This window comes from Vulpes vulpes, chromosome 1 (genome assembly GCF_048418805.1).
Source record: "Vulpes vulpes isolate BD-2025 chromosome 1, VulVul3, whole genome shotgun sequence".
Classification (NCBI taxonomy): domain Eukaryota; kingdom Metazoa; phylum Chordata; class Mammalia; order Carnivora; family Canidae; genus Vulpes; species Vulpes vulpes.
Genome location: NC_132780.1, coordinates 73435264 through 73665146, shown reverse-complemented (window position 1 = coordinate 73665146; position 229883 = coordinate 73435264). Strand labels below are relative to the sequence as shown.

At 44.8% G+C, this 229883-nt stretch overlaps 2 protein-coding genes across 5 annotated transcripts; one reads left to right on the top strand and one right to left on the bottom strand.

The window, feature by feature from the left end:
* Window positions 1–4843: 4843 nt before the first annotated feature.
* SYTL3 (synaptotagmin like 3) lies at window positions 4844–89493 on the top strand. Of its 3 annotated transcripts, none has more exons than XM_072766899.1 (17): window positions 4844–5139; window positions 12960–13142; window positions 14519–15152; window positions 17680–17898; window positions 35184–35248; window positions 52380–52431; window positions 53727–53796; window positions 55753–55831; window positions 59500–59624; window positions 66935–67066; window positions 75264–75442; window positions 80270–80372; window positions 84160–84330; window positions 85710–85815; window positions 86836–86938; window positions 87834–88039; window positions 89161–89493. In XM_072766899.1, the coding sequence occupies exons 3-17, from the start codon at window positions 15043–15045 to the stop codon at window positions 89268–89270; spliced, it is 1830 nt and encodes a 609-aa protein (XP_072623000.1). In that variant the 5' UTR covers window positions 4844–5139; window positions 12960–13142; window positions 14519–15042; the 3' UTR covers window positions 89271–89493. The 3 variants fall into 3 exon arrangements, with proteins under 3 accessions (XP_072623000.1, XP_072623009.1, XP_025874527.2); XM_072766908.1 differs by having other exon boundaries at window positions 66932–67066; window positions 86884–86938; XM_026018742.2 differs by having other exon boundaries at window positions 66932–67066.
* Window positions 89494–89723: 230 nt separating this feature from the next.
* Window positions 89724–140891, bottom strand: EZR (ezrin). 2 transcript variants are annotated; one of them, XM_072766917.1, is made up of 14 exons: window positions 140784–140891; window positions 139741–139828; window positions 114637–114720; window positions 109485–109580; window positions 108296–108570; window positions 107581–107664; window positions 106532–106678; window positions 99811–99907; window positions 94632–94795; window positions 94162–94292; window positions 93381–93541; window positions 92925–93017; window positions 91148–91399; window positions 89724–91042 (listed from the first exon to the last, which is right to left on the bottom strand). In XM_072766917.1, exons 2-14 carry the CDS (start codon window positions 139750–139752, stop codon window positions 90878–90880), a joined length of 1761 nt encoding a protein of 586 aa, XP_072623018.1. In that variant the 5' UTR covers window positions 139753–139828; window positions 140784–140891; the 3' UTR covers window positions 89724–90877. The 2 variants fall into 2 exon arrangements, with proteins under 2 accessions (XP_072623018.1, XP_025874487.1); XM_026018702.2 differs by lacking the exons at window positions 108296–108570; window positions 109485–109580; window positions 139741–139828; window positions 140784–140891 and having other exon boundaries at window positions 114637–114695.
* Window positions 140892–229883: the final 88992 nt, after the last annotated feature.

Below are 229883 nucleotides of genomic sequence, written 5' to 3'. Positions count from 1 at the left end.
GAGCCCTACATAGAGCCAGGCATCAGGCTCCTGGCTCAGCAGGGAGTCTGCTTCTCCCCTTGCTCATGCTCTCTCTCTCTCTCTCTTTCTCTGTATTCCTCTGTCTCAAATGAATAAAATCTTTAAAAAGAAAGAAATTGTTTTTTTAGGGATTTCCTAATTCAAGTGAGTGTCCTGAATGGCTGCTGGGATAGTGCATTAGTAACACATAGACTTTGTGTTGTAACCGAAACTCACCAGCATGTACATAAACCAATAGAAAACATGTACATGTGAATTTTCAAAAAAAACTTTACATGACTTTGGCTTCGATACATTGGGTACTGCTCTCCAATTTTAACTATCAAAGAACATTCATTAAATGGTCTTGGCATATGGCCTATTGAGTCTGCCTTAGAAATGGATACATGGTCTGTTTACCTTCAGAACTGTTTGTCCACTCTTTGAACACACACATGGAACACTCACTTTGTGTAAGCCTCTGAGCTGGAGTTGAGACTACCAAGTTTACTAAGCTATGATCTCTATGGCAAATTTTAAAAATAAATTTTCTGTAAATGGGAGGCCTTGAAATCTCTAGGCTCAGTGACGCTGTCATGCTTGGAAAAATGCAGCGATGTGGTGTGACATTCTGGCTAATGTACACTCTGCAGGGCTAAGGAATTTAAAATCACTAGGGCATTTGGCAGTCCGCTAGCTGCCATTTCCAGTACCCTCAGTCCACCAAGATTGAATGTCCATCATAAGTACTGAGGTATAAACACACTGACCCACAGGTGCTCAGAAGACTCTGGCCTTCAGCCGTATTTTAGAATAATGTTTAGGTTCTGTGCAGTAAGTCAGTGCAGTGAATCCCCGGATTGTTTGTCAACCTGGGGGTTAGCCATGGGTTGGCAGATGTTGCGAGCTTTCTTCCTTCACATCAAGTCTCTGAAACACAAACCCTTTAAAATAGGGGCTGGCATTGCCAGTGCCTTTATTTAACAAGTGTGGCCCTAATAATCATAGCCATGCCACCTGAGGAAAGAGTATTACCAGGCACAGCTGGGTCTCACAGTGTTGTCTGTGAGCTGCAGCCCCTCACATCCAAATCCAATCTTGTGAATGTTCCAGTTTTCTTGCCTTTCTCCATGCCCATGAGCATGCTACTCAGATGTAGCACGGAGTCACGCTTAGTAATAATTTGATGGCAAAGGTGGCAGTGCCAAACCATCAGGCCTGAGGAATCTAGTGCTATAGTGGAGAAGAAAATAAACTTGTGGCTGATGCATATGTAAAGTGAGAGTCCTCTGCTAAGAAACTACATGGTAACAAGATTAGCTAAGCAATGCCAATACTTAGGTCTGCTGTCAGCTGAGAAGCACCAGGAAGTAGGACTGCAGTCCCTCTGTATCACCTGGAAATGGCTGTCACTCTGAGCTCCTTGGGTCCCTCTTCCTCTTGATCCTGGATACCTCTGCCCCATCCTTGAGACCCCTTAGCCAAGATCCAACAACTAAAGGATAACTTGTGGCATAGCAGGGGCCTCCAACTGACAATTCTTTGGACTGGTTGATTTTCTTTTTTAAGATTTTATTTTATTTTATTTTTATTTATTTATTTATTATTTATTTATTCATTCATTTATTTTTTATTTGACAGAGAGAAAGAGCACACATGAGCACAGAAGAGGGGGTAGGGGGTAGAGGGAGAAGCAGGGTTCCCTCTGAGCAGGGAGCCTGATGTGGGGCTCCATCCCAGGACTCTGGGATCATAACCTGAGCTGAAGACAGACACTTAACCAACTGAGCCTCCTAGGTGCCCCTATTTTTAGGCTATAGTAGTTATTAAATAGTTGCTCAGTTCTATGTATATGAAAAAGTACATGTACTATATTAGTCAGCATAGGCTAGGTTAGCTGCAGAAACAAATGGTCCTCGACTCTTGGTGGGTGACAGCAACAAAGTTCTTTTTGTCACTCATATGACATGACCATCGACCTGTGCCATGTCTTCTCCATACCAGAATCCTTGAGAGAAGAGGAAGGGACAGGAAACTGTGGCCTGTGTACTGGCTAGAAGGCACTGCTCATAAGAGGCAGGGATCACCTCTGCTCACATTTTGTCACCCAGAACAAGTCCCTTGACAAGCTTGAGTTTACAGGTGGGGACACTTAAGGAAGAAGAGGGCCACAGACTGCCATGCAGAGCATTCAGAAGGTTTCCCTTGGGCGATTTATCATGTTCATTCTTTTGGCCTAACTCCTTCCCACTCACCAATTCTGGTGCTCTCCTCTTCCACTGCTAATCCCAGGTCAGCCCTAGGTCACCTCACTTTAGTTTCAGATAAGGTGTAATGGATACTTGCTCAATTTCAATACTCATCTTTTTTTTTTTTTTATAAAGATTTTATTTTTAACTTATCTCTACATTAGTGTGGGGCTCAAACTCATAACCCTGAGTTCAAGAGTTGCCTGCAACTTAATAAATAAGTTATTTTGTATCAGAGATGTCCTCAACCATGGTCACCACAACAGTGCCTGATGTACACAATAAATGTCTGTGTGAATGAATAAAATGAACTTGAAAACTAGGAGGGAAGCCTTGTGACCCTCACCGGAAAATGGCTCTGCAAGGCCAAATGGTTTGCTCAAGGTCCCTCTGCTCTGTCTCACCCCAAAGCTTGCCCTCTCAATTCACCCTTGCCTCTCGTTACAGCCCACTAACCCCCTCCCGCCCACCCCTGTTCCTCTCTTGGTGGAATGTACCATCTCAGGTCAACATTCTCAGGCCACAGGAGGATGAGATTTCAGAACTGAAGAGCCAGAGGGATGATCAAAGTCAACCTCATTTACAGGCCCAGCAAACTCAGGCCCAGTACTATTCAGAGAGATCTGTTGACCCCCAAGGCCACACAGTGCAGCTTATTCTTGGTCATCTTCTGACTTGCCTGAATCATACTCTCCATTAGAGTTCATGCTCGTTCATCCTCAAAAGTGATCCCAGTAAGAAAATGGAAAAACAAGTCCACAGAGTGGGAGAAGATCTATGTAATATAGATATCTGAAGAGGACTCCAATCCTGCATACATAAAGAACTCCTATAAGTCAATGATAACCCAATAGTAAAGTAAGAAAAGACTTGAACAGGCCCTGCATCAAAGCAGATATCCAAATGACCAATACACATGTAAAATAATGCTCAGATTGCTCAGCTACCCTAAATATCAAGGGAATGAAAATCAAGCCATAATGGGATACCAACACACACCGACCACAATAGATACAATTAGGCAAATAATAGCGAGCATCCTGGGGAGGTGAACAACTGGAACTTGTTTCTAGGAGTGTAAGTTAGTGTGTCCACTTTGGAAGACCATTCGGCAGCATCTACTTATGTTGCAGATAGGCTAACAATTCCATTTCTAGGCGCACAGCCAACAGGGACATGGGCGGCTATTCACTCAGACACCATATGAGAATGTCCGTAAGAGCACCATTCATGCTAGCCCAGATGATGAAGAGTGCAAGTGCCCGTCAATAGGAGAATAAACTTTTTAAAATCCATGCAATCTGGGACATGTGGGTGACTCAGCAGTTGAGGGCCTGCCATCAGCTCAGGCTGGGATCCCAGGGTCCTGGGATAAAGTCCCACCTTGGGCTCCCCACAGGGAGCCTGCTTCTCCCTCTGCCTATGTCTCTACTTCTCTTTGTGTCTTTCATGAATGAATAAATATTTTAAAAATAAATAAAATCCATACAACCTAATGCCACAACAAAGATGAACAAACTATAACTACATGTGAAACTGCTTAAAAACTTCAAGTTGAACAAAAATCAAAATGGCCACACTAATGCTCGATTTTAGAGTAACTTTTTTCCTCTCTTCTGCATACCTCTCCTCCTCCCTTCTTAGCCTTTTATTTCAGGAACCCAGTGCCAGCCCAATGATAGGACAAAGGAGGCTGGCAGCAAGTCCACAACTGTTTACAAAATCAGCTAAATTCCCTGTTTCCCTATAAAACTCCCCAGGCCCTTCCTCCCAACAGGCTTGCAGGGTTTTTTAGAAGGTCCTAGACTGCTGCAGCCTCCTTTATCCAGCAAAGCAATACAGCTTTTTGTTCCTCTTTATCCCAACTCTGTCTTGCTGTTCTATTTTGGCTCCGAAGCACAGGGGTTGGTTTTCGACAACACATGCAATAGTGTGAATCTCAGAAGCGTGCTGAACAAAAGAAGCCAGACATCAAAGATATATAATATTATATATATTCATTTACACAAAGTGCCAAAACAGAACAATGAATCACTGGCGTCAGAAGTCAGGGTAACAGGTGTCTTTGCAGGGAAGGTAGTCCCTGGAGGGGTGGCTGAAGGGGCATTCAGGGTGCTATAATAGTTTCATTTCTTTTTTTTTTTTTTTTTTAAGATTTCATTTATTTATTCATGAGAGACACAGGCAGAGGGAGAAGCAGGCTCCATGCGGGGAGCCCGATGCGGGACTCGATTCCAGGACCTGGGGATCACGCCCTGAGCCAAAGGCAGATGCTCAACCACTGAGCACTCAAACACCTGGCACCCAGGTGCCCCATATAGGTCCATTTCTTGATAGGGGTATGTTCACCTTGGGAAAACTTATCCAGCTGCTGCTTACAATTTGCATCCTGGTCTATGTGCCTGCTATACCTTGGCGAAATTTACCCCCTGCCCCCCAAAGTTGAGGCCAGCCTGTTATTCTCAACTTCACAGCTGTTCTTCAAAATGGAGTTAGTCATTCACACCTGAGATCGATGTGAAACCCCTTGCAAATGTGAAAACATCTGAATAGTTGACGTGTCTAGCGTCTCTTGAGGTTTCCTTGGTAGGAGCAAAACGCTTTGGGGTTTCAGGAGCGTCAGCAGGGTCAGTCCTCCAGCGAAAGACGTGAACCGTGAGGTTGCAGGAGCCCCTGGGTGTGGCTCCGGGTGGCTCTGCTCCTGGGGTCCTTGGTGATGTGGGGGCAGCTGCAGAAGCCCTGGGGCGGGTCCTGACCCTGCCTACTTCAGCTCTAGCCCCACAGGAAGGAAGGAGAAACGCGTCAGCTGTTCCAGTGTGAAGACAAATTGACTTCCTTCTCTCCAGGACAGGCGGGTGCCCCGGTCTCTCCTCTGGCAGCCGATGCAAAGGTAGGCGAGTGTCCCAGACCAGCCATCGGGGAGGTTGATCCGAGGGCGAGGTGGATAGAGATGACAGTGATTGTCACTTTTCCTAAATCAATGACCTTGAGAAGGCAGGGGGGAACAAAAACAGTGATAAATTAGAGGATGACTTCTCATCTATTGAGTAGCCTACATTTAAGATGTAGGGTATGAATCTAAATGGGATGGAGGAAGTCGTTGAGATTTAGGTAAAAACCAAACCAAACAAAAAAAAAAAAAAAAAAGAAAAGTCACTATCTAAAAGTTATATGATGTGAATTTTTTTAAAGGTGTTTGTTTTGATATTGCTTGTATTTATGTTGGGTTTACTGCTTTTGTTTGCTTTCTTCTGTGGCTTGTGTACGTACCGTTTGTTACTGTTTTGCTCTGAATCTACTCCACATAGATTCAGGTTGTTTCAATCACCCATAATTTCTAGTTTGGACATGAAACATAAATATACTTTTAAAACTAAAAGAAAGGTAGTTGGGGTCTAATCTAAATTTCTTTTAGTTAAGCTTCCTTAACCTCCAAATGTATTTCTTGGCAAGAAGAGAGATTTTGAGAGGAAAATGCGCCCTTGATGTTAAGGATCTCCTACGAAGTTAGAATGGCTGTAAGAAAGAGATTATTCAGCCAAGACACTTGGAGATTCTAACTTCTTAGCTTTTCTGCCTAAATAAAGCATAAGGCCTTGAAGCTAAACAGCCCCGAATTCGAGTGTTGCTTTTAGGTAAATGACTTAATTGCTCCAAGCCTCGCTCTCCTCATCTGTAAAATGGGCATAGTACTTCACAGTGTCGTAAGGAAGATTGAACTAATGTAGGCAGAGTCCTTGTCAGACTGGCCCAGAGTAAGTGCTAAATAAATCATTGCTTTTGGTCCAACAAAAAGTTTAACAATTATTATGAGTGGGATCTCTAACAAGGTAATAATTTTAATTCTCATTTCTTTATGTTTCCATAAGAGGAGGTCAAGTTTAAGCTGTAGAACAAGCGAAAATCTATTTCAGTGTTTAACCTGGATTCTAAGACGGCACTTCTGGGGGGTTTTGGTGGCAACATGTCTACCTGATTGGAGAAGAATAAGTAGAGTCAGCAGCAAACAGCAGCGACCTCTCAGGCTCCAGTGCTCATTCCCCTTCCTCCTGTGTTAGGTAGGCTTCGGGTCTTCTAGATTTCTAGACTTCCACATACGTGCAACCTCGTGTATTAGGACTTGAAGTTTAGACAACTCGTGGAGACTTTTTTAAGGGAGTGAAAGAACACCAGGTAGGGGGCCTAGCACAGGGCTGTGCCATCGAGGGAGGCCAAAGCTTGAGCTTCACCGGCTTCCTGGAAAACCCACCTCTGGTGAAGTGACAAGAGAGACAAAGAGTTGATTGACACACCTCTCCATTCGGATGTCAGATTTTCTGCTGGACACACGTGCCTGTGGCCTCACCTTGGCAGAAATGCCCCCCCCCCCACCCGGTTTGGGTTGGAGTCACAGAGGCAAGAGCTGTTCTTTATTCACCCCCCGTCTGATGCCCGTGGACTGGCTGTCTTTGTGGCTGCGACAGTGGAGAACACACAGGAGCAAGAGGGGACCACATTGTCACATGCAGCGTCAGGGGCAGTGTCACACCGCCCCGATCTCCTTGCCGGCATCCGAGGTAGAGTCCCCTGGCTGTGTTCTCAAGCTGTCGCCTCTCAAGGAAACGGCTGTGGTAAAGCGCAGAGTGGTGTGGCTTGGGGCCCCCCCAAAATGACGTGCGCCGGGGGTGGTGGCAGGGCTGTGGCTTTCGGGCTTTGAGAACATTCTGCAGTTTCCCTTGAACATCCTGGCAGTGCAGACAGTCCTGGTGACCTGCGCACACACCCCTGCAATTTGCCACGTTTCCACTGTCACCGTCCCTGTGTCACTGGCAGGTGGGGAGGGGGGGCTCTCTGGCCTGTGATCTGATGACCACCCGCTCAGTGATGACTGGTGACGGGGTGAGACGAGAGGGGACCCCTATCTTCCAGCAAAAAACACCCTTTCCTGTCCTCCTTGCTCTCCCTGAGTGTCACGGCTCTTGTGCTGCCCCCTGGGCAGGTCTGAGAGCCCGTCATTGAGCTTTGCTGTTAGGCTGGGGAAGGCAGGCAGGAGTGGCTTCAAGCCACAATAGACTGTTCTGTCCTCCTGGCAAAGTTGTCCCCTGGGAAGAACCACCCCCCCACCCTGCCCAGACATTTCTGCTCCTGCTGTATGGAGCATCCTGCATCCCTCCCAGCATTCTTGTGTTTTTATGTTCATCCCACCACGGTGTGGCTTACTTGTCCACATGTCATCATCTGGCTGGAGCGCGGAATGCAGGGATGGGGTCTTACTCATTGTACAAACTCAACACCTAGCATGTGCTCGGCACACAGAGGGTCTATGAACCCACATTGCTGAACCCACACCCTAAGCACCATAACCCAGCTGTGCTTGTCCGGACGCCAGCAATGCACTGGGATGGCATGCAGCGGGACTGGATACAGACAAAATGGAAATACGTGGATCTCAGTACCGTGCTACATCTAGGAGGGACCCCCACCCCTGCTGCTTTGTCCCTATCAATCCCCCCAAAATCCCCTGTTCCCCTGCTTTGGGGGCTTCCTGCGGTGGAGACAAACCGAGTCCCACTTGCTTCATTCTAGCCGTTGCTCTCTGTGTCTGCCTAGGTGATTCATTTAATTTCCAAGTCAACCCTGTGAGGCAGGGACAGCTTTCTCCAGGCCATGAAGGAGGCAGAGAAGGGAAGTGAGTCTCACAGAGGTGAAGCAACTGGCCCAAGAACGCATGGCTATGCCCTGGGTTGGATCCCAGGCTGCCCGGTACCCTGACCTGTGTGGAGATGGGACGGTTTGTAGAGTGCTTCTGTAGTGGCTGCGGGAAGATTTTTCCTTCAAAATGGTGCTGTGGTATTGGTTTCCTTTTTTCATCGTTAAATGTAATTAGACCGGTGGGTGGAATGCTGCAAAGCAAAGGCAGACACCATTGCAAAAATACAAATGTGCAATGGAAAAAGGAGGTCGGGGCTCCCCGTGGGTAAGAACAGAGCCCGACTTCTTTGCTTGGGACAAAATAAATGAAATGGAAGAACCTGTCAGGTGAATGGGACAGTGAATAAGTGCATCTCAGAAAAATGGATCTGGGAGGCTTCATCTCTCCAGCTAGGAGGCTGTGACTTCCTGCATGAGATCATTAAAACAAAAACAGTTTTTGGAATGCTTCTCAAATTCCAAAACAACTCAGATTTTCCTGCGCTTTTCAGTTTCCTGGAGGCTGAAGCTTTCAGAACTGGGTGCTTTCTTGCTCATCTTACTATCCTGACTTCCTAACTCTGCTTAAGTTCATGCTTCCTGCTTTGTAAGCAAACCCGCATGTCACAACAGTCACTGCATTTCTCAACACACGCCAAACACTAAGGACCTACTTGCTGAGGGGTGAGGGATCCCTAAAACCCAATGTCACTGCTAGAAAGGACTCTGGACTACAAGCCAGAATGAAGTCAGGGTCCCCATAGAGCAATATACCAAGTAGAGGGGTGTTATAAGGAAGGAGTGACTAATTTTGATTGTAAATAAGAAGAAAGTTCCCGAATTAGGTAGCAATTGATCTGACCTTGAAAGATTAATATTGATGATAATGATACTATTACTGCTAACAATAATCATGGCAGCTAACATTTATCAACTGCTTATTATATGCTTGCCACCATGATCTGAGTAGTGGATATGATTCAAAACAGTTAGTCCTCACAGCTACTCTGTGAAGTAGGCGCAGTAGTTCTCTGGATGGACAAGGAAATTAAATCCCAGAAGGTTTATGTAACTCACGCAGCAGTTAGGAAGGGACAGAGCTGAACTACTCACGCACAGTCAGGCTCCAGACCTGCTTTCCTGACTGTTCTCTCACTGCCCACGAGTACATTAGATTTCGGTGGACAGAGGGAAGAACAGGAGCAAATGCACGGAGAAGGAAAAGTGCATGATGTGCTTGGGGGAATAGTCTCAAAGGAATCTACCATGAGAACATCGGAATAGTCCCTGGAAAGTGAGGGTGCAGAAGTAGGAAGACACTGGATCAGGGGTGTCGGGAAGGCCATGTTTGTGCTTCGGAGTTTTTGAGCAGTGGGGAAGCCGGGCTCCCGTGCTGGGGGAGGAATCCCATATCCTCACCTAGAGAGACGCCCTCTGCATTCCTCAAGCCAGCTCCTCGTCCTCTCCCAGGCTCAGCAGGCCTCACCTTTGCCATGAAGACTAGCCTGTCCCAGTGTTGTCATCTTCCTCTTCCTCGCCATCCATTTGGTCCTGTCACTACCATTCCCCTGGGTGCTCGCAGCCCATTGGTGGGCAAGCCAGGGGGCACCTCGGCAGTTCTCTGTTAGCCACTTTGTGAGGGTTTCAGATGTTATTATCTCATCTTACTCTTACTGTCATCCTACACAATAATATGTAACAGTGCAAGGAACCTGCAAACTGATTTTCATAGATTTCATGTAATTCTTTGACTGTCTCCATGTTCTACTTCAAAACATCAACAATCAAAACATCCATGGCAGAGGTATATTTGTTTCATCCACGTTTCAAAGAATATGAAACCTATTCCAACATGATTTCTACTACAGGTGACTAGAAATGGAATCTGTAAAGGTATACCTCACCCTGCTAATGCCAGGAGGTGGTTGAAATTCTGATTTTCTTGGTGTTTACCATGGGCCTGCACTGCTTACTGACTCCATCTGCCACCCTATTGACTAGGAAGTTCACTAAACAACAACAATAAAACCTTAAAAAATTAAAAATAAGTAAATTGTTGCCAGGGGTCTGGGGGCACTTTGTCTTGGATAAGCAGATGAGGAGCTAAGAACAGTTTCAGTGAAGCATTTTTGAGTGATTTGCAAGATGGATCACACAGTGGACTCTCCAAGTTGGCAGTTGATACAAAATGCCTAAGAATTCAAATGCCAGCCTAACTGGGACAAAGTACAGGAAGAGCCCCAGAACTTCCATTGAAGAAGATTGAAAAAATGCAGCTGAAATAAGTCAAATATTTTGCATTGGAAGGAGAACCTTGACCTCTCAATTACAGCCTGGAAATCAGACGTGAAATTACTTATGCAAATTTGTAAACAGGAGCCCCCAAACCAAAAACACAAAAAAACAACCACCAACCCCTCTCTATTTCCCAAATCCCATTCTCCTACAAACCCAATAATGTGTTGAAACATGAACAAGAGACTTATATAGCTTAATTTGTAGGTGATCTTACAAATTATTGGATCTTCCCTTCTAATGAAGATCTTCTATGAAAACTTTTTTAAAGTAGGCTCCATGCCCAGCAGAGTCCAATGTGGGGCTTGAACTCACAACCCTGAGACCAAGGGTTAGAAGCTTAACTGACTAAGCCACCTGGGCTCCCCTTAAAGCTATGAAACTTAGTGCTCCTTCATTATAAGCAATATATTGTGTTTCTCCTTTTCCTATCCAGAAACAGAATACATGTATACTATAACTTACCTACACGCTATTACTAGTACAATGCAATTACCATGATAAAAGGAAAAATAGAGGACTTTATAAATTATATACTTATAATTACCATGTAATGGGTACTTGGATATGTAAACTACGTTAGAAGACCCAGTGAAGTTGTCAGATGTGTGTGTAAATAGAGTCACATCCAATATGACTTTTTTTTTTTTAAGATTTATTTATTTATTCAGTCAGAGAGAGGCAGAGACACAGGCAGAGGGAGAAGCAGGCTCCGTGCAGGAAGCCCGATGTGGGACTCGATCCCGGGTCTCCAGGATCACACCCCAGGCTGCAGGAGGTGCTAAACCACTGCGCCACCAGGGCTGCCCCAATATGACATTTATAAATGCAGATTGTTACCGGTATGTGGAAGGAGTCATTCAGATACTACAAACAATGCTGCTTTTGGTGATGCAACTTTCTGAAATGATAAACAGCTCTTGTTAAAGCTCTAAAAGAAACAAAGTACAGTTTTCCTTCAATCTACACAAGAGTTGCCTTCTGGAAAAATCAGAGTATATTAAAATCCTGCAAAATATACCTTGTGTTGTTATAAGAGTTACATTTTATCAGGTAATTATAATTTTTTAATAATTGAATTATCTGGTAAGATAGTCAACATTTGCATGGGGTTGCAAGACAGTTCTTTGTCACTGTGACAACCAAAAGCACCCCACAAATTGCTAAAGACGTAATTGTGGTACTGCCCTCATGACAATCCTGGGCAAGTCCCAAGGAGATGAAGCAGCTGTGGCTTAAGCATGGTAAATGGAATATCCAAACCTCCAAGCCAGGTGGGATACTAGGAGAATGCTAGAAACCAAAGAGAAAACATCTGTCTGGGTTTCTGCTAAATCTTTCTGTGAATGATCCTAAAGTGATGCCCTATGAACAGTCTCAATTTATGGCCGTGATGTGATGCTCTCTGCAGTACTGATGGCATCATTTCCAAAAGTCACCTCTTGTTTACAGAGAATCTGGAGACAGATCCTGCAGGTTAAAGGAAAAAGTACATTTCCATCTAACAATAGAAGGCTTTACTTGTAAATATTAACCAAGTGCTTGAATGACTGTAGGTTTGCAGAAGCTAGAATCAAATTTCTGAAAGTCAAGAATAAAAAACACAGGGGAATGGATACTAAACAACTATCCTCTTGTTTTCAATGCTTTGTGCCAGTGTTGCCTTGTAATACTAGAAAGCACCATCTTTTGATCTCTATTTGAAATGCTTTTAATGAATTATGATTTGGTGCTAGCTTCTTAGCTTTAATTTAAGATCAATTTAATAATGATACCTCAAGCACAATTTTGCTTCTTCTGCTGAACCACAGCTTGACTAATTGTTTTCTTGGTCTATACCCTTTACATCTCGAGGAGGTCCTTCTCATCTTCCTTTGATTTATCAGAATGATATACATCACCTTGATTTTTTGTTTTGTTTCATTTTGTTTGGTTTTGCCTTGGCTACTAGGACAGTCAGAAATACATCCAATGCTCAAGTACAGTGACTGTTTCACTGCAGGTTCCTGGTAGAATGATCTCCCATTTCCACACTGACTGCTGACTTTAATTGTCCTGTATGTGCTTTTATTGTAAGCAACATTATAGTCTTGTTATACATGGGATAGAGTGTAAATCACCAGTCAAGTCATGTACTCTAAGCACTTGAATAGTGCTTAGAAGGTGCTCAATAAATGTTTACTGGATGGATGGATGGATGGATGGATCTGAGAAACAAACTGAATTTTACTTTTCTGTAAGTAGGAGCGAATGGCCACTGAGGGGAGGATGAACTCTCTCTCATCCTTGAAAATGGCCCTTTCTACTGGAAGCCCACAGCCATGGATTTGATTTTACGTAATAATTGAATCCTGTATTCCTGTAAAACCCAGCTACCTGAATGAGTGAACATTTGCCTGTGCTGGGATTCCCCCAATGAGTCCACTTATTAACGTCATTTCCATCATTTCCAACCTCATACTGCATGACCAGAGCCAGAGTACAGAGTGCAAAAACCACATCAAAAGAAAGCTCAGTGCATACAAATCTTGTGTTTTGAGCCAAGTGCAAAAATCTTCATTTCAAATATTTGAGAATCAGACCAACTGGATCGTTCTCGGTCCAGTAATAAATAAGAAGAAAGAAAATCCAAGGGGCAGGTTTAGAAGAAATAAGCTCATAAAGTTGATGACATATTGGCCAATTTGCACCTTACCACTTATTACTTGATTATACGTTATTCTGTATTGCTATCCTCTTTTCCAGAGACTCAGAGCCTTGGGAACTAAGATCTGTGAGTTCCATCTGTTCATCCAGAAACTGGGGACCAAGACAAGTCAAGGCTTTGCACCAGTCATATAGTGATTACCAGCCAGCCTGGGCCAAAGCCCGGCATCCTGTTGCTTTGTGCCACCTTCTAGATAGGAAGCCTTTTGAGGGCAGGCACAGGTGAGTACTTCCCTGAAGCCTACAGGCCAAGAGTGCCCCTTTCAGAGCTCTGTGTCTTTCTGTTCTTCTATTCATGCAACCTGTGCAGTTGGGTGAGCCATGCATTTTAACTTTGTCCCACAGTAGAGGAACTGACAAATCTAGAATCCCTTAAGCCTTGAATCCTTAGTTGATAGGGCTGTGAACTTGGATGGGGAAAAGATTAGATCTTTGTCTACCTCTAACTAAAATTTAGCATTTCTTTCCATTATGAATATAGGCATCAAACCACAGTAGAACTAGCAGGACTGGTTAACAAATAGAAATCAGTAATGGAAATCACACATATTTTCATACCACAATGCATGTTGCAGCTATCTCAAGACGTTATTTATAATCACTACTTTGAAACTATAGTAGTTGTTAGGTCACTGCTAGATCATGCATCAGTGAACGTATATATATTACTATATTAAAACGTTTTGGTATATGGTTTCCTTTGTAATTAAATGTATTTTATTTTATTCATTTAAATACACAGGCTTCACCAGACTACCAAAGATTAAGAAAAAAAAAAAAGTTTAAGAATCTCTGCTTAATGAAAATGATCGCTTAGGGCTCTATTAACCTCTTATTTAATGATTTGTTATGGATCATAAATTAATATAATGTGGATTTCTGTTGAAGCCCAACAAAAGTTTAGCTTCTAAAGCATTGAAAGGAAATCTTATTACTAAAGAATTCATGTCCATTTGATAACAAAATGGCATTACAGAAAGTATATTGCTTTGATCTACACTTTCTGTATTTCATTGATATGCATCTAGCCAGTGTTTTATAAATTCAACACCATCTTCTTGGTTGCGGGGAGGAGCAAATTGAAGGTTATGGGAGCCCAATGTCACCAATGGGGGGGACAAAAGCAGGGAGAATGGCTGAAGAACCTTTCAACCAGCATTAAACAGAAACAAGACCCCATGCAAAAGATATCCTTGAAAACCATTAAAAACCATAAATAATTGATGGATGATCCTTCAGACATCCCCAACTGATTAAATTTCTTTTGAGTTTTGAAATGAATTGTAAAACTGATAGCTAAGCATTGAGCACATTGAGTTCTCTTAATGTATTTTCAATTAGGATGATGGGCGTTAAACATGGACCTTTATGCCTCTAATCACTGGAGATACTGGATTCATTCTAGAAGAGTTCAAGTTTAGAAGTTTGTGGCTTTTAGAAACATGAGAAGGCCAATTTAATAAAATTTAAAATGTTACATTATCACAATGGCAGAAGGTGCAAAGGTCCATGTGGAACATTTTGTGTGTTCTGAAGTAATGCTGCCAACATACACAAGTCAGGAAAATGATGCCATTTCGTTGTTGTCTTTCCTACAGGCTTTGAACTGCCTGGGCTTCTAATTACCACTACTGCTGACCCGAAAGCACTAGAGGGGAAAGTTAGCTTCTAAATATCCTCCATACTCTTCTAACTGCCATTTGTAAATTCCCTCAGATTGGGGCTCACTTCTGCTTTGCAGAAATTATCTGCTTGGAGCCATGCCTGATTTATAACCCTCTCTGGCAAAAACCTCAGAAAAAAGATATGCTTTTGTCTTAGACAGCCATCAGAGGCAGCAGTAGGGCCCAGTGGAAAGGATCCCCTGGGTGGCATGAGACTCTGGGAGCCACAAGTCCAGCTGACGGACAGCCTCTTGGGACTTTCTTCTCCTGGGTGTGACGCAGTTAAAAAGGAAAAAAAAAAAGAGCCACGAGCCAAACAGTTGCCAATGAAATAGGAGAAGGAGCGCTTTCAAGCACACGGGGCTGCTCCTGGACGCTCTGAGCTCACCCATAGCACAGGGGTGCACGGTCCAGGTCATGGAGTGACCCTCAACTCGGGTCTACACACGAGAGAAGGAATGGCTCGGGAAGTCAGTCTGAATTGCCTCCAGGAATTGGAACGTGAGGTCATCCTCCAGGTCCTGTACCGAGACCAGGCGGTTCAAAACATCGAGGAGGAAAGGATCCGGTATGTTGTCATCCACACGGGTGCCTGGCTCTGGGGTTGGGCTTTGCCTCCTTGCAGCCCGCTGCCACCTGGCTTGCTGCCACCTGCTTGCTCACCAATGCTTGCTGACCACTGGGTGTCCTGGCGTCCCCTCTGCAAGTGGCCCTGTGAGGGGTGGGGGCCAGGTAGCCCTGCCCTATAACTCAGCTCCCCACATTAGGGAAAAGGGAGGCTGCTTTTGTCGTTCACTTAAAATAATGCCTTTTGGTGCTAAGTTTGTTGTCTGCTGCTTGTCCCTTTGCTACTTTGTGGGACTAATTCAAAAGAAGATTTTCAGGGATCCCTGGGTGGCGCAGCAGTTTGGCGCCTGCCTTTGGCCCAGGGCGCGATCCTGGAGACCCGGGATCGAATCCCACATCGGGCTCCCGGTGCATGGAGCCTGCTTCTCCCTCTGCCTGTGTCTCTGCCTCTCTCTCTCTCTCTCCGTGACTATCAAAAATAAATAAAAATAAAAATTTAAAAACAAAAAAAACAAAAAAAAAAAAAAAACAAAAGAAGATTTTCAGGGGCACGTGGGTGGCTCAGGCTGTGATCCTGGGGTCCCGGGTTGAAGTCCCACATTGGGCTCCCTCCCAGGGAGCCTGCTTCTCCCTCTGCCTCTGTCTCTGCTTCTCTCTCTGTCTGTGTGTCTCTCATGAATAAATAAATAAAAATACTTAAAAAAAAAAAAAGAAAAGAAAAGGAAGATTTTCAGGCTTCTACTATGCTTCACAAGGGAAAGACCTCCAGTGATAGGTTGCCTAAATTGTTTTTTTTGGGGGGGGGGGGAGGGTCACCAAAGACCCACAGAAAAGCCAAGAAAGCAACGTAGAAATAGCAGGTCCACTGCAATCCGTTCCTGTCTTTTCCTTTGTGTGCTTTTGCTTCCAAGTTGGCTTTGAGGGCAGGGGGAGCATAAAATATGAACCTGCTCAGCCTGTTCTCTGACTGATCTGTCAATAGGAAGTTTCTTTCCTTGTCTATCTAGAAGCCACATGCCATGCGCTATTTGATAATAGTTTACACTTAATAAAGCAGGGCTAGGCCGGGTCAAAACTGCTGATGTTAGCGGTCAAGTTTCACCTTTATAAATGGCGATGCCTCGTTTATCGATGTTTGAAAAATAAGTACATGGAATAGGCTTTTTGATTTTGTTTTTAATGACAAAACTCTTTCAGAGTCTGTCAAGAAAAATACATATAAAAAGAAAAACAACAACAACAAAAAAAAACAAAAAAAACCCCAAAAAAACAAAAAAAAAAAAAAAAGAAAAATACATATAAAATAAAATTTAGGGCAACAAAATGGTTGAGGAATGAGAGAAGTTTGTGGGTTATCTGAAAGATACAGTGATTTCTTTTCCTTTTTTCTTTTAAGATTTCATTTATTTACTTGAGAGAGAGAGTAAGCGAGCAAGAGAGAGGGAGCACAAGCAGGGGAAGGAGCAGAGGGAGAAGGAGAGGTAGGCTCCCCACTGAGCAGGGCCCACAACGGGTCTCGATCTCAGGACCCCGGGATCACAACCTGAGCTGAAGGCAGATGCTTAACCAACTGAGCGCCCCCAGGCGCCCCTACACTGTTTTTTCTGTCCTCTCCTGTCATTCCAAAGCTCTCTAAATGCACTTATACTTTCTTCCACTAAAAAAAATAATACACTGAACAAAATGGATTGTCTTTGATGATTGGAGGCCTTTCAGTGATTTAGAAGCATGATTTTGAATAGAAACAAAGTAATATGGACACTGTGGTAAGGAAATTTTTTTCCAGAGGGAACTGACTAGAGCAAATCCTGTAAGTTGAATGAACATAAATTTGCGTCTCGAGACTGGCTTCTCTCTTCTAAAAATAGTTAGCAGAGATGTTTCAAAAAAGAGTATTCTGGTTAATAATACCTCTTTGGGGTCCAGTGTAAGGTCCCCTGGCACTTGGGGTATTGTCTCGGGGAAATAGGGACTGGAAGTGAACTGACCACCCATTAAAAAAAAAAAAAATCCAGTAGTAGAAACGTAGCATTAGTTAAATAATTTTTACTGAGACTTAATGACAGCAACAGGTGTGCATATCATTATAGATATTTCCATGCCTTCTATATTAAAATTGATGGCATTTTCTGTGTGTGTTTTGTTTTGTCCTCTCTCTGTTCTTGCTAACCCTTATGATGCTCTTTGGGCATGGAGGGATGAGCCTAGAACAAAACTAGCGGCTAACTTCTCCATGCCAGACACTTTTTAGGCTTTGCCATTTAATCCTCCCAGCATCCCTGGGAGGTAGGCTTTTTTCCATCTCTGTTTCACAGTGGAGAAAAATCTCGGAGCCCCCTTCTGGAGAGATTGCATGAGATTCATAGTCACACAGCCATCCATGTTTTACCCAGGAGTGTTGGATGCCAAAGCCCCTTCTTTATTCATATGCTATGGCGTTGGTGTTGGGGCCTTTGCCATGTAGGAGCATGTCTGGGGTCTGCCCTTCCATTTAGTCATATCTTATTATCTGACTCTTTGGGCCACAGGAAACTGAAAACACACCTGCAGCATCTCCGGTGGAAAGGAGCAAAGAGCGTGAGCCAGGAGTACAGGGAGAACTCCTGTGCACGCTGCCACCAGGAGCTGGGGCTCCTGCTGAACCGCGGGGCCGTGTGCCAGGGCTGCAGCCACCGTGTGTGTTCTGAGTGCCGAGTGTTCCTGAGGAAGACCCGTGCCTGGAAGTGTACTGTGTGCTTTGAGGACAGGTAAGATTCCTCCCATCGACTCGAGCCTCAGAGATGGTCCCCCACAAACTTCTGACAAAGAGAGCTGTCACTTCTCAAATTCGAGTGATGAATGTTGGCAGAGGGCTTAATATGAAGCTCCCTTTCTAGACTTGGAAGCTATAGTGATTTAGAAATAAATGTTAGGGCACCTGGGTGGCTCAGTTGATTAAGCATCTGCCTTTGGCTCAGGTAATGATCCCAGGGTCCTGGGATAGAGTCCCCGGTCAGGATCTCTGCTCAGTGGGGAGCCTGCTTCTCCATCTTCCTCTGCTGCTTCCCCTGCTTATGCTCTCTCTCTCTCTCTCTCTGTCAAGTGAATTAGTAAATATAGAACTTTTTTTTTTTTAAGATAGAACTTTTTAAAAAATAATACGTTTTGGGCAGCCCAGGCAGCTCAGCAGTTTAGCACCACCTTCAGCCCAGGGTGTAATCCTGGGAACCCGAGATTGAGTCCCATGTTGGGCTCTCTGCATGGAGTTTGCTTCTCCCTCTGCCTGTGCCTCTGCCTCTCTTTCTCTCTGTGTCTCTCATGATTAAATAAATAAAATATTTAAAAAAAAATAATACATTTAATCACATAAAAAGTTTTTTTTTAATTTAAAAAATATTTGTTTGTAATGGCTAAGGACAGGCTAACCCAGAAGTTAAGATTCATTTGGATTTCGTAACTAGGTGCCTAAGTTCTCTTAGAGCTTAATTTATCTCATTCAGAGAATGTCAACATAAGGAATATTAGAGTGAGCCTGTGTAGAGCTATTTACTTATTTTTAAAGATTATGTATTTATTTATTGAGCATGAGTAGGGGGAGAGGCAGTGGGAAAGAGAGAGAGAAAGAGAGAGAGAATCCCAAGCATAGTGGAGAGTCCCATGTGGAGCTCGATCCCAGGACCCTGAGATCATGATCAGAACTGAAATCAGAAGTCAGACACTTAACTGACTCAGCCACTCAGGTGCCCTGCATTATTTATTTAAAAAAATATTTCATTGAAGTATAATTGACATATGTCATTATATTGGCCTCAGGGGTACAGTATAATGACTTGATATTTGTAAATATTGCAAAGTGATCAGCACATAGATCTTGTTACCATCCTCCTGATTTGTACTTCAGTTCTGAATGATAACCTTGTTGGGTAGAGTATTCTTGGTTGGCAGCTTTTTTTCCGTTCAGCACTTTGGATTCATCATCCCACTCCCCTCTGGCTGCAAATTTCTGATGAAAAATCTGCTGATTATCTTATGGTATGTATGTAGCAAGTTGTTTTTCTCTTGTTGCTTTTAAAATTCTCTTTTTATCTTTAGCTTTTGACATTTAATTAGAATGTGCTTGGTGTGATCTCTTTGGGTTCATCTTACTTGGAATTCTCTGGGCTTCCTGGAACTGGATGTCTGTTTCTCTTCCTAGGTGAGGGCACTTTTCAGCCATTATTTTATTTTGTCAAATAACTTTCTGCTCCTTTCTCTCTCTCTTCTCCTCCTGGCCCTTGTAAGGTAAATGTCATTCCACTTGATGTTGTCCCATTGGCCTGTGAAGCTGTCTTCGTCGTCGTCGTCGTCTTCTTCGTCTTCGTTTTCTTTTTCTTCTTCTTTCTTCTTTCTTCTTTCTTCTTCTTCTCCTTCTCCTCCTCCTCCTCCTTTTTCTCCTCCTCCTCCTCCTCCTCTTCTTCTTCTTCTTCTTCTTCTTCTTCTTCTTCTTCTTCTTCCTCCTCCTCCTCCTCCTCCTCCTCCTCCTCCTCCTCCTCCTCCTCCTCCTCCTCTTCCTCCTCCTCCTCTCTTTTTTGACTTCTTTTTTTCCTTTATGCTGCTCTGTTTGGGTGAGCTCCACTGCCCTGCCTTCCAGATGGCTGATCTGCTTTTCTTCATCTGGTCTGCTGGGGATCCCCTCCATTGTGTGCTTCAGCTCCATGACTAATGCTTGGCACTTGCTGATGTGTTCCATTTCTTTGTTGAAGTTCTCACTGTGCATTCATCTGAGCTTCTCCTGAGTCTGGTCAGCATCTTTGTGACCATTACTTAGATTTCTTTATCAGCTAGATTACTTACCCTGTTAAATTAAGGTATTTTTCTGAGATTTTACCTTGTTCTTTCATTTGGAACATACTTCTCTGTGTCTTCATTTTTGCTTGACTCTCTCTGTTTCTACATGTTAGGCCAAAAAGCAACCTCTCCCCATCTTGAAGGAGTGGCCTCGTGTGGGTGATGAACCTTGTCATTCAACCTCACTCTAGCTCTTTCCAACCTTTGCGATTGCCCAGGAAGCCTGATTTAATCAATCTCTCTCTCTCTCTCTCCTCTCTCTCTCTCTCTCTCTCAAAGATTTTATTTATTTATTCATGAAAGACACACAGAGAGAGGCAGAGACATGGGCAGAGAGAGAAGCAGGCTCCCCACAGGGAGCCTGATGTGGGACTTGATTCCAGAACCCCAGGATCATGCCCTGAGCCAAAGGCAGATGCTCAGCCACTGAGCCACCCAGGGATCCCTAGCCTGATTTATTCTTGACAGGCCTCTGCTGGGGTGCCAAGACCTGTGGATATTCCAAAGGGAAGGATCTTTTAGAATGTAGTTTAAGGCCGATAGGAAGCTAGACCCATATGCAGCAGCTTTTAAAGTATGCAAATAAACACAGTCCTGTGGGACCACAGTCATAAACTGTTGGCCTCCAGACTAGGAGGCCCAGAGGTGTCCTTTGGGTGAAGGTTGCAAAATACAGGGCTCTAGACAAATGTATAAGCTCCTTCCTGGGAGATTGAGGAGAGTTGAGGCAAGGCCAGGGCTGAGTGCGAGGATTCTGTCTCTCTGCCTGTGTTCCCTGAGAAACACCTTCATAATCTCTGGTTTTGTGGCAAGCAGGAAGTATGTCCCTCAGGCAAAAGCTCCAGGTCAAGTAAATAGGACTTCTTCATGGTGAGACTGGGGATGTGCTTCGGTCAGCTGTCTGTGCAGCACCCTGGGGGTTGTACCCTGCCAGGAACTGTCTTTGCAATTATTATAGTCCTGTGGGGCCCAGGAACACAAGCCCCCTGGCCACCAGGGCTAGGTGATCAATGGGTGTCCACTGTTTGGGCTGCAGGCACCTGCTGGCTTTGCAATGCAGCTGGAGAGTACAGGGATGGGGCATGCCCACCAGCTTTAGAAAGGCAGTGGGCAAATGCCTGGGCTGTGCACGGCCCTTGGCTTTGGTGATGCTGCAGGAGAGTGCTGTCTCTGCATCCCGTCAGCAGCAACAAGGCGGTGGGAGAATGCTGTGACCACTTGTACCCTCCAGCCCCAGGAAGGCACATGCCTGCCAGCTTCAGCAAGGCAGTGGGAAAATATCATGGACCACTCACCCCACTGGCCCTAGCAAGGCAGCAGGAGGGTTCCATGTCTCTGTGTGCCTGCCCATGCCAGTAGGATAGAGGGAGACTGCAGAAATGGTGTTCATCTCTGGAGAGAGTCCCACCTGTCCCCCACCCCTCTGGCAGATGCCTTAAGATTAGCAAATGAATGTCCTTCACGCAGAGTCTAGATGCTTTTCATCTAGGCTCAAGAGTCTAGATTGCTTTTGTCCCGGGTCTCCATGTGAGTGAGACCACGTGCTCCTTGGACATAAGTCCCATTGTTCTAAGCCAGACTTTTTTGGGGCACATCTCTCTGGTGCAGGTCCCAAGGGTTAGGGTACCTGGCATGGGGCATAAACCCTTCACTCCACTGGGAGAAACTGCACTTGTGAAATCCCTCCCTGTTCTGGGTCTCCATGCTGGGGGGCTAGAGGGCTTCTGGCAAGACCATGTCTCTGCCTCTCCTGACCATCTGGGTGTGGTCTTCCATCATTCCTTGTGGAAGGGCAGTTCAGCTGGTTTTCAGTTCTTCTTCAGAGGGAGTTTCTCCATATGAGGCTGCAGATTTGGTGTCGGTGGGAGGAGGTGCATTCAGGGCCTTCCTATGCCACATCATCCCACGCAGCTTTACGTAAGGCTGCTTGGAAAGAGGTAAGCTGACTTGCACTGAATACTCGGATAAAGAAATGAGTGTGCTCTCTATCAGTGCTGGACTGAATCTTCACATATTTCAATCATTTGGTGTTGTGATGTTTTTAAAACAATTTATAACATGGAATTGATATATTGAACTACCCATTTCAAAAATGATAAACAGTATGTTTGGCTTGGGCTCCCACTTTCCAACGCAAGGATGTGCTGGTCATGGATTTCTTGAAAACACAAGAGCAGGTGTTTCTGTTTATTGGCGACAGTGTGCACAAGGGCACTGCAGAACTTAGGGGAAGGGAGGAATGTTCGTCTGGTGTGAGTCTAGGAGAATAGTCAGAGACTTTGGGATTTGAAAACAGCTTCTAAGTGTTGCTGCAGATGTCTGAGCGCCCTTGGACAGAGATCCCGAGAGCCACTCACATGTTGCGGGTCCACTGGCTGGGCTTCCTCTCCCCCTAAATTGGGAGAGTTGTGTTTTTTTGGCTCCTGACATTAAAGTCCTCAGATTTCCTGCTCCTTTGCAAGCCTAATTTCAATCCTTCATCCAAGGAGAAGTGAAGTTGTTCAACCAGATTTCTTTGCTCCTGAACAGCACACCTTCTATTTCCACAGCAGCATGTCAAGTCACGCTGACTTCAGAACTAACTCACGTCCCTTTGGTTGGTTGAGGCTTTGTCCTTCAGGCTTTGCTTTTTTCTTTTTCTCTCTCTCTCTCTCTTTCTTTCTTTCTTTCTTTCTTTCTTTCTTTCTTTCTTTTTTTTCTTCTTTTCTTTTCTTCTTTTCTTTCTTTCTTTCTTTCTTTCTTTTTCTTTTCTTTTCTTTTCTTTTCTTTTCTTTTCTTTTCTTTTCTTTTCTTTCTTTTTTTTTTTAGAGCTCCATGCTCAATCCCTTGAGAAGGAAAGACAGGGAGTTGCTAAGAGCTGCACCACCACAGGGCTCTTGAGAGAGGAGATAACAATTCCAAATAACATCTAGAAAGGTCTTCAGCTTTTCTTCCCTCCTTTCAATCAACTGTATTCGAACTCTAACAGTAAACATTGCCTGGTAAGGGGTTAAATGCTTGGCATTTTTTTGTCTTCTAATAGTTTATTGTAAGCTAAAAATCACAACAGGAGGATGGGTGAGGCCGAGGCAGTCTCCCAGGAAGGCGACGCAAGAGGGCATCGAGCCCTGGCTATTGTAACTCTACCCTCCAAGTACACACAGTGTGATTTCTAAAATCCCAACTTCCTTGTTTTGAAATAAGGATGCTTTTCAAAATACCAAAGATAATTGCATTATGAGGAGTAAATTGCTTCAGGAAATTGTATGGGGACAGAAGGCAATAATTTATAACCACACATATTTCCTCTCCCCTTTCTTCGCAGCCTCTGTTCCCTGTCTGGTTTGGTCCACCCTGGCCTCCTCCATCCTAGAGAAAAGGCTAGTTAAACTTTAGAATATTTGACAATCATAACTGAGTGAGTCCTGGATGGGGTGGGCCTCTCTGGCTTTTCTCTCTCTGTAGCTTTGTCAGCCTCAGATCCAGTCCTTGGGAAGAAGTGGATCCATCGTGGGACCAGGAAGAGGGAAGGAGGTTTTCTAAGTCAGGAAAGGGGAAGCTGTAGGATAGCAATTTTAAAAAAGCAAAACCCATTGACAGAGCAATCAGAGCAAAAGGCCTGTGGAACGTCCTGGCCTCGGGGTTGTGTCAAGGTTCCAGGAGACCTATGAGGTTTCTGCTTCAAGGCACATTTTCTCTTGGAGCTGCTAAGAGTCCTTGGGAACTCAGAGGAGGGAGGGCTGAGCTGGCTCTAGGTGACTTTCAAGCATGTGTGTTTGGAGTATTTCCCGAAGAGTCAGGAAGAGAGGGAGACAGACATCAGTTGGGGAAGGAGGATACAGTGTGGGGATGAGCATGTTTCATCTAAACCTTAACGAAACAGTCTTATGCGGGAGGGGCATCTGGGTCGCTCAGTGGTTGAGCATCAGTCTTTGGCTCAGGTCGTGATCCTGGGGTCCTGGGATCGGGGCCCACATCGGCATCAGTCTTTGGCTCAGGTCGTGATCCTGGGGTCCTGGGATCGGGGCCCACATCGGGCTCTCTGTGTCTCTCATAAATAAATAAAACTCTTAAAAAAAATAAAGTCTTATGGGGCAGCTACAATTATTATCCTAATTTTACAGGTGAGAAACAAGAGGCTAAGAGGCATAAGGTAGTTAGCCCGAGGCCAGCGAGTCAGTTAGACTAGAGCCCTGGTCTTCTGAATCCCACCCCTTCTAGATCCCTGCCCTCTTCCACCTGTGGGGAGAAAAGCCACTCAGAAGACCTTGGATCTCAAACTCATAGGAAACGGGGTGTGAGCATAGGTGCTTCCCCAAAAGAAAGCAGTACCAGAGTATGCCAGTGTTCCACAGGGAGGACCCAGGGGCAGGGAAGGTGAAGGCCACCTATCCCCAGGAAACTCTATGCAGTGAAGGGGGCAAGAAGTGATAAGGCTGGAGGCAAAAAGAAATTGAGAGCAAAAGAGAAGCAGCAGAAAGACCTCAGAAAACAAAGACATAAAAAAATATAAAAAAATAAAGAGTCTTTATGTTCTGTCTCCCTTTCGATATTTCCTACCCACTTCTTCTCTCCTAACTCTGGGAAATGAACTAGGGGTGGTGGAAGGGGAGGAGGGCGGGGGGTGGGGGTGAATGGGTGACGGGCACTGAAGGGGGCACTTGATGGGATGAGCACTGGGTGTTATTCTATATGTCGGCAAATTGAACACCAATAAAAAATAATTATTAAAAAATAAATAAATAAAAATAAATTAAAAATAAAAATAAATTAAAAATAAATTAAATTAAAAATATTTTTTTTAAGAAAAGGGCAACCCCGGTGGCCCAGCGGTTTTGCGCCACCTTCAGTGCCGGTGTGCTCCTGGAGACCTGGGATCGAGTCCCACGTCGGGCTCCCTGCATGGAGTCTGCTTCTCCCTCGGCCTGTGTCTCTGCCTCTCCCTCTCTCTCTCTCTCTCTCTGTGTGTCTGTCATGAATAAATAAAATTTTAAAAAGACAAAAAAAAAAACTGAAAAGGACTTGGAAGAACAAAGTTGGTTGAAAGTTGCTTCCAGTCATGGGGGGCCCTATGTCGTCCTTAGCGGGAGCCATCAAAAGAGGGTGATTTGGGTGAAGGAAAGAAGACAAAGAGGTATAAATGCGTCCTTGCTTCTTTGCTTAATGCCCCCTGCACCCCTGCAGCATACTGACAATTTCCACGATGAAATGGAACGAGGTAACAACCATGATGAAATGTCAAAGAGACTAAACTTTATACTTGCATCCCTAGAACAGAGATTTTAGAGTTAGGGTTTCATATAGTGGGAGGCAGTACTCTTGATTTCAGGGCTGCTCACATGTCTCGGATGTACTAGGCCTGAGGCTAATGGAGAGAAACTTGAGTGGTTGCAGATTGATATACAGACCTCGGCATTTATTATCACATTCTTAGTTCTCTGGTTGGGATTTGAATTATTGTACAGAGCAGTAAAGGTTAAAATAAAATTTTGGAATTTATTAAAGGGGATTTTTTGTTATTATTGCCCAAATAGATTTTAGATTAGGATTTAGATGCAAAGCTATCGTTACAGGAGGGTGTATCTTTCGCCTTGTGTGAAATAATTTTTGTTGAAAATCAAGTGACATTATGAGACAAGTTTTATAGCAATTTTGTTTTCTCCTTAAAGTAAAACTTCCCAGAGCTTGGAAAATATAATCTTTGAAATTTCAGACTGATAGTCCCAGCATTTTCCTAATCCCATGTTTTGGTAAAATACTGAATCTCCATTTCATATCCACCAAGGCAAATAGTTAATGTATGAGAATGGAATAATTTGCAGTCATTGTTGTAAATACTTCTGCTCTTTAAATGACTAAAAGTTCTAACTCCGCGAAATGTTGAAACCCAAGTGAATGCTGGGTATGGTATAGGAGAGCTGGCGAGAAAGGATTTTAGCTTGGTGCCAAGGTCAAAGTGACATGTCTTTGCTGCCTATCTTCTATTTCAAAACCTGACTTTTTTTCTAATCTGATTTTTTAACATTATTGATAGTGACTGTGTTCATGTGCTTCACATGAAAAAGTATACACGAGTTGACTATACTGAGTCTAATATTTCACATAGTTATACATCTGCACGTTTTCAAGAGATTAGCCACTAAAAACCAATTTTACAAGGGAAAAGCCTTTTGGTCTTTGAAATAAAGTTTTTCTCTTCTTAGTTGTCACCTAGCGATGGCATCTGTTTTGGTCCTCACAGTATAGCTTGGCTATTTCATGAGGTATATGTACCTTGCTTTCTGTAGGAATATGAAAGATAATAATTGTATGTAGGATCATGACATTCTGTTTTAATCCATTGGCCAAATGGGAGTAATGAACATTTAATATTCTTTGAAGCCTTGTGCTACTAAAACATATAGTAAAAAAGTGGAGATGTATAGAACATTTTGGGGAAAAGTTTATTTTTGAAAAGGTTATTTTGTACTTACTAAAGGGAATGCTTTCACAATAATTTGAATATTATTCCTTTTGTTGAAGCTGAAATTTCTTCTGTGATGAGTACTTGATTAGTTACACAGGCCTTGGCTGTTAAAACCTTTCTTGGAGATAAGTAAGCCTTCTGTAGCATTGATTATCTTGTTCATACTTGATGTTGTCACTGCACTCAGCTCAGCTGAAACTTTTGCCCTGTAGGGAAGGTCAGCACGAGGAGGCTGCTTTCCTGGGCTGGTGCTTGTGTGGGGTAGTGAGGTCCTGCTTTGGTTAACTGTGAGCTAGAGTTAAGGGTTCTGGAAGATATAGGGATCCCAGACAGGCATGTAGTTCCTTTGAAGTCATGTTTTCATAGGAATTTCCACAATAGCATACCCATGTCCATAGAGCAGACCAAAATGCATTCTGATGCCAAAGAGAAGTCATGTGTGAATTTAGGGGTTTTAGGTGATTCAACTCTGTACTGTTCCCTCACTGCAGATAGTTTAGAATCAATATTTTCATTCAAAGAAAGTTGCCCATGGATTTCTAGCTAATGTTAAAGCTGGCCTCAGTATGTTACACTCTTCTGAAATCCTGTTTTTGAGATGCTTTGGTGATGATGAAATTAGGTGTTGTGATATCTTTGTCAGATTCAAACTTAATTTCTTTAAAAAAAAAAATCATTAAGTTTAACAAAGCTGGGACACCTGGGTGGCTCAGCGGTTGAGCATCTGTCTTCAGCTCAAGACGTGATCCCATGGTCCGGGGATCGAGTCCCACATCTGGCTCCCTGCATGGAGCGTGCTTCTCCCTCTGCCTCTGTCCCTGCCTCTTTTTCTCTGTGTTTCTCATGAATAAATAAATAAAATCTAAAATAAATAAATAAATAAATTAGCAAAACTGCTTCTTTAGAAGGAAAGAGATGTCTGCCTAATTTTATGTGCTTTGCTATCTGTATGAACAGTACTTTTATAACTACAGAAATGAAGTCATTGGATAAGAAATCAGTTATTCCTTCCACTTTTATAATTATAAAAACTTGCCAACAAGGCAGTGAAGCTGTTACCTTGAACAGAATCCTCAAAGCCTAACCTAGATTTTGCCACCTCTGAAACGGTTACTTTGTGTGTAAACCTCCATAATCTAGGGGCGTAAATTTATGTTGCCTTATGCTTGGTAAAGGAGGTATGATGCACATAACCTCCTATGTAACATATAATCTTACATGTTAAATGCATCTGGGTTAATTTTCAGTTTGCGGAAATGTGAGTATTTAAAATGTGAATCTTCTTATAAATGCTGATAGAGGGACACCTGGGTGGCTCAGCGGTTGGGTGTCTGCCTTTGGCTCAGGGCATGATCCCGGAATGCCTGGATCGAGTCCTGCATTGGGCTCCCTGGGTGGAGCCTGCTTCTCCCTCTGCATATGTCTCTGCCTCTCTCTTTCTGTGTCTCGTGAATAAATAAGATCTTAAAAAATAAATAAATAAATAAATAATATAAAATAAAAAAATAATATAAAATAAAAATAAATGCTGATAGATCCTGGGGCCAATCAGTAGAGCATGTGACTCTCAATCTCAGGATCGTGAGCTCAAGCTCCACATTGGGCCTGAAGCCTACTCAAAATTTAAAAATAAGAAAATGTTAAAATGCTGACAGATCCTAAGAGCTAGTATATTGTAAAACCTTCTGCTACCTGAAATAACAAAATGAAAATATTAATGCTGGGGTTTAAAAAAAAAAGACTTGTTTATTTATTTTAGAGAAAGCATGAGTAGGAGAGGGAGAGGGAGAAAGAGAGAGAATCCCAAGCAGATTCGATGCTGAGCATGGAGCTAGATGTGGGACTCAGTCCCAGGACCCTGAAATCGTGGCCTGAACCAAAATCAAGAGTTGGATACTTAATTAACTGAACCACCCAGCCACCCCTTAATGTTGGTTTTGACAACAACCCTGTAGCTTTCAAATATTAAATAATAAGCCAGTGATCATAGCAGCATTATTATTCATAATAGTCACAAGGTGGAAATAACCAGTGTCCATCAATGGATGAATGGATAAACAAAGTCGTATATACGTGTTATGGAATATTATTCAACTACAAAAAAAGAATGAAATTTTAATACATGCTAAAACACAGATAAACTTTACAAATATTATGATAAGTGAAGCCAGAAGGAAAAATGTATGATTCTACTTACAGGAGGTACCCAGAGTAGAGACAGAAATTCATAGAGACAAATGTTTTATAAATGCTATTCATGTCATCATTTTGAAATATTTACATTATTACAAATTATTACTTTTATGTCCTGTGATATCTCTCTCAATAAGTATTTTTGTCATCTGCATAGTTTTATAATTATATTTACAATTATTAAGCCAACTCTAAGTTTTAACACATTCAAGCACTCATTGCCAATCTTTTGAGACCATGATTTCCCAATTTGCAAGTTCTTTATTTTGATTCATTTTTCAATCAACTGAAGTGCCTCTTGAAGGATTTTTTGCCCTAGAAGAGCATGTGGGTGGCATATGATCTGAGTCATTGCAGATTTGAGGTTGCCCTCTGTAGCCTTCCATCATGAGCTATGACTTCACTGGGTTTTAAAATCTTAGGTCCCACCCTTTTCATTTTCATCTCAAAGCTCCAGAAATGTGTTCTCATTGTCTTTTGGAATTTAATATGACAGAGACATCTGAAGCTATTTTTATTTTTATTTATTTATTGATCATCTGTTTTTTATGTGTTACAAACATTGCGTGTTTTTTTTTTTCTGTGTACTTATAATTAAAACCAGTTTCTCATCCATGTCTGGGTATGAGCTCCTCTATGTTGTTTTTATGGAATAAAGTTTCTTTGAGCTGCCTATCCCTTGGATTTGCTTGTTTAAAAAAACTATATATAGTTTTATAGTTTTATATTTATATATAGTATATATACATATATAGTTTAAATATATATATGTATATGTATGTATTTTTTTTAGGGGCACCTGGGTGGTACAGTTGGTTAAGTATCCAGCTTCTTCTCAGGTCATGATCTCATGGTCATGGGATTGGCCCTGTATGGGGCTCTGTGCTCAGTGTGGAGTCTGAGACTTTCTCTCTCTTTCCCTCTGCCCCTCCCCACTGAGCACCCCACGTCTCTCAAATAATAAATAAATCAATTAAAATATTTTTAATTGTGGTAAAATATATATATAACATGAAACTTAATATCTTAGCTATTTTTCAGTCTACAGTTTAGTGGCACTAAGTCTGTTCACATCTTTGTGCAACCATCACCACCATCCATCTCCAGAACTTTTCCATCTCACAAAACTGAAACTTTGTAACTGGGTGATGGGCATTAAGGAGGGCATGGATGGAATGAGCATTAGGTATTATGTAAGACTAATGAATCACTGAACTCTACCTCTGAAACTAATAATATACTATATGTTAACTAGTTGAATTTAAATTTTAAAAAGTCCTATCAATTCTCAAAAGCAAAAAGCCCTAATCGGGTCCAGCGTTGGGCTCCCTTCATGGAGCCTGCTTCTCCCTCTGCCTGTGTTTCTGCCCAACCCCCCGCCTCTCTGTCTCTTATGAACAAATAAATAAAATCTTAAAAAAAAAAAAAAAGCAAAAAGCCCTAAAACTTTATAGCCATTAAACAAAGACTCCCTATTTCTTTCTCCTACTGGAAACCAGCATTCTGTTTTCTTTCTCTATGAATTTGCAGGTTCTAGGTGCACATATAAGTAGAATCATACAGTGTTTGTCTTTTTATGACTGGCTCATTTCACTCATCGAATATCCTCAAGCTTCATCCGTGTTGTAGCTTATTGCAAGTTTCCATCCTTTTTAAGACTTTATATTCCAAGGTGCATATTCCATAGTGTGTATATGTCACATTTTGTTCATTTGTTGATGGACACTTGGGTTTGCTTTTACCTTTTAGCTTTTATGAATGGTGCTGCTGTGAACGTAGGTGTACAAGCATCTCTAGAAGTCTCTACTTTCATTTCTTTTGGAGATACACCCAGGAGTGGAATTACTGGTTCGTAGGGTACTTACATGTTTAATTTTTTTAATACTATTTCCCATAATAGCTGTACCATTTTATAATCCTACTAACAGTGCATAAGGGTCCTGTTTCTTCACATCTTCATCAACACTTATTATTTTTAGGTTGCTTTGTTTGGTTTTGTTTTTCATAGTAGCCACTCTAATGGGTGTGAGGTGAAGGTTTGCTTGGTTTTTGCCTCAGTAACATTTTTTTCAGTCGGGTATGATTACTCTGATCATCTCTTATGCCACTTGCCCTTGCTTCTTGGGAAGTAACATTTATTTATTTATTTATTTTTTGGGGGGAAGTAACTTTTAATATGTAGGTTGGCTTTGTTCTCTGTTCCTCCAACATCTAATGTCTTTTTCTTTTCATGTTCTGGAAAAGCATGTCTACTGAGCATCACCAGTTCAGCTTTCCAGGCTCTCAATTCTGCTCCTGCTTGTTGGTAAACAGTTTTTGCTCTGCTTTTGTGTTCTTAGTTTCCTAGATTTGTCTTTGTTCTAGTCTGATGTTAAGGTACCTGGGTGGCTCAGTGGTTGAGCATCTACCTTCAGCTCAGGTTGTGATTTGGGGGTCCTGGGACCAAGTCCAGTATCGGGCTCCCTACAGGGAGCCTGCTTCTCCCTCTGCCTATGTCTCTGCTTCTCTGTGTCTCTCATGTATAAATAAATAAAATCTTTTTTTTTTTTTTTTTAAGAGAGATTGTTCTAGTCTGATGTCTCTTCGCGTCAGCCTGGTTTGTCCTTCTATCTTCTGGTCTCCTTCTCCTAGAAGCAGGTCTTAAATGTTTTTGAAGCCTAAGTGCTTTCTGGAATGTGCCCTGGTTTTCCCACTGTTGTGTGCTCTGAGAAGTTGTTGGGACTCTGTTTCTCCTGCCGGGTGGCGTTGTGTTGTCAGAAGTTCTCGGTTGTGTCTTCAGGTTGAACAATTACCAATGAGTATGTCTTCCTTGTTTCTCCCCTTCCTGTGGCTCTGTTGGTGGTTGTGGGCCCTTCTTAGATCTCTGGGGAAGATAGGGTGATACACAACATCTAACTCGATTTTTCTTGTCAAGGCCTCAAGCGCAGCTCTGTCCAGCTACAGTGGGATTTTTCTCACTCTTGTCGACTAAGTTAACTGATATCACAAACCAAGAATCACAAACTTGTGACCAACAGGCTGCAGATAGCCCACGGGCCTTGTGTGTTTGGCCTGCATGAAGTCTAACATTGATCATTTTAATGCCTTAAAATGAACCACAGGTTCTCCAGCTCATGACAGTCCCCACCCGACCTTATTGTCTCACACCCAGCTTGCTTCCATCGTTTACGCCTGGTGCCTGAGTCTGTGGCCCCTGCTGCATGTGCTTAGAGAGGCTGACACACATTAGACCATGCACACTGCCCGCAGGATCCCAGCTTATCTCTTCAGTTCTCAGGGTGTTCCCACAGAGCTGAGAATTTTTCTTCATTCACCAATCCACATGTCTTCGCTGGCCCCTACCATGTGCCCTAGGCACACTTGGGGGATGTGAATACAGGACTGAGTATGACGGGGCTCCTGTCTTCTCTCTGAGGTCAAGTGAGAGGGAGGGTTACTAATGTTTTGCAAGAAGTGGTGGTAGCAGCTTGATACAATCATTTCCTTATCTTCATCTTGATTCTCTGAGTCCTCCCCAAGTTACCTAGGATTTAATCACTGTAATCAGTTTTTTTTTCCTATTAAAAGCAGATCAACAGAGCTAGCAGAAAAAAAACTCACTGTTTTGCTTTGTAACTAAAAACTATTTTAGATGTGAGATTACTTGAAGTAAAGAAAAAAAAAATTCAACTGTATGGTTGCACAAGACTACTTCAGCTGGGAATTACCAAACAGGTGGACAAGCTAGCACAAAGCAGTGAGGTTGCTCAGTTTTACAGTATTTGGCTTCTTCATCTGGACTTTTTGCAGCTTATTCATCTGATGAGCCACCAGGGCCCTCCTGAGGCTTCCTGGCCATCAGGACATTGGGTAGAGAGCAGATCTGCCCAGGGAAATGTGCTTCTGTAGACATTCCCAAAATCCTGACTCTGCAGACCAATTTTCCGCCTCTTCTTGTCCACTCTGTGGTGGAAAATACATTAAGCAACTCTTGGGACATCGTGCTGACTTTTTGAAGAATATTAAGCGTGGATGGGACAGTTAGATGCAAGTAATTTAGATGCAAAATAAAACTGCTTTCCAACAGGCCTGTTTGGCTCACTACTTGCTGATAGTAACAGGTCAAACGATCTTTCTGTTCGGGTCATCCATTCATTGTATCATAGAACATTTGTATACTGGAATTTGCCAAGTGCTTTTCAACAGTTATTTCTTGTTTGCTGATGAAATGACGGTGTTAGCAGAGTTCAAGGCTATGGAAATGGACGCTGGAACCTCCAGAAGGGTAGTTAGAGCTGGCTCTGCACCATGTGCTTGGCATTTATGCCAGTGATCCTCATGCAGAGTCAGGGGCAAGGTCAGATGCCAGCTTCAGCTCTCGTAGTACTGTGGCTTCTGTTGTCTCCACCAACCCTAGGCTTTTGCCTTTGAGATGTATTTGTCAATTGATTGAGCAAGTTTTAAAGAAGTCTTGATTCTGAGGAATGTAAAAGCATTAGCCTATTGCTGAGCTCAGAAAAATGTTCCAAGAAGCTTTCATAGCCAGATTTTGATCAAACATCTGGGAGAAATAATACACACTTCCTCTGGTTACTGTGAGTCAGTCTACCCTGTGTTGGCCCTGACAAGGACGGAGATGTATGGGTTCGCTGTTGCAAGGTCTGCTCGCCTCTTAGACGATAAGAGCAACAAATGGTCCCCCTTTTTTGCATCTTGGGATTGGTGTGGACAGGGAGCATCATGAAGGGTATTTGGGAATCATTGCTTAGGCTGGCCTAAGCAATGGCTAGCCTTGGCTGGCCATAGGGGATTGTGGTTTGACTCACTGCTGGATTCTCAGCTCTGACCTCCTTCAAGTCTGAGCCCTGCCCCATCCCCAGCCCTGTCTGATACGTGGATGCTTTTAGTCCCAAGAGTAACAGGCTGCAGAGTGTGACCGGGTAGATTGGCCGAAAGGGTCACTTACCACCAGCAGAAAAGTCCAGAAGTGGAGTTCATTTATTAGATGGAGGTCTCCTGCTTCCACTTTTGATTTGGCTCCTCAACTCTCCTCATCTCACGGTTAGTTCTTGTCCTGCAGGTAAAGATGGAAGAGTTGCCCACAGGCAGGTGTGCAGGTGTGCTCCCTTCCAAGGAGTGTGAATTCACCTCCCGTCCCATTCATCTCTCCACACTTGGCCTGAGCTTTCATCCCGTTTGCCTTCACATGCCAGAGGGAAGCTTCCTAGGAGCTGAGTTCCCAAAGTGTTTTGTGTTGATTTAGTAGATTAGATTTTCGATTTTATGGTGCAAAATTTCCCTGTCTCTCTACAGACATATCACAGTTGAATATTTTATATATTTTGGCTCTGAATGGCAGCGACTGGTTATCAAAATTCTGTTATCACAATATATAAATGCCCTGTGTATTTTTCCCTTGTTCTAGTCACTAAGCATTGGGAATCACAATTTATTTACTCATTGTTGAACATAGCAGTTTCTCACCAGATGAAGGGGAGAAGCTGGTTGATGTCTTCTGTTACTAGAGCTGCATAGAGAAAGAGGATATTTCTTTTAAAAACGGGTAGTTGAACATATATTTGTGAATTGACTTACATTTACAGCAGTTGTAAGCATTAATTAAGAAAACTGGATTTGAGTTTATATATAGCCTAAAATAACCTTATGGAGAACTTATTTTGATGAATACTTTATAGACGAGAATTTATAAAGTTTTAATTTTTCTTAAAGTCTCAACATCCGGGAATTGGCAAGTTTTGTGGCACATTATTTTAAGGGTGTGAATAACTTGTAACACCTGCGTGTTTATTTATTTATTTTTTACATCCTAATGGATGTCAACAATTCTACATTTCCAAGGTTTTTTGAAGTTGAGGGTGGCTTCTCCAGAAATTTGGGAATTGTCAAGAGCACAAGGTATTTTGGGATTTGGCTTCCAGTAATGAGCAAACAAAGGCCCTGTTCCTCACATGACCAAGCCTGGAGGAGATGCAGGGATGCAGATGAGCCCTGGCAGCAGCTGCATGAAGAGGTCATTTCTCAGGTGGTCCACTTGGACCCAGGTTCCGGATCACCATGAAGCACACTTCAGGTCCTTCCAGGAAACTTCTCAGCTAGTCTGTTAGTTCTTAGTAAACCTTGTGGTTAACACAAACTAACCTTAACATATCCTAGGGACGATCTCCCCCTAGCTAAATAGACAGCATCGGGTTTTTTGTTGACTATCCTTCCTGCCATTATTTACTGCCATAAACATAATTAATTGATCATTTTGATGGTAATTCTGTCTCTCCTTATATATTTATTCAGAAAACACTTATGTACATACTATGTGTTAATCACACACCTATGTTAGTATGTATACATCGTATGTACCTGTTACATATAGGGTAAAATGGACCCAAGCAGAGACTCCCAGCTTTGCTGCTAACTGGTCGGATCACTTAACCTCAATAGGAGGTCTGTAAAGTAGGGGATGGGGCCAGAAATTTGAACACTGAGGACGCTTGCAAGACTAATCTTATGGGATACTATGTACCTACCTCTTATGAGCCAAATACAGCACCAACCACGTCTCTATCTGAGGCTCCCTTTCTGCTTGTTTTCCAGAAATGTGAAAATAAAAACTGGAGAATGGTTCTTTGAGGAACGAGCCAAGAAATTTCCAACAGAAGGTAAATGCTCTGAAGATTTTATCTAAAGTAAAGTGATATATTCCTAGTTTTAAAATATTTGGTGTTAAGACTTTGTATATAAAAAATACTTTACAGGTTGGGGCAGCTGGGTGGCTTGGTCGGTTAAGTGTTGGACTCTTGGTCTCAGCTCAGGTCTTAATCTCAGGGTCATGGGTTCAAGCCCCACATTGGGCTCCACACTGGGCTTGGAGTTTGTTTAAACAGACAAACAAAAACTTTACAGGTCATGGTAGACAGGCCTTTCCCTTCGACCTTCTGCTCTGTTTGGTTGTTTTCCTGCACCTGCCCCCTGGCCCACACTGCTCAGCATCTTTGTTGGTGGTATTCCCCTCTATACCCCAGTTCTAACCTCTCCATGGAGTCTCCCCGACTTCCTGCTTGTGGGAGTGGGGTTTTCCTCCTCTGAAACACCAGCAGCTCTGGTTTGTTCATCTTTTCCATAATTGTGCAAAGTGCCATATGTTATATTATTTGGATACTTCTCTTTCTTTCCATTAGCGGAAACTGTGCTTTTTAAATCATGTTAGCCCCTTATGGCACGAAGCACAAAGCCTTGCTCATGATATTTGATTAAAATGATTGAATAACTGAAGGTTACAGGCAGTGAATGGTATTAGGATTTAGCAGATGTCGATGATTAGGAAGTGAGGGCCTGTCATGACTCTACAAGTGCAAGCACGCACATGGTCTGGGCACCTCGATTATCTTATAAAGTGTTTGCAAAGCTGATGTAACTGTGTAATTGGTAGCTAGGACTGGAAACCATAAGGGAAACTAGTTGTGCTTTGGTAACAGCAGTGCCATATCAGGATGTGAGCTGCACAGACAAGAGAGTAATGTATCTGACAAAGGTGCACACATGCGTCCTCAAGATAAAGTGGAGTCCGCATGCTCTGTGAATCACATTTGTCCACAGTGGTAACACACATCCCCTGCGATGTAGGACAGCAGGGACTGCACGCAAGGAGCCAAGACTGACCTAGAGGGAACAGGGTGACTTGAAACCCCCCCCCCTTTTTTTTTTCTGGAAAAAGTGATCATTTGAGATAAAGGAAGAAGCTATTTAGCCACAACCCAAAATGTGTTGGCAAGGAAAGGAAGCCATTTGTTTGAGCGTTGACGCTCAGCTCTCGTAAAAGGCACTGTTAACTAAGGTTGATATTCATTTGGCATTAAATTCTCTCCTGGATTATAGTCCTGATTCTTCTTACTCAAGAAAGGATGATGTCTCTGCAGAGCTTATTACAAATCTGGAAGGAAGTAAGGTGCTAATGGGCATGCTCAAGCAAAAGAGTGAGCAAGTGTGTATGGTCTCACCTAGGACAGTGCTTCTCAATGCTTTTCCTTACTGCTCTCTCTCCTGTCCCAGCCTTGTTAACACTTTTTCCTAAATGCTGCCTGTCCATGAGAGTTGACTATCCCAGGTATTTTTCTGTTCATGTACTGAGGCCTTTTGGAGCACACTAGGATTTGTTTCCTTTACTAATCACCTTTTTTTTTTGCCTCCCTGGGGCTGTCGTCCCCATTTAGGGCATAATCTAGGCAAGCATGGCAGCAGGAGGTCTAAGTTTTATTGCTTTGTTTTGGGTTTTTAAAATACTTTTTTGTTGGGGTGCCTGGCTGGCTCAGTCTGTAGACATGTGGCTCTAGATCATGGGGTTGTGAGTTCGAGCCCCATGTTGGGGAGTAGATTGTACGTAAAACTTTTTTGTCGGGGGCTGAGGTTTTCTTCAGGTGGTAGTGTCTCCTATTTCACCTGGTTCATACACGGTAAGACTGTAGGGAGTGAAATTTCTATAATTCCTCAATAACAACTCCACTCCCAGGAACCTGTCCTGGGACCTTTTCAACACTGTTGAAAGTTTTAGTATCACTATTTTAATTAGGGAAATTAATTTGCAGGCCAGAACATGGCTGTGTATGCGTGCATGCATGTGCACACGTGTGCGTGCATGTATCTGCATGCTCCTTACCTTCTCATCATCTTTCTGGCACTCTTCCTTTTTTTTTTTTTTGTAAGATTTTTATTTATTTACTCATGAGACACAGAGAGAGAGAGAGGCAGAGGGAGAAGCAGGATCCCTGCTCAGTCCCAGGGCCCCGGGATCACCACCTGAGCCAAAGGCAGATGCTCAACCACTGAGTCACCCAGGTGCCCCTGGTTGCTCTTCTGGTGAGTAGAAGTGAGTGGAAGCAGTAGGCTGGCATGGTGGCCACCTGACATAAGAGGAATAGGATAGGAATGAACCTGAACTCCCAGGTTTTTCTTATTTTGTCCAGTGACTTTCCACCAGAATAAAAATATCAAGAAAAAAAAAAAAGCAGACAATGAAAGTCAACCTGAGAATAAATTACCCTTTTATTGTTTCTCCCAAGGTATAAAGGAAACAACCAGCACAAAAGAAAACACCAAATTCTTGACCCTTCTACAATTGCTTCCTCAAATGCTGAGGTGTCTCATTTTCTTACTGTCTGATTGTAGGCGAGGTGGGCTCAGAAGGCATGGGGAGACCAAGAAAAATGCTGTGCTGGGCCCAGTACTCAAGCAGTCTCGTGAGCACAGGTGGATGGAGGTTGGGAGGCGACGAGTAGGGAAAGGCCACCAGGGTGAGATGATGGCTCATGCGGACAGGTGGCTCTGCACCTTACTGACATCTGTGCTCTACAGACAAGGTAGCACAGAACTGAGTTGACTCGAGTCCATGCGCTGTATCTGCCAAGGGCCAGTTAGGAAAATAGAAATCACGTGGGGATTTGAGCAGGGAGGATCTAATTTAGGGAATTGGTGAAGCAGGTGTTACTGGAGGAAAGAAGGCAAAAAAGGAGGCCTGTGGGCCCCCAGCTGTTGTTTAACTGCAGGAAGCTGACCCTGGGTCACGGGGCGATGCACTGGGTCACCGCCGCCCTCCCGCTCTCTGGCACCTCTGGTGGGGAGCCCACTGCAACCCCTGCTCTCCCATGTGTTTGAGACCGAGATTCTGCGTATTACCTAGTGTTTGCTCTAACAGTGTGAACGCCGCTCTTTCCACCTTCAATATCCTGATTGGAAGTTGGAAAATGAGATGGTCGTTCGAGACACAAAAGGGTGCAAGGCGGCCCAAATCTGTGCCTCTTTCCATTGCTGGACCACAAATTTGTCCAAAATGTGGTGGGTTAAAATAATCGGTATTATTCTATAGGGTCTTTATATATGGCCTTCAGCTGAAGACAGAAACCGGGGCTGGAGGATCTGCTTTCTCCAGGGCTCATGCACAGGTGTGCTGGTGCTGCCGATGACAGGAGACCTGGGGTCCTCCACCCCTGGGGCCTCTGGGCAGGGCTGCTTGGGTGTGTTCACTGTGGTGGCCAGCTTCCCCCAGGGCAGGAGGGCCAGAGAGACAAAGGCAGAGCCCGGCCTTTTTATATTGAATTATTTTTAATTATGGTCAAATATACACAACATAAAATTTACCATCTTAACCATTTTTAACCATACAGTTCAATGGCATCTGCTGCATTTACTTTGTTGTATAACCATCAGCACCATTCATCCTCAGGACTTCTTCCTCCTCCCATATCTCCCCTTTCCTCACCTCTGCAGAACTCCTAGGAACTTCTACTTTTTGGATTAAAATACTTTATTTACTTGAGAGAGAGAGCACAAGCAGATGGATGGGCAGAGGGAGGGAGAGGAGCAAACTCCTCACTGAGAGGGAGCCCTCCACGGGACTTGATCCCAGGACCCCGGATCATGACCTGAGCCAAACATCGACACTTAACAGACTGAGCCACCCAGGTGCCCCTCTATTCTACTTTCTACTTTCTGTCTCTGTCAATCTCTTTTATGGCTTTGCTTCAAAAAGCACATGCTGTCATTTCTGCTGTGTCCTGTGGTGACATAGGTCTGCTCTGTTCAGGGTGGGAGGGATGGCATAGGATACATCAGGAGACCAGGGGCCCTGCAGCCCACCAGGAAGCTGGCCACCCTAGCCTGTATGCCATATCCTAATCCACACACCTGAGACTCATACCCAATTCCCTCCCCCAACCAGTCAGCAGATCCTGACATTTCTGCCTCCCCAGTCTCTTAAATCTTTACCCCACTCTTCATCCCCACTTCTAACACAGTAGCTCCTAGCTGGTCCCCAAGACTCCACCTGCCCTGTCCACATTCCAGCCTCCATTTTGTAAAGAGGGAGCTTTCTTTTCCCTTTTAAAATAAATTGTTCATTATCCAATTATAGAAGTAATGTACTTCAGAATATTTCAGAAATTCAGAACGGTATACAGAAGTCAATAAAAATCCACTACTCAACAAACTACTGTTAATTACATACACACACTCTCTCTCTGTCTTCCAGACTTCTTTCTAGGTGATGCTGTGCATGTGTGTGTGCACATACAGACTTCAATTTTTAAAAAATTATTATTCATGAGAGAGAGAGAGAGAGGCGGAGTCACAGGCAGAGGGAGAAGCAGGCTCCATGAAGGGAGCCCAATGCGGGACTCGATCCCGGGTCTTCAGGATCACGCTCCAGGCTGAAGGCAGGTGCTAAACCCCTGAGTCACCCGGGGTTCCCCCAGACTTAAATTTTTTAAAAGAAGATTTTCTTTTTAAAATAATCTCTACTCCCAAAACATGGGGCTCAAACTCATAACCCTAAGATCAAGGGTTTCATGCTCCGACTGAGCCAACAAGCACCCTTAGATTCACAAATCCTTTAAACAGATTTATGATCACACCATATGTAGATTTTAATCTTCCTTTTAACATTCAATATAGCACAAACATTTTCTTATGCTACTAAAAGCTGTCCCAATGCATATTTGAAATATATCAGATAAAAACAAAAACAAAAACAAAACAAAACAAATAAAATAAAATAAAATAAAATAAAATATATCAGATGGATGCACTGTCTTGTCAGTGAGTTTATCATTGTATTCAAAATTTTGTATCACAGATAACTCTGTGATGAACATCCTGTACAGGTATCTTGGTATCTCTGTTTATTTCGTTTGGATAGATTCTAAGAAAAAGAATGACTGGTCAAATGTGTGAACACTTGAAAGGCTTAGCTATGTTCTGCCAAATTGCCTTCCAGGAAGTGTGTGCTCATTTACACCACCCTGGCAGGGTACATGAGCTGTCCTGCCACGCTCTGGCCACCACAAACTCCTATCCCTTGAAACAGGATTCCAAATTACATTGACTCTGAATGTAAAAGTAACATATATTCATTTAAAAAAAATTGAGAAGTAAAGAAAAGCATAACAAATAATGTTAAAAATACAATGACTTCACCCTGAAAACGTTTAACATTTTGGTGTACATCATTTCTGTTCTTTGGTGAATCCATGTCTGTGAGGGTATATGCGTGTGTGTGAATATATATACAAATATACACATATATACACATGCACACACATTTTTTAAAGTATTGAGATTAAACTATTAAAAATTGATGTTTTTAGGTAAAAATGATTGAATAAAGGCAATTTTATATGAGCCAAGCTAATAGATTTATATAATTGGTACCCAATTGTATGTATAGTTTTATACTATTTCTTCACATAATTTATGAAGAACATTATTCCATATCCTTATCCTTCGTCAACAATATAATTTCAGATGACTACATCTTACCCCAATGTTGGAATATGACTTTATTTATTTATTTATTCATTCATTCATTCATTCATTCATTCATTCACGAGAGACAGAGAGAGAGAGAAAGGCAGAGACACAGGCAGAGGGAGAAGCAGGCTCCATGCAGGGAGCTGCATGCAGGACTGGATCCTGGGACTCCAGGACCACGCCCTGGGCCGAAGGCAGGCGCTAAACCGCTGAGCCACCCAGGGATCCCCATGACTTCATTTATTGAACCAAATCACTATTGTACAGTGAGGAAAATTCCAGTTTTGAATTATGTTTTTGGGAGTTTATAATATCAAAATAATAAATAAAAGTGCAATGGACATCTTTGTAGGTAAATCTTTGGTACATCTCTGAACATTTCTAGAAAAAGAAGGATAAGATGAGAGGTTAGGAACATTGCCTCTGGGAAGGGTGTACCCTCCTTACCTGTAGGGATTATTCTTAAAACAATCCAAACTTTATCAGTTTGATTAAAGAAAAAAAAAAAAACGTTAGGGTAATCTGAAACAATTTACTGTTGTTTTCATTTGGATTAATCTAATTACTAGGAGAGTTGAATATTTCCTACTTGTTTGAACTTCTGGCATTCTTTATATGTTAAGGCTCTTAGCTCTCTATCCTGTTAGCTGCACCTAATCATTACGTTTTTTGACATAAGTTTTTTCTTAGATGTATTCAGTCAACTCTAATTTTTCTGCTATAATCATTTGAGGGTTGGAGCTATGAGTGAATAAGTGAGTGAGTGAATGAATGAAGTAAGGATGGAGCTACTTGCAGACCCAAGGCGATGTTCTCTGTAATAGTACCCAATACTAGAACTTAGCTGGGAGAGCTGGGAGCTCTCTCTACAGAGAGCTCTGTTCCTCTTTAGCATCCAGAAACTTAGAGCCAAATTTCATGTCCCATCAAAGGAATTCCAGGAATCATTCTGCCCTCTGTCACCCCGCTTCCTTTTTATATGCCTATTTTAAGGGTTCTATTGGACATGTGCCATTTAAGGTAAATGCTCCCCAAATTTCCTTGAAAGTAGACAAAGGATAAGTAATAATCCAATAAAGAATAACTGATATTAATTGTAGCCGTTTGTTGTGTTACTTTCCCAATCCTTAAAAAGATTTAAAAGCAAGAAAAGATGAACTCCAATTTTTCATTTTGCAGCTAGATGGTACAAAAAATATTTTAAATGTTTTGCTTTTCTTAATTTTTTTTTTCTGATTATAGACTGGCTTCTTCCCCCCCTCTAAGATTTTGTAATTTGATATTTGGTTTCATTGTCTTAAAATAATTCCTTGTATACCGTAGTTGCAGTTCATCTGGGGTGCATCAGAATGATCAGAACATAGAGACCTTTGTAGGGTCTGAGTGTTCCGTAGGTAGCTAGCTACCCAGCCATCTGGTATCATCACCTCCTGCCTCTCCACCCTCGGGCAGTTGGCCATCTCTGCACTGAGGGTTTTTACTGTGGCTTCTGGGAACCCTGCTTCAGGATCAGCAGCAAGCTGTTTCAAATTCAAAGTTCCTGATCCCATGGGACCAGGTGTGACTCAAGAATATGTATTTAACAAGTCCCCAAATAAGTTTTTATGCATGTTAAGTTTGAGAGCCACTGGTAAAGTAGCAAAAATAATAAACAATTTATGATGACACTTTTCTAGATCACTAATAACAGAACCGAAACTGAAAACTGATCTTATTTTGGGGGGCATCTGCTAAACTTATAAAGACAGCGCCCTCTTCTGGCTCCTTGCTGTGAATGTGTGTTTTACTTTCTTTGGGTTTCTTGGGTTTTGTTTTTTAACAACCGTGACATTTTATTACTTGATCTTTGAGTTTAAGGGCAGAAAGATGACAATATTATTTTTTTCAAGTTTCTATATTTTTTAGTTACTATATTTTTTCAAGTTTCAGAATGGTTAAATATTATATATAAACAATTTGTTGTGACTTTTTAAAAAAATTTTTAAATTTATTTATGATAGTCATACAGAGAGAGAGAGAGAGAGGCAGAGACACAGGCAGAGGGAGAAGCAGGCTCCATGCAAGGAGCCCGATGTGGGACTTGATCCCGGGACTCCAGGATCACACCCTGGGCCGAAGGCAGATGCTCAACTGCTGAGCCACCCAGGCGTCCTGATGTGTTTGTGTTTTTGTAACTCATTCCCTCAGTATTTATTAGGTATCTACTAACCTGACATTTATTTTATTCTCTGTATGAATTTTGTTTTGATGATTTGATACATATAGATATTGCAAAAAATTTACCACATAAGGTTTGTTAACACATCCTTCACATCACACAATTATCATTTTGCCATCATTATGGTGAGAACACCCTGCTCTCATAGCAACTTACAGTATTGTTAACTGTGATCACCATGGTGACTATATATTAGATTCCCAGAACTTATCCATTTTAGAGAAGAGAGAGTGCAATGGGGAAGGGGCAGAGGGAGAGAGCGAGGGAGAGAAGCCCAAGAAGACTCCACATCAAGCGTGGAGCCCCACACAAGGCTCGATGTCATGACCCTGAGATCATGACCTGAGATGAAACCAAGAGTTTGACATTCAACCGACTGTGCCACCCAGGTGCCCCAGTATTCCATTTTAATATATACCACATTTTCTTTAACCATTAATCAGTTAAAGGACACTTAGTTTGTTTCCATATCTTGGCTAGTGTGAACAGAGTTGTAATGAACATGGGAGTACAACTATCTCTTTGAGATAGTGATTGCATCTTCAGATATATGCCCCGTGTGGGATTGCTAGATCATATAATAGTTCCATTCTTAATTTTTTTGAAGGAATCTCCACACTGTTTTTTTTTTAGATTTATTTATTTATTCATGAGACACACACAGAAAGAGGCAGATACATAGACAGAGGGAGAAGCGGGTTCCCCGCAGGGAGCCTGATGTGGGACTCCATCCAACATCCTGGGATCACACTCTGAGCAGAAGGCAGACGCTCAACCACTGAGCACCTAAATGTCCCTCCACACTGTTTTCCATATGGTTGTATCATTAGTGTTTTGATTTGCATTTCCCTAATGATTAGTGTTGTCGAACATCTTTTCATGTGCTGATTGGCCATTTGTATATTGTCTATTGAACGAAGTCCCATGCCCTTGTATAAAATTGGGTTATTTGGTCTGTTTCGTGAAAAAGAAGAAGTGTGCTGTAGGGATCCATACCAACCACACTTCCCAATTTCAAAACTTACTATGAAGGTACAGTAATCCAAATAGTGTGGCCCTGGCATAAGGGCAGGCAAAGAGACCAGTGGAAATATCTAGAGCACCCCTAAGAAACTCTTGAATATGTAGCCAAATGACTCTAAACATATCATTCAAGATGGAAAGATCAGCCTTGTTAGTAAATGGTGCTGGGAAAACTGGAGATTCACATGTGAAAGAACGAAGTTGGACCCCTACCTAACACCCTACAAAAATTAACTCAAGATGGACAACAGACCTAAAACTATAAAGCTCTTAGAAGAAAAACTCAGAGGGAAGGAAGACATTGGCTTTGGTGGTGATTTCAAGATGTGATGCCAAAGCCACAGGCAACAGAAAGAAAATGGACAAATGAGGCTACAGAAAAATGAAAAGCTTGTATATCAAAGGACGCTGTCAACAGAGTATAAAGGTGACCCATGGAATGGAAGGAAATAATTGCAAATCACATATCTGATAAGGGATTAATATCTAAATTCTTTAGCTTAGAGGACTCCTAAAATCTACATTCAATTTTCAGAGAAAATCAAAGAACACCAGAAAGCAATCTGTTGTCCCCAGGTCCTCAACAAACCTGCGCCAGTTGCTATAACTAGCAGCCTTAAGCTTGTCTTCGTGGAAGAGTTACTGCTCAGCTCCTGGTGATTGTTATTAACATGGAAGCCATCCAGAATTTCTGTTGATAGAATATAGGAAGCTTAATTAAGAGAAAAAATTATTTTTTCTCTCTTGTGACTAAGCAGAAGAGTAATGTCTAATAGCAAAAGGACACCGGATGAGAGATGTTTTCTGCCAGCAGGATTATAAATCTACTATTATTAATTTTTGTTCTCCTGGAAGGCATTAGTTGCTGATTCATGGTTGTGCACTTTGTCTTCTTTCATCCTGGGGTAGTGGCTTGGCTCCAGTGCTGTTTCAGCTCAAAGCTTCTCTAAGGACTAAAATATATTTAAAAATGGCTCTGGAATCCAGCTCCAAAACCATCTATGATGGGATATCATGATTCTTCATATATTGAGGGATTTCTAGGTCAAATTTTTTAAAGACATTTTCCATTTTGCACATGTGAGCCAAAAATTAGTTTGAAACTTTGTTGTTTTAGGGACTTTTTGTTTCCTATTAAGGAAAATGTCCTAAAACACACTGTAATTGTCTAACACCCCTCTGAAACCCTGCTTTTTTATTTGCCTCTCCTAGAATTTAGAATACTCAAGCTCTAGTGTGCACCAACTATCAGAACTGCCATATACAGTTGTGTGGGTTGAACATTGTATTAAGGAGCCACATCTAAGTGGGAGTACAGTTCATACCATAGACATCTGAGATTTGTGTGCTTAATGTGATGATTTTTCTGGAAGAATCAGCAAAATAAGTTGTTTTAACAAAATCCATAGGTTGCAACCAACTCCTAGGGGTCAGACAAAAGTATTTTGAGGAAGGGGCACATTTGCATTATTTCCAGGGAGGCTCCATGTAGAGTAGCCCCACCTGTCTTTTGCTTTGGGTCACACCTGGAATTCCAGGGTGTGGTTTCCTACCTAGGATGCTATTGCGCCCTGCATAGGCAGCAGCAAAGACGTGGTAATGGGCCAGGCCACCCTCCTCCACAGCTGGATCCCACACGACTGTATGGTCATGTATGACTTTTCTAACAAAGGGTAGCTGTGGGGATCCTTCGGTGTAGTAGGGGAAGTTCATGGTAATGTCTTGGAAGAAGAAGAACCCACACAGATCCCATAGTTCAGAACATGAGGCCACTTGGCCACTGGACATGATTTGCTGGGTTGGCTGAGTTGCCCTGGATCGTTCCACAGAGTCTATTCTGTGCCTTCTTTCCCATGAACCATGTCACCTAAGTGCCAAGTGTTAGGGGAGCAGGGCATGGCAGCTGCTGCAGGGCCAGTGGTCCAGGGCACCGGCAGCTTGGCAGTTAGTGTGCTTGACCAGCATGACAATGGAGCCCAGCTGAGATGGGCATCCATTCTATAAGAGTTTTCATGAGCAGCTGATATAAGATGCCTTATCTCGATTTTTTTTTTTTAGATCAAGAAGTAGTGCATAGGTTGATAATGACTTGTCACACACATGCTTGTGCCAGCTGCAGGACTGGCATTAGATCTAGAAACCACAGGTGCTCTGTGGTTGGTACGGATCCCTACAGCACTGTGAGCTCCTGTGTGTGAGCAGAGCTTGTGTCTTCCTTACCTCTGTAAAGTGCTCCTTTGTTTTCTACTCAGTGAATGTGAGTGAATGGGTGAGTCACATGTAAGCCAAGTTGTGAAAAAAAAAATGATGGCTGTCTCTTTTTAAAAAAAGATTTATTTATTTATTGGAGAGAGAGAGAGCACATGCAAACTCAAGTTGGGGGGAGGGGCAGATGGAGAGAGAGAGAGAGAGAGAGAGAGAGAGAGAGAGGGAACATCTCAAGTAGACTCCATGCTGAGCTCAGAACCAACCTGGGACTTTATCTCACAGCCCTGAGATCATGACCTGAGCTGAAATCAATCAAGAGTCGGATGCTTAACCAACTGAACCACCAAGTGCCCCGGTGACCTTCTTTTCATACGTGTTTGGTCATATGGCTCAAATGAGGAGCTAATGCTGATTGTTAAGATAGTTCTGGTTGCTGCTGTTGTATTTATAACCACCCCACACAAGAAACTCTCTGCTGGTGCTGGCGACATCAAGATATGTAAGACGAGACCTGTATCCTCAAAGTGTTCACTGTCCATTCGGGGAGACCGACACAGATGCTCATAATCACAGTGCAGTCGGAGGAATGTTAGTGAAGTGTGTGTGGCAACCGTGAAGGGGCCAGCCGGGTGAGGACAGGCTCAGGATCCCGGAGAGGAAAGCACTAGCTGAGGTGGGAAGGCACGTGAGCAAGGAGCATGGAAGAACAGTCTAGTGGACACCAGGCATCTTCCCCATGACCTAGGATGGGACAGGTGATACATACTCTAAATAGTGGAAGGTGACCCTGGAGAGGCAGGGAGGGACTCAATCACAAAGGACCTCTATAAGTCTTTTCCTCTGGTTATTAGAACAAACGTTGGTGGCTTCAAACAGCAGAAATGTGTTGTCTCACTATTCTGGGGGCTGGAAGGCCAAAACTCAGATGTCAAGGGGCCACTCCCTTGGCCAGCTCCAGGGTAGGGTCTCTCCCTGCCTCTCATAGCTCCAGCTGCCTCCTGCCTGTCCTTGACAACCATTGGCTTGTAGACACATGACTCCAGTCTCTGCTTCTGTTGTCACATGGCTGTTTTCACATTGTCTTCCCTGTGTGCCCCTCCACCTCTGTGTCCATGTTTCCCCTTTTTATAAGAACATTAGTCATATTGGATTGGGGCCTATCCTAATGACCTCCCCTTAGCTTGCTCTGCAAAGACTATCTCCAAATAAGGTCATGGTCACAGGTGCTAAAGATTAAGACTTTGGGGAGCCTGGGTGGCTCCGTCTGTTAAGCATCCAGCTCTTGATTCCAACTCAGATCATGATCTTAGGGTTGTGGAATGGAGCCCTGTGTCTGGGTCCCCACTGAGCGGGGAGTCTGATTGAGATTCTCTCTCTCTCCTTCTCCCTCTGCCCCTCTCCCACTTCAAAAATAAATCAATAAACCTTAAAAAAAAAAAAAAAAGGTGAGGACTTCAACATGTCTTTTCAATTGATACAACTCAACCCATAGCAGCCTTGGCTGCTGGTCGAGGATGTTCATTCATTATCTGTTGTATTCACCTAGACAGTGAGCTGTAAGCAAAGGACAGCACTTCCTGTGCTCTGGAAGGGGGTTGGAGGGGGAAGGGGGCAGGGCTAGGAGAGACGTGGGAGCCTGAGGGGGGCAGGGGAGGCACTGCTGGCACCCTCCCAGCCTGGCCCCTCTGTCCCCGAGGGCCCTCACACCCTAGGCTGGATGCCCCAACCCAGGGGCACAGGCTTCATTTCTTGGTTTAAGCAGGGTGAGATACCTGTGACAAATAGAAAGCATTTCTCAATTAAGAAATCTCAGAGTTGGGATCCCTGGGTGGCGCAGCGGTTTGGCGCCTGCCTTTGGCCCAGGGCGCGATCCTGGAGACCCGGGATCGAATCCCACGTCAGGCTCCCGGTGCATGGAGCCTGCTTCTCCCTCTGCCTGTATCTCTGCCCCTCTCTCTCTCTCTCTGTGACTATCATAAATAAATAAAAAAATTAAAAAAAAAAAAAAAAAGAAATCTCAGAGTTTCCAGGGAGTTGGCCATTGGTTTATAAGTGGTTGTTTTCCCCCCTCGCTTTTTTTTTTTAAGATGTTATTTATTTATTCATGAGAGACACACAGAGAGAGGCAGAGACACAGGCAGAGGGAGAGGCAGGCTCCCTGCAGGGAGCCCGATGTGGGACTCGATCCCTGGTCTCCAAGATCACGCCCTAGGCTGAAGGAGGCACTAAACTGCTGAGCCGGGATCCCTGGGTGGCTGGGCGGTTTGGCGCCTGCCTTTGGCCCAGGGCACGATCCTGGAGTCCCGGAATCGAATCCCGCGTCCAGCTCCCAGCATGGAGCCTGCTTCTCCCTCTGCCTGTGTCTCTGCCTCTCTCTCTCTCTATGTCTAATAAATAAAAAATCTAATTCTTTAAAAAAAACAAACAAAAAAACCTGCTGAGCCACCTGGGCTGCCCTCCTCTTTGCTTTTAATCATGAAAATTTTCACACTTGAGAAAAGTGGAGAAAATGGTAACCGCCCCCCTGCCCCATGTACCAGTCACTGGTCTGCTCTTCCCTAACTTGTTTGTATCCCCCTTGGTAGGCAAGTTATGGTGCAAAAGGCAGTTTTGTCATTTGTAGACAGTGACTTTGGGCCTGTTGCAGAATGTCCCTAAGGCTTAGTTTTCACTGATGACATTGAAATGACATCCGGTGACCACTCAAGAAGCACATGCATGTGGAGCGTGGCACACAGCACAGGGCACACAGTCAGCTGCTAGGGGATGGCAGCTGTGCCTTCGAGAATGTGCCCTGGAAGCCTAGGCTCCCCACCCTGACCCACAGCTGCTCCTTTGCAAAGCGTCTGGCCTAATGAGGCAGCCTGAGCAGCACAGCAGGGCCACTGCTTCCAGGCACCCCACCTCTCAGGACACCTTAGAGGGCACCCTTTTATCAGCATTTCCTCCCTGAAGTTATGTGTGTTGTTATTTTATTACTTTTTTTTTTTTTGAGATAGAAATCCTGTGCAAGAGAGGGAGCCGGGGGAGGAGGGACAGAGGGAGAGAGAGAATCTCAAGCAGACTCCTTGCTGAGTGTGGAGTCCAGTGTGGGGCTCAGTCCCTCAACCCTGAGATCATGACCTGAGCCAAAACCAAGAGTTGGACACCAATGGGCTGAGCCACCCAGGCGCCTCTGTTAGGTGCATTTTTATATTAACAGAAAGTAGATAGTGCTTTTTAAGGAAGCCTTTGGTAAGAAACAACTAAGGGAATAGAGGAGAAAATTACCATGGAAATAAACAGTGAACAGACCCAGCCACAGAGCAGCGCTTCCCAAACTTCAGTGAACAGACTGTGGTTGTGCACAGTGCACTCTGCATCACTGACGGGCAACACGGGGGTGCGGTGGGGCCTAAGGGCCAAACCTGTCCCTCTGCCTGTCTTTGTATGTCCTGTGAGTTAAGAATGAGTTTTACATTTATGAATGGCCAAAAGAGAATAATGTTTGTAACCCATTAAAAAGCCATGAAATTCAAATTTCAGTGTCCACCAAGTTTAACTGGGGCACAGACGCTCTGTATTTTTAAAAATTTATTTTTAAATTTTATTTAAATTCAAGTAATTAAAGTATAGTGTCTTATATTAGCGTCAGGGGTAGACTTCAGGGATTCATCAGTTGCACATCACACCACATGCTCGTCACATCGCGTGCCCTTCTTGATGCCCATCCCCCAGTTACCCCATCCCCCCCCCAGCCTCATCCCCTCCAACAACCCCAATATTGTGTACGCCTGCTGTCCCATGGGGGCAGAGGACAGAGACTGCAGAGAGCCTAGAATACTTACTTGGTCTTTACAGGGAGAGGTTGCAGAGCCCAGTGTGGCCGGCCAGGCCCGATGCAGCCAGCAGGGGGCAGCAGAGAGCCGTCTGTGGCCAGGCCTGCCCTGGGCCCTGGGGTGAGGGGTATTTGGCAATGGGGTGTAGGGGACTAGGCTTAAGTCCAGGACGGAGACAGGGGTTTCAGGTAGAAATGCCCAGGCAGTGGGCACCAGGAGATGAGATGGGGGTAAGTGGAAGTAAGTAGACAATGTCTGGGGAGGGGCTGTGAGAAGAGGAGCTGCTGGAGCCTGCAGGGAGGGAAGCCAGCAGGAGAGCTGGGCCCACAGGGGGTGTGGAGGCCCAGGGACGCTGTGTGGGGCTTGGACTTTGGGCAGTGACAGTGGGGAGTCACTGAAGGGCTTTAGGCAGTAGATCCATAGCATCGATGGGGGTGGGAGGGGTTGTAGCTGGTGGCTGTGCCTTGGGGACACTGGCACCACAACCCAGGGACAGATGATGAGGGTCTGCAGAAAGCAGGCAGTGGGAAGGGAGCCACAGGGAGCGAGCCGGCCAACCCACAACAGGGCTCGGCCAACCCACAACAGGGCTCGGAACTCCCCATCCCTTGGGTGTTCTGTGTTTTCACCCGGGACACCGTGGATAAACAGTGTCACTAATTTTTCTTTTTCTTTGCCTTGTTTTGCTCTGCTTTCATGACAACCGCCCGGCCGCGATGCAGTTAGGGTGGTTCTCTTTTTCTTCTGGCCTGGATGTTTTCTTCCTAGTGGCTCCTGCGGATGTGGGCTCTCATCCACTACCAGCTGATTCTACTGGGGCAGCTCTCGGCCTTTGGGGCGACCTCTCTGATCTGACTTAGGGAAGCATTTCTTCACAGGGGAGGGCTCACAGGCTCCTTTGAGAATCTGGTGAACACCATCATGAACCTCCTCCCCACCGCAAGGCACACAGACAGGTAGACTCAGACTTTGACTTATGAGTTCAGAGCTCACGCACTCCCCGAGGCCAGTTCCAGTTAAGAACCCCCGCCCTGGGGCCTGCACCACTTAGGGATCAGCTGGGGGTCAGCTCCTTCTGGCTATAAGATTTGGGCCTTGATGTCAAAGACCCTTGCCTTCCCCCTCCCAAAGCCCTCCCCTACTCTTCTTCATGACTTATGGAGATACAAATGCATATGTAAGTTTTTCTTTGGAATGGATTAAAACCTTCAAACACACAACACGGGAGCTAGAGGGACTAGAGGGACCTCTTAGGATGGCAGGTCTGGTGGTTCTCAGCCGTGTGTTGGGCAGTGTGGAGCCCGGTGGGAGACTCCCCTGGGCAAGGCAGTCTGCTTTCCAGCTTCCCAGCTTGGCTGAAGAACCTCTTCCTAAGCGCTGGGCCAGGAAACATTGTGTTCACAGGACTATGGACATGTAGAGTTCTATTTTGGGGCTCTTAGTACATCATAAAATCCCCTTTCCTTGAAACAAAAAGAGTACTATATGAGACATAGTCTTCTTTAGGAAATTATTAGCCTCTATAACTAGAAATAAGTAGATTACATTCTTTAACAGATTAATTTAATCTCCATAACAAGGACTGTTCAAAGGAATATAGTCATTCAATTATTAAATGTTTCCAAAGGACAGATGGAAGCTTGGAAGCTTCGACTACTTTTCAAATTTTCCAGATTTAGAAAATCTAGCCCAACGTCAACTTCTAATAAAAGGAGTCATTCCCAGAATTTATGGTCTCTCCGCCTGTGTGTATGCAGGCGTTTTTAACAGCCGCTTTCGTGGGATGTAGTTTATAGAACATAAACTTCATCCATTCTTTAAGTATATAATTTAATTATTTTTAGCAAATTAACAGAGTTGTGCGACCACCATCACAATCGAACTTCAGAGCATTTCGATCACCTCAAAATGGTCTTTTACTTTTTAACTCCAAGAAGTGATGTTAGACGCTGAATCACTCAGCCACTCAGGTGGGCGTGATCCTGGAGTCCTGGAGTCGAGTCCCACATGGGGCTCCCTGCATGGATCCTGCTTCTCCCTCTGCCTGTGCCTCTGCTGCTCTGTGTCTCTCATGAATAAATAAATAAATAAAATCTTAAAAGAAGAAGAAGAAGAAGAAGAAGTGACGTTAGAAAAAGCTGCTAATTTTAATTGATTGCTTCCTGTGTTTGCACCACCAAGGTTGTCTTCTTACTAATGAATGACCTTTACTGGTATCTCTTCCAGGCAAACATGGGACAGCCGGAGCAAAGCTCTTGCAATCTTATCAGGAGCTGAGGTGAGTGCTGTACTAGGGCAGACTGTCCTGGTCCCTCCAGGGCTGAAGAACAAAAGACCCTGAAAGAACTTCTAGATCTCTTGACTTTCAGACGTGGCTGCTTTGGAATGTGACTTTTTTTTTTTTTTTTTAAATGATAAAGTGCCTGGAAAAGATTGAAACAGAAATATTTCCAGATTCTTAGGAAGAGCCTTCTTGGGAGCTAGCAGAGCATTTTCTCACTAAAGGTTTTATTTCTTAAATTCTCCTGAAATGTGGTTAAGAAAATGAGATATTATTTTTGATGGCATTTTAAGTGAAATTCTAAACCAAGCATTTGCTTTTAAGAGTCATTCATATCTCCAACATCATGCCCGGTGCCTGACATCTCAGACATCCGTGGAATAAAATTGGCAGCAGTGAGGAATGGTCTGCAAGATGCTAACTTCTTCATATAAAATCCTAAACACCTAGCGCTCTGGGAGCTGGCAACAATTCACACACCTGATTGCACCAAATATATTAAAGTATTACTGAAAACTCCCCATCCAGTTCTTTTTTCTTGGCCCAGAATGAGACTTTGCAGTCTTCGGACTTCTCCTCCTCCTCCTCCTCCTCCTCCTCCTCCTCCTTCTCCTCCTTCACCTCCTTCACCTCCTCCTCCTCCTTTTCCTCCTCCTCCTCTTCCTCCTCCTCCTCCTTCTCTTCCTTCTCCTCCTTCTCCTCTTCCTCCTCCTCCTTCTTCTCCTCCTCCTCCTCCTCCTCCTTCTCCTCCTTTTCCTCCTCCTTCTCCTCCATCACCAACTGCCACAGGGGACCACGCAGGGAGTCTCGGCTCCAGAGCAGCCAGGCTGCTTTAGACAACACAGGTGGAGCACCAGGGCTAGAGCAGGGGCAGCTCAGTGCTCATTTGCCACATTCTGATACCAGGAATGCCCTGCCCAGAGGAGCAGATCCAGGCAGGGCTGCCGGGATCCTCTTCTAAAATGTGAAGAAGTAAAAAACAAAACAAAACAAAAAGGCAGGGATCCCTGGGTGGCGCAGCGGTTTAGTGCCTGCCTTTGGCCCAGAGCATGATCCTGGAGACCCAGAATCAAATCCCACATCGGACTCCCTGCGTGGAGCCTGCTTCTCCCTCTGCCTATGTCTCTGCCTCTCTCTCTCTCTCTCTCTCTCTGTTTGACTATCATAAATAAATTTTTTAAAAAAAGGCAGAGAACTTGAACTATGGGATAATGGCAAGTCCTGTGTGTTTGCAAGACTAATGGTTGGATCATTCATAACCCATTTCTTATTCCTGTATTTTTCCTTGGCAGCAAAATTTCTGTGGTTCCTCCCACCCCACCTCCTCTGAGCGAGAGCCAGTGCAGTGGCAGCTCTCACAGGGTAATGTGTCTGTTCTGTGTGCTTCCCTGGGGAAGGGGAAGTGGGAGAGAAGTGGAAGAAGAAGGGGGTCTTAAGGTTGGACAAAGACCTTCAGAGTGAAGGGATCCACCTGTGGCTGAAGCAGGCCATGGAGGGAGCAGAGAATGGAGGCTGGAAGTGCTGGGTCCTGCCTGGTATCTGTGCTTCTGGCATACTTTGGGGGTCATGTGATCATCTGCATTAACAATGACTCACCTCTGCACCCCAACATCCCCACTTGCATCCCACATCCTGACCCTACCCCACATCACCACCTGTACCCCACATCTCCACCTGTACCCCATGTCCCCACCTGTATCCCACACCACCTGTACCCCACTTCCCCACTTATACCCCACACCCTCACCTGCACCCCACTTCCCCACCTGCACCCCACATCCTCACCTATGCCCCACATCCCCACCTGCATCCCATAACCTTACCTGTATCCACATCTTCACCTGTATCCCATGTCCTCATCTGTGCCTGCATCCCTACCTGTACCCCATATCTTCACCTGCATCCCACATCCTTGCCATACCCTGCATTCCTACCATTTTATTTTTGTCATTTTGTTGGCTGTCTTCCCTATCTGTGCCCTGTGCCCTTGAGTGTGGGGTTCTGGATAGGCTGCAGTGTGTCAGGGGTCTCTGGGGATATAAGAGAAGTAAATACAGGTTGATCCACAGGTGTATGATTCATAGGTGTGGGAGTGCCTGGGGTGTGTGTTTGTGTATATCTTTTGAGTATTTATAGTTTCTAACATAAAATAGACCAGGACCATTTCTGTCCACAGAAATTAGCGGTGTCATCTTAGGGGAGTTATCTGGGTTCCCACTTGGGAGGTAGAAATAATTATACTCCTCTGGCTTGCTTCCCATGGCTGGTGTGAGAAATTAATGAAATAATGTCTGTGCTGGTACTTGGAAACTATAAAGTGCCATGAAAATACATGGTCTTGATTATTTTCATTATCGTTAGTCTGTGAATTAAAGAGAGTAACTATATCTGTACATAGAAGGGCATATTCATATGCTAGTGAGAGAGAGGGTATATTTATTCCTTTTCCAGTTTCAAACTGAGACCCTGGAATGATCTTCAAAATTATGTTCTACTTTCTCCTTAAGATTCTGAATCCTCCAAAGTTCCAGCATGGATGTGCTCAAGACATATTTCCTGGATGGATGGGTGGAGGGATGGAGGGAAGGAGGCATTGAAGGTGGGAGGAGTGGGAAGAGGGAGGGAGGGATGGAGGGAGGGATGAATAGATGGATGGAGGGATGGATAGAGAGGTGGATGAAGGATGGATGGATGGACAGGTAAATGGAGGGATGGATGGATGAATAGGTAAATGGAAGGATGGATGAATGGATGGTTGGAGGGATGGAGGAATGGGACTTGAAGGGGAAAGTGACCCCCTTTCTGTCATTTTAGCTTCCTTTTTCTTCTTTCTCCTGCTTAGAGAGGTGGAACGAACTCCTTGGCTCCAGGCTGGTGCCCTGAGCCTGGTACCACCCATGGCCACCATGTCATATGCCTTCTGCTGTGGTGGATCCTCTCTGTGTGGAGTTGGGGTGGGGTCACGCAAGAGCAGGTTAAAGGAGCAGGAGTCTAGCTGAGTACAGTGTGAGCCAGTGAAATGTTGCTCATTATTCCCGAGGTGATAGTTGTCATGTCAACACCCCCTGCTGATGCCCCTTCCTTAAACCCAGGTGTCAGACCTCAGAGGAAAGCAGCTGAGTAAGACAGTCCCTACCTCTTGAGAGGACAGTGCCCTCTCCTCTGCAGACATGCATGCACACACACCTGCACACACCCTGAGCCCCCGCACTCCACTCACACCTGCCCGTGGTTGGGGGTTGGCAGCCTGAAGGCTGCTGGGGCAGACACACATCTTCAAATATAACTCTCATCCTCTCTCCTCTGTCTCTGTTTTAGTTACAGGAACTTGGTCAGTTTAAAGGATTTAATAAGTCCGTGGAAAATTTGTTTCTGTCTGTTACCACCCACATGAAAAGTAAGTGGATGCCTTTCCATGTGTTCTTCCCACCGCCAGCCAGGCCAGCCAAGCCCACCGGCGGGGCCTGGCCGGGGACCTCGGTCTCCAGCTCCTGGGGGGACCACAGCCCCAGCCCTTCACCACTCCTCCCACAGAGCAGGCCTCTGGTCTCCTGGGGGAAGAGGAGACCCTCAGCCCCCCGTTTAGCCCAACGGTGGCCCGAACCTGCCAGAGCTCAGTGCTACTGGGGAGGAGCTGGCACGGACCTGGCGGCCCATCCAGGCACTCCCACAGCCTCTCCCCAGGACCGAGGAAAACAGTGGGGTGGGATGGCTCCAGGGAATGAAGTCCGGGGGCTTTCCGGCCAGGCAGGGCCCAGAGCCTGTCATTCCCATGGAACCACTTGTCCTTTCTTTTGGCCTTGGTCAATTTATCTTCTTCAATGAGCCACAATCATGTGATTTGCAGATGCCAGGAACCCAAACCCGTCACTGCTTAGAATCTTGCCTCTTTCAATGTTTTTTCTGCTCGGATATTCTTTCCTGTTTATCTTAAGCTGCAAACCCCAGAGAAGAGCCCCCCCACTCAGGCCTGCGAAGGTGCCTGGAGCAGGCCAGGCACTAGGAGGGATTGGGGGTTATCAGGCATCCACTCCCTTTCTCGGTGCTTCTGCTTGGCTTCTACCCACGCTGGTGCATTTGGATGGGCTCAGCGTTGTCCCTTGGCCTTGAGACAGTCTCATTATTGGATTTGAATTAGTTCTCTGTGTTCCACTCGAGCCCTTCCGAGCTGCGTCATGACAACTGAAATCAAAGCACCACTCTTCAGACAAGCAGAAAGGTGACCATCCCACCAGACAGTCTGTCTCGAATTTTGTGCCACTTGCTTGCTAATAGAGCTGGGAGGGTCCAAGTCACCCCGCTAGGCTGCCGGGTGTTCGGACGACGCCTGCCCTCTGTGTGCACCAGCCTGGGACGCCGGTTTCCAACTGTTAACAGCTGCCTGAACTCTGAGCAGCTGGCTCTGTTCCTGTTGCCACTCTTCTTGTCGAAACTTCTCAGCGTCTCTTTCTAGAAGCACAGCCTTCCCCAAATCCACACGGCTTATGTGAATTCCCTCCCACCACTGTATTCCGGAATCCTGCCTCAGCATTAACTCTGACCTGGTAATCCCTCTGCCAGACACCCAGCGATGCAGGACACAGGTTTCATCTTGTCCCATGTCACGCTCGCCCTCTTGCACATGCTGGGACCCACACGTGGGAACGCTTGGGTGTGCTTACATACCCAGAGCCTCACCTGGACACAGGCTCACATGTTTGAGATTCGCCAGTTTAATACTTTGAGTGGTATGATGATGCCATCAGTATAAATCAGCAGACCCAGGTGGACAGCCGGGCTAGTCCCCGGGGGTGGGAGATTCAAAAGATTCAAAAGAGCAAAGCAGTCTCTGCCATGGGGTATGGATTGGACCCCTTAACCTGAATCCCCTTCCCGCTTGCTCAGGCTCTGGTGTTTCATGGCATGCCGAGACCTCAGCCCAGAGGCAGGGATGAAAAGACACAGCTTTCTGGGCCCCCGGGTGGGGGGAGTGGTCTGCCCACCACCTCTTCCAGGTGCTCCCGCTGCTTCCATGGGGAAGGGCACAGGCTGCATGCGCTGCACCCCGCCTCTGCCTCTGGGCACGTAGCGGGCCTGGGGCTGATTCCTGTTTCTTCAGGTCCCGAGCTATTGTGCACCTGTCCCTCTTGATCCCTTCTGCTGCCTGTTTCTTACAGAAGTGGTACAGCGGACAGCCTCTTTCTGGTGTCACCTGGGATCTGTGGGGGACGGCTGGAGGGGACCTTGCCCTAAAGAGTTTGGGAAGCTGCCCCAGAGCTACGACCTCTGGTAGCTGATGTTGCCCGGTGGAGCCAATCCGATTGGAATAAATGAACAATTCCAGCCCTTTTGATCATGGCTGCATTTCTAGAAGATTCCAGCACTCTACCCCCCTTAGAAGGGGAAGAGGAAATAAGAATGTTGATTTTCGCTTCAGGATCATTCTGGGCTGTTACCTTTCCTTTTCACCCGATTCCAGACCTACTTGTTAGAAGCAGAATTGCTTAGGAGGCACCCCCACCAGCCTTGTCTGTGAACATAAATGGACCAGATAAAGACACAGGCTTTGGGGTGAGTGCCCAACAGAGGGCAGGGGGATGACCCCGTCCCCCAAGGTGGGGGGTCTTCACCTCCTGGGGGCTCTCACACCCTTCATAGCTGGGCTGGAATTTGGCCATTCGAGGAGTTCAGGTCCACTGTCAACATTGAGGGCCTGGTGTGCACTGGGACCCTGCTAGCTTCTGGGCACAGAAAGATGCCCCATGGTTCCCAGATGCTAGACTTGAGGACAGTGTGGACAGCAGTGTTCTCAGAGAGGAGAGGTTGCACACATCCTGGTGGGAAAGAAGATGCCCCAGGGCTTTGGGGGGCAGGTGAGGTTCTCCTCTAGAGAAGAGAGATGCTCTGCAGACATATGCCCGGGAGCACATGTGGGGGATGCCTAATAAATAGCATCTCAAGGAGCGGATCAGAGGACAGGATGCTCTGGGGCCAGGCTGTCCAATATGCTAACTGCATATGGCTCTGGAGATGTGGCCTGCCCGAATAAAGGGTAAAATATACACCAGATTCCAGAAATTTACTGCTTAAAAAAAGAAGTTAAAACTCAGTTGTACAGCACAGTAATGTTGAAACAGTCTTACATGGTGGTGGGTGGTAACTAGACGTAGGATGGTGATCATCTCGTAAGGTACCCCAGAAACTAGTATTATGTGTTAGTTGCCGATTAAACATTTTGTTAATTTTGATATTATATATTTTAACAGTATTTTGGATATATTGTGTTAAGTGAAATATAGTGTTAAAATTAATTTTTACCTCTTTTTAAAATGTGGCTACTGGAAAATTTGAAATGACATATATAAGCCACATTATATCCATCAGAGGGCTCTGCTCTAAAGATAGTTTCAGGGTCATCTTTGAGACAGACAAGGACCCCATGGAAGAGGAAAGACATTTTTGGAGGACAAAATCATTTTTGAGGTGGTTGCTTGCTTCTGTGTGTGGATTCCTTCCTTCTCACTTTATTCACCTTTATTCTCAACCGGTATTACATTACAAGAAAAGTTGTATTTTCAGGGTTTGCTTATTAAAATAATTATAAGGGTACCCTGAATTTGCCTCCACCTCTCCTCAAAAGGTCCCAAGAAATGGTATTTAGTTATAAATCTTTATAAGAAACCCCTAAGACGTTGGCTGATTTGTTAGGCTGTCTTTTTGGTGCTTGGACAACTGGGTACTCATGGCATGTGCCCAGGATACAGCGTAACCTGGCTGGATGACCTCCCCTGCACTCCCGCCCTGATGGTGGCTGTCTGCCCACAGAGGCAAGTGGCCACACCATCACCCCTGAGAATCCAGCTCCTCTGTGCTGTGCATGGCAGTGTGCTCCGTGTCCAGCACACGGTGTCTGGGGACACATCCCTGGACCCCAGAGCTCAGGGCCAGCCTCCCCATGCTGTAAGCCTAGCCTACAGAGACCTTGGGGTTTCTCAGAGTGTGGTTGCAGGGAGTCCCAGAGGAGGGCCCTAGGAGTCTGTCAAAGATGTGTGCTCCCACCTGTCATCCCTTGTATTTGTTTTCTAGAGCTTTCCAAGTCCCAGAATGACATGACCTCTGACAAGCAACTCCTAGCCACGGGTCCCAGGCAATGTGCTAGCCGGACGGAGAGAAGGAGCCAGTCTGACACTGCCATCAACGTCACCACCAGGGTATTCCCCAAGGCCACCAGGCCACCATGAGAGCTACTTCTAGCCCATTTCTCTATAGATTTAGTTTGCCTTTTATCTTAAGCAGTCCGAAAAATGTAATTATAAGCCCCTCTCTCTTGGGAAGGCCTGGCCAAATGATGGTCAAATTTCAGGGTCTATTTGGAAAATAGTTGAGAGCAGGGAAAAGCTTCTGCCTAATGCCAAGCCCCCAGAGCTTCCAGGTGTCCACTGGGACTCCTTGCCAGCTTCAAGGCTGCTCCAAAGGCAAAGGGCCCACCTGCAGGGCCGAAATGTGCCAGGTGGTTCCTGAGGTTGAAGACCCTCATGGAGAGTCAAGAGGCTTTCCTACTCCCAACACCCTCAGGTTAGAATCTCTCCTGGTCTCTGCTAGAAACCACTAAAAACGCCACTGCTGCACGACCACGGGCAATCACGAGGGAGGCTCTCTCCAGGTATCCAAACCACAAGAGAGCGCACCTAATAAAGGCTTTTAAGTAAATAATTAGTCTGGCTTTCCACCAGGATTAACCAAGTCTAAAGCAGATGCTCTGGCCCAGGACAGAAAGCGCCTTTAGAATCAGAACACCTGGGTTGTAGTCCAGCTGAGGTGACCTGGCTAGGGCAGGTGTCCTATATGGGTCAATATGTGGTCAACATGACCGCTCTGGTGGGCTGAACAGGACAGGTGCCCCTTCCCTGCAGCTGTGGGCTCTACTCAGGATGTCCCCAGACTGCTTGAGCCAAGTGGATTAGATTAGCCCCACCTCCTGCTGGAACTTCCACACACAAGCTCAAGGTTTCAAATTCTGCCTCCGTTGGGGACCCCTCTACCTTGGGTATGTCACATGAAGGCCCTGAGCATCAATATGCTCTTGGTGAAATGAGAATGATAATACTCGTTCTGCCCAAGGCCATGGGCTGCTTGTAAAGATCCCCAGAGATAATACAGCATCTAAATTGCTACCTAAGCCATCTAAATATACTATCTAAATTGCCAGTCTTTCTTACTGTGTGCCAGACTCACTCAAGGCTTTCCTCGGATCATCTCGTTTTATCCTCACACTACCCCACACTATTGCGTTTGGCCTTGTTTTACATTTAGGGAAACTGAGGCTTACGGAGATCAAGTCACATGGCCTTGGTTACACAACCAGAAAGTGGTGGGCGGTCTTGGTTTGGAGGCCAAACTCTGGAGCAGCTATTCGCAAGTTGAATGCCTGTGTGAGTCACTCGGAAATGTTGAAATGCAGAGTCTGAATCAGTAGATCTGGGGCAGGTGTGAGATGCAGAGTCTCCGATGAGTCTCTGAGGAGCTGCTGGGTGAGCAGGTGAGGCTGCTGCTGCCCTTGGGGCCTATATTTAGGAGAAGGCATCTAGAGTGTGTGAGATGTATTTGGAAGGCCTTTGAAATGCCGAAGTGCAAACAAGTGTTCACTCCTCTCGGCTCCCATGGTCTGCACAGACACCATCCCGGCCACTGTCTCTGGGTCAACAGGTCGAGGAGACGTCAGCAAACATTTAGGAGACACTATGTTCTGGTGTCTCCTGATGATGGCAGTGTTACATACTATTCACACTTAATTCTTACAAAAGTACTGGGATAGATATTGTTAGTCCTGTGATAAAGATCTAGAACCTGAGGGACACCTGGGTGGCTCAGTGGTTGAGTGTCTGCCTTCCACTCAAGGTGTGATCCCGGGATCCAGGATCGAGTCCCACGTCAGGCTCCCTGCAAGGAGCCTGCCTCTCCCTCTGCCTGTGTCTCTGCCTCTCTCTCTCTCTCTCTCTCTCTCATGAATAAATAAATAAATCTTTTAAAAAATAAAAGATCTAGAACCTGAGCTTTAGCGAAAGGGTAACCGTCTTGTCTAATATATATACAGCTAATAAAATGTAGAGCCAGGAGTAGAGTCCAGGTTTTTTTTTTTTTTAAGATTTTATTTATTTATTCATGAGACACAGAGAGAGAGAGAGGTAGAGACGCAGGCAGAGGGAGAAGCAGGCTCCACACGGGATCCCAATGTGGGACTTGATCCCAGGATACAGGGATCACACCCTGGGCCGAAGGCAGGAGCTCAGCCGCTGAGCCACCCAGGCATCCCTAGAGTCCAGGCTTGTATGGTTCTAAATTCAATCCTCATAGCCTCCTCTTTATATGCCACATCAGGAGGACAAATGAGGGCCCAAAGAATTGGGATGAAGCCCCTCTGATGCTAACACTCATAAGGTTACCAGGCACTGTTATTGATGTAAACCCCTTTAGATATTTGACTTTTTAAATCCTTAAAACAACCCTGTGTGGCCTGTGCCATTGCTTTTGCTATGAAAGATGAGGGCATAGGAGCAAAGAGATGACCAAGGGGGGTGGTCAGCCAGAGCCTGCTCCAGACACCACTCCTGTGATGCCTGCAGGAAGAGGTGCCCACAAAATTTGTGGACAGCACATTTCCTGTTTCTGATGTCATGTGCCATGTGATGGGGCTTAGCTTTTGGCATTCAGAAGCTGACCTGTAACATGACATCCGCAGCATTCGGCCTCCCCCACTGTATGTCCACGTGGAACCAGCCTGCTGGGCAATTGCCAGCTTGTCTGATGGAACAAGGGAGCTCCAGGGTAGAGGCGAGGAAGACTATGAGAGCCAAGACTAAGGACCCCCATCATGTAGACGCTCTGTCATGTGTGTCCAGTTCACTGCCAGGCTCTTGGCAGGATGTGCTTCCTCCCTTTTACAGGCCTTCTTTCTTCCCACCTTTCTTAAGGATATGGCTGTTTTAAAGGAGCAATTTAGCCAAATGTTTATAAAGTACTCAGCAATCATGGCATGCTCTATAAATGCTAAATAATTACGGGGTTGAAATATAAAGAGTACATCTTTAAATAGGACATTTGTCAGACTGCAATTACACATGCCCTAGCTGGTGAGCTCATAAAAGTCACACTCACATTTCCATTGGGGCACTTTGGAACGTTTTGCCAACATCAAGCACCCAACGCAGTGCCCTTCGGGAGTAGGGGACGTCAATGCCCACTTTGCAGGTGGCTACACTGAGGCACAGAAATAGTAGATAGCTTTCTTGAGACCACATGGTGACTCTGGGATGGTCATTGAAAAAGGAGCTCAGGATCGCTTCCCACGCTGCTGCTTTGCCCATTAAGTGTGAGCAGTGTGTTCTGAAAATGCCAGGACTTTTAAAACAAAACAAAACAAAACAAAAACCTGATTTATTCATGAGAGACACACAGAGAGAGGCAGAGACACAGGCAGAGGGAGAAGCAGGCTCCTTGCAGGGAGCCCAATGTGGGACTCGATCCCAGGACCTGAGCGGAAGGCAGATGCTCGACCACTGAGCCACCCAGGTGCCCCTGGGCCAGGACTCTTTGAGAGGTGTCGTCTCTCCCCTGTCCTCTGAGAGCTCTGTGCATCCCAGTGGGGTTTCAGTGTGCATCTCATTAATGTGCGTGGCTCTCTATTGGCCGTAAGGACATGCACCTGTTAACCAGGAAGGAAACACAAGAAGGCGTTGGGAGGAGCTACCTCTGAGGAGAGGGAACAGGATGCAGGCGGGGAAGAAACCTCTCTTTCATTCTGCGCCCCTTATGTGAAGTTTTCCCACGTAGGTCTGAAATCTGAAGAAAGCACCTGCCCTGGGGCGTGGCACTCCCCACATACTTCTCTCTCCCTCCCTGCTGCCCACACCAAGGCTGAGCAGCCGAGGGGAAGGGAGGCAGAGGCCTTGGGTTCAACTGTGAAAACCCTGGATCCTCAGACTGGAGGGCCCTTGACCCCCCCAAGTGGTACCAGGAGAGGGGGACTGACTTTCAGCTGGGATTTGTCCTGGCTCAGAGCGTGTCCTGTTGGCTGAGCACAACCCCGGTGATTTTCTGATACCTCAGATGCTGTCTCAGTATGGCCATGGCTGTTCCCCCTTCTCTTATTTAAGATCAGGAAGAAAAAAGAAAGGGAGAAAGAGATGAAAGAAAGAATCCCAAATGCACAGACTGTGTGGTTTCAAGGAGTCCATAATTTGATCCAATCAAGCCTAATGTGTGTTGATCTTTCAGGATAGAATATTAAGATTATTAATTCTGTCTGGAGTAGAATTTGGGGCGATCTCATTTGGGGGGATCATTTTTCTCTGTAACCCGGCCCAAACTAGATGGTTATTGAAATACATTAAAAATTACAGGGGCGGGGGGTGGAAACATGCTGGGACAAGGTCGATAAGTTGCTCTTTGAATCTTGATGCCCTTTAACGGGGCACAGAACGTGACAAAGTCATCCAGGTCCTTCCCAATTTACCAGGGAGGAATTGAACACAATATTTCAGGTTGATTCCTTAGTCAAAACAGGCATGTTCTTCAGAAGAGTGTTTGCTGACTTTTCTAATAATTTCAAAATATTTATATTTGCACTTAAGCTTCACTAAAGGTTTTCCAGAATCCTAACATATTTAGAAGCACAGTCTTCCCTGGCTATGAATTTGACATGCCACGTGATCGCTAATATAAAGATAATTCTCTTCATTCCTTTTCAGAACTTTCTGTCATCAATTTTTTTTTAATGACTTGAGAAGTATGTTGCTACAGAATATGGAATTAAGTGGTGATGTATTAAGCACCTAAGTGTCCCAAAGCTTTATATTAATATTTAGCCTCTATTATTCTTTGTATCCTGCTCTGATGGCTGCCTTGTGTGCTATTTCAGATGGGATTCTCCACATCCGCCAAGGCCATTGCCTGATGCGCTCAGAGGGTGGAGGCCTTGTGGTAGGAGAGCCCTCTGACTACTTCCTCCCACTCGTTTCTCCGGATCATTAGCCATCCTTTCCTTCTGCCTCAGAGATGGACGTTCCTTCCCAAGGCGGAGCCCTCCCAGGCACTGGGCCCATCCTCCTCGCTTACTTCTGGGACCTTGCTTGCTCAGCTCAATGCTTTCCCCATCTTTGTTTCTCCTCAACCTGCAAATATGGCCCGATCTTTCCCACCTTAAAAAAAGTAAAAGGAGCATCTTTTGAAGGATTCCCTTCAAGCTGTTCTTCCATTTCTTCATCATGTCCAAAACCCATGAACACATCCTCCACTCTTGCTATCCCTGCCCTTGCCCTGCTTTGGCCTCCTTCCTGTTCACTCTTAGCTTCCGTGCAGTGCATTCCCCCTGCCAATGTGACACTGTTCCCCAGGGTGCCCTTGGGCACCCCTGATTGAAGAGTGAGATGACCAATTCGAACATCATCTCATCAATGACTTTGTCCCCTTTGACACAGCTGACCAGAATTCCATTCTTTAATTACAAAAATGACTTTATTCCTTTTATATATACTAAATCCATGCCTACACACTAATGAGAGTTTAGAAAACAGACGAAGGAGAGGAGGAGGAGGGAAGAAAAAGCAAACAGCATTGACCCAGGATGATCCCTTGGAGTACACATGTACATTCGTTTACAAAAATGGCATCATGGGGCATCTGGGTGGCTCAGATGGTTAAGCAGCTGAGTCCTGGTTTCAGCCCAGGTCATGGTCTCAAGGTTGTCAGATCGAGCCCTGTGTCAGTCTCCACGCTCAGCAGGGAGTTGCTTGGGATCCTCTCCCTCTCCCTCTGCCCCTCCCCCTGATCACTCTCTCACTCTCAAATCTTTTTTTAAAAAATGGCATCGTGCCACACATCCTTTTTTGTAATTTGCTTTAAAAATGTCTAACATTATATTCTAATTTCTTCCATATCAATACATATCATTTTTCACAGCTACTTTTTTTAGGGCTTATAATTCATTCTGCCAAACTGCCCTTCTGGGTTTGATTCAGTTTACCCGACCACTAAAAGTGGAGTAGCCCGCTTTTTAGCTCCTCTGTTGGCACTAAATGTTATGCCTTCTATTTTAATATTTGTTAATCTGATGGGCAATTTTTTAAAATCTGCATTTAATTTTAGGTGAGTCTTTTCTCGTATTCTTTTCTCTTTGAACATCTTTCATCCCCGAAATCTTTCCCTTGGTTCTACGACTCTTGTGGCCCTCTGTCCTCTCTCCTGGGCCTGCTCTTTGGTGTCCCCAAGCTATCTGTTCTCTGGACAACCTGACATGTCAGGAATCTGGCCTCTTAAGTCACTGTGGTTGCATGGGTCGCTGGCAGGTGTAGGAACATGCTGCACATTTGACCGTCATGATGGGCCTTCCACTCGTGATGCCCCACCTTTGAGTCTCTCCCCAGCTTCCCACTCAGGTCATACTTCCTCTGAAGATCATCCCGACGCTCCCTCTGCATAAACTCTCCCCCTCCCCTTTCCTGTTGTCTTGGCCTGTGCCTCCATTGCAATGGAGTATCTATTTCTGACCATCTAGGTGAGCCCCTGGAGGCTGGACAGTGTGTCTTCTCCTCCTTCCCCTTCTCCTTTATCCCCATCTTTCCACCCCAGGACTTAGAACAGTGGGTCAGAGATAGCATTGCTAAACAAATGTCTGATGGAACCGAGCTGGCGTTCTGGGGATCAAGAGCATAATGAGTATGAGTAATCTGGAACTAATCACTTATTTCACTTGTTTACTAATATTCTCAGTCGTTCCTTCCTGAAAATTGCAACTATTTTGCAAATGTTATATTTCCAAGTTCCACTTCCAACCTGGCATCAAAACCTAAAGTCTGGATTCACAAACTTCCTATTTTCAACCAGGAAGAGGTTTCCGACCTGGTGCATTGTGTTTGTGGCTCTCTGCTAACACCGTGCCAGAGAAGTTTCTAACCACAGCCATGTGTTACTGAGCACTTGAAATGTGTCGAGTACAATGGAGGAGCTAAATTTATTAATTGTATTTGCTTTTAATTAATGGGAACTTAAATAGCCACATGTAGCTGGTGACTGCCACATTGGAAAGCACAGCTGTATACATTATAGAAGAGGTACTATTAACGTATTTTGATAAAATTGAGAGGCATTAATTTCCCCCTTTTTTTATAAGTGCATTAGAACTACAACTTATAGGCTAAATATTATGTTTCATGTGATTTAATGCAGGGATCATTATTAAGGTCAAAATGTGGACTTCCTTAAGACTTATTACTTCATAAGTGATCCGCCCACCACTGTTCATGAATATCCCAGTGCTTGCTGGGGCCTGCTGGGGCCCCACGGGTGTGTGTATATGCATTTATCCAAACAGAAGTGTGTGCTCTCTTACTCAGCACCCAGAAGTTTGCATATGAGTGCCATCAGGTCATAGATGCAGGCTCTGCTTAGTGTAGTTTCCACACTTGAACAAAATCACACTGGGATGCAGACTCCATCATTAATTCTGTGTTTCCTTTTCCAGAAGGCAAGTGCGCCAGATATTCTAAAACCCCTCAATCAAGAGAGTCCCAAACGCCATACTAACCCTGTTTTGAAGCAGGAGGATCTCTCATCCCGGCCAACGCCCAGTACTGTATTCTCAGGAGGCTTGAGACACGTGAGTGTCATCTAATTCCCTGAACACGTGATGCATGGCTGTCACCATGATGCCACATTGGGTTGGCAGGAACAGGTAGATGGGGACTGTTGTCTTGTGAGACGAACTGCAACAGGACAATAGAACTTAGAGGTAATATTTTACTTACACTGGGAGCTGGGGAAACCTGGCTATACTTCGATGGTTTTTCTTTTATACACACAGATAGTAATTAATAATAAATAATGGTATCTTCAGATGAGAAGTTTTTACTTTTAATGACGTCTAATTTAACAAATATTTCTCTTACGATTATTTCTGGGTCGTGTCTACACACAAGTCATGAAGACCTCCTCCTGTTTTCTTCTAGAAGCTTTCTGAAAGTTTACTTTTTATGAGTAGGTCTGTGCTTTAACTCATTAATGTCGTGAATGGTGTAGGTTGAGGCTCCTTTTCCGGCACGAATACCCATTTGCCTAAAAAAAGACTCTCATTTCCCCATGGACTTTGGTATCTTTGTTGAAAATCAAGTAACTGTGTGACTGTGGGTCTTTTTCTGGGCTCTCTGTTCTGCTCTGCTGATCTTTCTGCTGTGTCGTGGCAAGACCACCCCGGCTTGATTACTGAAGGAAGTCAGAAGTCAAGTAGCGTAGGTCCTCCAACTGTGCTCTTCTTTTTCAAGATATTTCAAAGGTTGGGCCTGTTGAGAGGCAGGCCTTTTAGTCATTCATTTGTTTATTCAAAAACATTGAAGGAAGGCTGACTTTATGCCCAAGACTGTGATACATGCTATGACAGAGGCTTGGATGATGGGTCAAGTCACTGCCATAGCTCTTTAACGTATTAAATAATCTTAGACAATCACAAAGACTCTCTAAACTTCAGAATCCTCATCAAGGAATGGGCATCAAGCTTGTTCTTTTTATTTCACTGGGTTGTTTGGAGAATCAAAATGTACTAATTTTGTGGTGTATTAGAGTGGTTAAGAACTCAGCTTCAGGGGGAACCTGGATGGCTCAGTGGTTGAGCATCTGCCTTTGGCTCAGGGTATGATCCAGGGGTACTGGGATTGAGTCCTGCCTCAAGCTCCCTGCAGGGAGCCTGCTTCTCCCTCTGCCTATGTCTCTGCCTCTCTCTCTGCCTCTCTCTGTGTCTCTCATGAATTAAAAAAACAAGATACAAAAACCTTGTGGGACCGTGACATGACTCCTTACCAGAGCTGCTGTTGATTGAAAGCCTACTGTGTGCGAACCACTGAGCCAGATGCTCCCCCATCAGTCATTTGCACAACGATCTTGCCGGGTGGAGATTATTACCCATTTCACAAATGGGAAGACAGGTTCACAGAGGTCGACGTAGCTTGTGGAGCCCTTACAGTAACGTGGAGCTCTGACTCAACACCCGGGAACCCCGTGAGTCAAAGCCCGGGCCTTCTGTGCTGTCCCACAGATTTGGTGACTCTCCAAGGGAGTGAGTTCCCTGACCACACCCATGGTTCGGCCACCCCCTGATTCTGCAAAACTTGCCTGGGGCGGACCCACACCTAGACAACCTTTAGGACTGCTGGGAAATGATTCTGGGGTGAGGAGAAGCGGGTGAGTGTGTTCCTCTTGCCCTGTTATTTCTTCAAACTACACTGCAAATTCAACAAGGCTCCCTCCTCCTCCTAGGGTGCTCTGACTTGTGCCCTTCAGGTTAGCCTCACGAGGTTGACTTTTTATGTGATTAATCCTCACCTGTTCCCTTTAGCTGAAGCAGTGTTTGTTTGGGGAAACCAAACTCCCACAAAGCAAACACTGATTATTGCTTCTAGCCCAGAGATGGTGCCTGTTCTGACAGACATTGACATCCTCTAGAAACAGGAAGTCGGAGCCGGAAGCAGCTTTCTAAATCTCTACTTATTACAAAAGGAGCAATACAAAGAGACAGTAAATTGGGGAAAAGCTTCAACCTCCCAGGTAGTTGAATTAGTGCAAAAGTGAAAGCAAGTGGTATTTGGAGGTCATTTTAGCAAATTTTATATCTAAAAAAATTTTTAAAGATTTTATTTATTTATTCATGAGAGACACAGAGAGAGAGAGAGGCAGAGACACAGGCAGAGGGAGAAGGAGGCTCCATGCAGGGAGCCCAATGTGGGACTCGATACTGGGACTCCAGGACCATGCCCTGAGCCAAAGGCAGGTGATAAACCATTGAGCCACCCAGGTGTCCCAATTTTAGCAAATTTTAGAAGTGATACAGAACAGAATTGGTAAGGGTGTGGGGCTGCAGGCGTTCTTATAAACTGCTGGGGGGTCTGCTGGAGGGCAATTCACTATACCTATCAAAAGCCTTTAAAATGCATGTTCATGGCATCTGGGTGGCTCAGTGGTTGAGCCTCTGCATGGAGCCTCCTTCTCCTTCTGCCCATGTCTCTGCCTCTCTCTGTCTCTCATGAATAAATAGATAAAATATTTTTAAAAAATTGTTTCCTTCAATTATGCAATTTCAGTTATAGGAAATATTCTTTTTTAAAAAAATGTATTATTTTTTAAGTAGGCTCCATGACCATCGTGGGGCCTGAACCCATGTCCCTGAGATCAAGAGCCACATGCTCCACCAACTGAGCCAGCCAGGTGCCCTGGAAATGTTCTTAAAAAAATTATCATAAATGTTGTCCCAAAAATGCATACCTGGATGTCCAGGGAACATTGCTTATAACTGTTTCCATTTTGAAAAATTAGAAACAAGCAAAATGTTCAAAATAGGGCAATAGTTAAATAAGTTATGGTGCATTTATTCAGAGGAATATCTTGTAGCTATTAAAAATAATGTTGAAGAATATTAATGTAGAAAATACACATTGGTAAATGAAGATATAAGGTTATAAGATAGTATTACAGTAGCATATGTTTATAAAAACAAAATGGTTATACTATAGACATTGCAAAACAAGTGAAAGGAATACACCAAAATTTGACTCTGGAATGATGGGATTTTTTTTCTTAATTTTTTTTCTGGGGTCTCATCTGTATTTTCTGTATTTTTTTCCATAAAAATGTAATGTTTGGGAAGGGAAAAAACAATTTGCTTTAAAAATAAAAAGTAAAAGTCCAATCATCAGAAGGAGTGGAACTTAGTGAAGAAATACATTCATTTTTTATACTTCCTCCAGGAGAAAACTTCCTATCAGAGTTTCTGTCTGGTTTTTAATTTTGTTTATACTTCTGTTTTAAAAAAATCTAAAAAGGAATGTATTCATATCAGTGTTTTCACGCAGTTTACATTTTTCCTGCCAGAAGGTGTTGTGATGCAGGAGTGAGCACATGAAGTAGACATTGGAACTCCTCAGATATGGAGGTTGGCATAAGTTAGAGGGAGAGCAGATTTTTAATCAAAGAAGTAAAAGCTCCAACCTCCCAGACATTTTCTTTAAATATAAATTTGAGACGTGGGATATCACCATGGAATTTGGGTTACTCCTAAGTAGGGACTGGCTCAAAATGCTCACTCTGTCCATCACACAGAGGTGCATGTGGGAATCCTTCATTTTCTGTCAATATTTCTGAACTTGTATGGCTCCACTGATTTTTTTTTATTATTATTTACTTGAGAGAGAGAGAGAGGGAGAGAGAGCAAGAACAAGAGATAAGGAGCACAAACGAGGTGAGGGACAGAAGAGAGCTCTGTCCTGAGATCATGACCTGAGCCAAAGGCAGATGAGAGATGCTTAACCAACTGAGTCACACAGGTGCCCCTGGCTCCGTTGATTTTTTTTTTTTTAAAGAGTATTATGTTTAACTACCTACCCATATTAATGTATTTTTATTTAAAAAAAAAACAAAAAGGATGAATATGACCTATTCATCCAATGGCATAGTGTTTGGGAGTGACAACAAATGAACTCAAACCACATCTGATGACATGGATGAATTTAGAAAATAGAACATCAGAGAGCCTGGGTGGCTCAGTGGTTGAGCATCTCCCTTTGGCTCAGGTCATGATCCCAGGGTCCTGGGATCAAGTCCCACATCAGGCTCCCTGGAGGGAGCCTGCTTCTCTCTCTGCCTATGCCTCTGCCTCTCTCTGTGTGTCCCTCATGAATAAATAAATTAAAATCTTAAAAAACAATATCAAGAGAAAGTCAATTATAGAGGAATATATATACACTAGGAAATCTAATTATATAAGTTCCAAGACCAGGTGAAGCTAACCAATATACTGTTTAGGGGATATATATGTATGTACTAAAACCACAAAACTGAGCCTCATCCCAATCTTATGATGTAGAACCCCATTTTACAGGTAAGGAAACTGAGTCTACAGTGGATAAGAATATTGCTCAAGATCACACAACCACTAGGTGTCGGGACCTAGAGCTGAATGAAAGCCTCTGGCTCCATTGCCACCATCTTGACCACTCTACAATCACGCTCTCAGTGTGCTTCTGGTGATCAGGATTTTTTTTTTCTTTTTAAAGAATGCAGTTGACCTTTGAACAACGTGACGGGCAGGGACACTGACCTGCTGTGCTGTCGAAAATTTGTATATAATTTTCAACTGCCCCAAAACTTAACTCATAGCCTACTGTTGACTGGAAGCCTTACCAATACCATATATAGTCAATTAACACATATGTTGAATGTTATATGTATAATGTACTGTATTCTTACAATAAAGTAAGCTAGAGAAAAGAAAATGTTAAGAAAATCATAAGGAAGGGGAAGCACATCTGCAGAACTGTACTGTGCTTCCTGGGAAAATCTGCATGGTTCAAACCCATGTTGTTCAAGGGTGAACTGTGGCTGTGGTTTCGGTTGACCCCTCCTTCCTGCCTTTGTGAAAGAAAAGGGCATTGAGCCTTGCTTGCAGCTACAGAAGCTAACTTGTGCCCTTCGGAGAAAGTCACTGAATGCTCTCTGCCTGCCTTCACTTTTGCGAAGGTCGATCTCCTTCGCTTTTGCTCAGATTTTTTTCTCTTTCAAACCCCACCAACACCAATGGTTCAAACCAAAGTCAGGCTGAGTTCTTAATTGCTCTTCTGGACCAGGACCTTTTGGTTGACTCCATGGGCTGCTGCTCAATGTTTCAACTTGTTCCAAGATCCTGTTCTGGCTACAAGGAAAATAGGACTAGAAAACCCTCCCAAGGCAACAGTGGTAGAGACATAAATGATCTCAGGAATGCGGTTGACCAAAGGATGTGCTCTGCTGTCCTTTCATTATCTGAGGCTATACTTTCCCTGGCTCAGCGGGCACAGTAGCTGCATGACTCAGAGATGCTAGTGTAAGCTGATAGCCCAAGGACTTAGGCACCCTGGTCCCCTTCCAGTTCCGCTTCTGATTTACTGTGCAACTTTTGGGTGGAGCCCAACCTACTTTGACGTCCGCTAATGTACTTATGAAATGAGAGATGAGTAATTCTAATGCTTTCTGGATGCATTATAATTCTTGCAGCAAGCTGGCTGCACCAGGGGCAACCTTCTCCACCCCAGAACAGTTGTACACTCAGTAGGGAGGACCTCACCCCCCAGTGTGAGTGTGTGGGGATTAGATCTGCCCCGTTTTGTCACCTATAGGCCAGCCGTCCCAGGCCTGATGCGTTTCTCTGGGCAGCTCAGTTTCCTGCTCTCAGAACAATCATTTCACACCTTTTCCAGTTCTTTCAAAACCTACTCATCTCTTTTACCCCGCTCCTCTTGCTCATTTTCAACAAATATCCCTTTTCACCCCCCCCCCAAAAAAGGAATCAGGTCAGAATTGTCTAATCCTCCTAATACCAAAATTAACCTCACTGTGCCTGTACCTCACCTACTCCACCTTTCCTCCCGCCCGCATGTAGCCAGTCGCCCGGGTGATATACCCCAGTGCTGGGGACGCATCCTCTCCTAACCTTTCTGTTTCCTCCATGAAAGATAGCATAACTTTTCTTTCTGTGCCTTTATGGTTTTTTTGTCTTTGATTTTCAGCAATTTTATTTTATTGTTATTGTAGTTCATTAAACTACTGCCTTGCCTGTAGTTTTATTGAAAAACAGTTTCCATCTGGATTCCACAGTTAAATGACTTACGAAGTTGTCTAAGATGAGGACGACCACCCGAGTGAGTCTTCTTACTTCATTCTGTAGCTCCTTGAGACCCAAGACCGCGTACCCCATCAGGCCATGATATTTACACAGAGCCCTGCTAAATCAGAGTACTTCAAGTGCTTTCTCTATTCCCTTCATAAATATTTACCGGGGATCTACCATGAGCCAGGCACGGAGCTGGGTGCTGGAGATACAGAGGAGGGCAGGACCCAACAGAGCCCTGTGCTCTTTCAGCTTCCAGTGGCACGGGAGGTGGGAGTGACCCTCTTTCAGAGAGAATGTTCTTTTGCTTTGAGCAGACAGCTAGAGTGAAGGTAAACAGTCTTCTCCCACCTGGTGTTGATTGAGTTCACTCTAAGCTGAGTGTCCATCTTTGTGAGGACCCCATTTGCAGTTGACTCTGACTCCTGGGAAGTAAGCTGGGGGGTGAGGGTAAGGGTCCCCAGTGAAAGTCTGGAGGTCACTAAGCCCCTCCTCTGTAGTGGGCTTTCCCAGGAAGATGAACCTTGAAAGCATTTTTCAGCTGCTCAGTGAGAGCTTCCAAATCAGCAAATCCCTTGAATGGAAAAGAAGCACCTAGTGTGTCTCCCACTGGTACGTTTCTACTTTCTCTGTGAACTTAGCTCCTGAAGCTCAGCATGCCTTCAGGACCCTGGGACACTGGTTTTTGAGTCCCAGCCCTTGGCTTCTGAGTCCCATGGCTTGACTTCTCCATCCTCCAGGCCTGTCTGCTTGCACAGGGACAGATGCCTCAGAGGGAGACGCAACTCAGAGCATCAGGCTCATGGCACTTCTCTCACTTGGGCCCTGTGTCCTGCCTGTCTTGGTAGCTCTATAACACCTTGAAACTGCCTGTGATTTAATTCAGTTTTCTGTTCGTTCTAGGCAGAAACGTTGCTGTAATACAACTTAGTCTGACATGGCCCAAAGGGCGGGGGGTGTCCTGGGACAAATGCCATGTTAATGATTGGAACTGTTTGTTTCACCCCTGCATTCATCACCCCTGTTATGCTTGCGAAAAGTACACATAACTTTTGCAAGCATCCCTTGCCATCCCCGCTTCACTGCATGTCAGGGATTCCTGCTGTCTTACCACCCCTTGCCTTCTTGAGTGGAAAATGTAAAGTAAAGATTGTTTTCCATTCTAACAGTTGCATGGGTGTTGGCAGATGACATTTATCAGAGCCCGTGACTGGATGCGGTGGAATTGGTTATGTTCTTGGTGTTAGTTAATTCAGGTTCGGGTCCTCTGATAAGTTGTTGGTTTGGTTTGGTTTGGTTTGGCTCTCTCTCTAGTGAGAGAGAAAGCCTGAGACTTTCTTCTTAGTTTCTTCCCACAATGTTTTGCAGCGTGGAGGAACTCACTGGAAATTAGAAGTGGAAATCATTCTGGCTTCCCTATTTTTATAGAATCAGCCCTGAGATTTTTGCATGGGAATGGGACAAATATTTAAGCAAATTTAATAGTGCTATAGGGGTTTGGTTGTGTTTTAGGCACGGGCATTCCATGCTACTTATCTACATCACCGAAGCTCACAGCATCCTAACTTATGGTGGCAGTTTTATTTTTCGTTTAAGCACCCATGAAAATTTAAACAGAATTTATTGTTGTCTTTGACTACATAATTTACACATTTTATTGATTTACTTCTTACCATAACCCTATGAGGCTGGTATTCATTTTTCCATTTAGACCTTGACACAGCGAAGGAGTAGCAGAACAAAAAATGGAATCCAGCTATATCTGATTCCCAATCATGGTACTTAGCACCCCTGCTCTGCTGCTTTCCACATGGCTGTTCCTGCCACGGGTATTATCTGCCCTCCTGAGACTTATCTTTGCAGAATTGCACAGGAGATAATCCACTTCATCCCAACTGATTTATGTTAAAGAATGAGATTGTGTAACCTTTATTGCTAGGCAAACACCGTATCTGGGCAAGACCAGACTTTCTGAAGAATTCCCATCTCCTTAGGACAGAATATGTGGCAACTTATTTTGGCAAAGTACAAACTGGTGTATTATTAACTTACTATGAGTCAGGATGTATGGTTTGTGTGAATTTTGATTAATTTGATATCTTGAAACCAGAACTGCAACAAATAAATTAACTGTGAAGTAATTTATTATATCTCTCATTCTTGATTTCAGGCAAGTCTAATTAGCATTAACAGCACTTGTACAGAGATGGGCAATTTTGACAATGCTAATGTCAGCGGAGAAATAGAGTTTGCCATTCGCTATTGCTTCAAAACCTGTTCGTTAGAAATATGCATCAAGGCCTGTAAGAATCTTGCCTATGGAGAGGAAAAGAAGAAAAAGTGCAATCCGTAAGTTTCTTTTTCTAAGTTTTGACATTAGATGATAAGCATACTGGGTCTAAAGTTTATACGGAAAGTTAGAGTCCCAAAATAACCAAGACAATTGTTTAAAAGAGCAGAACTAAAAAGACCTATTGAGAATTATTTTGAAGCTGTCGTAATTCAAACAATGGGTTATTGATGCAAGGATAGATAAGGAGGTCAGTCGAGCAGAATCAGGAATCCAGATGCAGACCATAGCCTACTTGGGCACTTCTAGGATCAAGGGACTATTAGAAATCAGTGCAGAAAAAGATGAACTTCAGTGAATGGTGTTGGGAAACTTGACTTCTCATAGAGGAAAAATCAAACCAAAAATCTATCTCACATAATCCTGAACAGATTAAAAATTTTTTCCAATTGATATGAACTGATACCTCCTCATTTTAGCTTACATTTCCCTGATTACTAACAGAGATGAGCAACATCTTATAGATGCATTAGACACGTAGGGTTCTCCTTCTGTGAACTTCCCATTTATTTCTTTTGGCATTTTTCTATTGGGTTGTTTGTTGTTTTTGTGTTTATTTACAAGAATGTGGTTTTTTTTAGAAACCCATTTTGAATATGACTCTTCATTGATTATATGTATTATATATGTATATATATTCTAGTTTTTACTTGTTTTCTAACATTGTTTATGATGGCTTTTCTTGAGAATCTGATGTCAAATTTATCCGTCTTTTCCTTTAAAATGTCTGTATTTTGAGTCTATAGAAAAATCCTACCTGAAGGTTATAAAGACATCATTCTTTATTTTTGTCTATTAGAGTTTTTTTCATGCTTAGATCCTTTCACATTAGAACTGGAATTGGTTTTGTGTGTATGGTTTCAAGTGAGGATCACGTCTTTGCCTTTCTTTTTTCCTACACAGAAAACTTTGAGCGCACTGTTTTTAATTACTAGCTTGGGAAAGGAAATGGATTGTTGGTCTCACCAAACTCTCCTCTGCTCTGAAACCTTCAGTAGCTCCTCAATGCAGTATGGATGACATGTATTGCTGTAGCACTATGGTTCTCTATAACAGGGTCCTTCTAGTCCTAGAAGTTTCTTAACTTCTTTTATTCCCCCAACTTATGCTTTTGCTCCAGAAAAGTGGGAATAGTCATTATTCCAAAGCTATCCCCTTTCTCCAAAGAGAGGCTTTCCTCATTTTTGTGTTGTGACTACTTTCCCTACACGACTCCCACAAGTAGCAACCATAATTCTGTCCATTCTTCAGACTCCTGACCAGTCATATCAGAGACATTTATTCTGACTGTCACTGTTCACACATGCTGAGCCTTTCTTATAATTCTCTTTAAAAAAAATTATTTATTCATTCAGTAAGACAAATGGAAAGAGGCAGAGAAGTAGGCAGAGGGAGAAACAGGCTCTCTGTGGGGAGCCTGATGTGTTACTCGATCCCAGGACCCCTGGGTCAGGCCCTGAGCCCAAGGCAGATACTCAACCAGTGAGCCACCCAGGTGCCCCTCTTGTAATTCTCAAAAGGACTATAGTGAGGAAGTTGAGAGTATGGACATTGAACCCTGGTCCACCATTTATGTGGTTTGACTTTGTTAGGCAGGCCATTTGATCTCCTAATACCTCACAGTAACACGGGGATGATAATAGAACCTACTTCAAAGGATTGCTGTGGTGTTTCCTTGAATTTGCCCATGGTGAGCCTTCAGAACAGTGTCTAGAACATGATAAACATTCAAAAAATAGCAAGCAGATGAGTCACGAAATAGGCCTGTAAATCCACATGGGGACCCTCCTGGAGCTTTGGCCAAATACTCAGGGCTCATATGCAGGACAAGATGTCATGAAGTCTATCACAGCCTGGTTACTGGGGGTGGTGAGCCACTGGGTGTGGCACAGTGCTGAGGGAGATGGGAGCTCTAACCAGCCAGAGTGGGGACTGCTGGACAGCCAGGCATTCAGTGGGCTGCAGTGGTACGGCTGCTTGACCCCAGAGTGGGGGCTACTTCAACTCACCCTACCTAAGCAACACCAAGCCTTGACAGGGTCAGATTGAGTTTCCTGTCAGTAAAATGCCTCCTAGAACAAAACTCAATACTTTTTAAAGGAAAAACAGCCCAGAGAGGATTCTGGGAAGGTGGCAGGTGGGAAGTGCCAGGAAGCTGTCTCCCCTTGTAAGACATCAACTGCACTGGTAGAAGGTGTCTGATGGCACTGTTTTGGAACTGCAGTCTATTGAAGGCTTGTAACTTCCAGTGGAAGGCTTGGATAGCACATTGGGTTAATTTCAGCTCTTAGCATAATAGCAGCTCTCCATCTCCCCCCTCCCAGCCACATGGCAGGTAACCGTGCCAGTGTTCCCAGAGCAGCTTACACACAGCTTACAGGAGTCAGCATGGGCAAAAAGAGGCTTTTGTCCTCCAAATATCAGAGATGTGTGCTCTGACAGCAGACTGCTGCTTCTAATCCCAGATATGCAGACCCAGAGGCAGGTGGCCATTGTGGCATCTCCGGTTGTTGGGATCCCTTCCCATCCAAGCCCTCAGGAGGACTTGCAGCAGATTTCTCATCAGATACTTTGCAGCCAGAGGGCAGTCAGTAGATATATTTAAAGTGCTAAAGGGGAAAAAAAAAACCCATGTCAACCAAGAATCCTATATCCAGCAAAACTATGCTTCAAAAGCAAGGGAGAAACTAAGACATTCTCAGATAATCAAAAGGTGAAGGACTTTGTTGTGTGAGAAATAGATGCTTGAGGGAGCCCTCAGGGTGAAGTTAGTATAGGTGAAGCTAGTATTATTTAACAGTGCTATGTACTTCCACCTTTGTTTTCCATGTGATTTAAGAGACTAATATATTTTTTTAAAACTATTTGTCTCTTATTATTGCTGTTACTTTGGTTTGTAACACCACACTCTGTTTATTTTTTAAGATTTTATTTATTTATTCATGACAGACACACAGAGAGGGTGAAAGAGGCAGAGACACAGGCAGAGGGAGAAGCAGGCTCCATGCAGGGAGCCAGACATGGGACTTGATCCCGGGTCTCCAGGATCAGGCCCTGGGCTGAATGCAGCACCAAACCACTGAGCCACCCAGGCTTCCCACCACACTCTGTTTTTGACCTAATTTTAAAAGACTATTGCATTTAAAAGAATGACTAGGGGATCCCTGGGTGGCGCAGCGGTTTGGCGCCTGCCTTTGGCCCAGGGCGCGATCCTGGAGACCCGGGATCGAATCCCACGCCGGGCTCCCGGTGCATGGAGCCTGCTTCTCCCTCTGCCTATGTCTCTGCCTCTCTCTCTCTCTGATGACTATCATAAATAAATAAAAATTTAAAAAAAAATAAAAAAAAATAAAAGAATGACTAGTTTGTGATTTTGGTCACACCAGTGTAGAAAGGTGTAATTCTGCAAACTTGGCATTGCAAAGAGGTGAGGCTGGCACTATGAAGGAGCAGAAGTTTTGTTTGCTGTTGAAGTTAAGATGATATAAATTCAAATTAGAGTGCTATACCTCGAGGATATGAAATTTAATCCCCTTGGTAAGCACAAAGAAAACAGCAGAATATATACAAAAAGAAATGAGAATCAAAATTTAACATTTCATCACAAAATTCAGCTAAATACAAAAGAATGGGACACCTGGGTGACTCAGTTGGTTTAACAGCTGACTCTTGATTTTAGCTCAGGTCATGATCTCAGGGTGTGGGATCAAGCCCTGCCTAGGGCTCTGTGCTCAGTGGGGAGTCTGCTTGAAATTCTCTCCCTCTCCTTCTGCTCCTTCTCCCTATTCATGAGAACGCTCAAGGTCAGTGTCTCTCTCAAATAAATAAATAAATCTTTCAAAAGTGAATAAATACAGAAGAATGAATACAGTACTGAAGTAAATGAGAGACACCAAACCTAGAAGGTGTACAGAAACAAATAACAAATGACAGAAGCAAATCCTTCCTTATCAATAATTACTTCCAATGTAAATGATCTAGACTCTCTAGTTAAGAGGCAGACATTGTCAGAATGGATAAAAACACAGGATACAAGGGTTACCAGAATCAGTAATCACTGCCATCACTAAAGCTGCCAGAGGAGGGATGCTTGGGTGGCTCAGCAGTTGAGCCTCTGCCTTCGGCTCAGGGTGTGATCCTGGAGTCCCAGGATTGAGTCCCACGTCGGGCTCCCTGCATGGAGCCTGCTTCTCCCTCTGCTTGTGTCTCTGCCTCTCTCTCTGTGTGTCTCTCATGAATAAATAAATAAAGATTTTTTTTTTTTAAACTGCTAGAGGTGCCAGAAAGGGCAGTGTCAGGACCTCACTGGAGGGCTTAGTCTAGAACAGGATTTCAGGGGATAAGCAGAATGCAGGTAGATAGTCCCCACAAGGGAACAGTAAAAGGTGAGGCATATACTTTCTAGTTCCACTTTTTTTTTGGTGGGTTGGAGGAGGTGATAGGTGTAGGGAAGACAAGCTGGCCCAGGACCTCCGCATCCAGGCAGATTAGAGAATCTGCCACCTGTAGAATCTCAACAGCGCAGCCTCTGGTTCACCAAATGGCAGGTCATGAGCGATGTGGGTGCTAGGCATAGGGCATGAAGAAAGCAAGGGAGCTTCACACCCCCAGCAACATTCCAGAGGATTATAGCCAAAGACCATGTAAACCAGGAGCTGTCATTGTTCCCTGTCGGGGAGGCCACCAAGCCCTTTCTGTCAACCCCAAATCTAGTGGGAAGCAGGGTAAAGAAAATGCTGATGTATGATTCTCCTCCTGAGCCCCTGTCTCCTTCCCCTCACCCCTTCCTGAGCTATCACTTTGTTCCGTCTGTGTTTGGCCACTAGGTACGTAAAGACCTATCTGCTGCCTGACAGATCCTCCCAGGGAAAACGCAAGACTGGAATCCAAAAGAACACAGTGGACCCAACCTTTCAGGAGACCTTGAAGGTACTTGCTGGACAAATACCCATGTGCTAAGTCTCCCCATCCCAGGCTGGGCACACGGGGCCAGAGTTCAGCACAATGTTCTTCCAAAGTCTTGAGTCAGTTAAATATAAGTACAGACACTTATACGTTTCTGTAGGGCTCTGTCAATCAGTGGCAAGTTGGTGGAAAATAAATGTCAGCCTTTGTACAGGAAAAGTGCAGAGTCTGCCAGACCTGAGAATGGCTTTTGATTAATGATTTCTGAGAAAATGGTGAAAAAGGACCTGGCTGCCTCTCAGTCTCTAAAATTGGTTTGTCCTGTTGAATTTTTACGACCCTCAGAGAGGTACTCTCAAGCAGACCACCCTGAACTACTGAGCTACTACTTTCATGAAAGAGCTGCTTTATTGTAATCATCTGGCACACCTAGGTTTCTTCTTATTTTATGAGAAAAGTAGTCCTCTTTATTTTGTAAAGATTTTATTTGTTTGAGATGAGAGGGCATGAGCGTGTGCATGAACAGGGGGAGGGGCAGAGGCAGAGGGAGAAGCAAGCTCCCTGCTGAGCAGGGGACCCCCATGCTGGGCTTGGGATCACAGGACCCTGGGATCACAACCTGAGCTAAAGGCAGATGCCTAACTGACTGAGCCACCCCGGCACCCCTGAAAGAAAAGTAGTCATCTTATGAAAAACATTTTGTAGGGGAATTGTTTGGTTTTTTTCACTTTATTTGGTGCTAAGAAATATGATTTGTGATATGGGGCAGAGATAGGGAGCGACTATGGCAATTTAGGGTGGACAGTTGGAGACAATGTCTGGCAGAGATGTAGGAGGCTGCATGCTGGAAGAACAGTCCAGACGCACAGGGACGTACCCAGTCAAGGCTGGTTAGTCCAGGGATTCCATGTATCAAGTCTGCACAAGGAGAGGGCTTGGTTTGCCTTCCTTGGCAAGTAGGGGTATTTCTGAACTCCCAACCAGGGACTGTCTGGCCATCTGGCAGGAGTCCCATTGGTTAATAATAAAAGCCATTGTTTTCTGTGTCTCTGCTGTGGCCAAGTGCTTTAAATACCCCTGAGCTAGGTATTAGAATCTTTGCTTACCAACGAGGAAACTGAGGCTTATGGTATAATCAGAATTACAGGTCTAACTCACGGCGGACTAGCGGTCCTTCACCAGATTTATGGTCATAGGACTTCCCTCAAAGGATTTTTTCAAAAAAAAATATACTATGATTCAGCAGGTGTGGGTGGGGCCCAGGGCATCGCTGTCAGAGAACCCCTCTGGTAGCAAGTCAGTAGACCCTGGTCTTGGTGTGGTTTTGCTCACATACCTGCTGAAAGAGCTTTAAAAAGCTATGTGTCCCCTCTCACATTTTAAGTTATATCTAAAATCACCCGTTGTAAGTTGAATGAAGGTGTTGTGTACTAAACAGGTAAACAAATAGTTCACATTTTATGAAATGAGATGAAGGAGAGGATTGAGTTTGTTTTAGATATTATTTGGTTTGATTTTTAAAGTTTTAACCACTTTATTTAAAATACATGCAGAATCTCAAGGAAATCTCCTAAACTTTTAATTCATTGATTTTACCCAATATCTTGTGGATTTTTAGGTTGTCCTGGGAAACTCTCCAGGTACATTGAAGAGAATCCATGTCTCTCATTTATTCTAAAGTCTAGAAACCAATCCTCAAGATTTTCTAAGCAGAGCACTCCGTGGGAAGCCTTCCTGCACTCCAAGGGGTGCTGGCACCCCCCTCGAAGGCCCCTTAGGAGGCCTCGGGAGGAGGAAACCCAACACTTGACCTGGAGACTTTGGGTGCTTCCATATAGCTGTTGTCTGTGTTCCTGGGGCTGGGTAGTGAGCCCACCTCCTGCAGGGACTGCCTTGTGGGCATAACAGGGTGATGGGGGAAAGGTCTGCTTAAAAGGCAGTTCACTCAATCAAAAGGAATAGCCCCTGTTTGTCAGAGGAGGGCCACTTGTGTGTGAGGACCCCTGAGAAGCAGGGCTGCCTCGTACATGGGGTGGATGGAGATCACGCAGCTGCCCCAGGAGGGCGGGCATGGGGGCCGGGCAGCTGCCCTCCCAGGGACAGCTCGTTCTCCAAGGGAGCAGGTGCAGTGCCAGGAGCTGTCAGCCTGGGCAACAGGGTGGAGGGAACAACCGGGTGAGTTTTGAGTTTAAAGACAGACTAAGGAATGCAGGGCAGAGTCAGAAAAGGCCACGGATGCCTGGGTAGCTCAGAGGGTAGAGCGCAGAAATTTGATCTCAGGGTTGTGAGTTTGAGCTCCATGTTGGGTATAGAGATTACTTAAAAAAAATCTTTTTAAGAAAAAGATTAGGGATACCTGGGTGGCTCAGTGGTTGAGCATCTGCCTTTGGCTCAGGAAGTGATCCCTGGGTCTTGGGATCGAGTCCTGCATCGGGCCCTCTGCAGGGAGCCTGCTTCTCCCTCTGCCTATGTCTCTGCCTCTCTCTCTGTGTCTCTTATGAATAAATAAATAAATAATTTTTAAAAAGACTGAAAAAAAAAAAAAGAAATGGGCAATGGACTTCAGGGAAACCCACTAAAAATCAGCCCAAGGCGATAAAGGGATGTGGTTTCTGAGCACAATGGGTACAGATAATCCCAGAGGGAAGAAAAGGAGGGGCAGGTGGGGAAGGCAGCCTGGCCACCCAGGGTTTGCTGGCCTGGGTGGGGGGGATGTAGCAGGGCAGACAGGGCTGTTTAGGAGACCAAGGGAGACAGGTTACAGCTTCTCCACACACCTGTCTCTTCCCCCTCGTTCATCAGCTGGAAGGGCACTAACCTAACAGTGCTCAGTGAGGCTCACGCAAACCAATGCAGCCGCTCTGAGTGGGTGCGAAGGTCTCGGCCTGCAGTGTGACAGGCAGGTACCTGGAGGAGCCAGGACGCAGTGCCCCAGGAGAGCTACAAGCTCTGAGCCTGGTGTTTCCCCTGCAAACTGGTGATTGCTTGCACTGCCCTCTGGGGATGCTTCTGGAAGCTAAGGAGCAATGTAACTAAAAGCCTGGTACAAAACAAGGACTCAGTAAAGTGTAACTTTTGTTCATTGTTGAGAAAATCCAAGGAACAACTTGGAACAGGCTCTTGGGAAGCCTGGCTGAGACGCTGGCCTTTGGGGTGGGGGGCACTCTCACTTGGGGCCTTTGGCCTCTAGTCCTCCTCAGCTGGAGGGAGATGGGGACCAGCTTTCTTGTTCTCTGGCTATGCTGAGGCTCCTGGGGGTGGGGGGGTCCTACGGGGATGGTGAATAAACAGCTCCCTGTGACCCTGAGCGTAGGCCCAGGCCCCGCATGCCCTCCAAGGGCCTTGTCCTTCTAGGCAAATAAATGCCCACACTAATAACTCATGTTTTACATTAAACAAAACAAAAAAATCCTAGCTTTCAGTATTTTTGAACAACCCTGGCCAGACAAGTTCAGATCCTGAGCAGGGACAGATCTTGGCCTCAGCTGGTTGAGGACTTTCATCCTTGCCTTGGGGACAGATCTTGACTGTGGGAGGGGACTTTGCCCCTGCCCAGCCTTTCCCCCTAGCCAGGCTGGTGGAGAGGTTGTTCTGAGTTGGAGAAAGCAGGGACCACCCACCCACCCCTCCAATTGGCTCAGCTCGCCCTGACCACACCAAGAAGCTGTCACCAGCCTGCAGCAGGAAGGCTCGAGTGGGCCCGGCAGGGAGGGGGCTGTGGGTTCCCAGAGGCTGTGGGTTCAGGGGGCTGTGGGTGCAGGGTGCCGTGGGCCAGGGACCCAGACTCACCGGCGCTGCTCTGCCTTTGCAGTACCAGGTGGAGCCTGCCCAGCTGGCGACACGGTGGCTGCAGGTCTCTGTATGGCACCTGGGCACTCTCACCCGGAGGGTGTTTCTTGGAGAGGTGACCATCCCTCTGGCCACATGGGACTTTGAAGATAGCACGACACAGTGTTTCTGCTGGTATCCGCTGAGGGCCAAGGTGACTGCGCTACCCCACCCCCACCGTGAAAACAAAACTCACTTTTCAAAGGGATTGGAGCCAAGACAACCTACCAGGGGAGCCTTGGCCCCGGGACACAGCGTGCTTGCCTGGCTGGGACTCCCCAGTGGGCAGGCTGGGCCAGGTGCTAGGGGAGGGGCAGGGCGCTGGGAGGCCAGGGCGAGAGCGGCTGATTGAGGGCCTGCTCACAGGCTCAGGGGAGGGGAGAGCCTGGGGGCAAAGTTCGCATTTCTTGGGGCAAAGTGCTTTGTGCTTTCTGTGCCAAGATCCAAGATTGGGAGAGAAGATGTGTGCGGTAGTGGGGGAGGAGGAAGCGTGGGCTCCGTCATCCGCTAGAAATGACAAATGTCTCTGATCTCCCTCTACTGTCTCCTCCTGGAAGCCCTCCTGGCCCCCCTCTCCTGCCACCTTCCCTCTAGGTTCCTCTGCACGGCCTCCGCATCCATACCCCGCACCCTATGCTCCCCCTTCTCAGAGCCTAGTCTGTCCTCACTCGTCCCTTGGGATGTCGGCGAACACTTTCTTCTATCCAAGGTCCCCCCCAAGACTTAGCGGAGACCCCACCTCCTCCATGAGGGCTTTTCTGATTTTCCTTCTTCATGATTTTCCCTGACAGATGTACTTTCCCCCAGGATCCTGTACTTGGGTGCCCTGCCCATCTTCTCCCTGTAGGACCCCCTGCTTAGCTCAAGACTAGCTGCCGCCGAGGCTGGTGGCAAGAGGAAGAGGAGCAGAGGTGCCAGGCTATAAGATGTCTTCCTAACACCAGCTAGTAGACAGTGACCACCCCTCCCTCCCACCAACCCCCGGATGGGAGCCTCCTGCTTACAGGCCTGCCCTTTTGGTGACAGGAGGGACCCAGGGGGTTAGCACAGGTTTTCCAGAAGCTGAGGGTAGAGGCAGCTTTATCTCCTCTGAGTGCCAGCCTCCTTCCTGGGAGGCAGCAGGGAGACCAAGAGACACGATGGTGTAGACAGGGGCCAGCCGCACCCTCTTCTGGGACTTCTTGCTGAGTCCACTGACCTGGAGGGGCTCAATTTTATTTTACTTTCTTCAGACTTGGGCTGTGTGCAGGTTTTCTTAGGACCATCCAATGGGAATGTGCCAGGGCCTTTGAGCCCCCCCACTGGCCCAAGCAGCCGAGTGGGCGGCTGGGGTGGGAATGGAGTCACCACAAATGGAAGACAGGCCAGTCCTGCCATGGGCATGTCCACTCCACCCCAGGCTACTCCCCAGCCTGCAGAGGCTTTGCAAGGGTGAATGGGTGGGTTGGGTTGGGGAATGGGGCAATCAGAGGAGCCCAGAAGGTACTGAAGGCTGAGGAATCTTGCCTCTTGAGTTCTGTCTCTTGCCCCCAGGCAGAGAAAGTTGATGACGGCATTCTTCCGAATAATGGAGAACTATCAGTCCGGGCCAAACTGGTCTTCCCTGCAGGGCCCAGAAAGTTCCAGGAGGCCCTAGAAGGTAGGTGGCCTCCAGTCCTGAGAATGTGCATCTGTTATTATGTCACTGTCTCCAAAGCCTGGAGCAGCAGGTGGGCTGAGCATTCCCTTTCTGCAACCCACTAATGCTGCAACACTCCAGCAACTTTCCAAGATCTGTTGACACTCAGCCTGGACAGTGGGTTCGTAGAACAGATGGTCTTTAAGGGATATGAGGGACCCAAGCAGGCCAGGCCTTTGGTGCCCACTTTGCAGGGCTCTTAGGACACCAGTTCTGGGGCTTTCCTCCTGGGTGGGTGGGGGGAGGGGGGCGCAGCTTGGACTGCCTCTCTGGAGCAAACCCTTCCGCTGCCACCCCTCTGGAAGAGGGTGCTCCCATGGCCACCAGTGTTAGTTGGGAGTGTGGCTCAAGAGTGCACCTCATAGCCCTGGGGCCTGCAGGGCTCTGAGTGAGTGCATCTTTGATCCCAGGTTACATGAGCTGTTGCCCAGCAAGAGAAGGGATCAAGGACAGGCTCTCAGCGACTCTATGGAACATTTCATAAGGTTAAATACAGTGGAGTGTATGGAGGAGATGAAGGTGAAGAAAGCACACACAATTCCATGATGTGTTTAGTGATCTCTTGTTTGCTTGGAAAAGGAAAAGTTTGCTGCCAGAGCTCACAGGGCCACCAGCGGGCCAGCAGCCTCTGTGGTCACTGCCACCCCCTAATACAGAGGTCTTGGGGCCCCTACTTTGCCAAAAACCATCCCTGCACTAGACTAGAACCTCTATCCTTCCTCTCCTTGGATCCCTTATTATCTCTGCAGCTTCCCAGGATTCTAGTGACCCCTCCATTCTGTCACCACACTGGCCTTGTTGTGGGACAGCACGTGAGCAGGGCCAGCAGAGCCTCCCCACAGCGGATACGTTCCTCTTCCTCTGTCCTACAGCTCAGAGCTGTACCACACTCTCTCTGAGCTCTCACTTTTAGGGTGGTGGCATTGCATGCATGCCATGTGCAGATGTAGAGCTCACAGCAAATGCCAGCCTTCCTTCCAGGGACAGATTGGCCATCCCCCAACGGTCAGCTTTGTTTGGTCGTGTTAGGAGCCAAGAATTTGCCTGTGCGGTCAGATGGTACCCTCAACTCCTTTGTTAAGGGGTAAGTATTCTATTCAATCAACTATTTACTGATAAACTGTATATATATGCAGCATTCCACTTTCTATATAAAGTATAGCGAGCATAAGCCATTTCAAACTTGTATTTTAGCTTTCCTGTGAAAATCCCACATAATGGGTTAAAGACTCCAATTTTCAAGAATTCATGGGAGTTGGACCTGCCAAGGCTAGATTTGGAACATTGCATTTTAACCCGAAACCCAGATCTTATCGGTCCTTGTTATTACATCAGCATTTTCTGACTCAGAGCTCAGAGCAGCGTGGTTGGTACATATGCCCTTGCCTTAGCATCTCCTCCTGGATTAACAGGAAGACGGACTCTACTTATTCCATTCTTATTGGCTACATGTGTGTTCATCTCCAGACGTAAAGCAAGTATCATTAATTATTACACAGAATTACCGTGTCCTCCGTCAGTGACATAATGGGAAATGATGGCTTACTATGCCAAGCTCTGAGTTCCTGTCCTCATGCCGCCACTTATCAGAGGGCCTTGGGCAAGTCCTGTGGCCCTTCTGAACTTATTTCCTGAGAACAGAGTTAAAATGAGAGATGTGTGTTCAGAGTCCTGGTCCCCGGGTAGCAGGCGTAAGCTATGCGTTGCCTGGTGGTCGGCATCCCAAGGAGGGGGATTAAGACAAGAACATTGTCCAGACCACCATGATCTAGAATCCCAAATGACCCTTAACATCTGGGGCAGAATTTAGCCCTAAATCTGAAACATCCTTGCGAGAGGTCACATGGCCAAACTGGCGATTTGCATTCTCCCTCCTGGCTTGGGATTTTTCTAGCCCTGGGTCTCACCGATGGCAAGCGCCGCCAGGGGAGGGTGCCGGGCTGGGCACTCGAAGACTGTGGTCTGTCTCCTTCCTGCAGCTGTCTCACTCTGCCAGACCAACACAAACTGAAGCTAAAGTCCCCAGTGGCGAAGAAGCAGGCTTGTCCCCGGTGGCAGCACTCCTTCGTGTTCAATGGTGTGAGCCCTTCCCAGCTGAGACAGTCAAGCCTGGAATTAACCGTCTGGGACCAGGCCATCTTTGGTGTGAGCGACCGCCTGCTGGGGGAAGCCAGGCTGGGTTCTAGTAAGTCTGAGATACTTCGTGGGCCCTTGTAGCAATGGTTTATACTTCACAAGTATCTTTCGTGGTGGTGGACACAGAAAGGACTTAATAAGGCTTCCGTGACGGCTGGTGATTTAACTGGCGTGGAAATGGCCTAACTTGCCGTAAATGGAGATTGCCACATCTAGCTCTTGCTCTACAATTGAGCAGTAATACAGCCAAATATTTAAACAATTTAGATCAGATTTAGATCTGCTAAAGAAACACAAACTACAGGCCTCAGAATGGGCCAGGTACAGTATTTGCTTTTGTTTCTGGTGTCAATCATAAAAGGATTAATTTCTTAAAGGAAAATAGCTTCTTAATCCAAACACATGGCAATTCAGGAAGTATTTCAGTAAGAGTGGGACAGAGGGACACTGCCTTTTCAGCACTGCTCAACTGGGTGCTGCTGGCCTTGTGTGGGGGGACAGCCTTCTGTGGGGAGGGCCTGCCCACTAGGGGTGCCCCTCAAACACTGTGCTAACCAGAAAGACCCACACACATCTCCAGGGCCTCCAACTGTGAGAACCTCTGTGAGAACAATGTCCAGGGGCACCTGGGAGGGCTCATGTGCTTGAGCGTCCAACTCTTAATTTTAGCTCAGGTCATGAGGTCAGGCTCTCTGCTCAGCAGGGAGTCTGCTTGTTGCCCTCTCCCTCTGCCCTCCCTTCATTCTCAAATAGAAGAAATACTGTCCAAGGCACAACACAACCCCCCTTTCTATAATGGATTTGTCTGCAAACCTGGCCCCAGGTCTCCGACCACCCCACCAATCCATAGCCACTGTAATGTGTTAAGATCATCCAGTCCCCTTTAAGAGCCAACCCACAAAATAGGTCTTCTCCTTTCAAACTATATGAAAGGCAGCAGCTTTGGACTCTTGAGGCTACACAGTATTTAGGAATGAATGCCTGCTGTGTACTGTTCTGAGCATGGCGTTGGGGTGGAAGGTCTTGCTCATCCTCATCAGTGGTTGGCATTTTCGAATAGTCCTAAGTCGAGGTTAAAAACACTTTTAAACAGTTGGTCATTTTAAAAAGAAGACGGTGGGTAAGGTGGCCCGCACATCACACTAATTTGTCACTTCACTCCCATCACAGAGAAAAACGTAGCTGGTGGCAGGGACATATGCTCACAGTCCGAGCTCCAGTGGCAGAAAGTTCTTTCTAGCCCCAATCTGTGGACAGACATGACACTCGTCCTGCACTGAAGCCAGAGTTCCGGTCTGCAGCAGGAAGGTTGGCTGAAGGCATGGGCGTGGACACATGGCTGGCACAGGCCCTGTGGAGCATGGACACTCACTGTCTGCAGCTCTGGCTCTGACCCTCTTCCATAGCCCTGTCTGTATTTATGTTCAACACAGCACTTGCTGATGTTACATAAATAAGACTGTCTGGTTTCTGTGCTTTGAATAAAGGTTTGTTACCTCTGTCCTCCTGTGCTTACCAAATAGTGAAAATTATGGCCTTGTTCTATGCATTTGAATAACTACTGGTAGGTATTCGGTCCCTCTTGTTCTGCTTGCTGGAGGGACTCCCATTTTGGGTTGGTCAGCACCCAGGATCCCACGGAGCACTGCCCTCCCCACCCCCGGGCTGTATAGAGAGAGTCAGAGGAGGGGCCCTCCGGCCCCAATACGCAAGGACACACCCACTGCCACCTCTTGCCTTGCACATCTTTTATTTCTCAAATGTTCATCTGAACACAGCTCTTACCCAAAAAGGAAGAGGACACAGCCGAGCATGAAGTGAGCCGAGTGAGTGAGAGCTGACATTTCAGCAGGTTCGCAGGGATGAGGGAGACAACTGGCTAGGTCAGAATGGGTTCTTCTTGTGGAGACAAGACCAGGTTGGAAGAGTCCCTTCATAGCTGGAGTCTGAATTATCCACACAGCATGTGTATATTTTGCAAATAAGCTCAGATAGGAAACTGAAATGTGCACAATTACATGCACACAGAACACTCAAAGACAAGTCATTTTTACAGATGTGATTACAGCAGTTAATCCCCCTCATTACCACTTCAGGTCACATCAGATCAAGTGCCATGGTTACATGGTTTTTAATATGTAATTCTTTTATTCTGTAAAAGGTAACAAAATATACAGAATGAAACTTTCCCTTTTTTAAACTAATGTTACAAACCCATATTGTCACATATATAAATACTATTCTCTACAGCTGATCATTAATTAGGTGTGAGTCCAACAATGTAGCCCTCTGTTAAGCAAATGAACAAAAAACCCAAAAAGCCAACAAGTTTGTCCAAGGCTGGAGTGTCCTCCGTGTACAAAGGAACACAAGAAAAATCACCGCGTGTGCATGTGTGTGAGGTGTGAGTGCTTTAGAGTCTGTTTTCAAAATTTTCACCTCTCAAAAAACAAATATACAAAGGAATTCTTCCTAGAAATCAAAAAAATCAATTTGAGCTAATTCCAAACAAAGAAGTATGGCACGGAGTCTAAACCACGGTGTGGTTTAAACACACTGCATATCTCGCATCACACATGTCAGCATGGGGTTTGTTAACTCAGACTTGACAGCATCTTCCCTACTTCGGTCCGTCCTGCTGCAAGCACAGAACAGGAAGTGATTGACAAGTGATAATAAAATCAGGCCTGTTTGGCACTATGATACAATTGGGAAAAAGAAACCATGGAAGCGCCCATTGATCCCAGCGCCAGAACATTCCCACTGAAACAACTACTGTCTTGTTAAAGGACCTGGAACATGACAGGGGAGGAGGGGGGGTTCCCTAGATTTACAAAACTACCCACACCGGCTCCAGAGCCTGACAGCGAGCCCCTGCACCCTGGCCTTACAGGGCCTCGAACTCGTCGATCCGCTGCTTGGTGTTGCCCTGACGGATCTGCCGCAGCGTCTTGTACTTGTCCCGACCTTGCCTCATATTCTCATTGTGGATGATGTCATTGTGGGTCCTCTTGTTCTCATCTCTGGCCTGGGACAGCTCACTGGTCAGGGTCTGCAAGCGGAGGTGGCACAGTTCAGGGGGACCCAGGAGCAGCGGGAGCTGGGGTAAATGGTTTCCCCCCACCCCACCCTGTCTACACCCCCACTGCCCCCTCACCATCAGCTGCCGCTGCACCCGCTCATTCTTCTCAGCCTCGGTGATCCGCTTCTCCTCGTTGCGGTCATCCAGGATGCCCTCGCTGGACAGCTCAGCGCTGTAGCCCGTGTACTCCGTGCCCTCCTCCTGTAGGTTGTCCTGCACGTGGTAGCTCACTGGCTCATAGACCGGGGGCGGTGGGGGTGGAGGGGCAGTCATCACCAGGTGCAGCTCCTCCTTGGTTTTTACCAGGTCATCCTGGGCTTCCTTGGCCTTGGAAAGCAACCAGTACAGAGGTGACAACTTGTCACACAGAGCAGAGCGCATAAACCGTTTTTGGAAGAATCCCCTTTTCTGTAAATGAAGGCTTCTGCACCTTCTCTCACCACTCCTCTCACCTCCCCTGGTGGGCTGGGTGCTAGGGTCCAAACAGCCCAGAGCGGAGGCCAGTGGTGGGGACGGAAGACGGGGGAGAGCATGGTTGGGGACAAGCATCCCCGTGCAGGGCCTGCCCAGCCTCTTCCAAGTCTGGGGCTCTGGATCCTGGGAGTGGTTCTCAATCTTGCCCATGGCACCAAGAGAAAAACTCATGCCAGGCTTGAATTTTTTTTTTTTTTAAGAACCAGAATTTCTTTCTTTCTGTCTCAAATTCTAATATATATTCATTGTATTAATTTTGAAACAAACCAAAATCTTCCAGCCACTAGAAAATGCCACCATCACATTGCAGAGTGCAGTTTTATCCTCTTCCCTTGTGTGGCCACTATTTATGATGCTCCTCACTGCCTGTGGGCACTGTGCTCAAGCACCCTCCTACCTGCTGTTACCCCTAAATCTTCCAGTAACCTCTCCTAGGTACACATCCCCAATCATGCCCACCTCATTACCACTCCATCCCTGGAGGTGAGTAGTTTGAACCTCTTCTGCAACCAGCTTTTTCTCACTCCATACTTTATAATGAACACTTTCTCTGAAAACCTAAGGATCCAACTTGCATGGGGGTGGGGTGGGGGGATGGAGCTTAAGAGGAGATGTGAGGGAGGAACCAGGTGTCCCCAGAAGGAGCCACTACAGATGGGGAAGCACAGGTAAGGACAGTGGGGTGGGGCAGGCGGCTGCCACAGCTTGGTAGATGTCTACACTGAATATATCCAAAGCTCCCCAGGGGACCATTTTTCCCGGCAGGCATGGGGGGCTCAGCTGGAGAGGCAGGCTCTCTGGACACTGCAGTGGAATGTGGTTCTTCCTATTACAGCTGCAATTTATTAAACCTCTCTGCGGGGTGGTCCTCGGAGCAACCTTACAGGCTGGCTATTACTCCCTATCTGCAGTAAGGAAACGGAGGCGTGGAGAGGTCAGGCCACGTGCCCCATCACACACTGTGTAAGGGCAGAGCTGCGACCCTTGCCCTGTTTTGGGACCTCCAAGTCCAAATCTTTCCATGGTGACATGGCGTATGCACCAGTGGTCAGGAGAGGCAGGAGGTCTAGTTTCAGGCCCTGTGGCTTGTTGCTAGGGGCACCCACATGACCAGATTTAGAGCTAGTCCTGATGGGGGCTGCCTGATGGGGCTGAACAGTTTGAGATGGCCAGAGCAGAGGGGTGGAACAAGAGGCTCCTTGTTCCGTGCTAATCCAACAGCGGCCTCCCCAGCGCACAGAGCAAGCCCATTCCTATGGGGATTCTGGCCTAAGAAGCCCGACTGGGACTGGTAAAGCATCGCCAAACATCCCAACAGCCTGGCCCTGGCCGCCTTCTGGCTGCGTGCCCCCACAAGGACTCTGGCCTTCAGACTCACCCGGTGCTGCCACTCCTCAACCTCGTCCTCCTTGCGCCGCCGCGCCTCCTCCAAGAGGGCGATCTTGGCTGTGTACTCTGCTAGTTCTGCGGCCTAGTGAAGGACACGAAGCTCAAATTATTTCTGGGGCCTTTTGGGAGAGCCCTTTTGCAAATGGACAGCCACACAGTTTGGTGACTGGCCTCGTTCCCCCCCTCCTCCCCAGCCGGCAGTGCCCCCTGCTGCCCACCGTGTCCTCAAGGCCATGCCTCACCCAGACCACCACGTCCAGCTCCCCAGACGCCTGCAACAGGGCCACGGAGGCCCAAACAGCGGCACAGCCCCTCCCACCAGGCTTTACTCTCTCAAGCAGATCGTTTTACAGCCCCAGACACAATCATAAGGCAGGTGTCACTTCTGCATCCCGAGAGGCAGCCTCTCCATAATTCAGCATCATGAAACTCAGGGAGCTCCTACCAGCTGCTCCTGGCTCTTTATCTGATCTGCTGCCTGCCTCTCCAGCTCCTCCTTGGCCCGCAGGGCGGCCACGCGGTCAGCCTCCAGACGCTCTGCCTCCTCCTGGGCACGCTTCCTCTCCTCCTCCAGCTGCAGGGCTCTCTGAATCTGGTCTGACAGTTCTGGAGAGAACACAAGGGGAAAAAGAAACCATGGAAGAACCCATTGATCCCAGTGCCAGAACATTCCCAATGAAACAACTACGGTCTTGTTAAAGGACCTGGAACACGATGGGGAGGAGGGGGGGTCCCCTAGATTTACACAACTACCCACACTGGCTCCAGAGCCTGACAGCAACGCCCCAGCCTTACAGGGCCTTGAACTCGTCGATCCCTTGCTTGGTGTTGGCGGACACGCAGAAACTGCACCACTCGCCAAGTTTTTGGTTTGTAAGATGGGGCAATGTACCATGGTTTGGGCACTCACTAGCCACGTGACCTGGGGCAAATTACTTTACCTGCTAGCCCTTAACATTGTCATCAGGAAAATGGGGAGGACTCAGTATTAGCCTCAAAGGAGTAAGGGAAAATAAAAAAAAAGATAATGTGCATAAAAGCACAGCATCAAAAGTACAGGATTATCTTTAAGACAAAGACCCATAATCGTGTTCTCTCAGCCACGAGTCTCTGCTGTGGGTCTTGTTTTAACCTGCAAAGTTCCTGGCTGTGGGCAAGCTGACGGTCCATCTGCCCCTTGCTGTGGAATGCACCCCTGCGAACACAACCACTGGGCACAAACCCACCTTTCTCTGCTTTCTTGGTTTTCTCCTCATAGTCCTGCAGCCTGAGCATCAGCTCCTCCTTCTCCCGCATCATCTGCTCCTTCTCTCTCTCGACGGTTTCTCGCCTCTTTTTCTCAGTTTCCAGCTGCTGCCTGTTACAGGGTGAGGGACAACACAGCAATGTCTAGGTGCTGGCAGGCAATTGCCATGTCAACACACATCACCAGTGCCCAGTCCAGGCCCCAGGCCCATCCTCTGGATGGTACCGACTTAGGAGGTGGCAGCGTCAACACTGAGCACATCCCTCCTGGGCTGATCCTTGGGACCCACGTGGTAACTTCCAAAGGCCATCACCCCCCCCCCCCCGAAGCTCCGTTGTGTTTGCTAGGTGATGTCACCCTGGCTCCTCCCCTGGGGAACGGTGCGGGCCCTATGAGGCTGCCCGTTCTGGAAGAACACCACCCCGTCCTGCTGGCCTCCACCCTGCTCACCGCTCCAGCTGCTTCTGGTGCTTCTCCTCTCGGGCCTGGGCCTTCATCTGCTGTACCTCAATGGTGTCGGGCTTCCTGCGGCGCATGTACAGCTCGTGATTCCCCATGCAGAGCTGCAGGATCCGCTTGTTAATTCGAAGGCGGGGGGCATAGAACACGAAGTCCTACAGAATAGAACAGGATGGACTATAAGGAGGAGGAACTCCTTCCTTTGGCTTTCTTCTTCCAAACCAACTTCACAAACCTCTAGACAACCTTCTCCAAAAGAACAAACGAAACAGTATGGGGTCAGAAAGAGACCTCGAGAAGTCATGCACTCCAGGTGACCAGTCAGAAAGTTCCTGCTGCCATGGGATTTGGATTCCCTGGGACAGAGCAACTGCATATCTTTGTGGGTGTGCATGCACACGGGCACAGGAACCTCTGGCTGGACTGCAAAGCCTCTCCAGGTCAAGAGGTCTTGCAGCCTTGAGAAACCCCCAGTACTGAGGCCCAGAGATTGCCTGGTCTTCAAGCTGATGCCCTCCGGCCCCACCCAGCCCTAGAACCACTGCCCCCTGGTCTTGCCTGGGGTGCAGCAACTTCTATTTGAGCTTCTGGTCTCCTCTACCTCAAACTTTGCCTCCCACACGGCTACTAGTGCATCTACTGAGTCACTACTGGACGCCTGACACCAGCCTGTTTAGCTCCAGGACCAGGTACAAACACCATGGCCAGGCACGTGTGCATCCAGAGCTTCTGGCCCGGCAGCCCCAGCCTACCCCTTGTTCACCTAAATTGCACTTTATGCCCGCAAACCTATTTGCTTAAAGCAGCCCTGCTACTTGGGATGTCATGTCCAACCTCACAGACCCAAGGACCCCGGCACTTCAGAAGGCAGCATTAAGGCATCGTCTCCTGTCTTCATGACCTCTCCTTCTCCCGTGGGTAACTGGCACACCTCCTATGCCCCCTGCACTCGATGGGGGTGCCAGCACTTTCCTTGACTTGTTTTGGTCTCTATCTTCCACTGAATGGGCAGCAATCTTGACAGCAAGGCTGCGTTTGTTAGTCTGTATCCCTGGGACCCAACTAATACCCTATATTTACTGTGTGCTAGAGATTACACAGCACTGCCATGTCTGAGCCTGTGACCTTGAGTGAGTCACTTCCTGAGTCTGAACACCGTAAGCTGCACAGTGGGGAGAACAGTAATCTAACAGGACTGTTGAGAGGATTAACTCAGATACTGTCTGTCAGGACAGGAGTTGCCTGGAACACAGAGACTCACTCACGGATTGTTGGCTGTTTTATGAAACTGCTAGTTTAAGAGCTTTCTGGAACAGAAGAGACAAAGGCACCCAAAAACATTATGACTAGGAGTGCAGAAGTCTGTAGTGTGGGGGCAAGGACGACACACAACCTTGCCTCCTAGCTCTTGCTACTGCTGCCATTAATGTAGGGAATGGGTGGGGAGAGAGGGCTTAGAAACTTTTGTTATTTTAAAACACCAGTCTGGGGGCAGCCCAGCCCGGGTGGTTTAGCCCGGGGCCTGATCCTGGAGACCCGGGATCAAGTCCCACATAGGGCTCCCTGCATGGGGCCTGCTTCTCCCTCCCCTCTCTCTCTCTCTCTCTCTCTGTCGGGCTCCCAGTATGGGGCCCTTCTCCCTCTCCCTCTCTTGAATAAATAAATAAAATCTTAAAAAAAAAAACCCATACCAGTCTGCTTCCTCTTCTTTTTCCCCTTTCCCTTCCCAACTTGAGACTTCTAGCATTTAGATTCTGACCTCTGTTACAGGGGGAGGATGGCTCAAACAAAGAAACAGTGTGATGTGTTCTACAGTGACTTCTGAAACCAGAAGGACATGCCAGTGAGCTAATCGACACGCCCCAGAAAGCCCTATGTAGCTTCTCAGTATTTTCATCAGTTCCAGAAATGCTGGAAAGACAGCACTGTCGAACCCAAAGCCCACGGAATTCCTGGGTGGAGCTTTCGCACACTTATTAAGTCATCGGGTTTCCCAGGGAGTGTCTGCGGAGCTGGGAGAAACACCATCTCTATTACACAAGAGAAAAAACAATTGTTATGGCCACACAGGCATGCTACCCAAGTAGGTATTGACTGTGGTTCCTAAGCATTGCAAAGGAACTCTGTTGAGCACCAACTTCTCCTTAGAACAAGGTCAGTTTAAGAAACATCAAAGGGCAGAAACTGCAAGTGACACCACTGCAGCCAGTGGTCCCAAGACAAGCCCTGTCCCAAGCTGGGGACAGAAGAGGAAGAGGTAGGAGCAGAGGAAATTTCCTGTGCTGCCTTTGAATGAGGCTTTCTGACTGCAACTTAAAAAGAAAAACTGAAACCAATATTTATTCAATGTTTTCCAAATGCAAGGACCTAGCCCATGCTTCCTAATGCAAAACCACAACAGCAATGAGATCTGGGGCAGGCTTTCTAAACTCTGGCAGAGAACAGACTTCCTAAAAACTGAAACTCTAAAGCTCAAGGAAATGAACCCAAGTCCCTAATACAAGAGAAAAGGAGATCTAAAAGCAGCCATGAAGTTGTCAAACAAGGCGCCTCAAGAGACTCTAGGACGGCCCCCACCAGGCCCCACCTCAGGGCTCCCCACAGCTGAGGGCAAAGCTGCTCCCAGGCAAATAGTTTTCATAAGCCGTTCAACAGGTAGCTAGTTGCCCAAGGGCCTTTTCTCTCTTCCATGAGGCCATAGGAACAAAAGGCTCTTTTCTGAAGGAGCTGGTTTTAACCCCACACAGGACTGTGCGGCAGCCTTTGAGCAGCCTTTGAGCATTCCCGGTGTTACAGGTCCCATCCCCACAGTATCCAAGCTGGCAGGAGGAGAAGCTGGCTTTTACATGGGAAATGCCTGGTCATCGAGAACATGACAGGACAATGGTTCATTTGTGAGCTTGCCATGGAAACTACCCAGGGTCAGGGGTGCCCTCCCCAAGCCTGCCTCACTAGTGAGCCAACCTGGACCTCTGGAGTTTCCTTGTGTATCTTCTGAGGAAAGTTTAAACTTGGAAATGTGATTTTCTGTTGCCCCAAGAGCAAAGCCTGAAGCTGGGCAATGCTGTAGAGGAAGGAAGGAGCAGAGCAAGGCTGGCGAGGCGCACAGGGGAGCAGGAACTCCCTCCCTCCAACCAGCTCCTCCTGCGAAACCCCCACAGCCATCACAGGAGTCTGACAACCTCTGCCTCCTTGGTTAGGCCTTCTCGTTCCAACCATCTGAACTGGCCACAGTGGCCCCACCTCTCATCTCTTCATCCTGACCTGTTACTAACTACAGGTGTACCGAGTGTTCACACATATCTTCCACTATCATGTGGACTCTGAGAGCGGGAACCTCACAGAGGTTCCTCTTCTTTTTCCCCTTTCCCTTCCCAACTTGAGACTTCTAGTTCACACTGTGTACATAGTCCTAGGAAAGAGCCTGACTCACAGTATGTAACAAATGCTTCTCTCTTCTGATTTTCTCTTTAATCTGTGGTTCCATGTAAAACTAGTATATAATAAATGTATGCTCAACTAATTCACCCAGAAGCACTACAATTGCTTTTGCTTAGAATTTTAAGATTAAGAAATATTCTGCAGCTTTTCAAAAGCTAAATTTATGCCAGCACACACAACCTAATCCTTCAATAGTCCAGTCCAATCCAGTCTTGCTGATTATGACAGTCACAGGTCTAAAGCCAGTTCTGAAAACTCAGCACCACCCTATGAGGAGATGACAGCCTAGCCAAGGCCTTCAGAATCTTGCTCTCCTGACTGCCCTCATCTCACAGCCCACGTTAACATGGGCACACTGTGACCCCCGGGCTGTGGGGCTGACTGTTAATGTGGTCTGTTTCCATGGAGCTTGAGAGTCTGTACTAAATGCTGCTTTTAAATAACTGGGCAACTACCCACGGAGTAGGAGTCAAGAATTTACAAACAGCAGGAAACGATTTCAATAAAGGAGAAAATAATCTTGAGATGAGTGCTAAGACCTCTGATTTTCACTTATCCTGAACTAACCGATCTGTGGGGAGGAGCCGCTGGATAATAATGCCACTTGCTCTTCCACGTGGGTTACCCACCGCCCTGTGGGGGCCTCAGTCCCAGAAGGCTCAGGCCCGGGCTGGACCACAGCCTATGCTGGCCTAAGCCCTACACCGTAACCAAGACACAAAGTTCCTTCCAATCTATAATTCTGGTGAAAACCAGAGCAGGCTCTAAGGAAAAAGAATTTTTTTTAAAAAATCAGATTTCTGATTAGAAAACAAAATCCTCACCCATTTCATCACACTACAGTATGTTTGTACATATGTCTCAAATTTTCTGAGCAAACAGTTGAAAATTTAAATGTTAGCTGAATCAGCAATAGAACAGAAATGAATTTCTGTAACACATCAGTCTTTGCAGTTCCTAGTTCACAGTCAATATTCTTCAAATTCCAGAAATTGAAGTCCCTTTCCTAGCGAAGTCCTCCTCCCTAGAGGACTGCCCCACCAGCCTCATCTTTATGAGAAGTCACTTTCCTCATTAGTACCAACGAGAAAGCATCAGCGGAAAGAGTGCCAGAGGGCCCAGAAGGGGGTCAGAAAAAAGCAGAGATGCCCATTAACATAGGAAAAGGTGAGGCAGCGAGGGACCATGGGGACCGGTGATGCCTGGACACAGGTCTGACTTTTCCTAACTCAGGTAAGCTGCAGAGACCATTCTGAAAATCAATGCTGGCCCGAGGCTTGTAGCAATCCTGTCTGTGCCACAGCTGGTGTTCAGGGAGGTACAGGGTGGGTTCCCACACCCCGGGAACACCCTCTGAGGTAGGATGGTTTTCCACAGGAACAGGAACATTTCACAAGCCCCAAAATGCAACATTTTGTGAGATGCTCATCATTTGGCAAAGGTCAGTGACTCAGAACTGCCCTTCTCTTCCCAAGGAAGGGAGACCACTTGAAAGCCAAGGGACACAGCTAGCTGTTGAGGACACATGGGTTCCCGTGTATCTCTACTTCAAGGCTCAATCACACAGCCCAAGGGGTCCTTGACCTTCAACATAACCTGCTAGCAGGTTCCCCACCCCAACTCCTCCCATGGAAGTGCTTATCTTAGAGAGAAATTTGTTATCCTGAAGACATGTTTGGCTGTAAGAATGAAAAACTGCAATTCTTTCCTGGAATCCACAGAAACTTACGGGTGCCTTCTTGTCGATGGGCTTAATGACAAACTTTTTGTCATTGAAAGAGATGTTCCTGATTTCACTCCATGGAAAGCCAATCTTTGGGGTCAACCTGAGGGTTTAAAAAAAAAAAAAAGAAGGGGGAGAGTTAGACGTATGCTTGCATCACAAATCTATTCTTAATTTTTTTTTTAACCTCAAGTTGAGACAATATAAAGCTAACCCAGGAAGCATAGTACATGATATATACTGTGACATATGATATAACTGTGCTGAGTGTGGTCAGGTCTAAGCTCTAGGAAACCTCAACAAGCTCCGGGTTAAATCAGTCTTCTCGACTGTGGGCATCTCCCTGGGCCTGGTCCACCCCAGCCAGTAATCTCAAAGTCTCCAATGCCTGACACAGCACACTCCTGCACCCTGTGACAGCTCACATGCCATCTCCCATAGGCTCAGCGGGTTCTTATCCCTAGAACCTGAACCTTACTTCTAGTCATTGGTCTCTCTGCCTTGTAGGCAATCTATTCTCCTTTTCCCAACTGCTAACACCAGGTTCCATAGGCTGGAACACAGGGGCCTCAACTTAGCATCTAAGACCTTCTAGTCCAGCCTCAGCATCCAGACGGACACCTAGGCTCCCCCAAGCCCACCTTGCCTGAGGTGCTCATTCCCTCCCCACCACGAGCCTGCAGCCTCAGCATCCTGACGGACACCTAGGCTCCCCCAAGCCCACTTTGCCTGAGGTGCTCCTCCCTCCCCACCACGAGCCTGCAGCCTTCGGAACAGCTCAACCTCCTCTAACACCCTTGCCCCTCGACCTGAGGGCTCTTGTGACTATGTGAACTGGTCTTTGAAGACCAGGCAGGTAAGCTTTTTGATGGCAAAGACCATGTCTTAGATTTTCTATGCTACGGTCAGAAGAGCTGCTCACTGATGGGGATAGAAACTCCCCTGGTGTGGTTCCAGTCCAGCACTGCCATGCTCATTTTCTGTTGGGATGTCTGCCCACTGCTGGAAGAAGGGTAATGAAGTCCCCTCCTCTTATCTCTCCTGGTCTATTTCCCTTTCACATCTGTTAGATCTGCTTACTATACTTAGGTGCTCTGATATTGGGTGGCATATATTTTACAACTGTTCGGTGTCCTTGATGAGCTACTAACATATTTAATTAAAAAGTGGTGGGCAACATAGGTCTTGCTATGACAACCTAAGCCAGGTCAAGTTGGTGGGGTGGCTTTGGAAGGCTAAGAAAGGACACCCAAGACCCACAGATGGCTCTTCTGGGACATAGTGGTTAGGCACACCTGGAGGAATAATGTCAGGGCACTGGTCAGGCTGTGGTTTTAAATCTCAATCCTTTTTGGCACACACCTTTTATAGCTCTGTCCTACAGGATCACCAATGACTGCCGAGACAAATCTGGCCAACATGCTTCATAGCCAAACATGCAAGGAGCTTGCTTTGCTACTTATCAATGAGGTCATTATGTTTGCAGGCCTCTGAGCACTGGAAAGAACTCAGGATACCACCTAGTCCCATTATTGACTTTAACTTGCATCCTTATGTTGGATGGCTATCAGAGTGACAGCAGGTAGGCATCTATCTGCTGCTTCAGGGCACCTGTCTCCCTAACACAGGAGCACTTTGCTGCTCATTTCTCAGCTGTGTGGTCACCACTGCAGCCAGATTCCCAACTCTCAAAACGCCCAGGAGACAAATATCTAGTCTTGGGCTCCTTGCTTTATATGGTGTTCTCAAAATACTGCTGATCCTAGAAAACCTGGACCTTCAGGCTAGACAGGCATCTTTCTTTCAAGGGTTGGGCATCCTGTCGCCATAGCCTCCAGCTCTCTGCTTCATGGAGTGCCTGTAAAGTTTGTCTTTTTAAGACTCTGGAAACTCATAGCAATTTATAGCCATTCAGAAGCATGAATGCAGGATCAGAGATGAGGCCACTCATTTTTTTTTTTTTTTTTTAAGTCCAGAACTCTTTGGAGAAATTGCAGATTCCAGAGCTGGAGCAAGGAAAGTGCAAGATGATCCTCAAACATCTTCAGGTACCAGAAAGTAAAGAAGCACTCAAAAACTAATGGGGTCATAGGAAAAGGGCACAGGAGCCAACCTGAAAGGGATCCAACAAGGTAAATCTCAACAATTTGAACAACAGAATAATAATAGTAATAGATTATAACCCATAGAATAAAATATCCATGAGTCCATATTAATATAAATAACTGAATAAATGAAGAGAAACTGGCTGTGTTTAGTAGACAGGTATGTGTGAAATAAAGTTTAAAAAAAAAGGTTCTTTTTTTTTTTTTTTTTTTTAAAAAAAAAAACAGGTTCTTAAAAACCATAGTAGCAACTGTTTCATGCAAAACTCCTGAATGGATACTAGAATAGATGAAGTAGAAGAAATAGAAATATTTCCACAGCTTCAGAGCGTCTCCTTGAAATAGATTTATTGACTACATGGGAAGGATAGTAACTCCAGAGCAGTCTGGCATAGATCGTGCCTTGACCAGTAACCAAAGTCACCACCAGCAGTAGTAGATATTCTGACAGAACATGCTGCCTCACGAGAGGCCCCAGGAGCCTATGGCAGACTGCTATGGGATTCATGCCCCGAGCACAAAACTCCTATCTAACCATGAGAAAACATGACACAGATCCAACCAAGTTCAAGGACCTCCTAGAGAGTTAATGGCCGGTATGTCCTTCTAAAGGGTCAAGGTACATGACAGACTGGGGAGGAGGTGTCTAAGTCCAGGTATGAGTCTGGGCGGGATCCTGGGGCAGGAAAAGATCATCAGCGACAAATAGTTAAAATGGAAACTGGGTCTGGATATTTTTTTAGGATTATTTATTCATGAGGGACACACATAGAGAGGCAGAGACATAGATAGAGGGAGGAGCAGGCCCACTTTGGAGAGCCCGACTCAGAACTGGATCCCAGGACTCCAGGATCACCACCTGAGCCAAAGACAGACGCTCAACCACTGAACCACCAAGGTGCCCCAGGTCTGTATATTGTTAAGAGGGTTGTATTAATGTTACCTTCCCAACTGATACATGGACTGTGGTTCTCTAAGATGCTACCTACCACATGGGGAAGCTGGGCAAAGGACATCTAGGCATTCTAGAACATTTTTAAAGTCTGAAATGGTTTCAAAATGAAAGGATAAATGGCTAAAAAAATTTAAATTCAAAGTATGATGCTGGGGTTGATGATAATGTTCTTCAATCTCGACAGGATTTTAGATTTTACAGGCACGTGTCTGTCGCTTAAGAATTGTCCATTTCACTGTACTTAAATTTTACATCAAAAGATATATTGAGCTCTAGTAAATAATATGCATTTTGGGGACAGTACACAGATGCCTGTGATATACTTTGAAACAGGCCTGAAAAAGAGAGGGCCAGAGGGTAGTGGCATGCAGCTGGGCAAAGACAAAAAAAAAGTAGTGAAATGCCAAGAATAGAATCTTTGTAGGCATGTGGGCAGTGATGATAAAAATCCTCTCCATTTCGTAGTCTGAAATTTTTCATTTAAAAAGTTTAGAAAAGGTCTGGGGTGGTGGGATGGGCTGAAGCACACTGCAGGCTAGCCTCCATTTTTATAATGAAAGCAAAGTGACGACTCAGTCTTGGCTGGGGGCAATCCAAGGCCTGCCCCCCACCCCTCTGCAGGGCAGGCACGTCAAGGGACTCTGCCTGCGCACCCCCAGTGGGTGCCTGCTGCCGGCCATGCATAACCAGCACCACACCTCTCCCCACCCTTGCACACATCCAAGCACATGGAAGCCAAACTCTCCTCTGCCAGTCTGGAGGGAACTTTTAAATTGCTACTTTCAGTGAAATAACTGTAGTCCCTGTAACAGTCTCTGTAAGAGACTAGGCTTTTTTGAAAATTCTGTTCCATGTTCAAGTTAGGGTACCAAAGACCAGAAAGGAGAGAAGGAGCTGACAACCGTGATCTTGGTATAGTTGATAAAAGAAAATTCACACAAATTAAAAGAACTACCTTTTCCTCTCCTCTCTTAGATAGGTAACCAACCCACTGCCACTATGGCAGAGATGTCACATGCGTACGAGAAGAGGGTGAAATTAACATTCTGCCTAGGAGCATAACTTGAGAAAGTGGAAACTATTTTAAATGATTAGATTATATTAAAGTATAGATTAATAACTATATATCATATAGTTCACTATGTTGTACTATATATATTACAGTACGCACATGCTATACACATACTATGCTAATATATACACTGTACTATAATAACCACTGTTAACAACTGCCTTATTACATACGTAGTAAGGCTAATAAGACAACTATAAATCAAAAGTAGGTGATTTACAACTCTGCATGAGAAATTTAAAGGAAAGAGACACTGGTCCTTGTTTCGGCTCCAGCTTGTCTGCAGTCTCTCCAGCATTCTTTCCCTTACAGGGCCCACTGATGTACCTGCTCTGGGAGGACCAGGAAGACTGTGGAAGGGGTGGGCCCAAGGACGGCAGGAGTGTTCTCGCAGGACAGCAGAACTTGGCAGCAGGGGCGCATGCTTCTGTTTTGTCTTTGTAGGTTTGGGTTTTGGACTGATGATGCCACCTAACACAGCTGATCTGAACTTTTTGTTTCTAAGCTGACTATGTCTTTCAGGGAAGGGGTCTGCCTATTACTTCCTCCTCTCATCTATGGGTTTATAGAAAGAAAAAGACAAATGCTTTCAGGCCCACATGCTCTCAAACTTAGTTATTATGTATACAGTAAAAAGGGACCTCAGGAGATATTTCCCAACCAGGATATATTTAATTGTAAAATAGAATAATAAAGGTATATTTGTTTATTTGCAGGTGCACTAAGTCTTTTATCGCCCAACTGACATACGCAACAGATCTGATTTCTCACTTGAGCAATGCTCCACGAACACCAAATCGTCCATTGTTAGCTCTACTGCTGAGGGTAGTGATCCAATACTTAACACAGCTAAGAGTCATCTCAGCATTCCTCAGGCTTGAGTCAGCCTCCTGTTCACACTGGTAACCAAGCTGTCAATATTTGCTTAAAAGGAGAACTTAGGCCTGCTTATTGATTAAATGTCTGGTTAGGTCTTTCTTCCTAACTGAAAAGGAGGCTGCCTTCACGGGCAGGGAGGAGAAGGCAGGAAGTGAGGATTGCCCAACACCCCACTGTTTTCTTGGGGAGAAGACCCCTTTGAGAGGACTACCAGTTTCAGTGGTAAACGGGGGGAATGGGAGGAGAACAGGAAGAGACTGAATGACACTGCTCAAATTTGCACTTGGAAAAAATTAGCAATTTACGTGGGCTGGAGAGGTAGTTATAAGCTGACATCATCAAGTTCCTGCCTATGGCTATTTCCTGCAGCTAGAAAAACCTGTTGGGACAGCCCTGGCTATGGCTGTTACAAAATCTGGTCATTCAAGAAATGAGTTCAGAGACAAAGGTGGTTTCCCACATCTCTTCCCACGAGGGTACTGCAGCATTCTCACTATGGGTACCGCCTGCTGACCAGCCACCGTCCTCCAACTGCGGGGCCATCAGAAGGACCAGACACTGGTTTCTTGAGTCTCCCAAAACTACTCATGTTTGTCTACAACTGGGTCCAGCACACATGGGGAGGCAGCAAACCAAGCAAGAGTCCTCCATAACTCACTCCTAGGTTCTCAGAGGAGTTCCCATGATTCTCTGTACTGTAACCAGTCTTTCCCAACTGGAACCATGACTTCCAGCAGAGAGTGATTTTCTTCCATCCAATTCTAGAACTAGGTGAAGGGTCTAGGAAGGCCTGACACAGGGCCCCATCCCACCCAAGTGAAAGATATCTGTACCCTGGATTCTGGCAAGAAGACACGCGGCTAAGACTGAAGGCAGAGTCTTTATGTGACATCATCTGTCACCAAGGAGTGGCCCACCCTTCAGAAAGGCCAGAGCAAGGGTTCTGGTGGTGGTCTGAGAGCATTACCATCTGAGGGGATGTTCAATGAGAGGAAATGTGGGAGAGGCATTACTCAAAGGCACAGGGAACCACCATGGAAAAAGCCTGCCCTCACTGAAGGAGAACAATCCTTTCTCTGTATCTAGATGCCTGGCAGAAAATAGGCACATTTGCAGTGTTTGTAACCACAGGGACGGGCAAGAGAAGCCAGCAAGGCCTGGCTTGCTCTCCACTGCTCTTGCTCTTGCAGACCTTACTCAACCCTCACATACAAACATGTGGCAATTAAATACTTCTCGCAGGTTCAGAGGATTTAGCTAAATTGTCTGTACATAAGCCACTGTTTACAGAATCTTAAGGTCCTCTGATAGCAATGTAACTATCCTTGGTTGGATGAGCAGAACCTCTAAGCCACCAGCACAGTGAGGGCTGCCTGGGTGGTCCCTGCAGGTGTGCTGGGCCCTCAGGCAGTGGGTGGCAGGGCCTCGGTGGAAGGGCAGGGCAGGCCCTCCAGCTCCAGGCTGAGTGGTCATGGGTCAAAAAAGGCGCCATGCTGGTGGACAGGTTGTGGCGACAGGAGAGAAGCAGTGCACACCTCAGGCCAACCTCTGACACAATGTGGCCACATCACAGTTGAAAAGCCCTTGGATATTCGCATGCTGGGCCAGTAAGCCACTAGATAAATACTTCAAAATAAACCACATGCATGGTGGCCATTTTTCTGTTTCCAACCCCAGCACCCCACCAACTGAGGAGAATTACAAAGTTCAACTCACTTATCGTCTTTCTCATAAATGTTTAGTCCGAGGGCATCAACCCCGAGCCAGAGGTCTGTTCCTTTCTTATTTTTTATCTCAAAATAGTTGATTCCGTACATTTCCAGGTCCTGAGCAATCTTCAGATACTCCAACATGGCGCTGTCTCTAGCAGGGAGAACAAGAGCATGGTCATTAGTGCACGCTGTGTCCTGAACCGAGTATTGTTAATCTCAGGCACATCCGGCAGGACAGGCTGACGGCTGTGGCTTTGCTGCTGTCCCTCTGCTGCATTCACGCCTGTGCCCTAGCTGTCCTGCACACTGACCACTGATGTCCTTCAGACATTCTGGAAGAACTGAACTGACTCATGCTGGTTTCTCCAGACACAGAAGATTTTCCTTCTAATTATTATTAGTAGGCACCATTTGTGTCTTGCCCACATGCTGCTGCAAGGGACTCCCACTGTCTGCTTTACCAGGAGCCACCATTTAGGCTCTGGGGGATTTCCCTCTACAAAAGATGCTCAGGACAGACGAAGCTGCAGGACACAATGTCTGTGAGGCCCAATCTGTAAATGAACTTTGAGGCTGGGGGATCGTAGAGAATTGTTGCTAATGCCACACATGAGAATTTAGGGCAATAGAGAATCTGGCCATTTCTTACGTCTAACAGCCAAGTGTCACATCATGTTCCTCCTTCATGACTCCTTTGTGCTTAATATCAATAGCAAGGGTTTCTCACTTGGGATCAGTTTTCCTCATGCTGAACGATGCTTCTGCCCCCTTGACTAAAAAACAGTGTTTTAGACACAAGACCTTCTCTCCTCTAAAACAAACAAGGGAGAAGGCTTTGGGGCCTGAGGCTTAAACTAAACTGCTTCTTACCTCCAGGCATGAACACCTGCCTTTATGTAAGAAAAACCTCCCGTGCATGTTACCTTTCACTGCTCTGCCCCACTGCGGCTGAAGGCCTATGAGACAGCTCCTGAAACTAATCACCTCGAGGGTCCTATCTGGAGTCAATGAGAAGGAGACAAGTTTGAGAGGCAGGAGCTGCCCAGCACTCACTTGAGCATCCCGCGATGCTCCGCATGCCACACCTGGATCCGGTCCTCCCACTGGTCCCTGGTGAGCTTGTGCTGGTCCATGACTCTGGATTGCAAAGGAAGACGACAGAGGTCACCACAAAGAGCCATGAGAGGAAGCAGCGGGCCATTGCCCATCTGCAGACCTTAAGTGTTCTTTCAAATAAAACCACCACAAAAAGTGTTACTACTTCCTAATATGTAGCATTTCAGACAGTTAACAACCTGAAAGGTTTAGAATCTAGAAAGAGACAAATCCAGTCTTGTGGGAAAAATTTAAAAAAGGTATGTTATATCTTAAAGGGACCCTTCTTCCAAAAGAGGTAAATTATTTGACCATTAATGAATAACGATTTATTTAATGGGGCCAAATCATTATACCCTAGGGAAAGCTAAAAAGTGTGATTATGTATATAATACAGCCGCTTTTCCATTCCATGAAGAATGGTCCCCCTCCTGCTACATTTGTCACAGAGCCTACAGAAGTGGATCAGCACCTAGGGGAAGGTGATGGTGGGTGAGTCTCCACTGCAGGCCAGAGCAGTGCTGGCACACACACAGATTAGGAAGTGCTGAATCCCAGCCTCACAAAGGGCTTAACCCTTGTGCTCACTGACTGCTTCTGCTAACATACATCACTCACACCCTTTACGGACGCAACCACTCCTCTCATCCGGGCCCGGCCACCCCTTGCTCACCTTTGTGGGATCAGCCGCTCAGAGCTGAGGTACCCAGACTTATGCGTTTCCTTATTATAGTCTCCAAACTTGGCCTGCACTGCATATGAGCCCAGGAGCACTGCCGTCTCAGGAGGGCAGTAAATCTCATCGCTGAGAATTCCCTCCTTCACTTGGAGGAAGAAAAGCTTCTGCGTGATGTCCTGGATGAGCTCCTCAGACACATCTTCGGGGTAGAACTTCGCCCGGAACTTAAACTGGAGAGGATTCTCCTTTCTGACTTCCTGTGCTGACACCTGGACAATAGAAACCAAATGCCCTTCGCAAGCCTGACGGACAACACCTACCTCCCAAACATGGTGCCTAATCATTGGCTCAAAAGGGTCGTGCAGGCCAGTTTTCAGAAGATAACATTTACTCTGAAAGTTTTCTTTTAGACATAAGACCAAAAAGGCCACTTAAAGTCCTATTACCCTGACACGTAGCCAGAAGCCTAGCAGCAGCCAGTTAAAGCCCCACCAAGCCACTAGCGCTGGCTGCTACCCTCTGGGGAGATGCTGCCCATTCCAGAGAACTCAAATCTAGAAGCAGGAGGCCTAGAGACCTACCTGCGAAATTGGTGTCTGTCCTTGTGGCTGGTCAAGCCATGGGTCATGGCCCTTTCGTTTAAAAACTACTTCTGTGCCCTCCCTTCCCATCGCTAATTAACCCTCAGACTTGCTACTGTAACATGGGAGGAGGGCTCAGGGTCGGGAAAGGGAACATTTTCAAATTGTGTGGAGAAAACACATTTAAAGTTTTTGCTTTGCTTTTACAGTTGTTAATAGCATTATTCAGTCTTTGGAGCTGGAAGATAATCTACCACAGGTTCAAACAAAACAATAACAGGTTCTTACAAAACAGTGAATGATTCATGGTTTAGAAGATTAACAATCTCATGGGGGGGGGAAAAAACACTAAGGTCAACTAAAAGCTAAGCAATTAACCATCATATGCCTCAATGAGTGAGCAGTAAGGAGAATAAACAGGATCTAATTTCCCACCAATATCCCCCATTTACTGGAAACCTGCAACCTTTTTTGTCTATAAAAACTTTTACACAAATAACAAGAACAAAAAACAAAAGACAGAGTGAGGTACTCTGGTTTCAAAGTTAACAGAGCAGACCAACAACCAAGCAACAGCCTGTAAATAGTTAACTCTGACTTACCTTTTTATCAAGTTTCAGCCAGGTAGGAAATCCTTTATTATCCACATACTGGAGGCCAAAGTACCACACTTCCCTAAGGCCGATGGTCTTCACCACCTGTGTGAGACAGGCAGACGGGGAGGGGTTGAAGCAGCCAGGAGAGCATGCCTCTCCTACGCTGCCCCAACAGGAGCCTGCTGCTAACAGATGCTATTCTCCCCAGAGCCACGGACAATTTATTGTTAACAGACAATTTGAGCAGATTCAGAATTAACCTTAAATCTCACAAAATCTTAAGATCTTAAAAACTCTCATCCCTCCTCCTCTGTGCTCCGTCATGCTTTCCCAAGTAAAGATAACCAGCTGAGTAAGCACACTACCAGCCACCATCACCCAGGTGTGAAGGTCTCCTGTCAGGTGTGCCTATGGGAAAAAGGGGGGTGAAAGTCACCAAAGTGAAGCATGGCTTCGCTGGGGTCTCCTCTGGTTGCCTACCCCTGCTTTCCAGTGAGCCCATTCTCAATGAATAAATCTTTAAAATAAATAATAAAATTCTAAAGCAGCCCAGGTGGCTTAGCGGTTTGGCGCCACCTTCAGCCCAGGGCCTGATCCTGGAGAGCCGGGATCAAGTCCCACCATCAGGCTCCATGCAGGAGCCTGTGCCTGTGTCTCTGCCTCTCTCTCTCATAAATTACAAAAGAAAAATCTTAAAAAAATAAAATAAAATAAATAATAAAATTCTCCACAGTACCAGATAAAGTCTCCTGTGGTCCGTTATACACAGAAGCCCACACTGGTTATTCTTGTGTCTTAGAAACGAAAAGCAACTTGCTGGGGACACTTATTAGACATCATCACAACTGAATCCCAGAGCTTTGCTTGCATGGCTTAAATCCCATGACATGCAATGCTACGCCTTTATAAAAAGGTTGTCATTCTTCAAATATATGGTTTCTATCACATTTAAAGGGCAAGAGGTCTGAACACATGAGAAATGACAAATCTGGGGCACCTGGGTGGCTCAGTGGTTGAGCATCTGCCTTCGGCTCAGGGAGTGATCCCAGAGTTCTGGGATCAAGTCCCACCATCGGGCTCCTGCATGGAGCCTGCTTCACCCTCTGCCTGAGTCTTTGCCTCTCTTTGTCTCTCTCATAGATAGATAGATAGATAGATAGATAGATAGATAGATAGATAGATAGAACCTTTAAAAAATTGACAAATCAGGTATCTGGAACACTTGCTTAAAATAAAATCTGAAATTCCAAATAAACTCCTGCCCTGAACCTATGTTCTCATCTGCTGGGGGAGCAATGCTTGTTGGAACTCCAGGAGTCTGTTCACCATACACCAGGGAGGGACCACCCTCCCCATTTACTGCCCCCCCCACCCCCACCCCAAAGAGAGGAGACAGGGCTCCATCATGCAACAATGTGAAGAACTTGGACTGTGTGGTGCAAGCTCCCAAGTCTCCTGTGAACCCTGCCTAGGTCTTGTTAGGGTAGCTGATGGCAAGACCAGGTTTTCTAGAACCAATCCTAATTTCTCACTCCCTGGAAACCTCCATTTCAACATTTGGATATAAAACCCTGCCTTGCCTTCCTCCTTGGGGGTGTTTCACAATTGTACAGGCAAGCCCCACGTGCATAAGCAATCTAGTCTTTGTACTCCATCCACCAACCTTAGCCTAAGCCTGGCTCCTAACCAGTTTGAAATGACTTCCCGTCTGCTTGATTCCCCTTCCCATCCCAGTCGGACCTTCGCTGATTTCCATGGCCACAGCTCAGATTCCTCCTTTCCCTCTGCTATGATGTGGTCAGCCCCCTTCAAGCAGCGGATCACAGACTCTGGAACTATGCCATGGACATAATCCAGGACCTTCACTCACTCAGTGAAAAGCCTGTCCCTGCATGCCCCAATCTGCCAAATGTCTCCATGGAATCTTCCACCTAATTATTCCAGGGTAACTGTCTACAGCACATTTCAAAGCCTTACTTCTCTTCCTATGGCTTCCTCAAAATGGCACAATTGAATTAACCTAATCTGCTTTCCTTCAGTCTGTTCTAAAAATCAAACTGTAAGTCCTTACAAGGGAAATCCAATATTCCTGGGAAAACACACCTCTAACGTCCTTAGCTTACCCAAAAGCTGATAAACATCATGGAAGCAGAATGTGAACAGGTGTACAGTCTGTTCCTTTATCTCTGCCTCGGCGGTGTTTTAAATGGTAGTTTTAGAAAAAAATGCAGGGACAGGTCCACTTAACTCAATCTCAAGTGACAGGTGGAACGTATGCTTTGATGATGGAAAACAATGGGCACGCCAAGTCATACTTTTCTCATCACCTCAGGAACTTTGGTAGCAGAATGGCATTGTTCGGCTGTCAGGAAGGCTGCCTATGTGGCAGCTGGCCTGTGAGGCCCTCCATCAGGTCAGATCCCTGGACTAGAATCTAGGCACAGATAAAGCAAGCGTGCTGGGGTGGGGTCGGGCCAGTTTGTGCAGAAGAGACTCAAGGAACTCATAGGGTAGGAGAGAAGGCGTCGGACTAACCTCTAAAGTCTCTTTCAACCTATTCCATTCAAGGACCATATTCTAGCGACTGGTAGTTTGGCCCAAGAACAACCTTTGCAGACCTCGAAGGTCATCAAGTGAGCAATAGAGAAAGGACATACTCTAAAGACGTTAAAAAGAAAATATGCCCAACCTGGTTGGGGTGTGGCGAAGGAGCCCCAGGAAACACCTAGGGCTCCTCTGAGGAACCATCCTGACCACCTACCCACAGGAAGGTGGGATGTTCTGTGTTACATGCTACCTTGGAAGGCTATGGAAGGATCGACAAATGATCTTCAAAAAGACAAGTAGGGTTAAGACACCATGGAGCCAACCTCTGCCCCAGCAACCCCAGCATGCTATAGGACCTTGGGCAATTCTCTTCTCTCTGGGCCTTCATGTCCTCACTTATACAGCCTTAGTGCTCTCAGGTTATGTGGTATTTTTCATGACAGATACACCAAAGTGTATCTTTGTATACACCAAGTGTATTTTTCATGACAGATACACCAAAGTGTAAAGAAAGTAAATGTGAACTGTCAGAGAACTTTGTGTTCCAGTTGTTGTTGCTGAAGACGAAGTTCAGGATCCATCTCCCATTACTTCTCTTTCTGGAAATTGATCGGTGGTGGAATCTCATTACCTGTCATGGGGGTTGGTGGAGATTCAGGCAGGAAACATGGCTTGGGAACAGAGGTCAAAATGGGATGTGGCCTTGCTTTTTGTTTAGCACATGGATTCAGGGGCTTGACTTTCTGGGATAGGAAATAACAACAGGTGCTTGAACAGGATGGTTGATGGGGCTAATGAGCTTTGGAATAATTTAGATACAGAGCTTATCAAAACTTGGCATGTTGACTGGATTTATGTGGTTAGCACTTTTTAAATAACCCATATCTACTGATTGAGTTCAGGGTCCATTTTTTGTATGCCTGCCTGTTAATCCACAGCTCCACGCTACTGGTAAGCAGATCATCTAATATTAGAAAAATGCCTGGCTTAAAACCAATCCAAACACCAAACTAGATGTAATTATTCAGCATTTAGCCACATGTAGAGTTCTGTCAACATGGCACCCTGGATCAAGAAGTGGAAATAATCCTATGCAATATGAAGCTCCGTGCCCAGCACATGAGTGTGCAGTTAAAACTGAATCACTGAATGAAGTATTTGAAGGAACAGGGCAGGCCTCTCCCACTCTCTCCACTCCCTCCCCTTCCAAAGGACTGCAAGGAGACAAGGATCTTCTAATAAACAGCAGTAGTTCTATCTTGCAGAAGGACCAGACTCTTAATGGCCTCTTCACAAAGTTTCTGAGAAGCAACACATGAATGGAAGCAAGGGCAGCTAAATGGCTGAGACATACCCAATCCAACCTAGAGTTTCTATCTCTGCTCTAAAACTTGCTTGAGGACAACCTAGCACTCATTTACAGACAAGGACTCTGGGGTGACTAAGGGCCTCCTCCTACCCATTTCTGTTCTAACCACTGAACCATATGGCACTCAGCTGGCTCTATTTAACTTACTTCTGGTTATCTTTCAGGAGAAACCTTTAGATTTTTGCCCCAAGTCCAGCCTCACCCAGAACAGTAAATGCCTTTATCCTTATCGGGTAAGGCGGAGCCAGGGATGACCTCATCAGAGCAGCACAGGGCGAGTCGAGGTGTCCCTGTCCACCCGGGGGAAGCCTGGCGTGCACACCCCAGCACCACTGCTGGCTCCTGTGGCTGCTCTAGAGCTGGCTCACACATGAGGGGCTGAGGCGGCGGGGAATATATTAACCTACTGGGTGCTCACTTTTGGGGGTAAGGAGGTACAATGAAGCATGGGAAGTAGTCACTGTTACCTTCTAAATGTGCTAGAATTCTACCTCCCATATTTCCCAATCAGCACCCAATCCAATTTCCAGGTTTGGTGCTAGGGTACAGAATATCACTTCTATCAGTGGGGCCTCTCAGGGAGGCAGGCTATCGCTCAAGGGAATGCAAACTCATGTCTGCTCCTGTTGCCCTCTTGGATCCTTGGCCCCAGAGCAGAATTTACTCAGCTCAGAGAAGCAGATTGTGTTCTCAAACTTGGAACTGTTCCATGGAGGAGTTATCACAGCTTTCTGGCTCGCTCACGATTATCAAAACTCTGCATTCACCTCAGGTCTCAAGAAGAAATACACAAGTATATACATGTGATCTGTTGCCCTAGCTCAAGCTAGGGAGGATCATCTGCTGACTCCTGAGTGTGCTCACAGATGCCACACTTGGAGATGGAACCTGTGGCCTGCTTGATTCCAGGCAGTGTCTGGCCCTCACTGCACCCTGACCTGCTGACCAGATGGCAGGACATCAACATCGCTGGGTGACCGTGAACACCCCTGGTGGTGGGTGGATGGGAGCTAGAGCTTTTGAATGTGGCACTGTGCTGGAGAAGACTTCAGAGCATTCCGTATGTTTCTTTTCACAAGGGTGTGAACAGGAACTCCTGCAGAGTGTTTAGGATGGGTGAACCCCCTGGATGGAGGGGAAATGTCCTCCTCCACAAAGAGAAGCAAGCTAACCAATACATTCAAAAAAAAAAAAAAAAAAATTCCTAAATGGGAATTCTCTCCTAAGCTCATAGAAACCAACCTGATCAAAAAGCTGTTTTCCTGTTGTATTTGGCTGGATGGCGAACTCCAGCTCCGCATCCATGGTGGTAACTCGGACATTGATCTAAAAACAAAAAACAGAACAAAATGAATTACACTTAACTAAGTGTTCCTTCCTCCTAATAAGTCTTCTGAACCTTCCACAAAAACTCAAAGCTACTTAGCAACACAGCAGGAGTAAATTCCCCCACTGACATCCATTTTCATGCTGTCACGACATGCACACACTTACACACATTCATGCACACACTCACACACTGTAGCTGGCGGTAGATGGGTGAGGAGTCTCGGCACATTCACAGCTTGGACTCAAGGGTATACCCAATTTGCTTTAATAAAAGCACACTCACACTTTGGTCTAAGCTGTTTTTCTACAAAAATACATTGATAACCATTAATGTAGTTTTCTGTGTACCAGCTCGTTTTTTTTTTTTTGACCCTCATGACAGCCAAGGAAGGCACTGTGGGGTGGCATGCCGCCTTGAAGATTCAGAGAAGGAGCGATATATACCAGCATGTTCAGAAACACTGGCAACTAAATAGTGAAAAGGGAAATGGTCAGACGACTAAAGACCCATCAGAGAGAACGTCCCGCCGCAATTTAAAATGCCAGTTATGAAGATGGTAAAAACATGGAGAATTGCTTCAGAAATGAAAGACATGACAAGCAAAATGGTACACACCCCCTCGCTGCAAACCCGCAAAGCCTCTAGGCAGAGGACGGAAGTAAAATGTGGGGATGGATGTATCATGGGATGGCCAGGTCACAAGGTGACCACACTGAGACGTGGGTGAGGAGGGAGCAGCCTTAAAGAAGTCTCTAACTCACACTGAGTTTAAAAAATTCACTTCAAGGTAATTTTCAAATTATCACTTGAGAAAACTCAAAACTGACCAATCTTTGTATCACTGTCCCAAAGGAAAACACCACAGCCACACAGCAACGGTAATGCTCAAGATTAAGAAACGTTTTTCAAGAGAAATATGTAAGTAGCTGGATACACATATACCCTAAATTCTTCCTGACTTGGAGGTAAACATCACAAGGACATAGTAAGAGGGCCAAGACTTTGCTGACAGAGGTCCACAGGTCCAGCCGGTGCACGACACACATTCAGCACACATTGCTCCTATGTTAGGAACAAAATCCATCTTCAAAAAAAAAAAAATCCATCTTCATGGATTGTTTCTTCTAACCCTCAAGACTGATAAGAAATATTCTGACACAAATCCACTGTATTTTAAAGGTTCTCTGACAGCAAAGACAAATGAGGCATATTTTCCAGGATTTTAAGAAAAGTCTCCCCTCCAATATCAAGTCTACAAATTAAAGAATTCAAGCTTACACAGAAGATGAGGTATATTTTAAATTCTCCGATTAAGATATAAAAACTTAAGTTTCTTTCTTTTCCTGCTGGCAATAATTTTTTTTTAAAATCACAAAATGGCTGTTATGAAGTATAAAAAATATTTCTTAATTATGGTCCTGAATGCACATATTAGAGATGAAAAAACAGCCCCAAAGTCAAATATTCCAGGAGACAAATGCAGCTCCAATTACACATTCATAAGCCTACAAAAATATATCACACCTGAAACTGGGTTGGTTGGGTGGGGGGTGGGGGTTGCTCACAAATACAGGACCTTAGATTCGCTTTGCTGATTAACTGACTGCAAACTGATTAACAGGAATATAGAAAAAAACTATTTCTAAGGTTTGGATCAGGTTCACATTTGACTCAAAGTTGATACAACTCCTTAAAAAACCAAAGAGGATGGATGTAACAAGCCAGTAGTAAGTAAACCTCTTGAAAATTAAGCATGATGAGACGGTTTCCCTAACCTCTATAAACCACACCTGCCACCACGAAGACCCCATCTGCCCTCTGCTGCTCCAACATGGCCATGCTGCCAAGTTCTGGTTGGTCTGGCCTTCCCAGAGAATCCTTTCTGTGAGCTCCAACACCCACAGGCTACCATGAAGCCTGGTACATAGCTTCAAATTGAGATGGAAAGCCTGATGATCAGGTTTTTTCTGGCATTGCGATAATAAACACAATTCAGACAAATAGGAAATAGGTTTTTCTCCATTGTTTGGTCCCTTGGCCTTGTCAAAAGGAGTAATTCCCAGATCTGATCTGGGGACACATCAGGACTTTCCTTATTTGCAAAAATGCCCCTAAAATTAAAAGTCTAGTCAATTTTATTGATGTATATGTATATTCACATAGAGCGCATGCTCTACCACTCCGAGTTAAAAGGCTAAGAGGAGAGGACTCATGAACCTACGCAACACGTGAGGAACAATGTGTTGGCAGCCTGTGGCGCAGCTGCTCCGCATCATGGGTACACATGTACCTGCACTAGTCCCGATGTCCTAGTCTCGAGTGAGACTAGTCCCTGCACAGAGGGTTTGACTGGCACGCTGGGTGCAGGCGTTCCTTCTACAAGACTATCGAGGGCATCCATGACCCCACCTCCTCCTAAACACAGGTGTCCCCAGTCGCTGGGGGAATCTAAAAGTGCCCCCCCACACACCATTTCCACATGCCGAGGAGAGGGGAGGATGCTACCCAGACTGAGGACCACAACAGGGCACTGCCTTCATCAGGTCAAAGAGTTGAGTTTACAAAGCCTGCTAAGATTATTTTCAACTTTAAAGATCTTTAAAAATGAAATACTGAAATATAGCATAAACCTCTATCAGTGTTTAAAATGAAGCATTCACAAGGGCACCTAGGTGGTTCCATCAGTTAAGCATGTGCCTTCAGCTCAGGTCATGATCCCAGGGTCCTGGGATCAAGCCCCAGGTCAGGATCCTCACTCAATGGAGAGTCTGCTTCTCCCTCTGCCTCTCCCCCTGCTCGTGCTCACTCTCTCTCACAAATAAATACATAAAATCTAAAATAAAATAAAATAAAATATAAAATAAAATAAAATAAAAAGATAAAATAAAATAAATAAAATAAAATAAAATAAAATAAAATAAAATAAAATAAAATAAAAGAAGCATTTACTCAGATGGACCATTTATATACATTTTGATCCACTTATCCAGGAGCTTTCAAAGAAATCAGACCTTTAGCAACTAAGAAAATGTGTCTAAAACCCAACTCTCCTTTTCTGAGAGAGAGAGGGATTGCACACACAAACATACAAGCTCTCACACGCGCAAACAGGTGGCAGGGGCAGGAGAGGGAAGGGAGATCACAAATAGGCTCCACGCCCAGCAGAGGTTGACAGGACACTGGGCTTGATCTCAGGACCCAGATCATGACCTGAGCCAAAATACGAAGAGTCGGGTATTTGAGCCACCCAGGCGCCCCCCAACTCTCCTTTTTAATTATCTTTGTCTTAAATTTCCATAGTAAGTGGGACGCCTGGGTGGCTCAGTGGTTGAGCGTCTGCCTTCAGCCCAGGGCATGATCCTGGGGGCCTAGGATTGAGTCCCGCATTGGGCTCCCCACGGGGAGCCTGCTTCTCTCTCTGCCTGCCTCTTACGAATAAATAAAATCTCTCTCTAAAAAAAGTTAAATTTCCATAGTAAGCAATCTTTTTAGAACTTGGATGGAAGCTGATGCCCATTATCTGCAATGCTGCCACAGAAATCAAGTGGGTTTGTAGGGTCCTGCATGATGAATGTGAGGATGGTCCCACAAAAACCCCAGAGGTCCAGAGGCTTAAAACATACCACCACACACATCCAAACCACATGCAAAGGCCAGGGAAAGAATGTGTGGTTTGCAATTTTTATTGTCTTGGTAATTACCCCCACTTCTTATCAAAGGCAACATCTGCTGAAGACAACAAAATCCTGCAGTAAAATGTGATATGAGTGTGTATATATAGAGTACGCAGTCACTGAAAATGTAACCCCAAAAGGCAGTGTTTCAGGCCCGACAAAATATTGAAAACCTGTTAAACATTCTGCTTTGTTTGGGGATGATGATGGTTAAAGTTTAGTTTTGCTCACATACCTCCACTGAATACACAGGCATTCACATACACAAGCGTGCGTGCATGCGCACACACATCATGCAGATGACAGTGTAGGGTAGTTTAATAATTCAGGTTTCTTCCACATGCTGAGACAAAGCCATGCTGAAAGTTCTACTAAAAGTTCTAAAATGTTAGAACACTGAAGGAACCAGACTTAACTGCATCCTCCTGTGTGTAATGGGAATTCATAAATAAGTTTAGATAATGGTTTTTAAACTCCACAGATTAAAAATAATGAGGTCTTCCTCTGGCTATATACTGTGTCAGAATTTTAGAGTAAGAGGACTTTAGACCCAAGTCAAGAAAACACACTAAGGAAGATACCTGAACCATCCAGGGAAATGAGGTTCTAATGAATCTAATGCCTATTTTCCACACTGGCCATATTTCGCAAAAAAAAAAAAAAAAAAAAAAAAATCTTCTTTTTGCCTCAGTAGCCTCACTTAGTAGGGAAATTGTGCTTTCATTTCAGTAAGACAGGTGAGTTTTTGATTATTAGAGTGTCAGTATATCTGCTAGGATCTGAAAGAAATGTTTTAGAAACAAAAATCGAAATGAACTTAAGTTCATTTCTAAAATATGAATAAAACTACCAGCAAAAATTCTTAGAACTAAGCAAAATGCCACGTGTGCTTTCTTTGCATGACCGTGACTACTGTCCCCCAGGTATATGCACCGCGCCTCTAGAGAATGCACAGGATATGCGATGCAGGAATTTAACACATAAACCTACCTTTGCCTTAGTTAATGAAGTTAATGCAAATCTAATTGTAATGTTGTCTCTGTCCTCCCTCTGCTTAATAATCTACTCTAAAAAATTCTATTTGCTGTTCTTACGGGTTAAGCTCAGCTCAAGACTGTGACACCATATGCCGATGAATTTCACTGTTCCCAGCCAGCCCTAGCTAGCAGGCACCTGGCATGCCCTTGGAGCTCACTCACTCCACAAGGACCAAATATCTACTGGGTGCCCCGGGCACCTTGAGGGCCCTGGGACAGAGGGAGTCAGACTTCCTCTGACCTTCAGTCACTTACAACACAAGAGAGAGAGACATGCTTTGAATAGCTCTCATTCACCATAGTTGTTTTCAAAGGCCCAAGTACTGGAATCCCCAGAGCAGCCTTTCAAACACCCAAAAGTTTCTGGGCCTTAGCCCAAGAACCTATATTTTTTAAAGCCAAACAAAAGATTCTGAGGACCCACTGCACTCAGGGATCACTGAAACAGTGAAGAGAATGCAGCCAAAGGGACCTGGGTTTAAGAGCTGGTGCTGCAGCCTGAGGACTTCCTCCCACTGGGCTCACCCCCTGAACTGCAAGCCAAGGGTCTGGACTAGAAGTCCTGAGGTCCTTCTGCCTCTGAAATGCTTGGTCTAACATCCAACAGCACAAGGGGACATGTTGGGGTGCAACCAAATGTAGCACTGTGAGAATAGGTGGGTCGACTCCTTCTTAAGGAAGGTGTGTGGGGATCCCTGGGTGGCGCAGCGCTTTGGCGCCTGCCTTTGGCCCAGGGCGCGATCCTGGAGACCTGGGATCGAATCCCACGTCAGGCTCCCGGTGCATGGAGCCTGCTTCTCCCTCTGCCTATGTCTCTGCCTCTCTCTCTCTCTCTCTCTGTATGACTCTCATAAATAAATAATAAAAAAATGTTTAAAAAAAAAAAAAAAAAGGAAGGTGTGTGGATGGACTGCGAAGATTCATAAGAAAAATAGCTGTGTGATACTACTAAAAGCTGGCTAGGAGAGTGTTTTCATAGGTAAAAAGAAAAGCTCACACCTATTTTCACATTTCCAGGAGGCAAAATGTAGTTCTCTGGCTGGACACAGGGTAGTACAGGTTTTACTGCTCCAATGCAACTGACATCTTTTTTTCCAATAAGAGAACGTAAAGGTGTTAAACTACAATCTGGTTTTTAATAAACTCAGTAACAATTTACACTTTTAAAACAAATCAACTGTCCCCTCTGCTAACTCCCCCCGAAAAAAATTGAGCAATCATGAGCACAGGCCTGAGCACAGGTAGGTGGCCAGGACCTACCTCCCTAGGCAATCCCTGCCCAGTGGGCCACATCTGGACGAAAGCACTTCCCCTCATTTGTAAAATGAAGTACTGTAACTAAAAATGTTTTATCTGTAAGGATTCTCCCAACTGTAACATTCTGGAACTTAAAAATCATCTGAGTGGCTTCTCACACCATCCAAGTCCAAGGCTGTGCTGGTCTCTGGAATATCATCTGACCTTCAGAGAAGAGAGGGGGCAAAGAGGTGACACAAAGGGGGCTATTTTGAGGTCACATAAGTTAAGGCTGGTTCTGTTTCCTTCTTTAACAGAAAGAATTTTGAGTGTCTTTGCTATGTTAATGTCTTTGTCACAAAATCCCTGGATGGCGGCCTTGTCAGGATCCTCCAAACTAGTCTACCCACAGAATATCCCAAAGGACACCAGGAGGGTTTAGAATACAATTTGGAAAACATGATTTCTGAATCTTCCCAGTTTAATTTTATCAAAATAGTACCTAAAATGCATTCTAAGAGTCTGAGAGATGTAAAACAGAGCTGACGATGAAATACTGTTTCACTTTCTAACCTATGTATGACTGCTGGATTTGGTGCTGCCAAAGGACCTCCTGGTTCTTTCCCTTGTTTGAGTAAATAAATCCAGTCTTAGGAAGTGCCCATTTCTTTCTGAAATACTTTAAAGAAAGTTGATTTAAAATTACCTCTCTAATCACACTTTTTGCAGAATAAACTCATACCATACTAAAGACCAAGACAAGAAGGAAACATTCAAAAGACCAATTCCTCCACAAACTTTATAGGCCAACAAGCAGGTATGTCTGCTTGGACAAGGCAATCAGATCTCATTTTAGGAGCCAGAATGCTACAGGGGGAAAAGAAAGTTTACAGAGATTTTCCTATATACTTAAGAATCAGGAAAACCATTTAAAATAGAAAGGGAGGGATCCCTGGGTGGCACAGCGGTTTAGCGCCTGCCTTTGGCCCAGGGCGCGATCCTGGAGACCCGGGATCGAATCCCACATCGGGCTCCTGGTGCATGGAGCCTGCTTCTCCCTCTGCCCGTGTCTCTGCCTCTCTCTCTCTCTGACTATCATAAATAAATAAATAAAAATTAAAAAAAAAATAAAATAGAAAGGAAAATACAAATGATTGCATTCTAATGTTTGAATTTCAGGCAGTGGATTCAGTGATAACAAATTAGTCTCAATACTATCGCACCTGCATTTACTAAAAAATTAGTCTGAGTAGAACTATCCAAGCACCACCAAGATTACACTGAGAGCTTGACCTTTCATAATCACTTCAAAATGTCAACACTGTTTTCCAACATTCCAGCCCTCTCCCAAAGGTGCCCCTTCAGCAATTTCCAACAGCTTTCAAATATTTGGATAAGACCTTTCAAATACTTAGAAATGCTCTGATAGGAAGTAGATAGAGTAAACATTCTCCTACAAATGGGGGAAGCAGGGGAGTGGGTCAAGGAGAAATTCTCACAACAGATAATAAATGAGTTATAACAGTTTTCTGAGATACTATTTTGGTTCACGTAACTGAATAGAGACTATTGTATTTTGATTTTCATGTTGAGTCATTATGTGCTCTTTTTTTAATAACAGCTTTGTTGAAATATACCTTACACATAATTCACCCACTTAAAACGTGCAATTCAGTGGTTTTCAGTAGAGTTATGCAACCAGCACCACTATCTAATTTTAGAGCATTTCATTTCCCTCAAAGAAACCTGGTGCCCATTAGCAGTCACCCCTCCCAATACTTTTCCTCCCTCGCCCTGAGAACCACCCATCTACGGTTTGTCTCCATGGATTACCCTGTTCTTGACACTACTCATAAACATGTGGCCTTTTGCCACTGCCTTCCATCACTTAGCCTGTTTTCCAGATTCATTCATACTATATAGGCTGTACCAGTGCTCCATTCCTTTTTTATTGCCAAATAATATTCCACTGCACAGATACATCACTTTTATTTATCAATTCATCAGCTGATGGACATTCAGGTTGAGTATCTTAGTAGCTAGCTCATGTTACTTCAGTGATGTAAAATATGAAACAGCTGGAAAACAAGGTGTTTGACATAATGTGGTATTCAAATTGATATGAATAAAAATTCTTTGGTGGGAAACAAAGATAAAAGAAAATGAATTTAAAAAGTTTTATTTTTATTTTTTTGTAAAGATTTTATTTATTCATGAGAGACCCACACTGAGAGAGACAGAGACACAGGCAGAGGAAGAAGCAGGCTCCATGCAGGTAGCCTGATGTGGGACTCGATCCCAGGTCTCCAGGATCATCAGGCCCTGGGCTGAAGGCAGCGCTGAACTGCTGAGCCACCTGGGCTGCCCTAAAAGGTTTTATTTTTAAGTAATTTCCACAGACCCAATGTGAGGCTTGAACCCACAACCAAGATCAAGAGTCCCATGCTCCAGTGACTGAGCCAGTCAGGCAACTCAGGAAAACTAATTTTAAAAAATATTTAAATTTACTATTTTTAGTTGTAAATGAAAATACTGTCTTCAGGAAGAAGATCCCAGTTGCCAAACAAACTAATGTGAACACAGTAGAAAACACTCTGAATCCTTTCCCAGGCTTATTTTCCTGAAGCCAGCAGTCTTTCTAGCCATCACGAATTCTAGGTGATTACTTCACCCCACAAATGAGGAAAGGGCACTGAGAGCTGTCCCACCGAGGAGCAGAGGTGAGAACCCAGGGGCTCTTGCTCAGGGTTCTCCCAAGTAAATCATGTTCTTTTCCTAATCTTAAGCAGGGGCTGAGTCTTCCGTTCCACACTGAACTTCAATGGTGCCAAGCATGCTACAGGTAGCTACTCAATTTAGGTACCAATATACATGATATGAAATGATTTTATGATTTTAAATGAACATTACCTTTATATTTTAGACTTTCCTGGATTAACAAATGCCTCCAGAGCCCTGTCCATTGCTACACCGAGAGACGTGGCAATAGCAGACATGTTTTACAAAGTCTTGTGTCTCTTAGTAATGGTTTGGGAAATATAGCCAGCTGCCCCTTATAAACTATTCCCTGGGCCCTCAGTGCTCCTTGGAGGCAGTGGTTCTCAAACCTGAACATGCAGAAGAATCACCTGAAGAGCTTGTTGACTCAGTTTTCTGGGCCCCAGGCCCAGAGTGTCTCTGACTCAGTAAGTTGGGATGGAGCCCGTAAGTCTACAGCTCCACCAAGCTCACAGGTAAGGCCACCCCGGGAGAGCCACTGTTCTCATCAGGGAAAGAGATTACTATCCCAAACATACAAAAAGCCACAGCACCTTTTGGCAAAATTAATGCATTTACGGTTACTATTTATATATAATCCATCATATGAAAATCTGTTAAATTTTCATTCACTAAAACTGGAGTACAGTTACAGACCTGTGCCTGCATATCCCATAGACTCCATATCCCAGCAGTACCCTATTTGGTGGTCTCTCTGGATCTTAATCTTATCTTTAAGATAAAAATCAGGTCATTATGAACAATACTCCAACTCAATAAATCCTAATATCAGCTATGACACGCAGCGGTTCTCTCTCACATTTGCTGGCTAACAAATAGAGAGCTTCTGTAAAACATTACCATTAGCTTAGCAAACCTGCATCAGCTTAGTGCAGAAATGCAGACACGTGAATTCAGCCAAAGAAAGCAAAGTCGGAAAGCCATTAGGGCAAGTGGATTTTATTTTTGAGTTTTTCTCTCTCCATATCACCAGCCCTTTTTAGGAGGTCAAAGTAAAGGCTACTATTTGAAAAGGTAACTTTGTTTCCTCCTATGATGTAAAATGTTTCTCTTAGTTAAAATGGGCATTGCTGCTCCCAGTAACAATGTTTATATAAACAACAAAACTATACAGAACTAGCTGCCCCTGAAAATTCACTGACCATATTTTACATTGTTATAGTTTCTAATAAGCATAATTAGACCGCAACTTTTATTCAAGAAAGGCAGTCCAGAAACCACCCTGTTGTACACCATTCCTTTAAGAATAGAGAGGCCAAAGGAAAACCAACAGGTTGCTATGGGGAGGTATTTACCAAAATAGCAAAAACACTGCAGTACAGAGAGAGGACAAGTAAAATAGAAGTGAGGTCTTTAAAATATGATTTTGCATTAAATGAAGTAAAGGCCATAGTGACCTGACACTGCACTGGCAAAAGCACCATCATCATCATCCTGGGTTCCCTCCTCTCCAACATTCCCACTACCAGAGGGAGCCACAGGTCACCACATGCCCAGAGCAGGCTGGACTCAAAGTTTAAAATTCCAGAGATAGATGTTTAAGTGCTAGCTCCTAATACCAGACTTCTTGAGGTTTACTGACCTTTAGATAATGTGAAAATAACAGTAAAAATACACCTCACTAATAAGATACTGCTAATGGCAAATCTGTAAATCAATGGATAATGACTTACAATATTGCTGTTTTCTTTCAAGCGCCTCTGTTTCTTACACCTAAACTGTACCAAACTGCATCATTTTATAATCTCTTTCAAGATGAAAGAGAGTAGCAGTGAACAAACTGGCTTGATTGTTAGGCGTTGGAAAATTTTCAGATGCCAAAGAAAACTGGTCACCTAGCTTTGCAAATGCAAAAAGTCTGGAACTAATGAGAACAAAAATGGTCAGGCAGTTCAGTAAAAATTCTATTCATCGTAGTTTTGTCCGTAGCACAGCAACCATTGAAGACAGACAGGTAGAACAGATCTAAAGCTCACTTTTTTTAAAGCTCACCTTTTGATAAAAGTTTTCAAATAGTTATACAAAACTAGGACAATATACTAGCCTTTTATTGCCTAGTAATAATAATAAAATCATCAAATGTTAGGGCTGACAAGAGTACACTTGTGACAACTCTAATAACCACTATCTAGTACTTCCACAGAGGTCAAAGTGCTGGCCCACAGTTCACAGTAATTCCTATAACCTTCCTAGGAATCACGGATGGGTGGTCCCACTATTCCTGGAAATATGAACCACTGAGTCACAGAGAAGGACTGGGTGACATGGCTGGTGCCCAGCACAGGGCTCCAGATACTCTATCCTGCTGATGGTGGTCACCTCCCCAGCAGGACAATTCAAAATTGGCTGATGCTAACAGTTAATGGAAGATTGGGGGGGGGGGGGGGGGGCGGCGAAGAGGGAGGGAATCTATCAAGAAACCAAATTAACTGCCACAATCTAGTGCCTCAGGCTGGGTCATTACTCTTCAGGATTAAAGCAAACCACTGCCCTCCTCTCCTATTCCTTCTAGATAGGGTGTAAAAAAGCAGTAACTGGTCAGCATTTGCCTGGGTGCTAATTACTAATGAAAAGTATGGTCATAATCACAGAGTTAAATGACAAAAGAGCAAGCTCAACTCCATTACAAACCAAGTGGCTGTAAGTCGACTTTCTCAGTTCAGTTAACCAGCCCTTAGTTCTAGGAAATTTATGCTTAAATTTTAACATGAAAATATGGGGGAGGCCCCTGCCTCCCACCCCAAGAGCGTCGTAACACCATGAGGTGGGCACCTACCTCATTGTAACAAAGAACTCAGTACCACTTTAAGGAATTTTGAGGGTAATTTAATCATAAAAGTGCCACATATCTATCCCTCACCTCCTTTCTTAACTTTCCTAAAGTTACATTCATCTACATGTTATATTTGATATATTTTTGTTTTATAAACGTACGTGTTAAGGACAACTAAACTAGTGACAAGGTCCAACTATTTTGTGGGCTGATTCTAAGTGGGTACTACTTGGTGAGGGGAAAAGTTATCCTCGTCCAACCTCTTTTCTCCCCTCTTTTAAAAATTTAAATTCAATTGGCCAACATAAAGTACATAGTTTCTGATGTAGTGTGCAATGATTTATCAGTTGCATATAAAACCCAGTGCTCATCACATCCCTTTCTTTTAAAGGCTGAGGAAACAGGCCCAGAAAGGTGTATGCAACTGCCTCAATTTCTGATAATCAGCTACTAAAAATATTTGTTTATATGTATATGGCTCTTAAATGTTATCCCTGAAACATTGCGACTTTCAATACAAGTCAATGGTTTTTAATTCTGAAAAGTTTGTTCCAAATTCCAGGGTGAAAATTATATAAAAGTATAGATACACAGGGAAGAGCCCAGATCAACTGATATCCATCACATAATTTTAGGAGCAGGTAATGAAACCCCAGGTCTTTCTAAATGGCTCCTTCTGCCTTGGAAAGTGAGCCACTTCCTGCCCCCAGACCCACTTCCTGTCTCGCAGTGCAGCGGACAAAAAGCAGACAAACCAGTCCTGTTTGTACTCATTATAACTAGAGAAAAATCACAACCTCAGTTAGAAAGGAACTCTCTGAGCAGCCCCATTAAAAAGAAGGTCAGTTCCCTCTAACTTGAAAACTGGGCTGGGAACATTTCGTGCTGAGTCCTCACCACCGTCCGTGGACTCAGGCTTTGACAAGTTGAAGGGTCCTCACTGTCACCCAAGCTCCACTCACCTGTGGTGCAGATGACTACTGGGGCTTCCTCCTATGGGCTGAGGGCTTTTAAATCCTATTCCTCGAACCTACTAGGTCTCTAGTGAGAGTCTAAAAGCAGGAACCACCCTGACACCAGGAAAGACATGCACTCTCTGTGCAGATTCAATATGGGCACTGGACTGGCCGTCAGGCTTCGACACCTAGCCTAGGAAAGGGGAAGAAACAATTTCTTTCCAAGACACAGATTACATCCTTCTTTTCTCCCTACTCCAAGGTCACTTTCTCTTGAGCTAATAGGCGTGTGAAGTCTTGATTCTGTAACATGTGACTTCAGTTTTGCCTGATGTGTCATACATACTTCACCAATTTAGTTCACTGAAAATGGAGGTTAATTATATCCACCAACTTAGGATCCCATAAAAGACAAAAGGGACAGGACCAACATGGCTATCACCTACTGCAATGATGTTTCATTCTAGGCTCATAAAATACAGGAAATTAAAGGCCTATATATTAGACTTCACTACCCACTTGGAATGTACTGTTTTCTTTGTAAAGTTAGAAGTCTCTCAAGGGTTTTACCTTTCTAACCTGGTTGGGAGTAACTATCAAAAAATGGTAATGTCCGAGCAGTGGAAATCCTTCACTAACCTGTTGTTTTAGTGAAGGACATGTAAGCTAAATCATACTTAAATCTTGTGCCATTTCCTTTATAAATCTTTGCCCCTGGTTAAGATCACATATGCAATAGGAGCACCTGACTGGCTCAGTCTGAAAAGCGTGCAACTCAATCTCGGGGTTGTGAGTTCAAGCCCATGCTGGGTATAGAGATTATTTTAAAATACAAAATCTTTTTAAAAATCCCATGTGCAGTAATATTTCGTTACAGAACATTTGTCCTGTAAGAAGCTTAGGCAAAATATATTTAAACCTGACCAAGGTGGCTTTACTTTGGTCATCTTTGAAAATACAGAGCAAGACTTCAATAGCTTTTAAAAAAAAATCCTACTGGGATCCCTGGGTGGCGCAGCGGTTTCGCGCCTGCCTTTGGCCCAGGGCGCGATCCTGGAGACCCAGGATCGAATCCCACGTCGGGCTCCCAGTGCATGGAGCCTGCTTCTCCCTCTGCCTGTGTCTCTGCCTCTCTCTCTCCCTCTGACTATCATAAACAAATAAAAAAAAATTTAAAAAAATAAAAATAAATAAATAAAAATAAAAAAAAATCCTACTAAATCAGTAAGTTTACAAAATTCACACAGAAACATTTCAACAAAACTTATTTAAACCGCCCAGTGTTTCTGAAATTATACTAAAACAAAAACAAAATTCTCAATTTATACTTGGTTGAGATCCAGTACGTGAGGTCCAAGACAGATCACAACTACAAACATAATTAATTAATGGGAGTAAGGGCCAGAGGCCCACTCAAGAGCTCCCCACCCCCCACAAGTTCAGGTCTGCTGTGCTTGTGGCCATATCCCTCCCACCTGCCTGAGGCCCCAGTGGGGATGGCAAGCCAGCCTCTAAAGCCAGCCTTCAAATTGGCTGCACAAAACCCTGTTCCAGAATGCCCCAAACTTTGCTATGCTCACTTCCAATTTTCATCTCTGCAAAAGCTGCCATTGAGGCGATGACCTATTTCCAGTCGGGGCACGGAGGGCACTGCACAACCTCCTCCCGCCAAGATCGTGGGAAACAGTGGAACTAGCTAGGAATAAACAGCTCTGTGTTTTCAAATGAACTGCAATTGTGACTGGAGGTTCCCTTGAGTAAAATATGTATGTGGGAGGTGAGACAGTCCAGATGGGGTAAAAATCAGGCACCCATCTAATCAGAACACCAAAGCTCTCCCAAGAAAAGGGGCATCAAGAAAAAAAAAGGGGGGGGGGGCGTCTACTCAAGGATCCTCCTAGAGCAGCTCAGCAGGAGCTCGAAGGGTTCTCAGGCTCCCTCCAGGGGACTCCAGATCCCAAAGCAGAGATGTCCCTTCCCACTTGCCCTCCCACCACACTCAAACGTTTGTCCATTTGGAAAAGTGACAAAATCTTTTCACCCCTATAATGTGCCTTTATAAAACAAACTTTACTTTGTAAAATTTGGAACATTCACAAAAGTAGAGAGAATGGACACCATCCCCTCTTCACATACTTTCACGCAGCTGGACACCATTAACTTCCTAACATCCTTGATTCATCAATTCTTCCCACCAGTTTAAAACAATTTTTGCTGGCTTATTTTAGGCTGCCACAGGACCATTTCAATTGCAAAAACTTCAATACATAGCCCTAAAGAACTGAGTACATAAGTTACACACTCACCGTACTTCTATCATTTTAATATTTAAAATTCAATCAATATTCAATTATCCCTCATTGTCTCAAAAAATCTTTTTAGGAACCCCTGGGTGGCTCAGTGGTTGAGCGTCTGCCTTTGGTTCTGGGGACCCAGTCCCACATCGGGCCCCCTTCAAGGAGCCTGCTTCTCCCTCTGCCTATGTCTCTGCCTCTGTCTCTCATGAATAAATAAAATCTTAAAAAAAAATATTTTTACAGTTGAATTGTTCAAATTGTCTTATGCCCTCTGCAGCCTTGTCATCACACTGTATTTCCAAACTGCCCTGTTTGGCCAGTTTCTTAACAAACATCAAATTTTCCCCACCCTATCTCCCCATCTAAGTCCCACTTAAAAGTCTCACCCAAATAGCAATGTATTATGTAAGCAGATACTTGAACAACAAGAAGCAATATCCATAATTATTTAACCAAGACAATGAGACACCTCAACAAGAATACTTTACTATTATACATGATGCTTTTCATAAATAAGAGGTGGTTCCAATATAATATTTACGTTCTAAGTTTTTACGCAGTGGTTTGTGGTTCAATTTTCTCTTTAAAAACATAATAAACATGGCTGGATCTCCTTCTAAGAAGTATTTTTCATGAAATCTATACATGCAGTAATGATCCAAGACCCATAATATCATTCAAAAAATTAATTTCCCTGAATCTCAATATCTGAGAAATGATGATAGAATCTATGTGGGTATGACAAAGGATGACATGCTTATCATCAAACCTACTTGAAAACAAGTAGGATACTTGTTAGGATACACTTCTTAGAGAAGTATCCTGGCTCACTGTCCAGTGCATGAGTGATTTACCAAACAACAACAAACAGACAAAAGTAAACCACACTCTGTCCAGTCACAAAGTCAGTCTGTCCAGTGGTTTTAACTCTTCACTCAACAAAGAGTGAGAATTAAAAGCATCTCTGCCTTTTGGCAAAGCCTGGATGAAAAAAACCAACAGCAGTGTTGCTATCACTCCCTGACTTTATGTTAAGGATTTGGAAGCAGGGGTTTCCCCCTTTTTGTCAACCAGTGTACCTCCGGGAACTAAGAACTGGCACAGAGCAGGTACTCTAATTGTTAATGAACAAGTGAACGTTAGGGATGGGGCTGATGTTCATTGAGGGAGTAAAGGGACAAAAATGCAAGGTAAATTCTATTGCAATACAAGGCTACATGAGAAAAAAGAATGCCCATCATGAAACACAAAAGTTTTTAATCAGATAAGAATGTAGTAGTGACAAGTTGAGTCCCTCTCCATATACTGTCCTCGGCGCTAGGCACAGGGCCAGGAGCTTCCCGTGCCGGGATGTCCTGCCTGGCCTCAGCATAACCTCTGTGCTAGATCCCCTGGACAGTGTTTCACAGGTAAGGGGGACGGGCACAGGGACGTGAGAAGCTCACCCAGAATAGCTTCTAAGAGGCAGGCATGTTTACATACCAATAAGCAATAATTTAATAAGGCCAAAAAAGCAAGAACTCAAAGTTTGTTCCTGAAGCCGGTAATGATGGTTTTCTTTTTTAACTACTTTGCATCTTGCTTTGTGGCCAGCAAAGAAAATCACAAAAAACAAAACATAAACAACCCACAAACACACACACCCAACAAAACCAAACGCAAGTATCTAACACTGTTATAGACAGAACTAAGTTCTAGTAAGTAAAATAAAACTTACTAAAGGGTGGACAGTTGAAAGGGGTTCTATTTTATTTTTTTTTTTAAATTTTTATTTATTTATGATAGTCACAGAGAGAGAGAGAGAGAGAGGCAGAGACACAGGCAGAGGGAGAAGCAGGCTCCATGCACCGGGAGCCCGATGTGGGATTCAATCCCGGGTCTCCAGGATCGCGCCCTGGGCCAAAGGCAGGCGCCAAACCGCTGCGCCACCCAGGGATCCCCAAAAGGGGTTCTATTTTAGATAGAGCTGTCTAACGAATGAATTATAAAACTGTGTACAGTCAGAAATTCATAGACTATAGTGAGTCAAAAGTTAATTTCAAATTGCCAGTAATTAAAAAAACAACTCATTTATATAATCTTCTCCTTTCAACTCAGATATCAGATACAAATTGCTTTCTTTTGCTGTCCGCCAGAAGTCTGTCATCATACAATGGCTTAGCCAGTGTGACACAAGATACTACCACTTTGTCTATACAACAAAGATCTGCTGGAGCACCAGCCTTGTTTAAAATATTCCCTCAACACCACCCGTGCCTGCTCCTAGGTGACAGCAGCCTTCTCAATACCTACCTTCTCATCACAGCCTGTGATGCACCTAATATTGGCTAACAGATTATTTGCTCTTTGATTAGAAATTTTTAAAAATTGGAACAGCTGGTGTCGATCTGCTTGGAAATATTATTAGCTTTGTCATAATATATATACAAGAACAATATATTTAAGTAATTATTTTTATCCTAAAGCAGAGGTTACCAAATTTTTCTGTGAAGATCCAGGTAAGTATTTTAGGCTTTGGGGGGCCATTGTGGTGTCTGTCACATGTTACTGTACTTTTGTTCTAAACAACTCTTTAAAAGTGTAAAAACCAGGCACCTGGGTGGCTCAGTGGTTGGGCGTCTGCCTTCAGCTCAGGTCGTGATCCCAGGATCCGGGATCCAGTCCCGCATCAGGCTCCCTGCATGGAGCCTGCTTCTCCCTCTACCTGTGTCTCAGCCTCTCTCTCTCTGTGCCTCTCATGAATAAGTAAATATTTTTTAAAATGTGAAAACCATTCCTAGTGTGTGGCCCCTACAAAAACCAGTCACAGCCATATTTAGTCTTGACCTATACTATCCTAAAGTAAAAACAATTATTTATGATAATATCTGATTACAATTTTTTGACATAGGAACTGACTTTCAGGCAAATATAGAAAAAAATAGGATGTGGAAAGTATCTTTTAAAGTTAACAAAAAGGTAAGCATAATCTGCTATACTTGCTATTACAGTTTGATCCTCACGTCCAATTGATCCCCACGATCCAATAAAAGTTGGGTCAAGGTCATTTTGCTTTTAAGGTTTGATTTTATCAAATATATTACACATTAAAAAGATAATTAATGCAGTCTTCCATGTTCTTTGAACCAGTATTACCATTTATCTATAGGTATTAAGAAGAGCCTAGAGGGAAGCCTGGGTGGCTCAGTGGTTGAATGTCTGTCTTTGGCTCTGGTTGTGATCCCAGAGTCCTGGGATTGAGTCCCACACTGGGTTCCCTGCAGGGAGCCTGCGTCTCTCTCTGCCTATGTCTCTGCCTCTCCTCTCTGTGTCATTCATGAATAAATGATTAAAAAAAAAAGAGAGAGAGAGAAGAGCCTAGAGAATGGACTGTGACTCACAACACAAGATAGAACCACCACTGACTGCTGCTGCCTTAAATGCCCTTCTGCTCTGATGCACTGGTGAGCTCCTATGCACCCCTCAACACCCACCTAAGCATCTCACTGGCTGGGAAGCTTTCCCTAGCCCTCCAAGGCACACTTCATCTTCTTCCCTATGTAGCTCCATTATCATTCTTATTATACTGCATTGTAATTCTTTGCTTACATATCTGACTCCCCTATTAGACTAAAAATCCCTTAATGGCAACAATCTACCTTAATTCTATAATACTACCACCTAGGATGTAACGGCATAAAACAGGACTTCAATGAATAAGGAAGGAGCCCATATGACCTCCCAGGAATTCTGACAACCAGAAGACAGGGGATGAGAAAGAGAGGTAAGAGTGTTCCCTTTCACTAAATAACCCATACATTTCACATTGCTGTTTTTCTTAGAAAGGCCTACTGACAAACTTTACCTGGCTAATAGCAACTAGGAAACTAAAACCCTTAGTTTTGGCTATGCGTTCCATTAAAAAATTTGTGAAGTTTTCAGAAAAAAACGTACACAAGACATACACAGAGCAGATGGCATCTGGAGACATATTTGGATTTCATAGACACAAGCTTTATTTTATGTAGAATTCTTTTCATTTAAAAATGTTACTCCCATTTTACAGATGACAAAACTGAGGTTCCTAGAAGCTAGATAGCTTGCCAAAGTACAGGTTAAATACTAAATTATGAAACTATTCTTTATATGGCTTTGCATTTTTATTTGGAAAAATTATGTTCATTAACTATATATTAAGCTTTTTAAAAAAAAGATTTATTTATGAAAGACAGAGAAAGAGGCAGAGACACACGCAGAGGGAGAAGCAGGCTCCATGCAGGGAGCCCAACGTGGGACCCGATCCCGGGCCTCCAGGATCACACCCCCGGCTGAAGGTGGCGCTAAACTGCTGGGCCATGGGGGCTAAGCATTTTTAGCCAAAAGTTTCTAAGTTGGACACACCGGTGGCTTAGGATCACCCTCGTCAGGCTCCCTGCATGGGGCCTGCTTCTCCCTCTGCCTCTCTCTGTGTTGTCTCTAATAAATAAATAAAAATCTTAAAAAAAAAAAAAAGTCTCTAAGTCACATTATAGCATCATTTCTTTTCTAAAACAGAAAACAAAACAACTAGGAGTGCCTGGCTGGCTTAGTTGAAGAGTACATGACTCCTGATCTCAGGGTCCTCAGTTTGAGCCCCACATCAGATGTAGAGATTACTAAATAAACTACTGAAGTCTACAATAAGATCTTCATTCTTTATGCCACAGACATGAATGGTAAGACTCTTTAGAAGGAAAATAATGCAATCTTTTAGTCTCTTCAGTAAATATTCTCTAATTAGTAGTGGCAACCATACATTTAGTGCTTAACTTAAAAACTAATTGGAGCTGGGGTGCCTGGCTGGCTCTTGGTTTTGGCTGAAGTTGTGATCTTAGGGTCGTGAGACAGAGTCCCAGGTTGGGCTCCACCCTGGGCATGGAGCCTACTTAAAACACAACAAAAAAAGCAAAGCAAAACAAAACAAAACCAACTGGAGTAACTGGGGATTCCCGTAAGTGTAGCTACCACTGAAATGAAATAAAATATTAGGAATAACTCAAAATGCATTCACCGATTTTAAAAGCAGGCTGTGAATTTTATTGCTTCAGATTAGAGGTGAAGTAGGCATATACTGAATCAGCCTAAGAATCTTCAAAATGTCAAAGAAGCCCAGAAGTTTAAGTAAAATAGAGTAATCATAATTCAATAAGAATAGCAATATTGTTTTCCTTTCCCAAACTGTAAGTATTCATAAACTGATTACAAAGTTTTTGTTAGAAATCACATTACTGGGATCCCTGGGTGGCGCAGCGGTTTGGCGCCTGCCTTTGGCCCAGGGCGCGATCCTGGAGACCCGGGATCGAAACCCACGTCGGGCTCCTAGTGCATGGAGCCTGCTTCTCCTCCCTCTGCCTGTGTCTCTGCCTCTCTCTCTCTGTGTGACTATCATAAATAAAATAAAAAATAAAAATAAAAATTCTTAAAAGATGATGTAGAAAAAATGTTTAAAAAAAAAAAAAAAAAAGAAATCACATTACTACTTAGGACAGTGACTAACCAGAGAAGCCAGTGTGGAAGACCAGGAGAGAAAAAGAGGAATGAGGAATGGGATTGCTCTTCCCTCCTATTCAATGAACAACGGCTGCCTCTATTTCCCCTTTAAAAACAAGAAAACCAAAATTTGAGAGAGCCCACTGGTCACTGCCAAATTAAGCTCTGCAACTGGACTCCTGCAGAGATAAGTTTGAATCAGAGAGATCCAATTAGACATCTTAGCTCCTGCGTTTCTGGAGTTTGAGATCCATCCAGTTATCTTCTTCATCCCCACCCCAGCCACATTCCAAATACCAGTGATGGCACCCACGGCATTTAAGTTGCAACTTCAAGAAGGCGACTCAATATCCACTCCCAAGCCTGCATGAACATTTGCCTGAATGGATGCTTTGGAATCACACTGGGTTTTGCTGTCCCCCCTAAACATACCATGGGTTCTGGTCTCTGCTCACACACAACCATCGGCATCAACCCCACCCATCAAGAGGGCCTCCCTGCATCGCAGGGATTCCGAGGGAATGAACATATAAACTACCTTTTCCTTATGAAATCAGCAGTTCCCAAAGTCTAGGGGCCCATCAAATCCATCTGGGGAGAGCTTACTGAAAGCACCTGGCCCTAGAGATGGGGATTCAGTAGTACTGTGAGGGACCAGGAATCTTTAGGTGTCCAGAGAATTACATATGCCAAAGTTTGAGAATAAAGCATGAAAACCTAACTTTTAACTTTATGTGTGTGCAGTATGCACGTGTGATGAAGCTGGATTACTTTTAGTCTAGGTGAATTTAAAACACACTGTAGTTTAAGAAAAACACTGACATTTGTATATATTTTAGGAGGTTGCAATTATAAACATGGAAGAAGGCAAGGACTCCTTTCATTGATCACAGTCACAAATTTGTCAGCAAGTACAAACCAAACTCTCAACCCTCCCTCCCACACCTGGTCTTCTTCCAGGTTCCTTATCTCGGTGAATGGCACTACCATCCAACCAGTTATGCAAGCCAGACACCAGAAGTCAGCTACACTCTGCCCTCTGCACCCAATTTACCCACCAAGTCCTATTAAAGAGCTCCCAAACACATCCACTTCTCTCCATTTGCATCACACTCCCATGGTCCACGCTATTCCAAGAGTCTACCCTTGCACCTTCACCTCCTCCCTCCTACTGATTCTCTTAGTGCAGCTGAAATGACCTTTCAAAAGCCAAATCTGATCAGGTCACTTCCTTCCAATCAAAACCCTTCAGTATTTCCCCCTGAGTTAAGTCCTGAAAAATGCCCTCTTATGGCCTGCTAGGCTCTGCACAGCTGGCCTGATATTCCTCTCTAGCCATACACATTCTCATCTAGAACCCTGAACTCATCCTACTCCCCTCCCACCACAGGACCTTTGTACAAGTTGTTCCCTCTCTAGCTGTTTTGCTCTGGCCTCCCTCCTTCACCTAGTAAAGACCCCTCCATTCCTCACATTGCTTGAACAGTCATCACCTCCTGGGGTGCCTTCCTGTCTTCCCTAACACTTCTGCCAATAACCACCACACAAATGCCATTATATGCACTCAAGTTATTCTAGGATTACTGTCTGTTCCAATCACCAGACTGTAAATCCACGACGCCAGGGAATATTTCTGTGTCTGCTCATCTTGGTAGCCTCAACTTCTAGCAGAATAATGCATAAATGCCTGCTGAACTAATGGATGAACGTACAAATAGACTCACTGTGCCTTACAGACAGTGTGATGATAAATGACTAATCCTAGCCAGCACTTCTCACCACATGGGAAAATCTTAGCTATCTAATTCACCATCTGCCCGCGGTGAAGGAGGGATACACAGAAAACACATCCCATGTGTCCTCCTCAATTGATTGGGGGTGGGGGGTGGGGTGTTTTGCTGGAAAATGAACCAGTAGATTCAGTAAATCCTGTGTCTGTTAAAATATTTAATGGACATTAATTGTCTCATGTACCATTATGAATTAGGTACTTGCCAGCAGCCCCATTTTATAGACCAGGAACCTGCAACATGAAGCTAAGAAACAAGGACTTATTCCACAGTGGGTACAGAAAAAAAATTTAGTGGAAAAGGCTATATATTCCCAGAGAGGCAAAGTAATCTCAGAAATTATCTTAACATTTTGGCACAGGGTGGAATTTTGAACATGCTTTCAGTTTTCCTACGGAAAGGAAAAATATTTTATATTAAAAACTTTCACATCAAAACTTTAGAAATGAAGTTACAGCATCTGCCAGTACCCCTTAAGCTCAGAAAAGATTTAAGAGTGCTTGGCTTGCATCATTCCTAAACTTGACTGCTGTGGTTTTCCTTTCTACAGCCCTATGCCTCCTTCCTTATCACAATGAAGAAAGCAAGTGTGGTGGTTAAGAAGTAAAGAAGGAGGAGGACCCCAGGTCACCCTTGGCTGAACCACTGGCACAAGGCCTGCTTCCTGAGCCAGATCCTTGGACACAAACCCCCCATGCCTCTCCCCAGATAAGAGGGGCCCACAAGGTCAATCAGCTGAGCAGAGGGTGTGGTGTCTTCTGGACCTCAAACCCTCCTCCTTGGAAGTCTACATGAGTAGGGCCCCAAAACAGTTGTGGGAAAAGCAAAACCAGAGAATGCCTCCTGTGGAGTACCCATGCTGATCAAATCCTACCCACAGCCCTCGAGCAAGACTTAGCTGAAGGGTAACTTCTCAGCTGAAGGATAACTTCAATACAGTCTACGCATTTCCCCATGGGATGGTTTTCCTCCTAACGGTGTTGCACTTGACCTAAGGCTCTCCCCCTCTTTGGTGGTACTCAGTATTCCAGCTTCTACTTCAGCATTCGTGCATATCCTGGCTTGGGTTCTAGACTATAAGCTCCCCGGAGACAAGCTTGGTCTCACCTATCCATGCCTTGTGCACGCAGCTTGCAGGACAGCTGCTTGCTAAATGAGTGAACACCCAATCTAAGTGTGATTCGAGAAGTAATACCGAGAAAAAAACAGCAAATAAATATTATTTCATTCATACTGTTTTAGTTGTCTACTGACAGTTTAGATATCAAAATTACTGTGCCTGCTGAATTCAAGGATTCAGGTAGAAGCCCAAAACCCCAACCATTCAAATGTATCTTATCTTTATACAATTAAAATATACCTGCTGTAAGAAAAAAAAAAAAAGAGCCTTAAAAAGTGAGGAAATTCTAACACATGCTACGACATGGATGAACCTTGAAGACAGTATACTAAGTGAAGTGAGCCAGTCTCAAAAGGACCATATTGTGTGATTCCACTTATATGAGGGACCTAAGAGTAGTCAAAGTGGTAGAGACAGGAAGTATAAGGGTGGGTACGAGGGGCTGGGGGAGAGGATGGGGAGTTAGTATTTAATGGTTAGAGTTTCAGTTTCAAAAGATGAAAAAATTGTAGAGATGGATGGTGGTGGCGAATACACCTATGCCACTGAACTATACACTTAAGAATGGTTAAGATAACAAATTGTATTTTTATGTGTATTTACTGCAATAAAAAGAATAAAACAAATTACAGATCATTTTGAGAAATGAGAAAGACAAGCAGTGACAGGAAACTGGTTTACTGCCTTTTTTCAGAGTGATATCTTAAAAGCTAAACTCTGCCTCTTTTCAGTGAAATAAAGAAAACCAATACCTACGGTAACGTCTTGACGGCTGCTCTGCAAAAGGCTGCATGGGGCTGTGCCCTGAGTAACTGGTTGAGTTTACATCAGTTTTACATCCTAGGCATTGTAAAGCCTGGGTGCCATGTGCCAAGTGTGAAACAAAAAGAAGAGCTTTGCGTAGGAAAAACATTTTCTGCGGCACGAATCAATCATCGTAATTATGTAATTTAGACAAAAACCATATTGGTCTCTGAAGCTGATAGCACGTTAACACAGTAATTTATTTAATCTAACAGTAAACCCTCGATTAATCAAGAACTCCTTTGGAAAGTGCATCAGCATGGACTACAGAACGAACTCGTCTGATAAACTAGAATTCTGTATCTTTAAGTGCAATTTTTAACGAATCCACCTATCTTCTCCATCCTGAGTCAAAACGTTTAAAGAAAAAAAAAAAAGCCAAATCCTCTCCCCAACATCCAGCCACAGTCCCCCTGTGTTAAAGCAGGTGATACAGCTTCCCAAGAAACGCTGGTCACAAAGAACCTGCCTTGCTCCCCCCACTTAGATGAACGCCCCCCCCCCCCCCCCGGGCGGGGGCCTAACCCTGGGAGCAACACGATCGGATTCCGGGGACGCGGTGCGGATGGTACGGGGCGGCCCCGGGCGCACCACCGGGGAGCGGGGCGGCCTCCTGCGTCGGCGACGCGGGTCACCACCCAGCCTGCTGCAGCGGCCGGAATCCCGCTGCCACCGCACACCCCCGGGTGGCGCAGCGCGGCCGGCAGGCAGGTGCCCGCCGCGAAGAGGAGCCCGGGCCGGGCCGCTCAGGCCGCGGAAGGCGGGGGGCGGGGGCGGGGGCGGGTCTGGCCCGCCCGGGACTGGAGCCGATGGGCGTCGTCGGAAGCCCCGGGCCCCTCCGCCACCTGGACAACTTCTTACTAAGAAACTTCCGAGCGGCGTTCGAATAGTTCCCGAGCAGGACGAACTTTCTTTCACCAAAGAGCATAAGCTCCTGGGGCGGGGCGGGGCGGGGGGGCGAGCTCCCTCCCCGACGCCCACAAAGGCCCGCAGGCGGCGCCCCGCGCCCGCCCGCCCGCCCGCCCGGGGTCCCGGCCGCTTACTGGCTTCGGCATCTTGGGCTCCTCGCGGGCTTTCCTCACTCCGCCGGAAACTCGACTCTGCCGCAGCAGCTGAGACCGCTCCCGGGACCTGCAGGCAGAGGGACGCCCCTGAGCGCGCGCAGCCGCCGCCTCGCCCGACTCTCCGCGCCCGCCCCGCGCTGCCGCTTAAGAACCGGCCGGGCGGGCGCCCGCCTGAGTCACCGCCCAACCTGCAATTACGGCGGGCCGGGCGGGCCCCGCGGGGGAGGGGGCGGGGAGGAGGGGAGGGGGGAAGGGGGCGGGGGAGGGGCGGGGCCCGGCGGGGTGGGGACTTGGTGGGGGGGCCCGGCGGAGGGGACCTAGTGGGGGGGAGACCCCGAGGGAGGGGGCCTGGGTGGAGGGGACCTCGTGGGGAGGGGACCTCGTGGGGGGGAGACCCCGAGGGAGGGGTCCGGGTGCAGGGGACCTCGTGGGGAGGGGACCCAGTGGGGAGGGGACCTCGTGGGGGGGAGACCCCGAGGGAGGGGTCCGGGTGCAGGGGACCTCGTGGGGAGGGGACCCAGTGGGGAGGGGCCCCACTCGGGGACGCGGAAGCGGGCGGGGCGCCCTCCGAGGCGCTCCCCGGACTTCCAGGAAGCCAGCCCCGAGCGCAGCAGACACCAAGTTTCACTTTGTGAAGCAACCGTTTGCCCCACGGCTGAAACCGCAACCGTCAAGCCTTTGAGAAACACTTTTGAAAAACGGTCCCCGCCCCGGAGGGGCCGGAGGGGCCGGAGGGCCGCGGGCCGGGCGCGGCGGGAGGGGCCGGGCTCGGCGGGCACTTGGGGGACGGGGCCGACGGCGGACGGGCCGGAGCGGCGGGGGCGGCCACACCTGGGGGCTCAGCTCCCGCTGCCGCTTGCTTGCGCCCGGACACAGCCCCGAGGGGCCCCCGAGCCCGGCTCTTCCCAGGACCACCGGCTCCGGGCCCGCGCACCCCCCCGGGCCGGCCGCGCCACACCTGCCCTCCTCGGGGCGCGAACCCCGCCCGGCCGCCCCCCGCCCCGGGCCACGCGCCCGCTCACCCGCGGCGCCCGCAGAGGACCGTGCGCTCCCCGCTGCCGCCGTGTCCGCGCAGGGCGCCCGCCGCCCGAGCTCCCGAGAGTCCTCGGCGGGGCGGGGTCCCGGGGCCGCGCCCCTAACGCCCCGCCCGCCCCGCCCGCCCCGCCAGGCGCTCCCGGCGCGCAACATGGCTGCGGCCGGGCCCGGGGCGCCCCTCGCCGCCGACCTCCCCCCAGGGCGGCGGGACCCGGGTGGGCGCGCCCCGCTCGCCGAGGGCGTTGCAGAGCCTGGCCCCGCTGCAGTGTCTCTGGTGCAGATGTCTAAGGCGTGAGGCCGTTTGCTCCACCGAGGGCCGAGGGAGACCACGACGAGGTCGCTAGAGCTGGGCGCGCGGCGGCCGCGTGGGGTGGGGGCGCACGTGGGGGCGCACGTGGGCCGCGCCCCTGCCCTGGGGTGGGGCTGAGACCCAAGGCGGCGGCGGCGCCCGCGGCCGAGCGCTCTGCTTGGGGGCACGTTGTGGTCTCGTCTGACTTGACCAACCGCAGACCGTGGTGAAATCTCCGGGGGCAGAGATGCTGGGAATCGTTTTAAATAATTTTTGCACGCGCTTCCCGAGAGGAACTCTTAAGAACACGTGTACTTCGGGGGCCACTGGGATTTGTTGCACAGTGACCAAGGCAGCAGCGGACTCTAGGGCTGTGTCCTCTGTCCTCAGACCTGCAGCTGCGACCTCACCTGTGAACCTGCAGGAGCGGATGGAAATCCGCAGGTGCCCCCCCCCCCCGGGGAATCCGAAACGGGGGCTGGGGCCCAGCAGTCCGCGTGTTGCTGCGTCCAGGTGGTGGTGATGCCGGCTCAGGCTGGAGACCTGAGCCTCTCCTGAATTCCCTTCCTGGCCTCACCACTAACTTCTTGGGTTGAGAGAGTTACTTAACTGAGTTTGTGCTTTCACGTCTGTAAAGTGGCATCATTATGGCACCCTTTTCACCGAGTCCTTATGGGGATTAGAGGTAATATAGGTAGGATGCCTAGAACAGGGCTTAAATCTGTCCTGGTACAAAGAGTAGCCGGTGACTTTGGGCAAAGCACCAAATAAGACTCCGTTTCCTGCTGTGTAGAATGGAGATACTCAGTGGGCTTTAGGGATTGAATGAGATCACGCATGCAAAGTACTTAACACAGTGAGGGCTTCCTCCTAATGCCTAACCTGCCACAGGGACAGACCACTGCTGGGGTAACCCTTGTCAGTAGGCACCTGTGACCCTCTCTCAGCGGCAGGTCCATAGCAGGGCAGAGGCCCAGGTGAGGCCCAAGGCCTTTGTCCTGTATTCTGACAAGTGCGTTTATTCTGAGAGACTTTAATATTAAAATGGAGATAGAAGGGTAAGTGCAGTAGGAAAAAACTATGAAAAGATATTAAATAACCTACCGTGACAATGGTTCCGATTGGACAAGTCCTCTTCGCACACCCTCTCTCCCTCATCACTGCCTGGAGCCTTGGGAGCCATTTTTGGTCTCCAACTCTCCTGACACTGTGCTTCTGATCTATTGGGTTTTTTTTGTTTGTTTGTTTTTACCCAGTTTATAGCACATAGGGTTTTTTTTCATTTATTCTTTTAAAGATTTTATTTATTTATTTATGAGAGACACAGAGAGATAAGCAGAGACATAGGCAGAGACAGGCTTCCTGTGGGGAGCCTGATATGGGACTCGATCCCAGGACCCCAGGATCATGCCCAGAGCCAAAGGCAGATGCTCAACCACTGAGCCACCCAGGTGCCCCTAGCATATTGTCTTTTAAATTAGATGTTTAAAAGAGCAGTGGCCCAAGACCTTCTGAAGCATTTCTGAACTTTACCCTTCAGGGGAATGCTTAAAAATGAACTGGCCCTTGGGGCATCTGGGTGGTTTAGTGGATTAAGAGTCTGCTCAGGTCATAATCCCCGGGGTCCTGAGATTGAGTCCCACATTGAGCTCCCTGCTCAGTGGAGAGCCTGCTTCTCCCTCTGCCCCTTCCCCACCTCCGACTTGTGCACTCTCACTCTCTGTCTCAAAGTCTTTAAAAAAAAAAAAAAAAAGAACTGGCCTCTGGCAGTGTGATCAAAATGAAAAGATTGCATTCTTACAACATGTGAATCTACAGTTATCTCAAAAAGTTTAATGAAAAGAGCAGAACTAAGTCTGATTCTTGGTTCCATTACTGACATGCCAATCATTTCGGGCAAATCTCTTTAAAGCGACTGAGCTCCCACCTCTTCATCCATAGAATGGACTTAATAATATATATTTCATGGTGTTGTGTCACTGAGTCATAAAATGGAGCATTTAACTTTGCTTTTTTTTTTTTTTTTTTGAGCATTTAATTTTGACTTCTAGGCATACTTTTCTCCTGTAAGTTAGAATAGTATAAAGACATAGTTTGCATACGCATTCTTCATGTGTCTTACTGTAAGCATTATCCTTACGTGCTGCTCTACAGGGTTTTCTTCCTCTGCAAAAAACATTCCTGCTGTATCTTATGAGTGTTTTAAGAGGATTTACCAGGGGTAATTTATTTTCATCTGACATTGGGACCTAAACTCCTTCCCTGCCCCCGCCCTCCCCAACATACACAGAAGAACCAATTCCAAGGCATCTATGAGAATTGCTTAGGACAGGGGCACCTGGGTAGCTCAGTGATTGAGCATCTCTGCCTTTGGCTCAGGTCATGATCCCCAGGTGCTGGGATGAGTCCCACTTCGGGCTCCCCGCAGGAAGCTTGCTTCTCCCTCTACCAATGTCTCTGCTTCTCTCTGTCTCTCATGAATAAATAAATAATATTTAAAAAAAGAGAGAGAGAGAGAGAATTGCTTAGGACAGTGGCCCTGAAGCTTCAGTTGCCTTGGAATCATTCAAGGAGCCCCCTCCAGGAATCACAAGCCAGTAAGGCTCAGGTGAACCCTGGGCTCTATGGTTTTAGCAAGCCCCCAGGTGAATCTGATGCATACCAAAATTTCAGAACAGCTGACTTAAGATGTATCAGGATCCTGACAATATTATTTACCTTGTCTCTCTCTTCACAATTCTTCTGTGAAATTATACCTCTGTCTTTTCTAAGCCATGGTTTTTGTTCACGTTTATTAATCAGTATCATGGGAGGAAGTAAGAAAACCTGGAGCCAACAGTCTTAGATACCATTCCCTGATCTAGCCGAGGGCAGCCTTCCTATGAGATCACCCCCGAGCCAGTCTCCACACTGGTGCCAGGTTATCTCAACCAAAAAAAAAAAAAAAAAAGTTCACAAATAGTATGACCATCTCTAGCTCCTTTCACTTCAACAGAGCAGTCAATAGGCAATAGGGAAATACGTAGGGTACCCTTGGCCAAACAACGATTGAGGCTATTTTTCAGGACTCAGTAACCTTGTGTGAAAATTCAGGAGCAAAGTTTGAGTAAGAACCCCGACGGTCTGACAGGTGGCTGCTGCCTTGTGTCTAGAAATAATGTTTAAGGGTCTTCACAGGGAAATATACTAGGAGTCTCTTGGTACTATCTTGATGGCACAGCTTCCATCATTTGGGTCCACTGAGAAATCTGGCCACTCGGTGTTCTATTTGAAAGTTTCCTTGTCTTACTTAAAAATTTACATAAATAACCCTACAAGTTTTATGTAGGAGAGTATTAGTGACCACACAACTTTTTGACTAATAAACTCTCTAAAAGCATAGCTTCTTTTATAATTTTTCTTATCTCTGACCATTTTGAGATTTTTAAAAAAGATTTTACTTGGAGAGAGAGAGCATGAGGGGGGACAGAGAGGGAGAAGCAGACTCTCTGCTGAGCAGGGAGCCTGCAATTTGGGGCTTAATCCCAGGACCTTGGCTGAGATTATGACCTAAACTGAAGGCAGATGCTCTTTTTTGTTTTTGTTTTTTTTTAAGATCTTATTTATTTGAGAAAGAGAAAGCACAAGCAGGAGGAGGGGCAGAGGGAGAGGTAGACTCCCTGCTGAGAAGGGAGCCCAATGTGGGGGCTCAATTCCAGGCCCCTGGGATCATGACCTGAGCCCAAGGCAGATGCTTAGCCAACTGAGGCACCCAGACGCCCCATGTTATGAGGATCTAAAAAAAAAAATCCAGCTTAAAAATTGTACAGTATGTAATGGACAAGACCTCAAATATCATCTCTTCCATCACCCACATTTCACAGAGGAAGCAGCTCCACAGAAATTAAATTAATTGTCTGCACTCCTGCACCCAGACTTTTCTTGTCAGGATGCCAGTGAGTTTCAACTTGCTAAATCCTGGAGCCAAACTTCTGTGCCTCATCTTCTCCTCCTAAGCAGCCTTCCACGCGTGAATCAGTCCCTGGGAGCATTCTGTTGTTAGGGTTTGTTTTTCCCCTCTGTCCTCTCCAGTGCCCTCTCCCCAACCTCCTACCTCAGGCTTAGCCCAGAGCCCATTCTTGGGTGCTTACCTGTGCGCAGTCACTTCCTAGGTCATGTCAGCTGATCCCAAGGCTTACATAACATTTCCAGCCCTGACCTCTCCCCTGAGCAACAACTTTATACTTGGATATCTCCAGGACTCTTGATTTGTCGAAAACTGCCCTTCTCCCAACCTTCCCCTTCTCAGCAAACAGCAGGAGCAGCCAAACTCTGTTGCTTGGTCCCAAACCTAGAAGCCAGCCAGAATTCCTCTTTGTCCCTTGACCCGGCTTCATCCCTATCCCTCTGCGTCCAGTGTAGCAGAGGTACCAGACCCTTTGCAGAATGTATCAAATCGTGTCATACCCTAGCCAGTGATTTTAGCATAACATTCACACCGTTTCCTAGGCCTTGTGAGATCCTCTCCTGTCTGCCTTTCCACCTGCATCTGAGGTCCATCTCCCTGGTGCTGTGCTCACTCTGTTCCAGCTGCCTGGCATTTCTGTTCTGTGAATGCATCAACCCCATTCCTGCTTTAGGGACCTCACATGTGATACTCCCTCTGCCTGGAATGCCACTCTCCCATCTCTGCCAGCCTGGCCTTTATCCAAATACTGCCTTCTTTGAGGGCACATCCCAACTTTCTCACATGAAGTGCCACCCCCAGGTCCCTTCTTGCTGCTTCACCTGGTTTGCTGTGTTCAGAGCACTTCACACTCTCTGCTCTGTCATGCTTGTTTAGGCCTTTATTTTCTGTCGTCTTCCCCTACAAGGACTGAAGCTCCTGTCTGTTCATCACTATGCCCTCAGTAGCTAGAACAGTGCCTGGCATCTAGTAGATGTTCAGTGCATATTTGTTGAATAAACAAATGAATGAACACAGCTGATTGGTACCAAAGCCAGTGTAGTCAGGTTAGTTTTCTTTCCAAGAAATAACCTTACTGCTATGCCCTGGATGGATAACCATGGAAACACATTACTTACCTAGATCCCAGGTGCCCAAAACACCATCAGAAACCAGATGATGATAGGGGAAAGAAATGTTTAAAAATTTCATCTATTTAGAGGCACCTGGGTGGCTCAGTGGTTGAGCCTCTGACTTTGGCTCAGGTCATGATCCCAGGTCCTGGGATTGAGTCCCACACCAGGTTCTCTGCAGAGAGCCTGCTTCTCCCTCTGTGTATCTCTCTGATGTCTCTGCTCTCCCTGTATATCTCTCATGAATAAATAAAATCTTAAAAAAAAAATTCATCTATTTAGAATCTGTGTTTCCTTTAATTCCATTTTACTGGGGATTCTAACAAGTTTGATTAGCTCTTGCCCCAGGACACAGCAGATTAGAAGGCAGGGTGCAAGGTACAAGCAGATATTCTGACAGCCGTAAGACACAGTGCTTGATGGCAAAGAGGCAGAAATAATACACAGAACAGACAATGACACAAGTATAGCCAACTGGGGTCACGTAGCTCAGAGACAGACCCATCTACACTCCTCAGGGGCCCTGAGACCATGGGTTCATAATGACAGTTTTCTCAGGAAAGGGGCTTATTATGTCTGTTCTGCGTGTCATTTTATAATTTGTAAAAATTATAAAATAGTGTAATCTTCAGAAAACAATTCAATATACAACTATGTACCCACTGTCCAGATTTAACAAATGATAATATTTTATCACATTGTCTTCAGATTTTTAAAAAAAAAAAGAAAGCAGGAAAGCCCACTGAGCCCTCCCCTGGAGAAGCCCGTGCTCTGAAGTTGATCTGTCTCCTCTCTGCATGGTTTAATGTTTTATATGGAAAAAAATCCACATAATATGAAAACTGACTAGCTCCCAAATAAATTAGTTATTAGTAATCAGGTGTTTGGTTGCAGAATATATAAACCATAAATATTTTTACATCATCATGAAATTCTTTTTCTTTTCAATTTTTCAAAAGCTAGCTTAACAAAGTAGTTAATATGCTATAAATGCCCAGCATGATGGAGGTGATTTTAGCATCTTCTTGGAATGTTGTTTACTCAAACTGTGAGCTCCTTGAAGGTAAGGCCAGTGTCTGCTGTCTTACTACCTCAAGTACTTGGAATGGAACTTTGCACATAATAGGAGCTCAGTTAATACTTATTGGGCTGAATCAAACACAGAGCTCTGTGTGTTTGTAGTGACTACATTTTCTCACTGAGCATGGAAATGTCTGGATCCTAGAGATTTGACATGTACACTGAAGATTTGGCACTTAAAATGAAAGTTAAAAAAAATTGGGGCACCTGGGGGGCTCAGTCGGCTGAGCGCCTGCCTTTGTCTCTGTGCTCTCTCTTGCTATCTCTGTTTCCCTCTCTCTTAAATTAATAAAATCTGGGGGAAAAAAAAAAAAAGACCATTTGCTAACATTGCTAACAGGGCAAATTTTTGTGGCAAGTGATAAATGCTACCTGAACTGGCTGGATCTTACTGAAGGACTGAGTCCAGAATGAACTCATCTTTACAACATCTTGAACAATGCTTTAGGATGAAACATGGATCACGTACGTCATTCAAGAAATATTTATTGAGATCCTGCTTCTTGTCGTGTAGTGGGTTACAGTGGAGAGCAAGACAGATGAAACCCCTAAAGTTCACACTTAATAAAACTTGGCCTTTGGCTGTTCGGGGTTTACCAGACTTCCCATGAATTTCCATGAACTTGGCATTGTCACTTGGCCAATCTGCAATTCCAAGCTGCCTCCGGGACTAGGTCCTCAACTGACCCCAACGATTTGATTCAGGAATGCGTGGATGGCTGGGTAGTAGAGTCCAAAGACAACTGTAAGACCTGGAGCTGGTCCCAACTCTGCCATGATCTGGGATTGTCAGCACACCATTTCAGACCATGCCACGGGCAAAAATGCTAGCAGGGCAGGCATCTCAGCTACAGGGGAAGCAGCCAGACTCACAGGAGGAGCAGGAGAGTCTGAAAGACCTAGCCACCACCCCTCAGTTTCTGCCTGTGGCTGTTGGCAAGCTGGAATGTGGGCCTATCCCACGTCTAACTTTCAAGAAAAGCTTGAAATCCTTAACACAAGTTTTCCCAATTTTTAAATGTTGGCAGTTAGTTAAAAAATTTTTTTCCAAACACTCTGCAAGCCAAACAACACACGTCTGTAGGCTGGGTGGGTATGTCCACTGCCTTGGGCTCCATAGACTGGCTTTATTATCTGTGGAACATATGGGTTCAACCCGGTGCCGTGTAAGATCCCACTCAGCTCCAGAGTGCTGTCACTGCAGACATGCTCTTGCCCTGCAGGCGACGTTGCTGGCAGGGGCTAGTCTCTGTGTGTCTGGATGTGGTAGGAAACAAGCTGTCCCCAGGCCTTGCCACCCAATCTTTCCATTCCGCACATTCATAAAGACAGTTCTTGTGGTTATGCTTTCTGTTTTGGGGATTGTCTGTCACAGCTAATAACTTAAGGGATGTTCGGGGAAGGGGTCCCCTCCATTGTGTGCACGTTCTCCCTGGCAGGCCCTCCCTGTGTAGATGGCTGTGGCGCTGACTGAGCTGTCTGCCCAGCCCCAGCTCTGTCCTTTCTTCTTATATATACCCACTTAACAAAAAGGAGGAGCTTCTGGTTTTCTGCATATTTCCTTGCCACAACAGTCTGTCTTGCATCTGGACTGGCACCGTCCCACCACTTTGTCATTGGCCAGCTCCTCTGATCGGTCATCGCTGTCGCCACAAAACCTGCTCCGAGAGGCCACAGAATCAACTTAGCACACCATGTGGGTATTGGGTGCAGATCTGCCACCATTCCAAGCAGCTTTCTTCTTCTAAAGATGTCTGACCATCCTAGAACATGTTTCGCCTCTTGGACCCGCCTATCACAAAGCTGGGATGTCAGAGAGGCCTCTCCTGAGACTTGCATTGATTTTGAAATTGTTTTTACAAAAGAAAGCAAAACAGCCCAACCACAATCAAAAAGATATGTTAAGTCTTAGAGCAGAGTTCATTGAGGTTGTCAACCTGTCATCCCGTGTTTTGTAGACTTTAGGGTGGGCACTATCTAGCAGATAGGGATCAAACAGATTGTAATGCTGACAAACTAGGTATTGTGACTATCCCAAAGCTCAGAATTCTGGTCTTATCTGTCCTATTCCCTTTATCCCAAGGGTTGGCCGTAACCTTCTAGAACTTGCAACTGAGAGGATCTCATAACTGAGGAAGACCTCACTTTCAAATGGAAGATAGACTACTTCTTCCCCTCTGAGGGAACTCCATGAGGGTAATGCATCTGCCTCCCTGGTTGCCTCAGTAGAAGAGGCCTGATGCATTCTGACTGGTGCTCTTGGAAGAGGAATTTGGTCATGTGCTGGCTGTCCCTTAGTCTCTCTATCTCTTGGGAGATAGCCTGCCTGCAAAGAGGACTGCTCTGCCCCTACCACACTTGTGGTAGATGTGGTGGTACAGAGCCACCTCCAGCAGGGCAGGACACTCATCTGATTCTGTGGTTCAGTTTTAAGATGTCTGCCTGCCCTTGGGTCTAGGCTGCATTCCCAATAGTGGCTTTATTACAATAACGCTCTCCATTGTTTCAAAACCAGGGTGGGAAAGAAGAGCACCTTCAAACTAATGGGTACCACCCCCCCCAAAAAAAAACCAGGCTGCTCCACACAAGCTGAAAACCATAGTTAACCTTCAAGTGCTGTTTCAGCACCGTGAACTTCCTGCTTGGACTCTCCCAAGACTTCCTGAGACAATGAAACCTCTTTTCATTAAAGATTTCAAGATGCTCAGCTAGTAGGGCTCCTTATCTGTCTCTTTCTGATCCCTGCAATATCAGAGTCTGGCCTCTTCCATCCCAGCACTCCTCCAATATCCTCTCCAATGTCTCCCACTGCCCTCAAGACACCTGTTCCCTCCTGGCTCCTCTCTCTTCTCCATCGAGAATACCCATTTCCAGCCACTATATCTCTCCCCTGTTTTAAAACACTACTCAGGAATCAAGTCTCCCCTAAATAGTGAATCGGACTCCATTCTAAGTACTATGGCAACTCTCAAAGCATTTAAGACTAGACTTACTTGGTCCAAATATTTATGTTTATGGTTAATTACATCAAAAGGAATTTTTTATTAGTCAAAATATATTTTTAAAGATTTTATTTATTTACTGGTGAGAGAGAAAGAGAGAAAGAAAGAGAGAGAGGGGCACACACGTGCACAGCAGGGGGTAGAGGCCGAGGGAGAAGCAGACTCCCTGCTGAGCAGAGAGCCTGATGCAGAGCTGGATCCCAGGACCCCGGGGTCACGACCTGAGCTGAAGACAGATGATGCTTAACCAACTCAGCCACCTAGGTGCCACTAGTGGAAATGTTTTAATTTAAGTTAGGAACTTGGTTATGGCTCCTTGAAGACATTTTGTCTTTATTTCCTGGTATCCACTTCAGTGTCTAACACAGGGCAGAACTCAATCAATGTTTTTATTCTATCAATGTGTTTGGATGAACCGGAATGTTTTCCTTTCAACTCCGGGTAGCACTAAGAGTTCTTAGCAAACAGTAGCAACTAAGATGTAGCTATGGGTGACTCACTGAATATTTAACCTCAGAGATCTTTCACAGAAGATTCCACCTTTTGGAATTGAATCCAGCTCTTTATGTTATAATTACCCCCTTTTTATTCCTATTTTCTGTATCCTTATCATCCTAATGTGTTTAGTGCATATCTTTGTTTATATATATATTCTGTGAAATGTATATTGTTTTGTGTACACATACTTTTAGTTTATATAAATGATATGAGTTTGGGGCACCTGGCTGGCTCAGTCAGTAGAGCATGCAACTCTTGACTCCATGTTGGGTATGGAGATTACTTAAAAATAAAATCTTCTTTAAAAATGATATAGATTTTATATCTCCTGATGTGTTATTATTATTATTATTATTATTTAATATTATTATTATCCACCTGTGCTGCTATGGGTTTCCTCACACTTACATCATCCTTCTGGTGAGTATCCACCATGTTACCTGCCCGGTCTCCTGGATTGGACACTCAAGTTACGCCCACACCATAAATATTGCATCCAGATTTCTATGAACTGGAGTGTTTCACTGGTATGTACAGTCACCGGTGAAATTGTTGGGTCCTAGGAAAGTGGTCATGTCATTTATGATTTGAACAAGGACAGTTTATTTTTTTATTTTTAAAAGATTTTATTTATTTATTCATGAGAGACACACACAGAGAGAGAGGCAGAGACACAGGCAGAGGGAGAAGCAGGCTCTATGCAGGGAGCCCGACGTGGGACTTGATTCCAGGTCTCCAGGATCACGCCCTGGGCTGAAGGTGGTGCCAAACCGCTGAGCCACCCAGGCTGCCCGAACAAGGACAATGTAGAGAATGAAAGGGGGCACTATTAATAATTATACCAGGACAAGAGGTATAAACCAAGATTGTCTGAGGCTAAGCAAGATGAGTAGTCCCCCGCAGTCAAATGTCTAAGTATGTAGGGGCACCTGGGTGGCTCAGTTGGTTAAATGTTCCACTCTAGGTTTTAGCCCAGGTCGTGAGATGGAGCCTGGAGAGGGCAAATCTGCACTCATTGGGGAATCTGCTTGAGATCGTCTCTCTCCCTTTGCCCCTCCCACTCGTGTCGGCTTGCTTTCTCCAAATAAATAAATAAATAAATAAATAAATAAATAAATAAATCTTTAGAAAAAAAGTCTGAATATGTATAAATTGACTAGGGAATGACAGAATGGCTCTCACACCTGCACTCCCCAGCAAGGCATGGGTGGGAGGGTCTCACATCTTCATCCGACCACACTTACTTGGTGCCATGATGATAACTTCAAAATACCTTATTATTGCTTTAATCTGCATTCCTCTGATTACTAACATATTTGAGTGGTTCCACTATGCCTTGGCCTTTTGGATTTCCTTATTCAGAAATTATTCCTTTCTTTTGCCTGTTTTTGTAGGGGTTTCCTTGTCATTTGCAAGAGTTTCCTACGTTTTCCGGCTGTTAATCCCCTGCCAGTTTTAGACCGTGCAAATACATTCGCCATCAGCTAAACTAATTTTGCTCATGGTGTTGTTTTTGAATTCATTAACGTCTTGCCTGGTAGTTCTATGTCCTTAACATTCGATTTTAGAACTATTTTCTTTCCTTATTTTGGAAAAATATTGTCTTCATTTTCTTTCATTAACTTTTTTAGTTTCACCCTTCCACATGTAGGTCTCTACCCCCTCGGAAACATGGTCCATCCTTACGGGCCGTTAAGTAGGGACACGGTCTTATTTTTTTGCACACAGAGGGGCAGTTTCCCCAGCTTATTCACTTTAAGGCCCATCCTTTCCCCATTGAATGGTGGCGTCACCTCTATCCTGCCTGAAGTTCCCGTGTGTACTGGGTCTGACTGCCAGGTGGTCTGTGTGTTCTGGCATCTCTGGGGATTTGTGGTCAGCATAACTTCACATCTGATAGGGCAGATTTCTCTCTGGTAGTCCTCTTTATGAGGACTCATTATAAATGTGGATCTTTATGGGGTCTCATTATAAATAATGAGGATCTCATAAAGATCTCTGCTGGGATATGTCCAGAACAGGCTGAGCTACTCCATTTGGATTTTTAAAAAATATTTATTTATTTGAGAGAGAGAGAGAAAAAGAGAGCAAGCAGGGAGAGGGGCAGATGGAGAGTGAGAATCTTAAGCCGACTCCAGCTGGGCATAGAGCCCGACTCGGAGCTCCATCTCATAACTCTGAGATCAGGACCTGAGCCACCTCAAAGAGCCAAAATCAAGAGTCAGACACTAAACTGAGCCACTGGGGCATCCCGGATATATATTTTCTTAATTTTTTTATTCTTTAAGTAATCTCTACACCCAATGTGGGGTTCAAACTCACAACCCCGGGATCAAGGGGTACGGGCTTTGTGACTGAGTCAGTGAGGCACCCCTCCACCTGGGCATTTTTTCCTAACTTTTGTCTCTAGCATGCACATTATTTGATCACTAAATGTGATGGGTTCTTTACAAATTCAAAAGTTCCATTGTAGAATTCAGAGTGGTAGTTCATTTCTACTCAATTATAGTTGTGGCGAATCTTTGCAGCACAGACCTCTGAACAACGGAAAGCAGCACGCTGTGTCATCTGAGAAGGTCCCTTTGCTGCTAAGAGACGTAGGCATGTGGCTGGGGCGGTGCATGTCTGTTGTGCGGATAACTGGGAGAACGTCCTGGCCCCCTCCACCCCACGAGACTCTGGGAGTGAGCAGGACAAGAAGCCTTGCTTCCACTCCAAGGCTCTGCCAGCCAGGCCCCAGCTCAGATTACCCCTGAAGGCACTCCGGGCGGCTTGACAGTCAGACTGCTTGTAAACATCTTCATCATCCACAGCTCCTTTTCTCCTTCCCATCCACACCCTCCGGATTTATCCTGGACAGTTCCACTCAGATCTGCCTCTTCTTTTCTGGCCTGACTCCCCCTGCTGTTTTCCAGCCTGGTTTCCAGCCCATTTCTCCCCCAGCTAGAGCCACTCGGACCACACTAGCCCTCTGCTAGCCCCAAGGGTCCATGCTGACCCTGGATCTTGGCACTACGACATGCGTCAGGGCAGCCCCGCTGGCTTTGGGCTTGTACTTTTCGTTTTCATGTCACACCCAGATCTGATAATTTGTGTAATTTGTCTGTGTTTTCCCAACTATCTTAGTAAGTGCCAATCCTCTGCAAGGGACTAGACTGGCCCTCATTTTATTTTCTGAGTCTGCATGCCTGCCAGGTAACCCCCTCTCCAGGTGTCCCAGGCCCTTGAGAACCTGAGTGATGCCTCAATTCTTTGATTTTTCCTTCAAGTAATTAGAGTCTGGCTGAGAGGGTCCACCACCCACTGACCCATTTCCCCATGTGCAGGCCACTGTGAACTTTAACTGTTCTGCACCCACATTCAGTCTCCCTAGTTGCTCTGAGAGGTGGGTGTGCACAGGTCAGTGCCATGGGGAGGAAGCTGAGGCATGGAGGTGAAGTCACTTCTCCAAAGCAGGTGGCCAGAAGGCACGGGAGCTCCAGGACTGAAGCCAGACTATTGAACAGGAAAGCCCTCCCTCTCCCCTCTGCATCACACAGCCCATGACCTGCTGTCCTGCTGTCATCTGCATCTAAAACAGGACAAGACCACTTTGAGGTGCTCTGTACCTCTGTCCTGGACAATCATAATGTTCTTCATATTGTTGCCTTTTTTATCTGTTCATTTAGCCTACAGATACTCATCAAGCACCCCGTTCCTGCCAGACACAGCTTCCACGTGGTCTGTTTTTCAGTTCAGCACTGACACAGCAGCTAGAGCTATGGCTTGGATCATGTCACACTCCTGCTCCCGGACCTTCAGGGCTCCAGCTCAAGGCAGGAAGAACTGGGACCTGGAATGAAGCCAGCTGTGGGGCCAGAGAAGCTGGCCCAGCTGGGCAGAGGACACAGCCAGGCAGCTCCGTGGGACTGATCATAGGTGGAAGATCTTGGAAGGAGTCACCACACTCAGGGAAGATTCAAGACCTAGAGGTCAGAGGGAGGACTCAGTCCCCAGGGAGGGGCCTGCAAATGAATGGAGGGCCCTGCCCAGAAGACCTGACTCCTAGCCTGAGCAGGGCAAGTTGACCGGGAGCAGGGCAGGGCGGGGTCCTTATGTAAGCAAGCAGAAAAGGGGGTGCACCAGGGCTGGCTTGCTGTCGTGTCCAGCAGAGTAAATGTGCTTAGGGGCAAGAGGGGTCCTGAGCCCTGACCTTGGACCTCTTCTGAAGGGGGCCGCAGGGCAAGGCTGGGGGCAGAAGGCCTGACAATCTCTCTGCAGCCCTTGCCGCACCTACACAGGGCCTTCTCTACCCCAAGGCTGCCCAGAGGCTCCTCTGTGCCCCGGGCTGCTGCCTTTCCAGGGCCTGGGCGTGCTCCTCAGCCCGTCTGCCCCACCTCTTCACTGCCTGAAGCCTACTTAACCTTCAAGACTAAGTGCAAAGGCAGCATGCTTTTTTCTTTTCCCCTTTCTAGCCCTTCCCAGTCTGTTTTTCTATACAGCAGACTAAGTCTTGTAATACTTGCTGCATGCCTCTATTAAAACACTCTTCATTTTACCTGGTGTATTAGTTTCCTGGAACTGCCATAACAAAGCATCACATGCTTGGTGGCTTCAAACAACAGAAATTTATTATCTCACAGTTCTGGAGGCCGGAAGGCTGAAATCAAGGCTCCCTTGGAAATCCTCTGGAGAAGATCCTTCCTCACCTTCTCTGGCCTTTGGCAGGCCCGGGCACTCCTTGGCCTGTGGCCACATCATCCAGGCCCTTCCTGCTCATCACATGGCTGCTTTCTCTCTGTGTCTCTTTTCTTCTCATAGGAACACCAGTCATGTTGGATTAAGGGTTCACCCTACTTCGAACTGACCTTATTTTACCTTAATTATGTCTGTAATTACCCTATTTCCAAATAAGCTCAAATTCTGAGGTACTGGGGATTAGGACTTTTTTTTTTTTTTTTTTTAAAGATTTTATCCTTTTATTTGAGAGAGAGAAAGAAATCACATATGAGCAGGGGAGAGGCAGAGGGAGAGGGAGAAGTAGACTCCTTGCTGAGCAAGGAGCCTGGTGCGGGGCTCGGTCCTGGGACCCTGGGATCATAACCTGAGCTGAAGTCAGACGTTCAACCAACTTACCACCCAGGGAGCAAGAGATTAGGACTTCAACATGCCTTTTTGGGGGACACAATTCAACCCATCACACCTGGAATGAGAGCTATATACAGGCCACCATCCTTCACAATATCCCCAGCTCCTTGCCTACAGCTGGGCAATTCTGGAATGAAACAGACCTGGGTTTGTCACTCACCCTCTCATAAAACCTGAGCAAGGTCCTTAAGCCATGTGTCTTTTCTCGTCCGTAAAATAACCACCACACCTAGAGCTACTGTGATATTTGAGTCCGTTCATAGACCTAGTGAGTACCCTGGAAATTGTAATTAGTAGTAGTAGTATTGCACATTGAATAGAGTAGATACTCAATAAATAAATGTTAGTCACTTCCTCTAACAAATATTTACTAAATTGGCAGGCCTGCAGAACCCCTGAACTGATGAGCTTTTCCAGAGGGAGGGAGAAGCGGTGGCCACTAAGCCCCGGAGATTCCATCCTGTCCCCTGGCACCGTGGGAATTGCTGAGGTGATGATGGCAGCTGCCCATCCCTGCTTGGATGGCAGGGGATTCTGGCTTCCATCCTCACAGCAGGGAATCCTGACTGGCTCTGTGGGAATGTGAAGGTGGGGCAGGCAGGGACTCCACACCCTGTTCTTTGTTCTCTAGATGGGGTGTGTGTACACGTGGGTGTGTGCTGAGGGACAGTGGTCTGGAAGGCAGAAGCCAGGGTACCCAAGCCTCTTCCTGAGAGATTGTATTCAGGCTGGAATGAAAGACAGCAACCAGAGACTGACCTCCAGCTCTCGGCCTCTTCCCGATTTCTGTGAAGAACCAGATTCTTCTCCTGAGCGAGAGTGGGTAGTGGGCATCACACAAGAGGTGGAATCAGAGACTTGGGTCTGAAATAGAACTCTACCTCGGAGTAGCTGGGATGACCTCGATGACTGCAGTTTTCTCTGGTATCCAGTGGAACTGATAAAATCTGCCCTATCAAATAAGAACATGATTCAAATGCCAGCTGTTAATATTTATGTCCCGTTGTTGCCAACCCTTGAAGATACATTTCCAGAGCACATCAAAATTTACAAAGTAAAGCTTTGCTTTGTTTTGATTTTCATTTTTACAACAAGAAGTAAATCTATTACGTACTATTAGAGATAGGAAAATATGTCTAAGGCTCAGGGTCCATCTGCCATAGGATGAAATTTGGCATCCCTTATCTTCTCTAATTTCATTAACAACCAAAGTTGTATGCTTCTGTTTCAAGGAATTTCCTTTTCTTTTTCTTTCTTTTTTTTTAAAGATCTTATTTCTCTGAAAGGGGTGAGGGGAGCGAGTGAGCAAGCACAAGCAGGGGGAGGAGCAGAGGGAAAAGGAGCAGCAAAGGGAGAGGAAATAGCAGAGGGAGAAGGAGAAGCAAGCTCTCCACTGAACAGAGAGCTTTATGTAGGGCTCGATCCCAGGACTCTGGGATCATGACCTGAGCTGAGCAGATGCTTAACCAACTAAGCCACCCAGGTGCCCCAGGGATTTCCTTAAGAAAAAACGCTGACCTGGCATATGGCCTCCTTAGATATTTTTTTAAATATTTAATTTATTTATGATAGACATAAATAGAGAGGCAGAGACACAGGCAGAGGGAGAGACAGGCTCCATGCCGGGAGCCCGATGTGGGACTCGATCCCAGGGCTCTAGGATCCCGCCCTGGGCCAAAGACAGGCGCTAAACTCCTGAGCCACCCAGGGATCCCCGGCCTCCTTAGATATTAAACAAGATGAATATTTCCACTGTGGAAACAAATCACCAGCTCCTTGAAATTTATCCAAAACTTTCTTCAAGAAGATATATACCAAAGTGGGATGCACATTTTCAAGAAAGAAGATAATGATGGAATTTTATCCAGGAACCACACATTGAAGAGTCAGACGTCATTGCATCAGACAACACGTGTGCTGCACAACACTGAGACACATGGCAAACATAAGAAGTTTTATGATGACATGTACATCCCTCAGCCTAGCCAGTGAGGGCAAGGATAGGATGTGCATAGATAACCAGAACACCACACAGATCTAGGGAACCACCGTGAGAGTTACAAAGTGTGATGAGGTCAAAGAATAAAGAGATCACATTCTTTGGGGCAATAAGAAAGGTACCCAATGTCTTTTTTTTTTTTTTTTTTTTTCTTTTCTTATGTGAGAGAGATCAGGGCCAGATAAAGGGAAGGGAGAAAATCCGTAGGAAGCAGGTGAGCCAGGGATAGAAAAGCAAGCTCTAAAAAGTGTGGCCTGGATCCCAAATCATGTCGATTGCCACATTCAGTTTCCATTCCAGTTCTGTATTTATTTATTGCATTTGCATTTACCCAGGTAAGGCAACTGTACAATACACAGAATGTGGTTGTCTTGTCTTGTGAAATCTGTGGTCTTAACAGAATGTTGTAAAAGTGCTGGACTCTAAGCTGAGAAGCCTAGACAATTAGCTGCTTGATAATTTCACCAATAAACCATATGACAAATGCAGAGGTTATTGGGAGAGCATTTAATTTGCAGTAAAAAGTACCTAAATGTTCACTGGGTGGTATCCAGGAAACTGATATTGCTGTTGGCACATACCCATACCTATACACTTCACAACACCATAATGATACAATAAACATGGCAACTCCTTTCAGAAAAATACTCCAGTGTCCATAAGATATTTTCAGCATCAAGCCTCTATATTTGTTATTTATAACTCTGTGGTGTGCAATAAACTAAAAACAAAACAAAACAAAAACAGCTCAAACTGTGTAAATCCCTAATTGTTTGAATAACATAACTGCCTGAGACTTTGAGAAAGTTGGGCTTCCCATTTGAGTTCCACACGGTGCATTAATGAGAGACTGTCCAGCCAGGAATCTTTTGAGGAAGTGATGTTGTAAAGCTTCTTTGCAGAAAATTTCCAGGGCTCGAGGACCTCTGCTTTCCAAAATAGGACATGCCACCGCAAGGTACCCCACTGGGCATAGTCCTGCCAAATGCTCACCATGAATGTGTCTTGGAGGATGTTATATTTTGATGGGGGTTCTGTGCCATGCGATCAACAAGAGACATGCACTGAGGAGAAAACAATTTATTTGAGACCCTTTGCTGTTAGGTCTTTCTAAGACATAAAGATTGGGATTTACCTCTGCTAAATTCAGAGACTAGGTGTGGATCACCTAGTCTCTTCTTCCAGAAAAAAGTCCAAGAGACTAAAAGCACCCTGAAATGATTCAAGCTTAAAGGAAAAGATAACAATTATTAAAAAAAAAAAAAAAAAAAAGCCATGGGGTACGTGAGTGGCTCAATCAGTTAAGTGCCTGACTCTTGACTTCAGCTGAGGTCTTAATCTCGGGGTTGTGAGTTTGAGCTCCACGTTGAGTTCCATGCTGGGTATAGAGCTTACTTTAAAAAAAAAATTGTTTACAGCCGTGAGAAAGAACAAAAACAAACCCAGAGGTTCTGAAATACCAGGACTCGACCAGATTGAAATATATATTTTATATATTTATATACATATACACATTTTCCTCTTAAAATGAATGATTTGTACAGCAACACAAAGTCATATGAAAGTATAACGTTCTCTGATTAGGGTAAATACATAGACAAATATAGAATCCCATAATATTGTAAAGGCAGTGCATAAATCACTTTTAATTCTGGTGTGGGATTTAAAGGCTGAAAGCCTGAACTATAAACAACACAATCATGTTAATGGATTCAAAATACAACAAGATGTTATTTGAGACATCAATAATGAAATTAGTGTGGGGGGGAGGTGTAAAAGAGTAGAGTTTCTGTATGTGATCTTGGACATTTCCTGATTTTATTTCCCCAACATCCTTTCCACCTTATTCTAGTAACAGAACCAGTGCTTGCCTTAGAGACCTGTTCACTCCCCATCCTCGGTCCATGTGGTTTGGTGGCTGCCTCAAGACCCCACCCTGAGCCTGGGCCTGTGCCTCAGAATGGCCAATGAGGAGATAGGGTCTCCCTGTCTGCTGTCATTGGTTTCAGCAAACATCCTCAATTCCTCCAGTGGGACTCAATCCTGGGTTTGGTTTAGTTTGGTTTGGTTTTAACTCTTGGGAGACCTCCAGAGGGACTTCCAGCTATTTGGATATCTGCTTGGCTCAGCTGAAAATGAAGGAAAAAATGGGAGAAAGCGTTACCAAGAGAAGAAAGAGAGGTTGGGGTCCAGATGATGTTATTTGAACTCCTAGGTCCAGCTTGACCAACCCCTTGAAGTTTTCACTTAGGCAAAGTAGGAGATTCCTTTTCTTTCCTACACCGGTTTGGGTTGGGTTTTTTTGTCCCTCACAACCAAGAACTCCGAGTAGTACGGCTTTAAAATGCAGCTAATTGCAGATCATTGTGACTGGTCTTAACCTGGATGTGCATTTGGATATCACATAGTCACTGAAACGTCAGGACATACAGAACATTTCTACAGCCCTCATTTTAAATTCTAAACATTGGGGGCACCTGAGTGGCTCAGTGGTTGAGTGTCTGCCTTCAGCTCAGGTCATGATCCTGGGGTCCTAGGATCGAGTCCTGCATCGGGCTCCCCAGAGGGAGCCTGCTTCTCTCTCTGCCTGTGTCTCTGCCTCTCTCATGAAGAAATAAATAAAATCTTAAAAAGATAAAAAAATAAATTCTAAACTGTGACATGTCAGTAACAGGTCCCTTATATCAGCTCTCATCAGCTCTGACCCCTTCCTCTATGTTAATTTCTTCATACCAACTCACGCTACCAGACATTAGAATATATAGTTGCTTGTTTACATATTTATGGTCTGTTTCACTTGCTAGAACATAAATTCCTGCTGTGTTCTCTGCTGTTTCTCCAGGGGCCTAGAACAGTGCCTGGCACCAGAGGGCAGTCAATAGATATTGGCTGAATAAATGAATGACTATTTGGCTTATCAAATCACTCTCCCTGTATGACTGGCTAAGGAATCATTGCTGGGGTCCAAGGAAACAGTGACCCAGAGAGCAAAAGAGGCTACTGTCCACCTTTATACCACCCACATAGCCACCCCTCCTCTCAGGACATGATGTCTCTTGTTGATTAATTACATAACAAGAAACTCTACTTTCTATAAATTATGACTGCAGATACTGTATAATAGCTTTACTTGCTAATATTCTCAGAACTTAATCGGACCTGACAGGTTAAAAATATGTATCAGTGGAAGATATTTGGACTAACCTGACCATTTCACCCAATGGGGTCAGAAGAGAAGCAGTTAGTAATAAATTATGTTGACAGCTAAAAGAAAGTTTAACAGTTCTAATTTGTATCCCAATTTCCATGCTGTTTAGATAGCTGCGTCATATAGCCTCCAAACTAATTGACAGATTGAACTTGTATTTTAGGATTCGGACTTCCCCATCTATTCTGAGTTCTTAAATATTTAGATAGGGAATTGGTTTATTTGTATTTTTAAGAAAACCAGGAATCAAGAAGGATATACTGCAAAGTCGGGTGATTTAGGGACTAGGAGTTCCTGTCCTTAGGGAACTCAGTGCCAAAAGACCCAACTACAAAGTAAAAACAAAATTATACCCTGGGGGAAAGGCACTAGCTGCGGGGAGGAAGCTAGGGGGGAATACAAGAAATGACAGGAGCGGAAGGGGCATTCTCAGGAAAGTGACAAAGCAAGGAAGCAGTTAGCTTACTTTTTCTAAAAGGTGAGGAAGGATGAATGCCAACTATTTGTTCTGCTTACAGGCAAGCTGTAATCAAGTCTTATTTTATTCAGCATGTTTCCTTTTCCAATCATAATTCTTATTAAAATGTAAAGAGCTCGGGGAGCCTGGATGGTTCAGTGGGTTAAACAACCAACTCTTGATTTCAGCACAGGTGCTGATCTTGGGGTCCTGAGATAGAGCGCCTAGTCAGTGCTGAGCAGGGAGTCTGTTTAAGGATTTTCCCCTTCCTTCTCTGCCTTGCTTCCCCTCCTACCCCCTTGCTCTCTCTCTCTCAAAATAAATAAATCTTAAAAAAAAAAAAAAATTTTTTTTTAAATGTAGAGAGCTTAGGTGATTGTGTCAAGTCCTACATTTTCTATCTGCCTCATGGGGTTGATAGCATTTTGAACATCCCTCTGGTAGCCCTTATCTTGCTGCACTGTAATATTTGTTTAAATCCACATGCTCACAGTAGATCACCAACTCCTCCAGGGCTGGGCTGCCGGGCTCATCGTAATGCTCTTTTACACCAGCACAAGCCAACGAACATTTGGTAGATCAGCGCTGGAGCAGATGCACCTTTGCCTTACAGTCCTTCAAACTCATTCTGTATTCAATTAATTTAAATTTATTCAGAAGGCCTGGGAAATTCTTACGTCTGGCAGTGAAATCGATTAACTTGTCACCAGTCAACTGCTATCTGACTGTTTCAAAAAGAGGGGATTAGAATTACTTAAAATTTATCTGACACATAGGAGAGATTTGGTAGTGAATATAGACTAGTAAGTAAATGTTCAGAAAATGTATTCAAAATGGAATAGGAAAAAATTGATTTTCAGAGCTAAGGACCTTCTTGACAATAAATAACTTGACAAAAAGTTTGTTTCTACAATAATGCTCATATTTGTACTGACTTTGTTCATATTCACTAATTCTTGACTATTTTTCAAATACTATAGTTTGCTTCCCATATTGGAAATTCTAGGCATCAGTACTCACTCATTGATACATTCAAATGATATTTATTGAGCCCCAACTATGTGTCCAAGCACTGAGGATATTATGGTGAGTGGATATAGATATGCCTTCATAGAGCTTAGAATTGCACAAATAAATAAAAAATATCAACTATGATGAGGAGGTAGATGTAGATGGTGCTAGTGAGGACCATAGGAGATTTGCCCTAAGTTGGGTGTTCAAGGAAGGCTGTCTTAAGAGAAATGATGAATAAGCAAGATCTGGAAGGAGGTAGATTGACCAGGTCAAGAGAGGAGGGAAGGGGGATTCAGGCAGGAACAGCAAGTCCAGATTCTTGTGGGGGAGGAAGGTCAGCATGGCTGGCCCAGGATGCCACGTCAGGGTGTGGGCGTGTGCTATTTTGGGGAGTTACACTTATGACTAGAAAATGGGAAATCACTGAAATGCTTTAAGCCAGAGAGGAGTGGGATGGTTTGAGCTGTGGCAAGACCTGATTTGCCTTTCCAAAGACTCTGATTCTGTGTTGGGGGAGGAAAGGGGGGTGGCTGGGTCAGAGGTGGAGTTAGATGTGTAGGGCAGCAGGCAGGATACTGAAGGAGGCCTATGTTCCCCACCCCCCACCCCCCACACACAGAGAATGACTCCTCCTTTGCAAAAGTCAGTGTTTTGACACCAAATTAGAATAAAAACTGCAAACCTATTTCCTGGCCAACAAGGAAATGGAACACTAGCCACATTAAACCCAAATGATTAAAGTTTGTGTGTTTTTTTTTTTTTAAGCAAATTCTACCCCTGACATGGGGCTCAAAGTCACAACCCCTCACAACCCCGACTCGTGAAGAGTCACATGCTCTACCCAGTAAGCCAGCACCAGCCAAACACCCCTGATTTTTTTTTTTTTAATTTTTAAAGTAGACTCCACACTCAATGTGGGGCTTGACTCACAACCCCTGACGACCCCGAGATCAAGAGTCAAACACTCTACAGACTGAGCCAGCCAGGTGCCCCAACCAAAATGATTTTTTAATGTGATTGTTTCCCCCTCCAAAGCCTGCAAGTTTCTTAAAGGTGGGAAATGTACATTATTCATCATGTATCTGAAGCCCTGGCACACCATAGAAACTGATTAGATAGCTGTCAGGCAAATGAAGGAAGTATGGTATGTTGAGTTGCTGGGGCTGCCATCACCAAGTACCTGCTTAACCACCTATTTTCCCACAATGCTGGAGGCTAGAAGTCTTAGCTCGAGGTGTAAGTGGGATTGGTTTCTTCAGAGGACTGCAGGAGGGACCAGTTCTAGGCCTTCCTCACAGCTTGTAAATGTGTCTTTATACCATCCTCGTGTGTGTCTTTGGGCCCAAATCTCCCCCTTTTACAACATAGTGGTATTGGGTTAGAGCCCACCCTAAACACCTCATTTTAAACCTGATTACTTCTGTAAGGACCATATCAACTAAGGTAACATTTGGGAAAACATAATTCAACTGCTAACATGTGGGGCTGTGGATTTTGGTAACTGGTTGGTGTTAGAGGACTCCATTTATCAAGGCGGGTTTCGCTTCTTCCTTTTATAGCTCTGACTCCTTCACCCGCTAGGCTTGGGAAAGCAGACCTCAGAGCGGGTAGAGCAGAGCAGAAAGATTTCCTTTTCCTGATCTCTTCAAAGCTTATGTCATTTCCCTGAAAAAGCTCAACCAAACTAGCTAGACTTTCCAAAGTGTTATTTTTTTAAATTTTTATTTATTTATGATAGTCACACACACAGAGAGAGAGAGGCAGAGACATAGGCAGAGGGAGAAGCAGGCTCCATGCACTGGGAGCCCGTCGTGGGATTCGATCCCAGGTCTCCAGGGTTGCGCCCTGGGCCAAAGGCAGGCGCTAAACCCCTGCACCACCCAGGGATCCCCCAAAGTGTTATCAATTTACTTGTGCCCCCACCACCTCAAATTCATATATTAAAGTCCTAACCTCCAGGACCTCAGAATATGACTGTATTTGGAGATAGGGTCTTTGGAGAGGTAAGTTATAATGAGGTCATTAGGGTGGGCTCTTATCCAATGTGACCCGTGTCCTTACAAGAAGAGGAAATTTGGACGCAAATACATACAGGACAACCATGTAAGACACAGGGAGAAGGTGGCCATCTGCAAGCCAGGAAGAGAAGCATCAGAAGAAACCAGCACTGCTGGCACTTTTATTTGGGGTTTCCATCCTCCAGAATGGTGAGAAAATACATTTCTGTTATTTAAGCCACCTAGTTTGTGGTATTTTGTTATGGCAGCCCTAGCAACTAGCACACACACCACCAAATTGGTCAACACTCCTATTCTCAAAACCCAGTTTCACTTGATAATGGCTTACCATGGTTCACTTCTTATTAAGAACAAGTACTGTTTCCTGAGCACTTACCTGATGTGTCAGGCACTAGGCTACAATGCTATTAATGTTATCTTATTTAATCTCTACAAACCCTTATATTATGATCTTAATTTGCATGGAAAAGAAACCTGAGCATAAGAGAAGTAACTTGCCTGAGGTTTATCCAGCAGGAAGGGTACAGATCAGAGGTCCTCAAGACTGTGCCCTCAGCCTCTGAGCTCCCTGTGCCAGCCTCAGGATCATTCTGGAAGGTGGAGCTTCATGATACCTTCATGGAGTTTACAGACACAGCTGATACATCTGGGTGTTTAGCTGATGAAGATCGTGAATTACCCTTTACAACTATTTTCCCTCATCCATAATAAATAAACAACCGTATTAAAAAATCGGCCAAAACCTTTATAAGACATTTCACCAGAGAGGATATAAATATGTGAAAAGATACTCTACATTATATGGCATCAGGAAAATGCAGATTAAAATAGCAATGAGAACCACTACACACCTATTAGAATGGCCCAAATCCAAAACAGTGACCACACCAGTGAAGGTGTGGGGCAACAGGAACTCTCATTCATTGCTGGTGGGCATGAAATATAGTACAAACCACTTTGGAAGACAGTTTGGCGGTTTCTTACCAAACTAAACACACCTTACCGTATGGTTCAATTATACTTCATGGTATTTATCCAAATGAGTTGAAAACTTATGTCTATGCAAAGCCCTATACATGAACATTTCTAGCAGCTTTACTTAGAGTTGCCAACATTTGGAAGCAACCAAGATGTCCTTCAGTAGGTAAATGGATAAGGTGTGGTACAACCAGACAGTGGAATATTATTCAGCACTAAAAAGAAATGGGCCATCAAACCATGAAAAGATGAGGAAAAGTGTTAAAGCAGATCACTAAGTGAAAGTAGATAATCTGAAAGGGCTCTACTTTGTAATTCCAACTCTATGACATTCTGAAAAAGGCAAAACTATGGAGGCAGTAAAAAGATTAGTGGTTCCCTGGGGTGGGAGGGAGGGAGGGAGGGAGGGAGGGAGGGAGGAAGGGAGGGATGAATAAGTAGAGCATAGAGGATTTTTAGGGAGCGAACCTACTCTATATGATTCTGTAATGGTGGATACATATCATTGTACACTTGTCCAAACCCATAAAATGTACACCACCAAGAATGAACCCGAATATAAACTATGGACTTTGGATGATGATGATGTGTCCATGTAGGTTTGTCTGTTACAACAAATGTTCTACTCTGGTAGGGGGTGCTGATAATCAGGAAGGTTGTGCATGTGTGCGGGCAAAGGGTATATGGGAAATCTCTGCATGTTCATCTCAATCTTTCTGTGAGCCCAAAACGCTCTAATGTCTTTAAAAAAAAAAAAAAAAGATTTTATATATTTGAGAGAGAGAGACAGAGATAGTGAGAAAAAGCAATCTCATGGAGGGGAGGGAGAAGCAAGCTCATGAAAGAGTGGGAGAAGCACGCTCCCCACTGAGCAGGGAACCCAATGCGGGGCTTGATCCCAGGACCCTGAGATCATGGCCTGAGCTGAACGCAAACACTTAGCCAACTGAGCCTAGTGGCTCAGCCTACTGTCATAAAAGAGACATAAAAGTATTTCTCCAGTCTCTTGGGTCATCTCGGGACTCTAGATTCTTCTTCATTCTTGCAGAAATTATCAACCCTCCATCAACAGTATTAAGACTCTACCAACACTTCAGAGCCTGGATTGAATATTTTGCCTTTGCAATTATCACAAGACGTTGAACTCCTGTTATGGATCTTAAGCACAGAAAAGAAGATTGGAAGAAAATGACAAGTCATTTAATCACAAACAAATTGGGAGAATATGTCCTTAATGACTGAGGCTGCATGCATTCATACTGATGCCACAATAGTGTCACTGTTTGTTTACACTGGAGAACACTTACAATTAGGTGGGAGCATAAACAGAGTAAGGAATGCAGACCTCTCCCTCCTAGTCAGGCCTTCAGCTGGCATTAGAAATTTAAGACCTTGGATGCTGAGGAGAAAAATACATGTTAAATGTCTTTCAGAAAGGGTAATAAGTGGGATGGGGGTGGCAAGTCAAAGAATATCGAACTTTTCTTAATTGTAAAATTGCCAATGTCACTAGATAGGAGTTACTCCTGTTTTTGCATCTAATTGCTGAACTGCTGGAATTTGCATTTTCCCGTAACCAGTGCCCTTGCTGATAGCGGAAACAGATATTGAGAAACAAGTCATCATGCTCTGAGATGAGGTAGCTCTTGTGAACCCATCATGGCTTCCCAACAGTGTCTGCCACCATTTATAGGTGTTAGACGTCACGGGGGGAAGAAGGCAAGTGGGATTTCTCCATACCTGGAAGGGTTAAGCCTTGAGTCAATCTGCAGCAAATGGCACACCCAGTTTGAGGTTCATGAGGGTGAAGTAATTTATCTATGAGTCATATCACTGAATACACTCTGTTCTATAGAATGTTGGTTAGCAACTGGCTCCCAAACATCGTGTCCAATGGTTCTGTTATACATGGCATTTGAAAAGAGGAGAGTTGCTCATTTGACTTAGCATTTGGCAATGAAATGAAGCTGGTATTGCAAAGGACATGGGTTTTCACCGACGGATTTAGGGTCTGAAGTGAAGTGCTGTGTTGCATGACTCCATTTTCATACTAAGCCTAAAGGCCGGAGGAGGACCACCCTGGTGCCCCTGGCTCAGGGGCAAAAGAGCAACACTCCTGAGAAACTGTCAGTATTGGAAACAAAACAGAAAAGAAAAAGAACCCAGCAGAATGGGCCTCTTGTTTTATTGTATGTGGCTTTTGCAAATGCTCTGACTCTATGATTAAATTCTTAGCAATTTTCAAAACTTCCATACTGATTGGTGCTTTTAAACTAGAACCTTAAAACCCAGTCCTCCCAACTCCAGATCCTATCAAAAGAGCCCTGTACTCATTAGTCAGGAGGAATGAGCAGGCAAGAGGGTGAGGCTGTGTGTGTCAATGGCTGGAAGGAAGGTGTGATGAGTTGCTGTTTTGTTGCTAGGCAACAGGTTTTATGTGACAACAATTCCCTTTCTCTGAAGAATCAGAGAGCTCTTTTTTGTTTCATGAAAGCAGTGCATTTTCTTGATACAGGTACACGTGGAGTTTACACTAATTTGTCATATGATAGTAGAAGTGTTTATAGAAGGGAATGCTAATCTATTTTTGAATTCTTTGATTTGCTTTCCATTGCCACCTGAAAAATTATTTGCTTAAGGGAGACATGGTTCCTTCCTTTTCTCAGCAGATGACCCTGGTTTGGTTTGTCTGGCTCTGGTTTTTGTGACTGCCACTCTCTCCAAGCCTCTAAACTCCCCCAGGTGAGTAGTGCCTTTGAGCTTCTCAAAAGAGAACATGGGAAATTCACCCCCAGGTGAATGTGCCTTTGAGCTTCTCAAAAGAGAACATGTTTACATTGGGAAATGTTATTTGATTTGATGTTATAATTCCCAACTAGTTAGCTAATCCTGATGTAAACATGTCATGGTGTCTTCAATATTTCTTCTTCTTTTATTGATTCTATCCTAATATAGTACATATATGTTGGGAGCTAGTTAGTCTTCCCTAAATAGGACCCTAGATCTCTTGCATCCTTATAGCCTTCAGAGCATCTACCATAGAAATTGGCATGTAGTAGATGCTTAATAAATGCCCATTGACTAGAAAGATAAATGGACATACAAAGATTAATATGGGGCTGTGTTTTCTAATTACATGGATTTTATTTATTTATCTTTTTAAAAAAGCTTTTATTTATTTATTCATGAAAGACACAGAGAAAGAGGCAGAGACATAGGCAGAGGGAGAAGCAGGCTTCCTGTGAGGAGCCCGATGCGGACTCGATCTTGGGACCCGGGGAGCATGACCTGAGCCAAAGGCGGACACTCAACCATGGAGCCACCCGGGTGCCCCTGATTACATGGATTTTAAAGAGATTGAAGCGGGCTCTGAAAATGAAGTGGGGATTGGCTTCACAGGTATTATAAAAAGAGACAAACATCTAAATGCACTTAATTTAGAGATCTGTCCTTCCTTCAAACGTAAAAATCATATATTTAATGTGGAAAAAGCAATCAGAAACTCCTGGGTATAGATTCAGAATGCTGATACTCTTAGGAACCCATCAAGTTACTTCGAAAAATGGAAAGTATGTAGGCTTGAGAATGAGCCCACAGATTTACTGTTTTTTCCTAAGATAATGTATTCTAGAGTGGAGTTAGGATTTTTGCTACCACACTAAAACATCTTCTGAAAATGCTTCCCCGCTGATGGGAGGCGATGTGTCCCGGTCATTCTTTTCTTTTTGATTGTGTAGAAAAATCATTGGATGAACTTTGTCTCCTAGGTTGAGAAGATTAAAATGTTTGCCCTACTCCATCCCTGCCACCCTCTGGGACATTGATTTTTGTTCCCAAGGAATAATGGTTAATATTCATCGGGTACTTATTATGCACTGGCCACTGCTCTAAGCTCTTTACATGAATTAATCCCTTAATCCTCACAACAATCCTATGAAGTGGATGCTGTTATTGTCTCTTTTCTAGAGGAAGAAACTGAGATACAGAGAGGTTAAGTAGCTTGACTGAGGACTCTGCACCCAGCATGTGACAGAACTAAGTTTGGAACCAGACAGGCTAGCTCCAGACTCTACTCTCCTGACCCTTCCATGGCACCACCTCTGAAACAGAGAAGGGGAAAAGCAAGTCCTAACACTCGAATTGTCACCATGCCAGGTGTACACTCCCCAGCCAACTGCTGCCTCCCACACTGTACTCTCCTTAGCCTTGTTCTGGGCTGGGCTGGGGCTGATGGTTCACTCACACCAAGGCTCTCAAGGATGTTTGCAAATGCGGGTGAATGCGGGTGAATGCAGGTGCGGCTCACCCCCAGAGCTCCCTTGTCCTTACCCTAGGCCTAGGCCTATCTATGCTGCGGTTGAGCCCAGCCTCCCTGGGCTTGCCTTAGAGCTTCCCCTGCCCGATGTGCACCCTGAAAACCTAGGACTGGCCTTCGTGGGGAGCCAGGAAGGCACTCAGACTACAAATGTATCTTCCAAGAGGAGGTTCATTTCCCACAAGGGCAAGCCTGGGGCTGCACCCAAGGAGAGGCATTGGCTCTCATGATGGAGAGAACATTCTGGTGCTCTGGCCTTGCCAAAGGCTGTCAAGACACAGGCTGCCATACACACACACACACACACACACACACACACACACTCTAGTGCTTTTATATTAACAAGTTTGCCTTCCACATCGCTCCTTCATCAGCAAACACTTCAGAAAGTACAGCCCTACCTGCATTCCAAAGACCACACAAATCACTTCCCTCCCTGCTGAAAGGCCCTCACTCCCAGAGTGAATCATAGCAACTGCTGAAGAGCAGCGGTAGGGCCCCACCCTTCCCACAGGAAGTGACAAAGAGTAAATATATAGTTTTTCTCTAAGGGCTAGGACACATTAAATAGGTGATTTTAAAAAGCGAGAGCTGTTTAAGAGGTAGTGACAGCTCTGGAGAAGAACAATGAGTCAGGGGACACGGCTGTAGCCAGGCAGAGACCACAGGATTCCTGTAAACTCTTTTATAAACAGGGCTCTGAAATTCCAGAGTCCGCAGGAGGTGGCTCCTTCTTTGACTAAGCGCTGCTATGCCACCAAGAATGCATCCAGGATTGGGGCACTTGGGACACCTGAGATGTGGGGTCTGAGCCCTAGGGGAGAATATTCTTTTAGCATTAAAAGAAAAATCAAAGTGTCGATTCTTTCATGAAGCTCCTGGAAGGGCCCTATAAGCCCCTCTGTACATGAGTGTTTGTTTTTGCACCCCTAGGACCCCAACAAAGGTCAGGGGCAGGTGGGGTTTAAGGGCCACTGGAGTCCTTGGGATAATACTGATGTCAGGCTGCCATTCAGCAGGGCTTATAAGGCGATCGCTCTGGGGTCAAGGACCCCAGGTTACCAGTTGTATTCCCAGGATGCAGTTTGGACAGTCTGCAGTGATTGGGGCAAACCAACATTCCACTTCTAATTTCTCCAAAATGACAAAGGGGCCACCAACAAAGAGAACCAGAACCACTCAAAGCTATTGCTAATTGAGGAAGGCCTAAATTGCAAAGAGCCTGGGAGCATGGAGTCACCCGGAGCCTTGTTTAAATGTGGATTTGGGGGAAGATCTGAGAGTCTACATTTTTCTTGGTCGAATCACACTTCAAGCATTGGGGTGCTAGAGAACACGCGGGAAGTAGAGATCAGCCCTGCCGGAGTTGGAGAGAGGCTTCCTGGTGCCTGGGGGTTTGAGATAGCTCTTAGTGTTGAGACTGGATGGGCAGGAGAGTAAAGACACCCCAGATCCACCTTGTAAGGCAGTGGGTGACCTGACGGATTCCACGGTGAATGGCAACTACCCCTTGTACAAGGACCAGGATCAGCTGGCCGGGTACCCTTGGGGAAAAGTTGAGGGTTGGAGCAGTTAGGAGCTTGGAAACTGGACTCTGCCATTCAGTAGCTGGGAGACTGGGGGCAGGTCTTAGAAATGGGGAGAGTAGTACCAGTCTGTTAGGATTGGTGTGAAGATGAAATAAGATGATACATGAAGTGCTTAGTTCAGGACCGGGCATGGCATAAGCAACCACAAATAGAATACTTGTTGATATTTATTATTATTATTACTATTATTATTATTATTATTATTATTAACAGCTGAAGTGAAGGAGTGGTGTGTCTCCTATTTATCTCTGAGCCTTGGGCCAACATATCCCTGAACAGATGGCTCCTGGTTGAGGCAGGCACTCCCTTCTCTCCATTTGTATCCCAAGGTACAGGTTGGCTCATGATGGATGGGCATGGCTCCCAATGAATGGGAGAAGTGAACAGCTTGACTGGAGGCAGAAAGACCTCATGCCCAGGGCCTAGGAAGGATGGAGACTCTCCCTGCTTTTAGGAGAAAGGATTCAGGGCACCCAAGACTAACTGATTGGTGGAAAGAAGTTTCTTGAAAGCTTGCCATGACATTGAAATGTCGCTACAGGGAAGATTCTATTTTAGCCACGGTCCAACGGGACATGTTCTAATCTGAGGTGCACTAGATTCAGGCTGGGGATTCATTAGCTTCAAGTTTCCTGACACTGGGTACCCCAAGGGCCCACTACGCCACCTGCCCTGGCTGTCTATGACCAGCCAAGAGCTGTGCTGGAGACAGTCATTAAAGTTCTTTTCGCAGAGGGTGGAGTTCCAAATATTTGTCCCAAATATTTCCCTTTGAGAACTAATCCAAGAGATAAAGGAGAGGTACCAGCAATGCCACACCCAAGCTAGGCCAGACCTCTGGAAGAGCAACTGGGAACAGCGATGAAAATGGGCAGAGTCTAAACAGCAATGATTTATCTTCCAAAGTCTGGCAGTTTTTGATTCTAATTTTTCTTCTCCTCCCCTTCTCTTTAACAGGGAAGGACAATCTTAAGGCCAATCGACCATGCTCTGTGTTTTCCTCAGATGGTTTGCATGTGAACCCATGAAGTTTTTGCATGGCCATTGGTGCCTCCTGCTACTCCAGCTCTTCCTCTTCTCTTTCAAGGACTGAGCCGACATGCAAAGAGATGTTGCCCAGTTTTAGAGGTAAAGAGATACAAGGCCTCCTGTCCTCACTAACCTGTATGTCCCCTCTCCTGCCTGGTACTCAGGCCGGCTCTCCTTGCCCCACCCTCCTGCGGGGCCCCACCTCCACCCTGCCTCATCGTGCCCATCCCCACCCCTACTCAGCCCCCAGCCCATCCCCACTCCCACTCCCACTCCCACTCCCACTCCCACTCAGAGAGGCTCCCACGATGGAGCCTTTGGTTGACCAAAGTTTACCAGCTGGGAGCCCCTCCCACCCCTGGACTTCCTCTTGCCAGGTCTTGGTCCAAGATGACAATTTAATTATCTCACATTTACTGGAGGGAGGAAGTCTCCCAGAAGCACACCACCCCCCCCCCCCCCCCCCCCCCCCCGCCGATCATCTATGCATTTTAGCAGCTGCTTTTATTGGTTCATTTAGGAAAGAACCTGGGAGAGCATCCACAGTCAGTAAATAGACCTTGTTAGAGTTTTGTTATTGTTAATAGCTGAGGCTTATTGAAACAATTTAGTGCCAACCCTGTGCTGGGCACAGTGTAAGGGCCCACACAGAATGTGGCCCCTGCCTCTGGCTGTTTCCAGGCCACTGAAGATGATTGACAAACTGAAGGCCATGGGCACTTGACAAACTGAAGGCCATGAAGGTAGAAGAGAGAACACAGTGCTCAGTGCCCCACACCATGTGAGGGACTGGCTGAGTCTACCTCTGAGAGGTGAGAAAACCTCACAGAGGAGGTGGCATTCGGGCTGTGCTGTGGTCTGAATGGGGCCCCCAATTCCTATGCTAAAATCTCAAACCCCAAAGATAATGGTACTGGGAGGTGGGGCCTATGAGCTGTGATTAATTAGGTCTCGAGGGCAGAGCCTGATGAAGGCAACTAGTGGCCTTATAAAAGAGGCCCCAGAAAGCTGTCACTCCTTCCACCACGTGAGGACACAGCGAGAAGGCGCCAGCTGTGAACCCGGAAGTGGGCTCGCACCAGAACATGACGGTGCGGGTGCTGGCGCCCTGACCTTGGACCTCCAGCCTCCAGAACTGTGAGAAATAGATGTTTGCTGTTGGCAAGCCACCCAATCTGTGGTATATTTTTGTTACAGCAGCCTGAATGGACGAAGGCAGGCCGTTTCTTCAGGGCTGAGTGGAAGTTTACCAGAGGGAGAGGAGGGAAGAGGACATGCCAGGCAGTGATAGAAGAGTGTGGAGGCAAACAGGTGGCCGTGAAGAAGGCCTGTGTCTTCTTCCAGGACAGCAGTCCAGTTTGGCTAGAGTGGGGAGGGAACAGGGCTGAGGGGAGGAGAGGCTGGAGTGGATCTAAATGGAGAGTGACCTTTTGAGGACCGTGGTGGTTCCACTGATGGGAGCCAGAGACTTGATGGGCGGTGGGTGGTGCTGTGGAGGATCCCGTGGAGAGGAGGCTTAGGGGTCCCCTATTGGGAAGATCTGCAGTATCTAGTGAAGTACTTGCACATACGCCAACACTTAGTAGACTTTATGTTGGTGGTGCTTCTTTCAGGGTATAGGTGAGGAAACGATTGTGGTGAGTGGATACTAGGCTTAGCAAGCTTGTACCAACTTCCAAAGGGCCTAAACAAATCGCACTGTGGAGTCCCCATTGTTGTTCGGTAGGCCTCACTGTATGATCTTTGTATGTGAACCATGGCCACAAATAAATGGGGATGCTTGGCTAATCTAACCACTGGCATTCTGGCATCCTACAGAGCACGTTCTCCTTCAAAAATAGAGGTACAGTCATTCTGTCGATACCAAGGGGGTGCCTAAAGGGATAGCCAAAATACAGCTTCAATTTATCTTGAGAGAAATCCTTCAATGGGAAGAATGAGTGGATTGCATTCACTGTGCTATAGATTTTGACTTTGATAGACTCTTGATCTCAAAAGTAAATTTTTGCTGCCAGGCCCAACTCTGCAGAATCCTTTTCTTCAGGGGAGCAGAGACCAGATGAGTAAGAGTGACTGGATATATGGTGTATTGCTCCTAGTGCCTAGTAGGTGCCTACTATAGGCTTAATGAATGAATGGTGGAATTTGAAGTAAAAACTTAATACATGCTTAAAGTCCTTGGGTTTTCATATATTTTAAATAATTTCAAAAATACAAAAATGTTGCAAGAATAATTCAAAGAACTTTTTGGTTCTTGAACAAGTTTAGAGTAAGTTGCAGGCCTGATTTCCCCTTCAAAAAATTATAGTACATATTGCCTACACACAAGAATGGTTTTCTATGCAACCACAACCTAACCATCAACACCAGGAGATCAGCTCTGGGACATCATAACATCCACCAACACCACTCAGGCTTCACCAGCTGAATAATGTTCTTTACAGCCAAATGGTCAATGCCAGGAGTAGACATTTCTCTTAGCTGTCAAGTTTCTTTCATCTCCTTCAATATGGAATGGTTGCTCAGTCTTTCCTTATCTCTCAAAACACTGACATTTTGAAGATTGCAGGCCAATTAATTTGTAGAATGTTCCTCAATTTGGGTGTGTCTAATGTTTTCTCAGATTTAGGTTAGGCTTTTTTGATAGGGATTTTACAAAAATGATTCATATTCTCAGTGCATCCTATCAGGTGGGCACATAGTTTTATCTGCCCCATTATCAATGATATTAATTATTTTTTGACAGCTCCTGCTTCAGGTTATTTGTACAAATAGCACAGGAGGATAGCAGCCCAGGATGACACCAGGTCTTCTTTCTTCACACTGGTGCATGGAAGCATCTACTGCAGGGCCTTTTTTGGATGGGGGAGGTGGAAGTGGGAGGGTAGGCACCTTTAGAGAGCCAGAGCTACAGCCAGAGGTGGAGCTGTAAGCCTGGTTTGAACCTTGGCCTTGGCCTTGGCCTTGGTCTCTCTTCAGCAGAGGTTGAGATCCTAGGTGCTATGGGCACCAGCATGCTTCCTTAGGTGGGCTTAGGGTGGGTGAGCTTAGGGTGGGCAGTATAGACAAGTTAGCTGAACTTGCAGCTGATGCCTTTTGGGATCTTGGGCTTGACCTCCTTGGGCTTTACAAAGACCTCAATAGCCTTGGCATGCACACTCATGGCCTTGGCATTGTTGGCCTGCATTTTCCTCAAGCCTTTTTCGTGCTTCTTGGCAAAGAATTTGGGGTCCACCCCACTAACAGATTCATTAGCTTTCTAGACTCTTTATGCCATCTCTGTGCTATTTTGGAGACTACCTGTGTGTGGTGAGGTTCTTGGACTTAGCTAGTCTGCACTATAGCCCATCACATGAGGTCAACTTTGATGACTTGATTCTGGTATCTGTCAGATATTTCTACTATTAATGGAACTTGTTTTTAATAAGAATTTATTTGAGACTATGCAAATACCTCATTTCTCATCAAACTCTCACTTGGTTTAGCAACATCGAAGTTTCTTGCTAAAATTATTATATGATGGTTACCAGAATCATACCAGAATTTTGTCATTCCATCTACATTTGTTTGTTGGCATGCTACTATAATTTTGAACTGTCTCTTTCTTCCTATCTGTTTATCTCAGAATAGAATCATGGCTTCCTATTTTATTCAGTGGATTTATAGTTCTCTTACTACCATTACATATTTTGATACTTGAATTGTTCCAGATTCAGTAGTGGGGCTAGTGGGGCCCTATTCAAGTAAGCTTCTGTGTCTTTTTTTTTTTTTTTTTTTTACTTATATCCATCCTACTCTGAGTGCTTCTTTACTTTCTAGGTCAACAAAATGTTCCAGGTTCATCTTATACTTTTCCCTGACTCAACACTGAAATTAGGGAAACCTGATTGCTTTTAGTGGTGAATGGGCTTTAGAAATCAAGCTTTTTGGTGTTAGGGATGCTCATTGCTATTGGGGTCTCACTGCTTTAAGCTTTCTCCATCATCAGAGGTAGGAAATACCTGTATAATCTCTCTCTCTCTCTCTTACACACACACACACACAAATACACACACTATATATTGAAAACCACCAGTACATACTTCCAGTTCCAATGCAATACTACGTGGTTCACACTCATGCACACTCCTCTTTCCACATCTGTAACTCCTCAACAGTGAGAAACTTGACTCCCTTTATCCTTAATACATTTGCTTATTTGCTCAATCTCTTTGTATGAAGCCAATCTCCTGAGTCTGCCAGGCCACTGCTCTTCTTGACACACCTTTTGTGTGGGCAACCAATCCCACGGGCTTTGGCACTGAGTTATTAAGGAAGGAGTGCTTTGCTTTGCTTTTATAATGGGAATATGATGGATTGTATACATTTTACATTTGAGAATAAGCAACATCAACAACAGGGATCAGCTTAAGAAGGTAACTTCAGAAATTCTGATTTTATGTCTTTCTTTCACTTTTTACAGATAAACTTCGTAACAAACTATCTATAGGGATGAAGTAGGACTTCCTAAAATTCCCACGCCCTACGTTAACTGAGATGATTATGTCCTGCTAGTTTGCCTATGCACCTAAACAGAAGTTTGTTTTATCTTATTCAGTATTTTTAGGTATTTTGTGGTGAAAGTATTTTCAAATTAGTTGTCCAATTTACTACCAGAAACTTCAGTCCTGAATAGCTAGCTCGAAATTACTTTGAGTCATTATTCTGAAGGGTACCCTTCTACTGGCAAGTAAGTTATCATGTGACCAGGTCTAGAATGTCTGTTACTGGCTCCCTCCTTGGAAACCTCCAGTTCTTGGAGAATGCCTAGGAAAACTCTAGACAACAGCCAGACATCAAGCTTTTTCAAAGTCTGCCCATCTCAAAAACCTGTTTCTAGTGGTGTGAACTAGTTCCTTTTTTGTGTGTGTGTGTGAACTAGTTCCTTAAAAGGTCCTTCATGTACCTGATGAAGCTGTCCTATTTTTCATCTGTCTGTCCTCTATCTATCATCTGTCTATCAATCTATCTTCTTTTAGCCAAGAGTCCCATGGCAATCACCACAGTGTCTCAGCCATTGAAGTGAGCTTTGGAGAAGGAACTTGCAACCAAAGATTATGTGAATATATCCAATGATTGCCAACTTTAGCCAGAGAAGGGATTATCTTGCTAGGTTCTAGGCATTTTTAGGATTCCTGCTATAAAATGCTACTGTCATGAACCATCTTGCCCAGCTCTGCTCAGTGTGGTATAATTCTTTAGTTTTGCCATCAAGAGAATAATCGATACTCCCCAATGCAAAGCACAGCAAATGACCAGGAATATTTCTATATTTCATTCTGCTGGATTTTGAGTTACATGGTCTTTGGACACAGCCATTCTTGTAGATCAGTAACCAGCACCTTTCCTAGCTCACACGTGCCTCTGAGCTGATGTCAGCTGTTCATTCCATGGTGCGCATTTCTTGTGCTCTACTGATTCTTTTGGCAGGAACACTTGGCCTTCATCTTACCAATGGTGTTTACATTAGAATGTGTCCCTTTAGTGACTGTTGCATTTTGTAGTACAGCCTTGCTGCCTAAGGCCTTGAATGAGCCATTTTAAACTCCCAAGTATGTGCCAGCGGAAAGCATCACCATGTAATTCACAGTAAAGTGAGCAATGTCACTGAGAAAGCCTCAAACTTGTAGTTTTTAAACAAAAGGCCACATCTAAATATATTATAATACTGCATGTAGGAAATGTGATAATTATCTCCCAGGCTACCGGAACCACTTTTTCACTATCAGAGGACAATAACTGAAGTCTGGAAGAGAACCATACATCAGATCTGAGTCCTCCATTTTTCTATCTTTAGTACAGCATGGAAAACCAGTCAACAGACTCTATGAGCCAGCTTTTCTGATATCTTCTTAACTTCCTTTAGGTCACACTACCTGCAAAATGGTGATCAGATGCTTTTGTGTGGCTCTCAGGCTGTTGTATTTTGACTTCCTTCATCTCTCAATGCCCCCACATCCTGAGCCCTTGTGCTTGGTGTTACTTACAATCTCCATCTCTACGCCCTTGCACACATACTTAAATTCCTCCATTGTAATTAGTTCTCAGCTGTTTATTCATCTCTCATCCCTTCTAGACTGCAAGCCAGTCAGAACGGGTACTATGACCTATTCAGATTTATTTGTATGCTTAGGATACATACAGAGATCAAGAATTATTTGTTGAATGAATAAATGAATGAATGACTGAATGCACACATGCTTCAAACGTGCCACTTGAAATGTAGATTCTCATGAGCTCAGGTTCCAGGGTGGAGGTTGTAATCACTCATTTCACAATAGTAGAGAGCACTTTCATTGCCTGCCACTCTTTGGTTCCTCGGTTTTGTCAACAGAAGATGTTGTATTGGGGCAACAGTAAGAGTCAAGGGATAGACAGTTCTTCAAACACAGCCCTTTATTGAACCAAAAAACAATCCGAGTGAATCACACCTTAAATTACTCTTGTTGGCAATGAAAGGAATTAAAATAATGAAGCAAAACTATTATATTGAGGTACATTAGCATCCAGCATTTATCACATCACATGCTCAGTTCATATGACTATTTTTGTAACTTATAACATCAGTTTTTTGCCATAACCAACCTTGTATATTACATGTTATATATTAATTTCTCATATCATATTACATATAATTGTACATCAATTTCTCATCATCAGAAAATACAAGCTCTATTAAAGACCTTCTTAAAATATAAGATAATATCTTTAAAAAAAAAAAAAAAAAAAAAAAAAGGGCAGCCCCGGTGGCTCAGCGGGTTGGCACCGCCTGCAGCCCAGGGCCTGATCCTGGAGACCCCGGATCGAGTCCCGCATCAGGCTCCCTGCGTGGAGCCTGCTTCTCCCTCTGCCTGTATCTCTGCCTCTCTCTCTGTGTGTGTCTCTCATGAATAAATAAATGAAAAATCTTTAAAAAAAAAAAATATATATATATAAGATAATGTAGTCTAACAAAGTGGGTTTGTCTAATTAGTTTTCTATTAAATTGGTTGCTCATTTGATCGAATCAAATAATCCAAACAATGTCAAGTACATGCTGCTTACTTAAGTCACATACTTTTTGAGTTAGATGAAAATAGCTCCACTTAAACTCAAATCATTTAGTTAGATTTAATGCTTTGCAAGGCTCTAGAAACTCAGTTCACTTAAAACACTTTGGATGTGTAGTGGTTTGCAAAGTTTGCATTTTTGAGGTAATACCCACTGCTTCCTCATAGTGTAGCACACAATATGCACACACACACTCAGTACATTTTATAACCTTATACTTGAGAAGAGGATGTAAAAGTATTTCTTTCACTGGCAGTGATGAAAGTGATTATGCAAGATCAATTAACAAAATGAATGACTTTAAAAGGGAACAATATCCTTTCTATATTTTAAAAACTTTAATTTTTGTTAATGCCTATTTCTGTTCTTAGTTCTTTTTGTGTTTGTTTTCCTTTTCTTTTTGGTGTTGCCAGACCAAATCATTTTCATTAAAAATTATAGTCAGAATTGGAGCTTGGGACCAGTTAGAAAGAACAGGTCTTACCATAAAAGTATGCCTAAAGCCTATTTGTGAACCAGGCTATTTTGCTGAAATGTTTCAGAAGCTCTACTAAATAACAATTGATGTCTTTTACTTAACAGATTTCAGTAACTGTTAAATGAATGTCAAGCACAACTAAAGTTGAAGCTGATATTTGTTTTTTGTTTTTGAGAGAGTGTGTGCATGTGTGCACATGGTCACGAGGCGGGAGAGGCAGAGGGAGAGAAAGACGGAATCCTAAGCAGAGTCCCTACTGATTGTGGAGCCTGACACGGGGTCAGTCTCATGACCTGAGCCGAAATCAAGAGACTGATGCTTAACTGACCAAGCCACCCACGTACTCCTGAAGCTAATATTTGGAAATGATGTTACTGAAGTTTCAATAAGGGTTATAAATGGTCAGATTGGTCTTAATGTAAATTACTACCTGACTATAAAACTCAGTGTGGTAAATGTAGCTCTCTAAAAGGAACAATAAAGACATAATCATCACAGCTATGTGCTTTCCTTCTTAAACATTCAGAGAAAGGGCAAGAAAGAACTAATATTTTTGAATATATCCACCACAAAAGGATCTCAGGGTTGTCAGGTTCTGTGGTTAGTACATTTGGCTTGGATTCTCTCTCTCCCTCTGGCCCTCCTGCTCAAGCTCTCTCTCATAAATAAATAAACTATTTTTTAAACAGTTCATATACACCACAAAAGAATACAGGAACTTCACATATCTAAACTTAATCCTTGCAGCAAAGTCAGCTACAGATAAAGAAAATGTGGTTCAGAGAAATCTGGGGGACGCCTGGTGGCTCAGCAGTTGAGCGTCTGCCTTCGGCTAAGAGTGTGATCGAGTGCCACATCGAGCTTCCTGCATGGAACCTGCTTCTCCCTCTCCCTGTCCCTGCCTCTCTGCCTCACTCTGTCTCTCATGAATAAATAAATAAAACCTTAAAAAAAAAATTTGGAAACTCACATAGCATTAGGCATAGAGGGAGAGTGGTAGGCTGGGGATTACTCCTAGCAGTCAGCTGTCCTTAGGACTTCCATCAGGTAGTTCTGGTAGCTTTGGGTAAAGTGTAGAAAAATATCTGAAAGTTATTATTTAAAGATTTTTTTAAAAAATATTTTATTTATTTACTTGAGTGAGAGAGAAGCAGGCTCCCCACTGAGCAGGGAGACTGATGTGGGTCTCCTTCCCAGGACTCTGAGATCATGACCTGAGCTGAAGGCAGATACTTAACTGACTGAGCCACCCAGGTGTCCCTGAAAGTCATTCTTCTAACCTGTTTGTTTCTTGTTTCCTAACCAACCAAGTGGATCTAAGTGAGCCACTTTGTGAATAGTCCAGTCTCCATATTGACAAGCACAGAACCCAGAACCTTTTCAAAAACTTTGTACTGCATGTTTCATACAATCTGAGGAAGTGGAGATTTTTAAGACACCTGGTACCATTATTTTCCCTCAGTATTAATCCTTTTCTGAAGCCAGCAACAGGACAAACATCTCACTGAGGATTTGTAACAATTACTCACTGATCTCAATTCAATTTTGTGTCAGCCTAAGACTGAATTTCCAATTAGGTAAGACAAAGTGAAAAGAACTGCAGAACTTAGTAATGAAGGGCACCAACACTGGAGTGGGACAACCTTGTGTAAAAATCCCGGCACTGCCATCCTACTGCCATGTGACGGGTCAAGCTAGTCTAGCACTCTGGGCCTTAAGTTTCCTTTTCTGTAAAATGGGTACAAGAATGGTATCTAAGTCATAGGTGAGGATTTCATGAGGATTAAAGGAAACACCTCTTGGGGGGCTTGGATGGCTCAGGGTATGATCCCCTGGGGTCCTGGGATCGAGTCCCACATCAGGATCTGCCCCCCCCCCCCCCCCCCCAGGGAGCCTGCTTTTTCCTCTGCCTATGTCTCTGCCTCTCTGTATCTCATGAATAAATCAATAAAATCTTTTTTTTTTAAAGCAAACATCTGTTAAGCACTTGCAATGCCCAGCACACTGAAATTAATGATGGTTGTTAGTGATGTTCGTGTTCAATCCTATGTTAGGTTCTTTCTACACCAACTACAAATGATAATGCAGGCTGTGAGCTACGGAAATCACAGAGGCCTTTATGGCCTTTGCAGCCAGAGGCGACAGTACGGGACTGGAAGGAGGCCCAGAACCCAGGAGCAGAACCACCATCCGACAGGGAGCAGTAGCTCCCCCAAGGTCCTCTTTGCTCTGGGAGGATTAAAAGGGTTTTCCGTGAACCGCCCTTGGCGTTTATTCAGTAACTTTCACCCACGACGCAGCGAACCAGTCACCAAAAGGAAAACTGGAAAACCCCGAGACTCAGAAAAGTAATGCAGCGCGACAGGGCGGGCAGCCAGACAGCAGGACAGGACAGACGTGGCTGCGTGCTCAGCATCCGGGACGAGGGCACGGGAGCTGGTTTGGAGCCGGGCAGGACGCACCGCGGGGGCTCGGAGGTCGGCGGTGCAGAGCCAGAGCCGGGCCGCAGGAGCGCCGCCAGGCGAGGCCGGGCACCAGACCACCCCGGGGCAGCGCGGGCTGCTCGCAGCACGTGCTTTGTAAGACGCCGAACGCCGCCCGGCAACTCCGTCCCCGAAGCACGAGTCAGTTCGGTTCTCAGGCTCCTTCCCTGAGCTCTAACGTCACCGACAGACCACGGAGCGGGCTTGGAGGTTCGGGGGGCGCGCCCCGGGTCCCCCCCCAGCCTCGGCTCCGCGGAGCCCGCTCACACACAGCCCCCTCCGCGCTCCCCAGTCCCGCCGGAAGCGCCCCTCCCCCCGTCTCGGCTCCGCCCCGCGGCGCGCGAGCGTGTCGTCACCCGCAACCCGCCAATCAGGCTGCGAGACCAAAATAGCGCCGTATAAAAGCGTGCGGGCCGGCGCCGCGGTCTCCGGGGCGCGCTGGGGCGGGGCTGCGCGCGCAGGTGAGCGGGGCGGGGGCCGGGGGCTGAGTCCCAGCGAGCGGCTGGGCTCTAGTTCGGTGGAAGTCGCCGCTCCTGTCCTAGCTGGTTCCCAACTCGGGAGGAGCGCGGACCGCCACGCGCGGCTTGCGCAGTCACGGGGCGTGCGTGAGGAGCCGACCGCGACCGCGACCGCGACCGCGACCGCGTGTGCGGCGGGCGCGCCTCGTCCCGCCCGAGAAAGTGCCCGTGGGGGAGGGGCGCGGCCCTGCCCTCGGGGCGGGTGTCGAGGGGCGCGGCCCTGCCCTGGGGGCCGGCTCCCGGCCTGGGCGTGGGTGGGAGGTCGACCTCCTTCCCGGACGGGGAGACGGTTTCTCGAGGTCATCTTTCTAGGAGGAGGTGACTTTTGAGCTGTTAGGTGGTTTGGAAAAAAAAGACCCTGACGTCGTTCCCACCGGGATTCAAGCCTCTGCCCGTCCCCCGGCTGCTCTGTGAACCTGAGAGCGTCCCCATCTTTAAGACGCAGGTGGCAGTAGAGCTGTGGTCTCGTTTTTTGAGGCGCCCCTGGGTGATGGTGTTCATTTCTGCCTTTGTCCCTTCCCTCCCTTCTTTCCCCGATCTCTTCCTTTCATTCTCTCCATTCTCTTTCTTCTCTCCTTCGTCCTTTCGTCTTCCTTCCCTTTTTGCTAATTGAGGTGTAACCTGCACACCACCAGGTATAACCAGCTGCACACCTGAACAGATGTTAAGAGGACAGGGAGGTGAACGCTCATGTGTGTATGTACACACCTTAACCAGCTCCCAGGGCAAGATGTAGGACATTTCAGTTACCCCAGATGCCCAACTGACTGAGCCCTTGAGGTACCACCCCTCATCATGGTTTTATTTTGTTTTTTATTTTGTTCTTTTTTGAAGATTCTATTTATTTACCCATGAGGGAGGCAGAGACCCAGGCAGAGGGAGAAGCTGGCTCCCTGCAAGGAGCCGGATGTGGGACTCGATCCTGGACCCTGGGATCAGGCCCTGAGCCGAAGGCAGTCTGGCAACCACTGAGCCACCCAGGCGTCCCTCATCATGGTTTTTTTTTTTTAAATTTTTATTTATTTATGATAGTCACACAGAGAGAGAGAGAGGCAGAGACACAGGCAGAGGGAGAAGCAGGCTCCATGCACCGGGAGCCCGATGTGGGATTCGATCCCGGGTCTCCAGGATCGCGCCCTGGGCCAAAGGCAGGCGCCAAACCGCTGCGCCACCCAGGGATCCCCCTCATCATGGTTTTAATGTGCAATTTTATAAAGGCTTAATGATGTTGGAACATCATTTTATGGGCTTCTTTGTGATAAATATTGACAAAAGATCTGGTCAAGTCTTTTTCCCATTAAAAAGAAAAAACAGGGGATCCCTGGGTGGCGCAGCGGTTTGGCGCCTGCCTTTGGCCCAGGGCGCGATCCTGGAGACCCGGGATCGAATCCCACATCGGGCTCCCGGTGCATGGAGCCTGCTTCTCCCTCTGCCTGTGTCTCTGCCTCTCTCTCTCTCACTGTGTGCCTATCATAAATAAATAAATAAATAAATTTAAAAAAAGAAAAAAGAAAAAACAGGTTGGGGGCACCTGGGTGGCTTAGTTGGTTAAGCAGCTGACCCTCGATTTTGCTTTGGGTTGTGATCTCAGGGTTTTGGAATCGCACCCGCCTTCAGGCTCCACTCTCGGCAGGGAGTCTACTTGGGATTCTCTCCCGCTTCCTCCTCAAATAAAGAAATAAAATATTTTTTTTTAAAAAAAGTTTATTATCTTACTGTTGAATTTTGAGAGTTCTTTATATATTCTGAAAGACTTTCTTCCACGGAATTGACTTTGCATCTTTGTGAAAGATGATTGGCCATATGGTGTGCTTATTGCTATTGTTCTTACATGTCTACTTTTTCCTTATAGACTTTAAAAATTCCCTGTGTGATAGTTCCAAACTCTGTGTCATTTCTGAGTCAGGTTCTGATGCTTTGTCTTTTCATACTGTAATTTTTCTTGTCTTTTAACATGCCTAGTAATTTTTTTGTTAAAAGCCAGACATAATGTATCAAGTAAGAGAAACTGGGGTAATCAGGCTTTTAGGGTAAAATTTTATGTTCATCGGGCCAGGAGTTGCCTGTGTTTAATGTTTGCTATTGCTGCAAGTACCAGAAATTTCCTCTAGTTTCCTCAATTTTTAATGCTTTCCTGTTGTCTTTAGGCTTTCCTAAGAATTTCTTAGAGTCTGTGTTTTGCAGCCAGCGCTCTCCATTGTAATCCCTATTACTGTATACCAGAGCCCTGTCGATATGGTGGTAAGGTGTGAGGGGAGGGAGATATTCTGTAATCATATCATTAAATTTGTTTTTAGTAGGCTTGAGTCCTGGGGCAGTGACCTTCAGAAGCAGTTTTTGGATTTTTTTCCCCTCTCCTTACCCGAGACAAGGCTTGAGGCGGGGGTTGAATTGGCTAATTGCCATTCCTTCAAATCAGATAAGACTCCCTTAGAGGGAAGCCCTTTGTTATGGAGATCGCTTTGGGAGTTTTTCAAAATGGTTAATTTTCCTCTTCCCCTGCCTGAAAGCATGGTGGGGCTTCCAGAGCTAAAGCCCATGAAAATGTGGGGTCTCTCCAAGCCTGGAGAGCTGAAACTAGAAGTACTGTTGAGTAATTTTTAAGGTTGGAGATTTTCCAGCTCTCTTTCTCTTATTGATTTCTGATTTATTTCCATTGTGGTCACAGAACAAATTTTGTATTCTTTCAATTCTTTTAACTTTATCAAGGCTTGTTTTAGGACCTTGGATATGGTCTACTTTGGTGAGTGTTTCTCAGGATGAACGATATTAAGTGAACTATTCACAAGTATCAGTCATATTAATTGGTTGATAATGTGTTTCAGTTTTGTGTCTTTGCTAATTTTCTACTTGTTCCATTGATCATGGAGAGGAGTAATGAACTCCCCACCTGTCATTTTGGATTTGTCCATTTCCCCTTCATTTTATCATTTTTTGCTACAGGTATTTTGAAGCTCTGTTGTCACGTGCAGGCACATTTAAATTTTTTTTTTAAAGATTTATTTATTTATTTATTCATGATAGAGAGAGAGAGAGAGAGAGGCAGAGACACAGGCAGAGGGAGAAGCAGGCTCCATGCCCGGAGCCCAACGCGGGACTCGATCCCGGGACTCCAGGATCGCGCCCTGGGCCAAAGGCAGGCGCCAAACCGCTGAGCCACCCAGGGATCCCCGTGCAGGCACATTTAGAATGGCTGTGCCATCTTGGCAACCCTTTTATCCTTTGCAAGCGCAGTAAAGGGTATGAGGTTTTACCCCACTTGCAAGCTTGTTAGCCTGCCACGGTTTCATAGATGCTGGCAGAAGACACAGGATGTTAGTAGCCACAAAAGCAGTAGCCACACTGTCAGCCTTTTCACCACTTCCTTGAACCCCATTGCTCAGTGGCTGATGCAACCAGGACCAGATGGCACCTGCCTGTGCAGTGGGCTGTAGCACAGCAGATGATCCCTGGGATTAGGGAACCCCAAATCTTTGGTCATGGGTGGGAAATCTTCCTGACCTTTGCAGTTATTATACTGGACTGAAAGCAAACCAGCCCCTGTCGGGAGGGGAGTGGTTTCTGTGTCCGGTGCTGTTACTGCACAAACATCTTTGAAAAAATACTCAAGATCCAAGATAGTCATTTGCCTCTGCTCACAAGATGTTCAGAGATGTGAGGGCTTTTAGAGAATTGTCTTTCAGCCATTATGTCCCTCTTTATCCTGGGTCATTTTTCTTGCTCTGAAGTCTCCTTTGTCTGGTATTATCCTAACCACCCCAGCTTTCCCTTGGTTAGTGTTTGCGTGGCACGTTGGTTTCCATCTTTTTCTTTGTAAGCTACTTCTGTCGTTATACTTAAGATGAGTGTTTGTGTGTGTATGTGTGTGTGTGTATTTTGCAGACAGCATATAGTCTCGTATTGTATTTTCATCTATTCTGAAACTCATCTCTTAATTTGCATGTCGAGATCATGGCCTGCGACTATGCCTGTGGGTTAGATCTGGTTAGTGGCCTGTTTTGGTTACTAAAGTTTTATTAAAACGTAGCCATGCTCATTCATTAATCTCTTTTCTTTGACAGCTTTTCCCTTACAAAAGCAGACTTGAGTAGTTGCAACACAGATCATATGACTGAGAAATCTCCAAATATTTACTATCTGGTACTTTATAGAAAAATTCGCAGACACTGGTTTAGATTATTTATATTTGGGCAGCCTGGGTGGCTCAGGGGTTTAGCGCTGCCTTGAGCCCAGGGTGTGATCCTGGAGACCTGGGATCGAGTCGCATGTCAGGCTCCCTGCATAGAGCCTGCTTCTCCCTCTGCCTATGTCTCTGCCTCTCTCTGTGTGTGTCTCTCATGAATAAATAAATAAAATCTTTAAAAAAAAAGATTATTTGTATTTAATGGAGTTATTGACATGTCTGGATTTAGGTTAGTTAAAAAAATTATTTCCTTTTTGCTTCTTCCCTGTTTTTCACCATTTACTTGTTCTGTCCTATCTTATTTTGGATTATCTGAGTGTTTTTTAATGTTTTTATTTATTTATTTTTAAAGATTTTATTTATTTATTCATGAGAGACACAAAGAGAGAGGCAGAGACACAGGCAGAGAGAGAAGCAGGTTCCATGCAGGGAGCATGACATGGGACTTGACCCCGGGTTGCCAGGATCAGGCCCTGGGCTGAAGGTGACGCTAAACCACTGAGCCACCTGGGCTGCCCCTGTTTTTCTTTTTTTTAAAAAAAGATTTATTTATTTATGAGAGAGAGAAAAAGCAGGAGGAGGGGAAGAGGGAAAGAATCCAAAGCAGACTTCCTGCAGAGCTTAGAGCCAGTGTGGGGCTCTATCCCACCACCCTGAGATCATGACTTGAAATCAAGAGTTGGACACTCAACCAACTGAGCCAATCAGGCAACCGCTTCATTTTTATTTTCTATTGAATTTTTCTAATTTTTTTTTTAATTTTTTATTTATTTATGATAGTCACAGAGAGAGAGAGAGAGAGAGGCAGAGACACAGGCAGAGGGAGAAGCAGGCTCCATGCACCGGGAGCCCGACGTGGGATTCGATCCCTGGTCTCCAGGATCGCGCCCTGGGCCAAAGGCAGGCGCTAAACCGCTGCGCCACCCAGGGATCCCTCTATTGAATTTTTCATTGTATCTCTTTGTATGTTTTTAATGGTTGTTCTAGGGATTATAATGTACAGACTTAACATTTCATAGTCTAATTAAAACTAATATATATGTATATATATATATATTTTTTATTCATGAGCAACAGAGAGAGAGAGGCAGAGACACAGGCAGAGGGAGAAGCAGGCTCCATCCAAGGAGCCCGACGTGGGACTCGACGTGGGACTTGATCCGGGTCTCCAGGATCAGGCCCTGGGCCGAAGGCAAAGGTGGCACTAAACCACTGAGCCACCCAGGCTGCTCAACTAATATATTTTTAAAAGATTTTATTTATTCATGAGAGACAGAGAGAGACAGAAACATAGGCAGAGAGAGAAGCAGGCTCCACACAAGGAGCCCAATGTGAGACTCAATCCCAGATCCCAGGATCACGCCCTGAGCGGAAGGCAGAGGCTTACCCACAGAGCCACCCAGGTGTCCCTAGAACTAATACTTTATCACTTCAAGTCAAATGTAGATACATTACCACTACATGGATCTCTTCCTTCTTCATGTTAGAATATCTATTTGGGTTTTCTTTAATTTCTTTTAGAAATGTTTTGCAGTTATCAGCATAGAGATCTGGTACTTGTTATTAGATTTAGCCCTAGGTATTTATGTTTTTGATGCTATTATAAATGATATTCAATTTTTTTAATTTCCAAATTTTGGGTTGTAGATATATGGAAATATGACTGATTTTTGAGTATTGCCTTATAGACAGTGACTTTGATAAATTTTTTCTTCTATGCTTATAATCATGTTATCTACAAATAAATATGATTTTACTTCTCCCTGTTCACTTTTTATGCTTTTTATTTCTTTTTCTTGCCTTATTGCATTATCTGAGATGAATAGAAGTGGTGGCAATGGAAAATTTTCAAGACACTTGGAGGCATGAGGGAAATTACTCTCCAGTGTGTTCTTTTAAATTCAGTACTGTGTTTTGTTTGGCATGGTCTTGACATCAGCCCTGAAAGGGAGTGAAGTTACCTTACTTATTTACAAAGGCATCAGTTTAGTCTTCTGTAGTCTCCAGGGAGGCAAGAGATAGATAGATAGTTATGCCTTTGTTCAAATTAGAAACAGACAGTTCTTTAGTCAGATCACTAAAAGAAAAGGTACTCTTTACTCTGGACTGGTGTAGACGAGTCATGAACGTAGGGCTTGGTGAGCTGAGCCTGAGCTGAATTTCAGCCTTTCTGTCCCCTTGGCTGGTCCTTGGTGCAGCAGAAACATTGTACTGTTTGGAGAGGAAATCAGGCCAGAGGCCCGGAGAACACAGTAAATCTGCCCTAGGAGGTGGGTCCTAGCTCATCAGTGTCAGCACTGGGAAGATAGGGCCCATCTTTTGTCTTTTTTTTTTTTTTTAATTTTCATTTATTTATGATAGTCACACACAGAGAGAGAGAGAGGCGGAGACATAGGCAGAGGGAGAAGCAGGCTCCATGCACCGGGAGCCCGACGTGGGATTCGATCCCGGGTCTCCAGAATCGCGCCCTGGGCCAAAGGCAGGCGCTAAACCGCTGCGTCACCCAGGGATCCCAGGGCCCATCTTTTGATGCTTCCTGGGGTTTCTGACCCTACATCATTGATCTAAATCTCTGATATGCAATTGACATTACATACCTTACTTTGCTTATGAAATTATTTCAAATCCCAATATTAGGGAAGAGGAATAGAGGATTATATCATTTCCGTCTTGTTTCTATGGTGTCCTCTTACCTTCATGACTGTTAACTCCCACCTGCCCTTGCTCCTGATTAGATCATACATCCATCAGCTTGGTCCATGTGAGAAGAATTTGAATGTATTAGGTTAGCTGCATTCATAGAAAGCCAAGGAGGCAGCAAACTGGGTTTGGAAGGTGAAATTGGGGAAGCTCTCTCTTTCTTCTGCAGATAGCCTCCTTACCCTCTTATGCTCCTATCTGATTCTATCCATCTAGGGGCATACATTTTTTTACTTGGCTTCATTGTTGTTAAGAGTATTGGAGAACTTTGTTATAAAATATATATGACCCTAAAAGGAAAAACACATTAAGTCATTACCAGTTCATAACACCACTCTATGATTTATTAACACATTATTGTGTATTCATCACTTATCTTGCTAATGACCCAGAATAGTTAAGTTTGGTTGGTGAAAGCAAGGAGAGAGAGGTATGAAGAACACGGAACATTGCCAGGGGAGTTTCTTCATCTACAAAATAAGGTTGTGTATATTAATTTTTTTTCCAACTCCAACATCCAGAATTCTCAGCAGTATCTTTAGGATAGTGGGAGAAAGTAGGTGAGAAGCTAAGCAGGGATCTAACCAAATATATAGCGACCTGGTATGGTTGGGATCAGGAAAAGAAGGCAAGTTTCTCAAGCTCCTTCCTCTTTACAGTGCTCTCCTTCACACAAGACCCCACCTCCAGCCCCTTGGGAATTTTCACCTTTTGCTTCCATCTAAAGCCATGGCAGGGGCCGCCTGGGTGGGTCATGGGTTCAGCGCCACCTTCAGCCTGGGATGTGATCCTGGAGTCGGGGGATTGAGTCCCACATCAGGCTCCCTGCATGATGCCTGCTAATCCCTCTGCCTGTGTCTCTGCCTCTCTCTGTGTGTCTGTCATGAGTAAATAAATAAAATCTTAAAAAAAAAAAAAAAAAAAAAGCCAGGGCAGAGTCAGCCAATGTGGGAGGGAGGTGTTAACGTTGATGGTCCCCTATGTGTCTTGAGGGATTAAAGACCCTCCTGCCTGGGCCAAGTGCCCATCCTGCATCTCCACATCATTTTTATAACTGCAGATTCTATCTTTTCTTGCACTAGGCTATGAACTTCATGGCACAGTCTCTCTTATCCATCTTTTTCATCTCTAACTCTTGCATAGGGCCTGCCACACAGTAAATGTTCAATTGATGAGCAGTGAATGAATTAATGGGAAAGGCGCAGGGAAGTGAATCAAATTTCCCCAGGTTTATATGTCAGCACTGACTTTGGTCCTTTCCTACTGTGGACCCTTCACATCTAATTAGGCACTAAAATCCAGTGATTCTTATTTTGTAAGGTCTGTTTTTGTGGCTGCCTCCCTAAGGCTTCTCTCTGCTGGGGAGTAGCCTACAGCCCAGCTTCCTCATCACCAGCTCTCCCTTCCTTATCTGTCCTGCACAGATCCATCTCCCTAAAGTACGTTTTCAGCTTATCACTGGGCTGCTCAGAGTATTTATTTGGCTCATTATCACTTACAACATAAAATCCACATTAATCAGCCGCTCTTCCATATCCTACCATGCCATCCATCCTATCAGGAAATGCATCTTGAGCTTCTATCTAGCCTGTGGGCAGAAAGAACTCCACCTAAATTCCCTGCTCCAGCCAGATGGGTTTCATCATAGTCCTGTCTCCAGGCCCTTGCATCTCCTTGCCTCCCAACTACATGCAACTTTCCAGCACTTAGTAGGCCCACTTCCTGCAGAGAAGCCCCTTGGGCATCCCAGGTCACCTCAGACTTTCTTTTCAGAAGCATGTGATCACCAAACTGAGTATAGAATGAGGCGGAATCAACAATGATACGATTTTACCTTATGGCAACAACTACAAGCCGTCCAGGTCAGGAACAGTGAAGTAAGAACAGTAAGTGGGAAATAGGTCAGGGTTATAGTGGCTGAGTGGGTGGGAGAGGCTGCTTGTCCCATCATTAAAACACCCATGTGGCAGCTGACTTTTTTGCAGAAATCTACAACCAGAGAATCTCTCCTTGGATTCTGAGCCTCTTGAGGGCTCTGTTCTCTAAGTGCCCCCCCCCTCAAGATTTTATTTACTTATTGAGAGAAAGTGTGAGCACAAGTCTGGGAAGGGACAGAGGGAGAGGGAGAACCAGACTCCCCAATGAGCAGGGAGCCCAACTTGGGGCTTGATCCCTGGACCCTGTGATCATGACCTGAGCCGAAGGCAGACACCCAATCAACTGAGCCATCCAGGTGCCCCTCTAAGTGCTTTTAAGTTCAGTAGGAAAGTGTCTATAGAGCCCTTCCTAGGAACAAGTGTTTAAAGGGAGGAAGAGCATGGAAAGTGAAGGCCTGGTGGTGTGAGGTAACCACTCCCTCCTTCACAGCTCTGTGCCCAGGACTCACCTTGTGTGTAGTGCTGGAGAGAATCCAGCACATCTGCTCATGAATGCCAGAGCACCTTTTTTTTCTTGGCTCCATCTTCAGTAATTTGTTATCAAGAAAAAGACTCCCAGTAAAATCACATTTCTTGCACAATCCTAAAGGTTATACATTCCCCAAGATGATCACAGACCAGATTGGGTTGACCTGAGATAATCTACGACCAGGGCAGATGGACAGAAGATCAAAATTGAAAAGGACCTGCTGGGAACTGATACATGTTGTGCACTTCTTACTGTAACATGTTAAGTACCATAAAGCACAAACACCCTCTTTTTCTTATTCCAGGAATAATACACATTTGTTGAAAAAAAGAAAAAGAAAAAAGAAAAAGAAAGAAAATGCAGTCAAACAAAAAAATAAAAATCATCCATAACTCTATTATATTTTATTGCACATCTTTGAAGTCTTTTATGCTCCCACTCGCCTGCCTGCTTCTTTCTTTTCTTTCTTTCTTTCTTTCTTTCTTTCTTTCTTTCTTTCTTTCTTTCTTTCTCTTTCTTTCTTTCTTTCTCTCTTTTTTCTTTCTTTCTTTCTTTCTTTCTTTCTTTCTTTCTTTCTTTCTTTCTTTCTTTCTTTCTTTCTTTCTCTTTCTCTCTCTTTCTCTCTCTTTCTTTCTTTCTTTCTTTCTTTCTTTCTTTCTTTCTTTCTTTCTTTCTTTCTTTCTTTCTTTCCAATGGGAGGTATTTGACCGCTGTCCCTGCTTAGTAATTCCTTGAAATAGATCCTTTAGATGTCTTGCTCCCCATTTCTCACCTCCATCCTCCTCCTCTCCTGGGGCACACCCTCCTTCTCTTTGCCTTTTTCTTGCCCTAGGATGTTTTCAGATGGGGCCATCCATAGAGGTAGGGGCAGAGACCAAGGCAAACCTCAGTGTGAAGATGGACATATCCAATGGCTAAGGAATTTCCTTCCTGAACTCTGCAGGCAGGGCAGCTGGTACAGCCCTAGGATCGATCAGCCCAGAGGAGAATGTGGGCTGAAAGAAGCTGCTGCTACATAGGCTAGCTCTTTGTCACACCTCTCTCCAGACAACCAGCATGTGACTAACCATCTGCTCCAGTATGAGGGCAGGGCACAGGACACACCAGCAGAATGATTTACTTTGTCATTGAATTTTAACACACAGACAATAAGGTGCATGAAGAATACTCATCTTCGGTGCATAGCTCAATAAAGTTGTGTATTTGTGGATACCTGTATGACCACATTTGAGCTCAAGATATAAAATGTTTCCAGCACCCAGAAGTTTTCCTATGCTCCTTCCCAATCAATATCCATTTTCCCTGAATCCTCTCCACCCCAGACACATCAAGGCAAACATGATTTGGGCTTCTTTTAAAGTGAGGTGTTTTATCTCTGGCTTCTTTGCTCAAAATAATGTTTGTGAGATGCTTATTGTTTGCTAATATTTTGAAAATATTGTTTCATTAGCTTCTTATTTTACTAAAAACGAGATCATCTTGTGCATGCTGTTTGCCACTGGTTTTTCCATTTAACATTAACAACAGTTTCCCTTGTCTTTAGCATTCTTGTATTACAGATTTTTCAAAGTTTGGATTATGTTCTCTATTATGTATGTGCTGTAATTTATTTGGCCAGCCCTCAATTGTTCAACATGAGATAATTTCCTTTTTAAAAAACTACCAAAAAAAGAAAATTACAGACAATCATTCATTGAATATTCTTGCAATTAAATCTTTGTGCACATACTTGATTATTCCTCTAGGTTAAACTATAAGAAGTAGAATCACCAGGTCAAAGGTTGTATATACTTTTAAAGCTTTGTTATCCAGAAAACAATCTTCTATTGCTAATCTTCTATTAGCAGCAGTGAATGAGAGTGTCTCTGTTTCCTCAAATCTTGACCATCACTGGACATCATATTTTGAATATTTGCCAATGTAATAGGTAAAATGTATCTTTTTGAAAAAACAATTAAAAAAATTAAAAACATATCCTTTTAATTTGCATTTCTCCAATTACAAATATGGCCAAACCCTTTTATGTTTATTAATCACTTCTGTCTTGGGACTCTTGCTGTCTGTGCGAGGCAGGGTTCAGTCATAGATAACAGAAACCACTCTTTCTATTTTAAGGAGAAAGAGCTATGACAAAGGGAATTAGATTCTTACAAAATCACTGGGAGATCTGGAGGAGCAAGATCTGTGCTGGGCTTCCAGGAATGACTCTGAGAACACTACCCCAACCTCATGCCTCCGGAGAGGTGCTGCTTTTGCCCTAATCAGCTTCACTCTACATGCTGGGCAACCGCCACCAGAGCTGCTGGCCCTTGAGCCGTGCAAGGTTTGTTAGAGCTTCACCAGCAAAAATAGTGCCCTGTGCTCAGCTCCCAAGACACACTGTGTTGTTAACTAGGCTGGAACCTCTGCTAACTCATCAGAACAAACAACAACAAAGTGAAAACAGGGTAACCCAAATACAAAACATCTAGAAATGCTAGGTTAAATGTAACGAATATCCTTTTCAGTGTGTTTGAGGTCAGAAGAAGGCCAAGGAAACTCCCAGGAGCCACACATGGAATGGGAGCTGGAAACTGCAGTTGTAAGCAAATGCTGGGGGTACTTAGTCTGGTGACCTAGATGCTTCCATGGTCATGTAGGCCTGGTAGACAATGCCTTAGTAGAGGGGTGCTCATGCACATTAGGGAGATGAACCTGAGCATTCTAAGACTCCTCCCCACCAAGGGCTATGGCCTCCAGGAAAGAATGGACTGAATAATATATATATATATAAAAAAAAAATCAGACTTTTACCAAAGAGAAGTATAAGGTAATTTGTCTTTGCCCATGCTCTGGGTGGGGAAGAAAAGTAGCTTCCAGGAATTTGTGACCATATATCAGGTTTGGAGTTTGAGGTTTTAATCTACACTGAGTGGTTTGAGAAGTTAATTTTATGAGCCTGAATTGGTAACAGTTCTGGGCATCTGACAAAAGCAGTGCAGATCCTTCTGGGGAGACATAGTCTCAATCTAGGCCTTATAGGATTCCTACCGATAAATGCCAGAATATAAGCTCCCACTCCAAAATTAAAAAACATGAAGAAAGAAGCGACCATAAATTAGAATTAACAAAAACTCCTAAGAACTTATGATATTGGATTTATCAAATACAGCGTAAAAAAAAAAAAAGAATGCCTCAAATGTTTGGTTAAATTTAAAAATATACACAAGAAAGGAACAAGAGTACAAGGAACAAGAATATAATCATAGTAATATACATACCCAAAAGTACACAAATTATAAGTGGATAGCTTGATGAAATTTTGCAATCTGAACACAACTGTGTAATTAGCACCCATAATAAGAAACAGAACATTACCAGCACCCCAAACCCCCCATCCCTCATATTTCCTTCCAGTCATTACCCATATCTCTCCTAAGGGTAACTACTATCCTAACTTCTAATAGCACTGATCAGTTTTAGGTTGATTTGGAAAAGCACTAAATAGAACATCTAAGAGCTTAAAAGTATATTCAATGAAATTAAAAAAAAAAACAAACAAATACCAAATAGGTTAAATAGATTTGACATATCTAAAGAAAGAATCAAATTAGAGCTGAAGAATTTCCCAGAACACAGCACAGAGAGACAAAATGATGGAGAAAAAGCAGAGGTGAAGAGACATGGAGAATAAACCAGGAGGATCTAATATGCTTCTCCTAAAACTTCCATGAGTGATGGTGAGAACAGGTAAAAAGTGCTTTTCAACAAGAGAATGTCTAACAATTTTTTATAATTGCTCAAAGCGATGAATCCTTAGATTCAGGAATAATGGTGAGTCCTAAACAGAATAAATAAAACAAAGACCTTCACTCAGCATAGAGATACTGAGATCACTGAAGAAAAACAACTACATGCAGCCACAGAAAGACAGGTGCCTTAAGAAGGTGTGACAGTGAGATCAACAGTGGATTTCTCAAAGATAAGAGTGCAAGTGGAGGCAGGAAAGAGGTGGTACCTTCAAAATGCTGAGACACAGTGAGTGGTAAAATAGAAAAATTATATGTCTAGCTAACCTATCCTTCAAGAGTGTGAGTACAAAAAAGATGTTTTCATACCCTTTCCCCCAAATACTCCCACAAACAAAATGGACAAATTCAAAAATAACAAAGAGTAACAGCAAAAAAATTTGAGCATTTACTGCCAGCAGACCCTCAGTGAGAGAACTAAAGCGTGCAATTCACAAGAAGAAAATAATTCCAGGAGGAAGTTCTGAAATCTCAAGAATGAGATCTGAGCAAACAAAACTGGTCAGCATATGTGAAGGTCTTCATAACCTCAACCTGAAAACAATAATGGGATCTGATTTGGGAGTAAAGACAAGGTCAAATTAAAATCCTGGATTAAAGGGTCCATGGGTGGCTCAGCGGTTTAGCGCCTGCCTTCAGCCCAGGGTGTGGTCCTGGAGACCCGGGATCGAATCCCACGTCGGGCTCCCGGTGCATGGAGCCTGCTTCTCCCTCTGCCCCTCTCTCTGTGACTATCATAAATAAATAAAAATTTAAAGAAAATCCCAGATCACAAAAACATGTGACACAAGAGAGGAAAACCAGAGTTCAAATATTTAAGGTCCTAAAAAAAAAACACAAATATTTAAGGTCCTCATATTTTTAGGAAGAATAGCAAAGATACTTATTAATTTTATGCTTTGTTAACTATGGATGTTAAAAAGCAAAGGCTGAGTATTAAGAGAATAGAATTTAAACAGTGTTTCTCAAAGTGGGCTCCTGGACCACCATTATCAGCACCACCTGGAAATTTTTAAGAAATACAAGTTATTGGGCTCTGTACCAGAAATCTAAATCAGGACGCTGGTCTGGAGACCAGCAGTCTGTGTTTTAACAAGCTCTCCAGGTGATTCTGATGCCAGTAACAATTGAGGACCATGGAATGAAGTATGTACATTTGAATCCAGTGGAGGGGGGGGGGCAACTAAGTCAAACTTCTTAAAATGAAATAAGGCAGAGAAGCAGAAAAAAGGTAGTAGCATAAAATGAACACGGAAAAGAAAGAGCAAAATAGAAATAATTCTAAATTTAGCAATAATAATACTGCTAGTAAAAAGTATTGATAGATCAAATGCCTCTTAAGACAGATTTTTAGGTTGATGGGGTCCAGACAACTGGTTAATCAGATGGGAAAAAGTAAGAATAAATCTTCAGGGGCAACTGGCTGGCTCATTCAGTAGAACGTGGGATTCTAGACCTCAGGGTTGTGAGTTCGAGCCCCATGTTGGGTGTAGATATTACTTAAAAATAAAATCTTAGGGGTGCCTGGGTGGCTTGGTCAATTAAGCATTCAGCTCTTGATTTTGGCTCAGGTCATGATCTCCGGGTTGTGAGACTGAGTCTGAGTGAGGCTCCATGCTCAGCGCAGTTGCTGCTCAAGATTCTCTCTTCCTTTACCTATTCCCTCCCCCGCTCTCTAAACTAAATAAATAAAATCTTTAAAAAATATGTGAAGTTTACATATATTAAAAAAAGATTGAATCTTCATATTATAAACAAAAATCAGTTCCAGGATAGATTAAAGATCTAAATAGAAAAGGTTAAAATTTTCACGTTTTTCCACCAAAGACATGGTTAGGATCCCATGTTAAGAAAAGATTTCTTACAAATCACAAAAAAAGCATAAATAACAAGACTGATAACTTCCTGATATTAAATTTTAAAACACCATCAGAAGACAAAATTAAGGTATAATTTGACTCCAAGTCATTGACTGGGAGAAGGTATGTGCCCTCTATTTTACCCACAAATACTAGCAGCAGAAGGTTACTATATAAAATACAGGAAGAAAGAATGTTACTCACAAAGATGAACAACCCAATGGAAGAGACAGGCAATTTCTCAAGACAGAAACAGGTGGAAAATTAATAGGAAAAGTTCCCAACAATCAGGCCAAAGAATATTAAAACCACAAAGAAGGGGTCCCTGGGTGGTTGAGTGTCAGCCTTCAGCTCAGGTCATGATCCTGGGGTCCTGGGATCGAGTCCGGCATCAGGCTCCCCACAGGGAATCTGCTTCTCCCTCTGCCTGTGTCTCTGCCTCTCTGTGTGTCTCTCATGAATAAATCAATAAAATCTTAAAAAAAAAAACCCAAATATTTTATACTCTTAAGATTGATGAAAATTCAAACTCATGATAGCGACTACCGGCATGGATAAGGAACAAACCTTCAGAGTATACTTGAGTAACTGCTTGGTAGAATAATTTGGAAATATCTACCACATTGAAAAATACGCATATGATAAGATCCAGTAAGACAAGCCCTTGCTCAGGACCAGGAAACACTTATAGGAATATCTCAAGTATCATTCTTTGATACTGGACAATTGGAAACAAATGAAATTGCTATCACCAGAAGAATGGATAAGTAAATTGTTGTCTTTTCCTATAAAGGAATACCAAATAGCAATGAAAATGAATGAGCTAGAGTGATGCTAGTCAACATGGATAAATCTCAGGATACTGAGTGGAAGATGTGAACTGCAGAAGCATAGATACTGTACACCAGTACTGGGCTGAGACTGGGGCAAGTGGGGCCTCTGTCCCAGGTCCCCGTGTGTGGGACTTTGGATCACCATCCTTGAAATTGTTTACCTCCCCAACCAGTGCCTGGGACCAGCTGGGTGGGGCTGCTGCTCTCTGGGCAGGGTGCTCAGTGCTTGGACAGAGACTTGCAGGGCCTCCCTCTTCACAAACCCCAGCACAGCGCACCCAGGTGATCAGAAGTCCAGGGGAGCTCTGGCCTGTGCCTCTCTGCACCCAGCCAGGTTCCAGGAAGGACTATCAGCAGATTGCTTCAGCTGGCCTGCACAGAGCAAGACTTGGGCAGCCAGCGTGGTGCTGACACACCATTTTGGGGCAACTCAGGTTGATTATGTAGACAGGGACCCTGCAAAATTCAGTTCAAGATAGGAGCTGCTTCTGGAAGGGAGGGAGAATCAGATTAAGGTTAGAGTTCCGCTGGAAACTGGTTTTGAAATGTTTTAGGGACGCCTGGGTGGCTCAGTGGTTGAGCGGCTGGCTTCGGCTCAGGGCATGGTCCTGGGGTCACAGGATCAAGTCCCACATCAGGCTCCCTGCAGGGAGCCTGCATATCCCTCTCCCTATGTCTCTGCCTCTCTCTGTGTGTCTCTTATGAATACATAAATAAAATCTTTTTTAAAAAATTAAATGTTTTATTTAATTTTTTTTTAATCTGTGGGGCGGGGGAGAGTAAAAGGGGTTGATTGCATTATTTTTTATGTCATTGTGTATGTTTGAAATAGTTCATTAAAAACAACAACAAAGAAAAAAAAAAGGAAGAGAGAAGCCACTTAAGCCCCCCTCTGCCTTTATATAGGGTCTGGCGGGTGGGACGGTGGGCTGTGGTGGTGACTGGGGTGGGACACAGCTGAGCCTTTCTGCTGCACCCCGAGCAGATGCACCCCGCTGCACTTCCTTCCTTCTGTGCTGTTAGGTGTGCCTGGCCGCCTTGTGCGGCTCTTCGGTGGGCTGTCAGCCTCTTCACCTGCAAATACTCGCTAAACACTTAAATCTTGCAAATGGAAAGAAAGTTCCACCATAAGGTGAAAAGTAAGTCATCCAAAATTCTGAGTGTTGGACAAGACTGGGGAAAAATAGTTTCTCTTTCTTTCTAAATTTTATTTATTTATTGTTGAGAGACACACAGAGAGAGGCAGAGACACGGACCGAGGGAGAAGCAGGCTCCCTGCGGGGAGCCTGCTGCGGGACTCGATCCCAGGACCCCGGGATCATGACCTGAGCCAAAGGCAGATGCTCAACGGCTGGGCCACCCAGGCGTCTGGAAAAATAGTTTTTAGTTGAAACGTTAATAGATTAAATTCAGTCATAGGAACTTCTACTGTGTCACTATGAATCATAAAGTTTCAAATACAGGCATTTTTATTTGGTGACTCTTTCCAGTCTCCCAGGCCAGGGAAGAAGTCTCTTGGGAGGAAGCAGCCACACCGGGAGAGGGCCCCTCGCTCCGTTCCCTTCTGGAAGCAAGGCCTCCCCGTGTGGCACACATTCTCTCCTAAGTGTGGTTTCGCTTCCAAGCCAGACCAGTTCTGCAGCATGCTTCTGTACCTTTCCAGAGACCGATCTGAATCAGCTTGCCAAGGCCCTAAAACCCATTTGATTCCTTCGTTACTTAAGAGCCTCTTTCTTCTGAAGGCCTTTGAGCGAATCATAAAATTAACATCTAAAAAGACTCAGCAGCCACTGACCCCCGGGAGGAAGGCTGGGGGGCTTTGGCCCAACCACGCCAGAGCTGACCTTCCTAAGCGCCCTTGGCTGGGGAAGGCGCCCTGCAGGGGGACAGCACGGCGGGCGGCCGGGAGAGGTGGAGGTGCCGCCGGCCTGAGCCCCAAACTCCTGCCCCCCCAAGTTCTCACGTGCAGCCGGTTAGCGGCCGCCTGCCCCCCTCACGTCCATCCTTTCTGGGGCTCGGTTCTAGGCAGCCCTCCACCAATGTTTAAACAAAGAAGCAGAGAAGCCTATTTTAGCAACTTTCACTTCTCTACAGGTTTTATGGCTTCGGTGAGGCATGACACAGTTTCGGATTTACATTTTCAATTCTATTTTATACCTGCTCTGTAAAATGTTAGAGGGTAGATGGTTCCTTTTTAATGAAAAAGAGAGAGTTGATTTGGGGATTCGCAAAGTGATTAATCAGGGCTTGGTTTTAGCATTCAAGGACGTTGTGGTGACGCTCTCCACTTCTTTGTTTCTGCCCTAGATTTTTCTCTCTTTTGTCTCCTGTATCTTTCCAGCTCTGTGGACTTCTTTGAGGGCGAGAGGGCTCTGAGGATGGAAGAGAGGAAAACTCTTCTTCGGTCATTTTATTATTATCAGGACTTCTGAGTTTTGAGTTTCTTGCCTATTTAGCTCCTCAAGAAAAATCTGAACAGATTTTTACCCTTAGAACAGTTTCTACCCTTAGAAACTCAGGTAACTTGGGTAGGGGGTAAAGGGGTGGGGAAAAAATAAATCCTCTATTTCCTTTCCCTGACTTTGTGATGGATCGTGGTCTCCATAATGCTCTAGCCCCAAACCCGCAGCTTGCGGTTTAGAAGCGAAGGAGGTGGAGAGAGCCTCAGGCTGGCCAACGGGGTGTGGTGGGGTGGGGTTCTAGAAGGTGGACAGCTGTCAATCTTTGTGCATTTTTGTCAGGAATGGCTGCTTTCTAAAGACTTAACAATTCAGCTCAAGGGTCTGGGAGGTGAGATTTGTACGTTTGAAAGATGTTTCAAAGGCAAAAATAAAAACATTGCTCACTTAGTATGTCTACAAAGAATGTCTTCCCTGGATAGATGGGAGTCCAGGCAATGCAGAGCGCTCGTGGCCGCACCTAGTGGCACACTTCTGTCATCCTGTCCTATAAAAGGAACAGACAAGTCTGGTTATGGTCTAGCTCTTTGCTCACTGTATCAAGGCACTGAGGTGAGCTCCATGCTGGGTTACCTCTGGTGGCTGGATGCCCAGGGGATTGGAGACCGGTTCCTCTTTCAAATCTTCCTTGAGATTCAGGGACGTTGGAAAACTCACTCCCAAGAACATCTAGGACTGTGTCATTCGGGTTAAGGGAAGAGATGGATATTGGGAGACTACCCAACAACCTTTCAATTATATGCATTCTAATATTTTTAAAAATTCTTTTGATTAAAAAAGATTTTATTTATTTATTTGAGAGAGAGAGAAAGCGCAAGCAGGAGGAGTGGCAGACAAAGGGAGAGGGAGAAGCGGGCTCCCATCATCCAGTGGATGATGCAGGGCTCAATCCCAGGACCCTGGGATCCTGACCTGAGCCAAAAGCAGACACTTCACCGACTGGGCCACCCAGGAGCCCCACACTCTAATATTTTTCTGTAACGTGTGATGCAATCTCCTGCCTTCAATTGTTGTGTTGTGATATTACACTTGTATGGGTTGCATATCCTCAGTAGATCGTGGCAGTGCCCAGTCCGTGTCCCCTGTCACTTTGAGGCTAGCTCTTCCCTTCCTGCTATGGGACAAACTATTAATGTTGCCACTTAAAAATATTTTTTTTTCTTTTAAGTAAACTCTACCCCAAGTTGAGGCTTAAACTCATGACTCCAAGGTCAAGAGTCACATGCTCTACTAACTGAGCCAGCCAGGCGCCCCAACGTTGGTCACTTCTAGTGCTGCTGCCTTTCACGAACCCCACCCTGCTACTTTGGCAGTTTGCCCTGCTCTTCCCTTCCATCATGGCTCCTTGAGCTGTGGAAGAAAAAGGCTGGCATTTTAGAGACATTGCCAGCTGTTGACAGTCCTTCCCGTCTACCAGGGAGAGGACTATCTGTGAGAGGGTGTGTGTGACGAGGACCAGACTTTAGTCTGGCTCCTCTGACTGTTTTTCAAGTAGGCCAGGTGCTTGGGCTGCCAGCCCTACCTTAGCTTAGCCAGAACTCCCCCAGGGAGGCCGCGTGGTGTCCTCCACATGTGACCACAGGCCCCACCCACCAGCCCCCAGACAGTGGAGGGGGGGCTCACCGGGCCTGCCCTCAGCAATGGTCCTGTCCTGTTGGCTGTTTCAACCAAATCCCCCTCTTTTCTGAGGTTTGCACTTAGTTAACTTTCCATCCACTGACCCACACCGACTCCTTGGCTGCAAATCCCCACTTGGACCTACTGCCAAAGCCCATTGCAGTGATCTCTGCACCTATTGAGACAGTCCTCAAGAGAGTCCGCCTTACCATTTACACAAGTATCAGAATGATTTCTTTCTTTTTTTTTTTTTTTTTTAAGATTTTATTTATTTATTCATGAGAGAGACACACACACACACAGAGGCAGAGACACAGGCAAAGGGAGAAACACGCTCCCAGCAGGGAGCCCAATGTGGGACTGGATCCTGAGACCCAGGGATCACACCCTGGGCCTAAGGCAGGCACTAAACCACTGATCCCCTGGGTTGTTGTTGTTGTGTTTTTTTTTTTTTTTTTTTTAAGATTTTATTTATTCATGAGAGACACAGAGAGAGAGAGAGGCAGAGACATGGGCAGAGGGAGGAGCAGGCTCCATGCAGGAAACCCCATATGGGACTCGATCCCAGGACTCTGGGATCACACCCCGAACCAAAGGCAGACGCTCAACCGCTGAGCCACCCAGGTGTCCCTGATTTTTTTCTTTAACATGTGGCTAAATTAGTTGCTGCGTGCTAAGCGTGATTGGGAAGTTTGTGGTTGCTGGCATTAAGCTTCTGCTGTGCTTTGCCATGGGACGAGTTAGATCTGAGTATGTAAATAACAGGAAAAGCTATTGAAACATTGTGTTCTCTCTTGTCTTTTTTGGAAAATTTGAAAAAACTCCTTTTCCTATTCCCAAATAGGAATATGTAGTTGTTACTTTTCCTGTTTTCAGAAAGTCAGCCAAACATTTATGTCCTAAGGCCTCCATCAAGAAGTGTAAAATCCAATTCTCACAAGTAGGTGATGTAAGCTCCTGAAGTAGCCCCGTGCAGCACTAGGGACTGGTGGAGATTGTGGCAAAGCAGAGAACACTTGTCCCATAGAAAGCCATTCGTCAGCTCCAACCTGGCATTTCCAGAGTGCCTGATTTTTAAATAGAATATAGGGAGCTAGATTTCTACATGAAAATTCTAGATTTTTTAAAAGTGCTGGCAAGTAACAAAAGCAAATAAACTCAGTGGGGACAAAACAACTCAAAGTTTTACCTTTGGGCATCTGGTTTGTGATATCTCCTTACCCCCTCTAGTTGAGGGAGGCCAGTTAAGAGGTGCAATTGCTCTCACACGTCCTCCACCGCAAGTACAGAGGAAGGAGGGGGCTTCTTGGACAAGAAGAGGGGCGTGACAGGGGGTGGGGGCTAAGGAGGGCTTGAGTTTAGGCCCATAGGAGTCTCTAGAACTATGCCCGGCACACCCGTAATGTCTGGGGTGGGTCCCCTGAGTCGTGTGCCCTCGGACAATAGCCAGCCTGACCCGGAATGCTTGGCTTGGATTTTCACACTGATGCTCAGCCGGGATGGGGTGTGTGCATCTGGCCCACCTGAGGCCCACGGGGCATTTCCTCCAGTACTCGGGATCTCCTGGGGCCGGGGTGGGGCCTACAGGCACCCAGGGGTACTAGAGAGGAGAATCCCCAAAGCACAGCTCGGGCGGGATTTTATGCCAGGTTGGTGGCTCTAGACCAAGACATATTTAATTGATTTAGAAAACAGAGATGGAAATACACACCAGGGCTGTTTGCCTGCCAGTGTGTGCACGCGCTTCCTGTCTCCTGTTGGTGGTGGTGGTGGGGGGGGGGGCCTGAGAGGCAGGGCTTTACTCCGCACAGATTTTCTCCTCCTTTTAAAGGACCCGCAGGGGGACCCCTGGGTGGCTCAGCGGTTTAGCGCCTGTCTTTGGCCCAGGGCGTGATCCTGGAGTCCCAGGATCAAGTCCCACGTCGGGCTCCTTGCAGGGAGCCTGCTTCTGTCTCTGCCTCTCTCTCTCTCTCTCTGTGTTCATGAGCAAAATACTAAAAAAAAAAAAAGGACCTGCAGTTGTTAGAAATTCTAGGGATTGGAGTTCCCCATCACTTTCTCCACGGGGGCAGCATTTAGGAAGCCGTGCAGGGTCTCTTTTCTCCGTGCAGACAGGCTGCTGGCTTCCTTGTGCCCTCTGCTATCTGAGCCCCTCCACTTCTTTTTTTTTTTTTTTTAAATTTATTTATTTATTCTAGACATAGAGAGAGAGAGGCAGAGACACAGGAGGAGGAAGAAGCAGGCTCCATGCAGGGAGCCCGATGTGGGACTCGATCCCGGGACTCCATGATCAGGCCCTGGGCCAAAGGCAGGCACTAAACCGCTGAGCCACCCAGGGATCCCCAGCCCCTCCACTTCTATGGCTCTGTCATTTATCTTAATAACTTCCTCCTCCTGGACTGAGCCTCTTCTGAATTTTGCACGTCTAAAATGGCATTTGGTGATATTTTCCCACCGCTGGTCGCGTTATTTGTAAGCAGAGGCTGTCTGGTGCCGAGACTTCCATCCTTCGCCTTCTCTGCGGCTCAGAACCTTTCCCGACGGAAATGTCCCCGCTGTCTCCAGTGTCAGTGGTGAGTGCGAAACACTCGATTCTCCAAAACGGCTGTTCATGCAGAGCAGAACCAAGGCCTGGGACACTGTGTCCCGTCTCCGTGTCCTGTCCATGACACAAAATGCACATTTCCTAGGAGGCCGCGGAGCTCTGATTTCCAAAGCCCGAGCAGATGGCCATTCCAGCTGTTCTGAGTTTAGGGCCCTGGAAAGTCTGCTGGAAGGGAAATCGAGGGTGTTGCCTCTTGGTGGTTGGGTTTGTTCCCTTCCGATGTAGCAATTACACAAAGGCCAAGAGTGGCCGACTGTTCTTAAGTTCTGAAGTTGCAGAGTTTTCCTCTGTGCCCTTAGGGGTGTGACTGCCTCTTAGGAACCGGGATATGCATTTAAGGAACTGAATATGCCAGGGGTGTAATACTGTGTTAGACCTGGCCTCTGACCCTTTCCTGGGGGTCTTCCTTACATTGATCGTCGCATCACAGCCTTGACTTTTCAGGTCGCATCACAGCCTTGACTTTTCAGCTCAATTCGTAACTTACTTGACACAAAACATTGTCAGGGAGTCTGATGAGACATTCCACTCCAGAAGGAAAACGCATCTGTAACAGGGAGGGGCAGCTGTTAATCAAAGTGGCATGTGCCCTCGAGCTCCCTTCTGTAAAGCCTGTAACAGGTGAAGGTGAGCACCCCGTGCTTGGTGGAGGCTACTTTTTCAGGTTTGCTGGCTTGCCCTTTGGGAACAACCTGGCCTCTCACTCGACATCTATGTTGAGTGTCATCCAAGTGAATTACTTCTTTCTTCTTTGTGTTCTTTTTTAGGGGGTGTTACCTCCTAGCAGTCCAGATGTCAGACTGGCTGCTGAAGACAGAGGTGATGGAGTAACGTCCCAGCTCCTTTTCATGGACCCCGGGGGTGACCCCATTACAGGCTGGGACACAGGAGTCACATCTCACTAAGATGCCACCTGTGGCTCTGACCATGGGAGTGGGAGCTCCCACATTCTTCTTTCACCTGGTAATTGCCTATGATTTCAGCTCAAGGGAGTCAGAAAAACACTAAAACACAGGGCACAGAGTATTTGTGGGATGCTCCAGGCTCTTTACTAACTGCTTTGTTACCAATTGACTTCCTTCATCCTCATACAAACCCTGAGAGGACAGTGCTGTCATTAAGCGTGCATGCTCGTGGGGAACTGGGCTCCTAAGGAGCAAAGGTGGGTCCAGCACCAGGCAGCTGGTCCCATCACTGAACCTCTTTTCTTTGTAGAGCCTGTTTGCTGTCATTCGTTCACTTAAGTCACACTAAAGCTTTGTGTTTTCAAAATTGGCAACGCTCTGCACCACAAAAAATACTGGGTTGGATGGTCAGTACGTAATGGCTCTTAACCACAAACTTAGAGTGACTTTCTCATTCTGATGTTACTCATTTATTCGATAAACGTGCAATGAATATCTATTATGTGCCAGGCACTGTGCTAGACACTTGAAATACGGTGTATTCATAATAAACGAATACATATGGGCAAAACGTAGAAGCTAGTCCAAACTGGACATCCTGGAGGGTATAATTTACTGGAGCGCTGAAAGATGGAGACACGCAATCTCTCAGATTAGCAGAGAATGGGTCTTTGTGTCAGAAACCATGAGCTTTAGAGGGGCCCAGGCCAGACCTCCGGGGAATTGCAGTGGGGCAGTTGCACTCAGTCCTTCTCCTTAAATTTTCATTGGATTCTAGTAGTTCTCTTTTGCTACCTCCTAAAGGGCCAGTTTGTTTTCCCAAGTCATCATACCTCCAGATGAGACTGTCCATCCATCCATCCATCCATCCATCCACCTATCCATCCAGTGAATTTCCTTTTTTTTTTTTTAAGTTTTATTTATTTAAGTAATCTCTACACCCAACATGGGGCGTGGACTTATGACCTCCAGACCGAGTCACATGCTCCCCTGACTGAGCCAGCCAGGCGCCCCATCCCATGCATTTCAGTCATTCAGTAACCTTTTACTAGGTTCCTCCTGGGTGCCAGGTGCTGCACTGGGCTCCAGGGACACACAGGTGAACAAGTCAGCACCAGCTCTCAGTTGAACAGGCCACATGATGTTCAAATGGCCACGCTGTGCATGTATGAAGCAGTGAAGAAAGTGGGATGACATATTCTGTATGTGGATTTAAAGGTAGACATGGAACAAATGTTGAGAATAACCTTTAAAAAGAATGTCTTTGGACAGCCCGGGTGGCTCAGCGGTTTAGTCAGCCTGGGGTGTGATCCTGGAGACCTGGGATCGAATCCCACATCGAGCTCCCTGCATGGAGCCTGCTTCTCCCTCTGCCTGTGTCTCTGCCTCTCTCTTTCTCTGTGACTGTCACGAATAAATATATAAATATTCAAAAAATAAATAAAAACAAAAATAAAAAGAATGTCTTTGCAGAATTGTTTCCAGTACCTCTGAGTCTCTTCGCGACATCGCAGAAGGTTAGCACAGGAAGGGAATTTGGGAGGTCCTCCAGTCCACTCTGGGGCAGGGATGAGGGGTGGTGTTGTTTTATAGAAACTTGAAGATAATCTCAGACTGAGAACCTGAAAACTTCTCCTTAGATGTTTCAGACACACAATTTGCGCACACAAGGAAAAGGCTGTTGTGGTTCAGATGGGTGTTTAAAATGGGTAGGTTGGCAGCCCAGGTGGCTCAGCGGTTTAGCACCTCCTTCAGCCCAGGGTGTGATCCTGGAGACCTGGGATTGAGTTCCACATGGGGCTCCCTGCATGGAGTCTTCTTCTTCTTCTGCCCGTGTCTCTGCCTATCTCTCTCTCTCTCTCTCGAATAAATAAATAAAATCTTTAAAAAATTTTTTTTAATTTATGAAATGGGTGGGCTGTGCCATCATCCCTGACCAGTTGTTCTGTGTTCCCATCCTAATCACTTCAGTGTAAGCACAATGGTAGGAGTTCTGAAATATATTCTTAGTTGGCCTTAGAATTCTTTTTCAATTAAATTCTTGGCCTAAAGAAAGAAATGGGGCCGGAAGACAATGGGACGCACAGTGCAGTTCATTTGAAGCCTTTCCACCTTCCTCCCCATTCTCCCTTCTTTTCTTCCCCCTACCCCAGGACAGATCATGGCCAGGAAGTCTGGGTTGTGAGAGTGCAGGTTACTTAGCCGCTGTGTCATTGCCTGGGGCAAGGAGAATTTCCATGGCTTGCCCACCAAACTTCTGGTAAGGAGGAGATATATCTTACGTCAGAGGTGTTACAACAAACAGAGAGACTGCCCTCTTCCAATTGTGCTTTTTTCCTAGGAAACATGTAGGTATAGTTGATTGTGCCATCTAGGGTAAGGATCAGTGCTAGAAATAGCTTTAGAGCTCTTAGGATTACTCTTTTATTGTGGTAGACCATGAAACAGCTGCATCAAATTACTCATTTGAATTATGAATTGATTCTGGGTCCATTCCATGGGGCCCAGGGGTTATTCCATGATAGGTCATTTGAAATCAAGTATGGGCATTTTCATGTGAACTTTGCCAGCCAGACATTTCTTGATAAGAATCTCATAAAGCAAGACCTCACATTTTTGTCACATACACATACTTTTTTTTTTTTTCATTCGTGATATAAAGATGTTTTAGAAGACATAAAAGCTCAACTTCACAGAAGACCAGAGAAATTTGTACCTGAGCTTGGGTATCAGTGACAAATTCAAAGATGGCTCCTCTCTTCCCAGAGAATGCTCTCCTCCATGTGGGAAACCTCAGGCTGCTTGGTTCCATTTTGCTGAAGTGGGGAATCTGTAGATAAATTATGCCACACTTGACATCAGCTCTACATATTGGCATGTCTCCCACGCCACTTTCTAGATGTCGGCATTCCCCCAATACCTAAGAGGAAGTAAGTTATCATTCCCATCTTGAGTGACTCATTTAACAGAAATCAAAAGCTCACATCTCAAGTACAGGTTGGACCAGGAGGTCATAGTCCATCTGCTGGTGAACAGATAGATGAATTGAGAGGTAGCTATGTAATACACCAGTGCTCACCAAGAGAAAAATCAACTCCCACACATACAACAACATGGATGAACCCCAGCATAAGTACAATGAGTAAGAGAAGCCAAACAAAGAAAAGTATATACTGTGTGGCTCACTGTCTATAAAGCTTTATTGAGACAATGCAAATACATCTACAGAGACAGAAAGCAGATCAGTGGTTGCCTTAGGATGGGGGATGTGTATGGATTAGAGGTGGTGGGAGAAGCCTTTTGAGGGTGAAGGATGTGTTATCTTGATTGTGGTAATGATTCCATGGACATAGACATATGTCCAAACTCATCAAATTGTATACCTTAACTAGATACTGTTTATTGCATGTCAATTATGCCTCAATAAGGATGAATAAGCAAAAAAGGAAAACTAAACTAGGGTAATCTGCAGTAAGTTTTGATGACCTAGGAAATGACTATGAAAATCTGTTGTACCATATAGACACTTGCTAGCTCTCATAAAAGAGTTATGGAAATTCAAGATGAGTTACACAATGTTCTTAGGTAAAGAGACAGTATTCCAAATTTGCTAATGTTTACTGACATGGTGGATGTTCTCAGAGATACAATTTCTGGAGGCCATTTTTGAAAATCAAAACAAAAAATGTTTAATCTGATTAAAGGAGATATTTTATGAGTATGTCAGTTATTATGTTTTTTAATTTAATTTAAAAATTTATGGAGATATTTTATGAGTTAAAGGAGATATTAAAGGAGATATTTTATGAGTATGTCAGTTATTATGTTTTTTAATTTAATTTAAAAATTTTTAAAAAGATTTTTATTTACTTATTCATGAGAGACAGACAGAGAGAGAAAGGCAGAAGCACAGAGCAGAGAAAGAAGCAGGCTCCATGCAGGGAGCCCGATGTGGGACTCGATCCCGGGGCTCCAGGATCACACCTCGGGCCCAAGGCAGGCGCTAAACTGCTGAGCCACCCAGGGATCCCCAGTAATTATGTTTTAAAAGAAAGTTAAGAGAGAGCATTTTAAAAACACATGTTTGGAACGATTTCTGTCATTATGTGATTTTGTTATTGAAAATGATGTGTGTCACTTTTTAAAATTTTCGTAAAATGGGAAATTTTACAAGTTGGAAACAGAAATTTCTAACCTGCTTAAAATGTTCTGAATAGGGGCAGCCCCAGTGGCTCTGCGGTTTAGCGCCGCCTTCAGCCCAGGGCGTGATCCTGGAGACCTCGGATCGAGTCCCACATCATGCTCCTTGCATGGAGCCTGCCTCTCTCTCTCTTTCTCTAATAAATAAATAAAATCTTAAAAATAAAATGTCCTGAATGAAATTTTCAGGCTTTCAAACCATTTGCTAAAATTATTAAAGTGGAACACCAACTTATTAGTTTGCAAAAACAATTGAGGAGTATCAGAGAGGATTTACATTTAACAGCAGAATTTCAACAAAAAACCTTTATGTAATTGGTGAATGGGATTGATACATGAATATTGTAAATTGAACATTGTTAATGATATCTTCCATTTGGTTCTATTCATCTTTTTGAGATGCTTTTTAAGCTGAAGGCAACCATCCAATGCAAGTAATGAAATAAAATGAACTTAAAACCAGAGCCTCAGGGACCCTGGGTGGCTCAGCGGTTTAAAGCCTCCCTTCGCTCCAGGGCATGATACTGGAGACCCAGGATCGAGTCCCACGTGGGGCTCCCTGCATGGAGCCTGCTTCTCCCTCTGCCTGTGTCTCTGCCTCTCTCTCTCTCTCTGTCTCTCATGAATAAATAAATAAAATCTTAAAAAAAAAACACATAAAAAACCCCAGACCCTTGAAGTGCTGTACCATAAAGTATTAAACCAATATTTTTAAAAATTATGAAACATTTAAAATCACAATGGTCTCTCTATAATATTATTAGTAGTATTACATATACTATTAATATTATTAATGAGGATAAAACATTTTTGGTACCATTAACAAATAAAAACATTATTTTAGAAAACCCCTAATAAGGATCCGAGAGAAAAAATGTGATGACTTCTACTCTAGGTATGTTTCTAAAGTTGCTCTCAATCTCCTACCCCCTAGGTGCCACCCTCCTCCCACAGCTAATGACTAGGATTCATGGGAATTGGCCTGGATGACAACTTGAACAAACCTAGTTTGTTCTATAGATAGTTACAAGCTTTCTAATATACAAATTCAACATGCTGTCTTGGTTCTACTGGAGCAGTCTTGAGTCTAAAGAATTTCCAAAGCAATTAGTAATCATATGCTGATGTGTTAAAACATGTAGCTATGGTATAGTCTATTTTTCTTGGGTTTTTTTTTTTTTAAGATTATTTATTTATTTATTCATGAGAGACACAGAGATCAGCAGAGACACAGGCAGAGGGAGAAGAAGCAGGCTCCCTGCGGGGAGCCTGATGTGGGACTTGATCCCAGGACCCTGGGATCATGACCTGAGCTGAAGGCATGCTCTCAATACACTCATCCAGGTGTCCCTCTATGGTATAGTTTAAACAAGTGACCTTCCAAAACAGAGTAACAGTCATAATGATTGTCAATTATTAATCAGGTCAACATGGACTGGGAAGCATAGTTCCCAGAAGCTGCTGACCAAGCAAGTCTTATTATAAAGCATAGTCCCTAGTTGTCCTTGTCCCATAGAAAGGAGCTGTCGAAAACCTCTCTGTGGGCTTATTCAAGGAAACCAGAGTGTTTGAGGGGATTACTTGCATTAAGGACAAGAAGCCCACCACTTATGAAAGTGAGAAGCCAGAGTAGAAACACTGTGATGTGCTTTAGACTGCTTCTTAACCTTGTCTACATCTTCAGGTCATCTAGAGAGCTTGTAAAAAGTCCTCTGGGGCCCTAGGATTAAAAAACAAAAATCAGGATGCCTGGCTGATTTAATGGTAGAGCATGCGACTCTTAATCTTGAGGTGATAAGCCCCACATTGGTTATGGAGATTATTTTTTAAAACAGAAAAATCATTAGGATATTCTGGTATGTAGCTATGGTTGAGAACCACTGTTTTTTTTTTTTTTTTCCAGTTTTGTTAATGTTTATTTTTTTAAATTAATTTTTATTGGTGTTCAATTTACCAACATACAGAAAAACACCCAGTGCTCATCCCGTCAAGTGTCCACCTCAGTGCCCGTCACCCATTCCCCTCCAATACCCGCCCTCCTTCCCTTCCACCACCCCTAGTTCGTTTCCCCGAGTTAGGAGTCTTTATGGAGAACCACTGTTTTTGAATCATAGTCTTCGTATCTGCTGAATTTCTACCTCTGGCCATTGAAGAGAAACTCTCAATAGGCTTGTTCTTCTGCCGAAAACAACAATAAATAATAAACAGAATACATGAGTCAACTGTTTTGAGGCATTGAAAAACAGACTGTGCAGGACTGCAATATTGAGATAAGGGAAATACACAACATGAATTTCACAGTGATCCTGGTTTTCTGCCTGCAGCTATAAAGGGAGGTGGAACCCAAGCTGAGCAGTGACCTTACTGAGATGAGGAGTCAGATTGGTGTTCTGGGCTGCTGAAGCAGCTAAAGTTTACAGAACAGGGTAGTAGAGAAGAGGAAGCTATGTAAGATACTTGGGACAGAAGTTTGTGTGGGTATTTGTTGTGTGAATCCTTAAACAAGAATTAGGCTGTGGCTATCCAAGGCAAGACTCCAAAAGGCTTAAGAGAGATTGCCTGTTATGGAGCTGAGAGCAGAATAATAATACTTGGATTGTACATTATAGGAGATGGTGGAGGTCTAGCCTGGCCTGAATGGAGGAAACTTACCAAACCAAACCCCTTGGCCATTCAAATGAAGCCTAGAAAGTCTATGCCTAGGGAGTGAGAACTATGTCATAGAGTAAGAGTGATACCTCAGGACTAAGTTCAAATACAAACTAGATTCTTCTCTAACAGACAATAATACTAGCCTATGCTGATAAAAGATACAGTAGTAATTTAAATTCCTATCAGAATAAAACTCAAACATCTTATAAAAGAAGATGATATAACTCAAACTCCCTATGACAAATCATTTACAATGTCTACCATACAATAAAAATATTAGGTGACATACAAAGAAGCAGAAAAATGTGACCCATGTTTAAGAAAGAAAAAAAAAAGTCTATAAAAACAGACGTCAAATTGATGTAGATGTTGACATTGGATGCTGATATTAGATGCTGCAGATAAGGACTTTGAGTAGCTGATACAAAACTAGCTAGACTCAGAGGTAAAAGTGATTCTGGGTGAGCATACATGGAAACTCTGCAGAAAAAATGGGACTATTCTAAAGCACCAAATGGTAATAGCACTAGCACTAGAAGATATAATATATAAAATGAAACACTGACTACTCAACAGAAGACTGCAGAAGAGTTAGTGAATCTGAAGATAGATCAATAGAAATGATAAAATACAAAGGATAAATAGAAAGCAGATTAAAGAAAAATAAGCAGAGCCTTAGTGACATGTAGGGCAATTTCAAGTGGCCTAAAATACAAGTAGTCAGAATGCCAGTGGAAAAGAAAAGCTAAATGGCAGAAAAATTATACAAAGATAATGGCCTCCGTCCTCTACATTTGGAGATAAACATGTATCTATAGATCCAGGTAGCTCAGGAAACCCCAAATAGGATTTCAATAAAAACAGAACCACACCTAGGCCTATCAGATTCAAACTGTTGGAAACTAGAGATAAAGAGAAACCTTTATAAGCAGCCCCAGTGAAAAGATGTATGGCGTGTGGAGAAATAACAATGTAGATGATGGTCATCTTCTCCCGTGAAATAGTAGAGGTCGAAAATAATGAACTGACATGATGGAAAAAAAACTTATTATCCCAGAATTCCATATCTAGTAAAAACACTCTTCAGAAATGAAAGTGAGATATAAAAAGGCATTTTCAGATGGATGAAAGATGAAAGATGTCACCAGCAGCCCTACAGTATGAGAAATGCTAAAGGATGTTCTTTAGGTTAAAGGGAAAGACAACAGATGGAAGTGGTATAGTATAGTATATATATTGTAATCTCAGAATAATGACTAAATAAAGAGGTATAGGGATCCCTGGGTGGCGCAGTGGTTTAGCGCCTGCCTTTGGCCCAGGGCGCGATCCTGGAGACCCGGGATCGAATCTCACGTCGGGCTCCCGGTGCGTGGAGCCTGCTTCTCCCTCTGCCTGTGTCTCTGCCTCTCTCTCTCTCTCACTGTGTGCCTATCATAAATAAATAAAATAAAATAAAAAGTTTAAAAAAAAATAAATAAAGAGGTATAGCTAAAGAGACAAGAAAGGAATTAAATGGAATATTAAAAAAAGATTTGATTTTTCCCAAAAGAAGGCTTGAAAGGAGTAACCCAAACAAACCAAACCAAACCAACAAACCAAACAAAGCAGATGGTACAACTAGATAACAAATAGGAAGATGGTAGACTTCAATCCAATTATAGCAACAAATAGGCATACCCAACTGCACGATATTCACATTAAATATAAGTGGATAAAAACTTCCATTAAAATCTGTAGATTGTCAGGTTGGAAAAAAGGAAAAAGACTCAACTATATGCTATGTGTAAGAGACATACTTTCTTTTTTTTATTTAAAAATTTTTTTGAAAGATTTTATTTATTTATTTGAGAGAGAGAGAGAGCAGCAGAGGGAGAGGGAGAAGCAGACAGGGAGTCTGATGTGGGGCTCAATCCGAGAACCCTGGGATCATGACCTGCACTGAAGGCAGATGCTTAACCAACTGAGCCACCCAGGTGCCCAAGGGACACACTTTAAATACAAAGAGACTGGTCAAGGGATCCCTGGGTGGCTCAGAGGTTTAGCACCTGCCTTTGGCCCAGGGCGTGATCCTGGAGTCCCGGGATCGAGTCCCACATCAGGCTCCCTGCATGGAGCCTGCTTCTCCCTCTGCCTGTGTCTCTGCTTTTCTCTTCTCTCTCTCTCTCTGTGTCTCTCATGAATAAATAAATAAATAAAATCTTAAAAAAAAAACAAACAGACTAGTCAAAAGTTGAAGGATGGAAAAGCTGTACTATATAATCAGTAAGTGTAAGAAAGCGGATATGATTACATTAGTATCACACAAAGAAGACTTCAAGATGAGGACGATTACCAAAGAAAAAGTTGGAAATTTTATGATGATGAAGGATCAATTAAACAAAGGGGTCATACAAACCTAAATGTGCATATCCCTGATGAAAAAGTTTCAAAATGAATGAAGCAAAAATTGACAAAAGTCAAGAGAGAAATAGAAAAATCTGCAGTTATAATTGGAGATTTCTAAGACTCCCTCTCAGTAATTGATAGAACTTATAAACAGTATATTATAGAAATTTTAAGGGACACCTGGGTGGCTTAGCGGTTGAGCATCTGCCTTTGGCTCGGGGCATGATCCTGGTGTTCAGGATCAAGTCCCACATCAGGTTCCCTGCATGGAACAAAAAAAAAAAAAAAAAAAAAAAAATTTTGATCAACAGTATCAACTAGCTTGATCTGATACTTGTAGAACACATCACCAATTGCTGCAAAATCGAAGATGTGGACAGCAATGACAACAGAGAAGGAATAGAGCCATGGTCATGTCCCGCTTTCCTGAGGAGAACAATCACTCTGATAGTTGTTAAAGTCTGGGCTCCACCCCAAACCCATAAAAGTCAGAATCACCTGGGGAGCTGTGTGGTTTACAAGCAACCAAATAATTCTCGCTATGGGGAAGTTTGGAAAGTGCTGGATTTCTCTTTACTGAAGACCAGCCCACTTGTGCTTGTCCTAGAACATAAGAAAGGTAGTATTTTCTCAATGTGACAAATTTAAACATGTCATGTTAAATGGCACTTATGCCATACATGGCATTTACTTTATTTTTTTAATGTTTCAGAACTTGATGTGGCTGAATTAGGCAGAAGATGGATATAGCATGAACTTTATTTAGTAGGTGGGGATACATAAAGTGAAAATCACTTAGCCATGGTTTGTGAAAATTGGATGTACTAAAATTAGTATATTTTGGATGGCATGTTCTTGTTCATACTCCTTATCCAGTCAATACAACTAAGCCTTTTAATAGTGTGTAAACTCTAATTTTGTCAGAAGTGGAGAGAGGCACATAGTATGATGCTGTGACCAACTGAACAATACAACAGGGGCTATATCTTCCTGTTATGTATGTGAAACTGTAGGAGCCAGACTATTGTTACTAAAAAACAATTTCTTTAAGAAATATAATCAGGGCACCTGGGTGGCTCGGTCAGTTAAACATCAGACTCTTGATTTCTACTTGGACTATGATCTCAGGGTCATGACATGGAGCCCCACATTGGGCTCCACGCTCAGCATAGGGTCTGCTTAAGATCCTCTCTCTCTCCCTCCCTCTCTGCCCCTTCCCCTTTGCATACACTCTAAAAATAATATAAAATAAATAAAATAAAAAATATGGGGTCCCTGGGTGGCTCAGTCATTTGAGTGTCTGACTTCCGTGCAGATCATGATCTCAGGGTCCTGGGATTGAGCCCCACATCAGGCTCCCCACTCGGTGGGGAGTCTGCTTTCGCCTCTGCCTTTGCCCCTCCCCCTGCTCCTGCTTTCTCTCAAATGAAGAAATAAAATCTTTAAAAGAAAAAAATCAGATTGTGTTAGCACACAAACAGTGAAAGGATGACCAGTGTTGGAGAATACATGTGAGCCAACTTTGGGGTACTCCTTCAACCCTCCAAAGGGGGTTAGAAAAATCATTTATGTTTGAGAAGATAATGTCAGAAGGTAGAGAGTTGATCATTATATGACTTTTTTTTTTATTAAATGACTTTTTAAACGATTATTCCAACCATCCAAGATGTCACTCACCCCCAGAAATTTCTGCATTCATCGCATTTCACGTTTTTAAGCTTTGAAGTAATCTACTTGTAATTGCTGAGCTTGTTTGGGTTTCCAGTGTCAGAAACCGACTCTGTAATTACTTTGAATGAAAGGGAATTCACTGGAAGGAGGCCAGGAGATTTTAGGGAATTTGAACAACTATACTTTGAAAAGGGAAGGACCAGAGGAGGCTCTGGAGACCTGGATAAGCGGAGGCCTCTCTTAGTGCACTGCCTTTAATGCCACTGATACTAGCAATCACCAGGCTCTGCTTCTTTCTATCTCTTCTTCAAAATTCCAGCTTGCTATGTGACAGTGTGTGATTAGTCTACTTTGGGTCATCTGTCTTCTTATGGACCAGTCAACAAAGTGGGGATAATGGAGGGGACACAGGAGCACATAGCGGCAACATGGCTGTTGGAGATGCCTCATCTCTGTCCCCTGCACTCGCCTCCCATTGTAGGCTCATAGACAGGAAAAGGGGCTTGTTGAAGGAAACTCTCAACTCTTACAGATTGTTCTTTTTTTAAAAAAAATTTTTTTTATTTATTTATGAGAGAGAGAGAGAGAGAGAGAGAGGCAGAGACACAGGCAGAGGGAGAAGCAGGCTCCATGCACCGGGAGCCCGACGTGGGATTCGATCCCGGGTCTCCAGGATCGCGCCCTGGGCCAAAGGCAGGCGCCAAACCGCTGCGCCACCCAGGGATCCCCTTACAGATGTTCTTACCCTTTTCTGCCTGGACACCTGGGAGGAATTGTGTCCTCTGGGCAATCTTCTTTCTTAAGGAGTTGGCAATGCTGAAACGCCATTGAAATAAATTAATAATTCCTATTCTCAAAATATTGCCATAACTCTGCATTTCACTCAGAGGAAAGCCAATGGAATCCTGCAAACAACCCTCCAGGCTGAACCAGATTCGGTCCTCTTATGGCTTCAACCCCCTCTCTTCCTATTTTTCTGGCTCATTCCCATTTCGGTCTCACTGCCTTGCTATTTCTGGAATGCCAGATTCTTTACTTAGTAGAGGTCTATTCAGATCTTAAAATTTCTTCTTGTGTTTGGTAAGGTGTATCTTTCCAGGAATTTTTTCATTCCATCTAGTTTCTTAAATTAGTCGACATAAACTTTTCATAATATTTCCTTATTATACTTTTAAGTTGTTCATTAATATTCTTCTTTGGTGATCTGTTTAGTGGTGGCCTTCCCCTTCATTTCTTGTTGTGTCTTGTTTTATTCTTGACCAATCTAGCTTGAGATCTTTCAGTTTTGGGGCACCTGGGGGGCTCAGTCAGTTAAGCAGCTGCCTGTGTGGCTCACACCATAATCTCAGGGTCCTGGGATGGAGCCTCCAATCTAATGGGGCTCCCTGCTCAGTGGGGAGTCTGCATCTCCTGCTGCCCCTCCCCCCACTCATGTGTGTACATTTTCTCTCTCTTAAATAAATAATTACAAAATTTTTAAAAAAGATCTATCAATTTTCTTTTTTTTTTCAAAGAACCAATTTTTGTTTTCATCGACCTTTCCCTTTTTTCTCTTCTGTTTTTCTATTTTCTTTTTCATTAATCGCAGCCCAGATCTTTATTATTTCCTTTCCGTTGCTTTGAGTTAAATTTGCTCCTCTTTTTCTATTATCTTAAGGTCAAAGCTTAGATCATTGATTTTAGGCCTTTATTTTTCTATCCTAAGCCTTTAAAGCTATAAATGTTTCCATAACCTTTAGTGGAGTGTCCAACTTTTGATGTGTTGTATGTTCATTTTAGCTCAGTTTGAGAGATTTTCTAATATCCCCTATGATTTATTCTTTGATCCATGAGTTATTTTAAAGTGTTATTTAATTTGCACTGGTCGGGACAGCCCAGGTGGCTCAGCCGTTTATCACCACTTTCCGCCCAGGGCATGATCTTAGAGACTCGGGATCGAGTCCCACGTTGGGTTCCCTGAATGGAGCCTGCTTCTCCCTCTGCCTGTGTCTCTGCCTCTCTCTCTCTCTCTCTCTCTCTCTCTCTCTCCCTGTGTCTCTCATAAATAAATGAAATCTTAAAAAAATAATTTGCACTGTTTGTTATATACTTTAACATTTTTATGTTGAAAAATTCTAAGTCTGCTGGGAACTTGCAAGAAGAATACAGAGAATAAAACCTTCACCTAATTTTGCTGTTAACATTTTACCACTTGTCTTGTTGTTGGTACTGGTTGTATTACACCCATAGTTTTCGTATATTTGAGAATATTTTGCTGGCATCGTAACCTTCCCCCAGTCACTACTTCAGCACATGTGTCAAGACCAAAGCCATTTTTACATAACTACAAAACAAAAATCAAGTTGGAGAACTCTAGTATTGATATTATACTTTTATCTTTTTTTAATTTAAATTCAATTTGCCAACATATAGTATAACATCCAGTGCTCATCCCATCAAGTGCCCTCCTTTGGGTCCATCATCCAGTTACCCCATCCTCTGACCCACCTCCCCTTCTGCAACCCTTTGTTTGTTTCCCAGAGTTAGGAGGCTCTAATAGTTTTATCTAAAATACAATCTAGGGGCACCTAGGTGGCTCAGTTGGTTGGGCATCTGCCTTTGGTTAAGGTCATGATCCTTGAGTCCCAGGTAGGGCTCCCTGCTCAGCAGTGAGTCTGCTTATCCCTCTCCCTCTCCCTCTCCCTCTGTGACATCTCTCACTCTCACACTCTCTCTCAAATAAATAAAAATAAAATCTTAAACAAAAAATAGAATACAATCTATATTTGAATTTTACCCATTTTCCCATTATGTCCTTTGTTGCAGTCTTTTCTAATTTTTCCTCATCCCAGACCCATCCAAGGTTGCCTTTTGCATTTAGCTGTCGTGTTTCTTTAATTTTTGTGTGTGTGTTTCTTTAATTTTTTTAAAGATTTTATTTATTTATGAGAGACACACAGAGAGAGACACACAGAGACACAGGCAGAGGGAGATGCAGGCTCCACGCAGGGAGCCCAAAGTGGGACTCGATCCTGGGTCTCCAGGATCAGGCCCTGGGCTAAAGGCGGCGCTAAAACGCTGAGCCACCAGGGCTGTCCGTCTCTTTAATTTTTTTTAATGTGAAATATTCCCTCAGCCATTCTTTGTTTTTGTAACATTGACGGTTTTGGTGAGGCCGGGTCAGTTCCAATGGAAGGTTTCTCTATCTGGGTTTGATTGTTTGACTAGAACCAGGTTCTGCTCATTTGGCAGAGATACTAAGGGACTGTTGTTGCGTCCCTTTCAGTTCATCATTAAGGCCACCCAGGAGTGCAGACAGGCTTATTTTTAGTGATGTCCGTTTTGATCACGTAGTTCAGGAATTTGCCCAATTTCTCCTCTGCCCTGGTAGTTTTGAATGACTGCCAGGTGTCACGTATAAAGTTTTTAGTGACCATCTGAGAGGCTGCATGAAGTTCTCTCCCCTCTAGAGAAGATTTGCTCTTGCTGCTGGTCTAGAAAGACCCTGACTTTGTCAGAGATTTGCAATTGGTTCTTTGCAATCTCTGAGGTGATTTGCAATTGGGCTCTAGTCTTTTTAGGACTTGTCTATTTTTGGTTTATCCTTCCTCTAAGCATCTGGCCATTGGGGTTCTCTATGGAAAACCAAGAGGGCTGACAGGGGCCCTTCCCCAGGGCTAGACTCAGAAGTGCAAGTTATATTCCGTAAGCCCCTGAAGTGGTCAAAAGCTCTGCCCGTCTTCTTCACCTGTCAGCCACTGCTTTTGCTTTCTGAATTGACTATTGCCTGATGGTGAGTGGCTCCCGAGGTTGGGCTTCTCTTGGCTCCCCACTGCTTCTGAGCTCAGCTCAGAAGACACTCAGTGCTGGGGAGAGCTCTGATACCTTCCACCCCGTTTTTGTTATATTCTGTCTGGGTCTCCTAATCCTTCCTGGTAGGAGTGTTGCAAAAACAACTCAGTTTTGCCAGAAGTGGTAATCTGATTACCATTTTTATTTTATTTTTTTATTTTTAAAATTATTTTAAAGATTTTATTTATTTATTCATGAGAATACACAGAGAAGAGAGAGCGCCAGAGGCACAGGCAGAGGGAGAAGCAGGCCCCATGCAGGGAGCCCGACGTGGGACTCACTTGATCCAGGGTCTCCAAGATCACACCCTGGGCTGCAGGCGGCGCTAACCCGCTGAGCCACCGGGGCTGCCCCCATTTTTATTTATTTTTTAAAGATTTTGTTTATGAGAGAGAGATAACGGGTGCACAAGCAGGAGGAGAAGCAGACTCCCCACTGAGTCAGGAGCCTGAATCAGGGCTCGATCCCAGAACCCTGGGATCAGGACCTGAGCCAAGGCAGGCACTTAACTGACTGAGCCACCCAGGTGTCCCTTGACCACCATTTTAAAAATAACTATTGATCTCACCTCAGTTGCTTTGGCTGCACGGGAAATCCAAGCTAAGTTCACCTTATATAACAAGGGCAGTGAGAAAAGTAACAGTCCATACAAAACAATGAAAACTGTATAGATATGAAAACCGAGCTGTCGAAACTTAAAATTCAAGTGAAATCTTTTTCAGGGGTAGCAAGCTCATGTTACTCGACTACTGCCACCTACGTGATGAGTGTATTGAAATCAGTGGTTTTGTCTGCATGCTAGAATTATATTTCACAAGCGTGGACTGTTCTTTTACTTTTCTCAAAAGCAGAAAAGCCACAATGACTTTGTTATCAGATAAGAGTGTTTTCTTCTTCTACAGCTTTGGTAGCATTAAATGAATTGTGAGTAGGGAGAGACAAAAAATACGGTTTGGTGTGTTCTTTTAGAAGTACAGTGCCTCTACAGTGCAAAATGCATACATGCTTAATTCATATGTATAGTAAAGCTGTTGGATTTTCCAGGAAAATCCTTGTTTAAAATAGTTGCCTGTATTGTCTGGTCACACAATGGAGAATGTGATCATGGAACGTACGTAATCCTTTTGTTAGTTTTCCTTCTTATGTGATAGCGGATTATAGTCAATAGCATTTTGCACTAACAATTCAGGATGACCAAATGAGATTTCCAATTAAGCATTCAGAGTCCTCTGGCATTGCCCTTACAGCATCCACGAAGAATGTGTGTTGCCACTAATCGCAGAGGAGGGACAGAAGGCGGGCAGTGTTCAGCCTCAAGCCCTAAGAAGAGACTGAAAGGCTCATTTGTATTTTTGCAACTTACTTTGGTTTCAGTTAAGAATGCTAGACCAAGAACCTTCTTTATCAAAATATACTATTTTTATTCAGTACCAGAAACAGTAAGAACTCAAAAATATTCTTTAAATGATACATTTTCAAAATTGCTGTAAAAGTATGGATTACACTGTCTTGTGGGTAAGTCAATAAAATTGATTCTATTATTTTTAAATCGGTAGGGACTCATGTATTTATCAGAGCATTATTGCATAGTTGCAGAATCTTTGGTCCCAAGGGATTAGATGGCAGAAGAAAGCTCAGTTATCTGTGTTCCCCACATGTCAGGGCTCTGGAACCCTTTGGCTCACATCCTGGGTCCTCTGTCCGTATTCTCTGTGATGAAGCAGGTAACTTATACTGATCTTTTGTTAAACTTGCACTGTCGATGAAACTGAATTCAACCGAATGAATTGTGTGAAGCTTTTTCCCAGAATCTCAGGGGCTCCGAAAAGTGGTTTAGGGTTGAGTGGCTTCCAGCGGCAGCCTAATCGCTCTGCTTCCAGATCCTGTGGGGCAGACTTGATGCAGCTTTGTTGGTCCAAAACAGCCAAAGTGCTGACCAAGTGTTCTGTTCCTGGGGGGTGTCTGGTGCAGTCTGAAGTTAGGATCAGAATAGTTTAAGGGGTGGGGTATCGTGTCTTGTGACATCAATTCTTCAGTCAGAGAATTAACTGAAGCCGAAGGAATATGGGTGAAACGCAACACTCCCTCACCCTGGGCTCTGGGGAGGATCAGGTTTGGGGGGTATGCAGTCAACATCCACGATAGTTCTAAACACCGTAAAGAATGCCTTCCTAGACCTGCTTAGATACTAAACAGCATTGTGCTTAAAAGAATTAATTCTCCTTCTTCAGTGCTGTTGTTAACGCTAGTTTTAGATATTTAAACAGTATCATTTGAATTTTACACAAGTCTTTCCACTTTTTACCTCCAGATGGTCAGACTTAGGATTACTAGGAAATCAAAATTCTCTACCATTGCTAATTCAGTTCTCGATGCCTGATATTGGCTAATCCTCTTGGTGTTTATGGTGTTTGGGCACACCCCAGTTTGTTTTGCAGAAAAGCAAACTGAATTCTGAGGGACCATGTTCCACTGCAGTAGTGTGAGCTCTGCAGAGGCAGGGACCCTGTTTGTCTTGTTCCTCCTTGTGTCTTGAAGTCCCAGGAGCCAGATAAATGTTTGCAGAAGGAACGAAGGAATGAATACATGGAGAAAAGGAATTTATTAGTGGTTTCTGACAAATTCCAAACAGATTATAGGAGCATAAATGATTTTTATCAAGACTTATACCCTTTCCTTTGTTCTCCTAGACAGCAATCGAAAATACTTAGTTTTGCTTAATTCGGAAGCTCTTGAAGTATAGGGAGGGATTCTGTCTCTAAAAGTCCTATATTCTGGGTACCTGGGTGGTTCAGTTGGCAAAGTGTCTGCCTTTGGCTCAGGTTGTGATCCCGGGGTCCTGGGACTGAGCCCCATGTCTTGCTTGCTGCTCAGAGGGGAGTCTGCTTTTCCCTCTGCCTCTCCCCCTGTTCACGCTCTCTGTCTCTCTCTCTCAAATAAGTAAACATAATCTTAAAAAAAATAAAAGTGCTATATTCTGCATTGAGTATTTATGAAATAGTTTTAAAATGACATGATACGAGGTTACCAATCAATAAGGTAAATGTCAGGATTGTTCAGGCCATACTATACATGCTGTGAGGCTTTTCTATGCTGTCAGATTCATCACAATTTATGGTATATTATCAACTTAGAAGCTCATAAACTACCTCTTGTTAATATTACATTTTCAAACAAAGCAAGTATGAGACATAAAAAGCATTGTAGGAATAATATATATGTATGTGTGTGTGTATATATATATTTATCACTCTAAAAACTAATCAATTAAAACAATAACATTTAAACTCAAAGCTTTCATACTTCATTTTTATTATATAACACTATTTTACCATTGTGATATTGCTTAAAGCAATAAATCCATGACTGAAAATAAATCCGTGGCTGTCTTCTTAAAATCTAGATGTCCTAAATTTCTGAATAAAAATGGACATATTCTTAAAAGATTTTATTTATTTATTCATGAGAGACACAGAGACACAGGCAGAGGGAGAAGCAGGCTCCCTGCAGGGAGCCTGACCATGACCTGAGCAGAAGGCAGACACTCAACCCCTGAACCACCCAGATGCCCCCCCAAATGGATATTTTTATATAACTTTATAAAATTGTTTTTACCATTACCAAAGTGAGTAAAATACAAATTGGTTTTAGTCATTTTAATTATAAAGAAGACACATTTTTGGCATTTCCCCCCAACGGGCGCAAATTCTCATTCATGCATATTCTAACCACTTTCTGTAGCAGATGGCTAGAGAAGGCAGGTGGGGTTTGCTGTAACCGTATTCTCCCCAGGATTGTATGTATGGGTATGAACCCCCTCCAGCTTCTGTCCTGGCGGCACTGAGAGATTGGCAAGGATTGCTAAGGTCTACTGGTCTACTCTCATTCACTGGGTCCAATTCCACTGTAGGAATTTTAATTTCTACATTGGGAGGTATATTCTCACTCAGAAGAGAGTAAAAGAAACCACCATTCAGGAAAGAGCTCAGAGAAGAAACAACACTCAGAGGTTTTCAGCTTTCCAACTGTGTGCGTATCTGTGCATTTTCAGTACCTTGAGGAGCTTTTAAAAATATGATCCCCCACCCCACTCCAGACTGGCTGAATCACAGTACGTGTTCGCTGAAGAAAGTGTTGCTTCAAAAAGTACTTTCAGGTGTATCTCATAATGATCATACTGCAGCTGACGGTGTTTACTCATTGAGAAGGGCTGGATTTTATTTATTTGTTTCCAGGAAATGCAAAAGTCAGGGCAGCAACTTTATGTGTTTTGTTCACCATCGTGTTCCTAGCCACAAAAACAGAGCCTGATACATGATAGGTACTAAATAAATATTCATGGAAGAAATAAATGAGCAAAATATAAAGACCAGATACTGTTTTCTCCCCACGACATAGATGTGATGTATGCTCTGGGCTCTTCCTTCAAATGCAGAAGCCACCCCATCTGCTTTTACAAGATGCTCTGAGTATGATCAGCAAGATCTTAAGCCTTTTCTTATTGAAAGTTATCTTTTTATTTTTTAAAGATGCTATTTATTTGAGAGAGACAGAGATAGTGACAGCGAGTACAAGCAGGCAGGAGAGGGAGAAGTGGGCTCCCCTTCAGTAGGAAGCCGGATGTGGGGCTGGATCCCAGGACCCCGGGATCATGACTTGAGCTGAAGGCAGACGCCCAACCCACTGAGCCACCAGGGCGCCACAGATGCTATCTTCTTATAATATGTTTTCTTTTTTTTTTTTTTATAATTTTTTTATTGGAGTTCAATTTGCCAACATATAGCATAACACCCAGTGCTCGTCCCGCCAAGTGCCCCCCACAGTGCCCATCACCCAATCACCCCAACCCCCCGCCCACCTCCCCTTCCACTACCCCTTGTTCATTTCTTTATTTTGAGAAGAGTGGATGGCGGTTTATGTTTTTTCTGACTCACAAATGAAAACAATAGTATTAAGAAGAGGGTTTTGTGAATAATCTATAGATTGACGAGAAAATTCAGCCACAAAACACATTTTCATGTTTTTGTTGGACTCTTCTTCTCTCATCCAAAAAGAAATAGATCATTCAGACTGTTGTGGTCAAAATCCTCTTGATGCAAAGGATAAAGAATGATCTTGAATAAAGTAGGTCTCCTGTGAAGATATATACCATATGTAAAAAATCGTATTTAACATGAGACAGTGATCTCATTGAAAAAATCTAGAATGCAGACCAAACAGAAAATCCAAGGAGATAGCTGCTGAGCACAGAGCTGGATCCCAGGCCCCTGATATCAAGACCTGAGTTGAAACCAAGAGTCGGACACCTAACTGAGCCACTCAGGTGCCCTGGGAATCTGAGATTTAAGAATATTTTAAATTATAAGTTTTTCTTGGAATTAGGGGTATATTTGTTTATAAATATCTGTAGAAAAGACCCAAGCAAAGCAACTTATTGGATACTAATGTGAAAAAAGAGAGAGAGAAAGAAAAGGAACTTGTGCATTACATACATGTAAACCAAACTGTTCTTTTGACATTCTGGGAAGACTATATATAATATTCCAGTATCCTGTGAACTATTTTCCCACTTTATTTATATTGAACTAGCTCTATAATTAATGAAATCCTGTCTGAAGTATGTGAATGCAGTCACTCTTTATTTTAAAGTGATACAAACTTTCTGAGGTTCTGTACAGTCTAAATATGACCAGAAAAGTAGCACCAGTGTTAATCTTGAAAACCCAACTTTTTTCTCAGTGCAGTGTCAAGTCTCTTGGAAATTAGCTTGTAAACATAATTTCTGGAGGTAAGCTTCCTATTCCCTAATTCGCTTAGCCTTGTCACTGCCCAATAGCTTAATAGGAGGCAGCCTCTGGAGCCGCCTGCTGGGTGTGAATCCTGTGTCCCTAACTTTGGGACCCATTACTTAACCTCAACAGTCTGAGTTCCCCATGTACCAAGGGGAATGAAGATGGTGCTCACTAAATCTGGGGCATTTGGGAGGCTGCATCCCATGTGTAGAGAGCTTAGCTATCACTTTCCACACTTGACAAAGCCTCACACACTCCTGGCTTTATGTTTCTTTGGGCACTTGGCACGGCTAAGTGTCTGTTTACAGATGTCTGTCACGGCAGCAGCAAAATCCCATCTCATTTGCTGCTGTGGCTGGAGCCCCATGGCATTGCCTGTTTGAGCCCTGCAAGGTCCTTGTAGGGCATTCAGGAGGCAAATGACATTTATATTGACTTAAAAAGTAGGCATTTGGGGCACCTGGGTGGCTCGGTGGTTGAGCGTCTACTTTTGGCTCAGGTCATGATCCCGGAGTCCTGCAGGGAGCCTGCTTCTTCCTCTGCCTATGTCTCTGCCTCTCTCTGTAGCTCTTATAAATAAATAAAATATTTTTAAAAAGTGGGCATTTGTGAGAGGATCACAGATGACAGTGGTGGAGGATTTTTGACATCATCTTTTACATCCATCTCTGACTGTGAGAAGTAGACCTGAGACAGCATGATACTGTCACCCACAGTACTCAGACACTGGGGGAGACTTCAAGCAGATGCTCTTGTTAAGAGCCTCAGTGGACAAATTGCAGACAGGGGAGTGAGAGAACTGATGGACCTTCCCCTTCTGTAGCCACACCGCCACGAGCAGCTGTACCTCACACCACTCATTTATTGAACAGAGAGTTGCTGAGCACCCACTGCTTGCAAGGCTGTGCTGATGGCTTGGGGTGGTGCGGAGAGCAATCATTGACCTGATGTGCACAGCCAGCGTTTTCTATTTATTGGGTCAGGTTCTTGCATAATACTTGAACTTGGAAGAAGAAAAGGTATAGTATGAATCTGAACAAATGCCAACACCCAGGAGTTTCTAAGGCCACACGTGCACAAAATTCTCCTGGAGTCAACTTGATGGTGGCAATCACCCTGCCATCAATAGCAACGTGACAGTAGGCGTGTCAATTATTAGTGTACTCCGGAGAACAGGTTTGTTTCTTGTCATTTGTTTTTGTTTCTGATGGTCTGTGCAAATAATACCTGAGATTTTAGAAATATTGACAATTTACTCATCTTATTTTAAAGGTATCTTGGGCAGCCCGGGTGGCTCAGTGGTTTAGCACCGCCTTCAGCCCCGGCGATGATCCTGGAGACCCGGGATCGAGTCCCGCATTGGGCTCCCTGCATGGGGCCTGCTTCTCCCTCTGCCTGTGTCTCTGCCTCTCTCTGTGTCTCTCATGAATAAATAAAAATTAAAAAAATCTTAAATAATAAAAAATAAAGGTATCTCTTCCTCTAAATTTTTTTTTTTTTAAGATTTTATTTATTTGAGAGCAAGAGTGCAAGAGAGAGCATGAGCAGGGGGAGGGGCGGAGGGAGAAGCAGGCTCTCCACTGAGCAGGGAGCCCCACACTGGGCTCGATGCTGGGACTCTGGGATCATGACCTGAGCTGAAGGCAAATGATTAACTGACTGAGCCACCCAGGCACCATTCTAAAAACGTTTCTTGAGTGTATTAGTTTCCTACTGCTGCTCTTATGAATGACCACACACTTTGTGACTCTGGAGCAACACGCAGTCATTATCTTACTGTTCTGGAGGTCAGAAGCCAAAAATTAGCTTCCACTGGCTAATATTAAGGTGTCATCAGGGTTGGTTCCTTCTGGAGGCTCTTGAGACTATATTTCCCTGCCTTTTCAGCTTTCAGAGGCTGCCCACATTCCTTGGCTTGTGGCCACAAATCACTACGACCTCTGCTTCCACTGTCGCATGGCCTTCTCGGACTCTAGCCCTCCTGTTTCTCTCTTATAAGGGCCCTTGTGATGACATTGCACCCACCTGGATAACCTAGGATACCCTCCTCACCTCAAGATCCTTCCTTTAATTCACAGCTACAAAGTCCCTTTTCCTGCGAAAGCAAACATCTTTACAGGCTCTGGGGATTAGAGTGTGGACGTGTTTGGGGAACCACTGTGCAGCTGACCACTGGGCAGTCTTTCCTGTGTGGGAGGTGTGGCAGTCAGATTCTCCTAGAGGACTATGCCCTGAATTGGGAAATGTATGACCATGTTAATTAACTAAATCATAGAACTGCTGACAACTTTTTTCAGAAACCAATTAGTTAGGTTTTGATATTCATTTTAGAGAGTGATATTCCTTGACTATTCTATTATGGATGAATATTATATTTTGATCTAAAAATGTGAAAAATTCAGGTTTTTTTTTAAAGATTTTATTTATTTATTTGAGAGAGAGAGAGTGTGTGACAGGGGGAGAACACAGTGAGAGGGAGCAGCAGCCTCTCCACTGAGCAGGGAACTCAACATGAGGCTCAATCCCAGGATTTGGGGATCATGACCTGAGCTGAAGGCAGATGCTCAACCATCTGAGCCACCCAGGCGCCCCTCAGATGAAGTTTCTATGTATCTAGAGTCTGTATAAAGTTCGATTTTTGTAAGTTTAATTAATTTTAAAGTAAGATGAAAGGCTGGCTGCCTAACAGAATCTTACAATGATCTCTAAAAAATAAGTCCAAGCCTCCATTTTTCCTTCTTATTTCTTCCTCCAGTTTTTCCCCATATCACTTGTTGCCTTCAGTGACTCCTCCCTCCCTCCTGTGCATTCACTGCACTCTGCAGCTCCGGTCCTGTGGATTTCTCTACTTCAATCCCCAATGCCCCATTCAGTTTTTCATTTTCAGTTCTTACCTTTATGACATGATGCCTCCAAACCAGTCCAGTTTCTCTGGCCCATGCTCTTCTCTGTCCCACCACAGCTTATTGCAT

Coding starts and splice junctions, on each gene's coding strand:
- SYTL3 (XM_026018742.2), top strand. CDS start 15,043: ATGGCTCGGGAAGTCAGTCTGAATTGCCTCCAGGAATTGGAACGTGAG. Junction 84,331..85,709: donor GGTATCCGCTGAGGGCCAAG/GTGACTGCGCTA, acceptor TCTTGCCCCCAG/GCAGAGAAAGTTGATGACGG. Junction 85,816..86,835: donor GTTCCAGGAGGCCCTAGAAG/GTAGGTGGCCTC, acceptor CCTTCCTTCCAG/GGACAGATTGGCCATCCCCC.
- EZR (XM_072766917.1), bottom strand. Junction 109,581..114,636: donor GAAAACAGCTTTTTGATCAG/GTTGGTTTCTAT, acceptor TGTCTCACACAG/GTGGTGAAGACCATCGGCCT. Junction 91,043..91,147: donor GGGTGCAGCGGCAGCTGATG/GTGAGGGGGCAG, acceptor CTCCGCTTGCAG/ACCCTGACCAGTGAGCTGTC.